General features: G+C 45.0%; 1 protein-coding gene and 1 pseudogene across 1 annotated transcript; one reads left to right on the top strand and one right to left on the bottom strand.

Annotated features, from left to right (window-relative positions):
- Positions 1 to 2,367: 2,367 nt before the first annotated feature.
- On the bottom strand, positions 2,368 to 109,490 carry HAPLN3 (hyaluronan and proteoglycan link protein 3). The gene is made up of 5 exons (XM_089687671.1): positions 109,355 to 109,490; positions 55,717 to 55,874; positions 27,771 to 28,142; positions 12,857 to 13,159; positions 2,368 to 4,851 (listed from the first exon to the last, which is right to left on the bottom strand). Exons 2-5 carry the CDS (start codon positions 55,835 to 55,837, stop codon positions 4,568 to 4,570), a joined length of 1,080 nt encoding a protein of 359 aa, XP_089543797.1. The 5' UTR covers positions 55,838 to 55,874; positions 109,355 to 109,490; the 3' UTR covers positions 2,368 to 4,567.
- A 60,939-nt stretch (positions 109,491 to 170,429) lies between these two features.
- LOC149454402 (U2 spliceosomal RNA) lies at positions 170,430 to 170,545 on the top strand (annotated as a pseudogene).
- Positions 170,546 to 288,358: the final 117,813 nt, after the last annotated feature.

Below are 288,358 nucleotides of genomic sequence, written 5' to 3' on the forward strand. Positions count from 1 at the left end.
GAATTCCAGACAAAAAAATAAATTTTTCTTAGTTTAGCTACAAAAAAAATAACCAGATTAAATTTCCTCCTTCGGTAACATATCTGCACATCTTATATTGTAATATGACGGTCGAGCGGGGGCGATGCCATCCTGGGTGGGCGTCATATGACATCCTCCCAGGATTGCACCTCGTGCACCCCACAGGCTGTGCTGCAGCAATTGTACAGTGAATGGCTTTCATTCAAAGCCATTGAGTACTATTTTGTTGATCTATGTCAGGGATCTCCAAACTATGGCCCTCCAGATGTTGAGGAACTGCAAGTCCATGAGACCTTGCAAGACTGACTTCCACAGGCAAGACTCCCAGAGGCAGAGGAATGAAGGGAATTGTACTTCAACAGCTGGAGGGCCATAGTTTGGAGACCCCTGATCTATGTGATTGGTCACAGTGAACACATGGTACAGACAGGGTCAATCACAGTGCATCTGTACCATGTGATAGCTGTGGCCAGTCACAGCTTCACAATAGTACTCAATGTAATTCATAAAAATGGTTGCTTATACCAGTGATTACCAGTTATAAGCAACCAGTGTGCAAAAAAAAAAATCCTGATCACTTTCCCAGAGTAGTACAGTGTCACTATGGTAACACTGCTCTGGTCACTGTATGTAAAAAAATCTAAAAAAATGTTTTTTTTTAAAAAAAGTTATTTTTTTGTTTTTTTACTTACGGTCATCTGTCAGTGTCCCTGATCACCGCCACGCCAGTTGTGTGATGACACCGTACTGCACTGGTTACAGTAGGTTAAAGAAAATTGTGAAAAAAACCTTTTTTTTAATTTCTTTATTTTCCGAAATATTGTGATAAAAAATTACAACTTCAAAAAACTCGCCATGCCTCTTACTAAATTTCTACTTTCCAAAAAGGGGTCATTTTTTTTTGGGGGGGGGGGTAAATGTACTGTCCTGGCATTTTCGGACCTCAAAAAAAAAATGAGACAGGCCGTCAGTTCATCAGCATTGATAGATTTACTGTCTATCATAGTTTGTAGTCTCTATTACTTCCCTGCAGACTAAATAGTATGCATACACACACATATACAATTTGGGTTATTTTCACCAAAGAAATGTAGCAGAATACATTTTGGTCTAATTTTTTAAGAAAACGTTTTTTTTTTCAAAATGTTTGGTCTTTTATTATTTATTTAGCAAAAAAAAACAGTGGTGATTAAATACCACCAAAATAAAGATTTATCTGTCTTAAAAAAAATATTTTACAGTGAATGACTGAGTAAGTGCCATTCAAAGTGTGAGAGCGCTAAAAGCTGAAAATTGGTCTGGGCAGACAGGGGGTGAAAGTGTCCGGTATTGAAGTGGTTATGGTGGATCTCAGGGGCAGCACAGTGGTTAAATGGTTAGCACTTCCCCCTGGCAGTACAAGGGTCATTGGTTTCCCAATCACGGCACCACCTGCCTGGAGTTTGCATGTTCTCCCTGTGCTCCAGGTACTCCGGGTTCCTTCCACAGTCCAAAGACATGCTGGTAGGTTACTTGGCTTCTGTCAAAATTGTCCCCAGTATGTGTATGTATGAATGTGAGTTAGGGACTTTAGATTGTATGCTCCTTGAGGGTTATAAATTGACAGTGCTATATAAGTACATGTAATAAATAAATAAATCTCCACCTCTCCAGGACTGGCTACCTCTGCTGAAAATGGCTATCTAGCTATTGTGGGACATCCTGTCAGCCCCCCATTTAAGTATAATTTGTTATTACAGAAATTTTTTATGAAGCAAAGCTTTTATCCAGACTGACCATAGAACATGGCGCCAACTTTTCATTCTATGCTTCACGTGTTATTCACAATGAGGTTATGGTAAGTATGGGCATTGGCACAGCATACAAGGCATCCATGGACAACAAATTTCCTGTTTGTTTAGCAGGTTAAATAGTATTGATATATATTTTGGAGGTATAATAGATCTAGTAATCAGATATTTCAGTGCAAGATGTAGAAATATTTTGCTTTCTAGTTCTTTAAATAGGAACCAATTTTTTTCTTTATTGTGGATAGAATGAGGAAAGGTTATAACCTGTATAAGTATCCCAGCTTGGAGATTTGCCTTTACTTTCTGTCCCAGAGGCACAACAGGAAGTAGGAGGAAATCTTCCAAACGCATAGAAACATTTTTTTGTATTTACCCTTACTTTCTGGGCTATGACAATGGCCACCAAGGCAAATAGTGAGGTTGAATTTGCAGAACGGGAACACAAACAGATGACAAAATTTCTGGTCCTACCTCATTCAGTCCAAAACTAGAAAAAATATGTGACTATTTATCCATGCTGTTATTTTGCACACAGAGAACCTGTAGAACACAGATGTGGATTTTTCCAAGATTTAATCTGTATCATACATCATAAAAAAAGAATCATTGCAAAGGTATTTCTCAATAAATAGAAAATACTTCTAAAGACAAACCTTTCTTCTTGTTGGCTTGCCTAACATTTGCACATTGACTGCTTTTTCTGAGCTTACAATGAATGGTGCCTCTGCTGGTGATCTGTAGAACAGAGATACTGTACGGTTCAGCAATGTACAGCAGCCATTCTCAACCAAAATTCTGTGGAACCCTACAACTCCCCCAGAGGTTGCATGGGCTTCCTTTTGTAGTGCCTCACATCTGATGCTGCCTGCATAGTTCCAGAGTCAATGCTTCTTGGCAAAACCAACATCCTGACCCAATTATCCTTTTAGATGTCAGTAAGGGTGGCATTCTGACCACCACTGTAAGGGTTGCATTATCCCTACCGACTACCATAGTAAAGGACATTTTCCCCATTAACTCCTGATTAATTGGTTTTAGTAAGGGTTCCCCCGAGACCTGAAATTTATTTTAGGGGTTCCTCTAGGGCAGAGGTCTCCAAATTTTGCTTGCTTTTATCTGGGCCATGGGGCACTTTTCACCCCACTGACACAAAACACTATTCCTTTCCTCCCACTCACACCAACAATGGGGTATAATTCCTGCTACTGACATCAACAACGGGGCACTATTTCTCCCATAGACACCAACAATGGGACACTTTTCCTCCCACTGATATCAATGATGGGGCACTATTTTTCCTATTGACACCAACGATGGAGCACTATTCCTCCCACTGATACCAATGATGAGGCACTATTTTTCCCATTGACACCAACGATGAAGCACTATTCCTCCCACTGATACCAATGATGGGGCACTATTTCTCACATAGACACCAACAATGGGACACTTTTCCTCCCACTGATACCAATGATGGGGCACTATTATTCCCATTGACACCAATGACGGAGCACTATTCCTCCCACTGATACCAATGATGAGGCACTATTTTTTCCATTGACACCAATGATGAAGCACTATTCCTCCCACTGATACCAATGATGGGGCACTATTCCTCCCACTGATACCAATGATGGGGCACTATTCCTCCCACTGATACCAATGATGGGGCACTATTTTTCCCACTGACACCAATGATGGAGCACTATTCCTCCCACTGATACCAATGATGAGGCATTAATTTTTCCCATTGACACCAACGATGAAGCACTATTCCTCCCACTGATACCAATGATGGGACACTATTTTTCCCATTGACACCAACGATGAAGCACTATTCCTCCCACTGATACCAATGATGGGGCATTATTTCTCCCATAGACACCAACAATGGGACACTTTTCCTCCCACTGATACCAATGATGGGGCACTATTTTTCCCATTGACACCAATGATGGAGCACTATTCCTCCCACTGATACCAATGATGAGGCACTATTTTTTCCATTGACACCAATGATTAAGCACTATTCCTCCCACTGATTCCAATAATGGGGCACTATTTTTCCCATTGACACCAATGATGGAGCACTATTCCTCCCACTGACACCAACAAAGGGGTGCTATTCCTCCCCCGAATACCAGATGCCTTGTTTGCTCCCACTGATGCCAGGACAATGTCTTCTCCCAATGGCCACAATCTGCCCCCCCGCCCATGTTTAGAAAGTCTGGAGACCCCTGCTCTAGGGTAAAAAGGTTAAGAAAGGCTGCTGTACACTGCAGTGCACTGTATACTGCTCATATAAACAGTCCATATAAATTTTCAATACTGTAATAAATTTACCCCAAGAAAAAAAAAAACACACACAATGTCCCTCATGCACACAACCTCTTCTGTGCTGTGATTTTTATAGTCTATATATTGGACTTTACGGGACTGGTAAGTCCTATTGTTACATCATAGTTAGTATTATTCTTACGTTCCTTAAAAAAAAAAACAAGAATAAAATATAACAACTTGAGAAATAGTCTTTACAGAAATGCAATATAAATGACTATATGACATCGCCAATATGCTTTCAAGGAGCTCTCTGACTTTTTTTTTACAATAGTCTTATGTTGCCATCACTGAAGGTGACATCTTTGCTTGGCAGAACCTTGCTCTCCTTTATCCATATGTCCACCTTGTTACTTGGGCCAAATAAAGTTCTTCTCTGGGTACATGTTCAAACCGCCCTTGTGGGGATGCTAACGTGTTTAGCTCATTTTATAGCAAAATACTCCAAATTTCTTGTGTTTTTCTGGGAATCCAAAGCTTCGAACACCAGGTTCTGGAGGTCCACAGTTAAGTCGGGGGAAGGCAATGGGATATCGAACACTGCCATCATCCAGCCATGCAGCATCACAGCGATCAAAGTCCAGGAATTTCCATGCGGCAAAGAGCTGGCCAACTTTTGCGATCTTAGCGTCATCTTGCTCACACGCTTGTTTGGCTTCAGCAAACGTGAGCTTGTCAGGATGCTCTAGGTAGTAAACCCTACCTGTGGGACAGAAAATGAAAAGGGTTCAAGAAGAGATAGAAGATACAACTTCTAATGTTGATAGAGGCAAGGTTTATCCTACTTAAAAGAAAGAATGTTTTTGTCTTAACCATTTGAGCTCTGGAAAGTTTTACCCCCCCATGATCAGGGCATTTATTGCTATTTAGCACTGTGCTACTTTACACTGTACCCATATTTAATTTCAATAATTTTTCACATAAATAGAGCTTTCTTTTGGAGGTAAATGATCACCACTGGGGTTTTTGTTTATTGTTAAATAAACTAAAATTAAAAAAAAAAAACAATATTTTTTATTTCTGCTTAATATCCGATAAAAAAATGTAAAAATCTAATTTCTTCATAACTTTAGGCTAAAATCCCAATAAGTTTATATTGATTGGTTTGTGTAAAGTTAGAATGTCTAAAAACTATGGTATATACAAGGGACGTTCAAGTCAGACCGGGACTTTTGTGTTTATATAAGGAAAGAACAAATTTCAAAGGAGTGGACACTGCATTTATTTTTCGACATACTCCTCTGCTACCTTTATACACTTATCCAAGCATTTAACTAATGCCTGGAAAGCTTCAGCCTAGATCTGTCAGTATGCCTGAACCATCCTAGGATAGCCTCCTTCACTGCATCATTATTGTGTTCACAGTTTCCACAGAAAGACTTTTCTCTTGTGCAATTCCATGACAAGTTATGCGTCTATTATCCAGGATCAGGCGTTCCACGTACTGAATGTTTACAGAAATGACTGCTGTGGGTTGGGAACCACCATGGCTGGGATCGTCACTGAGAGACGTACGGCCATCTTTGAAATGTTACATTATTCAGATGTTACTGCGGCTGAGCGCCTCATCACCGTACTGTGCTTGAAGTCTTTTGTAGATATCCACGGGTTGTGTGCTTTGTCCACAAGAAACTTCATCACCGCACGCTGTTCCATGCACGCACTAACACTCTTGTCTGCCATCTTGATTATCGGTCTCTGGACTGGCCCACAACAGGTGTGCCGCCTATCAATAATATAGGCAGCATACTTGCCACTTACTACTGCGTGTAGTACCACCACCCCAGCATCCCTTTTATACCTGTAAAATTAAGAGTCCCTGTGTGACTAGAACACCCCTCATATAATGGAATTTGTATTTATTTATTTTTTATACTTGTAATGGCGGTAATCAGCCATTTATAGTGAGACTGTGATAGTGTGGCGGGCAATCTGACACTAACACTGGCTTGGAGGTACACTAATTGACTGAGTGACAGTGACACTAATACAGTGTCTAAATGGTTAGCACTTCCGCCTGGCAGTACTAGGGTCGTTGGTTCGAATCCCAGCCCCAGCACCTCCTGCCTGGAGTTTGCATGTTCTCCCTGTGCCTGCGTGGGTTTCCTCCAGGTGCTGCGGTTTCCTCCCACACTCCAAAGACATGCTGGTAGGTTAATTGGCTCCTGTCTAAATTGTCCCCAGTATGTGTATGTATGAATGTGAGTTAGGGACCTTAGATTGTATGCTCCTTGAGGGTTAGGGACTGATGTGAATGTACAATATATATGTGAAGCGCTGCGTAAATTGATGGCGCTATATAAGTACCTGAAATAAATATAGTGATCAGTGATAAAACTGCACACTGTCACTCTACAAATGGTTTTTTTTACTAAATATCTGTTTGTTCCTTCTTCTTGCTTTGCAGGGACAAGGAACAGATAGTTCTCTCTGTACAGAGCCCTGTGTTGATTGTCAACACAGGGCTCTGGGCTGTGATTGGACACAGTCAATCAGCAAGTCTCAGCCATGAATCCTTGCTGACAAAATCCCACTGCATCAAATCACAGCGGGAGTCGCCAGGAGGGCGTGTGCGCGAGTCCCGAACCTTGAAGACACAGACATTGTACAGGTACATAATTGTGCCTGTATGAGCCACCCGCCCATAGTAAAATGCTGGCAGGCGGGCCACAAGTGGTTAAAATATTTCTTAAGCCAAACATTTTTCAGCTTTGAATAGTTGTGACGGGTTAGAAACCCTGGCAGGTTTTTATTGCCATCTGTGCCCCCCACTGAGGATAGTCACCTTCTCTTTTTGTCCAAGTCAATGGAACTGAAAGTCATGAAAACCCAAAAATTTAGAGTAGTACCAAAATAGTAATAATGAGGAAATCTTCCAATGTGGACACTTGCTCTACTGACAACTGATGGCATTCCATGACTTTGCATAGATTTCCTCTTCGTTCCCGTTGGGTCAATAGCATAGGAAGTCAATGAAAATCTGTCCAATGGGATAAAGATGGCAGAAATAACCTCAGAGGAGTTTGACCATTCCCTGCTCTTTGGAAAAAAACTTTTGGTTTTAGATATACCTTATGTTTGTTATATTTACACTGAAACCTGAGTGAAAGCTGCTTTTCATGAGGATTATTAAAGCCTTGCATTACGGATTTTCAGTCAGGGTGACATAAAACAAACTCTGTAAGAGGAGATGCTTGCAGGTACCAATGAAGCTCTTGTAATAAACTATTTGTGGATTTCCCGTAATGCACCGCTGACCTAAAAATAAAAGCTGACTTATATAGAAAGAAAATAGAAGAAAGTATCAATCAGCCTATGTTCCTCCAGTAGAAATAATCAAAAGTGAATGAGATGAAAGGGAATGTATAGTGATTTGTATACGATTTACTTCTTTAACTGGGGTCAGGTTTACAAAATATCACGTTCCTTTTTTGACGGGGTCAGGTAAATCTGAAATATTGAGGCTCATGTACATTAAAGTGATTCTAAAGCCATGTTTCTCAAGTAATGGATCGCAATCCAAAAGTGGGGCATGACCAGGGGCGGACTGGGTCATGGGGCAAGTGCCATCCAGGCCTCTCTAATACCCCAATACAATGTCTGGGGCCCTGACAACATACAGTATTTTTTACTCCATAAGACGCACTTCCCCCCCCCAAAAAAAAAATGGGGGAAAATGTCTGTGCGTCTCATGGAGGAAATATGGAGAGGCCGGCCCGTTATTCCCGCCGCCATGTCAGAATACTGGGCCGGCCGCACGGCTCTTCTCTGCAGCAGAACCTTACCTGTTCCTCACTCCAGCACTGTCCTCACGGTCTTCTCTCCCCGGCACCGGCATCTTTAGTGTGGGCACCCAGCTGTGACAGCTTGCGGCTTCACCCACTGCGCATGTACGAGAAGTGCTGCGCTTTGTGAATGGTCCGCCAGTCTTCTGGGACCTGTCACGTGTCCCAGAAGATGGGGAGGGAGGGAGGACAACTCCGTGGAAGTGGGAGTGGGTACCTGTCAAAGTCAGGTACCCACTCCCCCCCCCCCCCCCCAAAGGTCCGCAGTCTCTGGTCATCTCCTGTAGTATGTCCGCAGTCTCTGGTCATCTCCTGTACTATGTCCGCAGTCTCTGGTCATCTCCTGTACTGTGTCTGCAGTCTCTGGTCATCTCTTGTACTGTGTCTGCAGTCTCTGGTCATCTCCTGTACTATGTCCGCAGTCTCTGGTCATCTCCTGTACTATGTCCGCAGTCTCTGGTCATCTCCTGTACTGTGTCCGCAGTCTCTGGTCATCTCCTGTACTGTGTCCGCAGTCTCTGGTCATCTCTTGTACTGTGTCCGCAGTCTCTGGTCATCTCCTGTACTGTGTCTGCAGTCTCTGGTCATCTCCTGTACTATGTCCGCAGTCTCTGGTCATCTCCTGTAGTATGTCCGCAGTCTCTGGTCATCTCCTGTACTGTGTCCGCAGTCTCTGGTCATCTCCTGTACTGTGTCCGCAGTCTCTGGTCATCTCCTGTACTGTGTCCGCAGTCTCTGGTCATCTCCTGTACTGTGTCCGCAGTCTCTGGTCATCTCCTATACTGTGTCTGCAGTCTCTGGTCATCTCCTGCACTGTGTCTGCAGTCTCTGGTCATCTCCTGCACTGTGTCTGCAGTCTCTGGTCATCTCCTGTACTGTGTCCGCAGTCTCTGGTCATCTCCTGTATTGTGTCCACAGTCTCTGGTCATCTCCTATACTGTGTCTGCAGTCTCTGGTCATCTCCTATACTGTGTCTGCAGTCTCTGGTCATCTCCTGCACTGTGTCTGCAGTCTCTGGTCATCTCCTGCACTGTGTCTGCAGTCTCTGGTCATCTCCTGTACTGTGTCCGCAGTCTCTGGTCATCTCCTGTATTGTGTCCACAGTCTCTGATCATCTCCTGTACTATGTCTGCAGTCTCTGGTCATCTCCTGTACTGTGTCCGCAGTCTCTGATCATCTCCTGTACTGTGTCCACAGTCTCTGATCATCTCCTGTACTGTGTCCACAGTCTCTGGTCATCTCCTGTACTGTGTCCACAGTCTCTGGTCATCTCCTGTACTATGTCCACAGTCTCTGGTCATCTCCTGTACTATGTCCACAGTCTCTGGTCATCTCCTGTACTATGTCCACAGTCTCTGGTCATCTCCTGTAGTATGTCTAGAGTCTAAAATAATTAAATTATTTTTGGGTCGCAACTTAATGACCAAGGACAAAATGTGGGTCCTGAGGATCACCATGCCTCTTACTTAATACTTCAGACTGTACTTTCCAAAAAGGGGTTATTTGGGGGATTTTTACTGTCCTGGCATATTAAGGGCCTCAAGAAATGAGATCGGCTATCAGTACATCAGGATCAGAAAGACTGAATGTAAGAGTAATGCCATCCATACATGAAGTTGTACAGAAGTCCAGCTACTAATCGACTCCTGTATGACTGCCCGGTCAGATGTTTGCCGCAGGATCAGTGCTGCCGGCTATAGCCAGCAGCACTAATCAGTGTATTCTGATGGAAAGTCTCCCTAGAGCCAGAATACAATAGCTCAGCAGGGAGGATTCCCCCATTCACATCAAGGGTATGATTGTGAGAATTGAGCCCTATGGGCTTAGTGTCCCCAATGTTAACACAGACAGCAATAAAAACCTAACGGCACTTATCTAGTCTATCTAGAACTGGAAATAATATTTATTAGATTTGATAAAAGCCACAAAACACAATGCCATTTTGAAAGAGCAATTCAGCTGTGTTCAAGTGGATTATACATCGAATTCATAAGTAATGCACACTCACATAGCATGCTGCTGTTTCTGAGAACTAATTCCAGGGAAAAGGTAAATCGATCAGGTTACTGTTTGGGCATAATTGACATTTCTGCATATTCCCTATAACATAAAAATTCTTTTTTTGATTTTTTAAATTCAGTTTCATTTTAAATTCAGCCCCAAGCCTAAGCACACTCACATAGGAAGTAAACTGCAATGTTTTTCAGGAAAACTTGAAAACGCAAGGTAAAATTTAGGGTCCTTTCACACGGGCGTTCAGTTTTTTTTTTTCTTCAGTTCAGTCACGTTTTTTCACAGAAAAAAACGGCTGAGTTTACATCCGGTTTTTCATCCGTTTTCAGTCCGTTTACATCCTTTGACATCTGTTTTTTTTTGCGGAAGAAAAATAGGGGTTCCTTCTGGTCCAAAAAACAGATGTTAATGGATGTGGACATTCACGGATGTAAAAAGATGTTCATCTGTTTACATTCGCAAGTCCATAGAAATACATGGGGGTCCGTTTTTAAACAGACAGATGAAAAACGGACATACGGAACCCCGTGTGAAAGAGGCCTTACAGATGTCCATGACAGAAAATTTTGTTTTGTTTCGTATTCATTTGTTAAGTTAATAATTTAATTTTGTCCTATTTGTTCTGGTAGAAAGATTTTTTTTTATTTGTTTATATATTCGGATTTGTTTCATATATTCATTATTTTCAAATTAAATCAAAATGCGAACTTCAAATTTCGAATTTTGGAAGACCGCTATATTTGTTCTATTTTATTTTTTCGTATTCTAGTTGACTCTATTCGATTCTTTTATATTCTGTTCTTTTATTTTCTATTTATTCTGTTCCATTCCTTTATTTTCTATTTTATTCTATTCAGTTCTTTTATTTTCTATTCTATGCAGATTCATTCTATTCCTGTACATTCTATTCTATAAAGCAGCCCAAGTAAGAATCATAATTCTATTTTATACCTTACTTATTGCCATGTTTCCATTTTCAAATTAAAATTAAATTATGAGTTCAAATTCATAGTTACATAGTTAGTCTGGCTGAAAAAGGAAAAAAGTCCATCCAGTTCAACCATAATTCAAATTCATTTTGGAATTCAGATAACTTTTTTCTTTATAATTTATTTTGGATTTGTTGAAATTTGTTACTATTGTGATTTGGAAATTCAGATTCACGAGACTCCAAATAATCGCACGTCTGGTACAATTTTCAGGGGAACAGCTTTTACAGACAGATGAAAAACGTGTGAAAGAGGCCTTAGAGATGTCCATGACAGCAAATTTTGTTTCGTATTCATTTGTTAAGTTAATAATTTCATTTTGTCATATTTGTTCTGGTAGAAAGATTTTTTTAAAATTTGTTTATATATTCTGACTTGTTTCATATATTCATTATTTTCAAATTAATTAAAAATGCGAACTTCAAAATTAGAATTTTGGAAGACCGCTATATTTGTTCTATTTTATTCTATTCTATTTTTTCCTATTCTATTCGACTCTATTCAATTCTTTTATATTCTGTTCTTTTATTTTCTATTTTATTCTATTCAATTCTTTTATTTTCTATTCTATTCAGATTTATTCTATTCCTGTACATTCTATAAAGCAGCCTAAGTAAGAATCATAATTCTATTGCATACCTTACTTATTGCCATGTTTCCATTTTCAAATTAAAATTAAATTATGAGTTCAAAATCATAATTACATAGTTAGTCTGGCTGAAAAAAAGACAAAAGTCCATCCAGTTCAACCATATATCAAATTCATTTTCGAATTCAGATAATTTTTTTCTTTATAATATATTTTGGATTTGTTGAAATTTGTTACTATTGTGATTTGGAAATTCAGATTCATGAGACTCCAAATAATCGCACATGTCTGGTACAATTTTCAGGGGAACAGCTTTTACCGACAGATGAAAAACGTGTGAAAGAGACCTTACAGATGTCCATGACAGAAAATTTTGTTTCGTTTCGTATTCATTTGTTAAGTTAATAATTTAATTTTGTCCTATTCGTTCTGGTAGAAAGATTTTTTTTTAAATTTGTTTATATATTCTGATTTGTTTAATATATTCATTATTTTCAAATTAATTAAAAATGCGAACTTCAAAATTCGAATTTTGGAAGACCGCTATATTTGTTCTATTTTATTCTATTCTATTCGACTCTATTCGATTCTTTTATATTCTTTTCTTTTATTTTCTATTTATTCAGTTCCATTCCTTTATTTTCTATTTTATTCTATTCAATTCTTTTATTTTCTATACTATTCGGACGTATTCTATTCCTGTACATTCTATTCTATAAAGCAGCCTAAGTAAGAATCATAATTCTATTGTACACCTTACTTATTGCCATGTTTCCATTTTCATATTAAAATTAAATTATGAGCTCAAATTCATAGTTACATAGTTAGTCTGGCTGAAAAAAAGACAAAAGTCCATCCAGTTCAACCATAATTCAAATTCATTTTCGAATTCAGATAATTTTTTTCTTTTATAATTTATTTTGGATTTGTTGAAATTTGTTACTATTGTGATTTCGAAATTCAGATACATGAGTCTCCAAATAAATCGCATACATCTGGTACAATTTCAGGGGAACAGCTTTTACACAGTTCTAAATGTTCACTATAACATGGCAAATCTTCACTATTTAAATCCATATCTACTTGAGGCAGGAATCCTGACTATTCAGCCAAAGGACAACAGGACTTCTTTATTTAACCATCCTACATGCCTGAAGAATAAACGCCAATCAGAAGCCTGAGTATATCACATGAACAGATGGAAACTTCCTTCAACATAAGTTTTTGTGTGTACCTAAACAAATGCAGGAAAATTCCAGGCACCTTATCTACATTTATGGTATTTTTTAGTAATAAAAACATATATACATTGTTTTTCCTTTTGCATCTTACCTTTCAAAGCAGAAGAAAAGCAGAAGACATCAAATCTGTGCAAGTGTTTGTGACGTTCTCCATAGTTCCTCACCCCCGGAGCAGTGTCCTTTCCACCACAGGGTTCTCTGGGTAAGGTGATGGGGTATTGAACAGTACCATCCATTAACCATCCAGCATTGCACCAGTCCAGACCCTCCTCCCAGGATCTAAAAAGTTGTTCAAATGAAGCCATCATAGCATCTTGACCCTCACAGGCTTTTTTAGCTTCGTGGAAATTCAGCTGGTAGCGTCCATGGTGAGGCTGATAAGGAAATACAACACCTGGAGACAGAAATATTGGTCAGCAGAGCAATCATTAAAACCTCACAAAAGCATGAACCAAATCTTTGTTTGTCCAGTAAGTACGACCAAACCATCTAAACTGTATCATCTGATCAACAATGCCAGGCTTTGGGGTTTCCGTGCCTGGACCCCCTTTTCAAAACTAATGCAGGTGAGATAACTCTGTAAATATTTTAGTAAACTCGAGAGCAATTTTCTCAACCTGTTTACCTTGGAGGAACCCTTGGCAAAAAATCTGAGAACTCAGCAAATTAAATAACGGAATAAATATTAAAATGTACCTATTTAATGTGAAACTTCTGCTTGCTTCTCTCTGCACAGATGCTCAGTTCATGGTCCAATGTACGAGAAGTAGTGTACAGGGGGGAAGCAGGGCAGGGTATGGGGGATCAGGAGGACACAGTGCATAGGGGTAGGAGGGCACACTACATATGGCGGGGGGGGCAGCAGGGCACACTACATGGGGGCAGGCAGCAGGCACATTACATGGGGGGGATGTGACAGCAGGGCACACTACATGGGGGCGGGCAACAGGCATGTTACATGGGGGATGGGACAGCAGGGCACACTACATGGGGGCAGGCAGCAGGCACATTACATGGGGGGGATGTGACAGCAGGGCACACTACATGGGGGAGGGCAACAGGCACGTTACATGGGGGATGGGTCAGCAGGGCACACTACATGGGGGCAGGCAGCAGGCACATTACATGGGGGGGATGTGACAGCAGGGCACACTACATGGGGGCAGACAGCAGGCACATTACATGGGGGGATGTGACAGCAGGGCACACTACATGGGAGAATCATGGCACATTACATGGGGGGGGGGGCAGCAGGCACATTACATGGGGGGGGCAACAGGGCAAATTAAATATGAAAAGGGCACATTATGTGGGTGCAGGGCACACTACATGAGAGCAGGGTATATTACATAGGGGGCAGGGCACATTGCATGGGGGTAGAGCACATTAAATGGGAGTTGGACACATTACATGGGAACTTGGCACATAACATGGTGGCAGAGAACATTACATGAGAGCAGGGCACATTACATGGGGCAGAGCACATTACATTGGGGAAGGGCACATTGCATAGGGACAGGGCATATTACATGGGGGAAGAGCACATTATATAGAAACAGGGCTCATTATGGGGCACACACCACCACACATTACATGGGTCACACAGCAAGGCACATTACACAAGGCACACAGCAGGGCACATTAGGGGTCACACAGCAAGGCACATTACACAAGGCACACAGCAGGGCACATTAGGGGACACACAGAGGGACACATTACACAAGGCACACAGCAGGGCACATTTCATGGGTCACACAGCAGGGCACATTAGGGGACACACAGAGGTTCACATTACACAAGGAACACATCAGAGCACATTATAGTAGCAGCTGTACTCTTCACATACTGAGTAGTGCAGGGAATCGGCTGTGATCAGTACTCTTGTGGAGTGTTGTTCCCCACCAGCCCTTCCTCCCCTCCTGTCTGTCCCAGGTGATGTCACATACAAGTACCTGGGATGGACAGAAGGGGAGGAAAGGCTGGCGGAAACTGCATACCACAACCAGCACTATCACAGCTGCTTCCCTGCCTAGCTTTGCATGTGTCAGCAGAGGCGATGCAATCTACCTGTCAACTGCCTGCAATTGACAGGTAGATTGTGGCGGAACCCCTAGAGACCTCTCATGGAACCCTATGGGTTGAGAAACTCTGCTCTACAGCAATCCAGAGGAATCCTTGAAATCATTTTTCGGCCTTAGGGGAATCCTGATAAAACCAATTCACTGGAGGTTAGTTGGAAAATTGCTCTTTACATCAGTGGAGAAGGGAAATAATGCCCCCTTACATTGGTGGTCAAAATGCCACCCTTACAGACAGATAAAAAAGGTCAGTGGTGTCCTGCAGCTGGCAAATGGGAAGCCAGTCTGCCACAGCTCAAGGAACTCCTAGCAACCTCTGGAGGAACCCTAGGGTTCCACAGAACCAAGGTTGAGAATGGATGTTCTAGCGCCTCTCCCATCATCTGGTACTCTCATCCCTAATTTGTCCAGCTGGCTCCTACCACTTACCCTTTCATTTTAGGCTGTCACAAGCAGAGCACTATTCCTCCCACTGATACCAATGATGGGGCAATATTCCTTGCACTGATACCAATGATGGGGCACTATTCTTTCCACTGATACCAATGATGGGACACTATTCTTTCCACTGATACCAATGATGGGGCACTATTCCTCCCACTGAAACCAATGATGGGGCACTATTCCTCCCACTGACACCAATGATGGGGCACTATTCCTCCCACTGACACCAATGATGGGGCACTATTCCTCCCACTGACACCAATGATGGGGCACTATTCCTCCCACTGACACCAATGATGAGGCACTATTCCTCCCACTGACACCAATGATAGGGCACTATTCCTTCCACTAACACCAATGATGGGACACTATTCCTCCTACTGATACCAATGATGGGACACTATTCCTTCCACTGACACCAATGATAGGGCACTATTCCTTCCACTAACACCAATGATGGGACACTATTCCTCCCACTGACACCAATGATGGGGCACTATTCCTCCCACTGACACCAATGATGGGGCACTATTCCTCCCACTGACACCAATGATGGGGCACTATTCCTTCCACTAACACCAATGATGAGGCACTATTCCTCCTACTGATACCAATGATGGGGCACTATTTGGCCACCCTAAAGTCTTAAGGACAGTAACCCGGGCTGTTTAGAAAATGTTGAGACTTCCCCCTGATGCAGAATAATACTGTACTAGATTCACCTTTTTGGAGATGCACTGCTATGGTACAGTGGGTATAGAAAAGAAGCACCCCCCCCCCCTTTTAAAATAATCACAATGTGTTGCTTTGCAGCCTGAAATGAAAGTTTTTGCTTTATCCAACTGTATTTACTCAGTGCAACTGATAACATCCAAGTGAAAGATATAACACCAACATGTCAGGATTTTTTTAAAAAATTAAAAAACAGAATCCCTGAGTTGGAAAAAGGATCTCCCCCATGTGTCAACATTTAGTCTATTGTGACATGTCTCTACTAACTTTGCACATCTGCGACTTTGCAATATTTGCCCGCTCTTTGCAGAACTGCTCAAGTTCAGTTCCATTTGATGGTGACCATTTGTGGACTGCAGTCTTCAAGTCATTCCACAGATTTTCAATGGGGTTTAGGTCTGGGCTCTGATTAGGCCATGCAAGGACATTCATCTTTATCTCCTCCAACCACTGTGGGGTGATTTTTGCTGTGTGATTTGGGTCATTGTCATCTTGGAAGGAAAATCTTCTTCCCATTGACAACTTTCTGGCAGAAGGCAGCAGATTTTCCTCAAGAATTTGACGGTATTTTGCGCCATACATTTTCCCTTCTATCCCGACAAGTGTTCCAGTCCCTGCTGCAGAGAACCCCCCATAACAGGATATTCCCACCTCCATGATTTACTGTAGGAATGGTGTTATTTGGATGGTGAGCTGGATTGGATTTCCTCCAGACATATTGTTTAGTGTTAAGACCAATCATTCAGTTTTAGTCTCATCTGACCAGAACACCCTTTTCCATGTGGCCTCAGAATCTTCAAGGTGCATTTTGGCAAAGCTCAGTGGTGGCTGCATGTGGCCTTCCTTGAGGAGCGGCTTTTTCTGGCAACCCTCCCATACAAGCCATATTTGTGAAGAATGTGTGATATTCTTGTCACATGCACACAATGACCACTCTTTGTCATCAGTTCCTGCAACTGCTTCATATTTGCTGTAGGCCTCTTGGTAGCCTCTCTGACCAGTTTCCTCCTGGCTCTTTCATCCAGCTTGGAGCGACGTCCTGATCCAGGGAGGGTCTGTGTTATACCAAATGCCTTCCACCTCTTAATAATAGACTTCACTCTGCTTCTAGGCATTGATAAAGCCTTTGAAATTTTTTTCATCCATCTCCTGACTTGTGCCTGTCCACAATTTTATCCTGGAGATCTTTTGACACCTTGCCACCTATAGTTGATTGTTTGCTTCAGTTGCACTACCGGGGACTAATGCAGGCCATAGATGGGTCGAAAATCGGCCGATTTTTCGGCCGAAAATAAAATTGGCCGATTTTTGGATCGTTAGTGGGCTAAATGTTCGGCCGTTTTTCGGTATTTTGGCAGATTTTTTTTATCGGTAAAGTTGGAAAAAAATCGGCCGATTTTGCCGATCGGCCGATTTTCGCGGCAATGATGGGCAAATCGGACGATATTTTACCGATAAAAAAATCTGCGCATGAGCAGTGACCTGCAAGAGGAAGACAAAAAGAAGAAGAAAAAAGAAGAAGAGGATGAAGAAGAGGAAGAAGAAGAGGAAGAAGAAGAGGATGAAAAAGAAGAAGAAGAAGAGGATGAAAAAGAAGAAGAAGAGGATGAAGAAGAAGAAGAAGAGGATGAAGAAGAAGAAGAAGAGGATGAAGAGGAAGGTGAAGAAGAGGAAGATGAAGAAGAGGATGAAGAAGAAGAGGATGAAGAAGAAGAGGAATTCCAGTCCGGCAAAAAGTGTCCCTGCAGAGAGCTCCGCTATTTCTTCTGACAGTTCCTTGACATTTATAGCGGTTGCAACAATGTTTCCAAATAAAAACATCTGTATCCTAAATGGATACAAATAGATACATTGTTGCAACCGCTATAAATGTCAAGGAACTGTCAGAAGAAATAGCGGAGCTCTCTGCAGGGACACTTTTTGCCGGCTGTAGACGGGATGAAAATTGGCCGATTTTTTTTACCATTGCTGGTAACGTCGGCCGCTTGAACGACCGATTTTTCGTTTTTTTAAAAGAAAAATCGGCTGATTTTCGACCAGTCTATGGCCTGCATAAATGCTCCAGGAAAGGTCTTTTCTTGCTGAATTAATCAAAATGACCACAGCTGAAAGTCACTGAGTTGAGAAGGTGATGAGTTACACCTGATTGAGTTTACAAGTCATTTTTAGGAGGATGGGGGGGGATGATCCTTTTTCCAACTCAGTGATTCTGTTTTTAATTTTTTTTTTTAATTCCTGAAATGTTGGTGTTATATCTTTCATGTGGATGTTATAAGTTGGATACAGCTGGATAAAACAAAAACTGTGTCTATCTTCATTTCAGGCTGCAAAGCAACAAAATGTGATTATTTTAAAAGGGGGAGGATTCTTTTCTATACCCACTGTACCTCAATATTAGACATTATCCCTCAGTGAACTTCATGAGCTGAAGGAGGGCAAAGAGTTATGTCTTAAAATCTCTAGAACACTCATTGTTCACTAAATCTCTGGTATAATGGAGTAATGGGATCACACCTCTAACAAAGAAAACCTTCCCGTTGTTCCTTTACAATAGATTGCCTCCACATACACTCTACCACGGAGTATCAATATAACATCCTTGTATATTAATTCATTTTTTCTTGTCATATAAAATACTTTCTAGAATAAATAGTGCTGGGTCAGGAAGAAACAATTCATTCGGGTCACCTAATGTTCAGTATTTGTCTACCAATTTGTCATACCCCCCCCCCCTTTCTTTGTAAGACCAAAATGTTTTATTGAGAAATATACATTTAAATCGGTAATGTTGGCTGATGATTGTGTTGAATGAATTCTATGTCTTTTCATGTTTCTCTAGACCTAGGGAAGGAGGAGAGCGACTTGCAATTAGGTCTACTGAAATATTTTTGTAGACAGTGACATCCAGTGGCTACTTCTAGAAAAGCTCTATGGAATTTGCGGGTTTTGCGCGTGCCATGGAGGACGTTTAGAAATGTTAAAGTGTGTCATGCCGTGCACTGTGTTAGGGCGTCCTTTTTTTATTATTATTATACAGGATTTATATATTATTATTATTATATTATTATTCAGGATTTATATATTATTATTATTATTATACAGGATTTATATATTATTATTATTATATTATTATTCAGGATTTATATATTATTATTATTATTATACAGGATTTATATATTTTTATTATTATTATTATTATTATACAGGATTTATATATTATTATTATTATACAGGATTTATATATTTTTATTATTATTATTATTATTATTATACAGGATTTATATAGCGCCAACAGTTTGCTCAGCACTTTACAATATAACGGGAGACAATACAGCAACAATACAGTTCAATACAAGAGGAATAGGAGGGCCCTGATCCTGGGAGCTTACAATCTAAGAGGGAGGGGCTAGTGGTACAAAAAGTAATAACTGTGAGGGATGGACTGATAGGAGGAATAGAAGATTCCATTCTTTTGAAGCGGTGCCTACTGCAACAAAAAGGTGCTTGAATGATGTTTTTGTGACGCAATGTCCCACAATTCGCAGTACTGCATTACCATGAATTGTGCTGCAATGCATAGAAGGTGCATTGCTATGGTATGTGGGAGTGCCATTACCAATTAATGGCATGGCAGTGTACCAAAATGCATGTGTTACCCCAGCACGACGCTTTCCACCTTCTACCTGTCTAATGAAACCACCAATGGGCTTAGTTGATGCATTTTTGGGGTGATTTTCGAAAAAGGAAACCAAAAATAAGGTTGACATTTCGGACTTTGCGATTTCAGTATCTTCGGAGATGCAGATGTGAAAGTCGGAGTAATATCAGAATTCCTGAACTAAAAGGAACTAAACCCACAGCAGTAAAATATGGCTGTATGTGCAGTAAAGCATGCTGGTTATACTCATTGTGGGTGCAGCACAGCAGCTAAATGGTTAGAACTTCCACCTGGTAGTACTAGGGTCGTGGGTTCAAATCCCAACCACGGCACCACCTTCCTGGAGTTTGCATGTTCTCCCTGTGCCCGTGTGGGCCTCCTCCAGCTTCCCCCAACACTCCAAAGACATGCTGGTAGTTTAACTGGCTCCTGTCTAAATTGGCCTAGTATGTGTATGTATGAATGTAAGTTAGGGACCTTAGATCGTACACCCCTTGAGGGTTAGGGACTGATGTGAATGTACAATATATATACACACATGTAAAGTGCTGTGTAGATTGACAGCACTAAATAAGTACCTGTAATAAATAAAAATAAACTTAAAGGATCAATCCTCTGCATTGTATAAAAAGGCTGTTTGATCCTGACCTCTGTGATCCTCCCCCTCCTGATGAGACATATTGTATGGAGTCACTCTGCATATGCTCAGTTTGGTGTGTTTTTTTTTCTTGGGAGAGTGCATGTGATCACCACAGGGTCAATCAGCACTGTCCAGACAGAGGTCCTGCATCTTCCTAGAGCAAAATGAAACTCCTCCTACAAGCTTTAACCAGCACCCGGCTGGACACTGCTAAAAGTCACAAAACTGCTGTAACTGCTGATGAGAAAAGGTATAGAGCAGTTTATATTTACTAAAATAATTGCATTTACATGTTCTCTGTACTGTGGGAGACTGGATGTAGTAAATGCAGGGTCCGGGGAGACCAGATATAGTGAATTCGGGGTCCGGGAGGACAAGATATAGTGAATGCACGGTGCGGGAGGACAAGATATAGTGACTGCAGGGTCTGGGGAGACCAGATATAGTGAATGCAGGGTCCGGGGAGACCAGATATAGTGAATTCAGGGTCCGGGAGGACAAGATATAGTGACTGCAGGGTCTGGGGAGACCAGATATAGTGAATGCAGGGTCTGGGGAGACCAGATATAGTGAATGCAGGGTCCAGGGAGACCGGATATAGTGAATGCAGGGTCCAGGGAGACCAGATATAGTGAATGTTGGGTCCGGGGAGACCAGATATAGTGAATGCAGAGTTCGGGGAGACCAGATATAGTGAATGCGGGGTCCTGGGGGGACCAGATATAGTGAATGCAGGGTCCTGGGGGGACCAGATATAGTGAATGCAGGATCCAGGGAGACCAGATATAGTGAATGCAGGGTCCGGGGGGGCCAGATATAGTGAATGCAGGGTCCGGGGGGACCAGATATAGTGAATGCAGGGTCCTGGGAGACCAGATATAGAGAATGCAGGGTCCTGGGAGACCAGATATAGTGAATGCAGGGTCCCGGGAGACCAGATATAGTAAATGCAGGGTCCGGGGAGACCAGATATAGTGAATACAGGGACCGGGGAGACCATATATAGTAGATGCAGGGTCCGGGGAGACCGGATATAGTGAATGTAGGGTCCAGGGAGACCAGGTATGGTGAATGCAGGGTCCAGGGAGACCGGATATAGTGAATGCAGGGTCCGGGGAGACCAGATATGCTGAATGCAGGGTCTGGGGAGACCAGGTATGGTGAATGCCGGGTCCGGGGAGACTAGGTATGGTGAATGCAGGGTCCTGGGAGACCAGATATAGTGAATGCAGGGTCCGGGGAGACCAGACATGGTGAATGCAGGGCCCAGGAGACCGGATATAGTGAATGCAGAGTCCGGGGAGACCAGATATAGTGAATGCAGGGTCTGGGGAGACCAGGTATGGTGAATGCAGGGTCCAGGGAGACCAGATATAGTGAATGCAAGGTCCGGGGAGACCAGGTATGGTGAATGCAGGGACCTGGGTTTAGTAACACTAACAGTTCGTATTCCTGGCATGTTTTCTGAAACTGTCACATTTGCTTGTTCTCTCAACCAAGCTGTGAAACCATGAAATGGCTGGTGTCTGTAGGGAGAAGAACCCCTGGATTCAGTAAATGGGGAGGTGATTTGGGGGCTGCGCACTGTGACCATACTTCACCTTAATGTAAACCTCAGACATGAAATATGAACAAAGCAAATCCTTCTTGTTACTTCTGACAAGTTTCCCTGACACCAAGAGATGAAAAGATGACAGGGGAGGGAGCTCCAGCACACAATATGTGATTGACATCCTCAGCTCTGTTCTTGTGTGCTGTGTGAAGGGGGGTGTCCCTTCCTTCCAGTCAGCTCCCACTGAGCCCTACATAGTATAACGTTAGACCTGCTTTCTGGAAGCTCAGACAAGCTTTATAAATTCTACAGCAGTAGAGAAGACTGAGATAAACTGGTAAAACTTATGTGGAAGGATTTGTTTCATTTCAGTGTATGACCTAAGGCCAGTCACCTCACTTGCTGGGTTTACAGCAACTTTAAATATGGATGTACCATAGACAGAAAGGTTGTGTTAGCCTTTAAGTACATATTGAACACCATGGAGGATGGGGGAAGGGGATTTACTAAAACTGGAGCGTGCACAATCTAGTGCATCTGTGCATAGAAATCAGCTTTCAGGTTCTATTGTCAATGCTTAATTGAACAAGCTGAAGTTAGAAGCCGGTTGGTTACCATGCACAGCTGCACCAGATTCTGAGTGCTCCAGTTTTAGTAAATCTCCCCCAAAGGTGGATAAGGGGTCTACTTATAAAAATTTCTGATGTCACAATGAAACAGCCTTTTGCATTCTGACTGTATTCTGCCTATTACAGTGATTTCCTGTGATTGTCAGCTCCATCTATTGGCCATAATGTGGTATTTTCCAGAGTAATGTATTTCAGGACTAAGACCACATTATGACCACTAGATGGCACTGAAAATGATAATAAATCACTGTATTAAGCACTTCCCATCTGGTCGTTGTATATAAAGGGCCGGACGGTGGCAGTGCAGGGTCGGGTGGCCGTTTATAAATGCCTGCCCACCCCCTACTTGTGCGCGCTCCCTGAAAGAGTGCAACACCGCGATCCGGAGCCCGCTGTGTCCTCCGGACACAGTGGAACACCGATCGTTGGACCGGACCTCTGTGCAAGGTCCCAATCATGTGATCACTGATTGGCCAATCAGTGATCACATGCAGAGTAGTAAGCAAGATATCACTTGTGACATCATTGCTTACTACGTGTGAAATCTGTGAATGATCACAGAGGTCACATGGTACAGGGCTATTCACAGCAGCCTTGTACCATGTGACAAGCTGTGACCAATCACAGCTCTCACAGTATTTCTCAATGGCTGCAAGAATGCAGCCAGAGAGAAAGAGAAATGATTGCTTGTACAGCCTTTAAGGGTGTAAAAAAAAAAAAAAAATCTTCATCACCCACCACAAGTAGTACAGTGTCACCATGGTGACACTGTACTGCTAGGGTGACAGTATGTTAAAAAAAAAAAATAATAATAATATAAAAAAAAAATGTAAACAAAAAGTTTAAAAAAATATAATTTTTGGTTATAAACTAATTTGGGTTTTTTTTTTTTTTACTAAAAAGATATCGGAATAAATTTTGAAGATTTATAATGAAATATAATTTTTTTGCAAAATGTTATAGGAAAAACTTTTTTTCAAAATTTTTGGACTTTTCCATTTACATAGCAAAAAAAAAAAAAAAAATCCCAGTGGTGAATAAATACCACCAAAATAAAGCTTTATCTGTCTCAAAAAAGTGCTAAAAAATTCATATGGGTACAGTGTTGCATGACCGCGCAATTGTCATTCAAAGTGTGATAACGCTGAAAGCTGAAAATTGGCCTGGACAGGAAGGGGGTAGAAGTCTCCGTTCTGGAAGTGGTTAAGCGAAATATGGTCAGAATGGTGATTTTTTTAAAAATATATTTTTTATAATTAGACCCCCCCCCCCCCCCCCCATGTGTCCAGTGCTTGATCCTTGCAGGGCTGGGGCTCTGGCTTTGATTCCCTCTAAGAACACTGTCTGCACTGAGCCTGTAAATTCTCTGCATAACTGGCAACTTACTAAACTGGCACCAGCCTACAAATTCATTAACAAAGCTCAGGTCATTATAACATGAACGGTGGAGGGGGGAAAGGTCTGGCAATCCAATTCTGCGTCCTGCCAAGGAAACCCAGTAGAGAAAAGCAACGAGGCAACTATACAAAAGGATGACATCAGCTCCATGGCAACAGACAGACAGCGGTTATTATTTAGTCATCAGAAACCGTTACGATAGACCTTGATCGGAAAATGGAATATTCCATCTGGCTATGATAAATGTGCAACTTTACATATTACCCCAGATTCACACCTAAGCGTTTTCTGCAGCGTTTTGCAGAGACGCAGTACAGTCCATTTACCATGATTTCCTATGGGACAGGTTCACATCTCTGCGTTTTCACCCGGTGCGTTTTTGGAAAGGGTCAGGGACTTTTTTTTAATGCAAAACGTTGCATTTTTGGCTCTATAGACTGCAATGGGAACACTGCAGAAAGGTATGTAGTGCGTTTTTGCTGCGTTTTGAATCTGCCTAGCAACAAGAAAAAAATGAAGAAAAAAAAAAAAGCAAAATGCATCAAAAATATGGCAAAAATGCAACACAAAACACAATGCAGAAACGCCTCGAATGCAACCTTCATAGGTGTGAACATCTCCGCGTTTTCACCCAGTGCGTTTTTTGGAAAGGGTCAGGGACTTTTGCTTACTGCAAAACATTGCGTTTTTGGCTCTACAGACTGCAATGGGAATGCTGCAGAAAAGCATGTAGTGCAATTTTGCTGCATTTTTTATCTGCCCAGCAACAAGAAAAATTTTTAAAAATGAAAAAAAAAAAAAAGCGCAAAATGTATCAAAATTTGGCAAAAATGCAGCTCGAAAGGCAATGTAGATACGCCTCGAATGCAACCTTCATAGGTGTGAACATCTCTGTGTTTTCACCCAGTGAGTTTCTTGGAAAGGGTCGGGGACTTTTTTTAATGCAAAACGTTGCATTTTTTGGCTCTATAGACTGCAATGGGAATGCTGCAGAAAAGCATTTTTGCTGCATTTTTAATCTGCCTAGCAAAAAAAAATTTTAACAAAAAGAAAAAAAAAAGAAAGCAAAATGTATCAAATATGTGGCAAAAACGCAACGCAAAAGGCAATGCAGAAACAGCTCGAACTCAACCTGCATAGGTGTGAACCTAGACTTGAAGAGTAATGCAGGCCATAGACAGGTCTAAAATCGGCCAATTTTTCAGCCTAAAAAAAAAAAAACGGCCGATTTTCGCACCGTTAGTGGGTTAGTTGATCGGCCGTTTTTCGGGGTTTGGCACATTTTTTTTTTTAATTGGTAAAGTTGGAAAATTTGCGGCCGATTTTGATGATCGGCCGACAATGATGGGCAAATCGGCCAGTCGTTTTATCGATAAAAAATCTGCGCATGAGCCGTGACCTGCAAGAAGAAGAAAAAGAAGAAGAAGAAAAGAAGAAGGAGAAAAAAAAGAAGAATTCCAGTCCGCTATTATATTTGACATGAAAAAGTATTGTGGTTGCAACAATGTATCTATTTGTATCCGAATAAAAACATCTGTATCTGAAATGGATACAATGTTGCAATCACAATGCTTTTTCATGTAAAATATAATAGCGGAGCTGTCTGCAAGGGACAGAAGTAATTATGGGTTTAAATGTCGGCCGTAGACGGGACGAAAATCAGGCGATTTTTTACCATTGGTGGTAACGTCAGCCGATTGAACGACCGATTTATTTTTTTTATTTATAAAAAAAGGCCAGTTTTCGACCCGTCTATGGCCTGCATAAGTTCACTTGTAAAAACATTACCATAGATTGCTGTGCTCCAATCCCCAAACACTGCTGACGCCATCGTCCTCCCCAATCCATCCTGCAGGTGGCAGGACGCAACCAGCGTCAGAAGTGTGGTCCCAGGGCTCCATAATTGAGGCCCCCCCGCCCCGACCTCCATTCTCAACTATGCATGTGCAATCCATTTGCTTTCGCAGCTCAGCATTTTTGCAAGTAAAGGAGCCAGGTCTGCGCATGCATGGGTGGGGACAGAGGCCATTCATGAATGTCCAGGTGTGTCTTTCCCATCTGCTAGATGGATTAGGGAGGACAATGGTGTCACCACCTGAAGAGACAGGGTGCACAAGGACCTTTTTGAGAAAGGTGAGCTTATACTTTAGTCCTCATGCACACGGGATGTTTTTACAGCGGCTGTTTTTGGCTTTTGACATTTTTCCTACAGCCAATAAACCCCCCAGCATGTTATCCTATGTGTCCATGCACACACAGACTGGAATCAACATTTTTTGGCTAAAAAAAAAAACAACCCAGGACTAGTTTCTTTTTAGCTGTAAAAACCTCAAACGCTGAAAAATGCAGCAAAATGCGGTAAATTGCAACAAAACCAGCATTTTGGACTTTTTGTTGACTAAAAAAATATATTTTTTTTGGCTAAAAATAAAACCCTCTAGAAATAATGCAAATGCGAAAAAACGCAGCAAAATACAGCTAAATGCGAATTAAAAAATTCTGAAAAAACTTTATACAGCTAACGTTACCAGCGTTATTGAAACGCCCCGTGTGCATGGAGACTTAAAGATTTATACACCCGCTGTTTGTTTGTTTTTTTCAGCTGTACTAATGTTGTCTGGGTAAGCTGCAATGGCAGTGTAAGATTCCTCTTGTTCAGCCCTACAGGATTTTCTCTAATATGTAAAGTTCGTATATTGTCAGCGCTACCTAGTGGTCGGAGTGCATTTTTTTCCAGATTCATCTCAATCAGGAAACAAAAATATATTGTGGTCACTAGATGGCGCTGATGATATAGGAACTGCACATAATAGGGGAAGTACAGTGATTTTCATCCTGCCTGTGTGGATGTTTGTCACATTCGCCCAACAAATATTTTATACAAAGACCCCCTTAAAGTTAAACTTCTGAACGTTTTATACAAAGACCCCTTAAAGTTCTGAACGTTTTGGGTAGGAAGGATCAGCCGATCACATGACCACTATGATTGGCTGTCGCAGTGGTCACATGATCGAGAGCCAGTCTCACAGGCTACTGATCATTGCAAAGAAACATCAGCCACCCAAGGGTGCATGTAGGGGGTAAAGCGCCTTAAAGGGCCTTAGGCAGTCATAAAGTGGTTAAAGGGTTGAGGAAGGAGCTGATACACAGAAATGATTAACTGCATTAAAGTGGTAAATCCTTCCATATACCCAGTGACGTGACTGGCCTCAGGTGAAACACAGATTAATCTTACATAAGTTGTACCTGGTTATTCGCAGTATTCTCTTCTCTACATCCATTCAAAATTCTACATTTATAAAGCTTGTCTGAGAGTTCAGAAAAAGGGGGCAGGGAGCTGAAATTACACACTGTACAGCTCAGTGAGGGGCACTTTGAGAATTGATTGGAGGGAAGAGACAAACACCCCTCCATACAGTCCACAGAGCCAAGACTGCCAATCACAGGCTGCGCGCCGGAGCTTCTTCTCCTGCCACCGTTCTTCTCTTGGTGTCAGGAAAACTTGTCAGAAGTGATTGATGCTGATAACAGAGGAACGAAGCAGCTGACAGAAATGACACTTGCTCTGGATTGAGACAAGAACACACTATAGAGGGATTTGCTTTGTTCATATTTCATGTCTGAGGTTTACATCCACTTTAAAGTAAAAAAAGATCAGGGGGGACTAGGGGGAGAGAGAGGGCAGGATGGGAAATGGGGGGGGGGGGGGGGGGGGTTAAAAAAAAGTGTGGGTGAGAGAGATTGAAAATCAAAAAAGATGCAGATAGAAGTGGAAGAGGAGTAGAGGAGAGAAAGATAAAGGTGGGGGGGAGGAAAAAAAGGAAAAGAAAGGTGGAGGGTGATGTGTGTGGGGAAGGGGGGAGGGGGTCCTCACCTCTTAATTCCAGTTCTACAATGCCGCTCTCGTCTTCCAGCCCGTCAATAATCTCGCACTTGTACTTCCCATAATCCTCCAGACGCAGATCAGTAATGACAAGAGAAACTCCTTGGGGGGCGCTGTGGAGCAGGTGGACCCGACCTTTGTATTCTCCAAAGCTCCGGTGCCTCAGTCCAATTGCCACCAGAACATCTCTCTCCTTGGTGTTGTCTTTGTGCAGCTTGGACCACTTTACACGAAATTTTCTTGGGGGGTGTAATTTTGGTTCATAGTGAAAGGAGCATGGAAGAGTGATGTTACCTCCGCGATAGCCAAAGAGGGCCTCTTCTGGGGTACTGACCACAAGCTTCACACCATTGAAGTGAACCCCTAAATGGAAATACATTTCTGCATAATTCATATATATATATAGAGATGGAAAAATCACAGCAATAGTACGGTAATACATTCTTATTTTTTTAAAGCATCTCAGTAGAGTGTTAAATGTACAAAAGGGGGCAGCACAGTGACTTAAGCTGGCCCCACACTAGAACAGGAATTCCTCCCCCTGACACCAATGTTGGAGCACTATTCCTCCTACTGACACCAATAATGGGGCACTATTCCTCCCACTGATACCAATGATGGGGCACTATTCATCCTACTGACACCAATGATGGGGCACTATTCCTCCCCCTAACACTAATAATGGGGCACTATTCCTCCCACTGATACCAATGATGGGACACTATTCCTCCTACTGACACCAATGATGGGGCACTATTCCTCCCACTGATACCAATGATGGGGCACTATTCCTCCTACTGACACTAATAATGGGGCACTATTCCTCCCACTGATACCAATGATGGGACACTATTCCTCCTACTGACACTAATGATGGAGCACTATTTCTCCTACTGAAACCAATGATGGGGCCCTATTCCTCCCCCTGACATCAATGACGGGGCCCTATTCCTCCCCCTGACATCAATGACGGGGCCCTATTCCTCCCCCTGACACCAGTGATGGGGCACTATTCCTCCCCCTGACACCAATGTTGGAGCACTATTCCTCCTACGGACACTAATGATGGAGCACTATTCCTCCCCTTGACACCAATGATGGGGCACTATTCCTCCCCCTGACACCAATGATGGGGCACTATTCCTCCTACTGACACTAATGATGGAGCACTATTTCTCCTACTGACACCAATGATGGGGCACTATTCCTCCCCCTGACACCAATGATAGGGCACTATTTCCCCCACTGACACCAACAATGGGGCACTATTTCCGCCACTGACACCAATAATGGGGCACTATTTTCTCCACTGACACCAATGATGGGGCATTGTTTCCTCCACTGACACCAATGATGGGGCACTATTTCACCCACTGACACCAATATTTTGGCACTATTTCCCCCACTGACACCAATGATGGGGCACTATTTCATCCACTGACACCAATGATGGGACTCTATTCCTCCCACTGACACCAAGGATGGGGCATTATTCCTCCCACTGGTACCAATGATGGGGTGCCATTCCTCCTACTGACACCAATGACGGGGTGCCATTCCTCCTACTGACACCAATGACGGGGTACTATTTCCCCCACTGATACCAATGATGGGGCACTATTTCCCCAGCTAGTATCAATGATGGGGCACTATTCCTCCCAATGATGGAGCACTATTCCTCCCACTGACACCAATGATGGGGCACTATTCCTCCCACTGACACCAATGATGGAGCACTATTCCTCCCACTGACACCAATGATAGGGCACTATTCCTCCCACTGACACCAATGATAGGGCACTATTCCTCCCACTGATACCAATGATGGGACGCTATTTTTCCAACGGATATCAATGATAGGGCACTATTCCTTCCACCAATTATGTATTATTTTCAAGTCCAATGACCACCAAGCCTATGGCATTGTTTACTCCTACTGATGTCAGGGCATTTTCTACTCCAAATGGCCACAATCCAGCCCCCCTAAAGTCTAAAGGGCAGTAAATCATCCCTTTGCTACAAAAGTTTGGAGACCCCTGCACTAGAACAAAGAACTAGAAGTTAAGCACGTACAAGTTTGTACACAGGTATCGGGGGGACACATGGATGAAAGCACTGATTGTGACACCCGGGTTACATATCAGAGCGGATGCGGGAGTGAGAGTAATATTTCTAGCACCAGACCTCCTCCATAACACCAAACTGATGACCTATGGGGGGCATTTAACATGTCGCCTTTAGAAAATATAGGATACTGAATTTTGTCGCCATTTCACGGGTGCACCCAAAATGTAAGGTATGTATTTATGGGGTGCAACTTCATTTTTAATATTTTACCAAAACATTTTGTAATGTATTGTGTTAGTGTGACCTAAAAATAATGTTAGTGGGTTTTTTAACTGAAATTTTGCGTTTCCTAGACCTTTGCAGTAATATTCTCTGAGAAGTCTTCTTTAAGGATACATATATTTTGGGGGGTTTTATGCAATCTTAAGGCTTAAAGTGATTTTTTTAGACAAAATTTCAAAAATTGGGTCTGGCAACGAAAGGAGTAAAGTGTTGCATAAAATGTCAGTGCTATATAAACAGGTGTGTGTGAGAGATATATATATATCTCCTAGATTGTAAGCTCGAAAGAGCAGGGTCCTCGAACCCCTCCTGTATTGTTTTGTTACTGTCTTGTCTCATGTTCTGTCCCCCGCTGAGCAAACCTTTTGGCGCTATATAAATACTGTATAATAATAATATATATTAGAAAAGGGTGTGTCACACTGTTACTTATCACGTGTAATCTTTAACCACTCGCCTACCGGGCACGCTCATATTTTGAATGACAATTGCGCGGTAATGAAACACTGTACCCAAACAAAATTTGTAGAATTTGTTTGAGACAAATAGAGCTTTCTTTTGGTTGTATTTGATCACCACGTGGGGTTTTTATTTTTTGCTAAACAAACTAAAAAATACCAAAAATTAAAAAAAAAAAAAAAGTAATTTATTTATTTCAGGTACTTATATAGCGCTGTCAATTTATGCGGCGCTTTACATATATATTATGCATTCACATCAGTCCCTAACCCTCAAGGGGTGTACAATCTAAGGTCCCTAAATCACATTCATACATACACATACTAGGGACAATTTAGACAGGAGCCAATTAACCTACCAGCATGTCTTTGGAGTGTGGGAGGAAACCAGAATACTCACGCAGGCACAGGGAGAACATGCAAACTCCAGACAGGTGGTGCCGCGGCTGGGATTTGAACCAACAACCCTAGTACTGCCAGGCAGAAGTGCCAACCATTTGGCCACTGTGCTGCCCGTTTTTCTTAGTTTCTGTTATTTACCCCCATACATGATATCTGCTCTATTGGTTCCGGTGATGTGGAGCTCCCAGCGACCAGGACACACCGAGGAAAGGAGGATTTGGAGTATTGCTTATTTGACCTATGTACTGTGGGTCAATCGGTGGAGGTGACCGTGCATGCCTGATGGTGGTGGATATTACATGTGCATATTAAAGCAGAAGATTCACAGAATTACACTTTTGCTATTTCCTTCTTTATGGACTGTCACTTTGCATTTATTTCACAATATTTATATGATTTATTGTGCATCCTTTGTTTATTGTGCATATTTATTGGTTTATCACGGTGTATACCCTGTAACAGGGGGTTGTTTGGGCTTTATTTCCACCAGTTGGTATATTGTGTGTTGTTACACTTACATTTTTTTTCCTTTTTTGAGGACTCAACATTTAATACGTATCAAGCTCAGTATATACCGTATATTATTTATCACGTATTTCATTGAATATATTTAATTGTATAATAATTTTTTATTTTATATATTTTCATGTAGGGATTGTTCTTATTTGTTTTAGCGCAGCACTATCTTTCTTCTAGAAATTTATTTAGTGGTGGAACACATTTTTGGGTGTTTGCTGCTTTTTGTTTTAGATGTTTGGTCGCTTATGTGGCAGCGCATAAGATCTTATTATTAGAAAGGATTAAAGTGTTGCATAGATCGTCAGTGCTATATAAATACCTGTGTGTGTATAATATATACATACACACACACACACACACACACACACATATATATATATACACACACACACACATTTTATATATATATATATATATATATATATATATATATATATATATATATATATATATATATACACACACACATATATATATGTGTGTGTGTATGTATATATGTGTGCGTGTGTATATAGTATGTACAGTTGCAAGAAAAAGTATGTGAACCCCTTGGGATTACGTGAAGTTTTGCATGAATTGGGCATAAAATGTGCTCTGAACATCATCTAAGTCACAACAATAGAAGAACACAGTCTGCTGAACATAATACTACACAAACATTAGATGTTGCCATGGTTTAATTGCACATAACATGTAAACATTCACAGTGCAGGGAGAAAAAAGTATGTGAACCTTTGGACTTAATAACTGGTTGACCCTCCTTTGGCAGCAATAACCTCAACCAAATGTTTCCTGTAGTTGCAGATCAGACCTGCACAACGATCTGGAGTCATTTTGGACCACTCCTCTTCACAAAACTGTTTCAGTGTAGCAATATTCTTGGGATGTCTGGTGTGAATCGCTCTCTTAAGGTCATGCCACAGCATTTCAATCGGGTTGAGGTCAGGACTCTGACTGGGCCACTCCAGAAGGCGTATTCTGTGCTGTTGCAGCCATTGTTTTGTTGAATTACTTGTATGCTTTGGGTCATTGTCCTGTTGCATCACCCATCCTCTGCGGAGCTTCAGTTGGCGGACAGATGGTCGTACGTTTTCCTGCAAAATGTCTTGATAAACTCTGGAATTCATTTTCCCATCAATGACAACAATCCGTCCAGGCCCTGAGGCAGCAAAGCAGCCCCAAACCATGATGCTCCCTCCGCCATGTTTTACAGTGGGGATGAGGTTTTGATGTTGGTGTGCTGTGCCTTTTTTTCTCCACACATAGTGTTGTGTGTTCTTCCCAAACAACTCAATCTTGGTTTCATCTGTCCACAGTATATTTTGCCAGTAGTGCTGTGGAACATCCAGGTGCTCTTTTGCAAACTTCAAACGTGCTGCAATATTCTTTTTGGACAGCAATGGCTTCCTCCGTGGTGTCCTCCCATGTACTCCATTCTTGTTTAATGTTTTCCTTATTGTAGATGTGTCAACAAAAATGTTAGCCTGTGCCAGAGATTTCTGTAGGTCTTTAGCTGACACTCTGGGATTCTTCTTTACCTCATGCAGCATTCTGCGCTGTGCTCTTGCAGTCATTTTTACAGGATGACCATGCCTAGGGGGAGTAGCAACAGTGCTAAACTTTCTCCATTTGTAGACAGTCTGTCTTACCGTGGACACATGAACATCAAGGCTTTTGGAGATACTTTTGTAACCCTTTCCAGCTTCATGCAAGTCAACAATTCTTGACCGTAGGTCTTCTGAGAGCTCTTTTCTGCGAGGCATGGTTCACATCAGTCAGTGCCTCTTGAAACTAGTAAACCCAAAACAGGTGTGTGTTTTTTAAGGGCACGACAGCTGTCAGCAACACATTTAATATCATCACACTGATTGGAGTCAAGGTTGGCTCACTCCTGGTTCCAATTAGCTCTGGGAGAAGTCATTAAGCTAGGGCCTCACATACTTTTTCCTCCCTGCACTGTGAATGTTTACATGTTATGTGCAATTAACCCATGGCAACATCTAATGTTTGTGTAGTATTATGTTCAGCAGACTGTGTTCTTCTATTTTTGTGACTTAGATGACGTTCAGAGCACATTTTATGCCCAATTCATGCAAAACTCCACGTAATCCCAAGGGGTTCACATACTTTTTCTTGTAACTGTATATATATATATATATATATATATATATACACACACACACACATATATACCAACCACGGCACCAGCTGCCTGGAGTTTGCATGTTCTCCCTGTACCTGCATGGGTTTCCTCCAGGTACTCCGGTTTCCTTCCACACTCCAAAGACATGCTGTTAGGTGAATTGGCTCCTGTCTAAATTGGTCCTAGTATGTGTATGTATGAATGTGAGTTAGGGACCTTAGATTGTACACCCCTTGAGGGTTAGGGACTGATGTGAATGTACAATATATATGTAAAGTGCTGCTTAAATTGACGGCGCTATATAAGTACCTGAAATAAATAAATAAAGGTTCAATAGAGGTTCCTTTGGATATAGAGGATAAGGAGGATATAGAGGTCATTGGTCTAAGAGAGGGGGTTTTCAGGGGAACTTCCACGGTCAGGGGGGGTTTTCAGGATTTCAACAGAGGATGGAATTCGGTTTCAAGGAATTACAGACCCCCAGAGAAGGGTTGGAGGGATCAAGCAGTGAGAGATTTAGAAGATACAGAGCATTTACAAAGTTATGAAGGCATGATGACCACTTGCAGTTAAGGCTGTTCCGTGTGTGCCGATTTGGCTGATTGCAGTCTATTGCTCCTGGATACTCTAACAGATCATCGCTCCCAGAGCAATTGCTATTTTTGCTGATTTACAATTTGATCAGCAAATAGCTCTGGTGAGTTTACCCATTTCATTCGGTGGTGGATTTTGCTACACAGAGTTTTTTCTTGTTTGAGAAGATTTTTTAATCACTTATATTGGTGTTTGGACTTATATAAGAATTATGGACATTTATAAATATATTTTTTATTTTATTTATGTATTTATTTGCATTTTCATGTGACTTGGTATTTAACGCGTTCCTTTATATATTTTTTGTCACTTACCTTTTCTCTGGTTAGGTTTGCAGCCTTATACATAATTTATTGGCGCTGTGTCTATATATTTTACAGTCGCTATATAAGTACCTGAAATAAATAAATACACACACACACACACACATCTATAAACTCATTTATAGAAAAAAGGAGATGCGGTATCCAAACTGATGCAAAATTATTTACTCCTTGATTGGTACACCACAGAAATAAATAGTTTAGCATCAATGTGGATACTGCATCATATATGTATATACATTTAAATATAACTATATATAATACATTTAATATAACACTAATAGTGAGGTTACATTGTGGATATAAAAATTGCTATGATTTTGGAAGGGCAGAATAAATTCTAGTTCTTCCCTGATTTAGTAATCTTGTTATTGCGTGTATTTTCCAACTTGAACAGTAGGTGGTGCTAACCTATAACTGTTATTTTTATGGGGACAAAAATCCATGGACTATATATAGTAAATGCCACACAAAGTACAGCTGCAGTCCTTGGGTTCACAGTTCGGTAGAAAATTCTAAAATGAATAAAAGTGTAAATTTTGAAGTATCATTTCTGGAAAGGATTTGTAAAAGCTAGATAGATCTGTACATGTACCTTTAGCCCAGAGGCGGACTGACAATTTGGGAACTCGGGCACTGCCCGAGGGCCCAGGGTCAGTAGAGGGCCCCATGAGATGCCCCTGCTGCCTTTCATAGGCTTTTTTGGGTGTGGGCGAGGACACAAAAAAAAAAAAAAAATCATTCTCTGAATGGCGGCAGGACTAAACTAGCAACCCCCTGTGGCCAGAGTGCAGAGGGGAAGCTGTTCACACAGGGCTGGAAGATCACAGCTATTGCTGTAGTAGCGCCAACTACTACAGAGACTGTCAGCTTCCCCAGCAGCCCATCAGGTGTGAGATATACCTCGTTACATTGTGCCAAGCTGGACCAATGTATGATTGCAATTAGGAAAAGTTCAGCTTTAATGTAAAAAATAAATTTTTACTTCTGTCTGTGCTGGGGTTGGAGAATTTCCCTCACTTCCTGTCTGGGAAAACATTTTCCCAGCAGTAACACCTGACAGGGTTCCAATTGTTCCTAATTTCCACCCAAAAAAGTTCTGGCTATAGCAGGGGCAGACTGACATGGGGCCCCCGGGCAATAGGGGATCATGGGGCCCCTGTGTCCTTGCCCAAACTCAAAAAAGCCTATCAAAAAAGGTACCAGGGGCATCTCATGGGGCCCCCTACTGACCCTGGGCCCTTGGGCAGTGCCCAAGTTTCCAAATGGTCAGTCCGCCCCTGCTTCAGGGATGGTTTACATCCAGCACCCCAAGTCTCCCTCTGCTGGGTGAACTCACAGAGAAGTCTATGGGAGTGTAATGCAAAGGTGCGTCCAGCAGAGGGGGATGTAAACTATCCCCAGCAGTTATGGGACATATCCTGGTAAGTACAGATTTGCGGAGGTGGAGGATGGGATGCTTTAGGTAGGAGCACGGGGCAAAAAGAATAAATGCTACGTAGTATATTAGAGTCTCAAGGAAATAGACAAATTGAGGACATGATTGAAACCTTTAAAGGGCAACTACACTTTTGTGGGAAAAAAAAAATATAGCATATACAAATTACTACACAACTCATATTGTAATTCAATGTTATTAAAAATGACCATTCCTTTTCCAGCTGTAATTCTCTGTAAAATGCTGTATGGCTACCCGGAGGTGTTCTGTACACAGATGGTATATGGAACGCCCCCCAGAAATATTTCCTGCTTGTGCAATTGGCTCACTGATTTTCCCACACGTCTGCTCTAAGATACAAGTCAGATTTTATCACCTGCAACAAAAATTAAATTTTTGGTGAGATATTCCCAAAGGGAAATCATGTCTAAAGGGATGCAGACCCTGACACTTTCCTCATTAGAGCCCTGCAAGTGGAGCAGTTGATTTATAATTATAAAATCTCTCCCATACAGATTCACTCTGCACATGGACACAGACAAACAGCTAGTTCTTCAGAGCAGAAAAAGGTCAGGATTTGCAACAAAATTTGCTGAAATCCCTGCAATGTACATAGATCACCCATAGGGGGAATGTTTTTTTTTTTCTTAACAAAAATTGAGTTACTCTTTAAATCCATTATAGGGTTTGAATATTGTTCAGGAGGGCAGTATTTCCAGCATGAAGATGAGATTAAAAACACAGGGGCATGATCTCAAAATATCAGGATGGAAGTTCAACACTAACCTTAGAAAGTATTATTTTAATGAGTAGTGGATGCTTGGAATGGACTTCCAGCAGAGGTAGTAAATCAATCAACAGTAACTGAATTTAAAGTGTAAGTTCATTGGCATGGTTCTCTTTCTCCGGGACCCCGACACCTTGCCGTCTACGGCTTTGTCCAGTCTGAACACTTTTGCCACCATTTCTGGTCTTGGGGTAAACTGGAGGAAGACTCAGGTTTTGCCCCTTCTATTAGACCCCAGATCACTTCTCTGCCCTTAAAAGCATCAGATCAATCCAAGATCGATTTTAACAGATGCTTTCCTAAGCCAAAAATGGCCTGTTTACATTCTGGAGAAACGGTGTCATGTTTCACATGACTGTCATATTGACTGTCATATGCCTTTAAATGTTTTCAGTGTTTTGTTTCTGCTCCTCCCTTTCCTTCAGTTTAGCTAATGTTGCATAGATAGCCCTCCCCCCTTCCCAGAGATGCATTGCAACAGCCTCATGGCAAGAAGCAGAAACAGCATGTTCTTTTGACCTATCAAATGTTTATTGTTGTAAGATTCTCTCAGTTTATGGAATAAATTCACAAGATATCATTCTTATTGAGTCACTGACTGTGGACCCCAACTGAGGTTGAAGTTATCGCTATCTCACCACAACTGTAAGTTACAGAGATTACACTATCAATGCTTCGATTGGACACACAGAACAAACGGGAAGTGACAAAATACTCATTGCTTCCAGTTTCTTGTACCATAGAGATTATTGAGGAAGATCCGTTCTCCATTCAGCTCTATGGTTATCAGGCGGAATCACTGGCTCCAGTCTCGGTCTCCTAGGTGGGGCACCACTTCTGCTGCTTGCAAAAGCAATCCAGTGGTTATTCAGATGCTAGGATTGCTTTTACTAAAAAGCCCATCGCTGGCTGAAAAAGCAAAAACTGAGGTGATGCCTGCAGCTGCAGAGATCAACCTGGTATAACCACTTTAACCACTTGTCAACTATAGCCGAATGATGACTACAGCCCGGTTGTCCAGTCCTGGGAGGGCGTCATGTGACGGCCTCCCAGAACACGCCCCCAGCAGAGCGCACCCGGCGATCTCCGTGATCGATGTTTCCTACGGACACAGCTGATCACAGGATGAGTTAAAAGGCCAATCACAGCGGCCTTTTACCACGTGATCAGCTGTGTCCAATGATACAGCAGATCACAATGTACAGGTGAAACTCGAAAAATTCAAGTATCGGGGAAAAGTTCATTTACTTCAGTAATGCAACTTAAAAGGTGAAACTAATATATGAGATAGACTCATTACATGCAAAGCAAGATAGTTCAAGCTGTGATTTGTCATAAATTGTGATGATTATGGCTTACAGCTCATGAAAACCCCAAATCCACAATCTCAGAAAATGAGAATATTGTGAAAAAGTGCAATATTCTCGGCTCAAAGTGTCCCACTCTAATCAGATAATTAAGCCATAACACCTGCAAAGGGTTCCTGAGCCTTTAAATGGTCTCTCAGTCTGGTTCAGTAGGAATCACAATCATGGGAAAGACTGCTGACCCGACAGTTGTGCAGAAAACCATCACTGACACCCTCCGTAAGAAGGGAAAGCCTCAAAAGGTAATTGCAAAAGAAGTTGGATGTTCCCAAAGTGCTGTATCAAAGCACATTAATAGAAAGTTATGTGGAAGGGAAAAGTGTGGAAGAAAAAGGTGCACAAGCAGCAGGGATGACTGCAGCCTGGAGAGGATGTCAGGAAAAGGCCATTCAAAAGTGTAGGGGACTTTCACAAGGAGTGGACTGAGGCTGGAGTCAGTGCATCAAAAGCCACCACACACAGACGGATCCTGAACATGGGCTTCAAATGTCGTATTCCTCTTGTCAAGCCGCTCCTGAACAACAAACAACGTCAGAAGCGTCTTACCTGGGCTAAAGAAAAACAGACCTGGTCTGTTGTTTAGTGGTCCAAAGTCCTCTTTTCTGATGAGAGCAACTTTTGCATCTCATTTGGAAACCAAGGACCCAGAGTATGGAGGAAGAATGGAGAGGCACACACTGCAAGATGCTTGGAGTCCAGTGTGAAGTTTCCACAGTCTGTGTTGATTTGGGGAGCCGTGTCATCTGCTGGTGTTGGTCCACTGTGCTTCATTAAGTCCAGGGTCAACGCAACCGTCTACCAGGAGATTTTGGAGCACTTCATGCTTCCTTCCGCAGACGAGCTTTATGGGGATGCTGACTTCATTTTCCAGCAGGACTTGGCACCTGCCCACACTGCCAAAAGCACCAAAACCGTGGGATTACTGTACTTGATTGGCCAGCAAACTTGCCTGACCTGAACCCCATAGAGAATCTATGGGGCATTGCCAAGAGAAAGATGAGAGACATGAGACCGAACAATGCAGACGAGCTGAAGGCCACTATTGAAGCATCCTGGTCTTCCATAACACCTCAGCAGTGCCACAGGCTGATAGCTTCCATGCCACACCGCATTGAGGCAGTAATTGCTGCAAAAGGGGCCCAAACCAAGTACTGAGTACATATGCATGCTTATACTTTTCAGAGGTCCGATATTGTTCTACAGGTGAAACTCGAAAAATTAGAATATCGTGCAAACGGTCATTTATTTCAGTAATGCAACTTAAAAGGTGAAACTAATATATGGGATAGACTCATTACATGCAAAGCAAGATAGTTCAAGCCATGATTTGTCACAATTGTGAGGATTATGGCTTACAGCTCATGAAAACCCCAAATCCACAATCTCAGAAAATTTGAATATTACATGCAATCAATAAAACAAGGATTGTACATAGAACAATATCAGACCTCTGAAAAGTATAAGCTAGAGATGAGCGAATCGAAGTATCCGAAGTGGAATTCGAGTCGAATATCGGAAAAATTTCGATTCGTGCCGAATCCGAAAAACAGCCTAATTCGGACGCGCGAATCGAAATTTTTCCGAAAATGGCGGCTGACATGTGCGGCGACGGAGCGGGGATGTCGGGGAAGGCGCGCAGACAAGGCGCGCTGCCCCATAATGCATTCCTCAACGACATGTGATCGCATCAGCCAATCAGCAGCCAGCCAGCCAGCACTGTGTAATGGTCGAGGTATATATAGCGGCCATTTTGGAAATCTTCATTTGCCTGCAGTCATTGAACAGAGGCAGACCGCTCTGTACTAGGGACAGGGACAGAGTTAGGGCCACAGAAACGAGAATTGGGGACAGAGAGAAGTTACTTAGGGACAGAGAACCATTACTCAGGGACACAGACTTGTTAATGAGGGCCACAGAATCGTTATTTAGGGACAAAGAAACGCTAGTTAGGGCCACAGAATTCATACTCAGGGACAGACAGAATTTTCACTCAGTGCCAGAGAATTGTTACTTAGGGCCACAGAAACGTTATTAGGGCCACAGAATTTTTACTCAGGGACAGACAGAATTGTTACTGAGTGCCAGAGAATTGTTACTCAGGGACAGACAGAATTGTTACTGAGTGCCAGAGAATTCTTACTCAGGGCCACAGAATTCATTCTCAGGGACAGACAGAATTGTTACTCAGGGACAGACAGAATTGTTACTGAGTGCCAGAGAATTGTTACTCAGGGACAGACAGAATTGTTACTGAGTGCCAGAGAATTGTTACTCAGGGACAGACAGAATTGTTACTGAGTGCCAGAGAATTGTTACTCAGGGACAGACAGAATTGTTACTGAGTGCCAGAGAATTGTTACTCAGGGACAGACAGAATTGTTACTGAGTGCCAGAGAATTGTTACTCGCACAGACACAAAATTGTTACTTGCACAGACACAGAATTGTTACTCGCACAGACACAGAATTGTTACTCAGGGCCACAGAATTCATACTCAGGGACAGACAGAATTGTTACTGAGTGCCAGAGAATTGTTACTCAGGGACAGACAGAATTGTTACTGAGTGCCAGAGAATTGTTACTCAGGGACAGACAGAATTGTTACTGAGTGCCAGAGAATTGTTACTCGCACAGACACAAAATTGTTACTTGCACAGACACAGAATTGTTACTCGCACAGACACAGAATTGTTACTCAGGGCCACAGAATTCATACTCAGGGACAGACAGAATTGTTACTGAGTGCCAGAGAATTGTTACTCAGGGACAGACAGAATTGTTACTGAGTGCCAGAGAATTGTTACTCAGGGACAGACAGAATTGTTACTGAGTGCCAGAGAATTGTTACTCGCACAGACACAAAATTGTTACTTGCACAGACACAGAATTGTTACTCGCACAGACACAGAATTGTTACTGAGTGCCAGAGAATTGTTACTCAGGGACAGACAGAATTGTTACTGAGTGCCAGAGAATTGTTACTCAGGGACAGACAGAATTGTTACTGAGTGCCAGAGAATTGTTACTCAGGGACAGACAGAATTGTTACTGAGTGCCAGAGAATTGTTACTCGCACAGACACAAAATTGTTACTTGCACAGACACAGAATTGTTACTCGCACAGACACAGAATTGTTACTCAGGGCCACAGAATTCATACTCAGGGACAGACAGAATTGTTACTGAGTGCCAGAGAATTGTTACTCAGGGACAGACAGAATTGTTACTGAGTGCCAGAGAATTGTTACTCAGGGACAGACAGAATTGTTACTGAGTGCCAGAGAATTGTTACTCAGGGACAGACAGAATTGTTACTGAGTGCCAGAGAATTGTTACTCAGGGACAGACAGAATTGTTACTGAGTGCCAGAGAATTGTTACTCAGGGACAGACAGAATTGTTACTGAGTGCCAGAGAATTGTTACTCGCACAGACACAAAATTGTTACTTGCACAGACACAGAATTGTTACTCGCACAGACACAGAATTGTTACTCAGGGCCACAGAATTCATACTCAGGGACAGACAGAATTGTTACTGAGTGCCAGAGAATTGTTACTCAGGGACAGACAGAATTGTTACTGAGTGCCAGAGAATTGTTACTCGCACAGACACAAAATTGTTACTTGCACAGACACAGAATTGTTACTCGCACAGACACAGAATTGTTACTCAGGGCCACAGAATTCATACTCAGGGACAGACAGAATTGTTACTGAGTGCCAGAGAATTGTTACTCAGGGACAGACAGAATTGTTACTGAGTGCCAGAGAATTGTTACTCAGGGACAGACAGAATTGTTACTGAGTGCCAGAGAATTGTTACTCAGGGACAGACAGAATTGTTACTGAGTGCCAGAGAATTGTTACTCAGGGACAGACAGAATTGTTACTGAGTGCCAGAGAATTGTTACTCAGGGACAGACAGAATTGTTACTGAGTGCCAGAGAATTGTTACTCGCACAGACACAAAATTGTTACTTGCACAGACACAGAATTGTTACTCGCACAGACACAGAATTGTTACTCAGGGCCACAGAATTCATACTCAGGGACAGACAGAATTGTTACTGAGTGCCAGAGAATTGTTACTCAGGGACAGACAGAATTGTTACTGAGTGCCAGAGAATTGTTACTCGCACAGACACAAAATTGTTACTTGCACAGACACAGAATTGTTACTCGCACAGACACAGAATTGTTACTCAGGGCCACAGAATTCATACTCAGGGACAGACAGAATTGTTACTGAGTGCCAGAGAATTGTTACTCAGGGACAGACAGAATTGTTACTGAGTGCCAGAGAATTGTTACTCAGGGACAGACAGAATTGTTACTGAGTGCCAGAGAATTGTTACTCAGGGACAGACAGAATTGTTACTGAGTGCCAGAGAATTGTTACTCAGGGACAGACAGAATTGTTACTGAGTGCCAGAGAATTGTTACTCGCACAGACACAAAATTGTTACTTGCACAGACACAGAATTGTTACTCGCACAGACACAGAATTGTTACTCAGGGCCACAGAATTCATACTCAGGGACAGACAGAATTGTTACTGAGTGCCAGAGAATTGTTACTCAGGGACAGACAGAATTGTTACTGAGTGCCAGAGAATTGTTACTCAGGGACAGACAGAATTGTTACTGAGTGCCAGAGAATTGTTACTCGCACAGACACAAAATTGTTACTTGCACAGACACAGAATTGTTACTCGCACAGACACAGAATTGTTACTGAGTGCCAGAGAATTGTTACTCAGGGACAGACAGAATTGTTACTGAGTGCCAGAGAATTGTTACTCAGGGACAGACAGAATTGTTACTGAGTGCCAGAGAATTGTTACTCAGGGACAGACAGAATTGTTACTGAGTGCCAGAGAATTGTTACTCGCACAGACACAAAATTGTTACTTGCACAGACACAGAATTGTTACTCGCACAGACACAGAATTGTTACTCAGGGCCACAGAATTCATACTCAGGGACAGACAGAATTGTTACTGAGTGCCAGAGAATTGTTACTCAGGGACAGACAGAATTGTTACTGAGTGCCAGAGAATTGTTACTCGCACAGACACAAAATTGTTACTTGCACAGACACAGAATTGTTACTCGCACAGACACAGAATTGTTACTCAGGGCCACAGAATTCATACTCAGGGACAGACAGAATTGTTACTGAGTGCCAGAGAATTGTTACTCAGGGACAGACAGAATTGTTACTGAGTGCCAGAGAATTGTTACTCAGGGACAGACAGAATTGTTACTGAGTGCCAGAGAATTGTTACTCGCACAGACACAAAATTGTTACTTGCACAGACACAGAATTGTTACTCGCACAGACACAGAATTGTTACTCGCACAGACACAGAATTGTTACTCAGGGCCACAGAATTCATACTCAGGGACAGACAGAATTGTTACTGAGTGCCAGAGAATTGTTACTCAGGGACACCTAATCGTTGAATTAAATAGTATGTCAGACAACATGCAGAGGAGTGGCAGAGGAGGCAATGTTTTAGGAGCGAGCAGACGTGGCAGCAGAGGAAGGGGTCGAGGCAGCAGTATTCGCAGCCAGAGGCCAGTGCTCCCGGTGTCATCCAGCGGTCGTGTCTCCACCGACAACCCTGCCGTCATTGATTGGTTGGCTCGGTCGTCTTCCTCTTCCCAGGTCACCTCTGACACCTACAGCCAACGGTCGGTGGGTACGTCAGACACAACCGTTAGTTGGCATGGCCCGGGACCAAGCCCACTGAAATCACGTGTCCTCTACCTGCCCCTGTCCTTTGCTGTTCCCTCACCAAGCGAAGTATCGCATGCTGTGGGCTCAGCCCCACTGTACAGTGAGGAAGAGCTAACAGAGGGCGGTCAGGAACGGGGGGAGACATCGGCCTTTTCAGCAGCCAAGCGAACAAGTACTGGCGAGGAGAGTGGCTCGGTAGCCGGTCTAGAGACAGGTCTGTCTCCTGACCCAGACGCAGCCGAGGGGGCTAGTAGTGAGGCGGAGACCCTACTTGATGATGAGGAGGTTGATCGCACTTGGCAGCCTCGTCGTCATCAGGCAATTTCTTCCGCATCATCAGGAGAAGAGGGTGGCAGCTTGGCAGCGAGCAAAACAGTCGGTGGGTTGCCCAGGAGACAGCAGCAGGGTCGCATCAGTGTCAGTGGAGCCAAACGTCCACGGAGTAGAGCACCAGCTCCACTGCAGCCTACCACCACGGCCAGTAGTGGTGCCGGTGCGCACGGAGGAAGTAGCAGTCAGCCAGTGAAGAGTAGCGGGGGCAAAGTTTCCTACTCGGTGGTGTGGCAATTTTTCCTCAAGCCGCCCGAGGAAGTAAACGTAGCCGTATGTCGACTATGTGGCCAGAAATGCAAGCGTGGCCAGGGGGCCCATGTTGGGACTACAGCGTTGCGTCAGCATATGCAGCGTCACCATTCGGTGGCCTGGGAAAACCGTGATAAACATACGGCGGTTCTGCCTGCCCCAGCCCCCGCTCCATCACCCGCTCCGTTACTTGCTCCGTCACCCGACGTCGTCAATCGCCCTCTATCAGCCAGTCAAGGCTCCAACACCTCTGCTGAGGGGAGTTGTCGCTCATTGGCATCTTCCGCTCGTTCAGATGCTCCTTCTCCTGCTACTCCTCTTCTCGGATTCCGTCAACAGTCTTTCTTGGAATCCGTATCCAAGAGACAACAGTTTGCGAGCACGCACCCGACGGTGCAAAAGCTGAACGTCCTCCTGTCCAAGTTGCTGGTGCTGCAGTCCCTCCCTTTCCAACTGGTGGACTCAGCACCTTTCCGAGAAATGATGGCTTGTGCCGCGCCGCGGTGGAGAGTGCCAAGCCGTCATTTCTTTGCCCAAAAGGCAGTGCCAGCCCTGCATTCACATGTAGAAGAGATGGTGGGCCAGTCTTTGAGCATGTCGGTCTCTGCCAAAGTGCACGGCAGCGCCGACGTGTGGAGCTGTAACTACGGTCAGGGACAGTACATGTCATTTACGGCCCACTGGGTGAACGTGGTGCCGGCACAGCCGCACCAGCAACTTGGACAGGTCACGACGCTTTTGCCTCCACGTTTGCACGTCCTTGGTCCAGCAAGCATGTCCGCCTCTACCACCTCTTTTTCCGCCGTGTCCTCAGCCGCCACCCCCGTGCCAAGTCCCATTACCCGACCGGCATATCACATGTGCAGGGCGCAACGGTGTCACGCTGTGCTGCACCTGGTATGCCTTGGCGAACGTAGTCACACAGGGGAGGAACTGCTGAGTGTAATGAACAGAGAAATCGACAGATGGCTGTCTCCGCGCAAACTAAAAATCGGAACCATGTTGACTGACAACGGAAAGAACATGGTGTCTGCTCTGCGTCAAGGAAGGTTGTGCCATGCGCCATGCATGGCTCACGTGTTCAATCTGGTTGTCAAGCGGTTCCTAAAATCCACCATCCCACTGCAAGACATCCTTAAAATGTCACGTAAACTGTGCATGCATTTCAGCCATTCCTACACCGCAAAGAACACCCTCATTGAGCTGCAGCGGCAGAACGGAATTCCACAGCATCGCCTGATCTGCGACGTTGCAACAAGGTGGAATTCAACCCTACACATGTTAGACCGCCTTTACGAGCAGCGAAAGGCCATCACCGATTTCCTGATGTTACAAGCGGATAAAGGTACTCCCCTGTGTAACTTAGATGTCAGCCATTGGCAGCTCATGCGTGACACCTGCCGCTTGCTCAGGCCCTTTGAGGAGGCCACGCTATTCGTGAGTCGGCAGGACTATGGGATGAACGACGTCATTCCTCTGTTGCACGTCCTGGAACAAATGCTGTTAACAATGGCTGGTCAGGGTGCGGTAGATGTGGCGCACAGATCTCAATGCCACATGACCCCTGTGGGGGCAGGACAGGAAGAAGAGGAGGAGGTAGAGGAGGACATTTGTGCTCAGGAATTATTGAGTGAAATGGGTGGTTTTTCCACTCAGCGGACAGGAGTGGAGGAGCAGGAGCATCTGGTAGAGGAGGAGGAGGAGGAGACAGAGGACCCAGACGCACCGTGGCAGTATGCTGTGGAGATGGAGGCAGGGAGTCCCTCGCAGTCCTTGGCACAAATGGCCCATAGCATGCTCGGTTGCTTGCGTAGCGACAGCCGAATAATAACCATCAGACAGAGGGATGACTTTTGGCTGTCCACCTTGTTGGACCCTCGCTACCGGTCCAAAATGGTGGCCTTTTTCACACCTGCTGAGAGGGAGGCCAAAATTACGTACTATAAAAACCACCTATGTAGTCAGTTGGTCTCTGCCTTTGTGCGCCAACGTCCATCCTCAGACACTGTGGGCCCTGTGCGCTCACGTTCCGCTGGCATGGCAGCAGGGGAGGGGTGGGGTGGTAGGAGCAGTGGCAGCTCCACCAGCAGTGGCTGCCTCAGTCTGCAGTCGATGATGAGTAGCTTTCTTCACCAGCGCAGTGAGGAAACTACTAACCAGCCGCAGCAGCAGCAGCAGCATCAGGTGGACCTGGAGCAGGAGCTCAAACAACAGGCTTGGGCCTACTTGGACAGCACCCTGCCAACCGAGGTAGACAATCCCCTTGACTACTGGGCAACGAAACTTGACCTTTGGCCCCAACTAGCTGAATTTGCCCTTGAAAGGCTGTCATGCCCGGCCAGTAGCGTGGCATCGGAGCGCGTGTTTAGTGCGGCAGGAGGTATTGTAACTCCGCGGAGGACACGACTGTCCACCCAAAGTGTGGAGAGACTCACGTTTGTGAAAATGAATCAGGCGTGGATTAGTCTGGATTTCAAACCACCAGTTCCTGACACAACTGACTAAATCCGCCATGAATCATGCCTCAAACATGTGCCACTTTCAGGTCTCCTCACACTGCTGGTGTGTTTAATTTTTTGACATAGGGTGCTGGCAGATTACGGGCCTCCTATAGCTGCTGCCAGGCCCCTAATCTGCCATAGGCCCCTATATACCGCCTCCTCATGCTGCTGCTAGGTCCAGAGTCTCTCATGGGTCCCTGTACGGCCTCCCATTGCTGCTGTCTCCATCGCCACACTCTGCTGCCATGTGCCACTTTTAGGTCTCTTCACACTGCTGGTGTGTTTAATTTTTTGACATAGGGTGCAGGCAGATTACGGGCCTCACATAGCTGCTGCCAGGCCCCTAATCTGCCATGGGCCCCTATATACCGCCTCCTCATGCTGCTGCCAAGTCCAGAGTCTCTCATGGGTCCCTGTACGGCCTCCCATTGCTGCTGTCTCCATCGCCACACTCTGCTGCCATGTGCCACTTTCAGGTCTCTTCACACTGCTGGTGTGTTAAATTTTTTGACATAGGGTGCAGGCAGATTACGGGCCTCACATAGCTGCTGCCAGGCCCCTAATCTGCCATGGGCCCCTATATACCGCCTCCTCATGCTGCTGCCAAGTCTAGAGTCTGTCATGGGTCCCTGTACGGCCTCCCATTGCTGCTGTCTCCATCGCCACACTCTGCCATGTGCCACTTTCAGGTCTCTTCACACTGCTGGTGTGTTAAATTTTTTGACATAGGGTGCAGGCAGATTACGGGCCTCACATAGCTGCTGCCAGGCCCCTAATCTGCCATGGGCCCCTATATACCGCCTCCTCATGCTGCTGCCAAGTCCAGAGTCTCTCATGGGTCCCTGTACGGCCTCCCATTGCTGCTGTCTCCATCGCCACACTCTGCTGCCATGTGCCACTTTCAGGTCTCTTCACACTGCTGGTGTGTTAAATTTTTTGACATAGGGTGCAGGCAGATTACGGGCCTCACATAGCTGCTGCCAGGCCCCTAATCTGCCATGGGCCCCTATATACCGCCTCCTCATGCTGCTGCCAAGTCTAGAGTCTGTCATGGGTCCCTGTACGGCCTCCCATTGCTGCTGTCTCCATCGCCACACTCTGCCATGTGCCACTTTCAGGTCTCTTCACACTGCTGGTGTGTTTAATTTTTTGACATAGGGTGCAGGCAGATTACGGGCCTCACATAGCTGCTGCCAGGCCCCTAATCTGCCATGGGCCCCTATATACCGCCTCCTCATGCTGCTGCCAAGTCTAGAGTCTGTCATGGGTCCCTGTACGGCCTCCCATTGCTGCTGTCTCCATCGCCACACTCTGCCATGTGCCACTTTCAGGTCTCTTCACACTGCTGGTGTGTTTAATTTTTTGACATAGGGTGCAGGCAGATTACGGGCCTCACATAGCTGCTGCCAGGCCCCTAATCTGCCATGGGCCCCTATATACCGCCTCCTCATGCTGCTGCCAAGTCCAGAGTCTCTCATGGGTCCCTGTACGGCCTCCCATTGCTGCTGTCTCCATCGCCACACTCTGCTGCCATGTGCCACTTTCAGGTCTCTTCACACTGCTGGTGTGTTAAATTTTTTGACATAGGGTGCAGGCAGATTACGGGCCTCACATAGCTGCTGCCAGGCCCCTAATCTGCCATGGGCCCCTATATACCGCCTCCTCATGCTGCTGCCAAGTCCAGAGTCTCTCATGGGTCCCTGTACGGCCTCCCATTGCTGCTGTCTCCATCGCCACACTCTGCTGCCATGTGCCACTTTCAGGTCTCTTCACACTGCTGGTGTGTTAAATTTTTTGACATAGGGTGCAGGCAGATTACGGGCCTCACATAGCTGCTGCCAGGCCCCTAATCTGCCATGGGCCCCTATATACCGCCTCCTCATGCTGCTGCCAAGTCTAGAGTCTGTCATGGGTCCCTGTACGGCCTCCCATTGCTGCTGTCTCCATCGCCACACTCTGCCATGTGCCACTTTCAGGTCTCTTCACACTGCTGGTGTGTTTAATTTTTTGACATAGGGTGCAGGCAGATTACGGGCCTCACATAGCTGCTGCCAGGCCCCTAATCTGCCATGGGCCCCTATATACCGCCTCCTCATGCTGCTGCCAAGTCTAGAGTCTGTCATGGGTCCCTGTACGGCCTCCCATTGCTGCTGTCTCCATCGCCACACTCTGCCATGTGCCACTTTCAGGTCTCTTCACACTGCTGGTGTGTTTAATTTTTTGACATAGGGTGCAGGCAGATTACGGGCCTCACATAGCTGCTGCCAGGCCCCTAATCTGCCATGGGCCCCTATATACCGCCTCCTCATGCTGCTGCCAAGTCCAGAGTCTCTCATGGGTCCCTGTACAGCCTCCCATTGCTGCTGTCTCCATCGCCACACTCTGCTGCCATGTGCCACTTTCAGGTCTCTTCACACTGCTGGTGTGTTAAATTTTTTGACATAGGGTGCAGGCAGATTACGGGCCTCACATAGCTGCTGCCAGGCCCCTAATCTGCCATGGGCCCCTATATACCGCCTCCTCATGCTGCTGCCAAGTCCAGAGTCTCTCATGGGTCCCTGTACGGCCTCCCATTGCTGCTGTCTCCATCGCCACACTCTGCTGCCATGTGCCACTTTCAGGTCTCTTCACACTGCTGGTGTGTTAAATTTTTTGACATAGGGTGCAGGCAGATTACGGGCCTCACATAGCTGCTGCCAGGCCCCTAATCTGCCATGGGCCCCTATATACCGCCTCCTCATGCTGCTGCCAAGTCTAGAGTCTGTCATGGGTCCCTGTACGGCCTCCCATTGCTGCTGTCTCCATCGCCACACTCTGCCATGTGCCACTTTCAGGTCTCTTCACACTGCTGGTGTGTTTAATTTTTTGACATAGGGTGCAGGCAGATTACGGGCCTCACATAGCTGCTGCCAGGCCCCTAATCTGCCATGGGCCCCTATATACCGCCTCCTCATGCTGCTGCCAAGTCTAGAGTCTGTCATGGGTCCCTGTACGGCCTCCCATTGCTGCTGTCTCCATCGCCACACTCTGCCATGTGCCACTTTCAGGTCTCTTCATACTGCTGGTGTGTTTAATTTTTTGACATAGGGTGCAGGCAGATTACGGGCCTCACATAGCTGCTGCCAGGCCCCTAATCTGCCATGGGCCCCTATATACCGCCTCCTCATGCTGCTGCCAAGTCCAGAGTCTCTCATGGGTCCCTGTACGGCCTCCCATTGCTGCTGTCTCCATCGCCACACTCTGCTGCCATGTGCCACTTTCAGGTCTCTTCACACTGCTGGTGTGTTAAATTTTTTGACATAGGGTGCAGGCAGATTACGGGCCTCACATAGCTGCTGCCAGGCCCCTAATCTGCCATGGGCCCCTATATACCGCCTCCTCATGCTGCTGCCAAGTCTAGAGTCTGTCATGGGTCCCTGTACGGCCTCCCATTGCTGCTGTCTCCATCGCCACACTCTGCCATGTGCCACTTTCAGGTCTCTTCACACTGCTGGTGTGTTTAATTTTTTGACATAGGGTGCAGGCAGATTACGGGCCTCACATAGCTGCTGCCAGGCCCCTAATCTGCCATGGGCCCCTATATACCGCCTCCTCATGCTGCTGCCAAGTCTAGAGTCTGTCATGGGTCCCTGTACGGCCTCCCATTGCTGCTGTCTCCATCGCCACACTCTGCCATGTGCCACTTTCAGGTCTCTTCACACTGCTGGTGTGTTTAATTTTTTGACATAGGGTGCAGGCAGATTACGGGCCTCACATAGCTGCTGCCAGGCCCCTAATCTGCCATGGGCCCCTATATACCGCCTCCTCATGCTGCTGCCAAGTCCAGAGTCTCTCATGGGTCCCTGTACGGCCTCCCATTGCTGCTGTCTCCATCGCCACACTCTGCTGCCATGTGCCACTTTCAGGTCTCTTCACACTGCTGGTGTGTTAAATTTTTTGACATAGGGTGCAGGCAGATTACGGGCCTCACATAGCTGCTGCCAGGCCCCTAATCTGCCATGGGCCCCTATATACCGCCTCCTCATGCTGCTGCCAAGTCTAGAGTCTGTCATGGGTCCCTGTACGGCCTCCCATTGCTGCTGTCTCCATCGCCACACTCTGCCATGTGCCACTTTCAGGTCTCTTCACACTGCTGGTGTGTTTAATTTTTTGACATAGGGTGCAGGCAGATTACGGGCCTCACATAGCTGCTGCCAGGCCCCTAATCTGCCATGGGCCCCTATATACCGCCTCCTCATGCTGCTGCCAAGTCTAGAGTCTGTCATGGGTCCCTGTACGGCCTCCCATTGCTGCTGTCTCCATCGCCACACTCTGCCATGTGCCACTTTCAGGTCTCTTCATACTGCTGGTGTGTTTAATTTTTTGACATAGGGTGCAGGCAGATTACGGGCCTCACATAGCTGCTGCCAGGCCCCTAATCTGCCATGGGCCCCTATATACCGCCTCCTCATGCTGCTGCCAAGTCCAGAGTCTCTCATGGGTCCCTGTACGGCCTCCCATTGCTGCTGTCTCCATCGCCACACTCTGCTGCCATGTGCCACTTTCAGGTCTCTTCACACTGCTGGTGTGTTAAATTTTTTGACATAGGGTGCAGGCAGATTACGGGCCTCACATAGCTGCTGCCAGGCCCCTAATCTGCCATGGGCCCCTATATACCGCCTCCTCATGCTGCTGCCAAGTCCAGAGTCTCTCATGGGTCCCTGTACGGCCTCCCATTGCTGCTGTCTCCATCGCCACACTCTGCTGCCATGTGCCACTTTCAGGTCTCTTCACACTGCTGGTGTGTTAAATTTTTTGACATAGGGTGCAGGCAGATTACGGGCCTCACATAGCTGCTGCCAGGCCCCTAATCTGCCATGGGCCCCTATATACCGCCTCCTCATGCTGCTGCCAAGTCCAGAGTCTCTCATGGGTCCCTGTACGGCCTCCCATTGCTGCTGTCTCCATCGCCACACTCTGCTGCCATGTGCCACTTTCAGGTCTCTTCACACTGCTGGTGTGTTAAATTTTTTGACATAGGGTGCAGGCAGATTACGGGCCTCACATAGCTGCTGCCAGGCCCCTAATCTGCCATGGGCCCCTATATACCGCCTCCTCATGCTGCTGCCAAGTCTAGAGTCTCTCATGGGTCCCTGTACGGCCTCCCATTGCTGCTGTCTCCATCGCCACACTCTGCCATGTGCCACTTTCAGGTCTCTTCACACTGCTGGTGTGTTTAATTTTTTGACATAGGGTGCAGGCAGATTACGGGCCTCACATAGCTGCTGCCAGGCCCCTAATCTGCCATGGGCCCCTATATACCGCCTCCTCATGCTGCTGCCAAGTCCAGAGTCTCTCATGGGTCCCTGTACGGCCTCCCATTGCTGCTGTCTCCATCGCCACACTCTGCTGCCATGTGCCACTTTCAGGTCTCTTCACACTGCTGGTGTGTTAAATTTTTTGACATAGGGTGCTGGCAGATTACGGGCCTCCCATTGCTGCTGCCAGACATGTAATCTGCCATGGGCCCCCGTACCGACTCCTCATGCTGTGACGTTGCAACAAGGTGTAATTCAACCCTACATATGTTAGACCGCCTTTACGAACAGCTAAAGGCCATCACAGATTTCCTGATGTTAAAAGCGGATAAAGGTACTCCCTGTGTAACTTAGATGTCAGCCATTGTCAGCTCATGTGTGACACCTGCGCTTGCTCAGGCCCTTTGAGGAGGCCACGCTATTCGTGAGTCGGCAGGACTATGGGATGAATGAGGTCAAATCGGCCATGGGCCCCCGTACCGCCTGTTCACGCTGATGCTGGTCCCACAGTGTGACCTGGGTCCCTGTACGGCCTCCCATTGCTTCCACTCTGCCATGTGCCACTTTGAAATCTCCTCACACTCCTGCGGTTGTCCATTTTGTCATAGGTTGCTGGCAGATTACAGGCCTTCCATTGGTGCCACCAAGCCCCATATCGGCCATGGGCCCCCGTACCGCCTGGTCACGCTGCTGCTGGGCCCACAGTGTGACCTGGGTCCCTGTACCGCCTCCCATTGCTCCCACTCTGCCATGTGCCACTTTCAGGTCTCCTCACGCTCCTGCTGGTTTCCATTTTGTCATAGGTTGCTGTATGGCCTCCCATTGCTGCTGCCTCCACCGCCACACTGTGGCTCCAAACACTGGTTTTGGCCCCGTGACTGGCCAAAGGAGTGAAGTGTGCAGTGATTCTAAGATCGACGGCACTCATCTGCATGTCATACTGACAGACAGTATTATTTCTCTTCCCCAGCAGACTCCAAGGGCATTTAAATTAAAGGTACAGTGTTCTGCACTAATATTAAGTCTCTCTGAAGCCTAGAAACACCCTTTTTTAAGTTAAATTCACAGCGAATTTATTCGACTCGAATCGAATATTGTCCACGAATTCGCCGAATCAGTCGAATCGAATTTTTCATTTCTTCGCTCATCTCTAGTATAAGCATATCAGTGCCCATCAGTGCTGCCTATCCGTGCCACCTCATCAGTGCCCATCAGTGCTGCCTATCCGTGCCAGCTCATCAGTGCTGCCTATCAGTGCAGCCTCATCAACGCACATCAGTGAAGGAGAAAAATCACCCGTTTATTTCTATTATAAAATGTTGCAATGAAAAACTTTTTTTTTATTTTTTGCAATTTTTCTGTTTATAGTGCAAAAATTAAAACCCCCAGTGGAGATTAAATACCACCAAAAGAAAGCTCTATGTGTGTGAAAAGAATGATAAAAATTTCATAAGGTACAGTGTTGCATGACCGCACAATTGTCTTTTAAAGTGTGACAGCACTGAAAGCTGAAAATTGGCCTGAACACAAAGGGGGTAAAAGTGCCCGATAGGCAAGTGGTTAAACTGGTGATAACATAATAAATTAACCAAAAAAAAAAATATAAGAAGACCTGCCAGCACTCTTCTTTATTGCGAACGCTGTCTATTAAATTATATTTTATGTAATAATAAACCAATAAATCCTATCTTAAATCCTAAAACAATAAACACAAATCCAAAGCAGCTGTGTAAATGATCTGAAAGACGACAATTATAATAATTACAAAGTAATTACAGCACTAAAATATAAAAACGTAATAGAATCAATACATAATTAGTTCTCACAAGAAAAAAAAAAAATTAGCATTTTACAAACAGTGTATAGCCAGCAAAAGTGACAAACTCTAATTTAAAAAAAGAAAAAAGATATGCAAACATAATTACCGAGTGGCGGACCACCCACTGTGTGTGTGTGTATATATATATATATATATATATATAGTAAAGCCCTGAGGAAACTGTTGGCGCTATATAAATCCTGTATAATAATAATAATTATATATATATACATACACACACATACACTGCCCCATCTGTGCTGTCATTCTCTACAGCACAAGTCAGTCATAAGATCCTGGCCAGTAATTTATGGCTGGCACCTGCTGATCGGCTTAGCAAATCAAAGCACAGAGCCCTATGTTTGCTAACAACACAGGATCTGTACAGAGAGCACAGATGTGTCTGTTTCTTTCTCCCTGTATATCTTTTTTCTTTTTTAAGTGGGAGAACTTGCATAATTGGTGGCTGACTAAATACTTTTTTGCCCCACTGTATGTAAAAAAAAAAAAAAAACTAAAAATGTGAAAAAACATTTTGAAAAATTATAATTTTTGGTTATAAACTAATGTGTTATTTTTTTTTTTACTAAAAAGATAACTGAATAAATGTTGGCCAAGATTTATGAAGAAAGATTATTTATTTGCAAAATTTTATAAGAAAAAAAACTTTTTTTCAAAATTTGTGGACTTTCATTTATATAGCAAAAAAAATAAAACTCCCAGTGGTGAATAAATACCACCAAAATAAAGTTTTATCTGTCTCAAAAAAATGCTAAAGAATTCATATGGGTACAGTGTAGCATGACCGCACAATTGTCATTCAAAGTGTGATAGCACTGAAAGCTGAAAATTGGCCTGGATAGGAAGGGGGTGAAAGTGTCCGGACTGGAAGTGGTTAAGAAAAAAATCCCTTCTATTGTTTTCAGCCTCCTCCAGATCTTCAGATTCCTGACTTCCTGCTGGAGGTTGGCTAGTTTATTCTTCATGGTCCCACTGTATATGGAATGTAGCCACCCCACTCTAAGGCTACGTTCACACTAGCGTTGTGTGCAGGTGGCAGAAAGGCGTTTGGGAAGAGTTTTTACCGCTTCCCAAACGCCTTGGACAATTCTGCACATTGCAGCACATGGTGCTGTTCTAACGAAAGCATTAGCGGCAAAACGGACGCCTCTGGTCAAGTCAGGAGGCGTTGAAGCCTCCTATTCTATTGTGCCGCTCTGCAAACGCCCGGCCGGCGTTTGCGGCGCAGTTCCGGGGCGTTTGCAGAGCGGTAACACCATCCAAACTTCATTATAGGCGTTTGTGGGGCATTTTTAACGCTCGGCAAACGCCTAGCAACCGCTGCTGAACTGCGCATGCGGCGTTTGCGGAGCTATTCGCCAGACCAACGCTTGCCAAACGCAATAGGGGCATTTGGCAAGAGTTGGTAAAACAGTCAAGTGTGAATGAGCCCTTACTGACTTCCAAGATGGATTTTGGACTATGGGATTTGTAGTGTCATAGGGCAGTGCACATGACCACAATTATTGTTCACTGATCCATCCAAGCAATAGAAGTGAGGGGGAACAGATGTGTGATACAAGACAAATAAAAATACAAAAGACATCTTGCCTACCGTCCCCATTTCCATTGCCAGAACTGTTATTCAGGATGTGATCGTAGTAGAATCCATTGTAGAAAGGAAGACAGTGACAGGTGGCCAAGAGGAAGAGCAATACATTGATTGCTGTCTGCATTGTATTCCCGTGGAGTCGCACTGCAATTCAGCTGGATCTGAAAAACAAAAAAAAACAGTGAGGGTTTCATTTCATTCCCAAGGTCCACCCCGGATTATTGCAATCATTCTTTGGCTGTTTTTATCCTAAACTTCCCTTTCCCACATTTTTCCCCGACTGTGAATCATGTTTTACACCATTATAGCAAGATGTCATCAGATTCTTTATAGTTAAGTGATTTTTCAAAAAATTGTTTGAATCCCATTAAAGTGACACTAAACTCACAGATTTTATTAAATAAAGTAAATATGTTTAAATATCAGTAGAATGTACCTTCTATCTCTCTGTTTGTTTGTTTTATCTCTCAAATACAAACTTTTCTGCTCTTCTCAGACTTCCTGTTCTAGTGTGGCTACAGTCAGTCATTCTCCTTGCCCCCCCCCCCCCCCATCTATGTGAATTTAGCCATCCTCCGAAATAGACTACACATTTATGTAAAGACACATTCAGCTCTATGGGAATTGTAATACGCATAGGCCAGAGCCTCTCACCAGATAGAACAGCACTGCTCGCTCTACACTGGTAGTGGTGATGTGTATCAATGGAGGACAGGGATTGTGCACGGGAGAAAAAAAGAAGCCTGAAAACAACAGGAATCATATACACTTGCTTCGGCTTTAACACACATAAAATTGCCTACAGCTTCAACATGTTTTTTTATTGTGTTTTTGATTCTTCTGTAGATGCGTTGTTTTGTTGATGCTTTTTTGAAGAGTTAATGAAGCTTGGCAAAAGCCCCGTTTTGATCTCTGCTGATCCCCCGCTCAGTAGTAACCCCCAGCTCTGCTGATCCCCATTCAGTAATATCCCCCACCTCTGCTGATCCCCCGCTCAGTAGTAACCCCCAGCTCTGCTGATCCCCCGCTCAGTAGTAACCCCCAGCTCTGCTGATCCCCCGCTCAGTAGTAACCGCCAGCTCTGCTGATCCCCCGCTCAGTAGTAACCGCCAGCTCTGCTGGTCCCCCGCTCAGTAGTAACCGCCAGCTCTGCTGGTCCCCCGCTCAGTAGTAACCCAAGTTCTGCTGATCCCCCACTCAGTAGTATCCCCCACCTCTGCTGATCCCCCATTCAGTAGTATCCCCCACCTCTGCTGATCTCCCACTCAGTAGTAACCCCCAGCTCTGTTGATCCCCTACTCAGTAGTAACCCCCAGCTCTGCTGATTCCCCACTCAGAAGTAACCCCCATCTCTGCTGATCCCCCACTCAGTAGTAACCCCCAGCTCTGCTGATCCCCTGCTCAGTTGTAACCCCCAGCTCTGCTGACCCCTGCTCAGTTGTAACCCCCCAGCTCTGCTGATCCCCCATTCAGCTCTGCTGATCCCCCGCTCAGTTGTAACCCCCAGCTCTGTTGATCCCCCACTCGGTATTATTATTATTATACAGGATTTATATAGCGCCAACAGTTTGCTCAGCGCTTTACAATATAACGGGAAACATTACAGCAACAATACAGTTCAATACAAGAGGGATAGGAGGACCCTGCTCCTTTTAGCTTACAATCTAGGAAAAGTAACCCCCAGCTCTGCTGACAATCTGGTTTGTTGATACACCTCTCTCTCTGGTCCCCACTCACCTCCCACTGTATTGCTCCAACACGTGTGACAATGCTAGTTTTTCTTGCTCCAGTCCCCCATCTCTGCTGGTCAGTGCTCTCTCCGATCCCTGCTCACCTTCTGATATAGTGTGCCTATGTTACACACTACATGTGCCGTCTGCTAGTTGCTCAGCTCTGGAACCCGCTCACCTTGCTACTGCTCCTCACTGCACACCAGATGTGATATTTGCATCAGACACTCCCACTTCCAGAACCGGAAGTGACTGCTGATGACATCTTATTCACTTGTTGGCTGAGATATCCCAGTGCATCCTGGGATATCTCATAGATGCAATAACTCCCAAACAAAGCAAAGCTAAAGTTGAAAAAAAAAACACTCAAAAAGCTGCAGGTGCTGTTAGCAAGCTTTGTCATAGTGTTCTATGGAGGCTTTGGAGATGCTTTGAAGCACCAAGAAAGTGACATGGGGTATAATCTTCGAAGTAAAGCAAACACAACATATTAACAGGACTGTTAGCTTACCATTTTATTTAGTGACGGGGGCTTTGATTGGCATTCAGACTGCTTTAAAAAAGTGTGTCCAATGCCACATTTTGAAGCAAGTGTAAACAAGCCCAAAGACTTTAAAAAAAGCAGACGATATACTTGATATTCTAGAACAACTGACGTAAAATAAATGAGTTTCGTATCGCTTTAGGTCAGGGTGCAACTTCACAAAAACACACACAACGTTGTTAATGTATCCTACACAACATTTCCAGCTCATATCCAATTAATTACTTGGTGGTGATGTTTGATCATCAGTGCTGGACAGATGTTCATCTTATCATATCATTTAATTGGAAGAAGAGATTTTGTTTGGTAGATCTTCGAATTCTTGATGCTTACAACATAAACACAAGTTGGATTTTAGCTCTACAAGCTCAAATTATCCATTGAAATAATGAGTATTTGAACTGATGTGTTATGCCATCATGCTTATCCTATCTGTCATGTTTCACATGACTGTCATATGCCTTTAAGTGTTTCTATATTTTGTTTCTGCTCCTCCCTTTCCTTTGGTTTAGTTAATGCTGTATAGATAGCACTCCCCCTTTCCCAGAAATGCATTGCAGCTCTAGCCTCATGTCATGGAGTAGGAAACATTATGATCTTTTGACCTATTTAATGTTCATTGTTGTAAGATTCTCTCAGTTTATGGAATAAACTTCACAAGATCTACACGAGGTCTTATCGATTGAGTCACTGAATGTGGTATCCAACTGAGGTTGAAGTTATCGCTATCTCATCACAACTGTAAGTTACAGAGATCACAATATCTATGCTTAGATTGGAGAGACAGAACAGTCAAAAGATCACTGGAATGCTTCATAGGATCCTGGCCAGTCAAAAGATCTATGGAATGCTTCATATGATCCTGGCTAGTCAAAAGATCAGTGACATGCTTCATAGGATCCTTGAAAGTCAAATGATCAGTGAAATGTCTTCATAAAAATCCTTGCTAGCTAGAATACACAGTGAGATGTTACATGGATACTGGATATAACAGCTATAGAGAGTGCAGCCACCTCTACACAGGTCTGTGCATGCATCCAAGTATATCCCAGCATAACACTCATCAGTGTGAGGACAAATTATTGATGTGAATGTTTTATAACTGCAAGTTTATTCACTGCATCTGTATGCATTACCACATGGCTTGCCTGTGAACTTATAAGAAAGAAAAACGTCCTGCAATCATTGCTTAGGAAACCTGAACTCACCCACAGAAAAAGTGATACATTTCACTGTAAACTTTCTATCAACCCCTCTCCTTGCTAACATGATGTTTCAGGAAAGAAATATACAGTCTGGGGAAACTAATACACAACCACAATCAGAGTTTCATCCAGACAAGGACTTAGATAAAAAAGAAAACCGCTTCAGAAATCCAACCTGGAAAGTGCAAGAGAATTTTAATACTGACAAAGTAGAATTGCTGTCTAATATTAATGACTTATGGTCTAATAATGTTAAATGCATGTCTGCTCTCTCTCAACAATCTCATGAGCCAATACAAGAGGGCGCTATCCAGCAATTGAATGTTGCTTATGAGAAATATCAAAGACTGTGTGTTAAATATATTGCTCTGTTAAAGCGGTACAACACTCAAAAGGTCATTGGAAAAATTAATGAGTTTTGAGGAGCTCAATCTTGAAAGAGACAATTTAGTGGTGCGAACAAAGACAAAGGCAGAAGTGAGAATAACACAGCTCCATGAATCCAGATCTTATCGCTCTGCATCTACTAGATGCTCCTCAAGATCTTCCAAATCCATACAATCAAGGTCTTCTACACTCAGTCAACAACTGATAAAAGCCCGTGCTGATGCTGAAGCTTAAAAAATTCAGGCAGCTTTTGCCCAAAATACAGCAGAAATGGAGGCTCAGGCCGCAGAAATAGAGGCTCAGGCTGCATATAAGAAAGCAGAAATGGAGGCTCAGGCCACATATCAGAGAGCAGAAAGAGGCTCAGGCTGCAGAAATAGAGTGTCAGGGCTCCCGGGTGTGACCAGAGGTGTGTGACTGACGCAGGGAAACGCAGACTTCAGATATGTTATAAACAATGTAATTTATTAACACTAACAATACAAACATAAACGCAGTGCAATACTAAAACATAACACAGTGCAAACAAACCAAACCAAACCAAACCACCCACAGATAACAGTACATACAGTGCAAGCGTCGTCAGGCAGGCCGGGTCAATATCAATCGGGCAGGTAGGTACAGGGGGAGCAAGCGGAGAATGGTCGGGGTCACAAGCCAGGTTCAGCAGGTAGCGGGCAGCGTGGTACAGAGGGTCAGGGAGAGGAGAATGGTCAGACAAGCCAGGGATCAGAGCAGGGTCAGCAGAGAATCAGACAGGAACAGGAACAGGAAACAGGGCCCAGGAGAAACACAACACCAAGGCAGAGTCTGCAGGTCTGAATGTCCCTTAAATACACCAGTATAATTAGTTCCAGGTGTTTGACTGGCTGCAAGGTTGAGTCTCTGATTGCTGGGAGCACCCGCTGGCCAGCCCTGGTACTGCAGTTCATAAGGCAGGCGAGTCCCAATATTGCTGGCCAGTCCATTCCTGACAGTACCCCCCCCTCAAGGAGCGGCCTCAGGATGCTCCAAACAGTCCTAGCTGGGCAAGATGTTCCACCGCCCGGGTCTGGTAACTGGCGGGATATCAAAGACTGGCACACCGGGCAGGACACCGGGCAGCGGCACACCGAGCAGAGGCACACCGGGCTGGACTCCGGGCAGAGGCACACCGGGCTGGACTCCGGGCAGCGGCACACCGGGCAGAGGCACACCGGGCAGAGGCACATCGGGCTGGACTCCGGGCAGAGGCACATCGGGCTGGACTCCGGGCAGAGGCACATCGGGCTGGACTCCGGGCAGAGGCACATCGGGCTGGACTCCGGGCAGAGGCACATCGGGCTGGACTCCGGGCAGAGGCACATCGGGCTGGACTCCGGGCAGAGGCACATCGGGCTGGACTCCGGGCAGAGGCACATCGGGCTGGACTCCGGGCAGAGGCACATCGGGCTGGACTCCGGGCAGAGGCACATCGGGCTGGACTCCGGGCAGAGGCACATCGGGCTGGACTCCGGGCAGAGGCACATCGGGCTGGACTCCGGGCAGAGGCACATCGGGCTGGACTCCGGGCAGAGGCACATCGGGCTGGACTCCGGGCAGAGGCACATCGGGCTGGACTCCGGGCAGAGGCACATCGGGAGATTACCAGGTGAAGCAGCAGGCACCGGGCCCCCAGGCGGGGCGACAGGCATCGGGCCCCCAGGTGGGGCGACAGGCATCGGGCCCCCAAGCGGAGCGGCAGGCATCGGGCCCCCCAGGCGGAGCGGCGGGCACCGAGTCACCAGGCACGACAGTGGGCACCGAGTCACCAGGCAACACTGCGGGCACCGAGTCGTCTGGCAACACTGCGGGCACCGAGTCGTCTGGCAACACTGCGGGCACCGAGTCGTCTGGCAACACTGCGGGCACCGAGTCGTCTGGCAACACTGCGGGCACCGAGTCGTCTGGCAACACTGCGGGCACCGAGTCGTCTGGCAACACTGAGGGCACCGAGTCGTCTGGCAACACTGCGGGCACCGAGTCGTCTGGCAACACTGCGGGCACCGAGTCGTCTGGCAACACTGCGGGCACCGAGTCGTCTGGCAACACTGCGGGCACCGAGTCGTCTGGCAACACTGAGGGCACCGAGTCGTCTGGCAACACTGAGGGCACCGAGTCGTCTGGCAACACTGAGGGCACCGAGTCGTCTGGCAACACTGAGGGCACCGAGTCGTCTGGCAAGACTGAGGCACCGAATCACCAGGCACGACAGTGGGCTCTGACTCAATTGGCACGACAGCGGGCACCGGGTCATCAGGTACCGTATTGTCTGGCTCGACAGCGGGCATCGGGTCACCAGGTATGACAGCGGGCACTGGGTCACCAGGCATCAGGTCATTTGGCTCGCCAGCGGGCACCGAGTCATCTGGCAAGGCAGTGGGCACCGAGTCACCAGGTACGACAGCGGGCTCTGAGTCAATTGGCACGACAGCGGGCACCGGATCAGGTACCGGATCATCTGGATCAACAGCGGGCATCGAGTCAACTGGCCTAATAGGATCGTCAGGCTGGATCAGTTCATCATGCTGGATAGAGGCATCAGGCTGAATGCAGGCGTCCGGCCGAGTAGAGGCTTCAGGCCGAGTAGAGGCTTCAGGCCGAGTAGAGGCTTCAGGCCGAGTAGAGGCATCAGGCTGCGTACAGGCATCAGGCTGAGTAGAGGATTCAGGCTGAGTAGAGGATTCAGGCTGAACCACGGAAGGCAGGTTCACCGGTTTGGATACTGGCAGGATGGTATTGGTTGGAAAGAATTTTCGCTTTTTTCTGGTTTTAACTACTGGAGCACTGCAAGTAAACGCAGGTCTGCAAACGAATGGAGCAGCTGGAGACAGAGAAGAACTGGAGGATGGAACAGGAGAGGGAGCAGTTGCTACAGAGGGCTTTTTTACAGGGTTAAAGGCAGGATAGGTGCAGCGAGTGGGAACAGGGTACTGACATGCGGTAGATAGCAGGGCAGGAGGAGCTGTTGGGAATGCAGGAATAGAGTTTTGAGGAAATAGATTAGAAGCAGGACTGGGTTTTTGTAAGCTGACTGAGGCTGGGTGCAACAAATCTGTCCATGTCTGCAGTATGGGTTGAACAAAGCTGAGCTTACACAAAGCCTGTCTGACCAAAGACTGCACTGCGTTTATACAATCTCTTAGTACCTGTGGTGAACATGTGGAATAACGCTCCAGAAAGTAACCCACATCATCCTCTAATAACCATACCAGGGACTCTACCTGGTCTGCATTAAATGGTGGCAAAAATTCATCCCTGCATTCGGAGGTACCAGATGAAACCAACTCAGCACAAACCTCAATCAATGGCTGCACCTCAGAGAACTCTGTGCCCTGATCTACTAGAACATGAGCGAGCCGTATACATTCTAGCAGTTCATCCCGGGGATACTCCTTCAGAGTTTGATAAGCATACTCCCTGTCAAACACTAGCAGATATAAATACGCAACCTCATCCAGATCCATCCTTCCCATCAACAAACCAAGATGGCTTCCCTGTGCAGCCACTTCTGGTCAGGATTGACTGATGCAGGGAAACGCAGACTTCAGATATGTTATAAACAATGTAATTTATTAACACTAACAATACAAACATAAACGCAGTGCAATACTAAAACATAACACAGTGCAAACAAACCAAACCAAACCACCCACAGATAACAGTACATACAGTGCAAGCGTCGTCAGGCAGGCCGGGTCAATATCAATCGGGCAGGTAGGTACAGGGGGAGCAAGCGGAGAATGGTCGGGGTCACAAGCCAGGTTCAGCAGGTAGCGGGCAGCGTGGTACAGAGGGTCAGGCAGAGGAGAATGGTCAGACAAGCCAGGGATCAGAGCAGGGTCAGCAGAGAATCGAACAGGAACAGGAAACAGGGCCCAGGAGAAACACAACACCAAGGCAGAGTCTGCAGGTCTGAATGTCCCTTAAATACACCAGTATAATTAGTTCCAGGTGTTTGACTGGCTGCAAGGTTGAGTCTCTGATTGCTGGGAGCACCCGCTGGCCAGCCCTGGTACTGCAGTTCATAAGGCAGGTGAGTCCCAATATTGCTGGCCAGTCCATTCCTGACATAGAGGCTCAAGCTGCATATAAGAAAGCAGAAATGGAGGCTCAGGCCGCACATCAGAAAGCAGAGATACAGTAGAAGCTGAAGCCACACGTCAAAAGGCAGAAATTGAAATTTTTGAAAAACAATGTGAGCATGCCACAGCCATGGCAAGGTTAAGGGTCTTAGAACAAGCCACTAGTGAAAACGAAAGAGACAACAGTTCCAGACACTTAGTTGTATCTTATGTCTTAGATTCTTCACACACCTTTCCAGAACGTCAACTCCCTGTCACAACAGCCAAACTACTCCATCAAAGTCTCTTCTCTGCACATAATGTACCTCAAGACCATTTGCCCTTATATCCTCCAATACATCAGACTGCACCATCTCAGCTAGCCGCAGACACTGGTGTGTATTTAACAGACCGTCCATCATACTTTGGCACCAACAGAGTACCTCCTAGCAAACGCACTACTCTACAAACCAACATGCCAATGGACTCTAAGCCAGCTCCGGCATTGAATGCCTTAGCAACAACATATGTTCCCAAGTCACTCCAAGTAAGTCCACCAACCGTCACAGCCAACTCTGCTCCACCTGCAGTCATGCACCCAAAATATGAAAACACGGACATGTCACAGTTTGCTAAATACATGCAACACAGAGAGCTGGTTAAGACAGGCCTTACCAAGTTTGATGACAAGCCTGAAAATTACAGAGACTGGAAATCCACTTTTAAGGCTACAATGAGTGACCTAGACATCAATGTCACAGAGAAATTAGATCTACTCATCAGATGGCTAGGTCCCCAGTCTACTGAACGCATCAAGAGGCTCAAAGCAGTTCATATTGACAACCCTGCTGCAGGCCTTAATGCTGCTTGGGGCAGACTTAACCATACCTTTGGCAGCCCAGAGGACATTGAAGGTGCTTTATTCAAAAGGTTGCAAAGCTTCCCAAGGATTTCTGCTGGCGACAATCTAAAGTTTCAAGAACTCAGCGATGTTCTATTAGAGCTTCAACTTGCTAAGGCTGACATCAACTTACCTGGTCTCAGTTACCTTGACACCTCTCATGGCATCAAATCTATTGTTCTCAAGCTACCTTATGGAATTCAAGAAAGATGGGCAGCGCTTGGATCAAAGTATAAGGAAGAATATACAGTTGCCTTTCCTCCTTCTGTGAGTTCATCAAAAGAATTGCAGACACTAAGAATGACCCAAGTTTCTCATATGGGGACTGTAACCTTCTCAGTACACTCTTTCCAAGACCTATGAACACACGTATGTCACACAGAGACCATAGAGGTCCAGCGTTAGTGAAAAGGACTAATGTTCTACCTGCGCCTGCTACAATTCTTGAAAAGACTGATCAAAACAAGAGAACTGAGGACCCAAATCGCCGGTGTCCAATACATAACAAACCACATCCACTTAAGAAATGTATTGGCTTCAGAAAGAAAACCCTCCCAAGAACGTAAGGAACTTTTGAATAAATTTGCGGTTTGCTACAAATGTTGTGCCTCCACAGAACACTTTGCAAAGGACTGTAAAGTGATCATCAAATGTATAGAGTGTGACAGTGATGACCATGTGCAAGCTCTTCATCAATATTAGCACAACTCTACTACGCTCACAAACAATCTTCCTAAAGCAAAGCAAGGTGGGGAGCACCCAGATCAAGCAGCACCTACCACTTCAGTGTTCTTTACATGTACAGAGGTCTGTGGAGAAGGATTCTGCGCCAAATCTTGTGCAAAGATATGCTTGGTCCGTGTGTACCCCAAAGGTCAACCTGAAAAAGCCATAAGACTGTATACTATTCTGGATGATCAGAGTAACAGATCTCTTGAAAGAGCTCAGTTTTTTGAACTGTTGAACATAACTGGGGATGCTCTGCCTTATACTCTAAGCACTTGTTCCGGCACTACAGAAGTCTTAGGTAGGAGAGCCAGTGGTCTGGTAGTTGCTCCTCTGAATGACAATGTGGAAATATCTTTGCCCACTCTCACTGAGTGCAACCAGATTCCAAGCATCGAAGAGGAGATTTCTACTCCTGAAGCTGCTTTTCACCATTCTCACTTAAAGCACATAGCCAACCAAATGCCAGCCTTCAATGAAAGCGCCGATATCCTGCTGTTACTCGGTCAAGACATCCTAAGGGTGCACAAAGTTTGTCATCAAATCAACGGTCCACACAATGCAGCATATGCTCAGCGTCTGGATCTAGGATGGGTCATCATAGGCAATGTCTGCCTAGACAAGGACAGGAAGTCCTACTCAGTCTCTTCCTTTAAAACACATTTCCTGTCAAATGGACGAACAACTTGTTCTGCACAAAGACCACATATATATATTGTGAAAGAAAGACTGTTTGAAAAAGGTGCATAACAGCACATCATACAAGACAATAAGAAATCTCTTAATCTCTGGGATGACAACATCGGCAACACAGTGTTCGAGGTAACCACTAAAGACAATGAGTTGGCAACTACCATAGAAGACAAAGAATTCTTGAAAACCATGTGTAAAGAGTTCTACAAAGATGATTCCAACAGTTTAGTAGCACCTCTACCATTTCGTACCCCAAGAAAGAGACTACCAAACAACAGGGTACATGCAGAATCTCTCTTTCTTTAAACCAGTTTGAACCACAAGCCTGAGATGAAAAAGCAGTTTGTGGACTTTATGGACTCTTATGGAAGGAGAAGAATGTTGGTATCTACCATGCTTTGGTGTCTACCATCCTCGCAAGCGTGATCAGATTAGGGTGGTCTTTGACTCAAGTGCTTGTCATGAAGGTGTCTCCCTTAATGACCATCTTCTCACTGGACCTAATCTGAACAACAATCTCATAGGAGTTTTACTTCGCTTCAGACAAGAGCCAATTGCTGTTATGGCTGACATTCAGCAAATGTTCCACCGTTTCATCGTTCGTGAAGACTACAGAGACTTCCTCAGGTTCCGATGGTACTGCAATAATGATGTCAACGATGAAGTCATAGACTACCGAATGAAGGTACACATTTTCAGTAAGTATCCTGCAGTAGCAATTTATGGACTGAGGTAAACAGCTCAAGAGGGTGAGAAAGAATTTGGATATGATGCAAGACAGTTCGTCGAAAGGAATTTCTATGTAGACAAGGGACTCAAATTTCTGCCCAATGATGAAGAAGCTATTGACCTTCTTAACAGAACCCAGAACATGCTTGCCACTGTAAACCTCAGATTTCACAAAATCATCTCTAACAGCGACAAGGTCATGATAGCCTTTCCTTCTGATGACCATGCTGTCAGTGTGACGACATTCCAACTAGGATCGGACCTTTCTGTTACACAACGCAGTCTTGGATTGCTTTGGAATGTTAAACAAGACACATTCACATTTCAAGCATCAGCCTGTGAGAAGCCCTTCACAAAGCGAGGAGTATTGTCTACAGTAAACAGCATTTATGATCCGTTAGGTTTCATTACACCTCTCACCATTCAGGGTAAGATACTGCTGAGACAACTTACTTCTGAAAGCTCAGACTAGGATACCCCCTTACCCAAGGAGAAACAACAAAGGTGGGAATCCTGGAAACAGTCTCTAAAAGCATTAGAACAACTCCAGATACCACGCTCTTACACCCAACCATCCTCAAAGAATGCAACCAGAAGAGAGATTCATGTCTTCTCTATGCCTGAAAATGGCACTACGTTCCCACTAGTCTTAACCCTGCTGACCGCAGTAGTCGTGCAGTACCTACTACTGCATTTCGGGACACATCTTGGCTATATCCACCATGAAAGAAGGTTCTGCACACCTTTACTTCAGGCTTATAAAGGAACTAGTTCTTCTTTTGCCCAAAGAGGAAGACAAATTATCAACCTGATTTAAAAGGGAAGTAAGAAGGAATGTGCACGTTGTTGCCTTCCCCTCTGAATACAGATTTCCATGTCTCAGCCTGGACTTTCGAGACCAACATCTGCAAGTATTATGCTAAATGTTTGCATTGTTTTCCTTTGTTTTTCCCTTCCCTCTTGTTTTGCAGATGTTCCTGGAAAGAATCTTCATTATTTATATTGGACTTGAACTAAAGTTTAATATAATAGAAATCATAGATTTCGACGGAGAGTGTCATGTTTGACATGACTGTCATTTTGACTGTTATATGCCTTTAAGTGTTCTGTATATTCAAGTCTCTGCACCTCCCTTTCCTTTGGTTTAGTTCATGCTGTATAGATAGCCCTCCCCCTTTCCCAGAAATGCATTGCAGCTCTAGCCTCATGTCATGGAGCAGAAACATTATGATCTTTTGACCTATCGAATGTTCATTGTTGTAACATTCTCTCAGTTTATGGAATAAACTTCCCAAAATCTACAAGATGTCTTATCTATTGAGTCACTGACTGTGGTATCCAACTGAGGTTGAAGTTATCGCTATCTCATCACAACTGTAAGTTACAGAGATCACACTATCGATGCTTAGATTGGAGACACGGAACACCTGTCCTTTAAATTTTATTTATCCTTTAAATAAAAAAAAATTAATATATTGCAGCTTACCAATCATTAGATGTGGTTGTTGCATTAGTTTTCTTTTTTTAGTTTTTCCACTCAGTTTTTACCTAGTGATCTGGACAATAACACACCTCCTTTATTAGAGTGACCCCACTCTGGATAAAGGAGCACAGGGGGCACCTTTGGACAGCAGCATTGTCAGTCTAGCAGAGGGGAGTGTTGGATGGACGAGCAGATTTAGATGCATTAACAAACTGAAGCCAAGCTCCAGCTCACGCTGCAGTAACCAAGCATTTACAGCAACACTTTCTTTTCCTTTTGGGATAAAGGTTTGACATGAATAAATAGAAGATGATCATTGTAAGCACCCCTTAAGTGGTAAATGTTTTGTCTCAACCTTCTAACTGCTACATTTGCTTGAAGAGCTTGGTCTGCTGAAAAACAACAGACTTACTGGCCAGGTCACCAGGTGAAAATAAAAGAAAGCCTTCACATCTAGGAAATGGTAAACTGCAATACAGTATAATAAATGTTTGCTTTTGAGTTTAGTACTATTTTCAGGGGGAATACATGGATGGCAATATAATGTTTTATGCTGGGGGTTGTGCCACTGTCTCCTGAACATACAGCAGATCTAACTTCTGAGTAATCAGCACTAATTAGCCACTGCATTGCTTTTACAAGCCTCCTGCTGACTTTCTCCGTTCTCCCGTCCAATCAGCAGACCACAGAGCTGATTTGGAACCTCAGTTTTAATGTGTAACATGTTCGGTATCTATTTATTTGTGTTTTTGTGCATTAAAATTCATTAAAGTGTATTTTTTCCAAAATAATTGTGTTTGAAAAACTGCTGTGCAAATACAGTGTGACATAAAAAATTGCAACACTCATTATTTTATTCTCTAGTAATTTCCTAGCAAAAAAAGAAAAATACTGTTGTAAACAAAGAGTGTCAGAAAAGGCCTGGTCTTAAAGTGGATATAATTATTGACTGATGGCAGGCACTTGGCAAGTTAAAAATCCTTGTATGTTATTTATGCTTTTTGGAAGCTGCGTGGCGTTCACACTGATCCTTTGCCTAAAGTCAAAATTCCTGATCTGCACATGTTTTTTGCAGAACAAGAGGTAAGGATAAAAAGCCTGTTTTAAAGCTCAAAGTTCTTTTGAAGTAACTGCAGTGCCTTAAAATGTTTTATGATGAAGCAGTGGATTACGAGATCCCTGGTTTGGTTTAGATGTCTTGAGTGGGTGAGAAATGTCTTATTATTATTATTATGCAGGATTTATATAGCGCCAACAGTTTGCTCAGCACTTTACAATATAAAGGGATACAATACAGTTCAATACAAGAGCGATTTGAGGGCCCTGCTCCTTGGAGCTTACAATCTAAGAGGGAGGGGCTAGTGGTACAAAAAGGTAGTAACTGTGGGGGATGGAGTGGTTGGAAGAGTAGAAGATTCCATTATTAGCTGAGGGTAGGATAGGCTTCCCTGAAGAGATAGGTTTTCAGGGATCGTCTAAAAGTGAGCAGAGTAGGCGATAGTCTGCTAAATTGGGGAAGAGAGTTCCAGAGGATGGGGGAAGCTCTGGAGAGGTCCTGGAGCCGAGCATGGGAGGAGGAGACAAGGGAGCTAGAGAGTAGGAGGTCTTGCGAGGAGCGGAGAGTACGGTTTGGGTGATATTTAGAGACAAGATCGGTGATGTAATTTGGGGCAGAGTTATAAATGTTATACTTTATTGTTAGTGTTTTCAATTGTATCCATTGGGCAACGGGAAGCCAGTGGAGGGATTGGCAGAGAGAGAGGGGTGGCTGATACAGAACGGTTAGTAAGGTGGATGAGTCTGGCAGCAGCATTCATGATAGACTGAAGAGGGGATAGCCTGCGATGAGGTAGGCCAATGAGGAGGGAGTTACAATAGTCAAGGTGAGAGATAACAAGAGAGTGAATAAGTTGCTTAGTGGTTTCCGGGGTTAGGAACGGTCATATCTTGGAGATGTTGCGGAGGTGAAGTCTACAAGATTTGGACAGGGATTGGATTCGGGGCTGAAAAGACAGATGGGAGTCTAGGATTACACCTAGTACCCTGGCATGAGGGGAGGGACTGATAATTGTGTTATTGATCTTGATGGAGAAGTCAGGGGAGGGGGCACAGCCTGGGGGGAATACTAAGAGCTCAGTTTTAGAAAGATTGAGTTTGAGGAAGTGGAGTGACATCCATGCCAATATGTCACGTAGTAGGTTAGTAATGCGAGAGGAGATTGAAGGGGTGAGGTGAGGAAACTGAAGGGGTGAGGTGAGGGGTAGAAAGATAGATTTGTGTGTCATCAGCATAGAGATGGTACTTAAAGCCATGGGAGCTTATAAAGTGACCAAGGGAGGAGGTGTAGATGGAGAAGAGAAGGGGTCCAAGGGCTGAACCTTGAGGGACCCCAACAGAAAGACGGAGTGAAAAGAAGGAGGCAGCTTTATAGGTAACACTGAAGGAGCGCTATGATAGGTAGGAGGAGAACCAGGAGAGAGCAGAGTCTCTGAGGCCAAGAGAGTGGAGTTTTTTGAGGAGAAGGGGATGGTCAACCGTATCAAAAGCCATTGGTTTTAGCAGTTAGTAGAAATGTCTCATCAGTGGACAGCTTCCTGCAGTACAACCTCCTTGAAGCAGCAATATGACAAATTGTAGGAAGACTACAGACTTTTTTCTTCACCCCACAAAAACGGTTTACTGGTAATCAAATTTAATTCAAAATGTTACAAAAAGCACACCCTTTATCAAGACCTCAAAGCTTTCCTGCACTGGGGGGACTCTGGACAAAGATTCAATATCTTGTCATTGGAATTTGCCAGGGATTGCATTCATGGTGTAGAGAAGGTCTAACATCAAGTACAAGGGGCATTCACACCAAACCGGGACTTTTCATTTAACAGGTATAAAAAGGTATGCTAGCGTGGATGCTAGCCAGGAATTGCATTCAAGGTGAAGAGAAGGTCTAACATCAAGAACAAGGCTAAACCTTTTCTTTTCATTTAACAGGTATAAAAAGGGATGCTAGCGTGGTGGTTGTAAGTGGCAAGTGTATCCTATTACTGATAGGCAAAATTTCACAACCCCAACGCACACGTTCCTGCATCAAAGAGTGGCTGTGCGTGTAGATGGGTACTGCAGTGACCATCGGCTGGAACAAGGGAAGAATGTCACCAGCACAGTAAGGTTCTCCAATATGGGTCAGAAGCTTAAATATGCAATCACATAGTTACAAGAGCAACTTTTTGGAGTCTGGCAGGACCCCTTCATCAGGCATGTGACCAGAACCTTGGTGTGCTGGTGACATTCTTCCCGTCTATTACTGATAGGCAGCGCAAATGTTGTGGACCAGGCCAGAGACCATTAATCAAGAAGGTAGACAACAGTGTTAGTGCATGCATGGAACAGCATGTGGTGATGACGTTTCTTGTGAATGAAGGCCAAAAATCCGTGGATGTCTACAGAAGACTTCAAGCACAGTACGGTGATGAGACACTCAGCCGCAGTAAGATATTTGAATGGTGTAAACATTTCAAAGATGGCCGTGCGTCCGTCAGTGACCATCCCGGCCGTGGTGGTTCCCAGCCTACGGCAGACATTCCTGTGAACATTCAGCACATGGAACTCCTGATCCTGGATAATCGACACATAACTTGTCGTGACATTGGATCCCTAAAAGAGTTCATCGGAGGTCAGCATTTCAGCACTGATGACGATGTGAAGCAGGTTGCCCCAGGGTGGTTGAGGTGTACTGGCAAATCTTCTATGCTGAAGCTTTCCAGGTATTAGTTAAACTCTGGGATAAATGTATAAATGTAGCAGGGAGTATGTTGAAAAATAAATGCAGTTTCTACTTCTTTAAATTTGTTCTTTTATTTATTAAACTCAAAAGTCCTGGTTTGACTTGAACGCCTTTTGTATATTAAAGCTGGATTCCAGGTATAGTAATTTATATATAGTTACCCTGGACGAATGTGTGTATGTATATGCAATACCTGTGGGAGTCCCATGGAAGCTGGAAATCACTGATGTAGACACCGCTAGCCTTCTGTGTTCTGTGCCAAGTGGCTGTACTTCTGCTTTCTGACAACTGAAGGCCACTCGCTTGGCATGGGCACCATTGAAGGAACACTTTCTATTTTCTCAATGAAAGCAAAGCAACATCATCACCCCGCCTCTTCACCTCATCCAATTAGAAAAAAAATTTGCATTCACATAGAAAATGCAAATTGTTCCCTGAATGGCACCCATTCTAAACGAACAACCTCCTGTGTTCCCAATGCAGCCGAACGGCACAGGACCTGGAAGCAAGTGGAGATCACTGGAGTAGCAGTGCCTACTACAGTGATTTTCAGCTTCTGATGGGATCCCAAAAGGTATGATATAGACATAATTACATTGGTCCAAGCTTGTCAAACCTCAAATTCACCTTTAAAATGTCTTTTGAGGTCCCAGAGTCACAACTATTAGGGGCAGTTAATCTCAGCTGTCAATGTCGTAGTACATACCCTTTTCACACCATCCGTGACAATCTGTCTGTTGAGTTTGGTGGAAAATGTGGTTCCCTACTCGAGCAGAAAGAATTATGATCAGTCTTCTCCTGTTTCATGCCAGGAAAGTTACGGTTATGCCCTGGAAGAAATCAACTTCACTCGCTCTTTCCTTTTGAAAACAATTGGTAAACACTAATCTACCATTCTATAAAGATGCTTATATTAACAAAGGGTGCCCGAGGAAAAATGGTTGAAGTGGTTGGAGGGGCCATCCATGGACTCCACATCAGATGATGTTTAAAGTGGTTGTAAACCCTCACATATACCCAGTAAAGTGACTGGCCTCAGGTGATACAGGAGATGAAACAAATTATTCCACATAAGTTGTACCTGTTTATCTGTGGTTATCTCTACATTTGTTCAAAGTGCTGAATTTATAAAGCTTTACTGAGAGTTTACAAAAAAGGGGGTGGAGATATGAAGTTATACTCTGTGAGGAAAGCCTTAAGTGAGCTGATTGGAGGGAAGAGACACCCCTACACACAGCTCACAGGAACAGATCTGAAGCAGTCAATCTGCTAGAGGTCCCTCCCCTGTCACCATTTTTCTCTTGGTGTCAGGAAAACTTGTCGGAAGTAACTCATGCTGATAGCAGAGGAATGAAGCAGCAGACAGAATTGACAATTAGGGGTTGATTTACTTAAACTGGAGAGAGCAAAATTTGGTGCAGCTCTGCATAGGAACCAATCAGCTTTCAGGTTTTACAGTTGCAAGAAAAAGTATGTGAACCCCTTGGGATTACGTGGAGTTTTGCATGAATTGGGCATAAAATGTGCTCTGAACGTCATCTAAGTCACAATAGAAGAACACAGTCTGCTGAACATAATACTACACAAACATTAGATGTTGCCATGGTTTCATTGCACATAACATGTAAACATTCACAGTGCAGGGAGGAAAAAGTATGTGAGGCCCTAGCTTAATGACTTCTCCCAGAGCTAATTGGAGCCAGGAGTGAGCCAACCTTGACTCCAATCAGTGTGATGATATTGGATGTGTTGCTGACAGCTGTCTTGCCCTTAAAAAACACACACCTGTTTTGGGTTTACTGGTTTCAAGAAGCACTGTCTGATGTGAACCATGCCTCGCAGAAAAGAGCTCTCAGAATACCTACGATCAAGAATTGTTGACTTGCATGAAGCTGGAAAGGGTTACAAAAGTATCTCCAAAAGCCTTGATGTTCATGTGTCCACGGTAAGACAGGCTGTCTACAAATGGAGAAAGTTTAGCACTGTTGCTACTCTCCCTAGGTGTGGTCGTCCTTTAAAAATGACTGCAAGAGCACAGCGCAGAATGCTGCATGAGGTAAAGAAGAATCCCAGAGTGTCAGCTAAAGACCTACAGAAATCTCTGGCACATGCTAACACTTTTGTTGACACATCTACAATAAGGAAAACATTAAACAAGAATGGAGTACATGGGAGGACACCACGGAGGAAGCCATTGCTGTCCAAAAAGAATATTGCAGCACGTTTGAAGTTTGCAAAAGAGCACCTAAATGTTCCACAGCACTACTGGCAAAATATACTGTGGACAGATGAAACCAAGATTGAGTTGTTTGGGAAGAACACACAACACTATGTGTGGAGAAAAAAAGGCACAGCACACCAACATCAAAACCTCATCCCCACTGTAAAACATGGCGGAGGGAGCATCATGGTTTGGGGCTGCTTTGCTGCCTCAGGGCCTGGACGGATTGTTGTCATTGATGGGAAAATGAATTCCAGACTTTATCAAGACATTTTGCAGGAAAACGTACGACCATCTGTCCGCCAACTGAAGCTCCACAGAGGATGGGTGATGCAACAGGACAATGACCCAAAGCATACAGTCAGGTCCATAAATATTGGGACATCAACACAATTCTAACATTTTTTGCTCTATACACCACCACAATGGATTTGAAATGAAACAAACAAGATGTGCTTTAACTACAGATTGTCAGCTTTAATTTGAGGGTATTTACATCCAAATCAGGTGAACGGTGTAGGAATTACAACAGTTTGCATATGTGCCTCCCACTTGATAAGGGACCAAAAGTAATGGGACAATTGGCTTCTCAGCTGTTCCATGGCCAGGTGTGTGTTATTCCCTCATTATCCCAATTACAATGAGCAGATAAAAGGTCCAGAGTTCATTTCAAGTGTGCTATTTGTATTTGGAATCTGTTGCTGTCAACTCTCAAGATGAGATCCAAAGAGCTGTCACTATCAGTGAAGCAAGCCATCATTAGGCTGAAAAAACAAAACAAACCCATCAGAGAAATAGCATAAACATTAGGCGTGGCCAAAACAACTATTTGGAACATTCTTAAAAAGAAGGAACACACCGGTGAGCTCAGCAACACCAAAAGACCTGGAAGACCACGGAAAACAACTGTGGTGGATGACCGAAGAATTCTTTCCCTGGTGAAGAAAACACCCTTCACAACAGTTGAGCAGATCAAGAACACTCTCCAGGAGGTAGGTGTGTGTCAAAGTCAACAATCAAGAGAAGACTTCACCAGAGTGAATACAGAGGGTTCACCACAAGATGTAAACCATTGGTGAGCCTCAAAAACAGGAAGGCCAGATTAGAGTTTGCCAAACAACATCTAAAAAAGCCTTCACAGTTCTGGAACAACATCCTATGGACAGATGAGACCAAGATCAACTTGTACCAGAGTGATGGGAAGAGAAGAGTATAGAGAAGAAAAGGAACTGCTCATGATCCTGAGCATACCACCTCATCAGTGAAGCATGGTGGTGGTAGTGTCATGCCGTGGGCATGTATGACTGCCAAAGGAACTGGTTCTCTTGTATTTATTGATGATGTGACTGCTGACAAAAGCAGCAGGATGAATTCTGAAGTGTTTTGGGCAATATTATCTGCTCATATTCAGCCAAATGCTTCACAACCCATTGGACGCCGCTTCACAGTGCAGATGGACAATGACCCAAAGCATACTGCAAAAGCAACCAAAGAGTTTTTTAAGGGAAAGAAGTGGAATGTTATGCAATGGCCAAGTCAATCACCTGACCTGAATCCGATTGAGCATGCATTTCACTTGCTGAAGACAAAACTGAAGGGAAAATGCCCCAAGAACAAGTAGGAACTGAAGGCAGTTGCAGTAGAGGCCTGGCAGAGCATCACCAGGGATGAAACCCGGCGTCTGGTGATGTCTATGCGTTCCAGACTTCAGGCTGTAATTGACGGCAAAGGATTTGCAACCAAGTATTAAAAAGTGAAAGTTTGATTTATGATTATTATTCTGTCCCATTACTTTTGGTCCCTTAAGAAGTGGGAGGCACATATGCAAACTGTTGTAATTCCTACACCGTTCACCTGATTTGGATGTAAATACCCTCAAATTAAAGCTGAGAGTCTGCAGTTAAAGCACATCTTGTTTGTTTCATTTCAAATCCATTGTGGTGGTGTATAGAGCCAAAAATGTTAGAATTGTGTTGATGTCCCAATATTTATGGACCTGACTGTACAAGTAATTCAACAAAACAATGGCTGCAACAGCACAGAATACGCCTTCTGGAGTGGCCCAGTCAGAGTCCTGACCACAACCCGATTGAAATGCTGTGGCATGACCTTAAGAGAGCGCTTCACACCAGACATCCCAAGAATATTGCTACACTGAAACAGTTTTGTGAAGAGGAGTGGTCCAAAATTACTCCAGATCGTTGTGCAGGTCTGATCTGCAACTACAGGAAACGTTTGGTTGAGGTTATTGCTGCCAAAGGAGGGTCAACCAGTTATTAAGTCCAAAGGTTCACATACTTTTTCCTCCCTGCACTGTGAATGTTTACATGTTATGTGCAATTAAACCATGGCAACATCTAATGTTTGTGTAGTATTATGTTCAGCAGACTGTGTTCTTCTATTGTTGTGACTTAGATGACGTTCAGAGCACATTTTATGCCCAATTCATGCAAAACTCCACGTAATCCCAAGGGGTTCACATACTTTTTTTTGCAACTGTATTTCCAAAGCTTAACTGAACAAGCTGAAGTTAGAAGCTGATTGGCTCCCATGCACAGCTGCACCAGATTCTGAGTGCTCCAGTTTTAGTAAATCTCCCCCTTAGTGCTCTTAATTGAGACAAGTACACACTATAGAGGGAAATGATTTGTTCATATTTCATGTCTGAAATTTACAACCACTTTAATGTTCACAGGCTGCTCTTTGTGAATTGATCTTTATCTTCAGAACAGAGTCCTATTTTATGTGAGTCTACCTAGTATATAAAAGAACAAGCCCAGTGGCTATGTATTTATTTACATTCCTTACAGATTGGATAATTAAAGGGCTCCCCCAAAAGTTAAAGTAAAGGATCTTGCTGGCTACTAATCTTGGCAGTCTATTAATTCCTCCAGACTCTTGTAAAACGTATTACATTGTAACAATTAAAATGATTCAGCCAGCCCCATCTACTTTACTGAGAACACCTGGTCTCCTTATTCCCGGTTCAGAGCAATGATGAATGTAATGTACAACAACAAAGACATCTACAATCCCAGCCAAAGAAAAACTCAATCCAAAAAGGTTACATGGTATCTTTAGTGCCAATTCAATCAAAGAAAAAACAATGGAAACTTTCTGGCCAATGTAGACATCAGCCACCAGCATAACGCTCTGTCCACACTAGTGCCATTTCAGACGTGATATGAGTTGCAGAGAATTGCATGACAATAGAAATCACATTGTTTTCAATGGTGCCTGTACACATCAATGCAACTTGGCACCATTTTGGAAATGGTTCCTCTACTACTTTAGTGCAAATCCAGCATGATTTTGGTCCCTTAGAATATGCAAACCACATGCAAGTTGTACTACATAACCACACTGAACATTGCATCAAAATCAGATTGCAGCAGTGTACATTGAGCCTAAAGGTTATTCTTGCTACTTCCACATTAAACCATCGGGGTTTATTGCCCCAAGACTTAAAGAGGATCTTCAGCCTGTTTGCAAAAACAATAAAAGTCAGAAGGTATACTGTAGCTGCTGACTTTTAATAAAAGGACACTTACCTGTCCAAGGATCCAGCACTGCCTTCACCTAGGCCAGTTCTTCACCGGTCTTTGGGTCCCTGGCACCAGCATGTTTAGTGTGGGAAGTTGGCTGTGACTCCTTGCAGCTTCATAGCCGGATTCCCACTGCACATGTGCAAGATGTAGTGCCCTGTATGAATTGTCCCAACACTTTATGGGACCTTTGACATGTCCCAAGAGGTTGCGGGTGGGTGTGAGGTCTGAACTTCCAGTTGAATTGTTTACTCCAGGGGTCTTCAATCTTTCTAAGCAGAGAGGCAGTTTTTTGTCCTTCAGGCTTTGGGGGGGTCAGACTGTGGCCACTAGGACTAGAAAATGCCCCAGCATCAGTGGCACTAAATAATGTTCCATCGTTGGATTTAGTGGGAGGAATAGTGCCCCATCATTAATTTTAGTGGAAGGAAAGGTGCCCCATCAATGATGCCAGTGGGTGGAATATTGCCTCATTATTTGGTGTCAGTTGGAGGCAGATAAAGGCAAGCAAAGGGCCACATCTGGCCCCTTGGCCACAGTTTGGAGACTGCAGAAGAGATAATATGAGAGCTGTAAGGCTTGGCCCATCCATTGGAGTTTCGCACACATCTGAGTTCCAGCGAATATTTCTGTTCCTAGCCTTCCATACCCATGTGCAGGAGTTTTTGACATTATTTCACAGTTTGGAGACCAGTGGTCTAGACTGATCCAACTGTAAGTGGGGGCCGGTACTTACCAAAACTAGGTCCCCCCCAAAATAGTCCAAAAGTGTTGGACGATGGGGGGAGAAGTATATAAAGCGGAACGTCCCCTTTAGGGTGAAGTTCTGCACTAAGCTGGCCATAGATGGATCGAAATTCATCCAAATCAGCAGGGATTGGCCAAATTTTGATCCATCTATGGCTGCTCCTATTTAACAGAAGGTGATTCTGTCTGATTGAGTCTGTCAAACGCGAATGTTGCTAAATATTCCTTCGATCAGCGGCTTCAGCTATTCGAATCAGAGGAGTCCACAAAATCCCTCTAGGGTATAAGGGCCCAGCAGTATACTAGATATGGTCTGAAAGGTGTTGAGACTGCTCTCTTCTTGGACATGTGAGAAGGTGTCCTTTATGATGTCCCAACCATTTCCTGGCTTATCATTTCCAGGTTGTAAAGAGCAACTACTTCTACTTCTAACCCTTCCTGAACAGCACTTAGATAGGCCAAATGCATCTTCCATTTCTTCCTGACATCATTTGGATTGTAAATAGAGGTGGAGTTTGTCGTCTGATCCCAGTTGACTATTATGACTTGAAGAAAGTTCAGCGTACCACAAGCTACTTTTCATGTGCATGCCCATTTATCTATTTCTCCATCTATCAACATGAAATCGATGTTTGTACTTGGTCAGTAGTCGAACAAGGGCCCAACAATTGTTCTTGCACAGGGGCCTTTAGGAGATTATATCTGCCACTGCTACCACTACTTGTCCAGGGACTAAATCGTAGTCCCAATCTACTCACTCATGACAATATACTTGTCCAGATAAAAAGAAAATAAATTTGAACCAAAACCGTATTTAAATTGGAGGTGATTTTAGGAATGTCTGGGGCTTTTAAAAACAAAAGCAGCTTTATGGTGACTTAAACGTGTAATATTTTTAACATTGCGCTGTTTACCTCCTCCTCCCCTCCCGTCTCCAGAACCGCACCCCAGGGACTAGCAGGAAGGGGATTGACCCTTCAGTGCAATGAGCACCGATTGGCTGCTCCTCAGGAAAGAGGAGTGTCCGGCTTATCCTTTATTCCTTTCACTGCCAGAGCCGTTTTTGCGGTTTTTGCACAAGTTTAAAAAATTATTTTAGGCCTGAAAATTACATAAAACCCCCAAACATGATATATTTTCTGAAAGCAGAGACTCTAGAGAATAAAACAGATGTAATTCCAACTTTTTGTATCACATGATATTACCGCAAAATTTCAGTAAAAAATACAAGCAAGTTATTTTTAGGGCACAAAAAAGCAATAAATTACCCTATTTTTTTGTAAACTATAAAAGATGAGGTTTCAGCGAGTAAATAGATATCCAACTTGTCAAACCTTAAATTTGTGCGCACTCGTGAAATGGCGATGAACTTCAGTACCCTAAATTTTCTATAGGCAACACTTTTAAAGCCCCTTATAGGTCATCAATATAGTATTACGGAGGAGGTCTCGTGCTAAAATTATTGCTCTCATCCTAGCATGTGCGACAATATGTAACCTGTGTATTACAGTCGATGTTTTCATGTGTAGGTGCATGCTTTTTACGTTTGTATGTGTGTATATGTGGGGGTGGGGGGCCTCAATTTTTTTTGGGGGGATGTTATGTGCTTGGGTGTAACTTTCATTTTTTACAATTAAAAAAAAAACAAAACTTTTTTTTACCCATTTTATTTTTCATCACGTGTTTGTGATGAAACAGGTTTTTGGTCTTTATGTGATGATTTTTGGTGACAGGTTTTTTTTTATTGAGACATCCAAGGTCTAAAAGACCCCAGATGTCTCCCCTGTGCTCCACTGAATGTAATGCAGTGCACATCACACCACATTACATTCTTCCCTGGCCTCCATGGCTGGGAATCTCTCAACGGGAACCCGGAAGTGGCATCATAACATCACTTCCAGGTCAGGACAAGAAGGGGAGGGGAGGCTGGCAGTGCAAAAGCAATAGGAGGCAGCACTGCCGCCAAATGCTTCCACCTGACAGGTGAGCCCTGCTGCTTGCCCGCAGCAAGGATGAAGGTTGAAAAAACCTTCGGGTGATACAAATTCAACATCCCTGACAATCCTATAATGCAGCAAATTGTTGAAAGAACAGATTATAAAGAGAAATATATTAGGGTTCATTTACTAAAGGCAAATAGACTGTGCACTTTGCAGAGTGCAGTTGCTACAGAGCTTAGTAATTGAGGTAAAACTTCACTATGAAAAGAACACCCAATCACATGCAAGGAAAATAAAAAAACAGCATTTTTGCTTGCACATGATTGGATGATGGAAATCCTCAGAACTTCCGCTCATTTACTAAGCTCTGGGGCAACTGTACTTGCACAGTGCAACTGCATTTTGCAAAGTGCACAGTATTTGCCTTTAGTAGATCAAACCCATTGAATGCAGTTACTGGTCACAACATCCTAGAGAGGTCACAGCCTTCCAGATAGATCATGGGTCACCTATGCCATTTGGCTTCCCCTTCCTAAGCCGTTTGCTCGCCACCCTGTAGTAGTACTGCTACAGGGTGGCAGGGCTGTATATACAGTATATATATATATATATATATATATATATATATACACACACACACATATATACATACATATATACATGCATACATACACACACATACATACACACACGCGCGCGATTTGTATTTCCGGGTAGAGGCATGTGCGCACGCCGCCCTACCCACGCTGCCGTTGGTGGCTACAGATGTCAATCACCAGGTCCCGGTCGGAGATTCCCCGCTGGCACCCGGCGATCGCCGAGTAACACTGACAGGGGAGAGACCTGTGTGTAAACTATACGCTGGTCTCTCCCCTGCCAGCAAGAACATGCTGCTGTGTATTTCTCTGCACAGCATGTCTCCCTAGTAAAACACATACAGCATATGATATAAAAGAGCACACAGTTAACCCTTTGATCACCCCAGATGTTAACCCCTTCCTGCCTAGTGTCATTAGTACAGTGTCAGTGCTTTTTAGCAGTGATCACTGTATTAAATGTCATTGGGATGTCAGTGGCAGTTAGTCAGTTCCCCCCAGTGTCAGAATGCCCGCCGCAGTCCTGCAGTCCCGCTATAAGTCGCTGATCGCTGCCATTAATAGTATAAAGAAAAAACCCTAAAAATTCCAGTATATATACCACCATTTGTACACTATAATAATTTGTAGACGCTACAACTTTCAAGTAAACCAATTTATTTACACGTATTGGGATTTTTTTTTGTAACAAAGACATGTAGCAGAATACATTTGAACCTAAATTTATGATGAAATTTGATTTTTTTTTATTGGATATGTTTTATAGCAAAAAGTCAAAAACATGGTTTGTTTTTCAAAATTGTCGGTGCTTTTTTATTTATAGCATAAAAAATAAAACCGCACAGGCAATCAAATACCACCGAAAGAAAGCTCTATTTATGGGGGAAAAAAGATCGTAAATTTCATGAATGCACAGCGTTGCATGACTGCGTAATTGTCAGTTAAAGTAACGCAGCTCTGTATAGCAAAAAATGGCCTGGTCAGGAAGGGGGGTAAATCCTCTGGAGGGGCAAGTGGTTAATCAATTATCAGTAGTTTCCAGTAAATCAGCAGAAATGTATTTTCTCAGGAATTATGACTATGATGTAATAGTGTATCTTTACAAAGTTGCCAGTCTCTGCCCCATTTTCATACTGGAGGATCCTTTTCCAGTTAGCTTAAATGAAATACATGAATTATAAAGCTGGAAAACAACTACTTTATGCAGAACAGAAGAAGTCACTATTAAGCGATCATAATATACTTTGTAATATAGTCATTAGAGTCTTCATAATATAGAAAATAATTTTCTGCTGCTTTATTCAATAGAAAGGAGTTTTGATATTCTCAGCCATTACTAGTCTAATATCTAACAATGGGGTTTATATACTGAAGCTGGTTCACTCAGAATCTTGTGCACTACTGCATGGAATCCAATCAGCCTACAGGGTTCATTGCTAAAGCTTAAGCCCCCGGTCACATCAAAGCCGATTTTGAAATCACGCGACTTACAGTGAAGTCACACGATTTCAAAATTGGGTGACCTGCCGATTTCAGTTGCGATTTGCAAGACCTCTGACACAGATGTCTATGCAAATCGCAAAAAAAGTAATGCATGCACTACTTTAAAATCGGTGTGGCTCCGACCAAGTCAGAACCACACCGATGTGACCGCTCTAATAGCACAATAGGATGCGATTTGGCATACGATTCGCAAGTCACCTGGCATGCAAATTGCATGCCAAGTCGCACCCAATGTGACCCGGGTGTTATTGAACAAGCTGAGGTACCTTGCACAGCTGCACCAGATTCTGAGTGAGCCAGCTTTAGCAAATCTCCCCCACTATGCAAACTCCTTTCTGCTGAATTGGTCATGCATTTCAGTAGAGAAAACATCGAGGCCAAGGGGTGCCAGGGTATGTTGAATTTTAGGAAAGGTTGTCTCCTATGAAGCTATGGAGAAGGGCTAGATGGGTTAGAAAGAGGAAACCCGATTATGTCAACCTTCCAAGATGCATCTGGAAGGCAAATGTCCACCTAGGCTGCGAGGAGGTAACCTACTGACATCAAACTCCCAAGATGCATCTAAAAAGCAAAAGGATACCTAGGCTGCAAGGAAATAACCTGGGGACATCAATCTTCAGATTCATGTCCACAGAAGGGTGCCTGCGCTGCAAGGAGAAAGCCTGGTGACATCAGTCTCCGAAGATGCTTATGGAATGAAATGCGGCGCCTAGGTTGCGAGGAAGTAGCCTGATGGCATCAAGCTCCCAAGATGCTTCTGGAGGATATAAGGATGCTTAGGCTGCGATGAAGAAGTCCGAGGACCCAATCTCCAGATTGACATCCACAAAAGATTCCTAGGCTGCAAGAAAGAAGCTTGATGATGTCAGTCTCCCAAGATGTATCTGGAAGGCAAAAGGCTTCCTAGACTGTGAAGAGCTAGTCTGGTGACATCAATCTCCCAAGATGCATCTGAAAGGTGTAAAGATGCCTTGGCTGATAGGAATAAGTCTGATTATATCAATCTCCCAAGATGCATTTGGAAGACAAAAGGCCACTTAGGTTGTGGGGAAGTAGCCTGATGGTATCAATCTCCCAAGATTTATCTGGAAGTTTTAAAGACACTTGGGCTGCAAGGGAGAAACTTGATGATACCAATCTCTTAAAATGCATCTGGGAGGGACAAAAGGCCACCTAGGCTATGGGGAGGTAGCCTGATGATGTCAATTATTATTACAGGTACTTGTATATCTCCCAAGATTCATCTGATAGGCTTAAGGACGCTTAGGCTGCGATAAAGAAGCTTGACTATGCCATTCTCTAAAGATGCCTAGAGTGAAAGGAAAAAACCTAATGACAATCTCTCAAGATGCATCTGGAGGGTAAAAGGTTGCTTAGGCTGCAATGAAGAAGTCTGAAGACATCAATCTCCAGATTAATATCCACAAAAAGATGCCTAGGTTGCTACGAAGAAGCTTGCTGATGTCAATCTCCCAAGATGTGTCTGGAAAGCAAAAGGCTTCCTAGACTGTGAAGAGGTAGCCTGATGACATCAATCTCCCAAGAAGGATCTAGAAGGGTTAAGAATGCCTAGGCTGTGAGGAAGAAGCTTGGTGATATCAATATTCAAAGATGCATCTGGAAAACAAAAGGCTACTTAGACTGTGAGGTGCTAGCCTGATCACATCAATCTCCCAAGATGCATTTGTAAGGCAGCAGGATGCCTAAGCTGTGAGGAAGAAGCCTGAGGATATCAATCTCCCATAATGCACCTGGAAGGCAACGCGCTACCTAGGTTACTTGTTACCAGGATGCCCATGGATCTTTTTTTTTTGTTACAAGATTTTTCTATTGTATTTTTGGGCCTGCTGTGCATCCACCATAGGGCGGTGGTTTATTTAATTTAGCCATTATGTCTTCTTTAAATAAATGACTTCATCCACCCTGTTTAAAGACAAAAAAAAAACATTCCTAATTAAACTGAATAGAAACAGCCAGGTCTGAGCTAAATTATTTATTTGGAATTGATTAGTTCTGACAAAGCAAATCGAGGAATAGTAGTCTGTATGTCTACCAGAAAGTTTTTCTAGCCCTCTGGGGTGGTACTTCTCCCATTTGTTATCCCTTCATCCTGCGCAGAGTGTTGGCCATAATTCCTTAGTTGCTAATTGATACACCTGTGTTTAGGCATTTATATCCTGTTAGGTCCCCATTCTTTACACATGTGCAGATGAGCTCAACCCAGCGAACTGCCATGATCTAATTCCTACTGTGTTTACCTAATAAATCATATTTGCTTTCTCTTTTTTTTCACAAGAGGAGGTTATAACCTGGTAGGGTGTAGTCCTCTTTATTCTGTATGTTCTCATCGTGAGGACTATATTCCTGACAAGAAGCAGACGGCAATCCAATCCTCCAAGGAGCCTTTCATAGACTGGAGGGGAGTACATCTGTTCCAGGACTCTGACCTCTGTACACACAGCACTGTACCCCATTACATTTACCATCCCAACTTAGCTACGGTTCCACTAGAAGACAATGAACATTTAAAATTAATCTGACTGCATGGAAAAATGTTGTCACAAAGTCTTCTGTATGGGTAGAAACCAAGCACTAATGCATGCAACGACACCAGGAAATTTGGGATATAATAGACAAAGAAGACAGTTGGCTGCACTTCCCACTCACCCTTGGGGCTACTGAACACTAAGAGAAAGTGTCTCCGTTATTTCCAGCAGAATGAGGAATGTACATGTCCTTTCCAAACATGGTCTCCAATGAATGTTTTCTGGCATGGACTACTCCGGCTGAATCATTCTAGAATACTATATGGTTGTTTAAGGACAAGACATCCCTATATTTAAATACAAATCAAGGAAGCATATTTTTTGCCAGTCATAACGTTTAATGCTGAAGTCTAGTTATGATTTTTCTTGCATAGTTGCCTTGGTACAGCTTGGACCATTGTAAGCATGTATGGGCAGCACAGTGGTCAGCACTTCCACCTAGCAGCAACAGGATTGTTGGTTCGAATCCCAACCATGGCACCACCTTCCTTGGGTTTACATGTTCTGCCTGTGTGGGTTTCCTCCAGGAACTCTGGTTTCCTCCCACACTCCAAAGACATGCTGGTAGGTTAATTGGCTCCTGTCTAATTTGGCCCTATTATGTAGGAATGTGAGTTAGGGAGCTTAGGCCCATTTCACACGGACGTTCCAATTGGGTCCAAAGACATGCTGGTAGGTTAATTGGCTCCTGTTTAGATTGTCCCTAGTATGTGCATGTATGAATGTGGAGTTAGGAACCTTAGTTTGTACGCTCCTTGAGGGCAGGGACTGATGTGAAAGGGGTGCCCATAGCCAAAGAAAGAAAGAGAAGAATAGCGCAGGGCAGAAATGACTAAATGAAGAGGGAGAAAAGACAGGAAAGGGTTAAGTTAAAGGGGAAGGGTTAAAAAAAGATAGTAGGGTTACCTGATTGGTGTTATAGGTTTGGGTGGGATCATCCTGAATCCTGGGGGAGTGCTGGGGGGGGGTCGGACGAGCCAGTGCTGGTTAGCAGCTGAAGACAGAAGTTCCCGTCCGCCCAACCCTGGGGTGTTTGGTGGCAGTTGTTGGTCTTGGTAGGTTGTCAATGGTTTGTGATGATAAGTATATGGTTGGGACCCATCTGCGGTATGGTGTGCCCAGGTAAATTCCAGTTAACGGAGGTTTAACTGGAAGGTGGAGGTCTACCTGCGGAAGGTGTGTCCATGTCTCCGAGTAGGTGCGTTGAGGCTGGAGGCCTAGTAGGAACATTAAGGTGAAGGTTCCGCAGGGGGAGATCAATATTGTTTTGGGTGCCTGCCTAGACCAACAACTCATTCCGTAAGTTTATGGAGGTTTCTGTTTTAAGGAATGTTTTCTGTATATTTAAGTGAAATTGTTAATAAAAGGCCATGAAGGCCATTTTACTCCAACAAAGTGTGGTCTCCTTTTATTGGTGGAGGGAGTGTTGGGAAATGAGGTTTTTTTATTCGGAAGTTGGGTAAGTATGTTTTGGGGGTGTTAGCATTTGACAACACATCTCTTCTACACTAGTCATGTACAATATATATGTAAAGCGCTGCGTAAACTGTACCTGTAATAAATAGATAAGATCAACCTTAGAAGGTTTCTGGTATGTGTGTAATGAGACGATGGACTTAGCACATGTTCTCATGTTATCAGGGTGTAGCATTGCATGGCCTGGGCCTGCCAACTGATATACATTACATCCCCTGGGAGCCCCCTGATCCGTGTCTTCCAGGAACGTGTTTGAGATGTGCTTCTCTACCCATCCTCCGATCTAAATACAGCCTAATAAAGAACCCAATAAACCTAATATAGATGCAATAAATATACACAGTCCAGGCATTCCTGACAAGCATCCACCACGATGTACTAGCCTAACATCGCCAGGAATGGGAAGACCTAAGGCTCCCTTCACATTAGCGCGTCTCCAAAGTCACGTAATTTCCGATGTGACTTTGATCTGGCTTTATATTCTGTGGACCAAAGTAGTGAAGGGACCTTTTCAAAGCCACTGCGACTTTAAGTCCCACCAATTTGAATCGGTGCTGTTTAAAAAGAATGGGATGCGACTCTGATGTCCAACGTCGCATGACAAGTTGCACAAGTGTGAATAGAGCCATGCGCACAGGGCATTTGCCCAGCTCTCCTAAACACCTTTCCTCCTGGCGGCAGCATTTTGACAGAAAAAAAAAAAAAAACTTAATGCATTTAAACATAATTAGGCACATCAAACCTTTGAGCATTAATTCATTTTCGTGTCTTGCTGTAATGTGTGTTTAAGCGCAGTTAGACGCGTTTACATGTTTTAAGTGTTTTTTCTTCCAAAGAGCTGGTGTCCCTGGACACTGGCAGTGGGGTTTTTTTGCCTCTAAACCCCTCTAAAGGCCTGTGTGTGTATGGACACATAGGGTGACATGAAGGGGAGGGGGGGTATAAAGGCAGAAAAAAAACCATACTAGATGCCCCTTAGGCTTCATGTACACGAGCCTACCCTAACCACCAGCCGCGGGAAAACACAAATCACGGCAACCACGCCACCCCAGTTTTGCCGCATTTTTACTGCTTTTTGCGTTTTCCCGTGGTTGGTGGTCAAAACATTCCTATCCGGAATGCAATTCTTCCACGTTCAGGGGAGGGAGGTTTAACCTCATCTAAACGCAGCAGCTCCTAAACTCTGCTAAAAGCCTATGTGTACATGGACATAGGCTTTTATGGAGTTGAGTTTAGGAGTTTTGCAAAAAAAATGCCAAAAGCTCCTAAACTCGAGTTCAAGAGCTGCTTGTTACATGAAGCCCGATTTCAAAGTCGGATGTCAGTGCAACTTCAGGTGCGACTCGGAAGACATCTGTGAGACTTCATGCACAAATATCTATGTAAGTCACACCTGAACTTGCAAAAAGTAGTGCATGAGGTACTTACAAAATCTGTGCGACCCTGGCGGAGTCGGAATCTCAACAATATGACCGATTCCATTCAGTCAATAGGGTGAGACTTGTCATGCAATTTGAAACTATCAAACCGCATGAGAAGTCGCACTGGTGTGATCGGGGACTAAAAGCAGTGTTTTTAACACTCATTGTGCATGAGACCTAAGGCCTGGTTCATACCAATGCACGTGGCATTTTGTCCATTTTGCAGTGCTTTGTGCAGTGCATTTTGCATTTTTTTTCACGTGCATTTTTTACGCATCTTGCTTTTTTGGGGGGCCAACTTGTTGCTGGGCAGAATAAAACCGCAAACTACATGCGTTTTCTGCAGAATTTCGATTGAAGTCTATTGAACCAGTTCACACCATGCTTTTTTTTATGCATCTTGCTTTTTTTTGCGCCAACTTGTTGCTGTGCAGATTAAAAACTCAAAATTTGTCAAAAATGCATAAAAACCGCACTACATGCTTTTTCTGTAGCATCTCCATTGAAGTCTATTGAACCAAAAATAAAAACGTTTTGCATTTAAAAAAGTCCCTGAGCTTCAGGGCCAATTCACACCATGCTTTTTTATGCATCTTGTGTTTTTTTTTGGGCCAATTTGTTGCTGGGCAGATTAAAAATGCTAAATTTGTCAAAAATGCATCAAAAACACACTATATGCGTTTTCTGCAGCATCTCCATTGACGCTTATTGAACCAGAAATGCAACGTTTTGCATTTTAAAAAAGTCCCTGAGCTTCAGGGCTGGTTCACACCATGCGTTCCTGTGCGATTCTAATGCAGGCATGGTGTGAATGGGCACTAAAAGTGTGGGAGCAGCCTCACTGCCAGACATTACTTGCCTTTCCCTGGAGATGGGATTTAAATGCTTTAGGGCTGATTCACACCAAAGGCAGTCCAGTGCCCAGTGCGTTTTTTTTTTTGCATCAAAAAGGCATGAACAGTAGATTATATGGATTCTAATGGCATAGTCCACACTAGTGCAGTCATTTCCAGTGCAGAAAAAAATAAATAAATAAAGTAGAACATGCTGCATTTTTTTCTGCACGGAAATGTTCTGTAACATCGGAAAATACATGAAAAATGCAACACATGAAAAAAAAAAACAGGAAACATTGAAAAGCATCAAACACACATGCAAAAACGCATCTGGAGTGTGTTTTTGTGGTCGTGAACTGACCAAAAGATCGTATCTTAACAACCAATCAAAATCCACCATCCCTATGTGTAGGGTATATCAATGGAATGTCACTGCCCTGCCTCTACATCTCATCCAATCAGAGAATGCTTTGCATTTATTGAGGAACTCCTGAAGAACTCCTGTGCCAAGTGAGTGACCTCCTGTGTTTAGAATGCTGCAGGACAGCTGCTTGGCACAGGACCCAGAATCTAGGAGGAGATCAATGAAGTAGAGGTGTCTACTGCAGAGATTTCTAGGGGGATTCCACAGGTATGGCACATACACTATATTGCCAGAAGTATTGGGGCAGCCCTCCAAATCATTGGATTCAGGTGGTCCAATCCCCTCCATGGTTACAGGTGTATACAATCAAGCCCCTAGGCATGCAGACTGCTTCTACAAACATTTGTGAAAGAATGGGTCGCTCTCAGGAGCTCAGTGACTCCAAGCGTGGTCCCGTGATAGGTTGTCACCTGTGCAATAAGTCCATCCGTGACATTTCCTGGCTGCTAAATATTCCACAGTCAACTGTTAGTGGGACTATAACAAAGTGGAAGCAACTGGGAACAACAGCAACTCAGCCACCAAGTGGTAGGCCACATAACATGACAGAGCGGGGTCAGCGCATGCTGATGCGCACAGTGTGCAGAAGTCGCCAATTTTCTGCAGAGTCAATAGCTAAAGACCTCCAAACTCCATGTGGCCTTCAGATTAGCACAACAACAGTGTGTAGAGAGCTTCATGAAATGGGTTTACATGGCCAAGTAGGTGCATCCAAGCCTTACATCATCAAGTGCAACGCAAAGCATCAGATGCAGTGGTGTAAAGCACGCCGCCACTGGACTGCAGTGGAGACGTGTTCTCTGGAGTGACCAATCACGCTTCTCTGTCTGGCAATCTGATGGATGTGTCTGTGTTTGGTGGTTGCCAGGAGAACGGTACTTGCCTGACTGCATTGTGCCAAGTGTAAAGTTTGGTGGAGGGGATTATGGTGTGGGGTTGTTTTTCAGGGGTTGGGTTTGGCCCCCTAGTTCCAGTGAAGGGAACTCTTAAGGCGTCAGCATACCAAGACATTTTGGACAATTTCATGTTCCCAACTTTGTGGGAACAGTTTGGGGATGGCCCCTTCCTCTTCCATCATGACTGCACACCAGTGCACAAAGCAAGGTCCATACAGACATGGATGAGCGAGTTTGGGGTGGAGAAACATGACCTGGAGTCCTGACCTCAACCCCATAGAACACCTTTGGGATGAATTAGAGTGGAGACTGTGAGCCAGGCCTCCTCCCCCGACATCAGTGCCTGACCTCACAAATGTGCTTCAGGAAGAATGGTCAAACCTTCCCATAGACACCCTCCTAAACCTTGTGGACGGCCTTCCCAGAAGGGGTGAAGCTGTTGTAGCTGCAAAGGGCGGGGCCAACTCAATATTGAACCCTACGGACTAAGACTGGGAGGCCATTAAAGTTCATGTGTGTGGAAAGGTAGGCATCCTAATACTTTTGGCAATATAATGTACTTACTAAGGGCTCTAACATATGGTACTGGTGTGTGAACATCAGATATTCCCAGCAGAAAGTTCCTGTGTAAAAACGCAATGATGGGCTGTATAGTACATGTACATTTTTTTTATCAGCGGGATGTGGTGTACATGAATATATGGACATATTCATACATATGGGGCAGCACAGTGGCTAAATGGTTAGCACTTCCGCCTGGCAGTACTCAGGTCGTTGGTTCGAATCCCAGCCACAGCACCACCTGCCTGGAATTTGCATGTTCTCCCTGTGCCTGCGTGGGTTTCCTCCCACACTCCAAAGACATGCTGGTAGATTAATTGGCTCCTGTCTAAATTGGCCCTAGTATGTGTATGTATGAATGTGAGTTAGGGACCTTAGATTGTACACCCCTTGAGGGTTAGGGACTGATGTGGATGAATAATATATATGTAAAGCGCTGTGTACATTGACATCGCTATATAAGTACCTGAAATAAATAAATGTACACGCATACACATATAAATTACTAACAGACAATGCAGTTTTTTTTTTTACTGACCTATATGCAGCCCTAGTTTACACACCTGTGTGAACAGGCCGGTTAAAAACAATGGGCTGCCTTTGGATCAGTATAAAATAATGCCGCCAAAAAGTTAAAAAAAAGTGGTGTTTTTAGGTATCTGTGTGCAAGAGTCCTTATATTGGTCCAACTATGTAACTATGGAAAAATTGCCATACCTGGAATTCAGCTGTAAGCCTAGGTTCACCCTATGGATTGCATTTGGAATGCTCAGGAACCGCACCGAATTCCCATTCAGTACAGTGCGATTTGATCCCATTCAATTTAAATGGGCATAAATCGCACCATATCCATACCAAAGTCGTACATGCAGTAATTTTGGGAGGGCACTTCAACCAAATCACATGGCCGATCTGCATGCAATCAGGTGCAGGCAAATACACATTTGGGGTGTCGCAAAATTTTAAGGGCTTTCGAATCAAATTAGTCGACTCGATTGTGGCAAGAATGTTCTGCTGAACGATTTTTCGGAATTTTGGAACAAATGTTTGAATCAAAAGCTAACCATGTACAGTCAGCTAAAGGCTCCATGCACACTAGTGGTTTTTTTAAGCCCAAAAACACTGGATAAAAAAATATTCATTTTTTAGTAGCATTCAGGAGCGCTAGCATTTCATTGTTTTTATAGTACATGCAGAGAAAAAAATAAAAAAAAGCTAGAAAAAAGTTGTTAGGAGCGTTTTAGTAGCATCTAGAAGCGTTTAGCTTTTTTTTCTGCTGGAAAAACGCTCCATAGCACTCTACAAACAATTTTATTTCTAGACGCCGAAGCTCAAAAAATGCTAATAGCCTAACATGGTGTGCATGGAGACATAGGAGAACACTATTGGGTTCTGGGAGCAGAAAAAAAATGCTAATAAGAGCTTCTAGAAAATTGCTAGTGTGCATGGAGCCTAAGAGAGGTTCTCTGATTCCGGAGATAAGATAGGAAAATCCTAAGTACTTCCTTTCCTGCTCCACATAGTTGTCCAGCAAGGACCCCCCAGAAATCATCAGTATCATCATGCACACAGCAAGGCTGCTCATTTTTCTTCCATCTGCCTTCAGGAACTCTCATAAAACCAAAGGGTGCCCGACTCGTCCAATAAAATCCAAGCCGCTCTGAGCGTTGGGCGCCTTAGTGCTCGTATGACAGCTGATTGTAGATGTTCTAAGCAGGACATCTCTGCTAATAAACAATTAAAGGGAAAAGTCTAAGAGCAGTATCCACATGGAGTCTGTATGTTCTCTGTGTGCCTGCATAGACTTCCTCCAGGTACACAGGATTCCTCTACAATCTAAAAGGTATGCTGATAGGTTCATTAGCTCCCGTAGTATGTGTATGTATGCGAGATAAGGACCTTAGATCATCCTGAAAGTGTTACTAAACCCCGGACCCTGCATTCACTATATCTGGTCTCCCTGGACCCTGCATTCACTATATCTGGTCTCCCCGGACCCTGCATTCACTAGATCTGGTCTCCCCGGACCCTGCATTCACTAGATCTGGTCTCCCCGGACCCTGCATTCACTAGATCTGGTCTCTCCGGACCCTGCATTCACTAGATCTGGTCTCCCTGGACCCTGCATTCACTAGATCTGGTCTCCCCGTACCCTGCATTCACTATGTCTGGTCTCCCCGTACCCTGCATTCACTATATCTGGTCTCCCAGGACCCTGCATTCACTATATCTGGTCTCCCAGGACCCTGCATTCACTATATCCGGTCTCCCAGGACCCTGCATTCACTATATCTGGTCTCCCCGGACCCTGCATTCACTATATCTGGTCTACCCGGACCCCGCATTCACTATATCTGGTCTCCCCGGACCCTGCATTTACTATATCTGGTCTCCCTGGACCCCGCATTCACTATATCTGGTCTCCCCGAACCCTGCATTCACTATATCTGGTCTCCCCAGACCCTGCATTCACTATATCTGGTCTCCCCAGACCCTGCATTCACTATATCTGGTCTCCCAGGACCCCGCATTCCCTAGATCTGGTCTGCCTGAATCCCGCATTCACTATATCTGGTCTCCCTGGACCCTGCATTCACTATATCTGGTCTCCCACAGTACACACAACATGGAAATGCAATTATTTTAGTAAATATAAACTGCTAAATACCTTTTCTGATCAGCAGTATATAGCAGTCTTGTGACTTCTATCAGTGTCCAGCTGAGCACTGCTTAGAGCTTGTAGGAGGAGTTTTCATTCTCCCCTGACTGTCCTATGAGGCTGCAGGACCTCCAACCCTCTGTCCGGTGCTGATTGGCCCTGTGCTGATCACATGCACTCTCCCAAGTAAAAAAAAAACTCTAGCAATATACAGCAAACTGAACACCAAAGGTCACGCCCCAATGTGTTTCACTCCGCCCATGGAGTCATTCCCCATGACTAATCTCTGTGGGTGGAAGGAAATGTGTTGGGGGCGTGGCCTGGTTGGGGACTTGGGCTGTGGCTATCATATACCTTCAAATGGTGTTTTGCAGAGATGTGCGACTTCTGGGATTTCTCTCTTTTCTATTAAGTACATTAGTCTACATTTATTTTATTTAAAGTGTTACTAAACTCACAACAGTACAATCAGTCTGTATATGCAGTAAAGTATGCTTGTCATACTCTCTGTGGAACCTAAGGGGTTAATTCTGTTAATTGTGTAAAAAGGCTGTTTGATCCTGTCTTCTCTGCCCCTCCTCTTCTTCGAATGTCCAAGTCTTATCTCCTGATAAGACAGACTGAACCATAGCCACATGCACATGCTCAGTTTAGTGTGTATTGCTAGAGAGGTTTTGTTTTTCTTGGGAGTGCGCATGTGATCAGTACAGGGCCAATCAGCAGTATCCAAACAGAGGTCAGGGGTTCTGCATCCTCCTAGATCAGAAAGAAAACTCCTCCTACAAGCTGTAACCAGTGCTCTGCTGGACACTGATAGAAGTCACAAGACTGCAATATACTGCGAATGAGAAAAGGTATTTAGCAGTTTATATTTACTAAAATAATTGCATTTCCTTGTTGTGTGCACTGTGGGAGACCAGATATAGTGAATGCAGGGTCCGGGGAGACCAGATATAGTGAATGCAGGGTCCGGGGAGACCAGATATAGTGAATGCAGGGTCCGGGGAGACCAGATATAGTGAATGCAGGGTCTGGGCAGACCAGATATAGTGAATGCAGGGTCCTGGGAGACCAGATATAGTGAATGCAGGGTCCAGGGAGACCAGATATAGTGAATGCAGGGTCCTGGGAGACCAGGTATAGTAAATGCAGGGTCCGGAGAGACCAGATATAGTGAATTCAGGGTGTGGGGAGACCAGATATAGGGAATACAGGGTCTGGGGAGACCAGATATAGTGAATGCAGGGTCCTGGGAGACCAGGTATAGTGAATGCAGGGGCCGGGGGGGGGGGGGGGGGGGCAGATATAGTGAATGCAGGGACCTGGGTTTAGTAACACTTTAAAGTAGTTGTAAACTTCAGACATACATTTTGAACAAAGCATATCCCTCTATAGTGTGTACTTGTCTCAATCCAGAGCAATAAGTGTAATTTCTGTCTAATGCTTTGTTCCTCTGCTATCAGCATGAATCACTTCTGACCCGTTTTCCTGACACCAAGAGAAAATATGGTGGCATGGAAGGGACCTCAAACAGATTGACAGCCTCAGCTCTGTTCCTGTCAGCTGTGTGGATAGGGGGTGTGTCTCTTCCCTCCAATCAGCTTTCAGAGATCTCCCCACTGAGCTCTGCAGTGTGTAACCTTGGCTCTCCACCCCCTGTTTTCTGGAAGCTCTGACAAGCTGGATAAATTCTATACAAGTGATTGCTACATAGGGGGACCTGGTGGAGCCTTGAGTGTCACTTTTCCATTTAGTTTAGACAAATGTACCGAAGTGTAATCATTCCTTAAAACGTAAAGGTTCATTCACCCAAGGTGAAAATATCTTCACTATCAGCAATTGTGCACTCCACACCTCCATTCACTTTAAACATCCCTATAGATTGAATTCCTTGACTCCCAACACACCTTAGTACATTGGTAAATAATGGCTTGGATGTTGACCAAGGAGGCTTTCCTCTCCATACTTCCTCCTTTCCCCCCATACAAGGCTGGATAATCTGCAATGGCATGTTGACCTATGGCACATCAAGAGGAAGGAGTCCCAGATAACGCATGGCAATGTATAACCAGCTCTCTGCGCTGCGATTTCCCCAGGAATGTTAAGTGGTGAGGACTGACACATGAAGGTCACAGATTCCTCCCTATAATTACCCATCATGTCTGATGGGGATATGGAGCCCTGTCATGTGTATCCTATTATCTCCCATTGATGTCTCCTTTTATCTTGTCAAGCCGCAATGCACATTTCTTACTGTATTTTAGATCTATTACAGTACATCAGCCCCACATCCATTCTATAGTGAGGAATGCTGCTACTAAAGCATCACCACTTCTCCTGTGATGGTTAATATTTAAAGAGCAGAAAATACAAATGTTAGGTTAATGTGTAAACCAGAAATAGCAAATGAAGACAAAAAGTGGTAGTAAAGCCTACGTACACCCGGCAAAGAGACCGGTGATACACAGGGCCTTCGTCAGAGGGAACACGGGGGAACATTCCGGCACCTCCAGCACCGAATGTACACTATATTGCCCAAAATATTGACACACCTGCCTTTACACACACATGAACTTTAATGGCATCCCAGTCTTAGACTGTAGGGTTCAATATTGAGTTGGCCCGCCCTTTGCGGCTATAACAGCTTCAACTCTTCTGGGAAGGCCGTCCACAAGGTTTAGGAGGGTGTCTATGGGAAGGTTTGACCATTCTTCCAGAAGCACATTTGTGAGGTCAGGCACTGATGTCGGACGAGAAGGCCTGGCTCACAGTCTCCGCTCTAATTCTACCCAAAGGTCAGGACTCTGTGCAGGCCAGTCAAGTTCCTCCACCCCAAACTCGATCATCCATGTCTCTATGGACCTTGCTTTGTGCACTGGTGTGCAGTTATGTTGGAACAGGAAGGGGCCATCCCCAAACTCTTCCCACAAAGTTGGGAGCATAAAATTGTCCAAATTGTCTTGGCATGCTGATGCTTTAAGAGTTCCCTTCACTGGAACTAAGGGGCCAAACCCAACCCCTGAAAAACAACCCCACATCATAATCCCCCCTCCACCAAACTTTACACTTGGCACAATGCTTTCAGGCAAGTACCGTTCTCCTGGCAACCGCCAAACCCAGACATGTACATCAGATTGCCAGACAGAAGTGTGATTGGTCACTCCAGAGAACACGTCTCCACTGCTCTAGAGTCCAGTGGCGGCATGCTTTACACCACGGCATCCGACGCTGTGCATTGCACTTCGTAATGTAAGTGCTTGGATGCAGCTGCTCGGCCATGGAAACCCATTCCATGAAGCTCTCTACGCACTGTAGTTGTGCTAATCTGAAGGCCACATGAAGTTTGGAGGTCTTTAGCTATTGACTCTGCAGACAGTTGGTGACTTCTGCACACTGTGCGCTTCAGCATGTGCTGACCCCGCTCTGTCATTTTATGTGGCTTACCGCTTGGTGGCTGAGTTGCTGTTGTTCCCAGTTGCTTCCATTTTATTATAATCCCACTAACAGTTGACCGTGGAATATTTAGTAGCCAAGAAATGTCACAGATGGACTTATTGCACAGGTGACAACCTATCACGGGACCACGCTTGGAGTCACTGAGCTCCTGAGAGCGACCCATTCTTTCACAAATGTTTGTAGAAGCAGTCTGCATGCCTAGGTGCTTGATTGTATACACCTGTGGCCATGGAGGGGATTGGAACACCTGAATCCAATGATTTGGAGGGTGGCCCAATACTTTACCCCCCGTTCACATCTATGCGGCCATGGCGGGCCATGTTTTGCACAGGCAGGAGTGCCCATTCATTTGAATGGACTCCCGTGCCCATGACACGCAGGGAAAGAAGTCCCTGCACTACTTTGAAAAATGCAGCCCGCACAGGAACCTCGGTTCCCAGTACGGTTGTGTTTTCCAGTGCGGGCGGCATGCCATTAGAACTAATGGCACCCACCCGCAGGTCCGCATTTCTCTGTGCGGGTGGTGCGGCTGCACGGATTTTCATGCAGATCCGCAGCGGCACCACCCAAACCTAGGGCAAGGCAATATAGTGTATGTAATGGCAAGGGGTGCAGGGGTGTGCTAGACAAAAATAAAAATGCAATTGGCGCAAGAGAATTTGTAGTGGACATAACGTTCACTCAGCAAACCTTAAACAAAATAATCCAGTAAACAGAAATTAAGATATATAATCGTACATGCCAGTAATAAAGGGGCAACAAGTAGATGATGCAGCTTTAGTGGTGAGGAAAGGGAAGGGGGGAGGGGAGGGGGGTAGGGAAAGGAGGGGAAAAAAGGCCTTGTGATGCAAACAGTACTGGATTGAGATAGATGGTATATATATGTGTATACATATATATACAACGCTGCAATGTAGACACCGTCGTGAGGCTTGCACTTTCTAGAGTAAACCGGACTCTGTGGTAAATGGAGAAGAAAGAGAAGTGCGCCAGACTAAGTGCAGTATGAATATAAAAGTTTATTGCACACAAGATTATAAAAACTCACAAGACGTGGGTAGATATCAGGCATCAATATATAAGGAGGAGGATGTCATCTGTGCTGCACCTCACAAATGGATATCTGTAATGCCAAGGTGTTGCATGGCTGGCGCTCTAGGCGGGTCCCACAGGAGGAGGCGAGGATGGCAGGCGCAGTAACCGGGAGTCGCGGCGCAGATAAGAACCGGGATCCAGGGCAGGCACTGCTGATCTCTCACATCAGCGTGGGTACAGTAGCCAGCTTGAGGCACATCCAAGATGGCCACCGGGCAGGAAATGACATCAGAACGTTGCTGGGAATCCTCCAAGGGGGCGGTGACGCGTTTCTAGGCAACCTGCCTTTTCATCAGACCTGATTGGCTAGTGGGATGAGCCAATAAATAAGGAGAGGAAGGGGTGGGGCAACTGAGGGCGGGGTAGTGAAATTAAAAAAATGTATAATGCATACAGGCTTAACAAGCAGTGGTGGAAAACATAAGAAATAAACGGTGAGCAGCTGCTTTCTGTAGAACATGTGAAAGATAGGAAGAATAGAAGGAAAGGAAAGAAATGGGGAAAAAAAAAAAAAATCTTGTGTGCAATAAACTTTTATATTCATACTGCACTTAGTCTGGCGCACTTCTCTTTCTTCTCCATTTACCACAGGGGTGTGCTAGAGGATCTATTGATGCTTACTGCAAGGGGATCTATTGTTGCTGGAAGGGATCTGTTTTTGAGTGAGTGAGGGGACTATTGTCGCCGGTGGGGGATATGTTGTTGCTAGGGGGGTCTTATGTTTCTGGGTGGTCATTTGTTGCAGGGAAATAACTACTGTTGAGGGAGGGGGTTTAATATTTCTGGCTGATGGAGGGTTTAGAACTCTGATGCTGCCAGGGATCTATTGTTGCTGAGGAATATATTGTTGCCAGGGTGTCTATTGTTGCCAGGGGGATCTATTGTTGCTGGGGGACTTATTATTGCCACCGGGGGGGGGGGGGGGAATTACTTAGCACTATACTATAATACTTGGTTCTGTATACTCTAAAGGGGCAGACTGGGAGGTGGGTAGGTGGTGGAACCAAGGGACGGTGCTCGGAGGTGGGAAGGGGGTGCAGACAGGGTGACTCAGACTGTGCCTATTCTCTGAGAAAAAAAGTCCTGCAATAAAGTGTTACTAAATCCACAAACAGTAAAATCAGTCTGTATATGCAGAAAAGCATGCTTGTTATACTCATTGTGGAACCTAAGGGGTTAATCCTCCACATATGCTATTTGATCCTGTCTTCTCTAATCCTCCCCTTCTTCCAGTGTCCTCATTCATCTGCTGATAGTACAGAGCTCTAAGAGTCACTCTGCACATGCTCAATTTGGTGTGTATTGCTAGAGCTTTTTTTCCTTTGGGAGGGTGCATGTGATCAGCATAGGGCCAATCAGCACTGTCCAGACAGAGGGTCAGGGGTCATGCAGCCTTAAAGGACAATCAGAAGAATGAAAACTGATTAACCAGTGCTCTGCTGGACACTGATAGAAGTCACAAGACTGCTAAATACTGTTGATGAAATGTAGCAGTTTATATTTACTAAACTAATTGCAGATATAGTGAATGCAGAGTCCTGGGTTTAGTAACACTTTAACCACTTTAAGACTAAGCCTTTTCAGACACTTTTTATTTACATGTAAAAATCTGTATTTTTGCTAGAAAATTACTTAGAACCTCCAAACATTACATATTTTTTTAAAGCAGAGGCCCTAGAGAATAAAATGGCGGGTGGTGCAATTTTATATGTCACACAGTATTTGCATAGCAGCTTTTTACACAGAATTTTTGGGGAATAAATTCAGTGTAATACATTTTAATGCACAAAGACACAACGTAATACCCAATTGTTCAGTAAAATATAAAAGATGATGTTAAGCCAAGTAAATAGATACCAAACATGTCATGTTTTAAATTTGTGCACGCCCGCGCAATGGCACCAGACTACATACATTTTATTATCCATAGGTGACGCTTTAAAAGCCTTTACAGGTTATCACTTCAGATATACACAGGAGGTCTGGTGCTGGAATTATTGCTCTTGATCTGACGTTCGCAGTGATACCTCACATGTATGGCATAATTGCTATTTACGTGTGCATGTGGGACCAGCGTGTGCATTCTCCTTTCCGAGCATGGAGGACAGGGGCGCTTTCATTTTTTTTTTCTTTTACACTGTCCCTTTAAATGTTATTTTTGGTCATTTTTATTTTTAGCACAGGGAATGTAAACGCCCCCTGTGATAGCATTAGGCAATGACAGGTGCTCTTTACTGAGAGATCTGGGGTCTATTAAACCCCAGATCTCTCCTCTGCCATAAAAAGCTTCGGTTCAGACAAGATCGTTGTGATCCAATGCTTTTTTCAAACCTCTAAGGGTTTGTTTACAACCAGCGAAACTGGAAGTGATGAAATTCTAGCTATTCTGGTTTCTTGGACTGCAGGGATGATCAGGGCCCTTCCAGGTCCCCCATCAGCTCTATGGTCAGCCGGCAGAATTGCCAGCTGCACACTTGGGTCTCCCCGTGGTACGAGTGAGCCCGAGAGAGCTGTGGAAGGCGACGGCAGCAGGGGGGGCGTCCTCTACTGCCGCTTGTAAAAGCAATCCGGCGGCTAATTAGCCAAGAAAGCCAACCATTGGCTGAAAAGAAAAACGATACCAGGATGATGCCTGCAGCTCTGGTATATCCAAAGTCCACATTGCTGGACCACAAGTCCTCCTACATAGGTTGTACCAGTTTGTCTGTAGCCTTCTCTCCAGGTCCCCCATCAGCTCCAGGTCCCCTGTCAGCTCTATGGTCAGCCGGCAGAATCGCCAGCTGCACACTTGGGTCTCCCCGTGGTATGAGTGAGCCCGAGAGAGCTGTGGAAGGCGACGGCAGCGGCGGGGGGCGTCCTCTACTGCCGCTTGTAAAAGCAATATGGTGGCTAATTAGCCAAGAAAGCCAACCATTGGCTGAAAAGAAAAACGATACCAGGATGATGCCTGTAGCTCTGGTATATCCAAAGTCCACATTGCTGGACCACAAGTCCTCCTACATAAGTTGTACCAGTTTATCTGTAGCCTTCTCTCCAAGTCCCCCATCAGCTCCAGGTCCCCCATCAGCTCTATGGTCAGCCGACAGAATCGCCAGCTGCACACTTGGGTCTCCTCCTCCTACATAAGTTGCACCGGTTTATCTGCAGCCATCTCTTCTCAAAGTGCAGAGTTTCTACAGCTTGTCTGAGCTTTCAGAAAGCAGGAGGAGGAGAGCCTAAGTTACACACTACAGAGCTCAGTGAGAGCTGATTGGAGGGAAGGGACATCCCCCTCTGTCTTCACACAGCACAAAGGAACACAGCTAAGGCTGTCAATCACAGGCTGTGTGCTGGGGGTCCCACCCCTGTCACCTTTTTATCTCTTGGTATCAGGAGTGACTCTTGCAGATAACAGAGGAATGGGGTAGTAGACAGATATGATACTTAGTGCTTTGGATTGAAAAACGCGCAAACCAGAGGGATATGATTTGTTCATGTTTCATGTGTGAGGTTTACAACCACTATAAGATGTCTGTGAAGTCTTCCAATACATTTCTATTATTGGTCTGTTGTCTATACCATGTACAGTGTTCTATCACATGGCCTCTATTACACGGAGTGCATCCATGGCATGCGTGATGGCCAGGGGTGGACTGACCATTTGGAAACTTGGGCAGTAGGGGGCCCCATGAGATGCCCCTGGTACCTTTTTCATAGGCTTTTTTGAGTTTGGGCAAGGACACAGGGGCCCCATGATCCCCTATTGCCCGGGGGCCCCATGAGTTGTCAGTCCACCCCTGGTGATGGCTGTGTTTACCTGAATGGGGATACACAGGTGTTCCATGCATTGCTATACAGGCAGTCCCATTCAAGTCAGTTGTTGTTGCTAGGCAGATCAAAATGCATCAAAAACGCACTACATCCATTTCTGCAGTATCTCCATTGAAGTCTATTGAACCAAAGCGCAACGTTTTGCTTTTAAAAAAGTCCCTGACCCTTTGCAAAAAAACGCATCGGTGAAAATGCGGAGATGTGAACCTGTCCCATAGGAAATCATGGTAAATGGACTGTACTGGGTTGCTGCAAAATGCTGCGGAAAACGCTTAGGTGTGAACCCAGACTAACATGTGTGTTGGCAACTTATGTAACAAATATTATGTGGTTTCCTCTTTGACTTTTCTTTGATTTCTAATTGACACATTTGTACTGACTCAGCGGAGAAAGTCATTTGGTGTAATTAGCTGTGATCCCCAAATGACGGCATCTCGAGGATTGGTCATGTCGGGATTAAACCTAAGTGTTTCCAGAGGGGAAAAGTCGCATTCAGGCGTATTCTACAATGGAGGGCGATCACAGGGAATACAACCGGACACCTACAGCTAAGGCAGAGCTAGAAGGCATGCTGAGCCTTGTAGTTCCCAAAGAGTCCCGGGAGCCGTGTGCCTTGGCCATGTCCTGAACCCTGCTTCATGTCTGAACGATTTTCTGGAAGTTCAGCATGAGGATTCCTAGTGGGAGAGATTTACTAAACCTGGAGCACTCAGAATCTGCCGCAGCTGTGCATTGTAACCAATCAGCTTCTACCTTCAGCTTGTTCAAATGAGCTCCATTCACACTTGTGCGACTTCAAAATTGTGCAATTTTCACTGCGACTTTGGATGAGTGCAACTTTATTTAGGAATTATTTATTTATTACAGGTACTTATATAGCGCCGTCAATTTACGCAGCACTTTACATATATATTGTACATTCACATCAGTCCCTAACCCTCAAGGGGCGTACAATCTAAGGTCCCTAACCCTCAAGGGGCGTAGAATCTAAGGTCCCTAACCCTCAAGGGGCGTAGAATCTAAGGTCCCTAACCCTCAAGGGGCGTACAATCTAAGGTCCCTATCCCTCAAGGGGCGTACAATCTAAGGTCCCTAACCCTCAAGGGGCGTACAATGTAAGGTCCCTAACCCTCAAGGGGCGTAGAATCTAAGGTCCCTAACCCTCAAGGGGCGTACAATGTAAGGTCCCTAACCCTCAAGGGGCGTAGAATCTAAGGTCCCTAACCCTCAAGGGGCGTACAATCTAAGGTCCCTAACCCTCAAGGGGCGTAGAATCTAAGGTCCCTAACCCTCAAGGGGCATAGAATCTAAGGTCCCTAACCCTCAAGGGGCGTACAATCTAAGGTACCTAACCCTCAAGGGGCGTACAATCTAAGGTCCCTAACCCTCAAGGGGCGTACAATCTAAGGTCCCTAACCCTCAAGGGGCGTACAATCTAAGGTACCTAACCCTCAAGGGGCGTACAATCTAAGGTCCCTAACCCTCAAGGGGTGTACAATCTAAGGTCCCTAACTCACATTCATACAAACACATACTAGGGCCAATTTAGACAGGAGCCAATTAACCTACCAGCAGGTCTTTGGAGTGTGGGAGGAAACCCACACAGGCACAGGGAGAACATGCAAACTACAGGCAGGTGGTGCTGTAGTTGGGATTTGAACCAAGGCAGAAGTGCTAACCATTTAGCCACTGTGCTGCCCATATGACTTTGGCTTTGATCAAGGATAATTGTTTCTGCTGTACAAAGTCGCACACAGATCTCATGTACAACATCCAGTTGCGACTTTCATGCAACTTTGGAGGGTTTACATGAAGTCTATGGCCCTCAAGTCACATGAAAGTCAGACCAAAGTAGTGCAGGAACTACTTTGAAGTCATACAGATATGAATGGTACCCATTGGGAAACATAAGAGGCGACTTGTCATGCGACTTTGGACCCCAAAGTCGCATGACAAGTCGCATAAGTGCGAATGGAGCCTTAAGCTTTGACAATAAAAACTAGACACGGATTGGTTACTTTGCAGCGCTGCACTAGATTCTGCACTCTCCAGTTTCACCCTCGGTTCACACTTAAGCATTTTCCGCAGCGTTTTGCAGAAACGCAGTATAGTCCATTTAACATGATTTCCTATGGGACATGTTCACACCTGTGCGTTTTTACCCGGTGCGTTTTTTGGAAAGGGTTAGGGAGTTTAACGCGTTGCGTTTTTGGCTCTATAGACTTTAATGGAAATGCTGTAGAAAAACATGTATTGAGCTTTTGCTGCGTTTTTGCCGCATTTTGCGCAAAATGCATTGAAAATGCGGCAAAACACAATGCAGAAACGGCTCAAATACAACCTGCATAGGTGTGACCCTAGCCTAAGTACATCTCTGACATTGTGTTCTTCAGCCTGGGTTCACACTGATGCGGTGCAGAATTTGCACAGAAGCTGCTGTGAATTCCGCACCGCATCACAATCACACCCCATTCATTGTAACAGCTGCAGGTGTTTGTTAACACCCTGAAATCGCTTCCCAAAACGCAGTGTGATGTGTAGAATTGGATCGCATAGGTGTGAATACCCATGCAATCCGATTCTAGTGCAGACCAAAAAAAGAGTCCTGTACTTTTTTGGTGCGAGTGCGGTGCGATTTGAGCCATACAAAATGCACTGCACAGAATTTGCATGTTAATGCAGTGTGTTTCCTGTGCGAATCACATGCGTTATGCCGCACCGCAGAAGTGTGAACCCGGGCTCAGTGCCCGTTCACACCATCATGTCGCTTGAAGCTTGTTGCTCCCAGCTTGAAAAAGTACACGAGCCTCATGGGGCAGAGTTGTTTCCTATAGACTTCAATGGGAGCTTCTAAAAAAACGCCTGAAATGCATGGGTAGCATGCGTTTTTTGAGCAGTTTCTTGTCTCTCCTACTAACTAGCTCTCCATTGGCTAATACTAAAACACTCAAGCCTGAAGACCGCTTGTACAAAGTGCATTAAAAAAAAATGCTTGAGTATGAACCTAACCTAAATCCAGCCGTACATGGGTCGGGTATTCTCATTCTGAACTAAAAAATAAGGCCTGATTCCCCCATCCGGACGTAGATGGGGGAATCCTTCCTGCTGTGTTATTGTATTGTGACAGCAGGACTCCCCTGCCATCAGAATTCTCCGGTCAGCGCTGCAGTTGAGTGCCTGCATAAGCACTGATCGAATGAAAATTTTCCAGCAGGACCCTACAGAAGAATTCGATTGATGGATTGTCTTCTCAGGAACGGCTGTAGATAGGATCAAAATTCGTCCGGTTCCTGCTGACATGACCACATTTTAATCCAGGTATGGTCAGCTTGGCAGGTTCCTATATGTGCGATGAGGCAGGACGCATGCATTGCTGTGAATTGTTTCCCTTGGTGGTTGGGGGATTATTCACTAGAATGGGCTGCTTACAGCATTTACTTTGCTACTTCGTCACCATGCAGCCTGCACCCAGGTTCTCACGCACTGTTTGCATGGAGTTCCATTACCAGTTAATGGCGCTGCAAAGAAGATGCGCAGTCCTTCGGAATCCCTATGATGATTATGTGAGCGATTCCCCATCACACAAGTGTGAACGGAGCCTAATAGGGGGGAATACCTACAGAGTCACGCCAGTAGAGGGTGACATATTCCAGCTCCCAAAATCTGACATCTGGAACAGCAACACCAAATGTACTCAGGAAACTATTGTGAACGTGAAAGTAAGGAGAGGGGAAATCAGATCCAATCATGGAAGTAGAGGCATGGGATGCCAAATAAGAAACGGCACAGCAAAGGGTCCATGCTGAATAATTCCATCAATCCAGCCTATTATGAAAGTGTTCCTAAACCCCGGACCCTGCATTCACTATATCTGGTTTCCCCGGACCCTGCATTCACTATATCTGGTTTCCCTGGACCCTGCATTCACTATATCTGAACTCCCCGGACCCTGCATTCACTATATCTGAACTCCCAGGACCCTGCATTCACTATATCTGATCCCCCCCCCCCGGACCCTGCAGTCACTATATCTGGTCTCCCCGAATCCTGCATTCACTATATCTGATCCCCCCCCCCCCGGACCCTGCATTCACTATATCTGGTCTCCCCGGACCCTGCAGTCACTATATCTGATCCCCCCCCCCGGACCCTGCATTCTCTATACCTGGTCCCCCCTGACCCTGCATGCACTATATCCGACCCCCCCTTTCCCCGGGCCTTGCATTCACTATATCCGGTCTCCCAGGCCCTGCATTCACTATACCTGGTCTCCCCGGACCCTGCATTCACTATATCTGATCCCCCCCCCCCCCCCCCCGGACCCTGCATTTACTATATCTGGTCCCCCCCTTCCCCGACCCTGCATTCACTATATCTTCCCCCCCGGACCCTGCATTCACTATATCTTCCCCCCCCCAGACCCTGCATTCACTATATCTGGTCTCCCCGGACCCTGCATTCACTATATCTGATCCCCCCCCGGACCCTGCATTCACTATATCTGGTCCCCCCCTCTCCGACCCTGCATTCACTATATTTTACCCCCCCGGACCCTGCATTCACTGTATCTGGTCTCCCCAGACCCTGCATTCACTATATCCGGTCCCCTTGACCCTGCATTCACTATATCCGGTCTCCCAGGCCCTGCATTCACTATACCTGGTCTCCCCGGACCCTGCATTCACTATATCTGATTCCCCCCCCCCCCCCGGACCCTGCATTCACTATATCTGGTCCCCCCCTTCCCCGACCCTGCATTCACTATATCTTCCCCCCCGGACCCTGCATTCACTATATCTGATCCCCCCCCGGACCATGCATTCACTATATCTGGTCCCCCCCTCTCCGACCCTGCATTCACTATATTTTACCCCCCCGGACCCTGCATTCACTGTATCTGGTCTCCCCAGACCCTGCATTCACTATATCCGGTCCCCCTGGACCCTGCATTCACTATTTCTGGCCTCCCAGGACCCTGCATTCACTATATCTGCCCCCCCCCGGACCCTGCATTCACTATATCTGGTCTCCCCGGTCCCTGCATTCACTATATCTGGTCTCCCCGGACCCTGCATTCACTATATCTGGTCTCCCCGGACCCTGCATTCACTATATCTGGTCTCCCCGGACCCTGCATTCACTATATCTGGTCTCCCCGGACCCTGCATTCACTATATCTGGTCTCCCCGGACCCTGCATTCTCTATATCTGGTCTCCCTGGACCCTGCATTCACTATATCTGGTCTCCCCAGACCCTGCATTCTCTATATCTGGTCTCCCCGGACCCTGCATTCACTATATCTGGTCTCCCACAGTACACACAACATGGAAATGCTGTTATTTTAGTAAATATAAACCGCTAAATACCTTTTCTCATCAGCAGTTAGAGCAGTCCTGTGACTTCTATCAGTGTCCAGCAGAGCACTGGTTAAATCTTGCAGGAGGAGTTTTCTTTCTGCTCTAGGAGGATGCAGGACCCCAGACCATCTGTCTGGACAGTGCCAATTGGCCCTGTGCTGATCACATACACTCTCCCAAGAAGAAAAAAAACTCTCTAGCAATACACACCAAACTGAGCATGTGCAGAGTGACTCTACATGATATGTCACCTCAGGAGATAAGAGGGGCGGCACTGGAAGAAAGGGAGGATCAGAGAAGACAGGATCAAACAGCATTTTTACACAATGGAGAGGATTAACCCCTTAGGTTCCACAGTGAGTATAACAAGCATGCTTTACTGCATATACAGACTGATTTTACTGTTGTAGGTTTAGTAACACTTTAAATAAATTAGTAGAATAATTATTATTATTATTATTATTATTATTATTATTATTAATAATAATAATACAATTACAGATTTATATAGTGCCAACAGTTTGCAAAAATAAAGTACAGCTACATTACAAATTAAGACAAGAATGATTGGGGAGGGGGGCTGATCACAAGAGCTTACAATCTAAATGTAAAGGGAAGTGATACAAAAGGTAGTAACTGTGTGGGGATGAGCTGCTGTAAGTTGATGTTGCTATTGGATTGAAACCTTCGGATTCATATGAAACAATGCATACAACATCTAACTATTCCAGAGACATCGGAGGTAGCCCTCCTGCTATACGAATCCCAGGAATCCGAAGAGGAGACCCCTGAACTGTCAGCCATCAGCCAGGTGTGGATCTACTGCTGTGACCCGGACACGAGGCGTGTACAGCTGGACCTGGCTGAGAGATGAATTGTCATCCATGAGATGTAAATGTCCGCAGAAACCTAATGATTGTGGATGTCCAGTCCTGACGTGTCTGAAATCTGTGCAAAGAACAGATCTACACGCTATAGATGGAGGGGGAGGATGAGGATGAGGACAGAAGTCTCAGTATGCACTGATTTATATACTGCAGGATGGTGTTGATAGAAGTGTGAGCATGCAGTGATTCCTATACTACATGATGAAAATGAGGATGATGATGAGGAGGAGGAGGAGAAGGATGAAGACTGGTACCAGTGTGCAGTGATTCCTATCCTATAGGATGATGATGAAGCTGAGGAGGATGAAGACAGCAGTGTGCAGTGATTTCTCTCCTATATGATGGTAGCAGTGTGCAGTGATTGCTCTCTCCTATATGATGATGATGATGGTAGCAGTGTGCAGTGATTGCTCTCTCCTATATGGTGATTATGGTAGCAGTGTGCAGTGATTGCTCTCTCCTATATGTTGATGATCATGGTAGCAGTGTGCAGTGATTGCTCTCTCCTATATGATGATGAAGATGGCAGCAGTGTGCAGTGATTGCTCTCTCCTATATGTTGATGATGATGATAGCAGTGTGCAATGATTGCTCTCTCCTATATGATGATGATGATGATGGCAGCAGCAGTGTGCAGTGATTGCTCTCTCCTATATGATGATGATGGTAGCAGTGTGCAGTGATTGCTCTCTCCTATATGATGATGATGGCAGCAGCAGTGTGCAGTGATTGCTCTCTCCTATATGATGATGAAGATGGCAGCAGTGTGCAGTGATTGCTCTCTCCTATATGTTGATGATGATGATAGCAGTGTGCAATGATTGCTCTCTCCTATATGATGATGATGATGATGGCAGCAGCAGTGTGCAGTGATTGCTCTCTCCTATATGATGATGATGGTAGCAGTGTGCAGTGATTGCTCTCTCCTATATGATGATGATGGCAGCAGCAGTGTGCAGTGATTGCTCTCTCCTATATGATGATGATGATGGTAGCAGTGTGCAGTGATTGCTCTCCTATATGATGATGATGGTAGCAGTGTGCAGTGATTGCTCTCCTATATGATGATGATGGTAGCAGTGTGCAGTGATTGCTCTCTCCTATTTGGTGATGATGGTAGCAGTGTGCAGTGATTGCTCTCCTACATGGTGATGATGGTAGCAGTGATTGCTCTCTTCTATATGATGATGGTAGCAGTGTGCGGTGATTGCTCTCTTATATGATGATGATGGTAGCAGTGTGCAGTGATTGCTCCCCCATATGATGGTAGCAGTGTGCAGTGATTGCTCCCCCATATGATGGTAGCAGTGTGCAGTGATTGCTCCCCATATGATGGTAGCAGTGTGCAGTGATTGCTCCCCCATATGATCATGGTAGCAGTGTGCAGCGATGTCTGTACTCACAGTCCCGGACGCTCCCCGCACAGCCCGCTCCCCTCGCTCTCTCTCCGGCTCTGTAGTGGAATGTTTGGGCTCCAGCCTTAATGACTGTTCATTGGCAGAGGGGATGCTCGTGACGTCATAGAAGCCCAGCCCCGGGTCGGCCCCCCTGGTTTGGATAGGTGGGAATTGGGTGGGTGTCAGGGGCCACAGAACACCCACATTGTCCCGTCCTGTGTAACCCGACACCCGGCACTGCTCGGCTTTGTAAGGACGGTACCGGAGATCATTCCTCTGTATGGGGACACCCAGTCCACATGGCTACCGCCCGACACCTGCTGTGTCTTCTCCGCGGAGTATGGGGGACCATCTCATTACTGCACCGATCTCCTCCCACCACTGACCTACACACTACATGGGCCACCGACACCAATGATGGGACTATGATGGGGCACTATTCCTCTCACCGACACCAATGATGGGGCACTATTCCTCCCACTGATACCAATGATGGGGCACTATTCCTCCCACTGATACCAATGATGGGGCACTATTCCTCCCACTGAAACCAATGATGGGGCACTATTCCTCCCACTGATACCAATGATGGGGCACTATTCCTCTCACTGATACCAATGATGGGGCACTATTCCTCCCACCTGACAGCAATGATGGGGCGCTATTCCTCCCACTGATACCAATGATGGGGCACTATTCCTCCCACTGACACCAATGATGGGGCACTATTCCTCCCACCTGACACCAATGATGGGGCGCTATTCCTCCCGCCGACACCAATGATGAGGCACTATTCCTCCCACCAACACCAATGATGGGGCGCTATTCCTCCCGCCGACACCAATGACGGGGCGCTATTCCTCCCGCCGATACCAATGATGGGGCGCTATTCCTCCCGCCGACACCAATGATGGGGCACTATTCCCCCCACTGATACCAATGATGGGGCACTATTCCTCCAACTAATACCAATGATGGGGCACTATTCCTCCCACCGATACCAATGATGGGGCACTATTCCTCCCACTGACACCAATGATGGGGCACTATTCCTCCCACTGATACCAATGATGGGGCACTATTCCTCCCACTGATACCAATGATGGAGCACTATTCCTCCCACTGACACCAATGATGGGGCACTATTCCTCCCACTGACACCAATGATGGGACACTATTCCTCCCACTGACACCAATGATGGGACACTATTCCTCCCACTAAAACAAATGATGGGACACTATTCCTCCCACTGACACCAATGATGGGGCACTATTGCTCCCACTGACACCAATGATGGCATTTTAGACTGAGCAGCTAGTTTTTCCAGGGGCTGGGAAGGGGGGGTGGGCTTTCGCGGGGGCGGTTGGTGACGAGATGTTCACAGAGGCGGTCCTCTGCACTGTAATGTAAAGGGGCACTGTGATATAAAGGGGACTGCACTGTAAAGTGGCACTGTATTGATTACACTGCAGCCCCCTTTACATCACAGAGCCCCTTGCAATCAGGTCCCCCCCCTTTCTCTCTAATCACAGTGCCCCCTTATACTCTTTACCTCCCCTGCTCAGTCCTACCTTCGGCAGGGCAGAGGCAGGTTTCAGTGCATGTGTTCCCTCCAGGGTCCCCCTCCCCAAAGATGGTGTCATCCTATCAGCAAAGCTGCAGGGAGAGGAGCTGCAGCTCTCTACTGGTACATTCCCCTTCCCCCTAAAGCACGCGCACATCACTCCCATACTCAAAAAACCCTCCCTGGATCCCACCGACCTGAACAACCTCAGACCCATCTCCCTGCTGCCATTTACATCCAAACTCCTTGAGCGCTTAGTCTACAACCGCCTATGCTCTCACCTCAATGACAAAAACCTCCTCGATCCCCTACAGTCTGGCTTCCATCCCCTACACTCCACCGAAACCGCCTTACTCAAACTTACCAACGACCTGCTAACCGAAAAAGCTAATGGCCACTACTTAGTGCTCCTACTCCTCGACCTCTCCGCGGCCTTTGACACAGTTGACCACCCCCTCCTCCTTAAAAAACTATACTCTCTTGGCCTCAGAGACTCTGCTCTCTCCTGGCTCTCCTCCTATCTATCCAAGCGCTCCTTCAGTGTTACCTATAACGCTGCCACCTCCCCCTCTTTGTTGGGGTCCCCCAAGTCTCTGTCCTCGGGCCCCTTCTCTTCTCCATCTACACCTCCTCCCTTGGCCAGCTGATACACTCCCACGGCTTTAACTACCACCTCTACGCCGATGATACGCAAATCTACCCCTCGCCTCATCCCTTCAGTCTCCGCCCGAATCACTTGCCTTCTGAACGACATATCAGACTGGATGTCACTCCACTTCCTCAAATTAAACCTTTCCAAAACCAAGCTCCTAGTCTTCCCCCCAGCCCGTGCCCCCCCCCTAACCTTTCCATCACGACCAACAACGCCACCATCAGTCCCACTCCGCAAGCCAAAGTTCTAGGTGTCACTCTAGACTCCAATCTGTCCTTCCAGCCCCATGTCCAATCGCTGGCAAACTCATGCAGGCTCCACCTCCGCAACATCTCCAAAATACGTTCGTTCCTAACCCCAGACACTACTAAACAACTCGTTCACTCCCTTATTATCTCACGTCTGGACTACTGCAACTCCCTCCTCACCGGCCTACCTCATCACAGACTATCCCTGCTTCAGTCTATCCTGAACTCAGCGGCCAGACTCATCCACCTTACCAACCGCTCCGTATCCGCCACCCCCCCCCTGTCATTCCCTCCATTGGCTCCCTATTGCCCAACGCATTAAATTCAAACTACTAACACAGACATACAAAGCCATTCATAACGCTGCCCCAAACTACCTCACCGACCTGATACCCAAATACCACCCAACCCGTAATCTTCGCTCCTCACAAGACCTCCTACTCTCTAGTTCCCTGGTCTCCTCCTCCCATGCCCGACTCCAGGACTTCTCAAGGTCTTCCCCCATCCTCTGGAACTCACTACCCCAATCCATCAGACTGTCACCTACCTTCCTCACCTTTAGTCGCACCCTGAAAACCCATCTCTTCAGGGAAGCCTACCCCGCCCTCACCTAACTACCGATCTCCTCCACTCCTCCTACCACTCCATCCCCCACAGCCATTTCCTCCTGTACCACTATCCCCTCCCTCCTAGATTGTAAGCTCCAAGGAGCAGGGCCCTCGAACCCCTCGTGTATTGTTACTGTACTGTCTCATGTACTGTCTCCCACTATAATGTACAACGCTGAGCAAACTTTTTGGCGCTATATAAACACTGTATAATAATAATATTAACAAGCAGTGATTACCCGTGTTTTAATCTGAAAAGACCACCAATCTTCATGCAGATCTCCAGCTCCTCCTGCCCCCTGCTCTGCTGATAGGATGACATTATTGGCGGGGAGTGAGAGTCAAGTAATTTGAAACACAGGGCAGCCATCAGACATTTTTGGGCCCTTTACACAGCTTTAGGCTTGGGCCCCCCGGGCCTGACCACCAACATTCTCCTGGCCCCGCCCACTAGCCATCCCATTGAATCCACCCCCTGGTCATCCCACAGAGTCCTGCAGTGACCCACTTTAATTTTAACACTCTTACAACTTACTATATGAAAATTAAAAGTGTATTCAAAGTCATCAGGGCTTTCAAGATGTAATAGTAAGGAATTACAGTATATTTAGGCCAAAGAGCAGCACAGAGACATACTCATATATTCAGCAAAGAGACATCCCCAAATAGCAATATCAAAGAGATGGCCCAATCCAGCAAAGAGACATCGCCATCCAGCAGAGAGACAACCCAATCCAGCAAAGTGATGGCCCAGTCCAGAAAAGAGACATCCTCATCCAGCAAAGAGACATCCCCCATCCAGCAAAGAGAACCCAATCCAGCAAAGAAATGGCCCAGTCCAGAAAAGAGACATCCCCATCCAGCAAAGAGACATCCCCCATCCAGCAAAGAGAACCCAATCCAGCAAAGAAATGGCCCAGTCCAGAAAAGAGACATCCCAATTCAGCAAAGAGACAACCCAATCCAGCAAAAAGACATCCCAATCCAACAAAAAGACATCCTAATCCAACAAAGAGACATCCCCATATAGCAAAGAGACATCCCCATATAGCAAAGACACAAAACAAACCACACCCCACTGCTGCTATGAGCATTTGGCTGTAACACACACCAGATCAGTGCGCTCTCCTTAATACCCTGTGCAGCTGTCTTGGTGTGTTGGGCGGTGTTAGGAGATGCCCACCGTTGTCCTTTCATTAACACTGTATCCCCAGAGGCTGGCCCAAGAGCTGTGTGTCCCCTGCAGGTGCTTCCTGTGTGTCACTGGAGCCGTTTCTCCCACACCTCCCAGTTTGCTGGCACCAGCCCTGCTTTAGGCCAAATAGCGGGAGGTGAGCGGTGGTTGTGGTCTGTGTCAGTCCTGTTCAAACCGTGGTCACCGCTCACCTCAAGCTGTGTGGCCCAATCATCAACGGCCTGGTGGCCCCGGCCTACTGGGCAAATGCCCGGTGTACCCTATGGCCAGTCCAGGCCTGGATGGGGCAAAATGTTTCCAGCTGACGCCAATCATGAGGCACTATTAATTCAAATGATTCCAGTGATAGGGCATTATTCCTTCCACTGACATTCACAATGAGCAGGGCTTTTCTCAGAGAATAGGTGCAGGAACTCTCCCTTTCCAGGTCACTCCTTGTCTGCGGCCCCTACCCACCTCCGAGCACTGTTCCTTGGTTCTAGATCCCCCAGCAATAGTAGACCTCCCAGCACCAAAAGACCCCCCCCTCAGCAACAATAGACCACTCACAATATAAAACCCCATAGCAACAGCAATGGATCTCCCCTCAAACAGCAACAACAGAGCTTCCCAGCACAATAGACCCCCTCCAGCAAAAATAGATCCCCAGCAGACAGTATCAATAGACCCCCCCAGCACCACCAAGCACTCCTTGCCATTACATACATTCAGTGCTGGAGGTTCTGGAACTGCGTTCCCCCGCATTCCTGCTAAAAAAAAATCCCTGACAATGAGGCATTATTCCTATTCCACTAACCACGTGCACTGGGTGATATATAATTCCACTGCTAACTAATCATGAGCTCATTGAGTTTTTTGCCTTCCACTTACCACTGAGCCTGGGGCATTTCTACCAAAATGATACATGACTTTCGGCGTGAAGGTAAATATTCGGGTATTCGTCTGAACACCTGAACAGCCAAGATTCAGTCCAAATTTGTATTCAGGTCAAACCTCATCCCTATTAGTAAGAGGAAACATCTTAACTGACCATCAATACCACAACCTGCATATGTGGTCACATCAGTGGAGAAGATGGGTCATCTTCATATGTGGTCAGTCACACATCAGAGGAGAAGATGGGTCATCTTCATATGTGGTCAGTCACACATCAGTGGAGAAGATGGGTCATCTTCATATGTGGTCAGTCACACATCAGAGGAGAAGACGGGTCATCTTCATATGTGGTCAGTCACACATCAGAGGAGAAGACGGGTCATCTTCATATGTGGTCAGTCACACATCAGAGGAGAAGAAGGGTCATCTTGTAGGCCACAACCAAGTAACGTTCTTAGTTTATATGTCATATATTATTCAGCAATTTTTTTACCCATATTAACCACTTGCCCTCCTGAGGATTTCCCCCCCTTCCTGGCCAGGCCTTTTTTTTCGATACGGTGTGGTGTTACTTTAACTGACAATTGCACAGTCATGCAACACTGCAACCCAATTAAATTTACGTCTTTTTTTCCCATGAATAGAGCTTTCTTTCGATGGTATTTGATTGCCTCTGTGGTTTTTATTTTTTGCGCTATAAACAAAAAAAGACCAACAATTTTGAGAAAAAAACAATATTTTTGACTTTTTGCTATTAAACATGTCCAGTAAAAATATTTTAAAAATCTAATTTCATCATAACTTTAGGCCAAAATGTATTCTGCTCCGTGTCTTTGCTAAAAAAAATCCCAATACATGTACATTATTTGGTTTATGTGAAAGTTTAAAAGTTATAGCGTTTACAAATGGCGGCATATATACTGGAATTTATCCAAATTTTTTTTTTTTAATAGTAATGGCGGCGATCAGTGACTTATAGCGGGACTGCGCCAGGCATTCTGACACTGGGGGGAACTGTTTTGGTGTCACTGACATCCCCAGTGACACCAACACAGTGATCTGTGCTAATAAAAAGCCCTGACACTGTACTAATGGCACTGAGCAGGAAGGGGTTAACATCTGGGGCAATCAAAGGGTTAACTGTGTGCTGTTTTACTATGAGGCTGTGTGCTGTGTTACACTGTAAGCACACTGCTTTGTATGGCTCTGCTATGCAGAGCCATACAAAGCAGTGTGCAGGAGCTGACCGGAGAGAGATCTATCTTATTTATACACAGGTCTTTACCCCGTCGGAGATACTTGGCAATTACCAAGTGCCAGCAAGAAATCACCAGCTGGGACCCGGTGATTGACAGCCGAGGCCACAAATGGCGGTGCGAGTAGGGCACGTGCATGCCCCCTACCCGGAACTGCAAAATCACAGATATATACGTGATTTTGTGCACCCGTGCTGCCCTCTAGCAGTATTTTTGCTATAGGGTGGCACGGAAGCGGTTAAACTATGATTCAATAATATTTTGTTGTGGTTAGGATGATACAACATGTATACACTCGGGTTGATGTACTAAAACTGGAGGGTGCAAAATTTGGTGCACCTGTGCATGGTAGCCAATCAGCTTTAACTTCAGTTTGTTCAATTAAGCTTTGACAATAAAACAATAGCCTAACAAATAAAAATAAAAACATGCAAGGTTACAACTCTGCCCCGAGATACATCACCAACCTTGTCTCCAAATATCAGCCAAACTTTCCTCTCTGCTCCTCCTAAGACCTCCTGCTCTCTAGCTCCCTTGTTCCCTCCTCCGATGCTCGTCTCCAAGACTTCTACAGAGCCTCTCCCATCCTCTGGAAATCCCTACTCAACTATCTATCTGCCCAACTATCTCCTACTCTGTACACTTTTTCTCCCTGAAAACTCATCTTTTCAAAGAAGACTATCCTGCCTTCAGCTAACAAATTAATCTTTTATTTATGCTGCCAGTTCATCCCACACAGGTATTACCTTTTGTTCCACTAGCCCCTCCCTATTAGATTGTAAGCTCCCAGGTGCAGGGCCCTCCTAATCCTCTTGTATTTAATTTTATCATTGCTGTACTGTCTCCCTTTTTATTGGAAAGCTGCTGGTGTTATATAAATTCTGTATAACAGAGGTCTCCAAAGTTATTAAGCAAAGGGCCAGTTTACTGTGCTTTAGGGGGGCTGGAATGTACCCAGTGGGAGTAAGAAACGCCACAGTATCAGTGCCTCATCACTGGTTTTATTGGGAGGAATCGTGTGCCATTTTTGGTATTGATGGGGAAAATAGTGTCCAATTGATGATGTCAGTAGGGGGAATGATGCCCCATCATTGGTATCAATTGGTGGAATGGTGCACCATCATTGGTATCAGTGGGAGGAATAGTGCCTCATCATTGGTGTCAGTGGGAGGAATAGTGTTCCATCTTTGCTGTCAGTTGGTGAACTGGTGCCCCAAGGGCCAGATAAAGAAAAGTAAAGGGCCACATCCGGCCCCTGGGCCACAGTTTGGAGACAAGTGTTGTATAATAATAATATTGGGTGTTCTAGTGATGTCTCTAGTTTGTCAATTTTTTTCCAAACTTGTAAAATGACTTTGTCTTGGTTCAGCAGAGAACTTATGGAGTAATTTATACTATTATATATGGGTAGCTTTAGGACTTTTTCACTACAGACTAAATGCAATAACGTATTGATATGAGTTACATAGTTAGTCTGGATGAAAAAAGACAAAAGTCCACCCAGTTCAACCAAAAAAAAAAAAGTTATAATCCTACACCCACAGTTGATCCAGAGGAAGGCAAAAAAATCCAGCAAAGCATGAACTAATTTGCTCCTGCAGGGGAAAAAAATCCTTCCTGATCCCCCGAGAGGCAACCGGATATTCCCTGGATCAACTTTACCTATAAATGTTATATCCAGTTATATTCTGTGTATCCAAGATAGAATCCAGGACTTTCCTACCAATTCACTGAGCTGGCCACAACCAACTCTTGAGGGAGTCTATTCCACATTTTCACAGCTCTTTCCAAAACTGAGCTCTTAGTATTCCCCCCATCCTGTGCCCCCTCCCCTGACTTCTCCATCAAGATCAACAACACAATCATCATTCTCTCCCCTCATGCCAGGGTACTAGGTGTAATCCTAGACTCCCATGTGTCCTTTCAGCCCCAAATCCAATCACTGTCCAAATCTTGTAGACTTCACCTCCGCAACATCTCCAAGATACTCCCGTTCATAACCTCGGAAACCACTAAGCAACTTATTCACTCCCTTGTTATATCTCGCCTCGACTATTGTAACTCCCTCCTCATTGGCCGACCTCATTGCAGGCTATCCCCTCTTCAGTCTATCATGAATGCTGCTGCCAGACTCATCCACCTTACTAACCATTTGGTATCTGCCACTCCTCTCTGCCAATCCCTCCACTGGCCTCCACTCAGTGTCCTCCACCCCTCTCTGCCAATCCCTCCACTGGCTTCCCATTGCCCAATGGATAAAATTCAAAACATTAACAATAACATATAAAGCCATTTATAACTCTGCCCCAAATTACATCACTAATCTTGTCTCCAAATATCACCCAAACTGTCCTCTCCGCTCCTCGCAAGACCTCCTACTCTCTAGCTCCCTTGTCTCCTCCTCCCATGCTCCTCTCCAGGACTATTCCAGAGCTTCCCCCATTCTCTGGAACTCTCTACCCCAATTTTTCAGACTATCGCCTACTCTGCTCACTTTTAGGCGATCTCTGAAAACCTATCTCTTCAGGGAAGCCTATCCTGCCCTCAGCTAATACTGGAATCTTCTACTTTTCCAACCAGTCCATCCCCCACAGTTACTACCTTTTGTACCACTAGCCCCTCCCTCTTAGATCCAAGGAACAGGGCCCTCCTATCCCTCTTGTATTGAACTGTATTGTTGCTGTATTGTCTCCCATTATATTGTAAAGTGCTGAGCAAACTGTTGGCGCTATATAAATCCTGTGTAATAATAATAATAATACTTGGAAGAAACCTTTCCGTGTTTGGAGATTAAATCTCTTTTCCTCCAGAAGTAAAGAGTGCCCCCTCATCCTCTATGATGACCTCAGGGTGAATAGCTCTACACCGAGTTCACTATATGGACCACTCATGTATTATACATGGTGATCATATCCCTCTTATGTATTATACATGGTGATCATATCCCCCTTATGTATTATACATGGAGATCATATCCCCCCTTATGTATTATACATGGAGATCATATCCCCCCTTATGTATTATACATGGAGATCATATCCCCCTTATGTATTATACATGGAGAACATATCCCCCCTTATGTATTATACATGGAGATCATATCCCCCCTTATGTATTATACATGGAGATCATATCCCCCTTATGTATTATACATGGAGATCATATCCCCCCTTATGTATTATACATGGAGATCATATCCCCCTTATGTATTATACATGGAGATCATATCCCCCTTATGTATTATACATGGAGATCATATCCCCCCTTATGTATTATACATGGAGATCATATCCCCCCTTATGTATTATACATGGTGATCATATCCCCCCTTATGTATTATACATGGAGATCATATCCCCCCTTATGTATTATACATGGAGATCATATCCCCCCTTATGTATTATACATGGTGATCATATCCCCCCTTATGTAATATACATGGAGATCATATCCCCCCTTATGTATTATACATGGTGATCATATCCCCCCTTATGTAATATACATGGAGATCATATCCCCCCTTATGTATTATACATGGTGATCATATCCCCCCTTATGTATTATACATGGAGATCATATCCCCCTTATTTTTTATACATGGAGATCATATCCCCCCTTATGTATTGTACATGGAGATCATATCCCCTCTTATGTATTATACATGGAGATCATATCCCCCCTTATGCATTATACATGGAGATCATATCCCCCTTATGTATTATACATGGAGATCTTATTCCCCCTTATGTATTATACATGGAGATCATATCCCCCTTATGTATTATACATGGTGATCATATCCCCCCTTATGTAATATACATGGAGATCATATCCCCCCTTATGTATTATACATGGTGATCATATCCCCCCTTATGTAATATACATGGAGATCATATCCCCCTTATTTTTTATACATGGAGATCATATTCCCCCTTATGTATTGTACATGGAGATCATATCCCCTCTTATGTATTATACATGGAGATCATATCCCCTCTTATGTATTATACATGGAGATCATATCCCCCCTTATGCATTATACATGGAGATCATATCCCCCTTATGTATTATACATGGAGATCATATCCCCCCTTATGCATTATACATGGAGATCATATCCCCCTTATGTATTATACATGGAGATCTTATTCCCCCTTATGTATTATACATGGAGATCATATCTCCCCTTATGTATTATACATGGAGATCATATCCCCCCTTATGTATTATACGTGGAGATCATATCCCCCCTTATGTATTATACATGGAGATTATATCCCCCCTTATGTATTATACATGGAGATCATATCCCCCCTTATATATTATACATGGAGATCATATCCCCCCTTATGTATTATACATGGAGATCATATCCCCCCTTATGTATTATACATGGAGATCATATCCCCCCTTATGTATTATACATGGAGATCATATCCCCCTTATTTTTTATACATGGAGATCATATCCCCCCTTATGTATTATACATGGTGATCATATCCCCCCCTTATGTATTATACATGGAGATCATATCCCCCTTATTTTTTATACATGGAGATCATATCCCACCTTATGTATTATACATGGTGATCATATCCCCCCTTATGTATTATACATGGAGATCATATCCCCCCTTATGTATTATACATGGTGATCATATCCCCCCTTAATCTCCTCTTCTCAAGAGATAATAAATTCAGTTCCTCTAATCTTTCCTCATAGCTGAGCTCCTCCATGCCTCTGATCAGTTTGGTTGCCCTTCTCTGTACTTCTCCAGTTCCCCAATGTTCTTTTTGTGAATTGGTGCCCAAAACTGAACTGCATATTCCAGATGAGGTCTTGTAATGATTTGTACCGGGGAAATGATATCTCTCTCTCTCTGGAGTTGATGGCCATTACAATTTTAAAGGACTCCATTGGAATTGGCTTTCACGCAAACTGCTGTAGTGGAGTGCCCCTTTATGTACCTTTATCAACAGCAAATGCATGTTCCTTTAACTCCATACCCCACAATCCCCTGGGCTTCCATCGTGTACCAAAATTCCTTGAAATACCCAGGGGATAGACATGCTCTTCTTCCCAGCTCTTCTTGACATTGGGTGCTCAGAGGGACCCTGCCTGATGAAACAGCAGTGACTGGTCATGGGAGCTGTCACCAGGTGCACAGCTTTCCATTGCTATGTCTGGTGGGTGGACTACGGACATAGAGCATAATAGAGTGCATCTTCTGCCTAAGCCCCAGTTACTGTGGAGGACATGGTGCCAGCAGAGTTTAGAATACTTACCCTTTAGCGGGATAGCATTGTCTTCAGCCTCCGGAACTCGAAAAGACTCCTCCAGCCAAACCCTTTCGAAGCCTGCCTTGGGATGCCTGCAGCCAGCTACCTAAGCTCTCAGCTACAGCCAGCATCCTAGTGAGCGTTACATTAAATAGCTCCAACTATCACTCCTCATACTTGACTGTATTGCACTGTTTATTTTGCAAGTGAACTTCACCTATTATCATTTCTTTAGGAAATCGGTTATACTGTACCGCCATTGGATGATCCAGTGGGCAAACTACTCCCAATGTCCCAGTTACTGTAATGATTTTTTTGGCTGTTATTCTCTGTTCAATACTGACTGCATACTTTTTTACCATTCTCTATGCATTATCACTTTATCCTACATTTATCTATTAACCTGCCTAGCGGTATGATTATTTCATATTTTTGGTGCTGAAAGCGGTACAATTATTTTGCTTGGAAATATGTAGTTTTTTTTATTGTAGGCTGTAATTTTTAGGAATAACTCACTGAAATCTGTCTGAACAAGATTCTAAATCATACATTTAATTCAATAATATAATCAAACCAAAAACACTGAAATTTGAAATAGAGCGCCAAGTTCGCACATCACTGAGCAAAGTCGCAGAATCATTTTCAGTGTCTGCTGACGAATTTCCCCACGAATCATTATCACTCAATTCTGCAAGTGGTTCTGATTTACTATCGCTGTTCTCTAGCTGATCTAAACCCGCTTTTGACCTAAAGGGACACTTTTTGGACGCCATGGACTTTTCTAAGTTTCCAGGCAGAGAGAACAATCAAAATGCAGACAGGGCGCAGGACAAAGCACTAGGGACAAAATGTATGTGAAATGGGTTAAAAACAGCAATGTTTTACCATGTAAAATCGTTTTGAAAAAAATGAAATTTTTTTAAAATTTTCAAATTTCCCGCCGCCGCCGACGCCCGTACGTCCCGACGTCACAGGGACCGGAACACAGGAGCTGGACACATCGTGGGAGCGAAGGACAAGGTAAGTGCTGCAGGGACTCCCTATGCAGCACCGCATGGTAAGCCCGAGTGTAGCTCGGGGTTACCGCTTTTGGTACTGACATTTTACCCCGAGCTACACTCGGGAATACCGTTAGGGAGGTTAAACAAGTTTCACATCGCTGTCTGTCTGATAACTTGGCTGATGCCATTACATAACAGCTCCGCAAACCCAAAAAGCCGTATGCACAATTTACTTCTGTCACACTGCTGAAATACTGTGCATCATCAACAAACGGTGGTGGATATGGGGGTAGCACCAGTCCTCCTGTACGGGGCCCAGACCAGAAGGGGGTTCCCAGGAAGCTGGGTGAATCAGTAGTGTGGAAGTGGAAAAACCCAGATACTCCTGCGCTTGGGGATGGACTCTATATCATAGGGACCACACAACGAAAATCTTGGAATATGCACGCCTCAAAGAACTAGGGAGTCCAAAAGTACTCAATAGAGAAAAACAAACAGAGGGTGCACCAGCCTTGTGTATTACCTTAAAAGTATGTTTATTAGATATTAAAAAATTGTATTCTACTTACAATAGTCAATAAATATAAAGCACATCATGAAGGAACCGCTCTGTCCAATTCTCACTGCGTTTCTGTCTTATAATGAGAATGATGGACATCCAAAAGGCTGACGTGTTTCGAGGACTAGCATCTTCCTCAGAGCCTAACTACCTAAATGTCTCATAAGGCACATCAGAGCGGTTCCTTCATGATGTGCCTTATATTTATTGACTAGTGTGAGTAAAATACATTTTTTTAATATCTAATAAACATACTTTTAAGGTAATGCACAAGTCCGGAGCACCCTCTGTTTGTTTTTCTCTATTCAGCTGGGTGAATCAGATGTGGGCACAATGGGGAGGCAATTACTGGAACCGATCCCCTGTTTGGTTCTCTCTGCAGCAGCTGAAAGCTGGCTTCTTCTCCTCTCCCTCCTGCTTGCTTTCAGCTGCTGCAGAGAGAGCCATACAGGGATCAGATCTGCACCCATTACTCTCCCTGTGCACAATATGTTTCCCCCTGCTTCCCAGGCACCCCTGTGTGCCCCCACCCCCGCAGTGCTGCCAGCTTTCCTCTTCTCCTTCCCACCGGCGCACAATAGGATCTTTCAGGATGGAGAGTGGGGGAAGTTTCCAGTAAATATGTCACATTTTAACATATTTTAAATTTTTTTCTGAAAGAACACAATGAGTGAACAGTACCGATCACTAACTGTGTCAATTCATAACTGAAGCATAGTAAACTGTGTTTTGTTTTGGGTTTTTTTTTGACTTGATAAAGCGCATGCGCGCGAAACATGTTGTCCCGGCAACCGGCCTCCTCCTTCTAAAGCTGTGGCTCCAGCAAGAGTTCCCTCCCTCCGTCTCTCCACATCGTGGTGACGTCTTTCAGGACGCTGGGACATCGGGTACACGTGGTCCCTGCACTGACAGGTATTCTACTCCACCGCTTCCCTCTGAGCAGACGGGCCGTCCATCTTGGAACCTGGCTTCTTAAAGCCACAGGCTGGTTATTTATTTTTTACCATATGAATTATTAAAGGCACACCTCCATATAAGGTGTATTACTTTTATCACAAAACTACACAGCGCCTGGCTCCTGTTCATACACCATACGTTTCCCCCTGCTACCCAGGCACCCCTGTGTGCTCCCACCCCCGCAGTGCTGCCAGATTTCCTCCTCTCCTTCCCACCGGCACACAATAGGATCTTTCAGGATGGAGAGTGGGGGGGAGTTTCCAGTAAATATGTCACATTTTAACTTATTTTACATTTTTTCTGAAAGAACACAATGAGTGAACAGTACCGATCACTAACTGTGTCAATTCATAACTGAAGCATAGTAAACTGTGTTTTGTTTTGGGTTTTTTTTGGGGGGGGGCTGTCAGGTTTGCTGTATGGGGCCCCGTGGTTTCTAACAGCATACAGCAGCCCGGTCAATAATTGCCAAATGTTGCCATTTTTTTTCCTTTATTGCATCAAAGTGCCGTTGATCTCCTGAAGCCTCTTTGCCAGCCACTTTCTGTCTTGTTTCTCAGTCTTTCATGTGATGCACTCCAGTGATGGCTTTATGACGTTTCTCAAGGCGGATTTCCCGATGGTGACAAGAGTGGTGCCTGCCTGCTAAATATCATGACCACATGTAGTCCCTACTATGGGCACATAGTGACAGGGTGTAAAATGTAGCAGGTTTACCAGGTATTATTCTGGTAAAAGTTTCAAATTTAAAAAAATATAAAAAATTACTTTTCAAATTACAATACCGTGTTAGAGATTATATGCGATATACTGTAAGTGATTGGGTTTACATACACCTTAAGGTGGATTTCCAGCTACTCATAAAACTGCCCCCTCTTCCCCCTAAGACCTATGATTACTAACCTGTGTTAGAAAGGTGTGTATATTTACCTACTTGTGATCTGCCCTGTGTCAGCCAGAGGCTTCAATGGCCCACCTGTTGTCGGTGCTCCCTCCTCTCCCCTGCAGCGGCACTGGCTGACACAGGGGAGATCACATAACCAGACGGGAGCAGCTTGAAAATAGGTAAGTATATACATCTTTCTTACACAAGGTTAGTAAGCATAGGTGTTAGGAGGAGGAAGAGGGTGGACCTAAAGTGGTTGTAAACCCTTACATATACCCAGTGAAGAGACTGGCCTCAGGTTATACACAGAGATTAAACAAATCCTCCTACATAAGTTGTACCTTTCTATCTGCATTCTTCTCTTCTCTACATCCATTGAAAGTTTTGAATTTATAAAGCTGGCAGAGCTGTCAAAAAAAGGGGGCGGAGAGCTGAATTACACTGCAGAGCTCAGTGAGGAAAGCTCTGAGAGCTGATTGGAGGGAAGAGACACCCCCCCCTCCACACAGCACATAGGAACAGAGCTGAAACTGCCAATCTGCTGGAGGTCCCTCCCCTGTCACCATTTTTCTCTTGATGTCAGGAAAACTTGTCAGAAGTGATTCATGCTGATAGCAGAGGAAAGAAGCAGCAGACAGAAACTACACTTAATGCCCAGTCACACCGGTGTGATTTCAGGTACGATTTGTGAATTGAAATCGCACCAGAAATCGCATCTAATAAATGTGAATGTCAGTGTCTTAACATTTGTGATTTGCTACAACGCGATTTCTAAAGTAGTTCTTGCATTACCTTTTCTGCCGTTTTGTTGAAATTTCACATACATAGAATATAATGGAAATCGCACTGCAAATTGCAAGAAAGAATTGAAAATCTTCACAATTAGCAATAAAGTCTCCAGAGATCGCATCTAAAAACGCACTGAAATTGCACACAAATCGTGCGATTTTGAATCACAGCAGTGTGATCGATGACTTAGTGCTCTGGATTGAGACAAGTGCACACTATAGAGGGATATGCTTTGTTCATATTTCATGTCTGAGGTTTACAACCATTTTGGGAGTAGTTTGGGTTATCCTGGAATTCCACTTTAAGTATTTGAATGATCCTTTAGTAAATTACCTCCAAACTGTGATTATAATTATAGATTGTATCAGATACACAGTAAATTGCCTATCTGATATTCTAAACCAAAGACAAGATATGGTCTTGAACAGTATAAATGTCATGATAATTATGATGGTTCCAAGTTAATACTTTGCTGGTTGCTCCAACGTGTTTTGCAGGGCACAGCCCGCTTCTTCAGGGAGACAAAGTATGTGATTCTAGAATTATACAAAAATGGCCAAAAAAGTAAAAATGAATATATAGCATGTATAAAGAGATAGTGATAGATCTAACAAATGCATATTACCCATTGATGACATCATAGACTTTACGGGAGGCCAGTGGAAAAACATGAACAATGGACCCCAAAAGGGAAGGAGGAAGAGGATCACTCAATCAGAAATATGGATATACGCCAGTTGGAAAAAGTTAAAAATCCATAATAGGAAGCTGAAAAATCATCAAAATATAGAAATGTTTCAATATCCCAGAGCATTACAAGCTACGCCCCTACTCAAGAAAAGGTTTCCCAGCACACTTGCCAGCCAGCCTATAAAACACCGAACTGTGATTATAATTATAGACTATCAGATACACAGTAAATTGCCTATCTGATATTTTAAACCAAAGACATTAGAAGTGTTGAGGCTGTCATTGCTGACCTCTTCTTTTAATTACAAATGCTAGCTGCCTGGCTGTGATCTGATCCAATGACTTTAGCTCTTATGAGTCACCAGCAGGGGCGGACCGACCATTTGGAAACTCGGGCACTGCCCGAGGGCCCGGGGTCAGTAGGGGGCCCCATGAGATGCCCCTGCTACCTTTTTCATAGGCTTTTTTGACTTTGGGCAAGGACACAGGGTCCCATGATCCCCTATTGCCTGGGGGCCCCACGAGTTATCAGTCTGCCCCTGGTCACCAGCCTATAACAAATATGAAGTTTGGGAGTTTCGACTTCTTTCTGACTTCATTGATCTGCATGTTTGTTCTGGTTCAATGCCTTAGAAGATACTGAAGCCAGAGGCAGCCAGACAACTGGCATTTTCCAAAGAGCCGCAATAGCAGCCCCTAAATGTCTCCCAGGATAGGTTTATTTCAAACACTTTTCAAAGTAAAAGGACTCACTTCACAATACAATAGGTGACATGTTCTAATATGTATCAGGAGAGGCTGAAATATGTTATTGATCCTTTGTTTTACAAGGGCATGCTGTGCGTTGTCTTCTTTTATTCTTCTATAACATTATGCGTGTCTTTTATAGCCGTTGTGTCTGACTCCTTCTATCTCTACAACCCTTTCATGGTTTGTTCAGTGATTCCGGTTTGTGTTGCAGACAATGACACCTTCTGTTGGCCAGAAATGTGGTACATGAAGATCCAAGAAGGATAATGCAGACCTAGATCAATGCAGATCAAGAGTGAAATGCTATATTATCCCATCTGTAGTGTCCTTTGTTATTCTGATGTTTGTCAAAAGGAAGCAGTGAAGGCTTGAGTCAGTCACCACCAGTACACAAGCTGAAACAAAACCAACTAAATAAATGAAGGCTTTTAAAATAACAGGGCTTCATACAATAATACTAAGCAATTGTAACTTGTCCCTGGGCAGGTGGGGTCCAAGAGTCTACCTACCTAGATGAAAATACCCTTTTTACCACCTTGATGGGTTAGGCAAGTAAATACCTCAAATGTTTTCTTAGAGCAAGTCATATGTACAGCTTCACTGTGGTGTATGATTACCATGTGTCCTTGTTTCCTGGGACAGTCCCCGTTTCCAGTGGTCTGTTTCCAGAAAACAAGTGTCCCCAGCCATAACTTTCAATGTGTTAGAGCAGGGGTCTTCAAACTATGGCCCTCCAGCTGTTGAAGTACTACAAGTTCCATCATGCCTCTGGGAGTCTTGCCTGTGGCTGTCAGATTCTTGCAAGGCCTCATGGGACTTGCAGTTCCTCAACACCTGGAAGGCCGTGGTTTGGGGACCCCTGTGTTAGATGGAACATTCCCGCTTGCTCCAGAACCTCCTCCACACCGGTAGCCAATGAAAGAGCTTCCGCTGGGATGAGTCAGAACAAGGTTTGAGAAAGTGTCAGGATTGCCTTGAAACGTGTAGTGTTTCCATGACACCTCCTGTCATCTGACTCGGTTCCCACACTTTCTGAGGAGCTTCCATGGTTCCTGGTTGTCTCTGGGTCAGAGCTGCTAGCTGCACATTGTGGACTATTATTTGCATCTGTGATACTGAGGTTCCAGCAACAAACCACCAGACATTGTGCTGACAAGCGCTTATTTTTCTGATGCATGTGAGTTGCCAACTGTCTTTTTATGCAGTAAAAATATATTTTTACTATACTTAGATCACGCCCTCTGCTCCCAGTTTGTTTGCTACTTGAGAGATCTCTTCAGTCTCCTGAGGTGCTGCACTTTTGGAACCAGAGAAAATGAAAACTCCTGATGCACCTGTCAGGGGCGATTATGGATTTTCTGCTGTGCATCCACTGAGGAACTCATGCTTCACTGCTTGCGCCATTACCTGATGTTTTTTTTCAAGGACTGTGTTTGGCTTTGGCGCTAGGCCCTCTTCATGACTGCACATCCCTGAACTGTATCTCTCCTCTCTTCCTCTGCAAACTTGTCCTATGAGCAGGTAGCATTGGCACAGAAACAACACCTCCTGCACTCAGGGACCCAGATCAAGGGTGAATGGATGGAATGAAAACTTGTAGAAGTTTGTCCACCAATGGATCAAAGGTTGTGCAGCTCTAAACAAGTGTCACGTACCTGATGGGAGACTGAAATGACGAGGTCGGCCTCACTTGTGTCACTAGCCCTGACCCCACTGGAGCTGGAACAGAGGGAGTCTAGGACCCAGGGGAACAAGAGCACCAGTAGTTGTTGTTTGCAGCTCTTGCAGATGATGACTCTGGAAGACCGATGATCTTCTGATTCAGGCACAGTAGTAACAAGCAGAGCAGGTCTTGTAGATTGCCAGGTGTGCACCTGAGCAAGGCAGGTAGTGAGGGTAAGAAACAGGAGCAGAGCCAAGGTCAGGAGCAGAGCCAAAGTCAGGAACCAGTATCAATCAGGAGAGCAATCAGAGTCAGGTGAGGAACAAGCCGAGTCAGCAACATAGGAATCACACAGGAACAAGCAGGACACAGGGGAGCTGAAGACCAGTCAGCACTCAACATGGGCAGAGACACTCTTTAAATAGGCCGTCTGGCGCCAATCTTCGCCGTGCGTGTGCACCTGCGTGTGCGCAATCGCGCATTTCTGCGTGCATGCGCACAACCGATAATTCTTCTCCGGGAATTCCTATGCATGCGCATTTCCGATCGCGATTCGTCTTGCCGGAAATCCCTAAAAACAAGGCTGGGGAAGCCCGACCAGTACTGTTTTGTTTTGTTTGTTTTTTTTGTTTTACTTTGCAGTACAGGTAGCATTGGAGCCAGAGCAAACAAACAAAAGGTTTCACAGTATTAAAGAAGAAAAAGAAAGGGAGAAGGAGACTCACAATAAGGGTCTCCCACCTTGCCAATGGGATTGAATTGGTGCCACACCCCTTAATAACCGGACACTGAAAGATAGATAACCCTAACTGGAAAAACTAATGAAGCTTTGGAGGCACCATACCACGAAATTAAATATTCAAAAAAGTAACAAAATATAGCTTTATTATTAAAATTCAAACCACAGTTGTGGTGTTGAGGGTTGAAACTACAAAACGTTCATCTTAAAAAGCACACTGTGCTAGTAATAAACACAATCAATATAAACCATTACAAGACATGGTCTTGAACAGTATAACTGTCATGATAATTATGATGGTTCCAAGTTAACACTTTGCTGGTTGCTTCGACGCGTTTCGCAGGGCACAGCCCGCTTTTTCAGGGAGACAAAGTATGTGATTCTAGAATTATACAAAAATGGTCAAAAAAGTAAAAATGAATATATAGCATGTTTAAAGAGATAACGATAGATCTAACAAACGATCTATCAGGATTCTCCTAGATTGTAAGCTCCAAGGAGCAGGGCCCTCACATCCCTCTTGTATTGAACTGTATGGTTGCTGTATTGTCTCCCGTTATATTGTAAAGCGCTGAGCAAACTGTTGGCGCCATATAAATCCTGTATAATAATAATATTACCCATTGATGACATCGTAGACTTTATGGGAGGCCAGTGGAAAAAACATGAACAATGGACCCCAAAAGGAAGGGAAGAAGAGGATCACTCAATCAGAAATATGGATATCCGCCAGTTGGAAAAAGTTACAAATCCATAATAGGAAGCTGAAAAATCATCAAAATATAGAAATGTTTCAATATCCCAGAGCATTACAAGCTACACCCCTACTCAACAAAAGGTTTCCCAGCACAGTTGCCAGCCAGCTTACAAAACAACCAAATTGCCCTGTCTTAGAGTTTACGTTAAGAACAGAGAGTTTGGTTTGCACACATTTGCAAATATATTCATAAGCCGCTACGTCAAGGGTCCTCTGTAAATACTGTGGTCCTAACTCTATAATTTTCAGATCCTCCATAGTTGGAGGACATATAGTAATAGATAGATGAAGTGCATATGTGCCTTAAGGGAGCCCACCCCCCATAAAGGTAAAGGGAAACACGTGACACCCAGCTATAACACAATGGTGGCAATGGCATCCAGTGAGTCCCTGCACCCAATTCAACCAACTGTACAAAAAAATGACAACCAACCCAAGGGGGTACAGGGGGGGAACTGCACACTGAAGGTCTTTTACCTAGAATGCATGAAGGTAAAAAAACTTTCAGCCTTTACTACTACTTTGAAAGCCCAATAACTAGGGGAAGAAGAAAAGGCTAAAACACTCACCTTACCTTAGCTCCAGCACTCTCATCCAGTCTCTCTGGTCCTCCAGCTGTAAGCAGTCCCTCAGCATCAGCAGAATGTGGGGCAATTATCTCTGCATTGTACGTGGAGGAGGCAGCCATGCAAGCATGGCCGGGAGCTCCTTGGAGTGGAGGCTTTGTAGGAATGCATGCACTGCTGGAGGGACTTGCTCAATGAATAAGATAAGTACCACTCCATATTTCTGCACCCTAGACAGAAGGAGCAGTTACCACTTACAGTGCAGGGGGGGGGTAGATTTTGTCTATTTCCTAGAGCTGACCTTAAAACTAGTAATAGATACAACATATTGTAGTCTGCCCTCTGAGCAATCAGTGTTTTCAGTAGACATATGCAGTTTGTTACATTCCAAAATTAAATTTGGATACATTTCTTGTCATCTACTCCCTCATCATATCACGACTCGACTACTGCAACTCCCTCCTCACTGGCCTGCCTCGCCGCTGGCTATCCCCGCTTCAGTCGATCCTGAATTACGGCTGCCAGACTCATTCACCTTTCCAACCGCTCCGTTTCTGCCACCCCCTCTGCCAATCCCTCCACTGGCTTCCGATTGCGCAACGGATCAAATTCAAAATCCCAACACTGACGTACAAAGCTGTCCACCATACTGCCCCGAACTACATCACCGACCTAATAGCCAAGTACCACCCAGCACGCACACTCCGCTCCTCACAAGACCTCCTTCTCTCTAGTTCCCTGGTCTCCTCCTCCCATGCCCGCCTCCAGGACTTCTCCATGGTGTCACCCATCCTCTGGAACTCCCTGCCCCAACCCATCAGATTATCGCCTACTCTCCTCTCCTTTAGGCGCACCCTGAAAACCCACCTCTTCAGGGAAGCCTACCCCACCCCCTGCTAACTTGCCGACCTCCTCCACTCTTCCTACCACTCCATCCCCCACAGCTTTCTCCTCCTGTGCCACCATCCCCTCCCTCCTAGATTGTAAGCTCGAAAGAGCAGGGCCCTCGATCCCCTCATGTTTTGCATTGTATTGTATTGTTATTGTTCTGTCCCCCATTGTAATGTACAGCGCTGAGCAAACTATTGGCGCTTTATAAATACTGTATAGTAATATTAATATGGAAATTCGGATGTATCCGAATTTCCAAATTACAATAGTAACTACTGTAATTTAAATGAATCAAAAAAAATTAAACAACATTTCGGCTACAATTCAAATCAAATTCGAAAACAAAATCAAATTTTAAGACAAATTCGAAATATAAAAATTGCTGAATATTACTGATTCCCTTCAAAAACTGTGTGCATTACTTTTAGAATATGGCCATCTTCTGAAATTTTAATTTTGAAAAGAATACAATAGAATAAAACAGACTAGAATAGAGAATAATAGAATAGAAAATAAAGAATAAAATAGAATAGAAAATAAAGGAATAGAAAAGAATAGAATAAAATAGAAAGAATTTAGCTGTTTTCTGAAATTTGAATTTTGAAAAGAAAATAATAAAATAGAATATACTAGAACAGAAAAGAAAAGAGTAAAACAGAATAGAATAGAAAATAAAAGAATAGAATAAAATAGAATAGAACAGAAAAGAAAAGAAAAAAGTAAAACAGAATAGAAAATAAAAGAATAGAATAAAAATAGAATAGAAAATAAATGAATATAATAGAAAAGAATAGAATAGAAAAGTCTCGATGGAGGAGTGTGGACCCTACGGAGTGGTGGAGGGGACTCCTGGCGCGAGCCGGCTGTGAGGGTCGGTCGGACTGGGGAGCTCCCAGGGGCGGCTGCTGCGGCGTCTTCTCTTTGGTGCCGAGGTGCTCCCTGGAGCTGTGAGGACACTGGGGCGGTCACGTGACTCACCTCAAGGAAGCACTGGGAGGTGGGGAAGCTGGCCGGCGTTCTTGGAGGGAAGGAGACGCCGACTCCCCCCCCCCCTCACAAGGAACTGTGGTTGCTTGGATCCCACTGAAGTTGGGAGAACCCCCTCTCTGCAACCTGCATAAAAGGACTGCCGAAACCCCCCAGAGGAGAGTGATCGAAGCCGCCTCACCCAGGAGAAAGTGGAGAAAGCGTCAGGAGGGCGAGTGTGAACGGCTGCCTGCTGTGTTGGAGGAGATACATGGGGGAATAGAGATATGAAGAGATGTGATGTAAAATTAAAAGGGGGTCTCACCCAGAGGGTCTAAAGGAGGAGAGAGGAAGGAGAAGGAAATAAAAGAGGTGGAAGGAGAATAAGTTACAAGCAAATAAAGACCCAAAAGAAGTGGAACTTGGTGGAGGTGATTAGACAAAGAGGGGAGAGGAAAAGTAAAAGAAAGAACGTGATGAGAATATTTTCATGGAGGAGAGTGTAAAAGTGACTATAACCTGAATAATTAGTTCCAAAAATAGCCCCCAAGAACCCTTAAAACTTTGAAAACAGTGTGGACATTATGAAAAATAAAGTGCTTAAAGGAGGCGGGGCTAAGGCTTCCCAAACAGTCTCAATTACAAAATATATACCCTCACAGGAGCAACAGACCCCAGAAAGACAACAGGGAATATCTGAAAGAAGTGAGACGGAAATCAGTGTTGGAGAAAACTCCAGACTATCCCTAGGAATAGCTGATAGTAGCCAACAAATGGAAGGAGTGGGGATGGAAAATGTAGAATAACAAGATAAGAGCTCACAGATGCCCACTAAAACAGAAATAGCGGAAATGTTTAACCTCTTCCATACCGGGCAATTTTACCCCCTTCCTGCCCAGGCCATTTTTTCAGGTTTCAGCGCTCTCACACTTTGAATGACAATTGCGCGGTCATACAACATTGTAGCTAAACTAAAATTTTATAATTTTCTTCACACAACTAGAGCTTTCTTTTGGTGGTATTTAATCATCACTGGGGTTTTTATTTTTTGCTAAATTAACAAAAAAAGACCAAACATTTTGAAAAAAACACGTTTTTCTTTGTTTCTGTTATAAAAATTTGCAAAAAAATCATTGTTCTTCGAAAATTTAGGACAAGATGTATTCTGCTACATGTCTTTGGTGAAAATAACCCAAATTAGGATGTATTTTTTAGTTTGTAGGAAAGTTATAGAGATCACAAACTATGGGATAGATCTGAATATTGATCAATCCTGAAGTACTGACAGCCAGTCTAATTTCTTGAGGTCATAGAATGTCAGAACAGTACAGATATCCCCCAAATGACCCCTTTTTGCAAAGTAGACAGTCTGACATACTTCATAAGAGGCATGGCGAGTTTTTTGAAGTTGTATTTTTTTTGTCATAATTTTTCGGAACATTAAAAAATTAAAAAAATTATTTTCACAATTTTTTTTTTTACATACTGTCACCAGTGCAGTACAGCATCATCATATAACTGTCATGGCGGTGATCAGGGACACTGACTGGTGACAGTATGAAAAAAAAAAAGATCAAATTTTTTAAAACATTTTTTATTATTTTTAATTTTTTATTAAATTTTTTTCTTTTTTTTAAGATTTTTTTTCATATTTCACTATGACCAAAGTAGTACAACATTACCATAGTAACATTGTACCACTTGGGGAAGTGATCAGTATTTTTTTATTTTTTTTATTTTACACAATTTGCTTATAGCAAAGAATTACTTTAAGCAAGCATTTACCTGAATGACATCAATTCATTCAGGGTTTTTTTTTTTTTTTTTTTTTATGCTTAGCTGTGATTTGGCCACAGCTAATCACATGACACAGCTGGGCTGTGATTGGTCCATCTTGTGCATGTGATCGCTGTGACCATTCACAGCTAGACACACTAGTATACAATAGATGGCATGAATGAAGTCATCCATTGTATACAACTGTCATGTGACCTGCTGTGATTGGTCACAGCAGGTCACATGGTACCGGCAACGGGGCCGGTACTCAGATCTGTCATCGGCCGTGTCTGAGGTACACGCCCGGTCACAGATCGCACCGCTGTGCGGCTCTGCAGGCGCGCAAACTGCGCATGCCCGGGAGAATGCTGAGGGATTTTGCCAGCCGCCAAATGGCCTTTGGCTAGGCGGCAAGAGGTTAAAAGGACTGGCGAAATCCATAAAACAAGAAATGGCGAAAATACACAAGGACTTGGGGCAAATATTGTCCAGAGTGGAGGAGACGGAAGAAAAGGTGGATAAACATGCCCAAATTATCCAGAAGTTAGAAAAAAGGATGATAGAAATAAGAAAAGAACAAAGAAATCTGCTATATAAAATAGAAGATCAGGAGAATAGGGATAGGAGAAGTAACTTAAGGATACAAGGTCTTCCAGAGATATCTCAAGAAGAAGATCTAATGGGAATAATAAGGAAAATGCTGAACACTATAATGGACAGACCTACATCAGAGACTCTTAAAATGGACAGAGTATATAGAATAGGAAGACATCAACAAGAAGTTAGAAAAGAAAATACGAGAGACGTAGAGATGTAATTGTGCAATTTCATAATTATATGAATGAGATAAAGAAGAAATCTGGAAGAAGATAAAAGGAAGAACTGTGATAAAATATGGAGAAATAAATATACAGATTTTTGCTGATTTAGCCACAGAAACATTGATAAGAAGGAGATCTCTGAAACCATTATTAGAGCAGATGAGAAAGCAGAATATTCGATACAGCTGGGGATTCCCGGCGTGTTTAAATGGTTGGAAAAATGGTCGTTCAGCAAGATTGAGACATCCGGAAGACTTAAGTGACTTTTGTGAGAGACTTGATTTACAGAAAGTAGATATCCCTGGGTGGGAAGTAGAAGAAGGGGATATACGGGCTAAAGGAAAAGAGGGTTGCAGGTTGTGTCAAGAAGGAATAGGGAGTAGAGATGGTAAATAGGACCCATTTCTGCTTCCCTCTTAGTATTTTGGTGTGGTTTTTTTACTTTTTTTTTACTTTTTCTCTTTTTTCTTCCCTCCTTCAACATTATATTTATTATTACTATTTTTTCTTTCTATTTCTGCCTCTTTTTTTTCCCTCTCTTTTCCTCCTTTTTTGAGTAAGGCAGGACACGGAGGTTTAGGTATGAATACTCAAGGAACGTACATGGTCAGAGCTTCACTCTAAAGTTGAATCAAAGGTGGGGTTAGGACCACAAATGATTTATAGGCAAGAAAGTAGCCTAAAATGGGATGGTGGGAGGGGAAGGTGGGGGGAGGGAGGGAGGGAAGGGGATGGGAGGAGGGTGGGGATGGGGGAGGGGGGAGAGGGGGAAGACTCTGCAATATAGTAGGAGATATAATAGTTTGGAGAAGTTTTAGGGAACAATGGAGTAGTTTTGGATAAGATAGGAGGAGACTGGGGATGGAGGAAATGGGAAGAATGGAAGAAATTCACTTTGTGACTTTTAATGTTAATGGTTTAAATAGCCCTGGGAAGAGATTTAGGATATTTAAAGAGATTCAGCATAGATTGTCCTCAGTGGTTTTTCTACAGGAGACACATTTGGGGCCAGAAACAAATGTGAAATTGAATTCCAGATATTATCCAATGTGGTTTTATGCAGATTCCCCAATTAGAAGAGCTAAAGGAGTGGCAATAGGTTTTGCAAAAAATATAAGGTTTAAATTGGAAGACAGTTTGGTAGACCCTGAAGACAGATTTTTGTTTCTGAAGGGAAAATTACAAGAAATAGATTGCACACTATCAAATATTTATTGCCCGAATAAAAAACCAGAGATATTCCTAAAAGATACTCTGAAAAAATTATTGGATTTCAAAAAAGGTGGTTTAATTGTGGCAGGAGATTTCAATCTTTGTATGGATCCTCAGATAGACATGACATCTCCTGTGCAGAAAGAGTAAAGTAGATCTCTGAGATCCTTGAAAAAAATGATATATCAATGTCAATTTGTAGATATATGGAGAATTAAGCATATGAAGGACAGAGATTATACGTTTTACTCACATGCACATGAGGAGTATTTAAGATTGGATTATATATTGCTGGAACATCGACTCCTTGAGGCTTTGGTCAAAGTAAAAATAGAAGTGATGTCAATATCGCACCACTCTCCTGTCACAATGCAACTATTATGGGGGAAGGAGCAGAAGGGGGGAAATGGTTGGAGATTAAATGAGACACTTCTTCAGGATCAGAAGACTGATGAGAAAATTAAAAAAGAAATAGAGCAATTCTTTGAAGAGAATGATTCGGAGGAAGTGTCTGTGGCAACGGTGTGGGAGGCCCATAAGGCGTATATTAGAGGAATTCTGATAACGATAGGAGCTAAGCAGAAGAGGGAAAAAAGAGAAAAAAGGAATACGCTTCTAAGGGAACTCTGTGAGCTAGAACAGACACACAAACATAGAGTAACAAAAGAGATTATGCAGAGGGTAACAAACAAAAGAGAATAATTAAATAATTTCCTGGAAGAAGAGAAGAGTATTTAATAAAATGATAAGTGAGAGATATAGATGGGGAGACAGGCCAGGAAAGTATTTAATGAGAGCTCAGAGAAAAAAGAAAACCAGGAACTATATAGAGAAAATAAGAGATCCCAAAGGAGAATTCGTGTTTTCAACTAAAGATATAGCTAAAGTGTTTAAAGAATATTATAATAACTTATATAATATTATTCCCCACAGTTCTAGAAATAAAGAAGAAGCAGGAAAAATAGAAAAAAGACGGACATACTTAAAAAAGGCGGGACTACCAAAAATAAATGAGGAACAATTAAAATCTCTCGAATTAGAAATAATGCAGGATACAAACAGCATTAAAAAGTATAATAGCAGGGAAAAGCCCAGGACCAGATGGAAATACCGTAAGGTATCATAAAAATATAAAAAACTATTAGTACCTAAACTGAGGATTTATATGAATGCATTGGGTGGAGAGATGGAAATGAGAAAGGAATCCCTACAAGCACATGTAGTTCTCATACATAAAGAAGGAAAGGATGATACTCACTGTTCAAGTTATAGGCCGATTTCCTTATTAAACACAGACGCTAAACTATATGCAAAAGTTCTGGCAAATAGGTTAAAAGATCATATGCCAGAATGGATACACATAGATCAAGTAGGATTTGTCCCAGGGAGAGAGGGTAGTGATAACGGACTGAGATCATTGTTTCTCATACAAAAAAGTAGACAAGGAAAAACCCCTGTGGTGGTTCTCTCGATTGATACTGAAAAGGCTTTCGATAGAGTAGACTGGTGATACATGTTGGATACAGTGGAAGTATTGGGGATGGGTCCGAGAATGAGAGAATGGATAAGGAAATTATATAGTCAACCCTCTGCAGCAATTATGGTCAATGGGGAATTATCAGAGTATTTTGGGGTGCAAAACGGAACAAGACAGGGTTATCCCGTCTCCACTTCTGTATGTTTTGTTATTAGAATCTCTATTAGCTACAATAAGGAATAATATAGATATAAAAGGAATCTGGATAGGAGACACAGAGCATAAGGTGGCAGCTTATGCAGATGATATGCTGTTCTATGTGGGAAACCCAAGGATTACATTGCCAAATTTAATGAGAGCATTGAAAGAGTACGGGGAGATATCAAATTTAAAAATTAATCCAACAAAAACAGAGAATTTAAATATAAATCTTCCAAATAGTGAGAAAAATAGATTACAGGAGGAATTCCCCTTTGTTTGGCGAGGAAAAGAACTAAAATACTTAGGAATAAAACTAACTGTATCCTCCAAGTACTTGTAAAAAATGAATTGCAGCACAGTGGCTAAATGGTTAGCACTTCCGCCTGTACTAAAGTCGGTTCAAATCCCAACCACGGCACCACCTGCCTGGAGTTTGCATGTTCTCCCTGTGCCTGCATGGGTTTCCTCCGGGTACTCCGGTTTCCTTCCACACTCCAAAGACATGCTGGTAGATTAATTAGATCCTGTCTAAATTGGCCCATGTATGTATGAATGTAAGTTAGGGACCTTAGATTGTACGCCCCTTGAGGGTTAGGGGCTGATGTGAATGTACAATATATATATAAAGCGCTGCGTAAATTGACGGCGCTATATAAGTACCTGAAATAGATACATAAATAATTACATCCCTTTTTTAAATGAGATTAAGGATGAACTAAGGAAATTAGGAGGGCGTACCTCGTCGTGGATAGGACGTATAAATTTGATAAAAATGGCGATCGTTCCAAAAATTCTATATAAATTTCAAATGATACCAATTAAATTACCAGAAGTATATTTTAGAACAATTAAAAAAATGTTAACAAGATTTATCTGGAGGAATAAAAAACCGAGGATAAGCTATGAAATCTTAAAGTAGAAATAAAGAGAGAGGTGGACTGGGAGTACCAGACTTGAAAAGATACTATAGCTCGGTAATAATGGTGAGAATTTTTGATTGGACACATAATGCAAAAGGGAAAAGTTGGGTTAAAATAGAAAATACATTAAGTTGTACCAATTTAAGTAGAATCATATGGTTACCTCCACAATACCGAGGATTAGTAGATAGCACAAGCTTGTTCACATTAAATGTTTTAAGAGTGTGGGATGCTTTACACAAATAGATGGGATGGGAATTTAATTCATTATTAATGCCCTTAGGGTCCACAGAGTTTTTCCCCCTGGGTAAAGAAGGTATCACAGGGAAGCGGATAAAGAAGGAAGACGCACAATTAAAGGATATAATGGTGGGGGAGGAAATAGAATCACTTAAGGAACTGGAAAAAAAAGATGTGTTCACAAAAATGGATCAGTGGCATTATTTTCAATTGAAACACTTTATATGGAAGCTTCCAAAGCCTTTAAGAATAAGAAAGGATTGGAACCCTTTTGAGCATTTGTTAGATACACGGGGAGATGGGAAACATGCAACTTCTAAAATATATAAGATTCTCACTGAAATAGACACTGATATAGGCCTCCATTTATAGAAAAATGGGAAAGGGATATGGGACTGACACTAGATGTGGAGAAACAGAGGATAATGTATAGAGTAATTCACGGGAATGTAAATATGAAGGATGTTGAGATGAATTATAAGTGTTTGGTAGGATGGTATATCACACCAAGTGTGGTACATAGAATAAGTGCGGATAATTCACCTTTGTGTTGGCGTGGATGTGGAGGTAGAAGCACAATGTATCATATATGGTATGAATGTCCTAAAATCCAAGAGTATTTGGGGAAAATAGTAAGTTTGATTCACAAAATTTCAGAGGTAGAAGTAATAAAAGACCCAGAGACTTGCCTTTTTCACAGTACCAAGCTTTCAGTCAAAAAATATAAAAAAATCTGGTCTATTGTATTAGTTGAACGCAGCAAAGGGATTGATACCCAAGTTTTGGAGGAGACAGGAGGTGCCGAAAATAAAAGATTGGGTTGACAGGGTAGATCCAATATGTAGATTGGAGGAACTTTACCATATGAATGAAGATAAGATGGAGAGTCCCCATATAAGATGGAACAAATGGGATGCATTTAAAAAGTCAAAGTTAAATGTGGAGTTGATGGGGGATTAATATAAAACAATAAGGCCTTTACTCGCTCCTGCCTTTGTCGAGATTGGATCCCTAGAAAGGAATAGGAAATTGCAGTCGTGGGGGGGGATGCAGGGGAGAAGGGTGGTGAATAGGTAGAAGGGGTGGGTCTAGGAGGGGGGGATAAATTGAAAAGATTGTTAATCTGAAAAACTAATAAATATTTAAATAAAAAAAAAGAAAAGAATGGAAAAGAATAAAAGAGAAAATAAAAGAATAGAAAAAAAAATAGAAAGAATATAACCGTCTTCCAAAATTTGAATAGAATAAATTCCAATTCGATAGTTTTCAATTAATTGAATTTTAATTCAAATTCGAAAACGAATAAACAAAACACAACTACACGAATTCTGAAAACAAATTAAATGAATGTAACTAATTTTACTACATGAAATTATTTAAATAACGAATCACAACATTTTTCATTCTGCACATCTAATTTTCAAATGCCAGGATTATTGTGAGGAAAACAACAAAGATCGGGGGGGAAAAATCCAGAAAATCCAATCACTTATTCTCCCAGCAGCAATCAGATGGATCAGTCAGTTGTTAATTACAGATATGGCCATTGTTTGAATACACCTGATTGGGTGTCAGTTGCCTTATACCTCATGGTACCACCGTATCAGGCTGGGTCAGTGGATAAAAGCGCCACTTCCACTGCTGGTCAGATGTCATCCAAACAGATAAAAAGATCATTGATGTCAAGCTCATTCTGCCAACTGACGGTACCATCAAATAGGAAAGTCAATCAGCCACAGCTCAAGGAAACCATTCCAACCTCTGAAGGAACTCTGGGACTCTGGAACTGTTGTTGAGAATGGTTAATCTATTTCACGTGGATAATGGAAAGGAAACATGACAAGAAGAAAAGAAAATAAGCAACAAATCAAGCTGTGTATATAAGTAATATATGTTCATCGAAACAGAAAGATAAGGCTGCATCCTGTAAAGTCATTTTGGACATGGTAGTAACCAACACTAGGCTACTGATGAAGGTCTTACATATGGCCTGGAGCATTTGAAGTGGTTACAAATTTATTGGGTCATCTGTAGTTTTTCATCACTTTATTCTCACTGCTTCCTGCAGTAAACTCTACAAGTACACACTCAAAACTGTCCAGTTTTTTTTTCTCAGTATTACGCGTGTTATTCCTCTTGCTTTGAAGACTGAGATGTTTCTTTTGACGGCATCACCCGAGGCTTTTTCTTCCTTTCCTCTGTTTTGTCTTAGTGAGAAAAGTGTTGTGTACCTTGTCATTTTTCACTCCCTGGACTTGAGTTTGACAGACACCACATCCAGCTGCTCTGCACTCTGTTTAATCACTTGCTGGGAATTGCATTCTTTGTGAACCTTCATCACCTGCCATCAAGACTTGGGAAGATCCTGCTGAGGAACACACAGGAGGTTTATAAGAGACCCCCTGCCTGGCAGCAGGCCATTCATTGTAGCAATCACTCGCTAGTAATAGCACTTAGCAAGGCAAAATAAAATAACCTTTTGCTCACATTAACACAAAAATGAAAAAGAAAAAATATTCTTGTGTCATACACAAGAACATCATAAAAAAAGATATATACCGTATTTGCCGGCGTATAAGACGACTTTTTACCCCTTAAAAATCTTCTCAAAAGTCGGGGGTCGTCTTATACGCCGGTATAACATGACATGACACTTTTTAGGGGGGCGGCGCGGTGCCGCCGCCGCCCCCCTCCTTCCCCTAACGGAAGGGACACTAAGTACAGGGGTGGGCAGGGGCTATTTCTTACCTGGTTCCGGTCCCACGACGATCCGGTCCAGGAAGCGCGGCTGCGCCTTCAGTTCGGCCACTGGAGTTCGCGCGGCTGCTCGGCTCCGCCTCCTCACCAGCGATTGGCCGCCAGAACTGTAGCTCAGGAAAGGCACACAGGCGGCCAATCACCGGCGAGAGGGTGGAGCCGAGCGGCCGCGCGAAAATCGAGTGCAGGACCAGCAGGTAAGTGGTCAGTGTAGAGGTGCTGCTGCAACCACATATGCTGGCTGCAGCAGCACCATACGAGAACAGAGTCAGCAAGTGTCAGTGGGAGGAATAGTGCCCCATCATTGGTGTCACTGATACCAATGATGGGGCACTATTCCTCCCGCTGATACCTATGATGGGGCACTATTCCTCCCACTGACACCAACGATGGGGCACTATTCCTCCCCCCCACTGACACCAACGATGGGGCACTATTCCCCCCCCCCCACTGACACCAACGATGGGGCACTATTCCCCCCCCCACTGACACCAACGATGGGGCACTATTCCACCCCCCACTGACACCAATGATGGGGCACTATTCCACCCCCACTGACACCAATGATGGGGCACTATTCCTCCCCCCCACTGACACCAACGATGGGGCACTATTCCCCCCCCCACTGACACCAACGATGGGGCACTATTTCACCCCCCACTGACACCAATGATGGGACACCATTCCTCCCACTGACACCAATGTTGGGACACTATTCCTCCTACTGACACCAATGATGGGGCACCATTCCCCCCACTGATACTAATGATGGGACACTATTCCCCCCACTGATACCAATGATGGGGCACTATTCCCCCCACTGATACCGATGATGGGGCACTATTCCCCCCACTGATACCGATGATGGGGCACTATTCCTCCCACTGATACCAATGATGGGGCACTATTCCTCCCACTGGTGTGCACTGGAAGAGGGGTAGTCTTATACGGCGAGTATAGCCCAAACACTACATTTTAGCAGGAAAAGTAGGGGGGTCGTCTTATACGCCGGCAAATACGGTATGCTCAGAAAGATGGATATTCTAAAATGCTGTTGGTAAAGAACTGCCATCAGAACCAGTCAGCTGCAGCCAGATCAGACAATGTGATACATCTACAGTATAGTCATCTACTTTTTTAATGTTTCTTTTATTATTTAATTATAACTATTATTATTTCTATTATTATGATGGTGATGAGGACAGGACAGCACAGTGGCTAAATGGTTAGCACTTCCACCTGGCAGTATTATTATTATTATACAGTATTTATAAAGCGCCAATAGTTCGCTCAGCGCTGTACATTACAAAGGGGGACAGAACATGTGACAGAACAATACCAATACAATGCAAAACATGAGGGGATTGAGGGCCCTGCTCCTTGGAGCTTACAATCTAGGAGGGAGGGGATGGTGGCACAGGAGGAGATAGCTGTGGGGGATGGGGTGGTAGGAAGAGTGGAGGAGGTCGGGAATTAGCAGGGGGTGGGGTAGGCTTCCCTGAAGAGGTGGGTTTTCAGGGTGCGCCTAAAGGAGAGGAGAGTAGGTGATAATCTGATGGGTTGGGGCAGGGAGTTCCAGAGGATGGGTGACACCCTGGAGAAGTCCTGGAGGCGGGCATGGGAGGAGGAGACCAGGGAACTAAAGAGAAGGAGGTCTTGTGAGGAGAGGAGTGTGCATGCTGGGCGGTACTTGGATGTTAGGTCAGTGATGTAGTTCAGGGCAGTATGGTGGACGGCTTTGTACGTCAGTGTTAGGATTTTGAATTTGACCCGTTGCGCAATCGGAAGCCAGTGGAGGGATTGGCAGAGGGGGGTGGCGGAAACGAAGCGGTTGGAAAGGTGAATGAGTCCGGCAGCCGTATTCAGGATCGACTGAAGCGGGTATAGCCAGCGGCGAGGCAGGCCAGTGAGGAGGGAGTTGCAGTAGTTGAGTCGTGATATGATGAGGGAGTGGATGAGCTGTTTAGTGGTTTCTGGGGTTAGGAACCTGCGTATTTTGGCGATGTTGCGGAGGTGGAGTCTGCATGAGTTCGTTAAAGATTGGACTTGGGGCTGGAAGGATAGGTTGGAGTCCAGAATGACACCAAGTACTCTGGCCTGCGGGGCGGGTTTGATGGTGGCGTTGTTGGATGTGATGGCAGTACTAGGGTTGTTGGTTCCCAACCATGGCACTACCTGCTTGGAGGGTGCATGTTCTTCCTGTGCCTGTGTGGGTTTCCTCCGGGTACTCTGGTTTCCTCACACACTCCAAAGACATGCTAGTAGGTGAATTGGATCCTGTCTAAATTGTCCCTAGTATGTGTATGTATATAATGCCCCGTACACACTATAAGAAAATCGTACGAAAAATTTCACGGAACCACTGATCAAACAATTTTCTCTTTGTTGATGAGCAGGATGTTTTAACCGATAACCATATTGTGAACAAAAAAATCCGGTTGAACAACAGTGAAAAATTTTGTTGTTTTGTATACGAACGACCGATTTTCTATGCGGTGGTCAGGGGCGGACTGACAACTCATGGGGCCCCCGGGCAATAAGGGATCATGGGGCCCCTGTGTCCTTGCCCAAACTCAAAAAAGCCCATGAAAAAGGTACCAGGGGCATCTCATGGGGCCCCCTACTGACCCCGGGCACTCGGGCAGTGCCTGAGTTTCCAAATGGTCAGTCCTCCCCTGGCGGTGGTATGACGGTCTTACGAAAAAAAATCTATCAAGCGCGATCACGCATGAGCGGAAACAGAAGATGTCTCGGATGTTTATGTCCAAGGAATCTTCATAAACATGAACGAAAAATCCAAATGTTAAAAGTAGATTGGCCCAATGAGATAATGAAACCAGAATTCTGCAGATTATATTTTATATATCACTATTTATGTATATAGGTCATGTAATAAACGATATTATACTCATTGTTATTAATTGTTGTGTATATCCTCATTCTGGCTGGAAGAGCGTGGCTCCAAGGTCACACACACACCGCATGACTTCCACTTGTATGGAAGACGTCAACACTACGTATTGCCCGAAAAACGATTTTTTTATATTGGTTAATGTGGGCCACAGCCAAGGAATGAACGCCTCTCGGTCGTTGGATGACCGATCGGTTGATTTTCTAATCATGTATTCCCACCTTAAGTTAGGGACCTTAGATTGTATGCCCCTTGAGGGTTAGGGACTGATGTGAATGTACAATATATACTGTATGTAAAGCACTGCGTAAATTGACAGCGCTATATAAATACCTGTAATAAATAATAATGAGTGTTTTTATTTATTGTAATTATTAAGATTTATTTTAATATTTAATTTTTATGTAATTATTATTTAAGTTTAATTCAACTTCCTTTCTTAAATGGAATAAGTGTGGCACAACCAGGATTCTTTCAAGAGCTGATCGCCCCGCCAAGCTGAGCAATTGAGGAAGAATGACCTTAGTAAGAGAGGTGACCAGGAACCCAACCGATTACTCTGACTGAGCTCCAGAGATCCTGTGTTGAGATGGGGCAAAATTCCAGAAGGACAACCAGCACTGCATCCCTCCACCAATCTGAGCTTTATGGCAGAGTGGCTAGACCGAAGCCTCTCCTCAGTGAAAGCCTGCTTGGAGTTTGCAAAAAAGCACCTGGAGGACGCTCAGACTGTGAGGAACAAGATTCTATTGTCTGATGAAACCAAGATTGAACTGGTTAGCCTCAATTCTAAACATTATGTCTGGAGGAAACAAGGCACCACTCATCACCTGCCTAATACCATCCCAACAGTGAAGCATGGTGGAGCAGTATCATGCTGTGGGGGTGTTTTCAGTAGCAGGGACTGGGTGACTGATCAGGGTTGAGGAAAAGCTGAATTGTGCAAAGTACAGAGATATCCTCAATGAAAGCTTGTTTCCCGGAGCTCAGGTCCTCAGAATGTGCCGAGGGTGCACCTTCCAACAGGACAATGATGCACAGCCATGACAACACAAGAGTGGCTTAGGGACAACTTTGTGAATTTCCTAGAGTGGCCCAGCCAGAGCCCTGATTTGAACCCTATTGAACATCTCTGGAGAGACTGAAAGTGTCTGTCCACTGACGGTCCCCATCCAATCTGACTGAGCTTGAGAGGATTTGCAAATAAGAATGGTAGAGAATCGTCCAATCCAGGTGTGCAAAGCTTATGGTATCATACCCACAAATACTCAAGGCTGTAATTGCTGCCAAAGGTGCAAGTACATGTGATATTTCAGTTTTTTCTTTTTAACAAACTCACAGATATTTCTAAAATTCTGTTTTCACTTTATTGTTATGGGCTACTGAGTGTAGATTAATATTTAAACAACTGTAGTATCAGGCTGCAACATAACGAAATAAAAAAAATGAAGGGGGTCTGAATACTTTATGAATGCTCAGTATTTATTGTCTTTCTTTTATTGCTGCTTCCCTCCAGGGTAGCAGCAGAGTTGTCAGCAGCCTGTGCCTCATTGTTACATAGTCACATAGTTATTCAGGTTGAAAGACTAGTTCAACCAATAGAAAAAAATAAACAGAAAACCTCCATATACAAAATTCTGTACCCACAGTTGATCCAGAGGGAGGCATAAAGAATCCTACAAAGCATGGTCCAATGGGGGGGATCCCCTAGCAAGCAATCGGATATTCCCCGGATCAGCAATTTCTGGTACTATTTCCTATAAATGTTAATATCTCTTTATACACAGAAACTTGGACAAAGCAAGCATTGACTCACTTACTATTGGAAAAACTAATGATAGTTTGTGTCCATGTTCTACACCCATCTTATATCTGTTGCCAGATTTTTTTCTTGGCAGATAACACTGGCGGCATGTTAAGAATAACTGACAAGAAAGAAAGGGGCAAATATTTTATCTTCACTATTTTTAGATCTTATAAGCAGCATTTCTGACTGACAATTTAAAGGTTTAAGACATTTTGTGGCATTGATGGCATAGATCAGGGTCTCCAAACTTTCTAAACAAATGGCCAGTTTACTGTGCTTCAGACTTTAGGGGGGTCGAGCCATGGCCAGTAGGAGCAGAAAATGTCCTGGCATTAGTGGGAGTAAACAATGTCCCAATTTTGGTATTAGGGGGTATATTAGTGCCCCATCGTTCGTGTCAGTGGGAGGAATAATGCCCCATTATTGGTGTCAGTGGGAGGAATAGTGCCACATCACTGGTGTCAGTGGGAGTAATGGTGCCCCATCACTGGTGTCAGTGGGAGGAATAGTGCCCCATCACTGGTGTCAGTGGGAGGAATAATGCCCCATTATTGGTGTCAGTGGGAGGAATAGTGCCCCATCATTGATGTCTGTGGGAGGAATAGTGCCACATCACTGGTGTCAGTGGGAGTAATGGTGCCCCATCACTGTTGTCAGTGGGAGGAATAGTGCCCCATCACTGGTGTCAGTGGGAGTAATGGTGCCCTATCATTGTTGTCAGTGGGAGGAATAGTGCCCCATCATTGTTGTCAGTGGGAGGAATAGTGCCCCATCACTGGTGTCAGTGGGAGTAATAGTGCCCCATTGTTGATGTCAGTGGAGGAATTATTGTCCCATTGTTGGTGTCAGTGGGAGGAAAGGTGCCTCATATAAGTGAGAGGAATAGTGTCCCAAGGGCCGGATAAGGATATGCACAGGGCCGCATTCGGCCCCAGGGCCACAGTTTGGAGACTGCTGGCATAGATCATCATTTATTCCTAGATTGTAAGCTCTAACAAGAAGGGCCCTCTGTTTCCTCTTGTACTAAATTGTATTGTAACTGTTATGTCATACCTTCATTTTGTAAAGCGCAGCGCAAACTGTTGGAGCTATATAAATCCTGTATAATAATAATTATTTATTCAGGTCCTTCCTGGCTGGCAGATAACTGACAGTACTTTCGTGTATTCTCCTCTAATAGTTCTTATGTAGCAACTTTACAATAACCCTAACATATTGGGAGAGTGTTTTGTATTCCACATGGAGACCTTGGAACATTGTAACTTATTTGGGTGCGCAGTAAGTTGTCATCTGGCAGGATCAACAGGTATTTTTTTTTGTACTTATTGAACAGACATAAATCAATATTTATTATGAATTTAACATATAAAAAAAATAGGAGAAGAAAATAACATAGTTAAGGGTTATATACACTTAAGGCTTTTTTTCTCAATCAAAAGGTGCATGTGCTCCTCACCCCTCCCCAAGTCACCCTTGTCCCTGCCCCCTACCCACCTCTGAGCACCGCTTCTTTTCTCTGCCCCTTACCCACCTCCGAGCACCGCTTCTTTTCTCGGCCCCCTACCCACCTCCGAGCACCGCTTCTTTTCTCTGCCCCCTACCCACCTCCGAGCACCGCTTCTTTTCTCTGCCCCCTACCCACCTCCGAGCACAGCTTCTTTTCTCTGCCCCCTACCCACCTCCGAGCACAGCTTCTTTTCTCTGCCTCCTACCCACCTACGAGCACCGCTTCTTTTCTCTGCCCCCTACCCACCTCCGAGTATCGCTTCTTTTCTCTGCCCCTTACCCACCTCCGAGTACAGCTTCTTTTCTTTGCCTCCTACCCACCTCCGAGCACCGCTTCTTTTCTCTGCCCCCTACCCACATCCGAGCACCGCTTCTTTTCTCTGCCCCCTACACACCTCCGAGTACTGCTTCTTTTCTCTGCCCCCTACCCACCTCCGAGTACCGCTTCTTTTCTCTGCCCCCTATCCACATCCGAGCACGGTTTCTTTTCTCTGCCCCTCACAGACCTCCCAGTACTGCTCCTTTTAGAGAATACAAATTGTAAATTATATACAGTTGCAAGAAAAAGTATGTGAACCCCTTGGGATTATGTGGAGTTTTGCATGAATTGGGCATAAAATGTGCTCTGAACGTCATCTAAGTCACAACAATAGAAGAACACAGTCTGCTGAACATAATACTACACAAACATTAGATGTTGCCATGGTTTAATTGCACATAACATGTAAACATTCACAGTGCAGGGAGGAAAAAGTATGTGAACCTTTGGACTTAATAACTGGTTGACCCTCCTTTGGCAGCAATAACCTCAACCAAACGTTTCCTGTAGTTGCAGATCAGACCTGCACAACGATCTGGAGTCATTTTGGACCACTCCTCTTCACAAAACTGTTTCAGTGTAGCAATATTCTTGGGATGTCTGGTGTGAATCGCTCTCTTAAGGTCATGCCACAGCATTTCAATCGGGTTGAGGTCAGGACTCTGACTGGGCCACTCCAGAAGGCGTATTCTGTGCTGTTGCAGCCATTGTTTTGTTGAATGACTTGTATGCTTTGGGTCATTGTCCTGTTGCATCACCCATCCTCTGCGGAGCTTCAGTTGGCGGACAGATGGTCGTACGTTTTCCTGAAAAATGTCTTGATAAACTCTGGAATTCATTTTCCCATCAATGACAACAATCTGTCCAGGCCCTGAGGCAGCAAAGCAGCCCCAAACCATGATGCTCCCTCCGCCATGTTTCACAGTGGGGATGAGGTTTTGATGTTGGTGTGCTGTGCCTTTTTTTCTCCACACATAGTGTTGTGTGTTCTTCCCAAACAACTCAATCTTGGTTTCATCTGTCCACAGTATATTCTGCCAGTAGTGCTGTGGAACATCCAGGTGCTCTTTTGCAAACTTCAAACGTGCTGCAATCTTCTTTTTGGCCAGCAATGGCTTCCTCCGTGGTGTCCTCCCATGTACTCCATTCTTGTTTAATGTTTTCCTTATTGTAGATGTGTTAACAAAAATGTTAGCATGTGCCAGAGATTTCTGTAGGTCTTTAGCTGACACTCTGGGATTCTTCTTTACCTCATGCAGCATTCTGCGCTGTGCTCTTGCAGTCATTTTTACAGGATGACTACACCTAGGGAGAGTAGCAACAGTGCTAAACTTTCTCCATTTGTAGACAGTCTGTCTTACCGTGGACACATGAACATCAAGGCTCAAGGAGATACTTTTGTAACCCTTTCCAGCTTCATGCAAGTCAACAATTCTTTTTCGTAGGTCTTCTGAGAGCTCTTTCTGCGAGGCATGGTTCACATCAGACAGTGCTTCTTGAAACCAGTAAACCCAAAACAGGTGTGTGTTTTTTAAGGGCAGGACAGCTGTCAGCAACACATCCAATATCATCCCACTGATTGGAGTCAAGGTTGGCTCACTCCTGGCTCCAATTAGCTCTGGGGGAAGTCATTAAGCTAGGGACTCACATACTTTTTCCTCCCTGCACTGTGAATGTTTACATGTTATGTGCAATTAAACCATGGCAACATCTAATGTTTGTGTAGTATTATGTTCAGCAGACTGTGTTCTTCTATTGTTGTGACTTAGATGACGTTCAGAGCACATTTTATGCCCAATTCATGCAAAACTCCATGTAATCCCAAGGGGTTCACATACTTTTTCTTGCAACTGTAAATTATAAATAGTTTGTATAGAATTTGTTAATGATACCAAGAAAGGCAGTAAAACAGAACTCCTGCAGCCAGCAACAATAGACCCCCTCCCCCAGAAATGTAAGACCCCCACCAACAACAGTTGACCTACCCGGCAGAAACATGACATCCCCCGGCAACAAGCATTTATAGACCCTCCAGCAGTCAGCAACAATAGACCCCCAAACCCACAACAGTAGTACCTCCCCAACAACAAAAGATCCACACCAGCAACAGAGTGATTATCTTTCCTTCCACCTGTGATGGAAGGAAAGACAATTGCATGATCTATGGACTACCTAACTCATCTAACTGTTCCATCTTGAGGACACTGCTCTCGTCAGCTGTAGGCACAGGACTCTTAGTCTTTCATGGGTCATTGTGGTTCTCTGATAATTCTTTATCAGTGCCAATTTGTTGAATGACCTTTCTTCCAAACAACTACTGACCATCATGCTCAAATATATTCTAAGAGCTACATTAACACCTGGAAAGGTATCAGGAAACCCTTCATCGTGTAATAAAATGCCTGTTGAGATGGAGTGAGGCATGACTGGAGCTTGGAAAGGCTGCACACTGGACAATTTCCGCAACAAACACACTACAGAAGTCCCAAGGGAAAATAAGTTTCATTTTTTAATAAATAAAGTCTGGGGCCCCCTGTGGCACTTGCCCCCTTTACCACCTTATAAATCCAGTACTACACAGCAGCACCACAAAAGCATGGTGTACCCCATGGTTAGTACTGTCGTGGAACTGTCAGTGCCAAGTACTTGTTGCACCCTCCTAGTTAGCTAGGGGGAGCCAGACTCCAATTGTTAGGGCTGAGTAGCAGTCTGTGTATGATAACTAGCAGGTGTCAAATTATGGTCAGAGAGGCGAGGCTCTGCAGACCAGTCTTTTGGAATTTCCCCCTGCTGTAGAACTTTGGAGAAAGGTCTAGAATCAGTGGATTTGAGAAGTGACTGGTCTGTACTCTTAGACGATCCTGGCCAGTCCCCAACAGGAGGCTTGGCAAGGGGCCAGGACAACCTTTAAGAGTAGCCTGAGTCCAGTGGAAGATGTGAGAGAGGAATAGATGCAGGAGCCTGTGAAGGGGGCCCAGATAGGACAGGGGCGCACCTCCAGGCAGAGAGACCTTAAAAGGAGGAATGGTTTGGACTTCATCGGCCCCCTGAGAGAGGAACACCTTGTGGCAGGGAAGGAGTGGCCCAGCTTAAAGACCTGGTAGCAGCCACCGACCCACTGGCAACACAGGAAAAGGACCAAGTGAGTCAACCTACACACCCTGGACCAGCAAGGGGAAAGAAGCATTCTGGTGGGAAACTGGATTAGCTTTTCACCCAGAACTGTTCACACTACAGTGGCAGGCACTGGATCCCCTGCCCAGGGATTCTCCCAGTACAGCTGGATGAGGAGAGGATTCATCTGGGGTCTGGGGTGGGACTGTGGAAGATGCTGGCTAGCTCTCCAGAAGAATATGTGCTGTACAGACATGTACAGTTGCTAAGGCGTTTGTCCTCTGTTGCCATTGTCCTTGGGCATCACATACATCCCTCGCCCCATCCAAGTTTTAATTCCCCCAATAAAACTTCAAAACAAAGCTCAAGTACTGGTTACTGTTTCCTGATGCAAGTCTGAAGGAAATACGTGATGCCGTCTGTGCAGGACAACAGGGAGACCCAAACGTCTGCGACTCCTAAGGGGGTAGTGCTGCATACTATTAATCTGATTATAAATACATTTGATGCATTCCCTCTTCTGCACAGTAGTATCAGTACCAACTGGCTAAAACAAGACCCAAACTAAGTGATATTTCTGTTTGTAGTTGGAGCTCAGTGTATAAAAGATAAGCTGCAATGGTTGTAACCAACTCGTTTGGGCCTAGTGGTCACAAAACTTTATTGCTCAGATCTTGTACACAACCTAGGTGCAGTACCTGGTGCAGCATTGCCTCTGTGGAATCAGATATTCTCTATCAAGGGTGTCCAAACTACAGTTCGCTGGTCAGATCCTACCCACTACAAGATTTCATGTGGCATGTGCATGGATTGAGGATTAAGGTCAGTAGAGGCTGCCTATGGTCATTGCTTTAACAACCATTATCCCATGATGGGGACCAGGGGCGGACTGACCATTTGGACAGGGGTCCCATGATCCCCTATTGTCTGGGGCCCCATGAGTTGTCAGTCCGCCCCCAATGGGGACCATAGGTGTGCGAAGCCTATTGCATTAGGATGTGCACACATGCCAAAGCCCAAACACACATGTGCCTGTGTGTATGTGTGTGTATATATATATATACACACATTTTTTAAAAAGTATTAAAATATGGGTGGTGCCAGTAGAGCACTGGTCAGTGTCAGCTGGGCAGAGGACAGTGTCAGTAGAGCAGTGGACAGTGTCAGTACATTTTTACTAATACGAGTGTGCAGGAGGTAGAAAGCTGCAGGAAAGTTGTAACACTACAAGAAAGTTTATGGGAATGCAAATCCCACTTGAACAGGGCATAAGGAAGTCACACACTTGTACATAATTTATGAATGATCTCAGAAACTTCTCACACTGATGACACAAGTCCAAATTCCTATTGACAAAGGCCTTAATGGTGCTCTGGATAGCAGTAAAAATTTGGCAGGGTTTGTAACCTTCCTCATTCTATCTGGAACTAAGGGAAAAAAACTTTTGGCTGGACATACACTATAAAGTTGAAGTTTTGTAAAACATTTTGTTAGGGATACAGTTCAATACACATTAGGTATATGTTATGGAGTGTATCCCATTACTTGCAGGCCGCAGCTTCTTCTCCAAATCCTCTATGCTATGTCCCTGTCTCAGCATCAGAACTGTGGAGGTTAACAGCAGCGGCTCCTAATGAGGAAAGCTGCACCATTCACCTGCCTCCTTCTGCTTCCTCTGCCATTCATAGAACTTGTCTTACTACACCCCCATGATGCATCCAGTGCTGTGAATGGACAGAGGTGATCCTGTCACTCAACACCTTCTAGGACGACAGTCATGCATGCAAGCAGGGATTAAATTAACAGTCTACCTTGTGCTGCTGTGGCCTCCTCCCTGTAGGTGTGGGCCTCTCCATCATTTTTGTACTGAAGCCATAAATAAAAGCAGAGGTGTTTTTAAGCAGGGGTAGGTAGTTGGGCCTTCCTCCATGTTCCCTCTTTGAGCACCAAGTGTAGGGTGACATAAGAGGCCTACCCCAGGGTGGGTTCTTCTAGGTTACGCTAGCCACCGTAGACAGGGTTACTTGCCCTGCACATGGGGTACCTTTGCTATGTCATGCTCATTAATGGGACAAGGCAGGGACTGTTTTCAGGGAACATGAACCGTAAGGTGGATCTCCAACTTAGAGATGGGGCGTATGCCATTACACCAGTTAACCTCTGGTGCAGTGTCAATGCACATCTTGACTGTAACTGTTGCATTTAGGAGGGACATGCTGAACCTATGCCTACTTCACCTGTCTAGTGTACCTCTGTCACCTCACTTCCAGTGGCAGAATGGGGTTCCACTAAGCACATAGCGCAGATCTCATGTGTGCACTTAGTTTCGCTCACTCTTCTGTTCTTGGTGGCCAAACCGAAGGCCTCCATGACTCTGATCTGCTCCCATTGCTGTGAGAAATGGACCACTGGGGAGGGAGCCCCAGAAGCAACCCTTTCACCACTGGAGGACACCCCAGCTAGAACAGGTACCACACTTCACAACAAGCTGCATGTACTGGATACTAGTCTCTTGTTACTCTTTGCAACTGCTTCTGCACCATGTTAATTCTTGCATAGTCTGACTTCATACACCATAGTGCTTTAACTGACGCATACTTCAAGTGTCTATGTGTATTGTGCTGGTGTCTTTCATACACTTGTAACACCCAGCAGTGATACTGGTTGCAGGATGTTAGGTGAACACAAGATGACAGTGTTTTGCGGTTCAGTTATGCAGACTGTATTGAAGAAAAGCCTTGTTGGAGTTGTATACTGGATCTTGATGGATAGCAGGGTCTTGATGTTTATCCAATGACTGAACAAGCTTCATTTCCCAGAAGAGTTGGCTAAGGAGTGGGAGCATATATGTATTTAGAAGCCTGGGAATCAGAAGGCAGAAATTGGATGGTGAGAGCTACAGGTGCATGGAGAAGGCTGTGAGGGATGCTGGAGATCCGGGCCAGTTCAGGCTGCAGAGCGGAGAAATAAGAGGAATTGCAGACCTCTTGGTATCGCTGACAAGCAGGATGGACAATCTTGCAGGCAGGTGGACCAACATGCTGTCATCTGCATCGTTCTTCAACGGAGGAACCAAGGGAACACAGCCCCCCCCCCCTCATACAGAATCACTTTAGTGCCTCAGTTCTAGTCTTTTCCAATTCCAAAGGAACTTTCTCATTATGCTAGCTCACCACCCTTAAAAAGGGACCAAAACCCTGCTGAAGTTTGCTTCCGCCTCTTTCTAACACCTCATTAAATCTTGGACTTCATTTTCTGTGTTAAAGAATTATCATCTGAATTCAACATCCCTTGAAGGAGAAGTTCTCTTTATTCTGTGTTTACACTATCTTGAGATAATTTTTCTTTTGTTCCAGGAAGGTTTTGAACCTTTATGTGCACCAACTAGAGCCCCATCGAGCGTACAGAATATTGTACACCTGTGTTAAAGAGAAACAAACAAAAGGGACAATGATGCATCTAACCAAGAATACACTTCCCCAGTTAAACCCAGTCACCGGTGACTGAGAACCCAACTGTGAGCTAGTCTGACAGCTTGATAGCTTCCTTCTAGCTCACTTGAGAACAAACATCTCAGGAACTGGGACTTATGTTTACATTCTGACTCTGCAGGACATTTAAGGATTGCTTAAAGTGATACTGTGGTGCAACACTTGGCTAAATCTTATACAGTATTTAACTGGTATTATATGCACATATATCAGTATTGTTTTGTTGTGCTTGCATTCTTTGCATTCTGACCCCAATATTATCAGAATATTAGTTCGTCCTAAATTGTGTGTGTCTATTTTATGGTTTAAAGCCAGGGTGTCCTCCTGGTCAAAGGTTTCAGGTGGTGTCAGCAGGGGTTGAGCTTCCAAGAGTGCGCAGGACAGACAGGGAACCCAAAAAATACTCTGCAGCCCTCAAGGGGGTAGCACTACACACCCCTTTAGAATGACTTCAAACCAGGCAGGACAATGTTTCAAAAGCTTTACTGCTAAACTCCGACATGACAGTTGAAACAGAGCAGCAAGTTATTCTCTGAATATCTGTGGCTGCTCCAGCATATCTGTATAGGTAGAGTTCAATACTAACAAGTCCAAGATGGCAGTAGTCCTTCATGATGGTGTCCTGAAGAGTTGGTGTCTTCAGAGAGTATTACAATTCTCAACAGGCCCTCTACATGGTGGCGTTGCGGTTCCCCTTGAGCCGAATCCAGAAGAATACTCTGAGTGACTAGGTTTTTTTTCCTTCCCCCTTCTCCCCTTTGTCCTCCTGTGATTTGAACCCCTGTCCCTTATATAATGACACAGGACCGGTGGGTCGGACCCAGAAAAAACCCACAAACTTAGCCCAGGGAAGGCAGTAAAAGCATTAACCCCTTTCCCCTGGCTGGGACAGCCATAACTAACTAACTTACAGTAGGCAACTTACCTACAAATTAGTTAGTGGGGAAGAATGCTAGGAGGCTTTTGGAACAAGCATGTCATGAACAGTGGACTGATTTTACCCTTAGTGGGCACCCAATAATCAAGACACTGCTTTTTGATTTGGACTGATTTTGGAGTATGGGGCTCTGATGTTGGGTAATTGGTGCACCACAGCATCTCTCTTGTGTCTACATTGAAGATAGAATGTAGCAGACAGAACCATTGTTAGATATTGTGTAATATCTGCTTGCAATTATCTGGACTGTTATAGCCATCATTTGTAAACCAAGTAAAATGAACTAAAACATGCTTCTTTTTCTGGCTCTGTGTCTCCTACTGTACTGTGAGTGAACTGTTTTAGGCTGAAGCCTAGTCTAGAAGCTAATATGGATAAGAAAAGATAGGAATGTAGCCAGCTCAGGGCAAGAGCGATGGTGGACACATGACAGAGAGCTCTGATGGAAAGATAGTTCCATAGGGTCAAGGCAATCTCTCCCAGGCAGCTGGGCTACTGTAATCTACCTTACATCTCAACGCCTGGTCTAGGGACCTGTCTGGAACCATAATATATACCTCACAAGAACCCCTAGTGATGTGTGGTTCCTGACCTGCTGTATGGACTAAAAGTGCTGTGGACCCTGAGCGTGTGAAGAACGCCGGTGGGAGGGCTCAGGTTATACTATTTCCCTCCTGAAAGATCTTGTATATTCAGTAAAGATTCCCAGGTGGTGAGATACTAGTTTGCATTCCAGGAATAGGTCTTGGCACAGCTGGGACCACAGTGACCTCTGTTCCTATACCACTTCCGATAATACCAAACAGATTATCATGTGTTATCTCGATGTTGGACGGTGGCCTTGGTTTCTCACTTAGGTCATTTGCACTTATGTTTCCCTTTACTATTGTTTGCCTGCTCATGAAGTTGCATTATGTCTTTCAGTGCCCATATGCCAGGAGAGAGTTGGCTTTATATTAACCAATAACTACAAATTCTAGCAATAAAAAAAATCTATTTCATGAAATTAGAAAATAAAAGTTGTGACTGCCATATGGCAGAGGTTCTCAGGGCAGGCTGGAAAGTTCTCACTGCCATGGGTTATTCAATCTGCTAGAGAGCCGTGTTTTCTTTGGACTGATTAAAATACACACAGGCATGTGTTTAGTTCAGCTGTAAGAACTAAGAATGCGAGGAACAGACGTACGGGTATTCCAGTATATTCTCCTGCTGAAGTAACATGTTCAAACGAGTCTAATTAGCAAAATAAATAATTTTCTGCACAATTAAATAATTTCATTTTAGCTGTCTATTACTGGAATCTATGCAAGTCTTTTATTTCATCCTTATGTATGAAGAGCCTTTTGGCTGGTTCAGTAAAAGGTTCCTAAAGCTGAATTAAAGAAATTATTTGGGTTTTATACTCACCTTGGTCCAGCTTGACACAATGTAAATGTTACTCATACTCATATGCTGGGAAATGTGAAAATCACTGTCGAAGTTGGCGCAATTTCAGTACTAATCTCCCAGGTCTTGCTCAGGTTCTATGCAAGCAGCTTCCTTTTTGAACACAGGGGGGTTGTTCGCTTGGCAATGCCACCATTTATATTGCGCCTTGTATTTTTTTTACTGACTTTAAGGCATTTTCTGATTGGATGTGGTAGAAATCATGACCCCACCGCCCCTCTTCTCTAACTTGTCCAATCATGGAAATCCTTCAGGGAGATTTACTAAAAATGCAGAGTACAAATGCAGATCTGCACAGAAACCAATAAGCTTTTATGTTTTCTTGTCAAAGTTTAATTGAGCAAGCTGAAGTTAGAAGCTGATTGGCTACCATGCACAGCTATACCAGACTCTGAGTGCTCCAGTGTTAGTAAATCTCCTCCTTTGTATTCATTGAAAAAAATACATTCTATAATTGCCAATCAAGCAGCCCCCTGTGGTTGGTGAGCAGTGAGGTAGCTGCTTGCATAGAACCTTAGCAGGACCTGGAAAATCGCAACTATTGCTGTAGTAGGACAGACCATTACAGTGATTTCCAGCTTCCCTAGTGGCCCATCAGGTATGAGATATGTATGCTTACATATCAAATCACACTGATGTAAGCAGGGCTGGGACAAGGGGTGGGCAGGAGCAGGGGCGGACTGACAACTAATGGGGCCCCCGGGCAATAGGGGATCATGGGCCCCCTGTGTCCTTGCCCAAACTCAAAAAAGCCTATGAAAAAGGTACCAGGGGCATCTCATGGGGCCCCCTACTGACCCCAGGCCCTCGGGCAGTGCCTGAGTTTCCAAATGGTCAGTCCGCCCCTGGGCAGGAGGGATATCTGCATTGGGGGCAGAAAATGAACATAGGGCAGTACACCCATTCTACAACATGTATTAGTAGTGGGGGAGGGGGCGCAATTCTACGTTCTTGCCCTGGGTTCTTAATAATTGCTGGAGTTTAGCTAAAGTATAACTACTTTAGCTAAAATTACCCCCCAAATTTTCTAATATGTCCATAAAAAATCAAATCTGCAAAAAATTGTTATATACTTACTGTCTGGTCTCCTAAACTCCATGCACGATTCACTTCAACCCCAATTGTGAACCTACATCATAGATGTGAGTGTGCTTCTCTCCAACCAGCAACCAGCATTTAGCTCCCCCTTGCAGTGGGGTTTTTAGCCGGTTGCCATGCCAAGCCTCACAGTAAAAGCTTTCAGTGAATTAGCACTTAAAGTGGAACTTAGTAAAAAAAAAAAAAATAAGTCCTGATCACTTCAGGCTGGCCCCTTTTGCAGGTATGTGTAAAACATTAAACATAGGTGCCTATATTGTTTAAAATCCAGTAATATACTGTCTCACCCAGCTCTGCACATGCTCAGTTGATCTCTATTCTTGGAACTGTGCCTATAATGAGAGCCACTAGAGGCTGATCAGCTGACAGCCATAAGATTTACCGCTTATAGGGAAGGAATGATGAGGGAATCCAGATTAGAGAGGGAGAAAACAAAAGTGGGATGAGTGACAGCACAAACACTGATGTCAGGGGGACACAAAAGAGTTACATTTACAAGGAGAGTGTCTTATCTTATCTCCCTGATAGTCTCTTCTTTCTCCCTCATTAGCAGCCTGTGAAAGAACTGTAAAGCCTCTGTCAGCCTTCCTCTCTAATTGAGTCAAGACCAGGGGTGGACTGACAACTCATGGGGCCCCCGGGCAAGAAGGGATCATGGGGCCCCTGTGTCCTTGCCCACACTCAAACCACATCCAACAAATCCTATGAAAGGTACCAGGGGCATCTCATGGGGCCCCCTACTGACCCTGGGCCCTCAGGCAGTGCCCGAGTTCCCGATTGGTCAGTCCGCCCCGGTCAAGACCTACAGTCAAGGCTGGAAATGCACATGATTTAGTTGAAGAAAGTGACATATAGGAGTTGATTTACTAAAGCTTGAATGCAGCTGATGCAGCTCTGCACGGTAGCCAATCAACTACTGTAAGTTCAGCTTGTTCAATCAAGCTGGACGCAAAAAAACCTGGAAGCTGATTGGATTCTATGCAGAGCTGCGCCAGATTGTGCACTCTCCAGTTTTAGTAAATCAACCCCAAGTAGAGGGAGAGTACTCAATAAGGAAGAGACTGCTCTGGGCTTCAACAAAATGGCGGCCTCCATCAAGAGGAAACAGGAGCAATGCTTGAGGCAATTTACAGCGCACACCAATTTTGGTAGCATAATCATTAATATGGAATGTATGTTGTTATCAAACTTTTATGGGTAAAGTTCTGCTTTAAGAATTCTCTGACAAATAAGATTGTAAATGTACTGGCATAAACAAATTGGCATTGCTGGATTTTGTGAACCCTATTAATTTGGAGCACTTTTTGGGCAAGCCCCATCCCTTGAGTCTTTAATTTTTTTATATGGCTTTTTTTTTAGAAAATTGAAACCAGAATGCCGTTTAGCAAGCATCAGAAACTGTGTGATCTAACACTGCAGAGCTTGGATCAAAAAAAGTAGATGACGACATGTTTCCTGCAGGAGCAGAGTCTTGGGATGTTGCTGATACAATCTAATTTTGTAGGCTTTATTTATAAAACCTGTCCATTTTTTATAAGTACGCTTAATATTTCTGTTTCTTTGAAGTTACAAAGTTTCCTTTGAATACAATATCCGAGGCTTTACATTTAACATGGCTGTATACTATGATTATGTAAATGGAAGCATTATAATATCTCTTACCCCTATCCTGCAGATCAGTAGGTAGGTATGACTGCAGGGCTTCTGTTAGAAACTATGGGGTGCTATACAGCCAACCTGCCAGCCCCACCCCCCCAACACCCCCCCACAGTTTTCTATGCTTCAGTTATAATTGAACAAATTGAGTAATTAGTACCAATCACTCATTGTGTTCATTCAGGGAAGGAAGAGGCTGGTAAATGTGACATATTACCCCACTCTCTGTCCTGAAAGATCGCATTGTGTGCTTGCATCTGCCAGTGGGAAGAAAAGGAGGGAAGCCGGCAGAACTGTGGGGGTACACAGAGGGGCCTTTGAAGCAGGGGGAAATGCATGGTGCACAGAGAGGATGATGGGTGCATCAGGAGATCAATTACTGGCACCAATCCCCTGTATGGCTCTCTCTGCAGTAGCTGAAAGTCGGCAGGTGGGAGAGAAGAAGCTAGCTTTCAGCCATACAGGGGTCGGTTCAAGTAATTGCCCCCCACTGTGCCAATCACCCCCCTGCCTATATCCGATTCACCCAACTGTTTGGGCCCCTCTGCCTGCTTGGGCTCCGTACAGGAGGACTGATGGTACCCCTTTATCCACGGCCCTGTAAGAGCATAAGGTTTGGTCTGAACACAAATTCAGATTGAGCCTTGGCTTTTCAATTGTACAGTATATGTGCTGTTCAAATTGGCGATGTTTTAATCTTTTGACAATCAGCAGGTGACATTCATTATGACTGATGCTGGATCTACAATGCTGGTTTTTTAAATTACATTTATAGTAAAGGACTTGCCAAAAACATATGTGTTTATTTACAGCTGACTTTTTTTAACTATATATATATATATATATATAGTCATCAATTTATGCAGCACTTTACACATATATATATATATATATATATATATATTATGTTCACATCAGTCCCTTACCCTCAAAGGAGCATACAATCTAAGGTCCCTAACTCACATTCATACATTCACATACTAGGGCCAATTTACTTACTAGCATGTCTTTGCAGTGTGGGAGGAAACCAATGCAGGTACAGGGAGAACATGCAAACTCTAGGTAGGTAGTGCCGTGGTTGGATATCAAACCAACAACTCTAGTACTGGCAGGCAGAAGTGCTAACTATTGCCCATGACTATGCTGACTATTTACCTCTTACTCTCCACATACAACCCACATCCACCAGGCCAGATTTCTAGGGAAGAGGCCCTTGTCCTCATCAATCTAGCCTCCCAAATGTTGAGGGCATGTGGCCTGGTGTGGTACAGTAGGGTAAGGCAGCGAGCTGCCCTCCCTTTCCTGGCCTGTGTGCTCAGATTAAGGATCTGGTATGGATTTTGGTTTACATGGTAGAGATGTGCCACTACCTAACACAAGTTTAGGGGATCCCCCAAGCAAGATTGTTAAAGGAATCATGCATTTTGTATTGGTACGTGTCCTCTCAGGCAATGCCCAGCCCACCATGTATTATTTTGCCAATCCCTTGGTTGTTAGCCTTAAAAATTGAGAAAATTGATTTAACAGGTTCGACTCCCATTGACTTCAGTGGGGTTTGGCTTCTGAGCATCCACAAACCAAAACCAGGTGTGTTCAGCTCATCCCTAGTCTACAGGCAGCTAGATGTATTGGAAACATGACATGTAGTAAATCCAAGACATACGGCCATCCTGAATTTATGTGGACTCTACATCCTGGATAGAGAGAAAACAGGTGGCGCACACACCTAGTGCATTAGCCAAGGTTTATTGTAGGAATGAAAAAATAAAAACATACTCACAGACGAAGCATGTATCTAAAAAGCATAGAAAAATGACAATGGCCACAACGGCGGGCAAGGTGTTCTCACTGTCAATGCGGTCAAAACTGACGCGTTTCGGGGACGAATCCCTTTCCTCAGAGCTGATGACCAACCTGTTCATGTCTCGTTCCAGGAACACCAGACATGAGTCATCCGGAGTTCACCTCCCGTCTTGTGGTCTGCATGCGTTTCGGGGACGAAAGGGATTCATCCCCGAAACGCGTCAGTCATTTGACCACACTGACAGTGAGAACACCTTGCCCCCCGTTGTGGCCATTGTCATTTTTCAATGCTTTTTAGATACATGCTTCGTCTGTGAGTATGTTTTTATTATTTCATTCCTACAATAAACCTTGGATAATGCACTAGGTGTGTGCGCCACCTGTCTTCTCTCTATCCAGTGGCTGATTTCCCCGTCTGAGGAGGGCTGCACCCCTGGGACATTTCCTTTGGTTGTCGCTGTCCTGGTACCCTTGGCTTCCCTTTTGGCTGTGCATATCCTGAGGCACTGGAGAGTACATACGATATCCGACTCTACATCCTGGCCCGGCTCACTGGACATAAACTCTTGGACATGTATTTGCATAATTTCTGTCATTCCTTATATAGAAAAGAGATATAAGAGCAGTAGTAAGTAGTAAGTGTGGAAAATAAACTTTTTTCCAAATGGGCTTTTGGTCAGCACAGTAAAGCCATTCATACATGGATTGTAATTCAGCCAGTCCAGCAGGGACAAGCCGAATTTCTATACACCCTGGCTGTACATTGACGGTGTTCATAGGGGAACTGATTTCTTTCCTTCCACCATGGGTGGAAAATTAAATAACCTATGGCCTGCCTAAGGCTGATGACACAAGGGTGGTTATAAATGGAGAAACAGAAAAAGGCGCACCGGCCTAGTGCATTATCATTTAAAATAATTCCTCGGGGCTCTGAGGAAGAGCTTGTGTCCTCGAAACGCGTTAGCCAGTTGGTCATCCAGGGTTCCATCGTATGGACTCAGATGTTGTTTGGATCATACATCTTGTTCAGTTTGACATGCCTATGTTATTATGTCCATTGTGAGTATGATACCTGTTTTGTTTCTTCAATAAATTATTTTAAACGATAATGCACTAGGTCGGTGCACCCTTTTTCTGTTTCTCCATTTGTATCCAGTGTATTTGGACCACCCCGGTCTGTTGAGGGCAGCAAGCAGTGCATATTCCAGAACATTCCTATTGGGTCTACTGAGTCCTTTCCTAGCGCAGGAGTAAAGTGTTTGTTGTGTTGGACAAGGGTGGTTATGCCACTAGGAATGAATCGCCAACAGCAGGCTTGCTAGCGGCAGTCACCCACGTCTCATCAACCTAACAGAGACAGGCAGAACCTTTACATTTTGCTTTGCCTTTTGGAAATATGACCCTGACTGCTTCCCCTGCCGAATTTCATAACCTTGGTAGTCTACTAAATTACAACTTTTTCCAATTTCCTAACATCTGACATCATAGAAGTGACAGTACCATAAATGTATCTGGTTAGAGATCAAAAGTCCTTCAGAGTTCAGGTGCTAGTCAATCCGATGTGGGACCAAGCCGAAAACTTTATACAGTCAAGGAACTTGTGCTTCCATTGACAACATCTGTAACTGGTTACCTGGCTCCAAGGGTTTGTCCAGCCCTGTGTAAGAAAAATCATAGCAAGAATCTGGTTAATGTATTAAATGCCTTCCCTAAGATTTGTTACATCACTCCAAATGAAAAGAGGGGAGAATGTTCTAAAGTAACATGTTTGCCCCAGATACTATAAATAATCAAACTAAACGATGTCCAGAGAGAGAGAGCAGTTTAACAGCACAGGTAACCATCCAAATGATGAAACAAGGAGTAACTGTTACTAAACAGGCAAAATGTTAAAATCAATACTGCAAAGCAGGTTCAGGAAGGCAAATACATGCATACACTGCAGAATAATACAAAGAAGGTTACAAAAGCTGCACATGGGCGTCTCAGTCAGGGTAACATGTGGCTGCATAGCATAGGCCCCTTTCACACCTGAGCGTTTTGTAGTTCGAAGCTCCAAAACACTTAAGGAGCAAAAATCAATTATTCTCAATACAGATGGTTCACATTTCCACCCCAAGTCCGCTGAAGCTCAAACAAGTTCTGGAGCTTTTTTTTGTAGCTCAAATTGGGCAGATTTGCACGTTTTTGGTGCGTTTTAATTCCCATAGAAATTAATGGAAACGCGCAATTTGCAAGTTTCTGCACATTTTTGCCCAATTTTCTGATCAAATGAAAACGTGTACAACAATATATTAATGACATAAATAAAAAAATAAATAAATTTCAAATAAATAAAAATTATCCTAAATAAATATATAATAATATGTAATAATAAATAGCTAATAATTAACACCTAAACTTAATCATTTAACCATAAAAATAGAATATACATTATTATTAATAATAATAATTATAATAATAATCATAACTTATTTTGTGTTAGGGTTAGTGTGTGTATTTATTATTTTATTATTATAAACAAATTTTTTAAGGGTTAGGGGGTTAAAGTTAGGGGTTAATTCATATTTATTTATTATTACATAGTATTAATGTATTGTATTTATTTATTATTAAATTATTTATTTATGATTAATTTTATTTATTTGTGTATTTATTTTACATGTATTTATTCATTTATTGTTATTAATACTATTTTTATTAATTTTGTAGCACTACCCTCGTGAGGGCCACTGTGTTGTGGGTATCCGTAGGCCTCTCTCCACACAGGCAGGCAACAGGTATTTCTCACACCAACTTGCATACAGAGACAATGACCAGTCTATTGGTTTCGTTTTGTTATTTTGTTAGGGGGAAATCAACTTGGATGGGGAATAGGGATTATGGAATGCCCAGTTTGGCTTGAAACAATGGAAGGGGTACCATTCCCTCCTATGTATAAAGGCAGATCCTGGACTGTTCTTTTCCTAAAAGCCGTCAGTCTTTGCAGATCAGTAGCAGCTGGCCTTTATGGGTAAGGAACTAGCAGCCCCTCAAAAACCACTTTGCTTCTCATAGCTGCATGCAGAGTTGTCTTCTCTCCCCCTGTAGAGATGTTCCCAGCTCCACAGCCTGCAAGCACTACCAGCCCTCCTGACTTCTCAGAAGATCTCCTGGGACAAGGATTAAAGGATTGAGCCCAGCACTGTCCTTACAAAGTTTGCTATGTGTGGCAGCCTTTCCCCTTGTAGATCCCAGAGTGTGCTGCTTACTCACACTGTCCTGGGATTGGATTGACCCTGATCATGCAGATCAGGTCTCCATCCCTTCCTGCTTACCTACTTCTGGAAAGTTCTATGGTTCTCTAGAGTCAGGTGGAGGCGATAGAGCCACAACCTGTTGAGTCATCCAGCTGACCTGCCTGACCTCACTCACACAACTACCATGAGCCATACACAATGATTTTGCCTATAATACATTACATTATTCTAGTTGCACACTAGAGGGTGCTATTATTAACACCCTAATCCTAACAAAAAAAATAAAGAATAAATAAATAATAATAAGACAATAAATAAAATATTAACTCCTACCCCAAATCCTAACCCCTAATCCTAACCTTAACCCCAACCTCAATTCTAACCCTAACCTAACCTTAGCTCCAACCTCTTACTCTAACAAAATAAATAAATAATAATTATTATTATTATGATTAATATTGATAATAATAATAATCATCATTTAAAAAAAAAGAAATAAAAGATTATGGAAAAACTAAAAAAGCTGAAAAAGCTATCAATGAATGATGCAACAGATTATTATTTTCTCTATTGGCTAATAAAAAAAACACCCAAAGCTCAGAAATGTCTAAAACGCTATATGAAAACGTGCAAAAAAGTGCGCAAACAACACGCAAAAACTGCACAAATTCGCTACACTCAAGTGTGAATGCAGTCTAACACTTTATAAAAACAGAATCACAGACACCCTTTAGAATTTTATTGCACCACCTCTTCAAAAATGTTGGTACATGTTGGAAACCCTGTCCTCCAAGCTGTTGAGCTGTGGGCAGAGCCTGACGGGGATGCTGAGAGACTGGATCCCCATCAGGTCTGTGTCCCTTGTGATTGGCAACATTGGTGGCAGTGGGTGGACTTGATAGAGAGTCCAGAAGTGGCTATAGAATCCACCCACTGCTATCCACTATCAATCGCAGGGGAAGCAGGCCTGATGGGGAACTAGACTCCATGAGGCTTCACCCACCCAACAGCTCAATTGCTTGGTCACTGCGCCTGTATGTGCGATGGCTGAGAGACTAGACTGAGAGACTAGGCCCCATTCACCAGTTAGTTGGGAGATTGCCACCATTAACTAATTATGACCATTGCCCATTTGAGTAATGACATCACCAAGTATCCCTGGCACCTTCATTCATGATAGCTTCCCAACGTTGATAAGAACTAATATTTTGACTCAAACCAAAAAAAAAAAAAGAGTTTTAAGATCTTAATCAGATGATACACGCAATTAAAAACATGGGACAAATAATTCCCTTGGTCCTCAAAGGGTTAACGCAGACATCTCTGCTCGCCACGTTGACAGGCTGTCAAGCTATACCTCTGCACATCCCTGCAAAGAGCCTGGACAAAAACTCTTATTCCTAGGACGCCGTGCTATCCATAGAAATGGTGAGCGAGCGGATGCCCAGCCTCTTTCTGTCAACACTATAGAGACACCTTTACCTCTCAGTTTCCAGGAGATCTTTGCTTTGAGCAGTACCATATCTATTTAACTTCATTGATTTACTAGTGTTCACTACTGTTTATGAGCCCCATCATTGCTAGCAGAAGACAGCAGATACCACCATATCAGGAATTTCAAACATAGCAGGGCTCAAGTTGCAATCTCTAGCTAAAGTAACCTTTTCTCTTCTAAGGCCAGTGTTATTCAGTTTACAGACTGTATATCTGTTTATGCTGGAGCAGACATTTACATAATTCTCTGCATGCCCCTTTGCATCTTCGGTGGCTCAGAAGGAGCTAATAAGTCAACAAGCCTTTATTTCCCCTCTTGTTGCTGATGTTGCAACTAAATAGTTGAAGCTGACTGTATAACCTGTTAAAAGTTACTAATTGATTATTTCTATTTTACCAGTGTTCTCCTTTTATGTATTAACTGGGGTTACATAGTTAGTCTGGCTGAAAAAAAGACAAAAATCCATCCAGTTCAACCATTAAAAAAAAAAAAAAAAAGTTATACTCCTACACCCACCCACAGTTGATCCAGAGGAAGGCAAAATACCTAGCAAAGCATGATCCAATTTGCTCATGCAGGGGAAAAATTTCCTTCCTGATCCCCCGAGGGGCAATTGGATATTCCCTGGATCAACTTTGCCTATAAATGTTAGTATCCAGTTATATTCTGTGTATCCAAGAAAGAATCCAGGCCTTATTTAAAGCAACAAACTAAGCTGGCCTATTGAGTCTATTCCACATTTTCACAGCTCTTACTGCGAAGAAACCTTTTCGTATTTGGAGATTAAATGTCTTTTCCTCCAGACGTATAGAGTGCCCCCTTGTCCTCTGTGATGACCTCAGGGTGAATAACACTGAGTTCACCATATGAACCACTGTTGTATTTATACATGGTGATCATATCCCCCCTTATGTATTATACATGGAGATCATATCCCCCCTTATGTATTATACATGGAGATCATATCCCCCCTTATGTATTATACATGGAGATCATATCCCCCTTATGTATTATACATGGAGATCATATCCCCCCTTATGTATTATACATGGTGATCATATCCCCCCTTATGTATTATACATGGAGATCATATCCCCCCATATGTATTATACATGGAGATCATATCCCCCCTTATGTATTATACATGGAGATCATATCCCCCTTATGTATTATACATGGTGATGATGTCCCCCCTTATGTATTATACATGGAGATCATATCACCCTTATGTATTATACATGGTGATCATGTCCCCCCTTATGTATTATACATGGTGATCATATCCCCCCTTATGTATTATACATGGTGATCATATCCCCCCTTATGTATTATACATGGAGATCATATCCCCCCTTATGTATTATACATGGTGATCATATCCCCTTATGTATTATACATGGAGATCATATCCCCCCTTATGTATTATACATGTTGATCATATCCCCCCTTATGTATTATACATGGTGATCATGTCCCCCCTTAATCTCCTCTTCTCAAGAGAGAATAAATTCCTCTAATCTTTCCTAATATTTCCTCATAGCTGAGCTCCTCCATGCCTCTTATCAGTTTGATTGCCCTTCTCTACTTTCTCCAGTTCCCCAATGTTCTTTTTTTTGAATTGGTGCCCAAAATTGAACTGCATATTTCAGATGAGGTCTTACTAATGATTTGTACTGGGGGAGATTATATCTCTCTCTGGAGTCTATACTCGCAGCTTGGCATTGCATGCCAATATTAAACCTGTGATCTACCAGAACCACCAGATCCTTCTCCACCATTGATCCCCCCAGTTGTACCCCCCTAGTATGATTGATGTATGCATATTCTTAGCCCCCATGTGCAGAACCTTACATCTATCAACATTAAACCTCATTTGCCACATAGTTGCCCAATTACACAGAGCATTGAGGTCAGCTTGTAAATTGAAGACATCCTGTAAGGACATTATTCCACTGCACAGCTTGGTGTCATCTGCAGAGACTGAAATGGGATTTTTAATCCCAGACCATATATTGTTTATAAATATATTAAAAAGTAAGGGTCCCAACACTGAACCTTGGGGTACACCACTGACACCCCTAGACCATTCAGAGTATGAATCATTAACCACTACTCTCTGAATATGATCTTTTAGCTGGTTTTCTATCCATTTGCATACAGATTTTTCCAAGCCTGTAGACTTTACCTTACACATTAGCCATGTGTGGGGAACTGTGTCAAACGCTTTTTCAAAAACAAGTATACCACGTCCACCGCCACCCCTCTGTCCAAGTATACCATGTCCACCACCACCCCTCTGTCCAAGTATACTACTTCCATCTCCACTCCTCTGTCCAAGCTTTTGCTCACCCCCTCATAAAAAGAAATCAGATTTGTTTGACAGCTTCTCTCTTTCATGAATCCATACTGTCTGTTGTTTAAAATATTGTTTTTCCAGCAAGAACTCATCTATGTGGTCTTTTATTAAACTCTCCAGTATCTTTCCAACTATAGAAGTTAAATTAAGAGGTCAATAATTACTTGGTAAAGCTTTTGACCCCTTTTTAAATATTGGCACCACATTGGTCGTAAGGGTTGTATATCCTAAACCCATTATTCCAATAGCCTACTCTTTTGAACAAGTCTAAAATAGAGGTGTTATTATAGAATTGTGTCTCTTGCATTATTATTCTCTACTGTTGAAATATGTCTGAACACATAGTGTCATAGGTGTTGGGAGGCTTGTAAGGAGCAACCACTGGGGACAAGCATTATCACGCAGGGGTAGCGCTACACAAGTGCAAAGGGCTACGCTACTGGAACTAGAGTATTCTGTTTGGATAGAAGCTCCCCATGGCAGCTGAGTCTTCTAGAGATGCTGCATGCTATTAGGCTCATGGCCATTTGCCTGCACGCTGGTTCAGATAGTGGTGAGTCTCTCACCTGGCTGCATATAATATGCCCAGCTACATTTGCCATATCAGGTGTGGCTTCTCTGAGCTTCTGAGGAAGGAAAGTAGAGGAACTTATCTGCCCAGGACCTCAGAGAGTTGTTTAAAATGGAGTTAAAAGAGCCTACTCCTGCATCTACGCATGGTGAGTAAATTATTATTATTATTATTATTATTATACAGTATTTATAAAGCGCCAATAGTTCGCTCAGCGCTGTACATTACAAAGGGGGACAGAACATGTGACAGTACAGTACCAATACAATGCAAAACATGAGGGGATTGAGGGCCCTGCTCTTTTGAGCTTACAATCTAAGAGGGAGGGGATGGTGGTACAGGAGGAGATAGCTGTGGGGGATGGAGTGGTAGGAAGAGTGGAGGAGGTCGGCAAGTTAGCAGGGGGTGGGGTAGGCTTCCCTGAAGAGATGGGTTTTCAGGGTGCGCCTAAAGGAGAGGAGAGTAGGTGATAATCTGATGGTTTGGGGCAGGGAGTTCCAGAGGATGGGTGACACCCTGGAGAAGTCTTGGATGCGGGCATGGGAGGAGGAGACCAGGGAACTAGAGAGAAGGAGGTCTTGTGAGGAGCGGAGTGTGCGTGCTGGGTGGTACTTGGATATTAGGTCAGTGATGTAGTTCGGGGCAGTATGGTGGACGGCTTTGTACGTCAGCGTTAGGATTTTGAATTTGATCCGTTGCGCAATCAGAAGCCAGTGGAGGGATTGGCAGAGGGGGGTGGCGGAAACGGAGCGGTTGGAAAGGTGAATGAGTCTGGCAGCCGTATTCAGGATCGACTGAAGTGGGGATAGCCAGCGGCGAGGCAGGCCAGTGAGGAGGGAGTTGCAGTAGTCGAGTCGTGATATGATGAGGGAGTGGATGAGCTGTTTAGTGGTTTCTGGGGTTAGGAACGTGCGGATTTTGGCGATGTTGCGGAGGTGGAGTCTGCATGAGTTAGTTAAACATTGGACTTGGGGCTGGAAGGATAGGTTGGAGTCCAGATGGGCACTAGTAGTTTATTACATAATTTGATCTCTGTCAGCTTCTCGGCCTTTTGGCTAAGATCAAGTGTAGTATCTGTTCTTATCAGTGTCCAGTGGGGGTGCTCCCGATCATTCTAGCTTTGCGGGGATGGTTGTTGTATAGTACCCTCACTGGTATGATGGGGGTCCGGAAGGCTAGTACCGGAGGGACAGAAACCAGGGAGCGCCATGATACGTTCTGGGGCCTTGGGAGTAATTCCTCTGGGAAGACTGGAAAGACCCAGTACCTCCTGATTTGGACGGATCTACCTTGGTCTGGCCAGGGGCTGGGGACGCAAAAAGTCCGCAAACTCAGTGCCCCCTGGGGAAGACGCTCTCAGGGGTGTCACTAGTAACACTTGGGTGTGGGACCCCACAGTGTGAAGATGACACATGGCCACTGTTTTTCACCTCTTTTTGCACAGCGCCCTAAGGACCAGGTCTTTTGGCTAAGTCCAGGGCAATTTTTGCTACGGGCCTCAGGGCCTGGTCTGTGCACAATTTGGCACGGTACCACTTTTTTATTTTCTATTTATTTAATTTATTCACCTCCCACGTTTGTCACTTTTTCTGTTCTTATGTGTGTGTTTTTTCACGGATGGAGGGTGTGGGTCCTCGGGCCTACCCTGAAGTCTAGGGGGAGGATGTGTGGCCTTTTGGTTCCTTCCTCCCCTGATCCCTAGGGGGCTTTCTCTTCGGGAGAGCCCCCTTGCCTAGTACTGGATGTCCGGCTTCGGCTGGGCATAAGGAACGGTGGTCCACCAGGCCTTTTGGCCAGGAGGACCAAATGGGAACCTTGTCCCTGTCAGGAGCTTCGTGCCCCGGGGGATCAGGGTAACGGTCCAACCCTTCCGGGGGTAGGACAAACACACCCCTAAGTGCACTTTTTCGTGTGGTGTTCGCACTTGCACATTTTTTGTGATCACTTACGGGTTTTTCGTTGTAGTTTGCACGTTTGCGGACTTAAAAAAAAAAAAAAAAAGTAGTGTCTACTTAATTAACTACAGAAGAATGGATGTTTTTAAAATCCCCAGCCTGGAGCATTTTTGCATTATTTCTGCTTTTTCTTTACTGTACAGCAATCTAACTGGTGACTCCATTTTCCCACATACAAGTTATGTTCTGAAGATGATATGATGATTGATGAGTAAAATAATTCATTACCTCTATAAGACCCATGTCTCCTGAGCAAATTCTAAAGAGAGAATGAGCAAGCGCAATAACTCTGGTGTAAAAACACGGCATTAACCAGATCCCTATCAGCCTTTGGAGTTTCCAAAGAGGAGGATTTGGGAGCTTAGCGAAGGGAAAAGAAAGCAAGATTAAATGATATAATAAACAGGCCATATCAAGCTGGTGGCGTCTGTCAGTTATCACTGACACATCTTTATTTTACCTAGGATGTTACTGGAGCCTATTAAACAAACAGTGAGTTCATCACAGCCTGCCCCATCCATCATGTTCTCCTTTACATTGCAGTGGTAGAATCTGTTCCCCTGTCATTGAGACCTCAGTAAATAAACTGTCTCCCATACCACCACTGGAAGGCTCGTGCATGCATGTCCTGGTACTTAACTGAGCTTTAAGTACATATTAACATAGACAGCTAGCTATGTCGCAACGTCATTCATTTTAAGGCAAACTCTCCAATTAAATGTGAACAATTTGCATTCAACTTTTTGACTTCTAGGGCACGTTTAGAAATGTCATGGTAGTCAAAGGGATAAAACAAGCTCAGGACTGCAGCAGGAGCCATGAACATTGTATTTATTATTATTATTATACAGGATTTATATAGCACCAACAGTTTGCTCAGCGCGTTACAATATAACGGGAGACAATACAGCAACAATACAGTTCAATGCAAGAGGGTTAGGAGCAGGGGCGGACTGACCATTTGGAAACTCGGGCACTGCCCGAGGGCCCGGGGTCAGTAGGGGGCCCCATGAGATGCCCCTGGTACCTTTTTCATAGGTGTTTTTGAGTTTGGGCAAGGACACAGGGGCCCCATGATCCCCTATTGCCCGGGGGCCCCAATAGTTGTCAGTCCGCCCTTGGTTAGGAGGGCCCTGCTCCTTGGAACATTGTTTTTTTTTTTTCAGCAGGTTTTGGGCTCTCATGCTAAATTTATAAAGTTAGATAGTCAGGTCAAAAAGAAAAGACACATCTAGTCCATCTAGTTCAACCAATAGACAAAAAAGAAAAAATTAAACACAATAAATAAATAGAAAACCTCTATATACGGAACCCAATAACCCCGGCTGATCCAGAGGAAGGCAAACAACTCCTATACAAAGGATTAGTTTGATCCAGTGGGGGACAAAAATCCTTCCTGATCCCCCAGAAGACAATCAGATAATCCCTGGATCAGTCACCCCTGGTGTTATTACCTATAAATGTTAGTATCCAGGTATATTTTGTAGACTTAGGAGTGCATCCAGCTCCTTTTTAAAACAATCTACTGAGTTGGCCAGAACTAGTTCTTGAGGTAGTTCCATATTTTTACAGCTCTTACTGTAAAGAAGCTTTTCCATATTTGGAGATTAAATATCTTTTTCTACAAAAGTAAAGAGTGTCCTCTTGTCCTCTGTGATGACTTTCAGATGAATAACTCTACACCACATTTACAATATGGACCACTTATACATGGTGAATCCCTCTTATATACGAGGGGCGATCAAGTCAAACTGAGACTTTTAATTTTACAGGTATAAAAAGGGATGCTAGTGTGGTGGTACTACAGGCAGTAGTAAATGGTAAGTGTGTCCTATTACTGATAGGTGGTGCACATGTTGTGGGAACAGTCCAGAGACCATTAATCAAGATGGCAGACAACAGTGTTAGTGCGTGCATGGAACAGCGCGTGGTAATTAGGTTTCTTGTGAATGAAGGTATAAAACCCGTGGATATCTACAGAAGACTTCAAGCACAGTACGGTGATGAGACGCTCAACCGCAGTATGACATCTGAATGGTGTAAAAACCTCAGAGATGGCCGTATGTCCATCATTGATTATCCCGGCCATCGTGGATCCCAGCCCACAGTAGTCATTCCTGTGAACATTCAGCACGTGGGACTCCTGATCCTGGATAATCGACGCATCACCTGTCATTAAACTGCACAAGAGACAAATCTTTTTGTGAGAATGGTGAAAACAATGATTACGAAGTGAAGCAAGCTGTCCTTGGATGGTTCAGGCGTACTGACAAATCTTTCTATGTCAAAGCTTTCCAGGCATTGGTTAATGACTGGTATAAATGTATAAATGTAGCAGGGGAGTATGTCAGAAAATAAATGTAGTTTCCATTCTTTTATTAAATACACTCATAACTCCTGATTTGGCATGAACACCCCTCGTATTTATACATGGTGATAATTTCCCCCTTATGTATTTATACATGTTGATCATATACCACCTAATGTCCTCTTCTCAAGAGAGAATACATTAATGAGGTCTTACTAATGCTTTGTACTGGGGTAAATTTATGTCTTTGCTCTCTGTACCTCTTTTAATACAGGAAAGGATTTGGCTCGCTTTGGAAACCACAGCTTGGCATTGCATGCTCTAATTAGGTCCATGGTCTACCAGAACACCGAGATCCTTCTCCACCATTGATGCCCCCAGTTGTACCCCCCCCATAGTATGTATGATGCATGCATATTCTTAGCCCCCAAGTGCAAATCTTTTAATTTATCATTTGCCACATAGTTGCTCAATTAAATTGCGCACTGAGGTCATCTTGTAAGTTGGAGACATCCTGTAAGGACGTTATTCCACTGCACAGCTTGGTGTCATCTGCCAAGACTGAAATGGTACTTTTAATCACAAACTCTATATTACCGTATTTTTCGCTCCATAAGACGCACCTGACCATAAGACGCACCTAGGTTTTAAAGGCAGAAAACAGGAAAAAAAAATTCTGAACTAATGGACTGCAGACATAGTACAGGGATGACCAGAGACTGCGGACAGCACAGGGATGACCAGAGACTGCGGACAGCACAGGGATGACCAGAGACTGCGGACAGCACAGATGACTGCTGACCTTTGGGGAGGTGGGGAGCGGGTACCTGAATTTGACAGGTACCCGCTCTTACTTCCGCAGAGTTTTTGTTAGATCTTACCTGTTCCTCGATCCAGCCGCGCGCTGTCTTCCCGGCTTCTGTAATGGCGCTTGGCATGACAGCCGGGTGCCCAGTGCGCATGAGCGAGAAGCACTTGCGCTTTGTGATTGGTCCGGCGGCTTCTGGGATCGGTCATGTGTCCCAGGTACCGCCTTACCATTCACAAAAAGCACCGCTTCTTGCGCATGCGCACTTGGCACCAGGCTGTCATGCCCAGTGCCCACACTACAGAAGCCGGGAAGACAGCGCGCCGCTGGATAGAGGAACAGGTAAGATCAAAGAACAAAGAAGTAAGAGCGGGTACCTGTCCAATTCAGGTACCCGCTCCCCACCTCCCCAAAGGTCAGCAGTCCTCTCCATAAGGTCCCACTGCAGAGCTGAGCGGCCGGCCCGGTATTCTGCACGGCGGCGGTGGAAATACCGGACCGGCCGCTCTATATTCGCTCCATAAGACGCACTGACATTTTCCCCCCTTTTTTGGGGGGAAAAAATGTGCGTCTTATGGAGCGAAAAATACGGTATTTATAAATAGGTTAAAAAGTAAGGGTTCCAATACTGAACCTTGGGGTACACTACTGACGACCCTAGACCATTCAGAGTATGAATCGTTAACCACTACTCTCTCAATATGCTCTTTTAGCCAGTTTTTTATCCATTTACAGACTGATTTGTATGTGTGTATATAAGTATGCATATACTATAGCTGTGGGATCCAAGTGTAAGTAGAGAATTGCTTCAGTAGGCACAGGTACTACAGTGATCGCTGCTGATTTCCAAGCCCCATTCTCATTCAGCCATAACTAACATCCTAAATAGAGAAGCTCATCCTGAAAATTGAGCTGTTTGTGCAAATAAAAATATACACGGACAGTGATCAACAGTCACATCTCTTTAGAAGAATAATTAAAGACCAAACATAAAAGTCACATAGACTGTCATGTGAGATGTACTGGAAAGGTTTTTAATGGTCCATTAAACCAAAGGGCATCAAGGGTCATAGAAAGCAAAATAAATTCCAACCCCAATGAATTTTGTATGGTAGATCTTCTAAACTGAAGATACAGTTGCACTAACATGTATACAATCTTGCACTCAGCCTTCAAACCATTTCACTCCTCCTAAGTCAATGACCAATCTCAATGGGATTCCTGGTTAATGGCTTCAGTAAATTCAAAGCACTACAACTGTATCATCAATTTAGAGGATCCACCATACAAAATTAATTTGTTGGAATTTATTTTGGTTTCCATGACCCCTGATGCCCTTCAATTTTTTTGGGCTATTAAAAACCTTTTCCAGTAAATCTCACGTGATGTCCTTTTGGCTGTCTATGGGTCCTCTATTGTTTGTCTTTAATTATTCTTCTAAACAGATGTGTCATTCCATTGTTTTATCGTGTAGGAAAAAGCTGCACATTGCCCCCAACTTTAAGTGCACATTTCCTGCCTGGCACTAATGATTCCTATCTGATCGTTGCTGATTCGTTATGGTATGTTTATAAATGTTTATATCCACTTATATTCTCTTTGTAGAATTATTATAAAAGTACAAATCTAACAATGATATTTATTTCAGCACAGCCTTCCAGTGCAATGTCTAGACAATCTTACCAGCATGGAAAAACAAGTGGATGTCCCGGACAGACAGTGTTTGTGTTCATTACAGAGAATCTCCGAATACAGAGGAAAAGAGGCTTTTGTTGAGATTGTTCCCGTATGAATGAAAAGATGTGTTTCCTGCAGTTTTCACTAAATAACACATTGGAAGAGAGGAAGATGGTGGAAATATAAAAACAAGACTTCCATCCAGCTGCAAGGCACAGAGGGATGGCTTGTGGTGGAATAAATGATTTGTGCAGTTCAAAAGATTTCCTGTGATCTTCACATGCCTGATAGTGTGTAAGGACAACACAGAAAACCTTATGCTGGACATATACTGTACTAGTAGATTTTTGAACAAGCGTCCATACGAACATCCATACGGAAATTTATTTATTACAGGTACTTACACTCACCATCAGTTTGTTAGGTACACCTGTTCAATTACTTGGTAACACAAATTGCCAATCAGCCAATCACATGGCAGAAACTCAATGCATTTAGGCATGTAGATGTGATAAAGATGACTTGCTGAAGTTCTAACCGAGCATCAGAATGGGGAAGAAAGGGGATTTAAGCAATTTTGACCATGGCATGGTTGTTGTTGCCAGACAAGCTGGTCTGAGTATTTCAAAAATTGCTGATCTACTGGGATTTTCACACACAACCATCTCTAAGGTTTACAGAGAATGGTCCAAAAAAGAGAAAATATCCAATGAATGGCAGTTGTGTGGACGAACAGGGGCGGACTGACCATTTGGAAACTCGGGCACCGCCCGAGGGTCCGGGGTCAGTAGGGGGCCCCATGAGATGCCTCTGGTACCTTTTTCATAGGCTTTTTTGAGTTTGGGCAAGGACACAGGGGCCCCATGATCCCCTATTGCCCGGGGGCCCCATGAGTTGTCAGTCCGCCCCTGTGGATGAAAATGCCTTGTTGATGTCAGAGGTCAGAGGAGAATGAGCAGACTGGTTTGAGATGAACTCCCTACCCCAATCTGTCTGACTATCTCCTAATCTATCCACCTTTAGATGATCCCTGATTCCTCTTCTCTTTAACCTCCCTAGCGGTCTGATTATGTCCATATTTCTGTGCTCAAAGCGGTACATTTTTTTGCATAGAAATATGTATTTTTTTATTGTAGGCCTGTAATTTCTAGGAATAATTCACGAAATCTGTCCGAACAAGAGTCTAGCAAACATCCCGGGTATGTTAAAATTTGAAACACGAAATCATAAATTATAATTTAATAAATAATCATAAAAAATAATAATATAAAAATGATAAATTTAATTCAATAATATAATCAAACCAAAAACACTGAAATTTGAAATATAGCGCCAAGTTCGCACATCACTGAGCAAAGTCACAGAATCGTTTTCAGTGTCTGATGACGAATTTCCCCACGAATCATTATCACTCAATTCTGCAAGTGGTTCTGATTTACTATCGCTGTTCTCTAGCTGATCTAAAACCGCTTTTGACCTAAAGAGACGCTTTTTGGACGCCATGGACGTTTCTCAGTTTCCAGGCAGAAAGAACAGTAAAAATGCAGGCAGGGCGCAGGACAAAGCACTCGGGACAAAATGTATGTGAAATGGTTTGATACAGGAATGTTTTACTATGTGATTTTAGTGTATTTAGTGAATGTCACTTTTTGTCATTTTCAAATTTCCTGCTTGTTCCTTCCCCGTACGTCCCGACATCGCAGGGAACGGAACCCAGAAGACGGATGCCGGCATCGGCCCGGAGGACATTGCCAGGGACACTGCAGAAGGGACATCGCGGGCGCGCAGGACAAGGTAAGTGAAGAAGAGATCCCGGAGCAGCGCTGCATGGTAAGCCCGAGTGTAGCTCGGGGGTTACCGCTTGTGGTGCTGAAACTTTACCCCGAGCTACACTCGGGAATACCGCCAGGGGGGTTAAAGAAGTCTATCCTGCTTCTAACTAATGCACTGTGTTTTCACTTTATCCAGCAGCTCATCCCCCCCACAGCTATTACCTTTTGTACCACTTGACCCTTCCTCTTAGATTGTAAACTCTAACAAGCCGGGCCCTCTGTTTTCTCTTGTACCGAATTGTATTATACCTGTAACGTCTGCCTTCATTTTGTAAAGCGATGCGCAAACTGTTGGTGCGATATAAATCCTGAAGAATAATTATTATTATTATTATACAGTATTTATAAAGCGCCAATAGTTCGCTCAGCGCTGTACATTACAAAGGGGGACAGAACATGTGACAGAACAATACCAATACAATGCAAAACATGAGGGGATCGAGGGCCCTGCTCTTGGGAGCTTACAATCTAGGAGGGAGGGGATGGTGGTACAGGAGGAGATAGCTGTGGGGGATGGAGTGGTAGGAAGAGTGGAGGAGGTCGGCAAGTTAGCAGGGGGTGGGGTAGGCTTCCCTGAAGAGATGGGTTTTCAGGGTGCGCCCAAAGGAGAGGAGAGTAGGTGATAATATGATGGGTTGGGGCAGGGAGTTCCAGAGGATGGGTGACACCCTGGAGAAGTCCTGGAGGCGGGCATGGGAGGAGGAGACCAGGGAACTAGAGAGAAGGAGGTCTTGTGAGGAGCGGAGTGTGCGTGCTGGGCGGTACTTGGATATTAGGTCAGTGATGTAGTTCGGCGCAGTATGGTGTACAGCTTTGTAGGTCAGTATTAGGATTTTGAATTTGATCCGTTGCGCAATCGGAAGCCAGTGGAGGGATTGGCAGAGGGGGGTGGCGGAAACGGAGCGGTGAATGAGTCTGGCAGCCGTATTCAGGATCGACTGAAGCGGGGATAGCCAGCGGTGAGGCAGGCCAGTGAGGAGGGAGTTGCAGTAGTCGAGTCGTGATATGATGAGGGAGTGGATGAGCTGTTTAGTGGTTTCTGGGGTTAGGAACGTGCGGATTTTGGCGATGTTGCGGAGGTGGAGTCTGCATGAGTTTGTTAAAGATTGGACTTGGGGCTGGAAGGATAGGTTGGAGTCCAGAATGACACCAAGTACTCTGGCCTGCGGGGCGGGTTTGAAGGTGGCGTTGTTGGACATGATGGAAAGTCAATGGTGGGTGGTGTCCGGGCTGGGGGGGAAGACAAGAAACTCGGTTTTGGAGAGATATAATAAGAATAATAATATATCGTGCTGTCAATTTACACAGCGCTTTACATATTGTACATTCACTTCAGTCTCTAACCCTCAAGGGGCGTACAATCTAAGGTCCCTAACTCACATTCATACATACACATACTATGGACAATTTAGACAGGAGCCAATTAACCTACCAGCAACGTCTGCCTTCATTTCGTAAAGCGCTGTGCAAACTGTTGGGGCTATATAAATCCTGTATTATATTAATAACAATAATAATAATAATGAGAATAAAGGCAATAATAACTCAAATAACCACTCGTTACAATCAAGGTATGCAGAATGCCATCTCTGAACGCACAACACGTTGAACCTTAAAGCAGATGGGCTACAGCAGCAGAAGACCACACCGGGTGCCACTCCTGTCAGCTAAGAACAGGAAACGGAAGCTACAATTCGCACAAGCTCACCAAAATTGGACAATAGAAGATTAGAAAAATATTGCCTGGTCTGAGGAGTCTTGATTTCAGCTGCAAAATTTTGATGACAGGGTCAGAATTTGGCATAAACAGCATGAAAGCATGGATCCATCCTGCCTTGTATCAACAGTTCAGGCTGGTGGTGGTGTAATGGTGTGGGGGAGATTTTCTTGGCACTAGCAAGTTGTACCTAATAAAGTGGCTGGTGAGTGTATATAGCATTGTCAATGTACGCAGCACTTTACATATATTGTACATTTACATCAGTCCCTAACCCTCAAGGAGCTTACTCGCTAACTAACATTCATACATACACATATTAGGGCCAGTTTAGGAGGAGGCAATCACCCTTCCAGTATGTCTTTTGGAGTGTGGGAGGAAACCCACGCAGGCACAGGGAGAACATGCAGGCTCCAGGCAGGTAGTGCCATGGTTGGGATTCAAACCAACCACCCTAGTGCTGCCAGGCGGAAGTGCTAACCACTTAGGAATTCTCAGTACATTTAATAACTTGAAAATATTTCAAAAAGGCTTTGGCTTTTAATATTCAATTTTGGAATGAATGGACTTTCTCATATTCCATCCTGCTTCTTCAAACTTTCTCATCACCGTGGTCGAAAACAAACATCTGTTTGTCCACACTAATGATTAGAAAATCGAACAAATATTCTTAAAATGAAAAAAATGTCAAATGAAAGTATAGCTTTAGGGCTCAATCACACCATAAAGTGCTTCCAGGAGCATGTGTTTTTTTTTTTTGTATTCACGCACAATGCGTTTTGGACAGTCCTTTAACTTGTTGCCGACCGCAGATAGCCGAATGACGGCTGCACTGCGGCCGGCCAGTTCTGAGTGGACGTCATATGATGTCCCCCCAGAACGCGCTCTACTGCGCGCCCCAGGGGGGCGCGCACCCGGCGATCTTCGTGATCGCTGTGTCCTACGGACACAGCTGATCACGTGATGTGGTAAAAGGCCAATCACAGCGGCCTTTTGCCACCTGATCAGCGGTGTCCAATGACACGCTGATCAGAGGGAAATGCAAGTGCCGGTTCTCGGCTGCACTTTCCTCACGCTGTCAGATCGTGAGGAAATTACTGCCGAGAACCGGCAGTTGTCAGAGCGAGGATCGGCACCGATCATCAAGGCACTGATGATCAGTGCCCTGATGATTGGTGCCCAGCAGTGCCACCCGCAAGTTCCGCCCACCTGTGCCCTGCAGTGCGCCCACTAGCTCCGCCCACCTGTGCCCAGCAGTGCACCCACCTGTGCCCAGCAGTGCACCCACCTGTGCCCAGCAGTGCACCCACCTGTGCCACTCTGCAATTTCACACACCTGTGCCCAGAAGTGCCACCTACCTGTGCCCAGCAGTGCCACCCACCTGTGCCCACCCACCTGTGCCCACTAGTGCCACCCACCTGTGCCCACCCACCAGTGCCACCCACCAGTGCAGCCCAGCAGTGCTGCCAGTCAGTGCCCAGCGGTTGTGCTAGTCAGTGCCGCCAGTCAGTGCCCAGCAGTGATGCCAGTCAGTGCCGTCTATCAGTACCCATCATTAGTGTCACCTATCAGTGCCGCCTATCAGTGCTGCATATTAGTGCCGCCTATCTGTGACACCTCATTAGTGCTGCCTATCAGTGCCGCCTATCCGTGCCACCTCATTAGTACTGCCTATCAGTGCCCTTTAGTGCTGCCTATCAGTGTCCATCAGTGCCGCCTATCAGTGCCCATCAGTGCTGCCTCATCAACGCACATCAGTGAAGGAGAAAAATTACCTGTTTGAAAAATTTTATAATAGAAACAAAGAAACTTTTTTTTTTTTTTTCAAATTTTTGGCAATTTTTTATTTATAGCGCAAAAAGTAAAGCGCCCAGTGGTGATTAAATACCACCAAAAGAAAGCTCTATTTGTGAGAAAAAAATGATCAAAATTTCATATGTGTACAATGTTGCATGACCGCGCAATTGTCAATCAAAGTGCGGCAGCGCTGAAAGCTGAAAATTGGCCTGGTAAATAAGGGGGTATAAGTGCCCGGTAGGCAAGTGGTTAATTTCAGTGGTCTGCCCAATGCATGGAAGCAAACAAAAAGTAGTGCAGACACGATTTATAGAATTGTGCCACACCAAACCACATGGTCCTGTGGTACTATGCATTTTGGAGGCCACGTGTGCACCTATGTTTGCTCGAAGTGTGGGGGTAGTATTAAGAAATAATAGCAATCATGCCTGTCTGTAAAAGCTTTTCTGTGCGGTGCGGGGAAACGCATACTCTTGCTTGTGTTTTGGCACTGCAACTGATGTGAACAAACCCCCAGACCAGCCAACTTTACTGCAAACTCCACTTATTTTGTGCATGTTTTGATGGCTACATGACTGACATGGCTGTAACTGCCAATGTAGCCAACACTTGGCAAAACTTATTTACCTTAAACCACTTAACCTCCCTGGCGGTATTCCCGAGTGTAGCTCTGGGTAAAGTTCAGTACTAAAAGCGGTAACCCCGAGCTACACTCAAGCTCACCATGCGGCGTTGCTCAGGGATTCTCTGCAGCGCTTACCTTGTCCTTCGTTCCTGCGATGTCCCTCCTGCAGCGTCCCCGGACATCTCCTCCGGCCGATGCCGGTATCCGGCTTCCGTGTTCTGGTCCCTGTGACATTGGGACGTACGGGCGCCGGAACCGGCGGCAAATTTAAAAACTGTCATTTTTTTGTAAACAAATATTACATAGCAAAACATTGCCGTTTCAAAACATTTCACATACATTTTGTCCCTACTGCTTTGTCCGGCGCCCTGCCTGCATTTTTACTGTTCTTTCTGCCTGGAAACTGAGAAATGTCCATGGCGTCCAAAAAGCGTCCCTTTAGGTCAAAAGCGGTTTTAGACCGGCTAGAGAACAGCGATAGTAAATCAGAACCACTTGCAGAATTGAGTGATAATGATTCGTGGGGAAATTCGTCATCAGACACTGAAAACGATTCTGCGACTTTGCTCAGTGATGTGCGAACTTGGCGCTATATTTCAAATTTCAGTGTTTTTGGTTTGATTATATTATTGAATTAAATGTATTATTATTATTAGAGATGAGCGAATCGAAGTATCCGAAGTGGAATTCGAGTCGAATATCGGAAAAATTTCGATTCAGCCTAATTCGGACGCGCGAATCGAAATTTTTCCGAAAATGGCGGCTGACATGTGCGGCGACGGAGCGGGGATGTCGGGGAAGGCGCGCAGACAAGGCGCGCTGCCCCATAATGCATTCCTCAACGACATGTGATCGCATCAGCCAATCAGCAGCCAGCCAGCCAGCACTGTGTAATGGTCGAGGTATATATAGCGGCCATTTTGGAAATCTTCATTTGCCTGCAGTCATTGAACAGAGGCAGACCGCTCTGTACTAGGGACAGGGACAGAGTTAGGGCCACAGAAACGAGAATTGGGGACAGAGAGAAGTTACTTAGGGACAGAGAACCATTACTCAGGGACACAGACTTGTTAATGAGGGCCACAGAATCGTTATTTAGGGACAAAGAAACGCTAGTTAGGGCCACAGAATTCATACTCAGGGACAGACAGAATTGTTACTCAGTGCCAGAGAATTGTTACTTAGGGCCACAGAAACGTTATTAGGGCCACAGAATTTTTACTCAGGGACAGACAGAATTGTTACTGAGTGCCAGAGAATTGTTACTCAGGGACAGACAGAATTGTTACTGAGTGCCAGAGAATTCTTACTCAGGGCCACAGAATTCATTCTCAGGGACAGACAGAATTGTTACTCAGGGACAGACAGAATTGTTACTGAGTGCCAGAGAATTGTTACTCAGGGACAGACAGAATTGTTACTGAGTGCCAGAGAATTGTTACTCAGGGACAGACAGAATTGTTACTGAGTGCCAGAGAATTGTTACTCAGGGACAGACAGAATTGTTACTGAGTGCCAGAGAATTGTTACTCTCACAGACACAAAATTGTTACTTGCACAGACACAGAATTGTTACTTGCACAGACACACAATTGTTACTCAGGGCCACTGAATTCATACTCAGGGACAGACAGAATTGTTACTGAGTGCCAGAGAATTCTTACTCAGGGCCACAGAATTCATACTCAGGGACAGACAGAATTGTTACTCAGGGACAGACAGAATTGTTACTGAGTGCCAGAGAATTGTTACTCAGGGACAGACAGAATTGTTACTGAGTGCCAGAGAATTCTTACTCAGGGACAGACAGAATTGTTACTGAGTGCCAGAGAATTGTTACTCTCACAGACACAAAATTGTTACTTGCACAGACACAGAATTGTTACTCGCACAGAGACAGAATTGTTACTCAGGGCCACAGAATTCATACTCAGGGACAGACAGAATTGTTACTGAGTGCCAGAGAATTGTTACTCAGGGACAGACAGAATTGTTACTGAGTGCCAGAGAATTGTTACTCTCACAGACACAAAATTGTTACTTGCACAGACACAGAATTGTTACTTGCACAGACACACAATTGTTACTCAGGGCCACAGAATTCATACTCAGGGACAGACAGAATTGTTACTGAGTGCCAGAGAATTCTTACTCAGGGCCACAGAATTCATACTCAGGGACAGACAGAATTGTTACTCAGGGACAGACAGAATTGTTACTGAGTGCCAGAGAATTGTTACTCAGGGACAGACAGAATTGTTACTGAGTGCCAGAGAATTGTTACTCTCACAGACACAAAATTGTTACTTGCACAGACACAGAATTGTTACTTGCACAGACACACAATTGTTACTCAGGGCCACAGAATTCATACTCAGGGACAGACAGAATTGTTACTGAGTGCCAGAGAATTGTTACTCAGGGACAGACAGAATTGTTACTGAGTGCCAGAGAATTCTTACTCAGGGCCACAGAATTCATTCTCAGGGACAGACAGAATTGTTACTCAGGGACAGACAGAATTGTTACTGAGTGCCAGAGAATTGTTACTCAGGGACAGACAGAATTGTTACTGAGTGCCAGAGAATTGTTACTCAGGGACAGACAGAATTGTTACTGAGTGCCAGAGAATTGTTACTCAGGGACAGACAGAATTGTTACTGAGTGCCAGAGAATTGTTACTCTCACAGACACAAAATTGTTACTTGCACAGACACAGAATTGTTACTTGCACAGACACACAATTGTTACTCAGGGCCACAGAATTCATACTCAGGGACAGACAGAATTGTTACTGAGTGCCAGAGAATTCTTACTCAGGGCCACAGAATTCATACTCAGGGACAGACAGAATTGTTACTCAGGGACAGACAGAATTGTTACTGAGTGCCAGAGAATTGTTACTCAGGGACAGACAGAATTGTTACTGAGTGCCAGAGAATTCTTACTCAGGGACAGACAGAATTGTTACTGAGTGCCAGAGAATTGTTACTCTCACAGACACAAAATTGTTACTTGCACAGACACAGAATTGTTACTCGCACAGAGACAGAATTGTTACTCAGGGCCACAGAATTCATACTCAGGGACAGACAGAATTGTTACTGAGTGCCAGAGAATTGTTACTCAGGGACAGACAGAATTGTTACTGAGTGCCAGAGAATTGTTACTCTCACAGACACAAAATTGTTACTTGCACAGACACAGAATTGTTACTTGCACAGACACACAATTGTTACTCAGGGCCACAGAATTCATACTCAGGGACAGACAGAATTGTTACTGAGTGCCAGAGAATTCTTACTCAGGGCCACAGAATTCATACTCAGGGACAGACAGAATTGTTACTCAGGGACAGACAGAATTGTTACTGAGTGCCAGAGAATTGTTACTCAGGGACAGACAGAATTGTTACTGAGTGCCAGAGAATTGTTACTCTCACAGACACAAAATTGTTACTTGCACAGACACAGAATTGTTACTTGCACAGACACACAATTGTTACTCAGGGCCACAGAATTCATACTCAGGGACAGACAGAATTGTTACTGAGTGCCAGAGAATTGTTACTCAGGGACAGACAGAATTGTTACTGAGTGCCAGAGAATTCTTACTCAGGGCCACAGAATTCATTCTCAGGGACAGACAGAATTGTTACTCAGGGACAGACAGAATTGTTACTGAGTGCCAGAGAATTGTTACTCAGGGACAGACAGAATTGTTACTGAGTGCCAGAGAATTGTTACTCAGGGACAGACAGAATTGTTACTGAGTGCCAGAGAATTGTTACTCAGGGACAGACAGAATTGTTACTGAGTGCCAGAGAATTGTTACTCTCACAGACACAAAATTGTTACTTGCACAGACACAGAATTGTTACTTGCACAGACACACAATTGTTACTCAGGGCCACAGAATTCATACTCAGGGACAGACAGAATTGTTACTGAGTGCCAGAGAATTCTTACTCAGGGCCACAGAATTCATACTCAGGGACAGACAGAATTGTTACTCAGGGACAGACAGAATTGTTACTGAGTGCCAGAGAATTGTTACTCAGGGACAGACAGAATTGTTACTGAGTGCCAGAGAATTCTTACTCAGGGACAGACAGAATTGTTACTGAGTGCCAGAGAATTGTTACTCTCACAGACACAAAATTGTTACTTGCACAGACACAGAATTGTTACTCGCACAGAGACAGAATTGTTACTCAGGGCCACAGAATTCATACTCAGGGACAGACAGAATTGTTACTGAGTGCCAGAGAATTGTTACTCAGGGACAGACAGAATTGTTACTGAGTGCCAGAGAATTGTTACTCTCACAGACACAAAATTGTTACTTGCACAGACACAGAATTGTTACTTGCACAGACACACAATTGTTACTCAGGGCCACAGAATTCATACTCAGGGACAGACAGAATTGTTACTGAGTGCCAGAGAATTCTTACTCAGGGCCACAGAATTCATACTCAGGGACAGACAGAATTGTTACTCAGGGACAGACAGAATTGTTACTGAGTGCCAGAGAATTGTTACTCAGGGACAGACAGAATTGTTACTGAGTGCCAGAGAATTGTTACTCTCACAGACACAAAATTGTTACTTGCACAGACACAGAATTGTTACTTGCACAGACACACAATTGTTACTCAGGGCCACAGAATTCATACTCAGGGACAGACAGAATTGTTACTGAGTGCCAGAGAATTGTTACTCAGGGACAGACAGAATTGTTACTGAGTGCCAGAGAATTGTTACTCTCACAGACACAAAATTGTTACTTGCACAGACACAGAATTGTTACTCGCACAGAGACAGAATTGTTACTCAGGGCCACAGAATTCATACTCAGGGACAGACAGAATTGTTACTGAGTGCCAGAGAATTGTTACTCAGGGAAGACAGAATTGTTACTGAGTGCCAGAGAATTGTTACTCAGGGACAGACAGAATTGTTACTGAGTGCCAGAGAATTGTTACTCTCACAGACACAAAATTGTTACTTGCACAGACACAGAATTGTTACTCGCACAGAGACAGAATTGTTACTCAGGGCCACAGAATTCATACTCAGGGACAGACAGAATTGTTACTGAGTGCCAGAGAATTGTTACTCAGGGACAGACAGAATTGTTACTGAGTGCCAGAGAATTGTTACTCTCACAGACACAAAATTGTTACTTGCACAGACACAGAATTGTTACTTGCACAGACACACAATTGTTACTGAGTGCCAGAGAATTGTTACTCAGGGACAGACAGAATTGTTACTGAGTGCCAGAGAATTGTTACTCAGGGACAGACAGAATTGTTACTGAGTGCCAGAGAATTGTTACTCAGGGACAGACAGAATTGTTACTGAGTGCCAGAGAATTGTTACTCGCACAGACACAAAATTGTTACTTGCACAGACACAAAATTGTTACTTGCACAGACACAGAATTGTTACTCGCGCAGACACAGAATTGTTACTCAGGGCCACAGAATTCATACTCAGGGACAGACAGAATTGTTACTGAGTGCCAGAGAATTGTTACTCAGGGACACCTAATCGTTGAATTAAATAGTATGTCAGACAACATGCAGAGGAGTGGCAGAGGAGGCAATGTTTTAGGAGCGAGCAGACGTGGCAGCAGAGGAAGGGGTCGAGGCAGCAGTATTCGCAGCCAGAGGCCAGTGCTCCCGGTGTCATCCAGCGGTCGTGTCTCCACCGACAACCCTGCCGTCATTGATTGGTTGGCTCGGTCGTCTTCCTCTTCCCAGGTCACCTCTGACACCTACAGCCAACGGTCGGTGGGTACGTCAGACACAACCGTTAGTTGGCATGGCCCGGGACCAAGCCCACTGAAATCACGTGTCCTCTACCTGCCCCTGTCCTTTGCTGTTCCCTCACCAAGCGAAGTATCGCATGCTGTGGGCTCAGCCCCACTGTACAGTGAGGAAGAGCTAACAGAGGGCGGTCAGGAACGGGGGGAGACATCGGCCTTTTCAGCAGCCAAGCGAACAAGTACTGGCGAGGAGAGTGGCTCGGTAGCCGGTCTAGAGACAGGTCTGTCTCCTGACCCAGACGCAGCCGAGGGGGCTAGTAGTGAGGCGGAGACCCTACTTGATGATGAGGAGGTTGATCGCACTTGGCAGCCTCGTCGTCATCAGGCAATTTCTTCCGCATCATCAGGAGAAGAGGGTGGCAGCTTGGCAGCGAGCAAAACAGTCGGTGGGTTGCCCAGGAGACAGCAGCAGGGTCGCATCAGTGTCAGTGGAGCCAAACGTCCACGGAGTAGAGCACCAGCTCCACTGCAGCCTACCACCACGGCCAGTAGTGGTGCCGGTGCGCACGGAGGAAGTAGCAGTCAGCCAGTGAAGAGTAGCGGGGGCAAAGTTTCCTACTCGGTGGTGTGGCAATTTTTCCTCAAGCCGCCCGAGGAAGTAAATGTAGCCGTATGTCGACTATGTGGCCAGAAATGCAAGCGTGGCCAGGGGGCCCATGTTGGGACTACAGCGTTGCGTCAGCATATGCAGCGTCACCATTCGGTGGCCTGGGAAAACCGTGATAAACATACGGCGGTTCTGCCTGCCCCAGCCCCCGCTCCATCACCCGCTCCGTTACTTGCTCCGTCACCCGACGTCGTCAATCGCCCTCTATCAGCCAGTCAAGGCTCCAACACCTCTGCTGAGGGGAGTTGTCGCTCATTGGCATCTTCCGCTCGTTCAGATGCTCCTTCTCCTGCTACTCCTCTTCTCGGATTCCGTCAACAGTCTTTCTTGGAATCCGTATCCAAGAGACAACAGTTTGCGAGCACGCACCCGACGGTGCAAAAGCTGAACGTCCTCCTGTCCAAGTTGCTGGTGCTGCAGTCCCTCCCTTTCCAACTGGTGGACTCAGCACCTTTCCGAGAAATGATGGCTTGTGCCGCGCCGCGGTGGAGAGTGCCAAGCCGTCATTTCTTTGCCCAAAAGGCAGTGCCAGCCCTGCATTCACATGTAGAAGAGATGGTGGGCCAGTCTTTGAGCATGTCGGTCTCTGCCAAAGTGCACGGCAGCGCCGACGTGTGGAGCTGTAACTACGGTCAGGGACAGTACATGTCATTTACGGCCCACTGGGTGAACGTGGTGCCGGCACAGCCGCACCAGCAACTTGGACAGGTCACGACGCTTTTGCCTCCACGTTTGCACGTCCTTGGTCCAGCAAGCATGTCCGCCTCTACCACCTCTTTTTCCGCCGTGTCCTCAGCCGCCACCCCCGTGCCAAGTCCCATTACCCGACCGGCATATCACATGTGCAGGGCGCAACGGTGTCACGCTGTGCTGCACCTGGTATGCCTTGGCGAACGTAGTCACACAGGGGAGGAACTGCTGAGTGTAATGAACAGAGAAATCGACAGATGGCTGTCTCCGCGCAAACTAAAAATCGGAACCATGTTGACTGACAACGGAAAGAACATGGTGTCTGCTCTGCGTCAAGGAAGGTTGTGCCATGCGCCATGCATGGCTCACGTGTTCAATCTGGTTGTCAAGCGGTTCCTAAAATCCACCATCCCACTGCAAGACATCCTTAAAATGTCACGTAAACTGTGCATGCATTTCAGCCATTCCTACACCGCAAAGAACACCCTCATTGAGCTGCAGCGGCAGAACGGAATTCCACAGCATCGCCTGATCTGCGACGTTGCAACAAGGTGGAATTCAACCCTACACATGTTAGACCGCCTTTACGAGCAGCGAAAGGCCATCACCGATTTCCTGATGTTACAAGCGGATAAAGGTACTCCCCTGTGTAACTTAGATGTCAGCCATTGGCAGCTCATGCGTGACACCTGCCGCTTGCTCAGGCCCTTTGAGGAGGCCACGCTATTCGTGAGTCGGCAGGACTATGGGATGAACGACGTCATTCCTCTGTTGCACGTCCTGGAACAAATGCTGTTAACAATGGCTGGTCAGGGTGCGGTAGACGTGGCGCACAGATCTCAACGCCACATGACCCCTGTGGGGGCAGGACAGGAAGAAGAGGAGGAGGTAGAGGAGGACATTTGTGCTCAGGAATTATTGAGTGAAATGGGTGGTTTTTCCACTCAGCGGACAGGAGTGGAGGAGCAGGAGCATCTGGTAGAGGAGGAGGAGGAGGAGACAGAGGACCCAGACGCACCGTGGCAGTATGCTGTGGAGATGGAGGCAGGGAGTCCCTCGCATTCCTTGGCACAAATGGCCCATAGCATGCTCGGTTGCTTGCGTAGCGACAGCCGAATAATAACCATCAGACAGAGGGATGACTTTTGGCTGTCCACCTTGTTGGACCCTCGCTACCGGTCCAAAATGGTGGCCTTTTTCACACCTGCTGAGAGGGAGGCCAAAATTACGTACTATAAAAACCACCTATGTAGTCAGTTGGTCTCTGCCTTTGTGCGCCATCGTCCATCCTCAGACACTGTGGGCCCTGTGCGCTCGCGTTCCGCTGGCATGGCAGCAGGGGAGGGGTGGGGTGGTAGGAGCAGTGGCAGCTCCACCAGCAGCGGCTGCCTCAGTCTGCAGTCGATGATGAGTAGCTTTCTTCACCAGCGCAGTGAGGAAACTACTAACCAGCCGCAGCAGCAGCAGCAGCATCAGGTGGACCTGGAGCAGGAGCTCAAACAACAGGCTTGGGCCTACTTGGACAGCACCCTGCCAACCGAGGTAGACAATCCCCTTGACTACTGGGCAACGAAACTTGACCTTTGGCCCCAACTAGCTGAATTTGCCCTTGAAAGGCTGTCATGCCCGGCCAGTAGCGTGGCATCGGAGCGCGTGTTTAGTGCGGCAGGAGGTATTGTAACTCCGCGGAGGACACGACTGTCCACCCAAAGTGTGGAGAGACTCACGTTTGTGAAAATGAATCAGGCGTGGATTAGTCTGGATTTCAAACCACCAGTTCCTGACACAACTGACTAAATCCGCCATGAATCATGCCTCAAACATGTGCCACTTTCAGGTCTCCTCACACTGCTGGTGTGTTGAATTTTTTGACATAGGGTGCTGGCAGATTACGGGCCTCCTATAGCTGCTGCCAGGCCCCTAATCTGCCATAGGCCCCTATATACCACCTCCTCCTGCTGCTGCCAGGTCCAGAGTCTCTCATGGGTCCCTGTACGGCCTCCCATTGCTGCTGTCTCCATCGCCACACTCTGCTGCCATGTGCCACTTTCAGGTCTCTTCACACTGCTGGTGTGTTAAATTTTTTGACATAGGGTGCAGGCAGATTACGGGCCTCACATAGCTGCTGCCAGGCCCCTAATCTGCCATGGGCCCCTATATACCACCTCCTCCTGCTGCTGCCAGGTCCAGAGTCTCTCATGGGTCCCTGTACGGCCTCCCATTGCTGCTGTCTCCATCGCCACACTCTGCTGCCATGTGCCACTTTCAGGTCTCTTCACACTGCTGGTGTGTTAAATTTTTTGACATAGGGTGCTGCAAGATAACGGGCCTCACATAGCTGCTGCCAGGCCCCTAATCAGCCATGGGCCCCTATACCGCCTCCTCCTGCTGCTGCCAGGTCCAGAGTCTCTCATGCCATGTGCCACTTTCAGGTCTCTTCACACTGCTGGTGTGTTTAATTTTTTGACATAGGGTGCAGGCAGATTACGGGCCTCACATAGCTGCTGCCAGGCCCCTAATCTGCCATGGGCCCCTATATACCGCCTCCTCATGCTGCTGCCAAGTCCAGAGTCTGTCATGGTCCCTGTACGGCCTCCCATTGCTGCTGTCTCCATCGCCACACTCTGCTGCCATGTGCCACTTTCAGGTCTCTTCACACTGCTGGTGTGTTAAATTTTTTGACATAGGGTGCAGGCAGATTACGGGCCTCACATAGCTGCTGCCAGGCCCCTAATCTGCCATGGGCCCCTATATACCGCCTCCTCATGCTGCTGCCAAGTCCAGAGTCTGTCATGGTCCCTGTACGGCCTCCCATTGCTGCTGTCTCCATCGCCACACTCTGCTGCCATGTGCCACTTTCAGGTCTCTTCACACTGCTGGTGTGTTAAATTTTTTGACATAGGGTGCAGGCAGATTACGGGCCTCACATAGCTGCTGCCAGGCCCCTAATCTGCCATAGGCCCCTATATACCGCCTCCTCATGCTGCTGCCAAGTCCAGAGTCTGTCATGGTCCCTGTACGGCCTCCCATTGCTGCTGTCTCCATCGCCACACTCTGCTGCCATGTGCCACTTTCAGGTCTCTTCACACTGCTGGTGTGTTAAATTTTTTGACATAGGGTGCAGGCAGATTACGGGCCTCACATAGCTGCTGCCAGGCCCCTAATCTGCCATGGGCCCCTATATACCACCTCCTCCTGCTGCTGCCAGGTCCAGAGTCTCTCATGGGTCCCTGTACGGCCTCCCATTGCTGCTGTCTCCATCGCCACACTCTGCTGCCATGTGCCACTTTCAGGTCTCTTCACACTGCTGGTGTGTTAAATTTTTTGACATAGGGTGCTGCAAGATAACGGGCCTCACATAGCTGCTGCCAGGCCCCTAATCAGCCATGGGCCCCTATACCGCCTCCTCCTGCTGCTGCCAGGTCCAGAGTCTCTCATGCCATGTGCCACTTTCAGGTCTCTTCACACTGCTGGTGTGTTTAATTTTTTGACATAGGGTGCAGGCAGATTACGGGCCTCACATAGCTGCTGCCAGGCCCCTAATCTGCCATGGGCCCCTATATACCGCCTCCTCATGCTGCTGCCAAGTCCAGAGTCTGTCATGGTCCCTGTACGGCCTCCCATTGCTGCTGTCTCCATCGCCACACTCTGCTGCCATGTGCCACTTTCAGGTCTCTTCACACTGCTGGTGTGTTAAATTTTTTGACATAGGGTGCAGGCAGATTACGGGCCTCACATAGCTGCTGCCAGGCCCCTAATCTGCCATGGGCCCCTATATACCGCCTCCTCATGCTGCTGCCAAGTCCAGAGTCTGTCATGGTCCCTGTACGGCCTCCCATTGCTGCTGTCTCCATCGCCACACTCTGCTGCCATGTGCCACTTTCAGGTCTCTTCACACTGCTGGTGTGTTAAATTTTTTGACATAGGGTGCAGGCAGATTACGGGCCTCACATAGCTGCTGCCAGGCCCCTAATCTGCCATAGGCCCCTATATACCGCCTCCTCATGCTGCTGCCAAGTCCAGAGTCTGTCATGGTCCCTGTACGGCCTCCCATTGCTGCTGTCTCCATCGCCACACTCTGCTGCCATGTGCCACTTTCAGGTCTCTTCACACTGCTGGTGTGTTAAATTTTTTGACATAGGGTGCAGGCAGATTACGGGCCTCACATAGCTGCTGCCAGGCCCCTAATCTGCCATGGGCCCCTATATACCACCTCCTCCTGCTGCTGCCAGGTCCAGAGTCTCTCATGGGTCCCTGTACGGCCTCCCATTGCTGCTGTCTCCATCGCCACACTCTGCTGCCATGTGCCACTTTCAGGTCTCTTCACACTGCTGGTGTGTTAAATTTTTTGACATAGGGTGCTGCAAGATAACGGGCCTCACATAGCTGCTGCCAGGCCCCTAATCAGCCATGGGCCCCTATACCGCCTCCTCCTGCTGCTGCCAGGTCCAGAGTCTCTCATGCCATGTGCCACTTTCAGGTCTCTTCACACTGCTGGTGTGTTTAATTTTTTGACATAGGGTGCAGGCAGATTACGGGCCTCACATAGCTGCTGCCAGGCCCCTAATCTGCCATGGGCCCCTATATACCGCCTCCTCATGCTGCTGCCAAGTCCAGAGTCTGTCATGGTCCCTGTACGGCCTCCCATTGCTGCTGTCTCCATCGCCACACTCTGCTGCCATGTGCCACTTTCAGGTCTCTTCACACTGCTGGTGTGTTAAATTTTTTGACATAGGGTGCAGGCAGATTACGGGCCTCACATAGCTGCTGCCAGGCCCCTAATCTGCCATGGGCCCCTATATACCGCCTCCTCATGCTGCTGCCAAGTCCAGAGTCTGTCATGGTCCCTGTACGGCCTCCCATTGCTGCTGTCTCCATCGCCACACTCTGCTGCCATGTGCCACTTTCAGGTCTCTTCACACTGCTGGTGTGTTAAATTTTTTGACATAGGGTGCAGGCAGATTACGGGCCTCACATAGCTGCTGCCAGGCCCCTAATCTGCCATAGGCCCCTATATACCGCCTCCTCATGCTGCTGCCAGGTCCAGAGTCTCTCATGGGTCCCTGTACGGCCTCCCATTGCTGCTTTCTCCATCGCCACACTCTGCCATGTGCCACTTTCAGGTCTCCTCACACACTGCTGGTGTGTTGAATTTTTTGACATAGGGTGCTGGCAGATTACGGGCCTCCCATAGCTGGTGCCAGGCCCCTAATCTGCCATGGGCCCCTATATACCGCCTCCTCATGCTGCTGCCAAGTCCAGAGTCTGTCATGGGTCCCTGTACGGCCTCCCATTGCTGCTGTCTCCATCGCCACACTCTGCCATGTGCCACTTTCAGGTCTCCTCACACACTGCTGGTGTGTAGAATTTTTTGACATAGGGTGCTGGCAGATTACGGGCCTCCCATAGCTGCTGCCAGGCCCCTAATCTGCCATGGGCCCCTATATACCGCCTCCTCATGCTGCTGCCAAGTCCAGAGTCTGTCATGGGTCCCTGTACGGCCTCCCATTGCTGCTGTCTCCATCGCCACACTCTGCCATGTGCCACTTTCAGGTCTCCTCACACACTGCTGGTGTGTAGAATTTTTTGACATAGGGTGCTGCCAGATTACGGGCCTCCCATAGCTGCTGCCAGGCCCCTAATCTGCCATGGGCCCCTATATACCGCCTCCTCATGCTGCTGCCAAGTCCAGAGTCTGTCATGGGTCCCTGTACGGCCTCCCATTGCTGCTGTCTCCATCGCCACACTCTGCCATGTGCCACTTTCAGGTCTCCTCACACTGCTGGTGTGTTGAATTTTTTGACATAGGGTGCTGGCAGATTACGGGCCTCCTATAGCTGCTGCCAGGCCCCTAATCTGCCATGGGCCCCTATATACCGCCTCCTCATGCTGCTGCCAAGTTCAGAGTCTGTCATGGGTCCCTGTACGGCCTCCCATTGCTGCTGTCTCCATCGCCACACTCTGCCATGTGCCACTTTCAGGTCTCCTCACACTGCTGGTGTGTTGAATTTTTTGACATAGGGTGCTGGCAGATTACGGGCCTCCTATAGCTGCTGCCAGGCCCCTAATCTGCCATAAGCCCCTATATACCGCCTCCTCATGCTGCTGCCAAGTCCAGAGTCTGTCATGGGTCCCTGTACGGCCTCCCATTGCTGCTGTCTCCATCGCCACACTCTGCCATGTGCCACTTTCAGGTCTCCTCACACACTGCTGGTGTGTTGAATTTTTTGACATAGGGTGCTGGCAGATTACGGGCCTCACATAGCTGCTGCCAGGCCCCTAATCTGCCATAGGCCCCTATATACCGCCTCCTCATGCTGCTGCCAAGTCCAGAGTCTGTCATGGTCCCTGTACGGCCTCCCATTGCTGCTGTCTCCATCGCCACACTCTGCTGCCATGTGCCACTTTCAGGTCTCTTCACACTGCTGGTGTGTTAAATTTTTTGACATAGGGTGCAGGCAGATTACGGGCCTCACATAGCTGCTGCCAGGCCCCTAATCTGCCATGGGCCCCTATATACCGCCTCCTCATGCTGCTGCCAAGTCCAGAGTCTGTCATGGTCCCTGTACGGCCTCCCATTGCTGCTGTCTCCATCGCCACACTCTGCCATGTGCCACTTTCAGGTCTCCTCACACACTGCTGGTGTGTTGAATTTTTTGACATAGGGTGCTGGCAGATTACGGGCCTCCTATAGCTGCTGCCAGGCCCCTAATCTGCCGTAGGCCCCTATATACCGCCTCCTCATGCTGCTGCCAGGTCCAGAGTCTCTCATGGGTCCCTGTACGGCCTCCCATTGCTGCTGTCTCCATCGCCACACTCTGCCATGTGCCACTTTCAGGTCTCCTCACACTGCTGGTGTGTTCCATTTTTTGTCATAGGGTGCTGGCAGATTATGGGCCTCCCATAACTGCTGCCAGGCCCCTAATCTGCCATGGGCCCCTATACCGACTCCTCATGCTGTGACGTTGCAACAAGGTGGAATTCAACCCTACATATGTTAGACCGCCTTTACGAACAGCAAAAGGCCATCACAGATTTCCTGATGTTAAAAGCAGATAAAGGTACTCCCTGTGTAACTTAGATGTCAGCCATTGGCAGCTCATGCGTGACACCTGCGCTTGCTCAGGCCCTTTGAGGAGGCCACGCTATTCGTGAGTCGGCAGGACTATGGGATGAACGACGTCATTCCTCTGTTGCACGTCCTGGAACAAATGCTGTTAACAATGGCTGGTCAGGGTGCGGTAGACGTGGCGCACAGATCTCAACGCCACATGGCCCCTGTGGGGGCAGGACTGGAAGAAGAGGAGGAGGTAGAGGAGGACATTGGTGCTCAGGAATTATTGAGTGAAATGGGTGGTTTTTCCACTCAGCGGACAGGAGTGGAGGAGCAGGAGCATCTGGTAGAGGAGGAGGAAGAGGAGACAGAGGACCTAGACGCACCGTGGCAGTATGCTGTGGAGATGGAGGCAGGGAGTCCCTCGCATTCCTTGGCACAAATGGCCCATAGCATGCTCGGTTGCTTGCGTAGCGACAGCCGAATAATAACCATCAGACAGAGGGATGACTTTTGGCTGTCCACCTTGTTGGACCCTCGCTACCGTTCAAAAATGGTGGCCTTTTTCACACCTGCTGAGAGGGAGGCCAAAATAACGTACTATAAAAAACACCTATGTAGTCAGCTGGTCTCTGCCTGTCTGCGCCAACGTCCATCCTCAGACACTGTGGGCCCTGTGCGCTCGTGTTCCGCTGCCATGGCAGCAGGGGAGGGGTGGGGTGGTAGGAGCAGTGGCAGCTCCACCAGCAGCGGCTGCCTCAGTCTGCAGTCGATGATGAGTAGCTTTCTTCACCAGCGCAGTGAGGAAACTACTAACCAGCCGCAGCAGCAGCAGCAGCATCAGGTGGACCTGGAGCAGGACCTCAAACAACAGGCTTAGGCCTACTTGGACAGCACCCTGCCAACCGAGGTAGACAATCCCCTTGACTACTGGGCAACGAAACTTGACCTTTGGCCCCAACTAGCTGAATTTGCCCTTGAAAGGCTGTCATGCCCGGCCAGTAGCGTGGCATCGGAGCGCGTGTTTAGTGCGGCAGGAGGTATTGCAACTCCGCGGAGGACACGACTGTCCACCCAAAGTGTGGAGAGACTCACGTTTGTGAAAATGAATCAGGCGTGGATTAGTCTGGATTTCAAACCACCAGTTCCTGACACAACTGACTAAATCCGCCATGAATCATGCCCCAAACATGTGCCACTTTCAGGTCTCCTCACACTGCTGGTGTGTTCCATTTTTTGTCATAGGGTGCTGGCAGATTACGGGCCTCCCATAGCTGCTGCCAGGCCCCTAATCTGCCATGGGCCCCTATACCGCCTCCTCATGCTGCTGCCAAGTCCAGAGTCTCTCATGGGTCCCTGTACGGCCTCCCATTGCTGCTGCCTCCATCGCCACACTCTGCCATGTGCCACTTTCAGGTCTCCTCACACTGCTGGTGTGTTCCATTTTTTGTCATAGGGTGCTGGCAGATTACGGGCCTCCCATAGCTGCTGCCAGGCCCCTAATCTGCCATGGGCCCCTATACCGCCTCCTCATGCTGCTGCCAGGTCCAGAGTCTCTCATGGGTCCCTGTACGGCCTCCCATTGCTGCTGTCTCCATCGCCACACTCTGCCATGTGCCACTTTCAGGTCTCCTCACACTGCTGGTGGGTTCCATTTTTTGTCATAGGGTGCTGGCAGATTACGGGCCTCCCATAGCTGCTGCCAGGCCCGTAATCTGCCATGGGCCCCCGTACCGACTCCTCATGCTGCTGCCAGGCCCCTAATCTGTCATGGGCCACTGTTGTCGCTTGTTGGCATATTCCGCTCGTTCAGATGCTCCTTCTCCTGCTACTCCTCTTCACGGATTCCGTCAGCAGTCTTTCTTGGAATCCGTTTCCAAGAGACAACAGTTTGCGAGCACGCACCCGACGGTGCAGAAGCTGAACGTCCTCCTGTCCAAGTTGCTGCTGCCAGGCTCGTAATCTGTCATGCGCCCCTGTACCGCCTCCTCATGCTGCTGCCAGGTCCAGAGTGTGTCATGGGCCCCCGTACCGACTCCTCATGCTGCTGCCAGGCCCGTAATCTGTCATGGGCCCCTGTACCGCCTCCCCATGCTGCTGCCAGGTCCAGAGTGTGTCATGGGTCCCTGTACGGCCTCCCATTGCTGCTGCCAGGCCCGTAATCTGCCATGGGCCCCTGTACCGACTCCTCATGCTGCTGCCAGGCCCGTAATCTGTCATGGGCCCCTGTACCGCCTCCTCATGCTGCTGCCAGGTCCAGAGTGTGTCATGGGTCCCTGTACGGCCTCCCATTGCTGCTGTCTCTATCGCCACACTCTGCCATGTGCCACTTTCAGGTCTCCTCACACTGCTGGTGGTTTCCATTTTTGTCATAGGGTGCTGTATGGCCTCCCATTGCTGCTGCCTCCACCGCCACACTGTGGCTCCACACTCTGGTTTTGGCCCCGTGACTGCCCAAATGAGTGAAGTGTGCGGTGATTCTAAGATCGACGGCACTCATCTGCATGTCATACTGACTGACAGTATTATTTCTCTTCCCCAGCAGACTCCAAGGGCATTTAAATTAAAGGTACAGTGTTCTGCACTAATATTAAGTCTCTCTGAAGCCTAGAAACACCCTTTTTTAAGTTAAATTCACAGCGAATTTATTCGACTCGAATCGAATATTGTCCACGAATTCGCCGAATCAGTCGAATCGAATTTTTCATTTCTTCGCTCATCTCTAATTATTATATTATTATTTTTTATGATTATTTATTAAATTATAATTTATGATTTCGTGTTTCAAGTTTTATCCTACCCGGGATGTTTACTAGACTCTTGTTTGGACAGATTTCAGTGAGTTATTCCTAAAAATTACAGGACTACAATAAAAAAACTACATATTTCCATACAAAATAATTGTACCGCTTTCAGCACCAAAAATCTGAAATAATCATACTGCCAGGGAGGTTAAAGACCACCCACTGTATATATACTGCTGGTGGGCAGTTCCCACGTACATATACATGACACAATATTTCTGGGTATAGCGCATGTGATCGGTATAGCACAAGTCGGTCAGCAGGTTCCGGCTGGCTTAGTTAAAACGGAGCTCCACCCAAAAGGGGAAGTTCCGCTTTAAGGACTGCTTCCCCGCTCCCCATTACGGATTGGCACCTTTGGGGGGCGCGGGGGAGCGGGTACCCAAATTTGACAGGTACTAGCTCCCATTTCCGATCCGATCGCCTAGGGGATCGGAAACAGAAGGTGTCCTCCCTTCCTGTAGTCTTTTGGGACACATGACAGGTCCCAGAAGACTACGTGACCATTCATGAAGCGCAGCGCTACTCGCACATGCGCAGTGGGTACCCGGCTGTGAAGCCGCAAGCTGTCACAGCTGGGTGCCCACACGGAAGATTCCGGCCTCCTGGAATCCAGGACGGCTGGTGAAACGGGCTGCAGGGGACACACCATTGGACAGAGGGACAGGTAACTGGCTGTTTTTTTAAAAGTTAGCAGCTACAGTTTTTGTAGCTGCTGACTTTTATTTTTTGACAGCGTGAGTGGAACTCCACTTTAATCACAGCACAGAGCTCTGTGTTTACTAACAACACAGGACTCTTTACACAGAGCAGCAATGTGGCTGTTTTTCTCCCTGCAGAGCAGGTAAAAAAAAACAGCCACATCGATTAGTAAAACCAGTGTACACATTAAACACATTACAGATTGTTGGGCACACAGTTAACCCTTTGATTGCCCTTAGATGCTAACCCCTTCCCAGCCAGTGTCATTCGTACAATGGCAGTGTACAGTATTAGTATTGATCACTGTATTAGTGTCACTATTGATGTCAGTGTCAGTTAGTGTACCTCCAAGCCACTGTCAGCAAGCGCCAGATTGCCTGTCACACTATCACAGTCCCACTATAAGTCCCTGATCACCACCATTACCAGTATAGCGTCATAGCTGTGTAAATTCCAGTCTATATACCATAGTTTGTAGACACTATAACTTTCACTCAAACCAATTCATATACACTTATTGTGATTTTTTGTTTTACTGAAGATGTAGTGGAATACACTTTTGCCTAAATTTATGAAGAAATTCAATTTTTTTGATTGGATTTTTTTTATGGCAGAGAATAGAGTTATTTTTTTCTGAATTTTCGATCTTTTTTATTTATATAATAAAAAAAATTAAAAACCCAGTGGTAATAAAATACCACCAAAAGAAAGCTCTACTTGTGTGAAAATTTTTTTATAAATTTCATTTGCAGACAGTGTTGTGTGACTGCGCAGTTAAGGTAGTACAGTGCTGAATAGCAAAAAATGCCCTGGTCATGAAGTGGGTAAAACCTACCGGAGCTTAAAGCAGAACTATACTCACCACTACTCCCCACTCGTCTGCTGACATCTTCGGGTGGCCACCAGGTCTCAGTCACTGGCCGCTGTCATCGGCTGGGCAGGGGTGATGTCGTTCCCGCACATGCGTGGGAGTTCACTCAGATTCGGCATTGCCGAATTTGTACAGTGAGCTGCGCATGTACGGCTTATTATTATTATACAGGATTTATATAGCGCCAACAGTTTGCTCAGCGCTTTACAATATAAAGGGAGACAATACAGCAACAATACAGTTCAATGCAAGAGGGATAGGAGGGCCTGATCCTGGGAGCTTACAATCTAAGGCTCATAGTACAGGGGCGGACAGGCAGGTAAGTAACTTTAATGCAGAAGATACAAAGCATGTCTCTTCTGCATTCAAATTCCTGCTTGTTCACCTTTCTTTTCTTTTTTACCTGATATTCCACTATATCTATTTTTATTATGATACAGGATTTATACAGTGCCAATAGTTTGTGCAGCGCTTTACAAAATGAAGGTTTTAAGTGGTTAAAGTAGAACTATAGCCAAAACCATTTTTCTAGTTTTTAATACAATGGGGTAAGGGTAGAGCCTCTGTTATTGCTGTCTATTTATTATGTTTCAACAATGCAGCATTAGCAACCAAAATGCATTCACTATTCAAACATAACAAACAGTGTATTTCCACTTCTGCAGCCAGATTGGGAGAAAACCTTATTTTTATATTTGGTTCGTGTTCCCATTAACATAGCATAAACAGGGGCGGACTAACCATTTGGAAACTCGGGTCAGTAGAGGTCCCTTATTGTGCTTATTGCATTTCATACATGTGATATACGTATATCCATAGTATAATTTTTGGATTCCCTGTTCGGGATTCACCATTATGATATTGGTGTAAATTCATTATTCAATATTATGGTATACCTATGGTATAATTTTTGGATACACCTCTTTAGGGAAGTGTTTACCTATGTGTTTGTGCTGCAGAGATATTAGACTCTTGCAGTCACTTTTTCTGTTGCACATACATTTAGACCGGTCTTGATGTCATTTTATATGGTTTTAGGTCTGTGTGTTATTGTCTCATACTGAGGTGATGGTAAACCAGGGCGAATGCCCATATGTCATATTTATATCTGTGTAATAAAGCATAATTTTTGGAAAATTTTCTGAGTGTCACGGTCTGTTCATAATGTAGCCGCTTTTCTGTGAATCTCTTTTCACAAACCCCCCTTTTTTGAATGTCTTTTTTGGCTACTGAATGGAAACCAAACATTGGGTGACACAATAACTTAATTAACAACCTCTTAATAACTACCTATAGTATATAAAGGTACAGCAGCCCCCTGTACTTAGTGTCCCTTCCTCGGGCCGGATAAATGGCCTTGGCAGGCCGCATGTAGCCCGCGGGCCATAGTTTGAGGACCCCTGCTCTAGAGAATGAAATGGCGATCATTGCAATTTCTTATGTCACATTGTATTTGCACAGCGTTTGTTTCACAATTCTTTTGGAAAAAATACATTTTAATAAATAATAAATAAAAAAACCCACAATATATACCCCAATATGAAAGATGATAATACAGTGAGTAAATAGACATGTCACGCTTTATAATTGCACACGTTCTTGGAATGGCGGCAAACTTCGATACTGAAAAATCTCCATAGGCAATGCTTTAAACCTTTTTACAGGTTACCTGTTTAGAGTTACAGGGGAGGTCTAGCATTAGAATTATTGCTCTCACTCTAGCATTCACGGTAAAACGTCACGTGTGTGCTGCGAACACCGTTTACATATGCGTGTGCGACTTACATATGCGTTCTCTTCCGCAAGTGAGCACGGAGGGATGGGGCACTTTGAAATTGTTTTTCGTATTTATATTTTTTATTTTTGCACTGTCCCTTTATTTTTTTTTCACTTTTATTCCTATTACAAGTAGTGTAAACATCTCCTATAGGAATAGGAATAACAATAAGGATGACATGTCTTTTGTAAGGACAGATCTGAGGTCAAAAAGACCCCAGATCTCTCCTTTACTTTTAAAAGCAAAAGATTAAAAAATGTTTTTTGATCTGTTGCTTTAAAAATAAAAAGTTTACATCTGCTCCTGACCGGAAGTGACGTTGTGACGTCATTCCAGTCCTTCAATGCAATAGAGGCAAATCAATGACGATCGAGTCTCTCATCGCCTTGGTGACCAGCCGACCACACTGCTGGATCATCGGGAGGTCTCCTCCCGCAGCTACTGAAAGCAATCCGGAGGCTAATGAGCAGCTCAGACCGATTTCATGAGAAAGCTGTTCACCGGCTGAAAAAAAAGTATACCGGGGTTATGGCTGATATCTTCAGCCATAACCCTGGTAAACCATTTGCAAATCGTAACGTATATGTACGTGTTGTGGTCAGCAGGTGGTTAAGTCGGCCATAGACGGAGCGATTTTCTTTCCTGCAAGCACGGTTTGCAGAAAAGACAATCACTCCATTCTCCCATCAATAGTCAGTGTTGATGGGGGAATTCCTCCCGCTGAGCCATTGTGTTCTCCTGGCGTGGGGGCAGAGGGAGAAGTCCTCATCGGGAGAAAGCACAGTGATTACTGCTAGCGCCCATAATAATAATCACATGTAAAGTCCAACAGACTGGTTGTAACCAAGCTGAACGATCAATCAACTTGGGTACATTCAGCCTGCCCATACATGGTTGGCTCTCGGATGGACCCTGCTGAACTGGCCAACATTCGAACCATCTATGGCCAGCTTTAGTAAAGACAGGGAGCTGAGAACAATGCTACCTGATAACTGTCTGCAGACAAAGAGCACAGGAAATAATCAGCCAAGAAGATTTGTGGCTGGATGAACAGCTTTTTTTTTGCACTTGTTGAACAGATATGATAAAATGCTTTCAAGGGTACCACAAGGGAACAAATTAGAGAATTTTTTTTTTTTGAGTTTACAAACTCTTTAACAAGGAATCTTTGTTTCTTGATAACATATGAAAGCAAAAAGAAGGTCATCATTCCAATTAATTTTTCCTTCTATCCATTAGATATACTGTATAATGCTGGAATTATAATAAATGGCTAACGGAGCTTTTTCCTCCCATGCACTGATTATCTCCCAGTGATGAAGTCCCACCCAGGGGGCTTTTCCCTCCCATGAACTGATTATCTCACAGTGATGAAGTCCCACCCAGGGGGCTTTTCCCTCCCATGAACTGATTATCTCACAGTGATGAAGTCCCACCCAGGGGGCTTTTCCCTCCCATGCACCGATTTACTCCCAGTGATGAAGTCCCGCCCAGGATGTAACGCATATAGGGGGGCAGAACCACATTCATGACATCATCCCGCGGCCATCTTACCAAGCGGCATTGTGTTTGAATGATTGAGCGCTCATCTTAGCACTGTGAAGTGCCTACTCCTGTAAGTGGCGTTTTATTATTGGCAGCAATAAATATTTTACATAGGGAGCACTATTGGTTGTTTTCCATGAATGACCCTGCCTGCTGGAGTTTTGATGCTGAGGAGAGCAGCACATTATCTGGAAATTAACCCCTGAAAGGGAAAAGCTCATTTGACCTACTGTTGGTTCATTGGTCATATTTTAAAATGTGAGCAGCCATTCACTATAGGTGGTGGAGGCGAGTGGAACATTGGGTGTTGGATATAAAGAGCATTTATATTATTATTATACAGGATTTATATAGTGCCAACAGTTTGAGCAGCGCTTTACAATATAAGGGAGACAGTACAATTACAATACATTTCAGTACAGAAGGAATAGGAGGGCTCTGCTTGTGGAGCTTACAATCTAAAGAAAGGGGGAGATGGTACAAAAGGTGATAGCTGCGGGGGATGATCTGATGGAGGTGGCTCAAGTACAGTTCTTAGGTGGAGGTGGGGTAGGCTTCCCTGAATAAGTGAGTTTTCAAAGATTGCCTAAAGGCAGACAGGGTGAGGGCTGACTGGACATACTGGAGTAGGGAGTTCCAGAGGATGGGAGAGACTCTGAAAAAGTAATGGAGGCGAGCATGGGAGTAGGTGACGAGGGAGCTAGAGAGAAAGATGTCTTTGAAGGAGTGGAGCGAGTGATTTGGACAATATCTGCGGATGAGGTTGGTGATGTAGCTAGGGGCAGTGTTGTGGATGGCTTTGTACTTTGTGGTTAGTAAGAGCATTATGGCAGTTGCTGGTGACTGGATTTTCAACACTGAGTTAATTTTTGGAAACTTTTCATTTATGGACATTATATGACCTGATTGATTTTTCAAAGAATAGGTTGTGCTGCACTATATATATAGCTATATAGGGCAGCACAGTGGCTAAATGGTTATCCCTGCCACCTGGCAGTACTAGGGTCATTGGTTTGAATCCCAACCACAGCCCCACCTTCGTGGAGCTTGCATGCTCTCCCTGTGCCTGCGTGGGCCTCCTCCCAAAAACATGCTGGTAGGTTAATTGGATCCTGTCTATACCTGTACCCCTTGAGGGTTAGGGACTGATGTGAATGTACAATATATGTAAAGCGCTATGTAAATTGATGGTGCTATATAAGTACCTGTAATAAATAAATATATTTACATATACGTACATAAAATTATTATTATACAGTATTTATATAGCGCCAAAGGGTTTGCTCAGCGCTGTACATTATAGAGGGGGACAGAACATGAGACAATACAGTAACAAAACAAAACACGAGGGGGTCAAGGGCCCTGCTCTTTCGAGATTACAATCTAAAATGCACTGATTATTAGCAAATGGTGTCCCTAGTAGCCAAGCCAAAAATGCCTTCATAATGGCCCCATGGGCAGAAATCCTTAATTACTATGGGCGAGATTTACAAAAAAAAGGAGGGGTGCAAAATCTGATGCTGCTCTGCATAGAAACCAATCATCTTCCAGGTTTTATTGTCAAAGCTTAATTGAACAAGCTGAAGTTTGAAGCCGATTGGCTACCATGCACAGCTGCACCAGATTCTGAGAGCTCCAATTTTAGTAAATCAACCCCATTATGACTGTTCATTTGACCAATTTGACAAATTTTGACCACACTTTGAAAAGTGAAATGCTAAATCGACAGAAAATTACAAGCAACTGGAGAAATATGCCGTGTCTGGCCCTTTCACTTCCTGTTGTGAAACTGGAGTCCCCTCTTGACCTCTCTCAATTAAGAGGGTCTCATTTATGTCTGTCCCCTGCAGTCTTGAAATTCCTTGTTCAATAAAACAACATAAGAACCAAACACATTACATCCACTCTGCATAGTCTGCATGCCTGGTGACGGCTGTGCCCTCAGGAGGTTTGTGTGGTCCATAGGACAGCTGTTCTTAGGACTTGGGCAGGGTCATGGGGTGGAGCTGGACATAGAATGCACAAGTTCAGGCAAGGTTTGCTTATAGGGGTTGTAAGGCTGTGACACCAACATTTTTCTGCTGCCTCCATTTTAATGAGTTGACGCACAAGACTATTATCTTTTTGACCTTGCTCTTTTGAGCATAGACAGGAATCACATACCTTATACTTGCTGTAACATCTCTTGCCCATGAATGCAATCTCAAACTTGAGTAGAGATTTTCAAAAAAAGATATTCATAGATGACTCACAAAGGGATTATTATGGATTTCTAAAACCAGAATCTCTCAAACTGTGGTCCTAAAAGATGTGCCAAGTAATCTCAAGCTTTCCTCCTATCCTGTGATTGTTCTGGTAATGGTGGTGGTGGGTGGATGGCAAATAAAATGTTTTCAGCTCAGTTGAGGGATGATTTCCCTTTGGTACTTCAACTCATTACAGTTACCAGGCCACAGTTGTAGCCACGATCAAAGCTTATGGCTGAAATTAGAAGGAACTCAGGAACACTAAATAGTGAATTCATGGTGACATTGTCCAGGAGCCATTCCCTAACCAGAAGAAGGATACTCTCAGGTCGCTGAATCTAGATGGACTTTTACTCTCTTTTACTCTCTGCAAGAAGATAGTGCTCCTGGGATAGATCAGTGAGCCAGAGAGTTGGAAGGTATCAACAAGAAATTGGGGCTTTTGCCAATAAAAAACAATCAGGTTTCAGCTTTTATTTTTAGAAAAGAATAAAACTAGAATTCTGATTGGTAAATAAGCCCTACAGAGTGTGCTGCCAGGAGGAAAATAGAGAGAGGAGAGTGAAGAGCATTCAGGGAAGGGGTGAGTAAGGGTCTCTAGGCTCCTCCATGGCATCTCCATCTCTCTATTCTCAACACAGGGCCCTATTGGATAGCACCCTTGCATGGCAGCACTGGGGTCCTTGGTTCACATTCCAACCAATTTACACCCTGCATTGAATTTGTACGGTCTCCCTGTGCTTGCATGGGTTTCCACACACTCTCCAAAGACAAAGGTTAATTGGCTCCTGTCTAACTTAGCCCTAGTATGTGTATCTATGAATGTGAGATAAGGAGCTTAATTTGCAAGCTCCTTGTGGGCATGGACTGATGTGAATGTACAGTATCTAATGGACTGCATACATTGATGGTGCTATGTAAGTACCTTTAACAATGGATAAGGGGGTACATAATTTGATTGGTTATCAATGATTTCATAACTAGAACCCATTATATTCTTACAGACATACTCAAACATATGCAATAACAAAGATCAAAAATGATGAGCAGCATGGAGTTAGTCATAACAATTAGGCCTCATGCACACTGGGCAATTTTACAGCCGCTGTTTTTGGCTTCTGACATTTTTTTCTACAGTCTGTAAACTCAGTGGCTAAATGGGTAGCAATTCTGGCTGGCAGTACCAGGGTAATAGGTTCAAATCCCAACCACAGCACCACCCGGCTGGAGTTTGCATGTTTTCCCTGTGCCTGCGTGGGTTTCCTCCAGGTACTCCAGTTTCCTCCCACACTCCAAAGACATGCTGGTAGGTTAATTGGATCCTGTCTAAATTGGCCCCAGTATGTGTATGTATGAATGTGAGTTATAGGACCTTAGATTGTACACCCCTTGAGGGTTAGGGACTGATGTGAATGTACAATATGTAAAGCACTGCGTAAATTGACAGTACTATGTAAGTGCCTGAAATAAATAAACTCCCCAGTATGTTATCTTATGTATCCATGCATACATAGACTTTGATTAGCATTTTTTTGGCAGGGGCGTGTCAAGAGGAGTTTTTTGCTGTAAAAACAATTTAGCGCTAGTAAGTGCTGCTTTTTTTAAACCAAAATGTAATTTTTTTTGTAAAAAAAGGTTAAAAATGCTAACGCAGTAAAATGCAGCTGAACACTAAAAAATGCATAAAACCTCGCATTTTTAATGCGACTTTTTGCAGCTAATGCTACCAGCGTTTTTAAAAAGCCCAGTGTGCATGAGGCATTGGAAGTGATTTCCCTGGCATAACAAGCGAGGAGCAATTTCCCAGCTACGCTACAGAGAAAAATAAAACCTCTGAGAGGTTCAGTACAGCAAAGACCAATGGCAAGAATCTAAGCATTTTCTACAACATTTTGCGTTTTGCAGAAATGCAGTACAGTCCATTTAACATGATTTCCTATGGGACAGGTGCACATCTGTGCGTTTTCACTCGGGGTGTTTTTTGGAAAGGGTCAAGTTTTGCAAGTTGCATTTTTGCTTCTATTGACTTCAATGGAAACACTGCAGAAAAGCATATATTGCATTTTTGCTGCATTTTAAATTTGCCTAGCAACAAGAAAAATGAAAAAAATAAAAAAAAATAAAAAAAAACGCAAATTGCATCAAAAACACAGGTGCAAAACACAGAAACGGCTCAAACACAACCTACATAGATGAGAACCTAGCCCTAAATTCTTTTCTATGCAGCTTTTTTTATATTAAACTTTTGACATGGTCTCATTATAAAAAAAAAAAAAAATGTCTCTTTATAAAAAAAAATGTGAAGCAAACAGCATTTTTTTCAGAGTAGAGAAAGATTAAAGCAAACATTTTTGCTAAATTCCTTGCAATGTACTGTATACAAATTACCTAAAATGATTGCTTTTTTCATTTTAAAATTAAAGTTATCTGTTAACTGATTACTGTGTATGTGGTTTTGCATGTAACCATAGCCGTTTGTTCTGATTTATTAGCTCCCATTCACACCTGTGTGATTTCTCATGCTTTTTGCCATCAAGCTACAACAGGGGTCTCCAAACTTTGTAAACAAAGGGCCAGTTTACTGTCCTTCGGGCATTAGGAGGGCTGGACTGTGGCCATTGGAAGTAGAAAAGGTCCCGATGTCAGTGGGGGAAAAACAATGCCCCACTTTTGGTATCAGTGGGAGGAAGAGTGCCTCGCCTTTACTATCAGTGGGAGGAATTGTGCCCCATTAATGGGGTAATTGGGTCGCATTGTTGGTGTCATTGGGATAAATTGTGACCCATCATTGGCGTCATTGGGAGGAATAGTGCCCCATAATTGATGTCAGAAGGGAGAATTATGCCCCATCATTGGTGTTAGTAACAATTATTCCTCCGTACCCGCCATCCCCCTCTGCCTATCCCTCCAATTGCCCAATGGATAAAATTCAAAATGCTAACATTGACGTACAAAGCTATTCATAAATCTGCCCCAAACTACATCACCGACCTGATATCCAAATACCACCCAAAACGTACTCTTTGCTCCTCACAAGACCTTCTACTCTCTAGTTCCCTGGTTTCCTCCTCCCATGCCCGTCTCCAGGACTTCCCACATCCTCTGGAACTCCCTACCCCAATCCATCAGGCTGTCACCTACCCTCCTCTCCTTTAGGCGCACCCTGAAAACCCATCTCTTCAAGGAAGCCTACCCCGCCCTCAACTAATTGCCGATCTCCTCCACTCTTCCTACCACTCCATCCCCCCACAGCCATTTCCTCCTGTACCACTATCCCCTCCCTCCTAGATTGTAAGCTCCAAGGAGCAGGGCCCTCGAACCCTTCGTGTATCGAATTGTATTGTTACTGTACTGTCTCGTGTACTGTCTCCAATTGTAATGTACAGCGATGAGCAAACTGTTGGCGCTATATAAATACTGTATAATAATAATTCCTCATCATTGATGTCAGTAGGGGGAATTATGCCCTATTATTGCTGTCAGTGGGCCCCATTGTTGATGTCATTGGGAGAAATTGTGTCCCATCATTGGTGTCAGTGGGGGGAATTATGCCCCATTGCTGCTATCAGTGGATGGAATAGTGCCCCAAGGGCTGGATAAAAGCAAAGTGCCACATCTGGCCCTTAGGCCGCACTTTGGAGACCACTGCGTTAAAATATAGGACTAGAGCAGGGGTCTGCAACCTTTAAGACATAAAGAGCCACTTGGACCCGTTTCCGAAGGGAAAAAAAAGACTGGGAGCCGCAAAACCATTGCAACATTTATAACAAATCCGACACTGCATATATTGCAAAAAGCACTCTGGTCATGAAGGGGGTTTAAGGGCCCAGTAAGCAAAGGGTTAATCAGGGCCACAGTGTATCTTCATAATCACAATCATAGCCTTAGGTCAGTGGTGGGCAACCTTTTTTTTCAACTGAGCCAAATCTCGCCAAAACCACGATTGAAATTTATTTTGACAGCCACATTTTTAAAACTGAAATTACATCCCCCATATAGTAATTCATCCCCCATAGTAATTCATCCCCCATAGTAATTCATCCCCCATATAGTAATTCATCCCCCATAGTAATTCATCCCCCATATAGTAATTCATCCCCCATATAGTAATTCATCCCCCATATAGTAATTCATCCCCCATAGTAATTCATCCCCCATATAGTAATTCATCCCCCATATAGTAATTCATCCCCCATAGTAATTCATCCCCCATATAGTAATTCATCCCCCATAGTAATTCATCCCCCATATAGTAATTCATCCCCCATATAGTAATTCTTCCCCCATATAGTAATTCTTCCCCCATAGTAATTCATCCCCCATATAGTAATTCATCCCCCACATAGTAATTCATCCCCCATAGTAATTCATCCCCCATAGTAATTCACCCCCCACATAGTAATTCATCCCCCACATAGTAATTCACCCCCCACATAGTAATTCATCCCCCACATAGTAATTCATCCCCCACATAGTAATTCATCCCCCACATAGTAATTCATCCCCCACACAGTAATTCATCCCCCACACAGTAATTCATCCCCCATATTGTCTCAATTCACTTACCTTTGCTCCGCGCGTTCCTCTCGCTGTGTTCCCGCGCCGTTCTGGTCTTCAGGGCGGACTGAGAGAGGAGTTCGTCACTCTGCCCCGCCTACATCCTGGCTGCCAATGTTCCACGCTCCGCGGGCCAGATTTTTGAGGAGGGAGGGGAGCGGGCGCCCGGCACACAGAAGAGCCGCATGTGGCTCGCGATCTGCAGCTTGCCGACCACCTGGTGGCCAGTGTGCTCCGGAGCCGCAGCAAAGATGAAAAAGAGCCGCATGCGGCTCCGGAGCCGCGGGTTGCCGACACCCGGACTAGAGGAATCCCAATATTGTCTGTGGGACTCCATCCTAATGATATAATATGGCAGCACAGTGGCTAAGTGGTTAGTACTAGGGTCATCGGTTCGAATCCCAACCACGGTACTACCTGTCTGGAGTTTGCATGATCTCTCTGTGCCTGTGAGGGTTTCCTCTGGGTGCTCCAGTTTCCTCCCACACTCCAAAGACATGCCGATAGGTTAATTGGCTCCTCTCTAAATTGGCCCTGGTATGTGAATGGATGAATGTGCGTTAGGGACCTTAGATTGTACGCCCCTTGAGGGTTAGGGACTGATGTGAATGTACAGTATATGTGTGAATTATATAATAAATAAACATGCTTCCATACCTGGACATAGAAAAGGTGCAAACACTTCTTTTGTTGGGACATGGCACATTTATGGCTTCGTTGGCTTCAATGGCATGTATGAAAAATGTATGAAAATGCATGAAAGCGTATGAAAAAAAGCATAAAAATGCAGAAGCACAAGTGTGAACCTAGCCTTAGACTCTGTAGTGTCTACATACAGTATATGATAGTGATGATGATGATGACCAATACATAAGTCAGATGTCATCATAAGAAAGCAGGGTACAAATTTAATAAGTTGCAGAATGCGTAGCCGTCTGTTCTGATGGGACTAGTCCGCATGGCGTTTGCATGTACTCCAAGTATGTGTGGGTTTTCTCAGTGCCTTTGGTTTGGTGATATTACTTACCTTCTAAACAAATAATTCTGCCAGGTAGTAGAATAGAAGTGGTTAGCACTTCCACCTAGCAGCACTAGGGTTGTTGGTTCAAATCCCAACCACAACACTACTTGCCTGGAATTTGCATGCTCTCCCTGTGCCTGCAAGTGTTTCCTCCAGGTACTCCGGTTTCCTCCCACAATCCAAAGACATACTGGTAGGTAAATTGGATCCTGTCTAAAATTGGCCCATGTATGTATGAATGTGAGTTAGGGACCTTAAATTGTAAGCCCCTTTGAGAGTTAAGGATTGATGTGAATGTATAATATATATGTAAAGCGCTGTGTAAATTATCAGTGCTATATAAGTACATGTAATAAATAAATCATTTTATTAGACTGTCTTTGCAGTGCACCCCTTGGAATTTATTTTAGAACTTTTTTTTTTTTTTTTACTGATGTTTGAAGTTATCTCAACAAATACTGACCAGTAATCACAGTCCTCTGAAGACTGGCTAGGAAGCTAATCAAGGGAAAGTATATTTACTTTGTCAGTTTGTCAGGCTGTCATTAGGACCACTTGTCAGTGATTTACGGAGTTATTTACAATTAGTGCTCAGCACAGAATTGCATTTACATTTTCACAACCTGCTGTTAAAGGATAATTAGTTCTCTTTTATATGGATCTTGCAGTAAATGTCTCTAACATGCATATACACACTAGACCCCATTTGGGCAGCTGCCAATTAATTTGCCATTATTTTTGTGTAGAGAGGGAAAACAAGAGCAAACAAAGGCAACCCATACAAACTCTATACAGAAAGAGATCCTATTGCAGCCTTTCTCAGCTAGGGTTCCACCAGAAGCTGCTAGAAATTCCTTGAGCAATTACTGTCAGATATGTAACCACTGACAACAGTAATCTTTTTAGTTATCTGTAAGCTGGGTATTGTTCCTGCAGACCACCAATGTAAGGAACATTCTTCCCACTGACCACCAATGTAAGGAGCATGCTTCCCACTGACCACCAATGTAAGGAACATTCTTCCCACAGACCATCAATGTAAGGAACATTCTTCCCACAGCCCATCAATGTAAGGAACATTCTTCCCACAGCCCATCAATGTAAAGAACATTCTTCCCACTGGCCATCAATGTAAGGAACATTCTTCCCACAGCCCAGCAATGTAAGGAACATTCTTCCCACAGCCCATCAATGTAAGGAACATTCTTCCCACTGGCCATCAATGTAAGGAGCATGCTTCCCACAGCCCACCAATGTAAGGAACATTTTTCCCACTAGCCATCAATGTAAGGAACATTCTTCCCACTGACCACCAATGTAAGGAACATTCTTCCCACAGCCCATCAATGTAAGGAACATTCTTCCCACTGACCACCAATGTAAGGAACATTCTTCCCACAGACCTTCAATGTAAGGAACGTTCTTCTCACTCACCAACAATGTAAGGAACATTCTTCCCAATTTTTCTTTATTAAAAGTCTCGCAATCAATAAACATAAAATATTATACAGAATATAAAAAAATTATATATATTTACAGCAAAACGAAAATAAACATAGCAAAATCTGCTGTCAGACAAAAGCAAACGTCTCAGAAATGAACTTGACATAATTGGGGAAATAAATCGTACTACCACTCACATCACTACACCAGACATCAAACCTGTGAGGTCAAGAAACCACCCCACCCCCCTTATGCATGCAGTCCTTCTTCAAAAAAGATCTTAATCAACAAAAACTACGGGAGTGAAATGAACAGTATAAGGAAAGAGCCCCTCACCCAGAGATGGACAGTTCACCAAAGGCAGGTCTGATATTCGTCCACGCCCTTATCCAGACCGCCCGAGGCTCTCTGACCCTCTCAAGACCCCGAATCTTCCCAACCTCACCCAGGATATCGTGCACCACCACCTCTACAGGGAGGACTTTCTTCCGCAGGGTAATCTGACACCGTGCGTTCCATGTGAAGTAACGGACAACTATACTAACTAGAAAAAGTGTATCCAAATCAAAGTCCCAGCGAGCTGGGAATGCCCCGTACACCCACTCTGCATAACTCATGCGATAGAGAAAGGGGATGCCCAGAACCCTCCCCACCCTTTTATACACCTCTATGTTAAAGGGACACAGGAGCAGAAAGTGGTCCATAGACTCCACTTTACCAACACACTCTGCTCTAGGACAATCCCGATCATCCACAGGGCGGTGCTTCAGGTTCCCTCTCACATAGAGCCTTCCATGAAAAGCGAGCCAGGCTTGATCCCTAAACTTCAAAGGGATTCTCTCCAAGTTAATTAAACGCAATCCCTCCCTCATTACGGAGCCTGGGCAATCCTTTAAGGCCAGTGACACACTGAAAGCAGAAGCCAAAATCCTCTCCCCCAGAAGCTTCCTGGGAAGGGACCTGATATCCTCCACTGTCACCTGCCACTGCCGAAGTATTTTCAGACACGGGGCAACATAAGCCGGGAGCTTGCCATGTCGGACTCTCAGACTTTTCACTGGGCCGCCATCTTCCCAGCAATGCAGAAAAGGCCTAAACTAGAGATGAGCAAATCGAACCAGGCGAAGTGGAATTCGTTTCGAATTTCAGGAAAAATTCGAATCCGAATATTTGCATAATTCGGGTGCGCGAATCGGATTTTTCCCGATCAGCCGGCAAAAGTGTCCCTGCAGAGAGCTCCGCTATTTCTGACAGTTCTCTGACAGTTCCTTCACATGTACAGTGGTTGAAACATTGTATCTATTTGTTTCCATTTAGGATACAGATGTTTTTATTCGGAAATAAATAGATACAATGTTTCAACCGCTGTACATGTGAAGGAACTGTCAGAGAACTGTCAGAAATAGCGGAGCTCTCTGCAGATACACTTTTTGCTGTACTGGAATACTTCTTCTTTTCATTCTTCTCATTCTTCTTTTCATTCTTCTTCTCATTCTTCTTCTCATTCTTCTCATTCTTCTTCATGAAAAGAAGAATGAGAAGAATGAAAAGAAGAATGAAAAGAAGAATGAGAAGAATGAAAAGAAGAATGAAAAGAAGAAGAAGAATGAAAAGAAGAATGAAAAGAAGAATGAGAAGAAGAATGAGAAGAAGAATGAGAAGAATGAAAAGAAGAATGAAAAGAAGAATGAAAAGAAGAAGAAGAATGAAAAGAAGAATGAAAAGAAGAAGAATCTTTTCATTCTTCTCATTCTTTTCATTCTTCTTCTTTTCATTCTTCTCATTCTTTTCATTCTTCTTCTTTTCATTCTTCTTTTCTTCTTCATAAAAAGAAGAATGAGAAGAAGAATAAAAAGAAGAATGAAAAGAAGAAGAAGAATGAAAAGAAGAATGAGAAGAAGAATGAAAAGAAGAATGAGAAGAAGAATGAGAAGAAGAATGAAAAGAAGAATGAAAAGAAGAATGAAAAGAAGAATGAAAAGAAGAATGAAAAGAAGAAGAAGAATGAAAAGAAGAATGAGAAGAAGAATGAAAAGAAGAATGAGAAGAAGAATGAGAAGAATGAAAAGAAGAATGAGAAGAAGAATGAGAAGAATGAAAAGAAGAATGAGAAGAATGAAAAGAAGAAGAATGAAAAGAAGAATGAAAAGAAGAAGAATCTTTTCATTCTTCTTTTCATTCTTCTTTTCATTCTTCTTCTTCTTTTCATTCTTCTTCTTCTTCTCATTCTTCTTCTTTTCATTCTTCTTTTCATTCTTCTTTTCATTCTTCTTTTCTTCTTCATGAAAAGAAGAATGAAAAGAAGAATGAGAAGAAGAATGAAAAGAAGAATGAGAAGAATGAAAAGAATGAAAAGAAGAAGAATGAAAAGAAGAATGAGAAGAATGAAAAGAAGAATGAGAAGAATGAAAAGAAGAATGAGAAAAATGAAAAGAAGAATGAGAAAAATGAAAAGAAGAATGAGAATGAATGAAAAGAAGAAGAAGAATGAATGAAAAGAAGAAGAAGAATGAATGAAAAGAAGAATGAAAAGAAGAAGAATGAAAAGAAGAATGAGAAGAAGAATGAGAAGAAGAATGAGAAGAAGAATGAGAAGAAGAATGAGAAGAAGAATGAGAAGAAGAATGAGAAGAAGAATGAGAAGAAGAATGAGAAGAAGAATGAGAATGAAAAGAAGAATGAAAAGAAGAATGAAAAGAATGAAAAGAAGAAGAATGAAAAGAATGAAAAGAAGAAGAAGAATCTTTTCATTCTTCTCATTCTTCTTTTCATTCTTCTTCTTCTTTTCATTCTTCTTCTTCTTTTCATTCTTCTTTTCATCCTACTTCTTCTTCTTCTTCATCCTCATCCTCATCCTCTTCTTCTTCTGAGGATGAGGATGAAGAAGAAGAAGAAGAAGTAGGATGAAAATAAGAAGAATCCCAAGCCGGCAAAAAGTGTATCTGCAGAGCTCCTCTATTCTGCAGATACACTTTTTGCCGGTTTGGAATTTTGCCGGTTTGGAATTCTTCTTATTTTCATCCTACTTCTTCTTCTTCTTCTTCTTCATCCTCATCCTCGGAAGAAGAAGAAGAGGATGAAGAAGAAGAAGAAGTAGGATGAAAATAAGAAGAATTCCAAGCCGGCAAAAAGTGTATCTGCAGAGCTCCTCTATTTCTGACAGTTCTTTGACATAGAACTGTCAGAAATAGAGGAGCTCTGCAGATACACTTTTTGCCGGCTTGGAATTCTTCTTATTTTCATCCTACTTCTTCTTCTTCTTCAATCTCATCCTCATCCTCTTCTTCTTCTGAGGATGAGGATGAGGATGAAGAAGAGGAAGAAGAAGAAGAAATAGGATGAAAATAAGAAGAATTCCAAGCCGGCAAAAAGTGTATCTGCAGAGCTCCTCTAAGTGTATCTGCAGAATAGAGGAGCTCTGCAGATACACTTTTTGCCGGCTTGGAATTCTTCTTATTTTCATCCTACTTCTTCTTCTTCTTCTTCATCCTCATCCTCTTCTTCTTCTGAGGATGAGGATGAAGAAGAAGAAGTAGGATGAAAATAATTAGAATTCCAAGCCGGCAAAAAGTGTATCTGCAGAGCTCCTCTAAGTGTATCAGCAGAATAGAGGAGCTCTGCAGATACACTTTTTGCCGGCTTGGAATTCTTATTTTCATCCTACTTCTCCTTCTTCTTCTTCTTCATCCTCATCCTCTTCTTCTTCTTCTGAGGATGAGGATGAAGAAGAAGAAGAAGAAGTAGGATGAAAAAAGGAAGAATTCCAAGCCGGCAAAAAGTGTATCTGCAGAGCTCCGCTAAGTGTATCTGCAGAGCTCCGCTAAGTGTATCTGCAGAGCTCAGCGGTTGAAACATTGTATCTAATTGTTTTTTTATTTATGTTTCAATGTTTCAACCGCTGTATGGAGTGAATGTCAGAGAACTGTCAGAAATAGCGGAGCTCTGTAGATACACTTAGCGGAGCTCTGCAGATACACTTTTTGCCGGCTTGGAATTCTTCTTATTTTCATCCTACTTCTTCTTCTTCTTCATCCTCATCCTCTTCTTCTGAGGATGAGGATGAGGATGAAGAAGAAGAAGAAGTAGGATGAAAATAAGAAGAATTCCAAGCCGGCAAAAAGTGTATCTGCAGAGCTCCGCTAAGTGTATCTGCAGAGCTCTGCTAAGAAATAGCGGAGCTCTGCAGATACACTTTTTGCCGGCTTGGAATTCTCCTTCTCCTCATCCTTCTCCTTCTCCTTCTCCTTCTCCTCATCCTTCTCCTTCTCCTCCTCCTTCTCCTCATCCTTCTCCTTCTCCTCATCCTTCTCCTTCTCCTCATCCTTCTCCTTCTCCTCATCCTTCTCCTTCTCCTCATCCTTCTCCTTCTTCTCATCCTTCTCCTTCTTCTCATCCTTCTCCTTCTTCTCATCCTTCTCCTTCTTCTCATCCTTCTCCTTCTTCTCATCCTTCTCCTTCTTCTCATCCTTATCCTTCTTCTCATCCTTCTCCTGCTTCTCCTTCTTCTCATCCTTCTCCTCATCCTTCTCCTTCTCATCCTTCTCCTTCTCCTTCCTCATCTCCAAGGGCATTTAAATTAAAGGTACAGTGTTCTGCACTAATTTAAAGGCTCTCTGAAGCCTAGAAAGCCTTTTTATAAGTTGAATTCGTAGCGAATAAATTCGCATCGAATCGAATTTCTTCCTCAAATTCGGCGAATCAGCCAAATCGAATTTTTGAATAATTCGCTCATCTCTAGCCTAAACCAAGACTGAAAAATACCCACCCATCCTGGCGGGGTCTCTGCTAACATATTACCAAGATTGTACTTTAAGAAGAGCAAAGAAAAGAAAACTATCGGGTTGACCATTCCTAGACCACCCTCCCGCCTGGACAGGTAAGTTACATTGCGTTTGATCAAGTTCAGCCTATTTCCCCATAACAATTGGAAAAAACAGCTGTAGACCCTTGCATAGAGAGATACCGGCAAGATACAGACGAAGCTGACATATAAAAAGATCGGGATCAGGTAAGTTTTGATCAAGTCAACCCTCTCTCTTAAGGAAAGCCTCCATCTCTTCCAGCTCGCTGCATTGGCAACTACCAACCTGCTTTCCCAATTTCGATGACCATAGTCACCAGGACCAAATTTGATGCCCAAAATTTTAATTTCCTGCTGGGGCTCTGGGAAGGCATCCGGAAGTTCGAAGCTTTCACCCTCCTCACCCATCCAGAAAACTTCACTCTTTTCATGGTTGACTTTAGAGCCAGAAGCCTCCGTGTACTGCTCTATCACAGAGACCACCTCCTGCGCCTCCTCAGTCCTAGAGATAATAACAGACACATCATCAGCATAGGCAACGACCTTCAAAGGCAGCACACCAGCAATGCCCAGAGGCACCCCGCACAACGATGCGCCCTCTAGCCTTCTTACAAAGGGGTCGATTGCGAAAGCATATAGCAGGGGGCTCAAAGGACATCCCTGGAGCACACCAGAGCCAACCTCAAAAGGCCGCCCAACCCAACCATTAACAAGTGGGAAGCTCTCAGCCCCTTTATATAATGTCTTCAGCCAATCTATAAACCTCCCCTGCAGGCCGTATCTACCAAGCAGCAACCACAGATATTCATGATTCACTCGATCAAAAGCTTTTGCCTGATCCAATGCCAGCAAGTACTTTCTCCATCCAGCAGCCCTGCATCGTTCCAAAGCCTCCCGGATAGCCAAAACTGCTGAAAAGGTACTTCTACCTTGGACCGAAAAGTGCTGATGGCTGGACAACAAATCGCCTGCTACTGACGACAAGCGCCAAAAAAGAATCTTTGCCAAGATCTTTCTATCAACATTGAGAAGACTGATGGGGCGCCAGTTCTCAATCATTGAGGGGTCTTTACCTTTTGACAGAAGAATCACAGCGGATTGCCTCATGGAGGGAGGGAGCGAACCCTCTTCTAGACAGCTGTTAAAAACCTCCGCTAAAAAGGGAGCCAGAATGGACTTAAAACACTTGTAAAATTCAGCTGTCAATCCATCTGGCCCAGGTGATTTTTTGGTAGCCAGCTTGTCTATAGCATGAACTACCTCATCTGCTGAAATTGGTTCTGTCAAATTCATCAAAAGCAATGCACCATTTCCCAATCCTGGAGTAGAATCCAGAAAGCTTTCCATCCTGTCCCGGCTAAGGTCCTTTCTTCCCAGGAGGTCTGCATAATACGACCCAAAGATCTCCAAGATCCCTGATCTGGACTTTATCAGGGAACCCGTACTGTCTTTCAGGCCAATGACCGTCTTAATTGCTATGCCTTGCTTACAGTTCTGGTAAGGATCAGGTGAGTGATATTTCCCATAATCCCTCTCCAGAACCAAGGAGGCATGCCGGTCGTATTGACACTTCCTAAGAAGAAGCTTCACTTCAGAGATCTCCCCTGGATCTCCTCCATACAAGACAAGACGATCAAGCTTCCTCCGCAAATGCTGGTAGGCAATATACATACCAAGCTGCTTCTTCTTACTTATGGCCTTGAAAAGTCCAATCGCCCTTTGTTTCACAAGCTCCCACCACTCTGACTTAGTGCTGCAAAAGTCCAGAATAGAAACCTGTGCCTGAAAAAAATCCTCAAAGGATTGTCTTACCTCTACATCTTCCAGGAGAGCCGAATTCAGTTTCCAGACACCCCTTCCCCTGAGTGGAGTGTCCGAGGCATTCAGAGTCACAGACAACATACAGTGGTCAGAGAACTCCACCGCCTTCAACTCAGGAGCCGAGAAAGCAGAGTTCTCCTTTAAAAAAAACCTGTCTATCCTGCTCTGACTATTCCCTCTCTGAAATGTGAACCCCGTGCTGCCAGGGCAGTGCTTAATGTGCACATCTACCAGGCCTGCCTGTCTAACCAAATCTCTGAGAAAAACGCTATCATAACCCAGCCTGTCTATGGAGCCTCTCCTGTCTTCAGGCCTAATTATGGTGTTAAAGTCACCTCCAAAGACAACCTGCTGGGACGTAAAAAGGAAGGGCTTGATCTTTGTGAGGAGGCATTTCCTGCCCCATTTTGACTGTGGTCCATAGATATTGATCAGGCGCAGGTCCTGCCCCCTAACAGAGACGTCCAAGACCATGCATCTCCCCATTTCTACCTCAATTACCCGCCGGCACGTTACCATATCGGTTTTAAAAAGGACCGCAACTCCGCTGCAAGGTTCAGCCGCAAGAGACCAAAAGGAGGGACCACATCTCCACTCCCTTTTTGCTAGATAGACATCGGCCAATGTATTGAGCCAGGTCTCTTGCAAAAATAAAATCTCAGCATCAAACTCGCTGAGCAAAAATAAGGCCGTATCACGAGCTCTTGCAGATTTAATGCTGGCGACATTAATGGTCGCCACCTTTAACAGAGTGGGAACTGCCATCAGGATGATTGGGGTAGTTGTTTCTTAACCTCTACCACACTCTCATCACCCGAAACAGCTCTCTTCAGAGTACGTGACTCCCCCTCATCCATAGATGATAGAGAAATGGATATATCAGATACCATCTCATCGCCTGACAAAACTGAAAAAGTATTGCCAAGAGGGACCCCTCCTGGATTTGATTCTGAGGAAGAGAGGACAGCTCTTCTCATCCTCCTCTTCTTCTTCTTCCTCCTCTTCTCCTTCACCCTCTCCCACCCCTCATCAGCCGAATCCCCCCCAGCAGGAGGTGAGACATGGGACATGGATACCCCTCCCTGAGCCCCATCGGCTCCACCCCCATCCGGCACCCCCACAACCTCCTGACCACGTTTGCGCTGACGGGGGACAGGTACCGGAGGTGGAGTAGGCCGAGAGGGAAGATCCACTAAACCAGCCCCCCCAGCAGCTTCCGCCAGTCTGGAGGATCTACGTACCATAGGAACAGGAGGGACAGACTCAGGGGTGACATTACTGGGGGAAACACAATCTGACACAACAGACGGAACAGACACAGGAGGGGCAACAACAGTTTCCTCCCTAGCATCAGCTGCCTCATCCTCTTTATCCAGCCTCTGCAGCTCAGCCTCCAGTCCTGGCAGGTTGTGTAGTGCCTCTGGGCACAGACTGTATGGATGACCCAGCTGCTGGCACAAATTACACCGAATCTCAGTGCATTCTTTGGCCAAATGGCCAAAATCCTGGCACAGTGAGCACTTCTTGATGGTGCAGGACGATGCAAAATGGCCTCTCTCCGCATTTGTTACAAACTTTAGGCTGACCTTGATAGAAAATGGTCAACCTATCCCTCCCCAGAAAGGCTGAGCAGGGAAGATGCTGAACCACATTGCCCAGCACCCTCAATTGCACTGACACCATCCAGGCCCCTGTCCATATCCTATGCTCATCCAGGACCTTCCGCAGTGGGGTGAGGACCTCACCATGTCGGCGTAGCCAAACTACCAAATCAGCCTCTGGTATGGATTCATTCCGGACCAGGATTGTCACCGATTTTATCAAAGGCTGTCTGGAAACAACCTTTGCCACCAAACCTTTCCACTGCTGAAGGCTCCTGCACCTCCAATATCTCTCCCAAAACAGGTCCAGGCCTTCAGGTTTTACAAATGACAAATCGTATTCATAGCTGCCGACTGGGCAGATCAACGCAAACACATCACAGGCTTTAAACCCCATCTCCAGAATCAACTCCGCCACCCTCCCCCTTACTGGTGGGTTCCCTTCCCCCTCCCACTTCAACTGTACCACATTCCTTCTCCTGACCCCACCAACCATCCCACCACCAAACCTCCCCAAATTGTGAGCATTAGCATTCCCAACACTACCACCACCCCCCTTGGTGCGACTCCCCAAAACAGAGGCATAGCTCCCCCCAATCCTCCCAGCAGCAGAAACATTTGTGTGTCTAGGAGCATCTGGTGCAACTCTAGCAGATACCGATTGCACAGATGCGGGATTGGATGGTGTATCCTCTCTCTGCTCAGCAGGGGGAGAAATGTAATTTTTAGTCTTATCAGCAACGTTAACCCCTTCACCTCCACCCACCACCATCACATCCATTGCTTTATGAGTCTCAACAGTCATAGAGTTCTCAGAAATGTCCGCACTCACTGCTGCAACCATAGAAGCTCCATCAGTCATCTCTTGCTCCAAGAAAGAAGACTCAGCCCAGGACTGGATTGGATTCTCAGACACAGCAACAAGTGAGACATCCATGCTTGCTGTTTGCTCTCCATGTTGTGCAGTGTGCTGCTCCCCTCCCCCACCAGCATCAATCAGCTCTGGAGCACCTGGGAGCTCAGGTGAAACAGTCTCTCTGCAGGTGGCAGCCATCTTGCCTTTGGAGGGACTACTGGTCTCAGCAGGAACAGCAGCAGCAATTTCCATCTGTGGGGTGCTTGGTGCAGGTTCACCCACATTCCCCTGATGGTATGGAGACCTCTCTGCCAGGGATTTTTCCTCCAGGTTGGCTGAGGATTCCTCCACAGCAGGCTGCTTGCAGAGCTCCTCATCCGCAGTACTCACCGCAGCAGGTGGGGCAGACATGCTGGAAGCAGCCATGTTGGTGTACTGGGATCTCTCCACCAGTCTTGGCTTTGCTGCTCTGTACCTCCTCTGTCCATCCTCAGGGACTTCTGCAGGGTCATCAGTGAAGGCAAACTTGTCTGCTCTCAGGGGTGACTCCATGTGCTGGATGAACCTCAAGGTTCCATACTCACCCTCAACCCCCTGGCTGGTTGCCACTGGTGATTCCACAGCCTGACATGGGGGGAGAGACGCTGATGTAGATCGAGCCGGGTCATCCATTACCTGAGGCTGCTGATCCACAGAGCTCACTGATGTCTGGCTGGCAAATCTCCTCTCATTATCAAACTTTTCTTTAAATGCTCCACTTCTAGCTTTTTCTAATAATAAAGATTGTCTCTTTACTTTATCCTCCATGTGCTGGAGCGCTGGCTTCATTCCCAATCTGTTCTTGCTCCAGGCCTGGCAGTATTTGGCTCTGAAGGATTTGTGTTCAGATTTTAACACAATAAGTTTCTCCTCAGCTCTTCCAATAGTCACCAATCTATCAGTAATCTTCTGCCTGAAGACATTGACATCCTCACCAGGGCTGGGACCCACAGTCAGGTCCTCCACCTCCTCCTCTTCACTAGGCCCGGTCTCATCAGGGGAATCCCTCCCAGGGCCTCCCCCTGGATCAGGCATGGTTCCTGGGCCAAGCTAGCAGGCAAGGCCCAGGCTTGAAAACGCTGGTTCTCAGGGAGAGCTCCTTCAGTGTGTCCTCCTCCTTCTCCCACTGACCACCAATGTAAGGAACATTCTTCCCACAGACCTTCAATGTAAGGAACGTTCTTCTCACTCACCACCAATGTAAGGAACATTCTTCCCACTGACCACCAATGTAAGGAACATTCTTCCCACTGACCACCAATGTAAGGAACATTCTTCCCACAGACCATCAATGTAAGGAACATTCTTCCCACTGGCCATCAATGTAAGGAGCATGCTTCCCACAGCCCAACAATGTACAGAACATTCTTCCCACTGACCACCAATGTAAGGAACATTCTTCCCACAGACTATCAATGTAAGGAACATTCTTCACACTTGCCATCGATGTAAGGAACATGCTTCACACAGCCCAACAATGTAAGGAACATTATTCCCACAGCCCATCAATGTAAGGAACATTCTTCCCACTGACCACCAATGTAAGGAACATTCTTCCCACTGACCACCAATGTAAGGAACATTCTTCCCACTGACCACCAATGTAAGGGACATTCTTCCCACAGACCATCAATGTAAGGAACATTCTTCCCACGGCTCATCAATGTAAGGAACATTCTTCCCACTGGCCATCAATGTAAGGAGCATGCTTCCTACTCACCACCAATTAGGCACGTGAGCTCTGGAAGGTTTTACCCCCTTCAAGACCAGGGCATTTTTTTTGGCTTTTCAGCACTGCGCTACTTTAACTGGCAATTGCTTGGTCATGTAACACTGCACCCAACTAAAATGTATATAATTTTTGATATTTCACCACTGGGTTTTTATTTTTTAATATATAAATGAAAAAATACCTAAAATTTGTAGGAAAATGAATTATTAATATCAATTATCAATTAAAAACGATTTTGTGTGAAAGTTTTTTTGTGTGAAAGTTTTAGCAGCTACAAACAATGGTATATATACTAGAATTTACACAGCTATGATGCTATACTGGTAGTGGCAGTGATTTATAGTGGGACTGTGATAGCGCTAGCTGATGCTGGCTGGGAGGGACACTAATTGAATAACTGACACTGGCACCAATATTGACACCAATACAGTGATCAGTGCTAATACTGCACTAATGACACTGGCTGGGAAGGAGTTAACATCTAGGGGCAATCAAGGGGTTAATTGTGTGCCTAACAATGTGTAATATGTGCTCCTTTTACTATACTGGATGGCTGTATCAGCTGATTTCAGTCAAAATCATTGGCTGAAATCGGCTGCCAAACTCGTGCTGTGTCCAATCACAGAGCGGCTCAGCGGTGGGAGCGTGTCAAACTCAGAAATTCGGCTGTGATGTACCAGTACGTCGCCTGGCCTTCCCGTGCCACTTGCTGGCAGTACATGTAGGACGGGCAGGTGGCAAGTGGCTAAAGGGAATTTTTTTCCACTTACCACCAACGTAAGGGCACTTTTCCAGAGACCATCAATGCAATTTGACATTTCTCCACTGAACACCAATGGGAGGGAACTCTACCACGTTTCTCTGTCTGTCTTTTTTTATAGCCATTGCTATTATTATTTGTTTCATAACCTTAATATTATTATTATTATTATTATTATTATTATTATTATTATTATTATTATGGAAGCACCTTTATCTACCTATCCTTTTTTTTTATCAGCGAGTACCAATACTTTCGGTCAAAAACTCGCCGATACCGAGTACCTATACTTTGCAGTGCAATTTGCATCCACACAAAATAAATGGGCACAAATCGCACTGCAAAGAATGCCATGTGATTTGAACTGGAATGTGGTACCATTTCTGTCTGAATGGCATGCGGTTTTCCCACAGTTTCTGTCTGAACCCAGACTTGACATAGTTCACACAGGAACGATGCGGGAAACCTCCCTGCGCCAATCCCATGCTGTCACACAACTAAAAGACACTTCACAGGTCCGGAATTCGAAATCCCTGCAGCTTTCTCTCCTCTCCTTGCAGGGATGACAGTACTCCTGATTGGTCAGCACCGTCACGGTTCTGACCAGTCAGAAGCCTTCTAGCCAGTACTGTCATCCCTGCAAGGAGAGGAGAGAAAGCCGCAGGGATTTCAAATCCCCAGACCTGTAAAGTTGCTTTCTGTCCTCTCCTTGCAGGGATGATAGTACGGGCTAGATGGTTTCTGATTGGTCAGTACCATGACTGTGCTGACCAATCAGGAGCACTGTCAGGAGCCAGTTGACCTACCAGCATGTTTTTTTGTTTTTCACTTTTTTAATATTTTTGTTGAACATATAAAGAAATACACATACATATCAGAGAGTTTTCAATCATTTCATGCTCTATACATTGAATGTAACCCAATGAAGTCAATGTTTTTTTCTAAATGATCTGCCTGTGTAGAGACCATACATCTTCACACAGCAATAATGAGGGTGCATGAGTTCACCTCCTGCTCGATTTTTCATTTGAAGTGGGGGTTAGCCAATTGGAGAGAAAAGGAGTAAAGCCTAGTACACACGCAAAAAATACCGCTTTTGAAGCGATCGTACAACAATCTCAATGTTAGTAAAATGTTTCTTGTACAATACCAGATTGTACGATTTTCATGAATCAGTACAGTTTTCATCAGAAAATACAATACAAATACATTATATCATTTCCGAATTTTTATTCTGTCGTACAAGAATTTTCATAACTTTAGTAACCACTTCACTTTCGCTATGAGACTAGCTTGCAAAAAAAAACGGTTGATCATTCGTCCGATATTCTCATACTGTGTATGGGGCTTAGGGGATGGGGGTTGTTGGAATGGGGGGGATTTAGGCAAAAGTAAGGGTAGGAGGTGAAAGGAAGAAAGGGAGGGGTGGTGGGAAGGGTAGTCGAAGATAAGTGTGGGGTGCAAGAGAAAGATAAGTTAGAGGGAAAAGAAGTGGGAGGGAAAAGAGTAAAGTTAGATCCCACTTGGCTCCAAACTTTGGGCTAGTAACTCTTTTGCTTGCTCTATTGAAGTGTCATTAAACCCACATCATAAAAAACTATCACTAAATGCTGTATTACATGATGTTAATACCCACTAATTCACTATGGGATTTGTTTTCTGTATTCTACAAAAAACCTGGTTGATCCTGCTGTTTTCTATACCGAGCTTCTGTCCGTGTCTCCAATGCAGTTGGGGATTTTGCAGAGCAGTGTTGGCAGCTACTGCACATGCTCAGTTTTCAGTGTATTCCTATGAGGAGCATTTCCTATATAAATATAGTAATTATTAGCAGTGGTTTCCTGGGGCCAGAAAGTTATTTCAAGGGTTCCTCCACGTTAGAAAGGTTTAGAAAAGCTGGACTAGTTAAAGTGGAAGTAAAGTCCACTTTGTAAGTTGTACCTACCAGTAAGCCTATAATAAGACTTACCTGTAGGGACAGAGAATATCGTCTAAACTTGCACCGTTTAGGAGATATTAACACAGCATGCAGCCAGTGATGTCACCGGCGCATGTGATGTGAAGGGATGGCACGCTGGACCTTCAGAGCTCCGTGCTGCAGGAGTGACGTCATCACGGCTCCAGCCATTCATACTGCCAGAGCCCGCAAACCCGGAAGGAAGACTGGGTGAAGATGGTGGTGCCAGGGAGCCGTGGCAACGTGGCACTGGAGGGCTCTGTGTACAGGTAAGTCTGTCACAATGTACTAGTATGCGGTGCATACTAGTACATTATGACCTAAACCTGCAAAGGGCCCATTATTTAGTTTTGTGTTTTTTTGGGCAGTTTACTACCACTTTAATAATATTAGGTCACAAGGCACCAGGTTTTGTTTGAGATAAGATTTATGGGCAAAGTATAATAAATAGTTGATCTGAAGATCTGTTTCCCATTGTTGTAGAAAAGGAGGTTGCTGGGGTTTTTTTGCCTTCCTCTGGATCAACTGTGGGTATAGAATTTTTAATGGTTGAACTGGATGGACTTTTGTCTTTTTTCAGCCAGACTAACTATGTAACTATGAGGTTGAGAGTCAGCCTGGGAGATTGCTAGGGCAAGCCATAGATGATAAAGATGAGGTTGCTCAATTCCCCCAAAACAATTGTGTTCTCCCCCATTGAGGGAACATAGAGATTACTGCTAGTGGCTATAATAGCTGCTAGCAATAATTGCATGTAAAATACAACAGGCTGGTTGTACCCAAGTCGTACAACAATCGACTTAGGTATATTCCACCTGCCCATAGATGGTTCGACTCTCGGTCGGTCCCTGCCGAACCGGCCAATTCTATCTATGGCCAGCTTAGGAGTCTCAACTATCTTTAATTTTCTTATTAAAAAAAGTACTCATGCAATATTGGTTTATATTAGTTAAAAATGACTTTATTGTAGTAGAAATTCCTTTGTCTGTCCAGCTCCAAAGCGGACATACTCCCCAATGCTGACTGGGATGCCTTATTTGGCCCATCCTTTGTCTCTTATTATCAAATAAAGATTAGAACATCTTTGTCACCAGATAGAGAGAGGACATCTCATTTCAACAACAATGTCATAGGTGTTGCAGACATAATAACAATCTGGCAGGAGATGCTGTGACAAAGACCCATTACTGCTCCTCTACCGGCCTGAGCTCTGAAATAAATATGATCAGAAATACAGTATCTGCATCCTGTAGTATGCAGACACTGGGTCTGGAGGAACCACATCTGGAGAACTTGTGTTCTGCCATTTCCTGGCATGATGTGCAGAGGAGGATGCCACACAGTAACCCTGCTAGAGGCATCAGCAAAAACACGCAGGAGTGCTGACAGGCCTGATTAGCTGGAGCCTCTGACAGTGACCATTTGTGTTGTTTGAGCCTTGAGGTGCCAGATCTCTCTGACATGTTTCCTGACTCGTGTATATGCAAAAATTAAAAAAAAACTTCTGTCTCTGCTTTTCATTATGGCTCCAAAAAGTGATTACAGATCATTTTATATGCACATGGGAAAGTTCACATGGCCATTAATTATACTCAACCAGAACAGACGCCATAATACCTGTTTGTGACAAAGTAGGTGTCTTTGCATCACTTTTGCACATTTGTAATTTGTGTTTTTTTAATGTGTAGCGCTACCCCCACAGGGGCCGCTTGATAATGCCTGTCCCCAATGGTTGCCCTGACCTTGCAAGCCTCCCGACACCTCTGACACTCTGGGATCAGACATATTTCAACAGTATAGAATAATAATGAGACAGAATTCTTTAGTAACACTTCTATATTAGACCTGTTCAAAAGAGTAGACCACATAAATAATGGGTTTAGAATATACAACCCCAGTTAACGAATAAAAGAACACTGGTAAAATAGGAATAATCAGTTAGCAACGTTTAACAAATTATACAGTCATGAGTAGTAAGCTGTAACCAGGGTGGATTTGATTTAAATCAAACTGATTTAAATCACGATTTAAATCACGATTTAAATCACTAGTCAGTAAGGCTTGATTTAAATCCTAGTTTTCTACATAAAGACTAATTCTTGCTGGTATAACTTTAATATCCAAGTAGATGAAGATTTGTAGAATAACAACTTTTCATATTAGTTTTTTTATCCCCAGTTTAATAGGTTAATCATTCATATTTGGACAACTTTTCTGTTGTACTTAGGAAGGAGAAAAATAATCCTTACCTTAATAATAACAATTTAAATAGATTTATTCATCTGAAACAATAACATTCCAGCATCTGTTATTTGCTTAAACATCCATGTTTATTAACTAATTTGGCTAAACAAAATTTATATATTTTAAGAAACTTAGACTGTCAGCCCCTCCCCCTCACACTTAGTTTCACTTTCTTCTTGTACAGATCTATTCCACTCCAAACAATCAGAAAAATATTGTTTCTATTCTATTCACTGAACTTCTTGAAACTTAGCAGTGAAGGGGTTGATTCTGTATTCATAGGTTTGTAGAAGTTAGGATGAAGGTCTTTTTCTTAACTCTGTTCATGTTATAACATTTTTGCTGTGAAGAAGAGGCATGTGATCTCCGCTGAGTCAAATTCAGTTTTGAGAACTGCAAAGGTAAACCAACATCTGTGATAATACCTTGTAGGCAGAGAAACTGCCCAATAATCTTACAAAAACCTCTGGAAGAGCCTGACATTGTGAATGGATTCATGGAATTTATTTACCCAAAAAATTAAACATATACAGCTTTATTCTACATAATTAAAAAACTAATTTTTATTTCATGATGGAATAACCTTTGGATGGTAAAAGAATTTTATTGTAAAAAATCCGATTTAAATCAAAAAAATCCGATTTAAATCAAAAAAATACGATTTTTTGGATTTTTAAAAAAAAAGTCATTGATTTTTATCCACCCTGGCTTTAACTATTTAATTGCAACATCGGCAGCAAGAGGGGGAAGAAAAGGCTTATGGACTTATCATCTTCCTCCGGGCCACTGGTGCTGCAATGGGGAATGCAGAGAATTATGTAAATGTATACGCCGGCATGAATAGGAATAAATATCCTAATTTAAATAAATATAAAACAAAATCCTCCTGCGCTTAAAGGAAGTGTACCCTAATGTAAAGCTGCCAACACTCTAAACTGATACGCAAACAGTGTATACAAATAATAAAAAATAGTGCAGCGCTTTCCCAAATAGATTAACCACTTGCCGACCGCGCATAGCCGAAAGACGGCTTCACCGCGGCCGGCCAGTTCTGAGTGGACGTCATATGACGTCCTCCCAGAACGCGCTCTCCTGTGCGCCCCAGGGGGCGCGCACCCGGCGATCTCCGTGATCGCTGTGTCCTACGGACACAGCTGATCACGTGATGTGGTGAAAGGCCGATCCCACCGGCCTTTTACCACGTGATCAGCGGTGTCCAATGACACGCTGATCACAGGAAAATGCAAGTGCCGGTTCTCGGCTGCACTTTCCTCACGCTGTCAGATCGTGAGGAAAGTACTGCCGAGAACCGGCAGTTGTCAGAGCGGGGATCGGCACCGATCATCAGGGCACTGATGATCAGTGCCCTGATGATCGGTGCCCAGCAGTGACCCCCGCAAGTTCCGATCAGCAGTGCGCCCACTAGCCCCGCCCACCCATTCCCAGCAGTGCCCCCACCTGTGCCCAGCAGTGCCCCCACCTGTGCCACTCTGCAGTGCCACCTACCTGTGCCCAGAAGTGCCACCTACATGTGCCCAGCAGTGCCAACCACCTGTGCCCACCCACCTGTGCCCACCAGTGCCACCCACCTGTGCCCACCAGTGCCACCCACCTGTGCCCACCCACCAGTGCTGTCCACCAGTGCCACCCACCAGTGCCACCCACCAGTGCTGCCAGTCAGTGCCACCAGTCAGTGCCCAGGGGTTGTGCCAGTCAGTGCCGCCAGTCAGTGCCCAGAAGTGATGCCAGTCAGTGCCGTCTATCAGTACCCATCATCAGTGTCACCTATCAGTGCCGCCTATCAGTGCTGCATATCAGTGCCGCCTATCCGTGACCCCTAATTAGTGCTGTCTATCAGTGCCGCCTATCCGTGCCACCTCATTAGTACTGCCTATCAGTGCCCTTTAGTGCTGCCTATCAGTGCCCATCAGTGCCGCCTATCAGTGCCCATCAGTGCCGCCTCATCAACGCAAATCAGTGAAGGAGAAAAAATACCTGTTTGAAAAATTTTATAAAAGAAACAAATAAACTTTTTTTTTTTTTCAAATTTTTTGCACTTTTTTTAATTTATAGCGCAAAAAGTAAAGCGCCCAGTGGCGATTAAATACCACCAAAAGAAAGCTCTATTTGTGAGAAAAAAATGATCAAAAAAATTGTCAATCAAAGTGCGGCAGCGCTGAAAGCTGAAAATTGGCCTGGTAAGGAAGAGGGTATAAGTGCCCGGTAGGCAAGTGGTTAAACATATAAAAAAAAATATAAAAGAATATATGTACATAAATAAATACACACACAATATAGTGCCCAAAATAGTGTGCTACGGTCACCTGGGTGACCTCTAAATGTGATATCCACAACAGATCAATGACAAAGACCCCTATGTATACAAGGATAAAAACAAAAAAGTGATAAGTGCCAAAGTGACCACACTACAACTCACATATAAATATACAGAATAACTCTAATAGTCCATAAGTAAAATGATGGGTGTTTCATATAATCAAAAAAATTATGCAATGTGCAAATGGTGTTAAAATCTGTGAAAGTGTCAGCACACTTCTTGGACTGTGGCTACAATGCCTCCTCACCTCCTTCAGGCGACCCCAAAGGGCCAAAAAGCCTTCAGGATCACCCCTGGATCCTTTTCAATACTGGCTGGTAATAGTTCACCAATAGTTCCTCTCCTATAAGTCCCCAGGTCACTCAGGAAGGATATTCTGTGAAATATGTATCTCACCAACACAGTGAGCAACAAAAGAGATCCTCCATAGCGCAGTATTTTGTAAACCAAAATCTCCTTTATTTAATAAAAATCAATTCCACTCACATTTGTGCAGTCCCCCTTCCTCACTGATGCATGGGTGTACTGCATGTGTATGGGATTTCCAAGGTGTGCCAAGATGGCATCCAACGCCGGAAGTGCGTCACCGCGCACCGGAAGCTGCGTATCAGCGTACCTACGCGTTACGTCACTCAAACTCGTGACTTCCTTAGTCTTTTAATTGGATATGTCTTATAACAAAGTAGAAAATATAGATTTTTTTTTTAAATGTTTTGTTTATATTATAATAATAATTTAAAAAATACCGCCAAAAGCAAGTTCTATTTGTGTGAAAAAATAATTGAAATGTCATGTGGGTATAGTGTTGCATGACCGCACAATTGCAAGTTAAAGTAGTATAGTGCTAAATAGCCAAAAATGCTCTGGTCATGAATGGGGTAAAACCTTTCCGGAGCTCAAGTGGTTAACCTCCTTGGCGGTTTTCCCCAGTGTAGCTCGGGGTAGAATTTCTATACCAAGAACGGTAACCCCGAGCTACACTCGGGCTTACCATGCAGCGTTCTCTGGGGGTCCCTGCAGCACTTACCTTGTCCTTCGCTCCCACGATGGGTCCCCTGCAGCGTCCCCGTCCATCTCCTCCGGCGGATGCCGGCATCTGGCTTCCGTGTTCCGGTCCCCGTGACGTCGGAACGTTCGGGCGGCGGAACCGGCGGGAAATTTGAAATTTTTAAAAAATGACATTTTTGCTGTCATTGCTTTTTCACTGCATTTCACATACATTTTGTCCTGTGCCCTGCCTGCATTTTGACTGTTCTTTCTGCCTGGAAACTTAGAAAAGTCCATGGCGGCCAAAAAGCATCCCTTTACGTCAAAAGCGGTTTTAGAACAGCGATAGTAAATCAGAACCACTTGCAGAATTGAGTGATAATGATTTGTGGGGAAATTTGTCATCAGACACTGAAAACGATTTTGCGACTTTGCTCAGCGATGTGCGAATTTGCCTCTGTATTTCAAATTTCAGTGTTTTTGGTTTGATTATATTATTGAATTAAATTTATTATTATTATATTATTATTTTTTATGATTATTTATTAAATTATAATTTATGATTTCATGTTTCAAGTTTTATCATATCAGGAATGTTTAATAGACTCTTGTTCGTACAGATTTCAGTGAGTTATTCCTAAAAATTACAGCCTACAATTAAAAACTACATATTTCCATGCAAAAAAATGGTACCGCTTTCAGCACAAAATTCCTGACATGATCATACCGCCAGGGAGGTTAAGAAGGTTTTGTTATGCTAGGCTCCTAGCCCTGAAAACCTTTAGTCAGGTAGGTGGAACAGATTCTTTTTTGCTGGTGCCTTCATGGCAGCATCCATATGATAATTGCTCCACCCTGGACAACCCACAGGACCATTATAACTCTATTAAAAAAAATAGCACCACCCACCCAGTCCCATTCCCTTTTCTGTCCCTGCAAGAGGGATGTCATCATCATGGGCAGCCCTGGCTAGGGTCTCCCCTTAGATAATCTGCAAGGCAGCAAGCTGGTCTCCATTCTCCAGGTATATGGTCCATTACAGCTCGGATCCAGCTAGTCTCAACTCCCGAGATTTTGGGTGGAAGACCTTATAATTTTCTATTTCATAATAATCAATTAAACTATTTGATTTAATCAGCATTTCTCTCCCTGGTAGCAAGTTATTTTCCATATGTACTGTATGCTGCCATGAAGGCATCAGGAAAATGGAATACTTAATTTTCCGTAATTTTCTGTTTTCCTGGTGCCTTCATGGCAACATACAGTACATATGGAAAATAACTTGCTACTAGGGAGAGAACTGCTGTTTAAATCAAATAGTTTAATTGATTATTATGAAATAGAAAACTTTGAGGTCTTCCACCCAAAATCTTGAGAGGGGTGAGACTATCTGGGTCCAGGGGCGGACTGACCATTCGAGCACTTGGCACTGCCCGAGGGCCTGGGGTCAGTAAGGGGCCCCATGAGATGCCCCTGGTACCTTTTTTATAGGCTTTTTTGAGTATGGGCAAGAACACAGGGGCCCCATGATCCCCTATTGCCCGGGGGCCCCATGAGTTGTCAGTCCGCGCCTGGCTGGGTCCAAGCTTTAATGGGGCATAAACGTGGAGAACAAAGACCAGCTTGCTGCCCTGCAGATCATTTCTGGGGAGACCCTATCCAGGGCTGCTCATGATGATGTAATCCCTCTTGCAGGCGCCTCTTGGGACAGAAAAGGGAATGGGGTGAGGAGGGGCGGTGCTCTTTTTTTATAATGGTTATAATGGTCCTGTGGGGCGGAGCAATTACCATATGTATGCTGCCATGAAGGCACCAGGGAACATACGCATGGTAATTACTGTGCCCCTGGACAACCATACGTATGCTGTCAGGCACCAGGAAAGGAAAATTACGGAAAGGTAAGCATTCAATTTTCCATTTTGATGGACTTAGTCCTAGTGTGCAGGTGTGTTGTCCTCTATAGTAAACAATTCAGAATGCAGATAGGCTGTGTGTAGACAAGGGAATGTGCCAAAGCTCATTCATGACCTGTGTTGAGGTTACATTTTATAAAAGCAGAGACTCACTTAGCAAGGTGAGGGCTCATTCAGCTTAATGAATAATGGAAGCAGTGTTCACTCTAATCACCGGATCGTGACAGCAAAATCCTGTTTTTTTCATGTCACATGATTGGGTATCAATGTGAACACATATTCACCCTATTTATAAACCTAGGTCAACCACTCTCAACAAGGGTTCCTCCAGAGGATGCTAGGGGTTTCATTGAGCTTTGACCTCCTTTGATGGGGCTTCATAGTGATGGGTCAATCCCACTTGACAGAGCCAGCTGCATGACACCAGTTAACTTTTTATCTGTTTGTAAGGGTGGCATTCTGGCTTTAGGAAAGGCATTCTTCCCATTGACCACCAATGAAGTGATTTTAGCAGGGGTTCCCTAAGACCTGGACATTATTTCAGGGGTTCCTCTGGGGTAAAAAGGTTGATAAGGGCTGAGCAATCACTTTGCAAACATATACATACATAATCCAGTGGCTGCAGCCACCGGGATTGTGTACAAAACTGACAGGCAGACTCCTGCCTGTTTGATGGAAGCAGTCAGGCGATTCCCCTGCTGCCAATTGATTCTACAGCCCCCGGCGGGTGCACTCCTGCCATGTTACCAGACTTCGCTTGCCTATCTGTGGGCCCGAGGAGAGCCATGGCAGGTGCCGGCGGATGGAGGGGAGAGAGGAGAGTGGGCGAGAGTCCGCTCCCCTTCCCTTCTTTCTGTGACCTGGCCATCCATGACGCCAGCTAGAATAGCCAAGGAAAGATGTATTGCAATGCGGTTTGCATTGCAATACATTTTAATGGATCACAGAGGAGACATTGGGGGTCTTTTAGACCCTGCATGTCACCATGAAGAGAACCTGTCACCAAAAAAAAAAAATAAAGTTACACTCAAGCACATAACATCCCCCCCAAAAAAATTTGAGGCCCTCCACCCCCACATACGCATGTTCGAATGCACATGCCAGGGCACCTATGTGTGATACACATGTTACATATCACTGTGCACGCCAGAATGAGAACAATAATTCGAGCACCAGACCTCCTCCGTAACACTAAACTGATGACCTATAGCGGCTTTTGAAGCGTTGTCTATAGAAAATATAGCGTATTGGAGTTTGATGCAACTTCAAGCGCACATAAATTTAAGGTGTGGCATGTTGGGTATCAATTAACTCTGCAAAATCTAGAAAAAAGGGCCTCAAGGTCTCAAAAGTGGTAGTCTGGGAATCCCCAATTCCTTCAGTATCTATTTACTCTGCACAACCTTGTCTTTTATATTTTACCATAAATTTGGGTAGTTTATTGCGTTTGTTTGCCCTAAAATCCACTTTATTATGATTTTTACTTAAAATTTGCATTTCCTAGACCTTTGCAGAAAGCATGGTGAAAATGCCTATGCCTATTTCATGTCTGAGGTCTACAACCACTTTAAATTTCTGTCTGAAACAATTCTTCCACCCAAGTGAAAAGTAATTTCTTTTCTAATTTAAAGTGTTACTAAACCCACAACAGTACAATCAGTCTGTAGATGCAGTAAAGCATGCTTGTTATACTCACTGTGGAACCTAAGGGGTTAATCCTCTGCATTGTGTAAAACGGATGTTTGATCCTGTCTTCTCTATCCCTCCTCTTGTTCAAATGTCCACGCTAATAAGACAGATTGAACCTGTAGGCCTTCTGCACATGCTCAGTTTAGTGTGTATTGCTAGAGAGATATCTTTTTTTTTCTTGAGAGAGTGCATGTGTTCAGCACAGGGCCAATCAGCACTGTCCAGACAGAGGTAAGGGGTTCTGCATCCTCCTAGAGCAGAAAGAAAACTCCTCCTACAAACTTTAACCAGTGCTCTGCTGAAGTCAAGACTGCACTAATTCCTGATGAGAAAAGATATTTGGCAGTTTATATTTACTAAAATAATTGCATTTCCATGTTGTGTGTACTGTGGGAGACCAGATATAGTGAATGCAGGGTCCTGGGAGACCATATATAGAGAATGCAGGGTCCGGGAGATCAGATATGGTGAATGCAGGGTCCGGGAGATCAGATATGGTGAATGCAGGGTCCGGGGAGACCAGATATAGTGAATGCAGGGTCCGGGGGACCAGGTATAGTGAATGCAGGGTCCTGGGAGACCGGATATAGTGAATGCAGGGTCCTGGGAGACCAGATATAGTGATTGCAGGGTCCGGGGAGACCAGATATAGTGATTGCAGGGTCCTGGGAGACCAGATATAGTGATTGCAGGGTCCGGGGAGACCATATATAATAAATGCAGGGTCCGGGGAGACCAGATATAGTGCATGCAGGGTCCGGGGAGACCATATACAATGATTGCAGGGTCCGGGGAGACCAGATATAGTGAATGCAGGGTCCTGGGAGACCAGATATAGTGATTGCAGGGTCCGGGGAGACCATATATAATAAATGCAGGGTCCGGGGAGACCAGATATAGTGCATGCAGGGTCCGGGGAGACCATATACAATGATTGCAGGGTTCGGGGAGACCAGATATAGTGCATGCAGGGTCCAGGGAGACCAGATATAGTGAATGCAGGGTCAGGGGAGACCAGATATAGTGCATGCAAGGTCCGGGGAGACCAGATATAGTGAATGCAGGGTCTGGGGAGACCAGATATAGTGAATGCAGGGTCCGGGGAGACCAGATATAGTGCATGCAGGGTCCAGGGAGACCAGATATAGTGAATGCAGGGTCCGGGGAGACCAGATATAGTGCATGCAGGGTCCAGGGAGACCAGATATAGTGCATGCAGGGTCCAGGGAGACCAGATATAGTGAATGCAGGGTCCGGGGAGACCAGATATAGTGAATGCAGGGTCCGGGGAGACCAGATATAGGGAATGCAGGGTCCAGGGAGACCAGATATAGTGAATGCAGGGTCCAGGGAGACCATATATAATGAATGCAGGGTCCGGGAAGACCATATATAATGATTGCAGCGTCTGGGGAGACCAGATATAGTGAATGCAGGGTCCGGGGAGACCAGATATAGTGAATGCAGGGTCCTGGGAGACCATATATAATGATTGCAGGGTCCGGGGAGACTAGATATAGTGGACGCAGGATCCAGGGAGACCAGATATAATGATTGCAGGGTCCTGGGAGACCATATATAATGATTGCAGGGTCCTGGGAGACCATATATAGTGAATGCAGGGTCCGGGGAGACCAGATATAGTGAATGCAGGATCCAGGGAGACCATATATAATGAATACAGGGTCCGGGGAGACCAGATATAGTGAATGCGGGGTCCCGGGAGACCAGATATAGTGAATGCAGGGTCCGGGGAGACCTGATATAGTGAATGCAGGGTCCGGAGAGACCAGATATAATGATTGCAGGGTCTGGGGAGATCAGATATAATGAATGGAGGGTCCGGGGAGACCAGATATAATGAATGCAGGGTCCGGGAATTGGTAACACTTTAATTTCAATCTAATTTTAGGCTAATCTTTGTTTGTGAATAAATGAATAAATTAGCAACTCTCCACTTTAGCCACAGAGAGTGTTTCTGAAGGCAGGAAGACTGGTTGGTGAGATTGATGGCAGCCTACCTCAGCAGAGCGGTGTCAGCAGTCCAGGCCACATCAGTTCTGCTTTACCGCATGACCAATGTCAGTTTACAGAATCACTTTCACATTTTTCTGCTGTCAAGCAAGAACTAATTGCAGCATTTGTCAGAATTTGCTTTCAGCCCAGGGTCCTGACCACACATGGCAGACCTTGGACATTGATTGATAGAAAGCAGAGACTTGCCTTTAGTTGCTAAAAGGAATCGGCCAATTTGAGTTTTAGAAGACCAACCAAGTAATACTATTAAAGTTATTTCTCAAAACATAGGAAAATTCTTTGGCGTCTCTGAACACTCATGTAGTAACCCAGTGTGGTCCCCTTACTCCTCTACTGATAATTCCAGAACCAGCTTACCTGCAATCCCCAACACGGCAATCCTTCTATCCTTATGGTCTCATGCACGCTGGACCTTTTTAACCCCTTGCACTCCACAGGATTTACCCCCCTTTCTGACCAGGCAATTTTTGCGATACAACACTGCGTTACTTTACCTGGAAATTGTGCGGTCATGCAACGCTGTACCCAAATGAAATTTATGTCCTTTTTTTCCACAAATAGAGCTTTCTTTCGGTGCTATTTGATCACCTCTGCGTTTTTGTTTTTTTTTTGCGCTATAAACAAAAAAAATGACAATTTTGAAAAAATATATATATTTTTGACTTTGTGCTATAAAACATTTCCAACAAAAAATAATGAAAAAAAAATCAAATTTCGTCATAAATTTAGGCCAAAATGTATTCTGCTTACATGTCTTCGCTAAAAAAAATCCCAATATGTGTAAATTAATTGGTTTAAGTGAAAGTTATGGAGTTTACAAATGGCGGTATATATACTGAGATTTTTCTTTTATACTACTAATGGTGGTAATCAGCGACTGCGGGACTGCGGCGGGCACTCTGACATTGGGGGGGGGAACTGACTAACTGTCACTGACATCCCCAGTGACACCAATACAGTGATCAGTGCTAATAAATAGCACTGACACTGTACTGATGGCACTGGGCAGGAAGGGGTTAACATCTGGGGCAATCAAAGGGTTAACTGTGTACTGTTTTACATCATGTACTGTGTGTGTTTTACTATGGAGGCATGTCCTTGCTGACAGGAGAGAGATCTGTGTTGTTTACATACAGGCAGGGGTGGACTGACCATTTGGGAACTCGGGCACTGCCCAAGGGCCCTGGGTCAGTAGAAGGCCCCATGACATGCCCCTGGTACCTTTCATAGGCTTTTTGGGTGTGGTTTGAGTGTGGGCGAGGACACAGGGGCCCCATGATCCCCTATTGCCCGGGGGCCCAATGAGTTGTCAGTCCACCCCTGCACACAGGTCTCTACCCTCTGAGCTATACCCAGTAATTGCCACTTGCCAGCCTAGATTTGCTGGCTGGGACCTGGTGATTGACATCGCTAGCCGCCAACAGTGTCGCGGGTGGGGCGGCGTTCACGTGCACCTTCTACCCAGAGATTCAAATCACATATATATGTGATTTTGGGCAGCCCTGCCGCTCTGTAGCAGTACTTCTGCTATAGTGCGGCAGGAAAGCAGCTAAAGAGTAACTCCGCTTTTGTTGAGAAAAAATCATTCCCCTCCTGGTGATTGATATACACTGCAGGGATTTCAGCAAACTTTGTTGTAGATCCCTACTTTTTGTTATTCTGAAGAACTAGCTGTTTGTTTGTCTGCGTCCATGTGCGGAGTGAACCTGCATGGGAGAGATGTTATAATTATCATTCAGCTGCTGCACGTGCAGGGCTCTAATGAGGAAATTGGCAGGGTCTGCATCCCTTTAGATGTGATTTCCCTCACCAAAAATGATTTTTTTGCTTCAGGGAATGTCTAAAATTTGACTTGTATCTTAGAGCAGACTTCTGGGAAAATCAGTGAGCCAATCACACAAGCAGGAAAAGACATCTCTGGGGGGGGGGGGGGTGTTCTATACACCATCTGAGTACAGAACGCCTCCAGGTTGCCATATTGAATTTTACAGAAAATGACAGAGCTGCAGATTGAAAGGGAAAGGTCTTTATTAATAACCTTCAATTACAATATGATTTATGTCACAACTGCAGGGGTGTATTTACCACAAGGCAAACAAGGCATTTGCCTAGGGTGGCATTTTTCAGGGGGGCAGCACCATTTTTCAGGGGGGCAGAGCTGCCCTCCAAAACAAGTTCTGAAAGAAGGGACACACACAGCATGGGGACCAGGTTGGATCTGAGAGAGGCTGCTGTCTGTTTGATGGTGTATGCAGAGCCCGACTCTTGTTCCTGGGGAAGTTCGGAGCTGTGAAGGTGAGTGTCTTATCTCTTGCCAAGTTGGGGGGGGGGGGGTTGTCAGTGTATGAGGGGCTGTGGTAGTGGAAGGCTCGGGTGGTGCCTGGGATGTTGTTAGTCAATGTCAGGCTCTCTTCATGGGGAAGGGAGGTGTTGGTTGGTGTCAGGGTCTCTCCATGGGGGGCAAATTTGGTGTTGCCTAGGGCAGCACGAAACCTAACAACACCACTGCACAACTGTATATGCTATATATTTTGTTTTTCCTATTTTGTATTTTGTTCCCCATGACAGTGGACCAGGGGCGGACTGACCATTTGGAAACTCGGGCACTGCCCGAGGGCCCGGGGTCAGTAGGGGGCCCCATGAGATGCCCCTGGTACCTTTTTCATAGGCTTTTTTGAGTTTGGGCAAGGACACAGGGGCCCTATGATCCCCTATTGCCCGGGGGCCCCATGAGTTATCAGTCCGCCCCTGCAGTGGAATGACCCTTTAACGTGGCTGTTAGGGGCGTTTGGCATTTTATTTTCTCCTGCCTCTAAGCGCCCCTCCATGTCAGCCTAATCCAATGCACACAGAGTCATATAAAGGAGTGTAGAGGCAGCAAAACCCCCAGCCAGCACATCCATGGCAGGAAAACCTGAAACGCGCCTCAACGAATCTAAACGTACGCAAAAGCTAGACACGTTCAGCGCTTGAGCGTCAATTCTTCCCAGTGTCCTGAATTCATTATTATTCTGGTCACGGAAATAAATGAACACCCAAGTGCTTGGTGTTCCTAAACGTGTTACACGCCTCTTCAAGCGTCCTGTTTTTTCTGCCAGAACACTGCTGCCAAGAAGAAATGCGTCTAGAAGAAAAGACGTCCCGTGTGCGCGAGTCTTTTATCACAGCTCCACCAGCAAGTAAATATATTTCTGTATGGGCACAGTATATATATCTCTTGCTGTATACAAGGATGAGGTCTTTATCAGCATCAGGTCACGGAGCACATTGGATTCATTGAAAAGAATGCAAGGCTTTTTATGAATAGTGGAGATGCCGGGCCAGCGACCTGCAGTGGTCAGTGTAGTGCAGCTGATACTACAAGCCATTCTGTGATTGGAGTTGGGAGGACTGTGATGTTCATCCACACCTCCTCCAATGAAATGAATGAAACTCTTCCAATGAATAGAGGAGGTACCAAATGAGCGACCCACAGTGATCAATGAACTGGGTGTACTGCAGCCAGTACTACAAGTTGTTCTGTGATTGGAGGAGGGGATTGTGATGTTCATCCACACCTCCTCCAATCACAGAGTGCCTTGCATTCATTGAAATGAATGCAATGATTCCTATGAATGTGAGAGTTACTAAGTGAGCGACTCACAGTAAGCAATGTACTGGGTCAGGGGCGGACTGACAACTCATGGGGCCCCTGGGCAATAGGGGATCATGGGGCCCGTGTCCTTGCCCAAACTCAAAAAAGCCTAGAAAAAGGTACCAGGGGCATCTCATGGGGCCCCCTACTGACCCCGGGCCCTCGGGCATTGCCCGAGTTTCCAAATGGTCAGTCCACCCCTGACTGGGTGTACTGCATTAGATATTACAAGTCATTATGTGATTGGAGGAGGGCGATTGTGATGCTCATCCACACCTCCTCCAATCACAAAGTGCCTTGCATTCATTGAAAAGAATGCAACCATTCCTATGAATGGAGAAGTTACCAAGTGAGCGACTCACAGTAATCAATGCACTGGGTGTACAGCAGCTGGTACTACAAGTCATTCTATGATTGGAAGAGGAAGGTGGTTGTGACAATTATCCACACCCAGAGGTGGACTGACAACTCATGGGGCCCCCCGGGCAATAGGGCATCATGGGACCCCTGTGTCCTTGCCCACACTCAAAGCACACCCAAAAAAGCCTATAAAAAGGTACCAGGGGCATTTCATGGGGCCTCCCACTGACCCCGGGCCCTTTTGGGCAGTGTCCGAGTGCTCGAATGGTCAGTCCGCCTCTGTCCACACCTCCTCCAATCACAGAGTACCCTGCATCCATTCAAAAGAATGCATCCATTCCTATGAATAGAGAAGTTACCAAGTAAGTGACTCACAGTAATCAATATACTTGGTTTACTGCAGCTGGTGCTACAAGTTGTTCTGTGACTGGAGGCTGTGACTGGAGGAGGGGATTATGATGTTCATCCACACCTCCTCCAATCACAGAACGCCTTGCATTCATTGAAAAGAACTGAATCCTTTCTATGAGTGGAGGAAGTACCAAGCAAGCGACCCACAGTGTACTGAGTGTACTGCAGGTGATACTACAAGTTATTCTGTGATTGGAGGATATTGCGTTCATCCACACTTCCTCTAATCACACAATGCCTTGCTTTCACTGAAAAGAATGAAATCCTTCCTATGAATGCAGCAGGTACCAAGCGAGTGATCCACAGTGATCCATGTACTGGGTGTTCACTGATTTTCCATCAGATTCTGTCTTTCACTTGATTGAATTGATGAACATCTGTGGTTGAGGATCTGAACATCCCATGCTTGTTTATCCCCATTTGTCCATTTGGTCACACTACAGGTCACGGAATATGACACCGAGCATGACACCATTGTCCTCACTGCAGCACCAAGAAAAACAATAGGGAATATGCAAAAAAAATTCCAACCTACCTGGTCTGATTTTTGTCCATTTTGAAGTGTCGGTTATCAGTTATGATGCCCCGGGCTCCCTACACTGTCCAAAAGGCATATAAATAAATATACATTAAAAAAATGGGCTCCATTCACAAAGCTTAGAGTTGTTCAAAAAGTTTTTTGGCATTCACAAAAAAAAAAAAAATCTTCTAAAATCTTCTAAAATACTGCATGCCAGGGGCGGACTGACCATTTGGAAACTCGGGCACTGCCGTAGTAGGGGGCCCCATGAGTACCTTTTTCATAGGCTTTTTTGAGTTTGGGCAAGGACACAGGGGCCCCATGATCCCCTATTGCCCGGGGGCCCCATAAGTTGTCAGTCCACCCCTGCTGCATGCAGTATTTTTCTGGAATATGTGGTATTTATGTCATGCGATGTCTATTGGGATGGATACAGTGGAGAAGAATTTGAACCCTTGTCAGTTTTTATTGCTAATAAAGAGGTATAATGGTTTAATCCACAGAAATATACCAACTAGGGCAGCACAGTGGCTGAATGGGTAAGACTTCCCCCTGGCAGTACTAGGGTCAGTGGTTCAAATCCCAACCACAGCACCACCTGCCTGGAGTTTGCATGTTCTGCCTGTGTGGGTTTCCTCCGGGTACTCCGGTTTCCTCCCACACTTCAAAGACATGCTGGTAGGTTAATTGGATCCTGTGTAAATTGTCCCTAGTATGTGTATGTATCAATGTAAATTAGGGACCTTAGATTGTACACCCCTTGAGGGTTAGGGACTGATGTGAATGTACAATATATATGTAAAGCGCTGTGTAAATTGATGGCGCTATATAAGTACCTGAAATATATAAACTCACTAAGTCAGTGCAGTCCCTACAGCAGGTCTACTAAAGTGGAAGTACCTATCATAAGACTTACCTGTAGGTACAATGCATATCTCCAAAATTTTCACACTGCATGAGCTGGTGACGTCACCAGTGCATGAGCTCTGAAGCTGTACCTGCGCCGTACCTTCAGAGCTGCGTGCGCATGCATGGAAGTGACGTCATCACGGCCCCGGTCATTCATACAGCCAGAGTCCGCAACCCAGAAGGAACAACGGGTGAAGATGGATGCACCCAGGAGCCCATGACAGCACTGCACTGGAGGGTTCTGTATCCAGGTAAGTCTGTCATAATGTGCATACTAGTACATAATGACAAGGGGCGGACTGACCATTTGGGCACTGCCCGAGGGCCCGGGGTTAGTAGGGGGCCCCATGAAATGCCCGGGTACCTTTTTTATAGGCTTTTTTGAGTGTGGGCAAGGACACAGGGGCCCCATGATCCCCTATTGCCCGGGGGCCCCATGACTCAGTCCGCCCCTGATAATGACTTAATGAAAAGACCATTATTTTTTGAGATTCAGCACTGTGCTACTTTGACTAGCAATTACGCAGTCATGCAACACCGTACCCAAGTGAAATTTATAGATTTTTTTTTGCACACAAATTGAACATTCTTTTGGTGGTATTTGATCACCACTGGTTTTTTTTAATTATTATTATTATAAAAAAGAAAAAAGATCAAAATGTTGAGAAAAAAAACAATATTGTGTGTTATAAAACATCAACAAAAAAGCAAAGATTTTCATAAATTTAGGCCAAAATATATTCTGCTACATGTCTTTGGAAAAAAAATCCCAATAAGTGTATACTGATTGTTTTTAGTGAATGGTATGGTGTCTACAAACAATGGGATATATATTTGAAAATTGATCAATTCTGATGTACTGACGGCCGATCTGACTGCCCATCTCATTTCTTGAGGCCCTTAAAATGCCAGGACAGTACAAATGCCCCCCAAATAATGACTTTTTGGAAAGTAGACAGTCTGAGGTATTTAGTAAAAGGCATGGTGAACTTTTTGAAGTTGTAATTTTTTGTCACAATTTTTTGAAAAACGAAAAAATTAAATAAAATTTGTTTTTTTTCCACAATTATTTTTACATACTGTTACCAGTGCAGTACAGTGTCATCCCTGCAGCGGTGATCAGGGACAGCAACTGGTGACAGTATGTAAAAAAAAATAGAAATTTTAAAATAATTTTTCATTCAATTTAGTACACTTTTCTTTTCTTTTACTATTTTTTTAACATACTTTTATCAGAGTAGTTCAGTGCAGTGGCGGACTGATAACTCATGGGGCCCCTGGGCAATAGGGGATCATGGGGCCCCTGTGTCCTTGCCCAAACTCAAAAAAGCCTATAAAAAAGGTACTAGGGGCATCTCATGGGGCCCTCTACTGACCCCGGGCCCTCAAGCAGTGCCCGAGTTTCCAAATGGTCAGTCCGCCCCTGGTTCAGTGTCACCATAGAAACACTGTACTACTCTGGGGGGTGATCAGGGATTTTTTTTTTTTATTTTACACTTTGCTGTTACAAGGAAAATCTGTGTAACAGCAATGTCATGATTAAGTTACATTCATTCAACAGCTGTGATTACTAGTGTCTGGCTACAGCTAATCACGTGGTACAGGGTGCTGTGATTGGCCCAGGTACCATGTGATAGCTGTGGGCCAATCACAACTTACTGGTATAGGAAGCACAGCTTTCATAAATGTGATTCATTCATAACAGTTTTGTTGACATTGTAATCATGTGTAATCATAGTTGGTGCGTGCTCCTAAACCTGAGCAGGCTGGATGGCATACATGTACTGTATGTAATCCAGCCTGCACGTGCTGCCCGCTCGCAGTAAGTGTACTGTGGGCGGACAGTGAGTGGTTAATCTGCTCTGTAATTCTGCAGCTTTGTGTATGGGATTGCTGGGCGGTTCAATGGCATTGAAATTCTGGTAGCCATGATGTCACCCATAGGCTCCTAAGGTTCTCTCCTCTCCCCCGCAGCAGCCTATAGGGGACTTTTTGTCCCCTATGTGATGAAAAAAAAGTTAAGTAAAAAAAAAATTTGAATTGTAAAAAAAATTTAAGTTGCACTGAAGCATATAAAATCCCCCCTCAAAAAAAATTTTTGAGGCCCCCCCCAACCTCACATATATGTACATATGAACGTAAGCGCATACGTTGGGTGCGCATGAAAACATTGATTGCAATACACATGTTACATATTGTTGCACATGCTGGAATGAGAGCAATAATTCTAGCAGCAGACCTCCTCCTAACAATAATATGAAGACCTATAGGGCGCTTTTAAAGTGTTGCCCATGGAAAATATGGGGTACTGAAATTTGTTGCCATTTCATGGACACACGCAAATTTAAAATTTGACATGTTGGATATCTATTTACTCGGTGTAACCTCATCTTTTCGATTTTACAAAAAAAAATTGGGTAAATTATTACGTTTCTGTACCCTAAAATTAACTTTAACCAATTGGTAACCGCTCTATAGCTGAATGACAGCTACGGCGCGGTTGTCCAGTTCAAGGAGTTTCGTCATATGACGTCCTCCCAGAATGCGCCCCCCCCCCATCGCTGTGTCCTACGGATCACGTGATGAGGTAAAAGGCCAATCACAGCGGCCTTTTACCATGTGATCACCTGTGTCCAATGACACAGCAGATCACAGAGTAAATACAGTTGCCGGTTATCGGCAGCTGTCACTGAGCAGATCGGCACTGATCATCAGAGCACTGATGATCATTGCCCTGCAGTGCCGCCCAGCAGTGCCACCCACTAGTGCCCAGCAGTGTCGCCCATCAGTGCCCAACAGTGACCCATCAGTGCCCCCATCAGTGCCCAGCAGTGCCCCCCAGCAGTGCCATCCATCAGTGCTGCCCAGCAGTTACGCCCATCAGTGTCGCCCATCAGCAGTGCCATGCATCAATGCCCAGCAGTGCTGCCAGTCAGTGCTGCCAGTCAGTGCCGTCAGTCAGAGCCGCCCGTCAGTGTCACCCATCAGTGCTGCCTATCAGTGCGATCAGTATAGGGCCAATCAGCACTGTCCAGACAGAGGGTCAGAGTTATGCCGCCTCTTAGGACAATGAGGGGAGATTGAAAACTCCTCCTACAAGCTTTAACCAGTGCGATGCTGAACAGTGATAGAAGTCACAAGACTGCTCTAACTGCTGATGAGAAAAGGTATTCAGCAATTTATATTTATTATTTATTTTATTTCAGGTACCTATATAGTGCTGTCAATTTATGCAGCTCTTATATATATTTCCTAAAATAATTGCATTTCCATGTTGTGTGTACTGTGGGAGACCAGATATAGTGAATGCAGGGTCCGGGGAGACCAGATATAGTGAATGCAGGGTCTGGGGAGACCAGATATAGTGAATGCAGGGTCTGGGGAGACCAGATATAGTGACTGCAGGGTCCAGGGAGACCAGATATAGTGAATGCAGGGTCCTGGGAGACCAGATATAGTGACTGCAGGGTCCAGGGAGACCAGATATAGTGAATGCAGGGTCCTAGGAGACCAGATATAGTGAATGCAGGTTCCAGGGAGAAAAGATATAGTGAATGCAGGGTCCGGGGAGACCAGATATAGTGAATGCAGGGTCTATGGAGACCAGATATAGTGAATGCAGGGTCCGGGGAGACCAGATATAGTGAATGCAATGTCCGGGGAGACCAGATATAGTGACTACAGGGTCTTCGGAGACCAGATATAGTGAATGCAGGGTCCTGGGAGACCAGATATAGTGAATGCAGGGTCCTGGGAGACCGGATATAGTGAATGCAGGGTCCTGGGAGACCGGATATAGCGAATGCAGGGCCCGGGAGACCGGATATAGTGAATGCAGGGTCCAGGGAGACCAGATATAGTGAATGCAGGGTCTGGGGAGACCAGATATAGTGAATGCAGGGTCCAGGGGGGACCAGATATAGTGAATGCAGGGTCCGGGGAGACCAGATATAGTGAATGCAGGGTCCGGGGAGACCAGATATAGTGAATGCAGGGTCTGGGGGACCAGATATAGTGAATGCAGGGTCCAGGGTTTAGTAACACTTTAAACCTTGGCATTCTTTATACCTTAATTCTGTATTTGTAAGAATCCCCCTAAACATCAAGAGCCGGTATGAAAAAAAATAGAATCCCACATATGATATTTATTAAATCTAATCCCTATCCTTACACTGCACCCCAAATATCTACATAATAAATGACTTTGCCTTTTACAAAGAGTGACACTTATGTACGCAGACACATCCTCAAATACTTTGGTTGGAAATTATCCCCCAAAACAGCATATAAATCATTTTCTAAATCCTAGAAACAAAATCAGCTAAAGCTCCACATTTCCTGTCGTCCCCCCCGAGTATTGCTGGTCCCCCTATGTACCATCTATAGTGTCAGATGCGAGATGGGAATGTCTCTTGTAATGTATGAACAGAAAATCCCTATGACACGTTACAAAGTCAGGAACAAAGTCTTCTTGCTGGCTGAATACACTGCATGATAGCTTCCAATGTTGTTGTATAGCAGGGCCTAAAATGCCACAAACCGGGGGAAATGGAAATTAAATCCCGGTATTAAACCCCAAACTATATTGCAGCTTACCAATTATTAGATGTGGTGGTAGCATTAGTTTTCTTTTTTAGGCTTTCTCCCCTCTATTTTCACCTGGTGATTGGCCAGTAACACACCTCCTGTATTAGCACGCCCCCACTATGGATGAAGGAGCACAGGGGGCACATTTGGGACAGCAGCATCATCAGTTTGTGGGGGAGAGGAGTGTTAGATGTACTATCAGATTTAAATACACTAACAAATTGAAGCCAAACTCCAGCTCACACTTTATCAGCAGTTACGGCAAAACGTTTTTTTTTCCTTTTAGGTAAAAGTTTTTACATGAATAAATAAAGGCTGATCATTTTAGGCACCCCTGTCAGCGTTATATGGTTTTTCTCATTCGTGTAAACTGATAAATTCTGCTGGAGAGTTTGTGCTTTTGAAAAACAACACACTTGCTGGATCACCCGATGAAAAAAAAAGAAAAAAAGTCTAAAAAAAAGAAAATGAATGCAGCCACCACATCTAAGAATTGGTAAGCTGTAATATAATGAATGATTGCTTTTGGGTTTAATGCCGCTGTAAGCTGCCCACACATCAGTAGAATGTTCATTTGTGGAACATTCAATTTTCTAATGGTTTGATGTTTGTTAAATTGCAAAATTGTAAAATTGGAAGGAGCAAGACAGAATTTTATATTTTTTAACAAACAATATTCTAACTGTGAATGTGGTTTTCATTCAGAAAAATGATATGACATATTATAGCAAAACCTGTTTACTACATCTGGGATTCCGTTCAAATATCTGGGTAAAATGTTGGGAGTTTTGGACAAAATGAGTTGACTCAGTGATGACAAGAAAGGATGATCTGATGAATGATTTTTATATGAACGATCTAATGAAAATCTAGCTGCATAAGATCAGCTTTAGGACTCATGTACACTGCAGCTGATAAACTCACATTTAGGAGATGTTCAGCATTTTTTTCAGCAGCCCCTGAACCAGGGGCGGACTGACCATTTGGAAACTCCGGCACTGCCCGAGGGCCCAGGGTCAGTAGGGGGCCCCATGAGATGCCCCTGGTACCTTTTTCATAGGCTTTTTTGAGTTTGGGCAAGGACACAGGGGCCCCATGATCCCCTATTGCCCGGGGGCCCCATGAGTTGTCAGTCCGCCCCTGCCCTGAACTCTCCCCAATGTTTTCCTATGTGTCCATGTACACATCCTCATTTACAGTCCTTTACAGGCAGTTGAGTTTACAGTCATTTTTTTACCGCACTAAACTTGCATTTAGGAGTAGATTTTACCGGCGTTTCAAACGCCAAACGCTTGTAAACGCGTGTAAACACTTGTAAAAGCAGTTAACCGCGTTTATAAGCGTTTGCATTTACCAGCGTTTTTTTAACTGTTCCATATCCAGATGCTGTCCAGAGCCTTTTTTCATCATCAGAAATGCATGTGAAGCGTTTTCCATGTATTCAAATGGACCCGATACACCAGCGCAGTCAGTTCCAGGTTTCACGTGAAGGAAATAATGGTAGAACGTGCCGCATTATGCTCATGATGGGATCCATAGTGAATACAACCAGAAAAGACAGGTCATCTCAACACATACTGCTCTCTCTGCTTCTGCTCTCTCTATTTCTCTCAAAATGTCTGAAATAGTTAATTATTTACTATTTTTCAGTGCATTCTGGGAATTTGGGAAGGTCTCCTGAGGTTATCCTTTAAAAACGCTCTTAAACGCAATCTCACATAAACGTGATATGCAAACGCGTTTCTTAACCTACGTTTTCCAGCAGTCAGTTTCCATCGTTCAGATGAGTTTTCCAAACACCCCGTGTACATGAGCCCTTACTGAAAGACAAAGCTATTTGCATTGCATTAATACACAAATACCACGACTTGATCAAAGCATTTAAACCACCTGTGTCAAACACAAGGCCTGCAGGCCGAAACTGTCCCGCCAGACCATTTCATATGGTCCTCGCACATCTCCTGCATCTGCAGCACCCCCTTATCTCTGCCCTCTGCACTTCTCCATGCAGTCAGTCACATCAGTTGGCGGCAGAGAGGAGGACAGAACTCCTCCAGCAGATCCTGCTCCTCTCTGTGTAGCAGCACACCCTCGTCTCTGCCTTTCCTGCTCTCAGCATTCAGCAGACTCTGGCAGCTGAATCCAGCCCTCCTCTAGTCCTCCTCGAGACCCTGCACTCCCTTGTCTCTGCCTCCCTCCGACAGCTGATGTCAGTCCTCCTTTGGTCCTTCTCCAGACCCTGCACTTTTTGCTTCCCAGCTCCAATTTTAATTTCTTCTCAGCAGCAGCACAAAGTACGGTGGGTGCAGTGTGATGTAAGGGAGGTTGGGGGACTCTTGATTTCTGATGGTGGGGGGGGCTCTTGACTTCTGACGGTGGGGGGGGCTCTTGACTTCTGATGTAAATTGAGTTTGACACTACTGACTTAAAGGATAACTAAAAACAAGAACATAAATGCAAAATATTGCAGCTTACTATCTTTAGAGATGGTGGATGCATTAGTTTTCTTTTTTTTTTTCACACTAAGAACATTCACAGAAAATACTTGTTGATCCTGCCAGAAATGCAGTGTCCTTGTCACTGGATGTGAGCTGCATCAAACAATATCCTCCTTACATTACCATAGCTATCTTCTGCAATTGCCCTGCCCCCCCTCATGTAATGGAGATGAAGAGAAACTGATAAGGTCACAGTCAATATCAGGAGAGCAGCCTAGGGTGACAATCATGGCTCCCTCCATAGATAGAGAGGAGGGATGACTTAAAGAGGAGCTCCACCCAAAAGGGGAAGTTCTGCTTTAAGCCTTTGTCTCCCGCTCCCATATAAGGATTGGCACTTTTGGGGAGTGGGGGGGAGCAGGTACTCGCATTTGATCGGAAGCGGAAGTTATCCTCCTTCCCCATAGTCTTGTGGGACACGTGACAGGTCCCAGAAGACTACGGGGCCATTCACAAAGTGCAGCGCTTCTCGTACATGCGCAGTGGGCTGTGAAGCCACAAGCTGTCACAACCGTGTGATCACACTGAAGATGCCGGCGCCGGGGAGAGAAGACGGCCAGTTAAAGCAGTGGTGGTGAGGACACCGCTGGACCAAGGGACAGGTAAGTGACTGTATTTTAGAAGTCAGCAGCTACAAATTTTGTAGCTGCTGACTTATTTTTTTTTTTTTCAGGTGGAACTCCGCTTTAACTACACAGGGACATGAAGTGTGTTATTTGCAGGATTACCAGAAGAAAATAAAGGAAGAGAAGCTTGAAAAAATAAAAGGAATGCAGCCACCACACCAAAGACTAGCAAGCTACAATATATTACATTTTAATTTTAATGTTCTTTTTTAATTTTTTTTAACCAAAAAACAAACCTACATCAACAACAACATCAAAAAGCAACAACCTAATTTTTGAATTTATACTTATCTGCAATTCTGCATCAGACAAAAAGTCATCGATTAGGTCCCATTCACGTTACGATTTGGGATTCTGACAGCGGTCCCATATTGAGTTGTCATTGCTGCGTTTGGGTGCCGTTATCCCATAATGGCACCCCAAATACAATGTAATTCTGCTGCAACTGGATTGTGTGGCAATCGCAGCAAATCACTCCTTTCAAAATCGCATGAAGCTTGTCACCCAAAAAGGAGCCGGAGCTTCTTATTGGCCGATAAAGCACGTAGGGAAGCCCATTCAAGCGAATTGCTAAAAAAAAAAATCGCAAGCAGGGATGCTTGTTCCCGCTACGCCAAAGTGTAAATGGGGCCTTATGCTTTGTAGGTACAGGTGTTTTACAAACGCCTCGGTTAATGGAATTTTTGGTTTATGAATGAAAATCCATTGAAAACAATGCCTCAGTTTACCATTTTTTTCGCAATACGAAGTGTATGTCAGTGCTAATTTTTAAATGCAATTGCCGGCTTTTTATTTTCTTCACTATAGCTCACAGAATTAGCTGTCACTTTCCCCGGAGCTAAAGGATACTTTGTTTCTTTTATCTCGAGAAATAAACTAAAAGGAAACATTGTTTCTTTTAGCTCGGAAAAAAAACTAAAAGGAATCTTTCTTTCTTTTAGCTGGGGGAAAATGACAGCTGATTCTCTGAGCTATAGCGAAGGAAAAAAAAACGGTAATTACATTCAAAAACTAGCACTGACCTACAGCGACAGCGACTTTTTTATTACTTTTTTCTGACCTTTGTAATGGATTAATTAGTTTTCAATGCATTCCTATGGGAAACCACATTTCGGTTTATGAATTTTTCGCAATACAAAACGGCCGTGAGTCCGGGGTTTAGTTACACTTTAGTCCTAATGCATACTGGACTTTTTTACTGCGGCTGTTTTTGGCTTTTGATGTTTTTTTTCTACAGCATGTTATCCTATGTCTCCATGCACACATAGACTGTAATCAGCATTTTTTTGGCTGTAGAAAAACCCAGAACTTTTTTAACTGGAAAAACACTCAAACGCTGAAAAACGCAACAAAATGCAGTAAAATGGGGCAAACCAGCGTTTTTGGATGTTTTTTTGAGCAAAAAATAATTTATTTTTTGATAAAAAAAACCTGCTAAAACACTAAAAACGCAAACGCAAAGCAGCAGTTTTGGATTTTTTTGAGCAAAAAAAATGTATTTTTGGTAAAAAAAACCTGCTAAAACACTAAAAATGCAAACGCAAACAGCATTTTTGGATTTTTTTTGAGCAAAAAAATTTATTTTTGGTGAAAAAAACATGCTAAAACACTAAAAACGCAAACGCAGAAAAGCTCGGAAAATGTTGAAAAACACCGCTAAACGCTAATGCAAAAACGCTAAAAAGTGCTGAAAAACTGATATTTTTAATGTGACTTTACACAGCTAACATTACCAGCGTTATTAAAACACCCCGTGTTCATAGAGGCATAAAAGCACATATGCTTTAGCAGAGAAAATCACTCGGGAACACTCACTGTAAAAAAAAATAAATGCAGTCATTCAGCAAGTTAAGAGAGACGCGTGTAATGAGCGCAAGCCCATGACAATCGATCAGAATTTATCATTCACTGTTCTGACTTCAGCAAAATGACAGCTGATTGGTTGCTATGGTTTGATGCACTGTGCACATCAACATTTCTTCTTTGCTGCGTAATTTGTCTCAATGGTGAGATTTCAATGGAGAAGAGGGTTGTTATGGACAGCATAGGCGTCTGCATTTTATAAGTGATTTCACTTATAATTATATATATAAATTACTTATATAATATCAAGATCGTTCAATATTGAAAGTCAAGAATCAACTGCAGAGCATTCATAAACTAGAAAAGCTATAATTTCTGGGGAAATTGTGGTAAGTGTTCTTGCCTCCACCAGTAGTCTACAACTGGAGTGGGTGGAGTAACTGTTGTGTGGTTGGAGTGGCTGGAGTAACTGTTGTGTGGTTGGAGTGGCTTGAGTAACTATTGTGTGGTTGGAGTGGCTTGAGTAACTGTTGTGTAGTTGGAGTGGGTGGAGTAACTGTTGTGTAGTTGGAGTGGCTGGAGTAACTGTTGTGTGGTTGGAGTGGCTGGAGTAACTGTTGTGTAGTTGGAGTGGGTGGAGTAACTGTTGTGTGGTTGGAGTGGGCGGAGTAACTGTTGTGTGGTTGGAGTGGCTTGAGTAACTATTGTGTGGTTGGAGTGGCTTGAGTAACTGTTGTGTAGTTGGAGTGGGTGGAGTAACTGTTGTGTGGTTGGAGTGGCTGGAGTAACTGTTGTGTGGTTGGAGTGGCTGGAGTAACTGTTGTGTAGTTGGAGTGGGTGAAGTAACTGTTGTGTGGTTGGAGTGGGCGGGGTAACTGTTGTGTGGTTGGAGTGGCTTGAGTAACTATTGTGTGGTTGGAGTGGCTTGAGTAACTGTTGTGTGGTTGGAGTGGCTGGAGTAACTGTTGTGTAGTTGGAGTGGGTGGAGTAACTGTTGTGTGGTTGGAGTGGCTGGAGTAACTGTTGTGTGGTTGGAGTGGCTGGAGTAACTGTTGTGTAGTTGGAGTGGGTGGAGTAACTGTTGTGTGGTTGGAGTGGCTAGAGTAACTGTTGTGTAGTTGGAGTGGGTGGAGTAACTGTTGTGTAGTTGGAGTGGGTGGAGTAACTGTTGTGTGGTTGGAGTGGCTGGAGTAACTGTTGTGTGGTTGGAGTGGCTGGAGTAACTGTTGTGTGGTTGGAGTGGCTGGAGTAACTGTTGTGTGCTTGGAGTGGCTGGAATAACTGTTGTGTAGTTGGAGTGGCTGGAGTAACTGTTGTGTAGTTGGAGTGGCTGGAGTAACTGTTGTGTGGTTGGAGTGGCTTGAGTAACTATTGTGTGGGATGAGTGGCTGGAGCAACTGTTGTGTGGTTGGAGTGGCTGGAGTAACTATTGTGTGGTTGGAGTGGCTTGAGTAACTATTGTGTGGTTGGAGTGGCTGGAGTAACTGTTGTGTGGTTGGAGTGGCTTGAGTAACTGTTGTGTGGTTGGAGTGGCTGGAGTAACTGTTGTGTGGTTGGAGTGGCTGGAGTAACTGTTGTGTGGTTAGAGTGGCTGGAGTAACTGTTGTGTGGTTGGAGTGGCTGGAGTAACTGTTGTGTGGTTGGAGTGGCTGGAGTAACTGTTGTGTGGTTGGAGTGGCTGGAGTAACTGTTGTGTGGTTGGAGTGGGCGGAGTAACTGTTGTGTGGTTGGAGTGGGCGGAGTAACTGTGAAAAGGTTGGACTGGGCAGAGTAACTTTATGGAGTGGGCAGAGTAACTGGGTGGAGTGTTTGGTGAGTAAAGATAGTAAAAAATACACTAACCAATTGATTGATCAAATTTAAATAGTGCACATGGCAAGCTTGATAGAGTGAGAAATGCATTTCGACTTTTAATTATTTATATAGCACATTTAATTGCAATGTTATTGCCCAAAGTGCTTCACAGTTACATTAGTTTTGAACATTCCGCCATTCATTCCTATGGGACCAATTTCACCACAAAAACGCCGATATTTCGTGACCCATTCGGCGAAACGTTCCACAAAGTAATAGCACACCAATCGGGAACAATCCGCACGTTTCGGTATATTACTGTCTATGTAGTGTAAAAACTGTGGGAGGAGTTAGGGTGGTAAATTTGGCTATAATAATACGAATATATATGTGAGATAACAGGAAGTGGTCTGCCGTGCAAGAACACTTAATTATTCACTTTTTCAATTTTCTTGCATTGCATCCTAATACTACAGTTCTTTAAATTCATTTTGTTCTCATTAAAAACTTACCCTCCAGATTTACCCCCCTTCCTGACCAGGCCATTTTTTGCTATTCAGCACTGCTATTTCAACTAATAATTGCGCGGTCATGCAATGCTGTAACCAAACAAAATTTATGTCCTTTTTTTCCCACACAAATAGATCTTTCTTTTGGTGCTATTTGGTCACCTCTGGGTTTTTCATTTTTTTGCGCTATAAACAATAAAAAAAAAAAAATATTTTCCCATTTCTGTTATTAAAAAATATCCAATAAACTCAAATTTCATCATATAGGCCAAAATGTATTCTGCTACATGTCTTTGGTAAAAGAAAAAAAATCCCAATAAGTGTATATTAACCATTAGCTGCCCGGCCAATGGCTGTTTGGCGGCTTCAGATGTGTATCTGCATTCCGGGTGCACGCCATTTGGCGTGCTCCCGCACATGCGCCGTTTGCGCTAGTGCAGAGCGGCGCAGCAGTGGGATCTGTCATCGGCCGTGCACCTCGGACACGGCCGATGACAGATCCGAGTACCGGCTCCCGTTGCTGGTACCATGTGACCTGCTGTGACCAATCACAGCAGGTCACATGACAGTTGTATACAATGGATGGCTTCATTCATGATGCCATCCATTGTATACTAGTGCCTAGCTGTGAATGGTCACAGCAGGTCACATGCACATGTCATGTGATTAGCTGTGACCAAATCACAGCTAAGCACAAAAAAAAAAAAAAAAAAAAAAAGCTGAATGAATCGATTTCATTCAGGTAAATGCTTGCTTATAGCAAAGTAATTCTTTGCTATAAGCAAATTGTGTAAAAAAAAAAAAATAAAAAAAAATACTGATCACTTCCCCAAAGTAGTACAATGTTACTATGGTAACATTGTACTATTTTGGTCATAGTAAAATATGAAAAAAAATCTTTAAAAAAATTAAAAAAAATGTAATAAAAAATTAAATATAATAAAAAATTAAAAAAAAATTAAAAAAATATATATATATTTTTTTTTTCATACTGTCACCAGTCAGTGTCCCTGTTCACCGCCATGCCAGTTATATGATGACGCTGTACTGCACTGGTGACAGTATGTAAAAAAAAAAATAGTGAAAATAATTTTTTTCATTTTTTCATTTTCCGAAAAATTATGACAAAAAAATACAACTTCAAAAAACTTGCCATGCCTCTTATGAAGTACGTCGGACTGTCTACTCTGCAAAAAGGGGTCATTTGGGGGATATCTGTACTATTCTGACATTCTTGGACCTCAAGAAATTAGATTGGCTGTCAGTACTTCAGGATTGATCAATTTTCAGATCTATACCATAGTTTGTGAACTCTATAACTTTCCTACAAACTAAAAAATACATCCTAATTTGGGATATTTTCACCAAAGACATGTAGCAGAATACATCTCGGCCTAAATTTATGAAGAACAATTATTTATTTGTAAACTTTTATAACAGAAACAAAGAAAAATGTGTTTTTTTTTCAAAATTTTTGGTCTTTTTTTGTTAATTTAGCAAAAAATAAAAACCCCAGTGGTGATTAAATACCACCAAAAGAAAGCTCTAGTTGTGTGAAGAAAATGATAAAATTTTAGTTTGGGTACAGTGTTGTATGACCGCGCAATTGTCATTCAAAGTGTGAGAGCGCTGAAACCTGAAAAATGGCCTGGGCAGGAAGGTGTAAAATTGCCCGGTATTGAAACGGTTAATTGGTTTGTGTGAAAGTTATAGTGTCTACAAACTATGGTATAGATACTAGAATTCACGCAATTTTTTGCTATACAGCACTAGGCTAGTTTAACTGACAATTGCAATAATGTACGTAAATAAAATTTATGTCATTTTTTTCCCACAAATAGAGCTTTCTTTTGGTGATATTTGATCACAACTGGATTTTTTATTTTTTGCGCTATAAACAAAAGATACCGAAAATTAAAAGAAACAAACAATATTTTCTCATTTCTGTTATAAAAAATATCCAATAGAGTCAAATTTTGTCATAAATTTAGGTAAAAATGTATGTCTTTGGTAAAAAAAATCTCAATATGTGTATATTAATTGGTTTGTGTGAAAGTTATAGCCTCTACAAACTATGGAATTTACACAGCTTTTACTTTCTGACTGCCCATCACAGCCGGGTGCCCACTGCGCATGCGTGAGAAGCTCTGCGGTTTGTGAAAGGCCCCGTAGTCTTCTGGGACCTGTCACGTGTCCCAGAAGACTACGGGGAGGGAAGGGGAAGACAACTTCCGCTTCCAGTCGCCTAGGCGATCGCAGCGGAAGTGGGAGTGGGTACCTGTCAAATTCGGGTACCCTCTCCCCCGCTCCCCAAAGGTGCCAATCCTTAATGGGGAGCGGAGGACAGAGGCTTCAAGCGGAACTTCCTCTTTTGGAATATACTTATACTTTATATAGTATGTACCTAAAACAGAACTAAACCATCCTATCGTTTTCATTCAAGGAAGTGGCCATCTTAGTGGTTGATTTACAAAAGGCAAATAGACTGTGCACTTTGCAAGAGCAGTTGCTCCAGAGCTTAATAAATGAGCAGAAGCTCTGCTGACTTCTATCATCCAATCATGTGAAAATAAAAAATGCTGTTTTTTTTCTATTTTCCTTGCAGGTGATTGGGTATTCTTTGCAAAGTGAAGCTTTACCCCATTTACTAAGCTCTGGAGCAACTGCTCTTGCAAAGTGCACAGTCTGTTTGCCTTTAGTAAATCAAACCCCAAGCCTCTGTTTGATCAACTGCCTTGGTACTGCACATGTGATCAGTTATGACACCGGCCATTTGATGGCTTGACAGTTGGCTTGAGAGCACAAGCAAATGGGACAGTTACATTCCTGGAACATTTTTTTAACCTGTTAAATCAGTGGGTTTAGTTCCGCTTCAATGAATCTTCTGGCAAATGTACCACCAAATGTCAAATTCGGCAAATGTCCACTAGCAGAGGGGAGCTATCCTGGCAAATAAACATGCACTTTCTAAAAATGAATTGACCACATTTCAGATACTTATACAGAGCATCAATTTACGCAGCGCTTTGCATACAGGTGAAACTCGAAAATTTGAATATTGTACAAAAGTTCATTTATTTCAGTAATGCAACTTAAAAGGTGAAACTAATATATGAGATAGACTCATTACATGCAAAGCAAGATAGTTCAAGCCGTGATTTGTCATCATTGTGATGATTATGGCTTACAGCTCATGAAAACCCCAAATCCACAATCTCAGAAAATGAGAATATTACATGCAATCAATAAAACAAGGATTGTACATAGAACAATATCGGGCCTCTGAAAAGTATAAGCATGCATATGTACTCAGTACTTGGTTTGGGCCCCTTTTGCAGCAATTACTGCCTCAATACGGCGTGGCATGGAAGCTATCAGCCTGTGGCACTGCTGAGGTGTTATGGAAGACCAGGATGCTTCAATAGCGGCCTTCATCTCTTCTGCATTGTTCAGTCTTATGTCTCTCATCATTCTCTTGGCAATGCCCCATAGATTCTCTATGGGGTTCAGGTCAGGCAAGTTTGCTGGCCAATCAAGCACAGTAATCCGGTAATACGGTCATTGAACCAGGTTTTGGTGCTTTTGGCAGTGTGGGCAGGTGCCAAGTCCTGCTGGAAAATGAAGTCAGCGTCCCCATAAAGCTCGTCTGTGGAAGGAAGCATGAAGTGCTCCAAAATCTCCTGGTAGACGGCTGCGCTGACCCTGGACTTAATGAAGCACAGTGGACCAACACCAGCAGATGACATGGCTCCCCAAATCAACACAGACTGTGGAAACTTCACACTGGACTTCAAGCATCTTGCAGTGTGTGCCTCTCCATTCTTCCTCCATACTCGGGGTCCTTGGTTTCCAAATGACATGCAAAAGTTGCTCTCATCAGAAAAGAGGACTTTGGACCACTGAGCAACAGACCAGGTCTGATTTTCTTTAGGCCAGGTAAGACGCTTCTGATGTTGTTTGTTGTTCAGGAGCAGCTTGACAAGAGGAATACGACAGGATCTGTCTGTGTGTGGTGGCTCTTGATGCACTGACTCCAGCCTCAGTCCACTCCTTCTGAGAGTACACAACACTTTTGAATGGCCTTTTCCTGACAATCCTCTCCAGGCTGCGGTCATCCCTGCTGCTTGTGCACTTTTTTCTTCCACACTTTTCCCTTCCACATAACTTTCTATTAATGTGCTTTGATACAGCACTTTGGAGACATCCAACTTCTTTTGCAATTACATTTTGAGGCTTTCCCTCCTTATGGAGGGTGTCAATGATGGTTTTCTGCACAACTGTCAGGTCAGCAGTCTTTCCCATGATTGTGATTCCTACTGAACCAGACTGAGAGACCATTTAAAGGCTCAGGAGGCATTTGCAGGTGTTATGGCTTAATTAGCTGATTAGAGTGGGACACTTTGAGCCCAGAATATTGCACCTTTTCACAATATTCTCATTTTCTGAGATTGTGGATTTGGGGTTTTCATGACCTGTAAGCCATAATCATCACAATTATGACAAATCACGGCTTGAACTATCTTGCTTTGCATGTAATGAGTCTATCTCATATATTAGTTTCACCTTTTAAGTTGCATTACTGAAATAAATTAACTTTTGCACGATAATCTAATTTTTCGAGTTTCACCTGTATATATTGTACATTCACATCAGTCCCTAACCTTCAAGGGGTGTACAATCTAAGATCCCTAACTCACATTCATACATACACATACTAGGGCCAATTTAGACAGGACCTAATTCACCTACCAGCATGTCTTTGGAGTGAGGGAGGAAACCAGAGTACGTGAAGGAAAATCACACAGGCAGACAGGTGGTGCCGTGGTTGGGATTCAAGCCAATGGCCCTAGTACTGCCAGGCAGAAGTGCTAACCCCTTAGCCACTGTGCTGATGTTTCCACGTTTGAAAGTATTTCCCAGCAGACGCCGCAAGTTAGATTCACCCATAACAATTCAGAAATTGTCCAGGAAGGATCTACTATATAGCTACAGTAGACGGCGAGGACTACAGGAATCTGGTGCTCACCACTGTTTGCTAACATGTTTACTAAAAGAACATTTCCTATTACCCAGCACCCACAAGCCCCCATCCTATTATTGCCATTTTATTCTGAAAATCCAAAACAATGACATCCTCTATACACTATACTGATGACCTATAAGAGGCTTTAAAAGTGTCGCCTATAGAAAATGTAGGGTACTGAAGTTCATTGCCATTTTGACGAGCGTGCGCAAATTTACGGTTTGACATGCTGGATATCTATTTACTCGGTGGAACCTCATCATTTATATTTTACAAAAAAAAGGGTATTTAAACCTTTTTTGTGCCCTAAAATTAACTTAAGTGTATTTTTTACTGAACTTTAGCGGTAATATCGTACGACATAAAAAATTGGAACTACTACTGTTTTATGCTCTAGGGCAGGGGTCTCCAAACTATGGCCCTCCAGGTGATGAGGAACTGCAAGTCCCATGAGGCCTTGCAAGACTCTGACAGCTACAGGCAAGACTTCCAGAGGCAGAGGCATGATGGGACTTGTAGTACTTAAACAGCTGGAGGGCCATAGTTTGGAGACCCCTGCTCTAGGGTCTCTGCTTTCAGAAAATAGATCATGTTTAGGTTTTTTTTGTAATTTTCACGTCTAAAATGATTTTTTAAACTTGTGCAAAAACCACAAAAACGGCTCTGGCAGCCAAAGGGATGAAGGATATGCTGGACACTCCCCTTTCCTGCGGAGCAGCCAATGGTGCACATTACACTGCAAGGTCTCTCCCCTCATTGCTAGTCCCCGGGTGCGGTGCTGGAGACAGGCAGGGGAGGGAAGGAGGAGACAAACAGCGCAATGTTAAAAATATTAAATGTTTACGTCGCCATAAAGCCGCTTTTGATTTTAAAAGCCCCAGATATTCCTAAAAGCTCCTCAGATTTAAATACGGTTTTGGTTAAAAAAAATTTTTTCATCTGGACAAGTAGATTGTCATGCGGGACGAGTAGATTGGGACCCCAATTTAGTCCCCAGACAAACCATTTTTTCTAAATTTCCAAACCCCTGAGACTAATAAAATAGAACAAATATAGCCATCTTTCGAAAAGTGAATTTTGAATCAATTTGAAAATAAATATATGAACGAATCCAAATATACCAAACAAATTCCAGAAACAAATCATTCTAACATAATGAATATGACTAAATGAACATCTACAACATACCATAAGAACTAGAAATACCATACGTACCATAAGAAATAAGAATGAATGAATTAAATTCATGTGTACTCCTTGAACACAACAATCTCCACCAAAACCACATTAGTTATGTACTTACATACGCCTTAAACCAATGGTCAGACTCAGGGGCAGACTGACGACTCATGGGGCCCCCGGGCAACAGGGGATCATGGGGCCCCTGTGTCCTTGCCCAAACCCAAAAAAGCCTATGAAAAAGGTACCAGGGGCATCTCATGGGGCCCCCTACTGACCCTGGGCCCTCAGGCAGTGCCTGAGTTTCCAAATGATCAGTCCACCCCTGGTCAGACTTAAAAGTGATAGGTTCCATCCACTACACAGAAAAAATGTATCATCACCGACTCGTTTCTTTAGAACAATGACCATTGCTCATGGGCTGCAGATAGGGGCAAAGATAGGCACACAAGCACATTGTAACCCAGGGTTACCTCATTAAATCTCATACCCTCCAACCAGATTTCAGAAGCATTATGTTCTGTCGCAATGTGATACCAATTATGGGGCACTATTCCTCCCACTGACACCAATGATGGGACACTATTCCTCCCACTGATACCAATGATGGGATACTATTCCTCCCACTGAAACCAATGATGGGGCACTATTTCTCACACTGACACCAATGATGGGGCATGTTTCCTCCCACTGACACCAATGATGGGGCACTATTCCTCCCACTGATACCAATGGTGGGGGACTATTCCTCCCACTGACACCAATGATGGGGCAGTATTCCTCACACTGAAACCAATGATGGGGCACTATTTCTCCCACTGACACCAATGATGGGGCACTATTCCTCCCACTGAAACCAATGATGGGGCACTATTTCTCCCACTGACACCAATGATGGGGCAGTATTCCTCCCACTGAAACCAATGATGGGGCACTATTCCTCCCACTGACACCAATGATGGGGCACTATTCCTCCCACTGATACCAATGATGGGGCACTATTCCTCCCACTGATACCAATGATGGGGCACTATTCCTTCCACTGATACCAATGATGGGGCACTATTCCTCCCACTGACACCAATGATGGGGCACTACTCCTCCCACTGACACCAATGATGGGGCACTATTCGTCCCACTGATACCAATGATGGGGCACTATTATTCCCACTGACAACAATGATGGGGCACTATTTCTCACACTGACACCAATGATGGGGCATGATTCCTCCCACTGACACCAATAATGGGGCACTATTCCTCCCACTGATACCAATGATGGGGCACTATTCCTTCCACTGATACCAATGATGGGGCACTATTCCTCCCACTGACACCAATGATGGGGCACTATTCCTCCCACTGACACCAATGATGGGGCACTATTCCATCCACTGACACCAATGATGGGGCACAATTCCCCCTACTAATTAAATCTCATACCCTCCAACCAGATTTCAGAAGCATTATGTTCTGTCGCAATAAGGAATAATTTTAGCAGCGTGGTCTCCTGCCTCTGGGAACCTCTTTGGATCCTGCTCATACTGGTCACCAGAAGGCACTGGGCCTTCCAACGCTCCAGTGGTTTGTAGGCTTGCTGAAGGGGATCACTGCACTTTGTACAAAGTCAACTCTTCCAGATAAGCCATGAATTGGTTGGAGCATCCAAACCTATGTTGAATCAGTTTGCTCCTCCCTAGTAGAGATGTCTACAAACATATGCGTTTTTCCAGATCCAACCATGACCCTGCAGCCAAATTACCGTGAATGACCAAATATTTCTTAATGTCTATAGGCATCTATAATATTGATATTGACAGAAAGTACTATTCTGGATCTATTACATGGATAAAGGTTCCTACTGAGATCAGAAAGCATTTGTATGTTTGTAGGCATTTTTGAAACTATGGCTGACATCCTCCTGTCCAACTTTCTGGGGGGGGGGGTTGTTGACCAGGTGGGTTAGATCATCCTTTAAATTTGTGCAAATATCCTCCATCCATTTCTAAATCACAATTCAAACTTCTCCTGCGGGTCACCACGGCTGCTAAACAAATTATGGCCAAATTATGGCCAAATCATGGAAGTCGCCTTCCCTATGTATTCTAGCTGTTAGAAACAAAGTAACGCAAGCAATGATTCACGCCAAAGTGGACGCAACCATTATGGACTCTGTCTCCAAATTCCCAAAGATCTGGAAACCCTGGGTGGAACACTTCTTCCTGTAGAATTTTGACAAATCGCTGCTCCTCCCTTAACATTTTTCTTTAGTCTCGCCTTATGATGGTCCTACGTGTCATTTCCGACACTGGTCCGGTCCCAAACTGCCCCTCCCCTTCTGGAAGTCAATCGCCCCCTCTCCCCTTCCTCTGTTCCCCTTCTTGGCCTCCTTTATTCTTTCTTTCCTCCTTCTTACATGATCCCATATTTTCCTTAATTTCGCATAGAACCTGTAGGTAGTTCAGAGGTACAGTACACCCTAGTTGACCCATAACCATGCTTTACCCTCCTTTGTATTGCACTCTCCAAATGTTTATTTGTGGTTTCCAGTTGTATGTTTTTCACATGACATTTGAGGATACCCCACAGATGCTCAACAGGGTTTAGGTCTGGAGACATACCTGGCCAGTCCATCACTTTTACCCTCAGCTTCTTTAGCAAGATGGTGGTCGTCTTGGAGGTGTGTTTGGGGTCGTTATCATGTTGGAATACTGCCCTTCGGCCCAGTCTCTGAAGAGCGGGGATCATGCTCTGCTTCAGTATGTCACAGTACTTGTTGGCATTCATGGTTCCCTCAATGAACTGTAGCTCCCCAGCACGCATGCAGCCCCAGACCATGACACTCCCATTTCTTTCCTCTTTCCTACCTGATCCCATTTTTTCCTTCATTTCGCATGGAACCTGTAGGTAGTTCTGAGGGGCAGTACACCCTAGTTGACCCATAACCATGCTTTACCCCCCTTTGTATTGCACTCTCCAAATGTTTCTTTATGGTTCCCAGTTGTGTGTTTTTCACGTGACTTTTTTCTCCTTTCCTTTGGCTAACATGTTCTCCAATACATATTTATTTGTATTTACATGTCCTAACCTTGTTTCTAGCTTGGAAAACCAATAAAATGTTTGAACAAGGAAAATTGTGCAAATATATGCCCCTGTTGGCAGAAAGATCACTCGCCAGGCAGACCTTGGCAGTAGGCACGCCATTGAACTCTGTAGGTAGCTTTATACGGGAATGGACTCTATATGTGAATCAGACAACTGCATACTCTCCTAGCAAGAAGTAATAAGCCTGGAGAATCGATGTGAAACACGAGATGCATGCAATGAGACACAGCGGAGCATGTAATTACAGAGCTATAATTATACGGTTTGAATGCATAGCTTAGCCCGATGTACTAAAGCCAAAAGCACACAGCAGCAAATCTCTAGTGTATATCATAACATTGTTTGTTGCCATGAAAATGAAAGCCGATTACTGAAATTGTGTTAGCTCAATAAAATTACATCTCTGAGTATACAACCGTAACAGCACGGTCAGGAGAAATGTGTTGTTGGCGTTGGTCATACGTGTCTACATGGTAATAGCAGGTGGCGAACTATGCCACGGAGGGGGTCTGATATGCTCTAAGAAGCCAGACCCATAATTAGAGGCCGTCTCAGCAGTGTTTCATGGGTTAAAAACGAAGTTTAATTAACCTCCCCGGCGGTCTGATTCTTTCCGATTTTTTTTGCTGAAAGCGGTACCATTTTTTTGCATGGAAATATGTAGTTTTTTATTGTAGGCTGTAATTTTTAGGAATAACTCACTGAAATCTGTACGAACAAGAGTCTAGTAAACATTCCGGATATGATAAAACGTGAAACACGAAATCATAAATTATAATTTAATAAATAATCATAAAAAATAATAATGTAATAATAATAAATTTTATTCAATAATATAATCAAACCAAAAGCACTGAAATTTGAAATACAGAGGCAAATTCGCACATCGCTGAGCAAAGTCGCAAAATCGTTTTCAGTGTCTGATGACGAATTTCCCCACGAATCATTATCACTCAATTCTGCAAGTGGTTCTGATTTACTATCGCTGTTCTCTAGCCGGTCTAAAACCGCTTTTGACGTAAAGGGGCGCTTTTTGGACGCCATGGACTTTTCTAAGCTTCCAGGCAGAAAGAACAGTAAAAATGCAGGCAGGGCACAGGACAAAGCAGTAGGGACAAAATGTATGTGAAATGCATTGAAACAGCAATGAAAGCAAAAATGACATTTTTTAAAAATTTCAAATTTCCCGCCGGAACTCACGACGTCACGGGGACCGGAACACAGAAGCCAGATGCCGGCATCGGCCGGAGGAGATGGCCGGGGACGCTGCAGGGGACACATCGCGGGAGCGAAGGACAAGGTAAGTGCTGCAGGGACCCCCAGAGCAACGCCGCATGGTAAGCCCGAGTGTAACTCGGGGTTACCACTCTTGGTATAGAAATTTTACCCCGAGCTACACTCGGGAATACCGCTAAGGAGGTTAACCACTTCAAGTTCGGACACTTTTACCCCCTTCCTGTCCAGGCCAATTTCCAGCTTTCAGCGCTGTCGCACTTTGAATGACAAATGCGTGGTCATGCAACACTGTACCCATATGAATTTTTTTCAGCATTTTTTTGAGACAGATAAAACTTTATTTTGGTGGTATTTATTCACCACTGGGATTTTTATTTTTTTGCTATATAAATGAAAAAGTCCAATTTTTTTTTAAAAAAGTGTTTTTCTTATAAAATTTTGCAAATAAATAATCTTTCTTCATAAATCTTGGCCACAATTTATTCAGTTATCTTTTTAGTAAAAAAAAATAATCCAAATTAGTTTATAACCAGGAGAGGAGACGTTGGTGGAAGTGGCAGCAGAGGAGGCATGTTTGCATTGAGAGCTGGGCAGAGTTTCTGTGAGTGGGCTGGAGGTAGTTAAAGTCACCTGCCTAATCGATCCAGGAAGGGGATTATATACTTGGCACATTGGAACTGGGGTTATATGGAGATCGGGCAATAAGGAGATCCATACTATAGGATCCGGGTGTGATCCAAAAAGCGTGATGACCCGTTGGGTCACTTATTGGAGGTGAGCAGGCATTTCAGCCATTTTTTTGGGATTCCTTGGAGTGCACTAGAGATGAGCGAAGTATTCAAAAATTCGATTCGACTGATTCGGCGAATTCGTGGAAAAATTTCGATTCGAGTCGAATATATTCGCTGTGAATTTAACTTAAAAAAGGGTGTTTCTAGGCTTCAGAGAGACTTAATATTAGTGCAGAACACTGTACCTTTAATTTAAATGCCCTTGGAGTCTGCTGGGGAAGAGAAATAATACTGTCAGTCAGTATGACATGCAGATGAGTGCCGTCGATCTTAGAATCACCGCACACTTCACTCATTTGGGCAGTCACGGGGCCAAAACCAGAGTGTGGAGCCACAGTGTGGCGGTGGAGGCAGCAGCAATGGGAGGCCATACAGCACCCTATGACAAAAATGGAAACCACCAGCAGTGTGAGGAGACCTGAAAGTGGCACATGGCAGAGTGTGGCGATAGAGACAGCAGCAATGGGAGGCCGTACAGGGACCCATGACACACTCTGGACCTGGCAGCAGCATGAGGAGGCGGTACAGGGGCCCATGACAGATTACGGGCCTGGCAGCAGCATGAGGAGTCGGTACGGGGGCCCATGGCAGATTACGGGCCTGGCAGCAGCAATGGGAGGCCGTACAGGGACCCATGACACACTCTGGACCTGGCAGCAGCATGGGGAGGTGGTACAGGGAAACATGACAGATTACGGGCCTGGCAGCAGCATGAGGAGTCGGTACGGGGGCCCATGACACACTCTGGACTTGGCAGCAGCATGAGGAGGCGGTACAGGGGCGCATGACAGATTACGAGCCTGGCAGCAGCAACTTGGACAGGAGGACGTTCAGCTTCTGCACCGTCGGGTGCGTGCTCGCAAACTGTTGTCTCTTGGAAACGGATTCCAAGAAAGACTGCTGACGGAATCCGTGAAGAGGAGTAGCAGGAGAAGGAGCATCTGAACGAGCGGAATATGCCAACAAGCGACAACAGGGGCCCATGACAGATTACGGGCCTGGCAGCAGCATGAGGAGTCGGTACGGGGGCCCATGGCAGATTAGGGGCCTGGCAGCAGCTATGGGAGGCCCGTAATCTGCCAGCACCCTATGACAAAAAATGGAACCCACCAGCAGTGTGAGGAGACCTGAAAGTGGCACATGGCAGAATGTGGCGATGGAGACAGCAGCAATGGGAGGCCGTACAGGGACCCATGAGAGACTCTGGACCTGGCAGCAGCATGAGGAGGCGGTATAGGGGCCCATGGCAGATTAGGGGCCTGGCAGCAGCTATGGGAGGCCCGTAATCTGCCAGCACCCTATGACAAAAAATGGAACACACCAGCAGTGTGAGGAGACCTGAAAGTGGCACATGGCAGAGTGTGGCGATGGAGACAGCAGCAATGGGAGGCCGTACAGGGACCCATGAGAGACTCTGGACTTGGCAGCAGCATGAGGAGGCGGTATAGGGGCCCATGGCAGATTAGGGGCCTGGCAGCAGCTATGGGAGGCCCGTAATCTGCCAGCACCCTATGACAAAAAATGGAACACACCAGCAGTGTGAGGAGACCTGAAAGTGGCACATGTTTGGGGCATGATTCATGGCGGATTTAGTCAGTTGTGTCAGGAACTGGTGGTTTGAAATCCAGACTAATCCACGCCTGATTCATTTTCACAAACGTGAGTCTCTCCACACTTTGGGTGGACAGTCGTGTCCTCCGCGGAGTTGCAATACCTCCTGCCGCACTAAACACGCGCTCCGATGCCACGCTACTGGCCGGGCATGACAGCCTTTCAAGGGCAAATTCAGCTAGTTGGGGCCAAAGGTCAAGTTTTGTTGCCCAGTAGTTAAGGGGATTGTCTACCTCGGTTGGCAGGGTGCTGTCCAAGTAGGCCTAAGCCTGTTGTTTGAGGTCCTGCTCCAGGTCCACCTGATGCTGCTGCTGCTGCTGCTGCGGCTGGTTAGTAGTTTCCTCACTGCGCTGGTGAAGAAAGCTACTCATCATCGACTGCAGACTGAGGCAGCTGCTGCTGGTGGAGCTTCCACTGCTCCTACCACCCCACCCCTCCCCTGCTGCCATGGCAGCGGAACGCGAGCGCACAGGGTCCACAGTGTCTGAGGATGGACGTTGGCGCAGACAGGCAGAGACCAGCTGACTACATAGGTGGTTGTTATAGTACGTTATTTTGGCCTCCCTCTCAGCAGGTGTGAAAAAGGCCACCATTTTTGAACGGTAGCGAGGGTCCAACAAGGTGGACAGCCAAAAGTCATCCCTCTGTCTGATGGTTATTATTCGGCTGTCGCTACGCAAGCAAGCGAGCATGCTATGGGCCATTTGTGCCAAGGAATGCGAGGGACTCCCTGCCTCCATCTCCACAGCATACTGCCACGGTGCGTCTGGGTCCTCTGTCTCCTCTTCCTCCTCTTCTACCAGATGCTCCTGCTCCTCCACTCCTGTCCGCTGAGTGGAAAAACCACCCATTTCACTCAATAATTCCTGAGCACCAATGTCCTCCTCTACCTCCTCCTCTTCTTCCTGTCCTGCCCCCACAGGGGTCATGTGGCGTTGAGATCTGTGCGCCACGTCTACCGCACCCTGACCAGCCATTGTTAACAGCATTTGTTCCAGGACGTGCAACAGAGGAATGACGTCGTTCATCCCATAGTCCTGCCGACTCACGAATAGCGTGGCCTCCTCAAAGGGCCTGAGCAAGCGCAGGTGTCACGCATGAGCTGCCAATGGCTGACATCTAAGTTACACAGGGAGTACCTTTATCCGCTTTTAACATCAGGAAATCTGTGATGGCCTTTTGCTGTTCGTAAAGGCGGTCTAACATATGTAGGGTTGAATTCCACCTTGTTGCAACGTCACAGCATGAGGAGTCGGTATATAGGGGCCCATGGCAGATTACGGGCCTGGCAGCAGCAATGGGAGGCACGTAATCTGCCAGCACCCTATGTCAAAAAATTCAACACACCAGCAGTGTGTGAGGAGACCTGAAAGTGGCACATGGCAGAGTGTGGCAATGGAGACAGCAGCAATGGGAGGCCGTACAGGGACCCATGAGAGACTCTGGACCTGGCAGCAGCATGAGGAGGCGGTATATAGGGGCCTATGGCAGATTAGGGGCCTGGCAGCAGCTATAGGAGGCCCGTAATCTGCCAGCACCCTATGTCAAAAAATTCAACACACCAGCAGTGTGAAGAGACCTGAAAGTGGCACATGGCAGAGTGTGGCGATGGAGACAGCAGCAATGGGAGGCCGTACAGGGACCCATGACAGACTCTGGACTTGGCAGCAGCATGAGGAGGCGGTATATAGGGGCCTATGGCAGATTAGGGGCCTGGCAGCAGCTATAGGAGGCCCGTAATCTGCCAGCACCCTATGTCAAAAAATTCAACACACCAGCAGTGTGAGGAGACCTGAAAGTGGCACATGGCAGAGTGTGGCGATGGAGACAGCAGCAATGGGAGGCCGTACAGGGACCCATGACAGACTCTGGACTTGGCAGCAGCATGAGGAGGCGGTATAGGGGCCCATGGCAGATTAGGGGCCTGGCAGCAGCTATAGGAGGCCCGTAATCTGCCAGCACCCTATGTCAAAAAATTCAACACACCAGCAGTGTGAGGAGACCTGAAAGTGGCACATGGCAGAGTGTGGCGATGGAGACAGCAGCAATGGGAGGCCGTACAGGGACCCATGACAGACTCTGGACTTGGCAGCAGCATGAGGAGGCGGTATATAGGGGCCTATGGCAGATTAGGGGCCTGGCAGCAGCTATAGGAGGCCCGTAATCTGCCACCACCCTATGTCAAAAAATTCAACACACCAGCAGTGTGAGGAGACCTGAAAGTGGCACATGGCATGAGACACTGTGGACCTGGCAGCAGCATGAGGAGGCGGTACAGGGGCCCATGGCAGATTAGGGGCCTGGCAGCAGCTATAGGAGGCCCGTAATCTGCCAGCACCCTATGTCAAAAAATTGAACACACCAGCAGTGTGTGAGGAGACCTGAAAGTGGCACATGGCAGAGTGTGGCGATGGAGACAGCAGCAATGGGAGGCCGTACAGGGACCCATGACAGACTCTGGACTTGGCAGCAGCATGAGGAGGCGGTATATAGGGGCTTATGGCAGATTAGGGGCCTGGCAGCAGCTATAGGAGGCCCGTAATCTGCCAGCACCCTATGTCAAAAAATTCAACACACCAGCAGTGTGAGGAGACCTGAAAGTGGCACATGGCAGAGTGTGGCGATGGAGACAGCAGCAATGGGAGGCCGTACAGGGACCCATGACAGACTCTGGACTTGGCAGCAGCATGAGGAGGCGGTATAGGGGCCCATGGCAGATTAGGGGCCTGGCAGCAGCTATAGGAGGCCCGTAATCTGCCAGCACCCTATGTCAAAAAATTCAACACACCAGCAGTGTGAGGAGACCTGAAAGTGGCACATGGCAGAGTGTGGCGATGGAGACAGCAGCAATGGGAGGCCGTACAGGGACCCATTAGAGACTCTGGACTTGGCAGCAGCATGAGGAGGCGGTATATAGGGGCCTATGGCAGATTAGGGGCCTGGCAGCAGCTATGGGAGGCCCGTAATCTGCCAGCACCCTATGACAAAAAATGGAACACACCAGCAGTGTGAGGAGACCTGAAAGTGGCACATGGCAGAGTGTGGCGATGGAGACAGCAGCAATGGGAGGCCGTACAGGGACCCATGAGAGACTCTGGACTTGGCAGCAGCATGAGGAGGTGGTATAGGGGCCCATGGCAGATTAGGGGCCTGGCAGCAGCTATGGGAGGCCCGTAATCTGCCAGCACCCTATGACAAAAAATGGAACACACCAGCAGTGTGAGGAGACCTGAAAGTGGCACATGTTTGAGGCATGATTCATGGCGGATTTAGTCAGTTGTGTCAGGAACTGGTGGTTTGAAATCCAGACTAATCCACGCCTGATTCATTTTCACAAACGTGAGTCTCTCCACACTTTGGGTGGACAGTCGTGTCCTCCGCGGAGTTGCAATACCTCCTGCCGCACTAAACACGCGCTCCGATGCCACGCTACTGGCCGGGCATGACAGCCTTTCAAGGGCAAATTCAGCTAGTTGGGGCCAAAGGTCAAGTTTCGTTGCCCAGTAGTTAAGGGGATTGTCTACCTCGGTTGGCAGGGTGCTGTCCAAGTAGGCCTAAGCCTGTTGTTTGAGGTCCTGCTCCAGGTCCACCTGATGCTGCTGCTGCTGCTGCTGCTGCTGCTGCTGCTGCTGCGGCTGGTTAGTAGTTTCCTCACTGCGCTGGTGAAGAAAGCTACTCATCATCGACTGCAGACTGAGGCAGCTGCTGCTGGTGGAGCTTCCACTGCTCCTACCACCCCACCCCTCCCCTGCTGCCATGGCAGCGGAACGCGAGCGCACAGGGTCCACAGTGTCTGAGGATGGACGTTGGCGCAGACAGGCAGAGACCAGCTGACTACATAGGTGGTTTTTATAGTACGTTATTTTGGCCTCCCTCTCAGCAGGTGTGAAAAAGGCCACCATTTTTGAACGGTAGCGAGGGTCCAACAAGGTGGACAGCCAAAAGTCATCCCTCTGTCTGATGGTTATTATTCGGCTGTCGCTACGCAAGCAAGCGAGCATGCTATGGGCCATTTGTGCCAAGGAATGCGAGGGACTCCCTGCCTCCATCTCCACAGCATACTGCCACGGTGCGTCTGGGTCCTCTGTCTCCTCTTCCTCCTCTTCTACCAGATGCTCCTGCTCCTCCACTCCTGTCCGCTGAGTGGAAAAACCACCCATTTCACTCAATAATTCCTGAGCACCAATGTCCTCCTCTACCTCCTCCTCTTCTTCCTGTCCTGCCCCCACAGGGGTCATGTGGCGTTGAGATCTGTGCGCCACGTCTACCGCACCCTGACCAGCCATTGTTAACAGCATTTGTTCCAGGACGTGCAACAGAGGAATGACGTCGTTCATCCCATAGTCCTGCCGACTCACGAATAGCGTGGCCTCCTCAAAGGGCCTGAGCAAGCGCAGGTGTCACGCATGAGCTGCCAATGGCTGACATCTAAGTTACACAGGGAGTACCTTTATCCGCTTTTAACATCAGGAAATCTGTGATGGCCTTTTGCTGTTCGTAAAGGCGGTCTAACATATGTAGGGTTGAATTCCACCTTGTTGCAACGTCACAGCATGAGGAGTCGGTATATAGGGGCCAATGGCAGATTACGGGCCTGGCAGCAGCAATGGGAGGCACGTAATCTGCCAGCACCCTATGTCAAAAAATTCAACACACCAGCAGTGTGTGAGGAGACCTGAAAGTGGCACATGGCAGAGTGTGGCAATGGAGACAGCAGCAATGGGAGGCCGTACAGGGACCCATGAGAGACTCTGGACCTGGCAGCAGCATGAGGAGGCGGTATATAGGGGCCTATGGCAGATTAGGGGCCTGGCAGCAGCTATAGGAGGCCCGTAATCTGCCAGCACCCTATGTCAAAAAATTCAACACACCAGCAGTGTGAAGAGACCTGAAAGTGGCACATGGCAGAGTGTGGCGATGGAGACAGCAGCAATGGGAGGCCGTACAGGGACCCATGACAGACTCTGGACTTGGCAGCAGCATGAGGAGGCGGTATATAGGGGCCTATGGCAGATTAGGGGCCTGGCAGCAGCTATAGGAGGCCCGTAATCTGCCAGCACCCTATGTCAAAAAATTCAACACACCAGCAGTGTGAGGAGACCTGAAAGTGGCACATGGCAGAGTGTGGCGATGGAGACAGCAGCAATGGGAGGCCGTACAGGGACCCATGACAGACTCTGGACTTGGCAGCAGCATGAGGAGGCGTTATAGGGGCCCATGGCAGATTAGGGGCCTGGCAGCAGCTATAGGAGGCCCGTAATCTGCCAGCACCCTATGTCAAAAAATTCAACACACCAGCAGTGTGAGGAGACCTGAAAGTGGCACATGGCAGAGTGTGGCGATGGAGACAGCAGCAATGGGAGGCCGTACAGGGACCCATGACAGACTCTGGACTTGGCAGCAGCATGAGGAGGCGGTATATAGGGGCCTATGGCAGATTAGGGGCCTGGCAGCAGCTATAGGAGGCCCGTAATCTGCCACCACCCTATGTCAAAAAATTCAACACACCAGCAGTGTGAGGAGACCTGAAAGTGGCACATGGCATGAGACACTGTGGACCTGGCAGCAGCATGAGGAGGCGGTACAGGGGCCCATGGCAGATTAGGGGCCTGGCAGCAGCTATAGGAGGCCCGTAATCTGCCAGCACCCTATGTCAAAAAATTGAACACACCAGCAGTGTGTGAGGAGACCTGAAAGTGGCACATGGCAGAGTGTGACGATGGAGACAGCAGCAATGGGAGGCCGTACAGGGACCCATGACAGACTCTGGACTTGGCAGCAGCATGAGGAGGCGGTATATAGGGGCTTATGGCAGATTAGGGGCCTGGCAGCAGCTATAGGAGGCCCGTAATCTGCCAGCACCCTATGTCAAAAAATTCAACACACCAGCAGTGTGAGGAGACCTGAAAGTGGCACATGGCAGAGTGTGGCGATGGAGACAGCAGCAATGGGAGGCCGTACAGGGACCCATGAAAGACTCTGGACTTGGCAGCAGCATGAGGAGGCGGTATAGGGGCCCATGGCAGATTAGGGGCCTGGCAGCAGCTATAGGAGGCCCGTAATCTGCCAGCACCCTATGTCAAAAAATTCAACACACCAGCAGTGTGAGGAGACCTGAAAGTGGCACATGGCAGAGTGTGGCGATGGAGACAGCAGCAATGGGAGGCCGTACAGGGACCCATGAGAGACTCTGGACTTGGCAGCAGCATGAGGAGGCGGTATAGGGGCCCATGGCAGATTAGGGGCCTGGCAGCAGCTATAGGAGGCCCGTAATCTGCCAGCACCCTATGTCAAAAAATTAAACACACCAGCAGTGTGAGGAGACCTGAAAGTGGCAAATGGCAGAGTGTGGCGATGGAGACAGCAGCAATGGGAGGCCGTACAGGGACCCATGACAGACTCTGGACTTGGCAGCAGCATGAGGAGGCGGTATATAGGGGCCTATGGCAGATTAGGGGCCTGGCAGCAGCTATAGGAGGCCCGTAATCTGCCAGCACCCTATGTCAAAAAATTCAACACACCAGCAGTGTGAGGAGACCTGAAAGTGGCACATGGCAGAGTGTGGCGATGGAGACAGCAGCAATGGGAGGCCGTACAGGGACCCATGACAGACTCTGGACTTGGCAGCAGCATGAGGAGGCGGTATATAGGGGCCTATGGCAGATTAGGGGCCTGGCAGCAGCTATAGGAGGCCCGTAATCTGCCAGCACCCTATGTCAAAAAATTCAACCAGCAGTGTGAGGAGACCTGAAAGTGGCACATGGCAGAGTGTGGCGATGGAGACAGCAGCAATGGGAGGCCGTACAGGGACCCATGACAGACTCTGGACTTGGCAGCAGCATGAGGAGGCGGTATATAGGGGCCTATGGCAGATTAGGGGCCTGGCAGCAGCTATGGGAGGCCCGTAATCTGCCAGCACCCTATGTCAAAAAATTGAACACACCAGCAGTGTGTGAGGAGACCTGAAAGTGGCACATGGCAGAGTGTGGCGATGGAGACAGCAGCAATGGGAGGCCGTACAGGGACCCATGAGAGACTCTGGACTTGGCAGCAGCATGAGGAGGCGGTATAGGGGCCCATGGCAGATTAGGGGCCTGGCAGCAGCTATGGGAGGCCCGTAATCTGCCAGCACCCTATGTCAAAAAATTCAACACACCACTAGTGTGAGGAGACCTGAAAGTGGCACATGGCATGAGACACCGTGGACCTGGCAGCAGCATGAGGAGGCGGTACAGGGGCCCATGGCAGATTAGGGGCCTGGCAGCAGCTATAGGAGGCCCGTAATCTGCCAGCACCCTATGTCAAAAAATTGAACACACCAGCAGTGTGTGAGGAGACCTGAAAGTGGCACATGGCAGAGTGTGGCGATGGAGACAGCAGCAATGGGAGGCCGTACAGGGACCCATGACAGACTCTGGACTTGGCAGCAGCATGAGGAGGCGGTATAGGGGCCCATGGCAGATTAGGGGCCTGGCAGCAGCTATAGGAGGCCCGTAATCTGCCAGCACCCTATGTCAAAAAATTCAACACACCAGCAGTGTGAGGAGACCTGAAAGTGGCACATGGCAGAGTGTGGCGATGGAGACAGCAGCAATGGGAGGCCGTACAGGGACCCATGACAGACTCTGGACTTGGCAGCAGCATGAGGAGGCGGTATATAGGGGCCTATGGCAGATTAGGGGCCTGGCAGCAACTATAGGAGGCCCGTAATCTGCCAGCACCGTATGTCAAAAAATTCAACACACCAGCAGTGTGAGGAGACCTGAAAGTGGCACATGGCAGAGTGTGGCGATGGAGACAGCAGCAATGGGAGGCCGTACAGGGACCCATGAGAGACTCTGGACTTGGCAGCAGCATGAGGAGGCGGTATAGGGGCCCATGGCAGATTAGGGGCCTGGCAGCAGCTATAGGAGGCCCGTAATCTGCCAGCACCCTATGTCAAAAAATTCAACACACCAGCAGTGTGAGGAGACCTGAAAGTGGCACATGGCAGAGTGTGGCGATGGAGACAGCAGCAATGGGAGGCCGTACAGGGACCCATGACAGACTCTGGACTTGGCAGCAGCATGAGGAGGCGGTATAGGGGCCCATGGCAGATTAGGGGCCTGGCAGCAGCTATAGGAGGCCCGTAATCTGCCAGCACCCTATGTAAAAAAATTCAACACACCAGCAGTGTGAGGAGACCTGAAAGTGGCACATGGCAGAGTGTGGCGATGGAGACAGCAGCAATGGGAGGCCGTACAGGGACCCATGACAGACTCTGGACTTGGCAGCAGCATGAGGAGGCGGTATAGGGGCCCATGGCAGATTAGGGGCCTGGCAGCAGCTATAGGAGGCCCGTAATCTGCCAGCACCCTATGTAAAAAAATTCAACACACCAGCAGTGTGAGGAGACCTGAAAGTGGCACATGGCAGAGTGTGGCGATGGAGACAGCAGCAATGGGAGGCCGTACAGGGACCCATGACAGACTCTGGACTTGGCAGCAGCATGAGGAGGCGGTATATAGGGGCCTATGGCAGATTAGGGGCCTGGCAGTAGCTATAGGAGGCCTGTAATCTGCCAGCACCCTATGTCAAAAAATTCAACACACCAGCAGTGTGAGGAGACCTGAAAGTGGCACATGGCATGAGACACTGTGGACCTGGCAGCAGCATGAGGAGGCGGTACAGGGGCCCATGGCAGATTAGGGGCCTGGCAGCAGCTATAGGAGGCCCGTAATCTGCCAGCACCCTATGTCAAAAAATTGAACACACCAGCAGTGTGTGAGGAGACCTGAAAGTGGCACATGGCAGAGTGTGGCGATGGAGACAGCAGCAATGGGAGGCCGTACAGGGACCCATGACAGACTCTGGACTTGGCAGCAGCATGAGGAGGCGGTATAGGGGCCCATGGCAGATTAGGGGCCTGGCAGCAGCTATAGGAGGCCCGTAATCTGCCAGCACCCTATGTCAAAAAATTCAACACACCAGCAGTGTGAGGAGACCTGAAAGTGGCACATGGCAGAGTGTGGCGATGGAGACAGCAGCAATGGGAGGCCGTACAGGGACCCATGACAGACTCTGGACTTAACAGCAGCATGAGGAGGCGGTATATAGGGGCCTATGGCAGATTAGGGGCCTGGCAGCAGCTATAGGAGGCCCGTAATCTGCCAGCACCCTATGTCAAAAAATTCAACACACCAGCAGTGTGAGGAGACCTGAAAGTGGCACATGGCAGAGTGTGGCGATGGAGACAGCAGCAATGGGAGGCCGTACAGGGACCCATGAGAGACTCTGGACTTGGCAGCAGCATGAGGAGGCGGTATAGGGGCCCATGGCAGATTAGGGGCCTGGCAGCAGCTATAGGAGGCCCGTAATCTGCCAGCACCCTATGTCAAAAAATTGAACACACCAGCAGTGTGTGAGGAGACCTGAAAGTGGCACATGGCAGAGTGTGGCGATGGAGACAGCAGCAATGGGAGGCCGTACAGGGACCCATGACAGACTCTGGACTTGGCAGCAGCATGAGGAGGCGGTATATAGGGGCCTATGGCAGATTAGGGGCCTGGCAGCAGCTATGGGAGGCCCGTAATCTGCCAGCACCCTATGACAAAAAATGGAACACACCAGCAGTGTGTGAGGAGACCTGAAAGTGGCACATGTTTGAGGCATGATTCATGGCGGATTTAGTCAGTTGTGTCAGGAACTGGTGGTTTGAAATCCAGACTAATCCACGCCTGATTCATTTTCACAAACGTGAGTCTCTCCACACTTTGGGTGGACAGTCGTGTCCTCCGCGGAGTTACAATACCTCCTGCCGCACTAAACACGCGCTCCGATGCCACGCTACTGGCCGGGCATGACAGCCTTTCAAGGGCAAATTCAGCTAGTTGGGGCCAAAGGTCAAGTTTCGTTGCCCAGTAGTCAAGGGGATTGTCTACCTCGGTTGGCAGGGTGCTGTCCAAGTAGGCCCAAGCCTGTTGTTTGAGGTCCTGTTCCAGGTCCACCTGATGCTGCTGCTGCTGCTGCTGCGGCTGGTTAGTAGTTTCCTCACTGCGCTGGTGAAGAAAGCTACTCATCATCGACTGCAGACTGAGGCAGCCGCTGCTGGTGGAGCTGCCACTGCTCCTACCACCCCACCCCTCCCCTGCTGCCATTGCAGCGGAACGCGAGCGCACAGGGCCCACAGTGTCTGAGGATGGACGTTGGCGCACAAAGGCAGAGACCAACTGACTACATAGGTGGTTTTTATAGTACGTTATTTTGGCCTCCCTCTCAGCAGGTGTGAAAAAGGCCACCATTTTTGATCGGTAGCGAGGGTCCAACAAGGTGGACAGCCAAAAGTCATCCCTCTGTCTGATGGTTATTATTCGGCTGTCGCTACGCAAGCAAGCGAGCATGCTATGGGCCATTTGTGCCAAGGAATGCGAGGGACTCCCTGCCTCCATCTCCACAGCATACTGCCACGGTGCGTCTGGGTCCTCTGTCTCCTCCTCCCCCTCTCTACCAGATGCTCCTGCTCCTCCACTCCTGTCCGCTGAGTGGAAAAACCACCCATTTCACTCAATAATTCCTGAGCACAAATGTCCTCCTCTACCTCCTCCTCTTCTTCCTGTCCTGCCCCCACAGGGGTCATGTGGCGTTGAGATCTGTGCGCCACGTCTACCGCACCCTGACCAGCCATTGTTAACAGCATTTGTTCAAGGACGTGCAACAGAGGAATGACGTCGTTCATCCCATAGTCCTGCCGACTCACGAATAGCGTGGCCTCCTCAAAGGGCCTGAGCAAGCGGCAGGTGTCACGCATGAGCTGCCAATGGCTGACATTGAAGTTACACAGGGGAGTACCTTTATCCGCTTGTAACATCAGGAAATCGGTGATGGCCTTTCGCTGCTCGTAAAGGCGGTCTAACATGTGTAGGGTTGAATTCCACCTTGTTGCAACGTCGCAGATCAGGCGATGATGTGGAATTCCGTTCTGCCGCTGCAGCTCAATGAGGGTGTGCTTTGCGGTGTAGGAATGGCTGAAATGCATGCAAAGTTTACGTGACATTTTAAGGATGTCTTGCAGTGGGATGGTGGATTTTAGGAACCGCTTGACAACCAGATTGAACACGTGAGCCATGCATGGCGCATTGCACAACCTTCCTTGACGCAGAGCAGACACCATGTTCTTTCCGTTGTCGGTCAACATGGTTCCGATTTTCAGTTTGCGCGGAGACAGCCATCTGTCGATTTCTCTGTTCATTACACTCAGAAGTTCCTCCCCTGTGTGACTACGTTCGCCAAGGCATACCAGGTGCAGAACAGCGTGACACCGTTGCGCCCTGCACATGTGATATGCCGGTTGGGTAATGGGACTTGGCATGGGGGTGGCGGCTGAGGACACGGCGGAAGAAGAGGTGGTAGAGTCGGACATCTTTTGTGGACCAAGGACGTGCAAACGTGGAGGCAAAAGCGGCGTGACCTGTCCAAGTTGCTGGTGCGGCTGTGACGGCACCACGTTCACCCAGTGGGCCGTAAATGACATGTACTGTCCCTGACCGTAGTTACAGCTCCACACGTCGGCGCTGCCGTGCACTTTGGCAGAGACCGACATGCTCAAAGACTGGCCCACCATCTCTTCTACATGTGAATGCAGGGCTGGCACTGCCTTTTTGGCGAAGAAATGACGGCTTGGCACTCTCCACCGCGGCGCGGCACAAGCCATCATTTCTCGGAAAGGTGCTGAGTCCACCACTTGGAAAGGGAGGGACTGCAGCACCAGCAACTTGGACAGGAGGACGTTCAGCTTTTGCACCGTCGGGTGCGTGCTCGCAAACTGTTGTCTCTTGGAAACGGATTCCAAGAAAGACTGCTGACGGAATCCGTGAAGAGGAGTAGCAGGAGAAGGAGCATCTGAACGAGCGGAAGATGCCAACGAGCGACAACTCCCCTCAGCAGAGGTGTTGGAGCCTTGACTGGCTGATGGAGGGCGATTGACGTCGGGTGACGGAGCAAGTAACGGAGCGGGTGATGGAGCGGGGGCTGGGGCGGGCAGAACCGCCGTATCTTTATCACGGTTTTCCCAGGCCACCAAATGGCGACGCTGCATATGCTGCCGCAACGCTGTAGTCCCAACATGGGCCCCCTGGCCACGCTTGACTTTCTGGCCACATAGTCGACATACGGCTACGTTTACTTCCTCGGGCGGCTTGACGAAAAATTGCCACACCGCCGAGTAGGAAACTTTGCCCCCGATACTCCTCACTGGCTGACTGCTGCTTCCTCCGTGCACACCGGCACCACTACTGGCCATGGTGGTAGGCTGCAGTGGAGCTGGTGCTCTACTCCGTGGCCGTTTGGCTCCACTGACACTGCTGCGACCCTGCTGCTGTCTCCTGGGCAACCCACCGACTGTTTCGCTCGCTGCCAAGCTGCCACCCTCTTCTCCTGATGATGCGGAAGAAATTGCCTGATGACGACGAGGCTGCCAAGTGCGATCAACCTCCTCATCATCAAGTAGGGTCTCCGCCTCACTACTAGCCCCCTCGGCTGCGTCTGGGTCAGGAGACAGACCTGTCTCTAGACCGGCTACCGAGCCACTCTCCACTACTTCTTCGCCTGGCTGCTGAAAAGGCGGATGTCTCCCCCCGTTCCTGACCACCCTCTGTTAGCTCTTCCTCACTGTACAGTGGGGCTGAGCCCACAGCATGCGATACTTCGCTTGGTGAGGGAACACCAAAGGACAGGGGCAGGTAGAGGACACGTGATTTCAGTGGGCTTGGTCCCGGGCCATGCCAACTAACGGTTGTGTCTGACGTACCCACCGACCGTTGGCTGTAGGTGTCAGAGGTGACCTGGGAAGAGGAAGACGACCGAGCCAACCAATCGATGACGGCAGGGTTGTCGGTGGAGACACGACCGCTGGATGACACCGGGAGCACTGGCCTCTGGCTGCGAATAGTGCTGCCTCGACCCCTTCCTCTGCTGCCACGTCTGCTCGCTCCTAAAACATTGCCTCCTCTGCCACTCCTCTGCATGTTGTCTGACATACTCTTTAATTCAATGATTCTGTGTCCCTGAGTAACAATTCTGTGTCCCTGAGTAACAATTCTGTGTCTGTCCCTGAGTAACAATTCTGTGGACCTAAGTAACGGTTCTGTGGCCCTCAGTAACAATTCTGTGTCCCTCAGTAACAATTCTGTGTCTGTCCCTGAGTAACAATTATGTGGCCCTAAGTAACGGTTCTGTGGCCCTCAGTAACAATTCTGTGTCCCTGATTAACGTTTATGTGGCCCTAAGTAACGGTTCTGTGGCCCTCAGTAACAATTCTGTGTCCCTGAGTAACAATTCTGTGTCTGTCCGAGTAACAATTCTGTGGCCCTAAGTAACAGTTCTGTGGCCCTCAGTAACAATTCTGTGTCCCTGAGTAACAATTCTGTGGCCCTAAGTAACAGTTCTGTGGCCCTCAGTAACAATTCTGTGTCCCTGAGTAACAATTCTGTGGCCCTAAGTAACGGTTCTGTGGCCCTCAGTAACAATTCTGTGTCCCTGAGTAACAATTCTGTGTCTGTCCGAGTAACAATTCTGTGGCCCTCAGTAACAGTTCTGTGGCCCTCAGTAACAATTCAGTGTCCCTGAGTAACAATTCTGTGGCCCTAAGTAACAGTTCTGTGGCCCTCAGTAACAATTCTGTGTCCCTGAGTAACAATTCTGTGGCCCTAAGTAACGGTTCTGTGGCCCTCAGTAACAATTCTGTGTCCCTGAGTAACAATTCTGTGTCTGTCCGAGTAACAATTCTGTGGCCCTAAGTAACGGTTCTGTGGCCCTCAGTAACAATTCTGTGTCCCTAAGTAACAATTCTGTGGCCCTAAGTAACGGTTCTGTGGCCCTCAGTAACAATTCTGTGTCCCTCAGTAACAATTCTGTGTCTGTCCCTGAGTAACAATTCTGTGGCCCTAAGTAACGGTTCTGTGGCCCTCAGTAACAATTCTGTGTCCCTAAGTAACAATTCTGTGGCCCTAAGTAACGGTTCTGTGGCCCTCAGTAACAATTCTGTGTCCCTCAGTAACAATTCTGTGTCCCTCAGTAACAATTCTGTGTCTGTCCCTGATTAACGTTTACGTGGCCCTAAGTAACGGTTCTGTGGCCCTCAGTAACAATTCTGTGTCCCTGATTAACGTTTCTGTGGCCCTAAGTAACGGTTCTGTGGCCCTCAGTAACAATTCTGTGTCCCTCAAGAAACAATTCTGTGTCTGTCCGTGAGTAACAATTCTGTGGCCCTAAGTAACGGTTCTGTGGCCCTCAGTAACAATTCTGTGTCCCTGATTAACGTTTATGTGGCCCTAAGTAACGGTTCTGTGGCCCTCAGTAACAATTCTGTGTCCCTGATTAACGTTTCTGTGGCCCTAAGTAACGGTTCTGTGGCCCTCATTAACAATTCTGTGTCCCTCAGTAACAATTCTGTGTCTGTCCCTGAGTAACAATTCTGTGGCCCTAAGTAACGGTTCTGTGGCCCTCAGTAACAATTCTGTGTCCCTGATTAACTTTTATGTGGCCCTAAGTAACGGTTCTGTGGCCCTCAGTAACAATTCTGTGTCCCTGATTAACGTTTCTGTGGCCCTCAGTAACAATTCTGTGTCCCTCAGTAACAATTCTGTGTCTGTCCCTGAGTAACAATTCTGTGGCCCTAAGTAACGGTTCTGTGGCCCTCAGTAACAATTCTGTGTCCCTGAGTAACAATTCTGTGGCCCTAAGTAACGGTTCTGTGGCCCTCAGTAACAATTCTGTGTCCCTGAGTAACAATTCTGTGGCCCTAAGTAACGGTTGTGGCCCTCAGTAACAATTCTGTGTCCCTCAGTAACAATTCTGTGTCTGTCCCTGAGTAACAATTATGTGGCCCTAAGTAACGGTTATGTGGCCCTCAGTAACAATTCTGTGTCCCTGAGTAACGTTTCTGTGGCCCTAAGTAACGGTTCTGTGGCCCTCAGTAACAATTCTGTGTCCCTGAGTAACAATTCTGTGTCTGTCCCTGAGTAACAATTCTGTGGCCCTAAGTAACGGTTCTGTGGCCCTCAGTAACAATTCTGTGTCCCTGAGTAACGTTTCTGTGGCCCTAAGTAACAATTCTGTGTCCCTCAGTAACAATTCTGTGTCTGTCCCTGAGTAACAATTCTGTGGCCCTAACTAACGTTTCTGTGGCCCTAAGTAACAGTTCTGTGGCCCTCAGTAAAAATTCTGTGTCCCTGAGTAACGTTTCTGTGGCCCTAAGTAACAATTCTGTGGCCCTCAGTAACAATTCTGTGTCTGTCCCTGAGTAACAATTCTGTGGCCCTAACTAACGTTTCTGTGGCCCTAAGTAACAATTCTCTGGCACTCAGTAACAATTCTGTCTGTCCCTGAGTAACAATTCTGTGGCCCTAACTAACGTTTCTGTGGCCCTAAGTAACAATTCTCTGGCACTCAGTAACAATTCTGTCTGTCCCTGAGTAACAATTCTGTGGCCCTAAGTAACAATTCTGTGGCCCTCAGTAACAATTCTGTGTCTGTCCCTGAGTAACAATTCTGTGGCCCTAACTAACGTTTCTGTGGCCCTAAGTAACAGTTCTGTGGCCCTCAGTAACAATTCTGTGTCTGTCCCTGAGTAACAATTCTGTGGCCCTAACTAACGTTTCTGTGGCCCTAAGTAACAATTCTCTGGCACTCAGTAACAATTCTGTCTGTCCCTGAGTAACAATTCTGTGGCCCTAATAACGTTTCTGTGGCCCTAAGTAACAGTTCTGTGGCCCTCAGTAACAATTCTGTGTCCCTGAGTAATGTTTCTGTGGCCCTAAGTAACAATTCTGTGGCCCTCAGTAACAATTCTGTGTCTGTCCCTGAGTAACAATTCTGTGGCCCTAACTAACGTTTCTGTGGCCCTAAGTAACAATTCTCTGGCACTCAGTAACAATTCTGTCTGTCCCTGAGTAACAATTCTGTGGCCCTAAGTAACAATTCTGTGGCCCTCAGTAACAATTCTGTGTCTGTCCCTGAGTAACAATTCTGTGGCCCTAACTAACGTTTCTGTGGCCCTAAGTAACAGTTCTGTGGCCCTCAGTAACAATTCTGTGTCTGTCCCTGAGTAACAATTCTGTGGCCCTAACTAACATTTCTGTGGCCCTAAGTAACAGTTCTGTGGCACTCAGTAACAATTCTGTCTGTCCCTGAGTAACAATTCTGTGGCCCTAATAACGTTTCTGTGGCCCTAAGTAACAGTTCTGTGGCCCTCAGTAACAATTCTGTGTCTGTCCCTGAGTAACAATTCTGTGGCCCTAACTAACGTTTCTGTGGCCCTAAGTAACAATTCTCTGGCACTCAGTAACAATTCTGTCTGTCCCTGAGTAACAATTCTGTGGCCCTAACTAGCGTTTCTTTGGCCCTAAGTAACGATTCTGTGGCCCTCATTAACAATTCTGTGTCCCTGAGTAATGCTTCTCTGTCCCCAAGTAACGTTTCTGTGGCCCTAACTCTGTCCCTAATACAGAGCGGTCTGCTTCTCTTGAATGACTGGAGGCAAATGAAGAATTCTAAAATGGCCGCTATTTATAGCTCGACCATTACACAGTGCTGGCTGCCTGGCTGCTGATTGGCTAATGCGATCACATGTCATTAAGGAATGCATTATGGGTCAGCGCGCCTTGTCTGCGCACCTTCCCAGACATCCCCGCTCCGTCGCCGCACATGTCCGCCGCCATTTTAGGAAAAATTTTGATTCGCGCGTCCGAAGTAGGCTATTTTTCGGATTTTCCAATATTCGACTCGAATTCCACTTCGCCTACTTCGATTCGCTCATCTCTAGAGTGCACACCACACAACACCAGTTTCTTGTTAAGAGAGGCGCACTGTCTTTTTTAGTGTGGAGGATTCCCACAGCACTAATATTTGGACTCAAAAAGAACTTTTTGCTGCTTTTTTGTGATTAGTGTTTCACTACAATTGTTTCACTGCATTTCTGATGTTTGTTCACTAAACATAAGATTTTTTTTGTGTGTTTCTCACTGTGTGTATAGTGTATACTCCTATTTGTGTTTTTGGCACGTGTCACTTTATTTATCCCATTTTTGTAGAGATTCACCTTGTTTACACTATTGGTGTGTATTATCCCATATTTGGGATTTGGAGTTTTTCACAGGATTTAGGGTCTGTTATTATGACCCATTTTGTATTCATTCTATTGCACTTTAAGGATTTTTTTGCACTTTAATTTAAGTTCCCTATATTGGGATTCGTATGTTGGTATTTAATTCATTTATTGTATTTAGTGCACTTTATATTTATATTGATATTTAGCACTGCACCATATGTATACTATTTAGTTTATAACCAAAAATGATAATTTTTCAAACTTTTTTTGCATTTTTATTTTATTTTTTTATATTATTATTTATGTTTTTTTGTTTTTTTTAAACATACTGTCACCCTAGCAGTACAGTGTTACCATAGTGACACTGTACTACTTGTGGGGGGTGATGAAGATTTTTTTTTATTTTTTTACACTGGTTGCTTTTACACCCATAAAGGCTGTAAAAGCAATCATTTCTCCTTCTCTCTGGCTGCATTCTTGCAGCCATTGAGAAATACTGTGAGAGCTGTGATTGGTCACAGCTTGTCACATGGTACAAGGCTCTTGTGAATGGCCTTGTACCATGTGATCATTCACAGATTTCACACGTAGTAAGCAATGATGTCAGAAGTGACATCTTGCTTACTACTGTTCATGTGATCACTGATTGGCCAATTAGTGATCACATGATCGGGTCCTCACACAGAGGTCCCGTACAGCAATTGGTGTTCTGCTGTGTCCAGAGGACACAGCGGGCACCGGATCGTGGTGCCGTGCGCTCCCAGGGAACGCGCACAATTCAAAATAGTGGGCACCGTTTATGAACGGCAACCCGCCACTGCACTGCCACCGTCCGGCCGTTTATATAGAGCGGCCAGACAGCAAGTGGTTAACATTTCCAGTGGAATTAAAACCAAAAGCAAAAATGCTTACCGATTTCTGAGATGTGGTGGCTGTATTAGTTTTCTTTTTTAGGCTTATTTTTCTTTTATTTTCAACTGGTGATCTGCCCTGTCTTTTATTTTTCAATGTCTTTTAACACACCAAGCTGAAGTTAGAGGGTTGAGACAAACTATTTACCACTGAGAGAGGTGCTTAAAATGATCAGCTTTTATTCATTTATGTAAAACCTATTTCCCAAAAGGAAAAACCTGTTGCTGTAACTGGTTAAAAAGTGTTGGCTGGAATTTGGCTTCAATTTGTTAGTCAAGTCTAGAGATGTGCATGACAGAAAAATGTCTAATTCTAATCTATCCTTTTATTTTCTATTCTATTCTGTTGTTTTCAATTCTATTCTGTTTTATTCTATTCTTTTCTATCCTATACCTTTTTATTCTATTCAGCAGCCTAAGTAGGAATCATCATCTTTTTTCACTTTTATACCTTACTGTATTTATTGCAATATGTTTCCCTTCCACATTCAAATTCATTTTCAAATTTGAATCTGGATAAATTGATTCATCATTATTTATTTTGGATTTGTTGAAACTCGTTACTATTGTGATTCAAAAATTCAGATGCATTAAAATCTCTGAATAACAAAAATGTCATCCAAATTTCAGTTCATAATGAAACAAATCACACATGTCTAGTCAAGTCCATGTGAATCTTCTAGTGCATCTAACACTACCCTCTGCTCATAGGCTGACAATGCTTCAGTCCAAGCAGGGGCGGACTGACAACTCATGGGGCCCCCGGGCAATAGGGGATCATGGGGCCCCTGTGTCCTTGCCCAAACTCAAAAAAGCCTATGAAAAAGGTACCAGGGGCATCTCATGCGGCCCCTACTGACCCCGGGCCCTTGGGCAGTGCCCGAGTTTCCAAACGGTCAGTCCGCCCCTGAGTCCAAGTCAGGCTCTGTTGCTCCTCTATCCACCCCTGAACCCTAAGATAGCAAGTGTGTGACTGGCTGGATCTCCAGGTGAAAATAAAAGGAAAAAAAGACTAAAGAAATGAATGCAGCCACCTCATTAAGGCTCCTTTTACACTAGCAGTATCATTTACTGCCCCCTTGAAAAGTGATCCATGGGGGATTGCTTTTCAGCAGACAGTGAAAGAAAGTGATACTGATAATTCTCCAAAATTCCTTACTATGGGTTTTCCTTAACAGCATATACATTTACCTAGATTACCATTATTATTATTATTATTATTATATAGTATTCAAAATGCATCGGTAAAGTCTCAGGCATCTGCTAAAGCTTTGTGGATGGCAATAACTGATTGAGGTGAGTGTTATGAGTGCTTGCATTTATTGGGATTATGTTTTTGCCAGGCATTAGTGCCAGTTCACAAATTGGCACTTTTAAAAATGTTTCCAATGTTTAGAGAAGCAGAAATTATTCCATAGACAATTGAAGATGATTACTGAATTATACATCTATAAAGCAAACTGCTAAGAAGGGCATCATTTTACTAAATATATAAGTTAAGACCCATGCAGTGAAAGAGACCGCCATTTATGTCTACAGTATAAATGTTACCACATTCACTGGTAAAAGGAAAAGTACAATAGTTTTGGTCAATGATATATATATCATTGCCTTGAAAAAGTCTTCATACCCCTTGAAATGTTTCACATTTTTCATGTTACAACCAAAAACGTAAATATATTTTATTCGGATTTGATGTGATAGACCAACACAAAGTGGCACATAAT

This window comes from Staurois parvus, unplaced genomic scaffold (assembly GCF_062004578.1).
Source record: "Staurois parvus isolate SC_StPar_1 unplaced genomic scaffold, SC_StPar_1.0 ptg000432l, whole genome shotgun sequence".
NCBI lineage: Eukaryota > Metazoa > Chordata > Amphibia > Anura > Ranidae > Staurois > Staurois parvus.

Coding starts and splice junctions, on each gene's coding strand:
- HAPLN3 (XM_089687671.1), bottom strand. CDS start 55,837: ATGCAGACAGCAATCAATGTATTGCTCTTCCTCTTGGCCACCTGTCAC. Junction 28,143..55,716: donor TGGCAATGGAAATGGGGACG/GTAGGCAAGATG, acceptor ATTTCCATTTAG/GGGTTCACTTCAATGGTGTG. Junction 4,852..12,856: donor CTTTTCTTCTGCTTTGAAAG/GTAAGATGCAAA, acceptor TCTGTCCCACAG/GTAGGGTTTACTACCTAGAG.